Source organism: Astatotilapia calliptera, chromosome 5 (genome assembly GCF_900246225.1).
Source record: "Astatotilapia calliptera chromosome 5, fAstCal1.2, whole genome shotgun sequence".
In the NCBI taxonomy this organism is placed as follows: domain Eukaryota; kingdom Metazoa; phylum Chordata; class Actinopteri; order Cichliformes; family Cichlidae; genus Astatotilapia; species Astatotilapia calliptera.
The window spans coordinates 4,283,137-4,568,736 of record NC_039306.1 but is presented as its reverse complement, the minus strand read 5'-3'; the positions used below and the strand labels follow the sequence as shown (position 1 = coordinate 4,568,736).

At 41.1% G+C, this 285,600-nt stretch overlaps 14 protein-coding genes across 33 annotated transcripts; 9 read left to right on the top strand and 5 right to left on the bottom strand.

The window, feature by feature from the left end:
* Positions 1–5,653: 5,653 nt before the first annotated feature.
* dctn2 (dynactin 2 (p50)) lies at positions 5,654–25,444 on the bottom strand. Of its 2 annotated transcripts, XM_026166770.1 has the most exons (15): positions 25,134–25,444; positions 24,747–24,815; positions 22,344–22,349; positions 20,530–20,626; positions 19,712–19,773; positions 19,423–19,521; positions 12,472–12,632; positions 11,740–11,893; positions 11,444–11,509; positions 11,156–11,194; positions 10,883–10,960; positions 9,748–9,819; positions 8,843–8,945; positions 7,703–7,794; positions 5,654–6,136 (listed from the first exon to the last, which is right to left on the bottom strand). In XM_026166770.1, exons 1-15 carry the CDS (start codon positions 25,167–25,169, stop codon positions 6,050–6,052), a joined length of 1,221 nt encoding a protein of 406 aa, XP_026022555.1. In that variant the 5' UTR covers positions 25,170–25,444; the 3' UTR covers positions 5,654–6,049. The 2 variants fall into 2 exon arrangements, with proteins under 2 accessions (XP_026022555.1, XP_026022556.1); XM_026166771.1 differs by lacking the exon at positions 22,344–22,349.
* Positions 25,445–26,610: 1,166 nt separating this feature from the next.
* kif5ab (kinesin family member 5A, b) lies at positions 26,611–99,181 on the top strand. 5 transcript variants are annotated; one of them, XM_026166766.1, is made up of 29 exons: positions 26,612–27,307; positions 48,448–48,535; positions 51,824–51,897; positions 52,245–52,349; positions 52,747–52,795; positions 55,284–55,339; positions 55,883–55,970; positions 56,153–56,277; positions 57,590–57,694; positions 60,457–60,605; positions 63,104–63,252; positions 66,658–66,884; positions 69,586–69,654; positions 70,769–70,975; positions 74,939–75,085; positions 76,584–76,772; positions 77,419–77,536; positions 81,211–81,275; positions 82,573–82,682; positions 84,436–84,537; positions 85,044–85,104; positions 85,198–85,269; positions 85,385–85,489; positions 88,062–88,278; positions 89,758–89,863; positions 91,694–91,755; positions 93,978–94,005; positions 94,373–94,485; positions 95,411–95,470. In XM_026166766.1, the coding sequence occupies exons 1-28, from the start codon at positions 27,179–27,181 to the stop codon at positions 94,470–94,472; spliced, it is 3,102 nt and encodes a 1,033-aa protein (XP_026022551.1). In that variant the 5' UTR covers positions 26,612–27,178; the 3' UTR covers positions 94,473–94,485; positions 95,411–95,470. The 5 variants fall into 5 exon arrangements, with proteins under 5 accessions (XP_026022553.1, XP_026022551.1, XP_026022552.1 ...); XM_026166765.1 differs by having other exon boundaries at positions 26,613–27,307; positions 89,548–89,863; positions 94,403–94,485; XM_026166764.1 differs by having other exon boundaries at positions 26,613–27,307; positions 89,548–89,863.
* Positions 99,182–99,737: 556 nt separating this feature from the next.
* On the top strand, positions 99,738–112,642 carry soat2 (sterol O-acyltransferase 2). The gene is made up of 16 exons (XM_026166763.1): positions 99,738–100,488; positions 102,599–102,740; positions 102,881–102,939; positions 103,050–103,189; positions 103,286–103,339; positions 104,443–104,550; positions 105,180–105,462; positions 106,393–106,468; positions 107,147–107,231; positions 107,643–107,688; positions 107,947–108,076; positions 108,525–108,622; positions 110,059–110,157; positions 110,342–110,477; positions 110,896–111,041; positions 112,288–112,642. The coding sequence occupies exons 2-16, from the start codon at positions 102,662–102,664 to the stop codon at positions 112,342–112,344; spliced, it is 1,596 nt and encodes a 531-aa protein (XP_026022548.1). The 5' UTR covers positions 99,738–100,488; positions 102,599–102,661; the 3' UTR covers positions 112,345–112,642.
* A 2,249-nt stretch (positions 112,643–114,891) lies between these two features.
* Positions 114,892–129,301, bottom strand: igsf8 (immunoglobulin superfamily, member 8). The gene is made up of 8 exons (XM_026166762.1): positions 129,127–129,301; positions 128,789–128,948; positions 125,393–125,773; positions 123,254–123,715; positions 120,064–120,242; positions 119,639–119,891; positions 118,338–118,784; positions 114,892–117,223 (listed from the first exon to the last, which is right to left on the bottom strand). The coding sequence occupies exons 2-8, from the start codon at positions 128,841–128,843 to the stop codon at positions 117,096–117,098; spliced, it is 1,905 nt and encodes a 634-aa protein (XP_026022547.1). The 5' UTR covers positions 128,844–128,948; positions 129,127–129,301; the 3' UTR covers positions 114,892–117,095.
* Positions 129,302–151,116: 21,815 nt separating this feature from the next.
* Positions 151,117–154,643, top strand: sp7 (Sp7 transcription factor). 2 transcript variants are annotated; one of them, XM_026166341.1, is made up of 2 exons: positions 151,117–151,217; positions 152,438–154,643. In XM_026166341.1, the coding sequence occupies exons 1-2, from the start codon at positions 151,197–151,199 to the stop codon at positions 153,785–153,787; spliced, it is 1,371 nt and encodes a 456-aa protein (XP_026022126.1). In that variant the 5' UTR covers positions 151,117–151,196; the 3' UTR covers positions 153,788–154,643. The 2 variants fall into 2 exon arrangements, with proteins under 2 accessions (XP_026022126.1, XP_026022125.1); XM_026166340.1 differs by having other exon boundaries at positions 151,117–151,232.
* Positions 154,644–161,589: 6,946 nt separating this feature from the next.
* Positions 161,590–168,066, top strand: tarbp2 (TAR (HIV) RNA binding protein 2). Its single transcript, XM_026166761.1, has 7 exons — positions 161,590–161,832; positions 163,433–163,747; positions 163,971–164,040; positions 164,141–164,258; positions 164,717–164,844; positions 165,080–165,275; positions 166,211–168,066. The coding sequence occupies exons 1-7, from the start codon at positions 161,780–161,782 to the stop codon at positions 166,366–166,368; spliced, it is 1,038 nt and encodes a 345-aa protein (XP_026022546.1). The 5' UTR covers positions 161,590–161,779; the 3' UTR covers positions 166,369–168,066.
* A 26-nt stretch (positions 168,067–168,092) lies between these two features.
* On the bottom strand, positions 168,093–180,392 carry tespa1 (thymocyte expressed, positive selection associated 1). 3 transcript variants are annotated; one of them, XM_026166756.1, is made up of 12 exons: positions 178,482–180,392; positions 177,591–177,773; positions 177,245–177,287; positions 176,298–176,338; positions 174,628–174,681; positions 172,859–172,898; positions 172,525–172,572; positions 172,322–172,417; positions 171,945–172,153; positions 170,644–171,812; positions 169,913–170,000; positions 168,093–168,614 (listed from the first exon to the last, which is right to left on the bottom strand). In XM_026166756.1, exons 2-12 carry the CDS (start codon positions 177,727–177,729, stop codon positions 168,523–168,525), a joined length of 2,019 nt encoding a protein of 672 aa, XP_026022541.1. In that variant the 5' UTR covers positions 177,730–177,773; positions 178,482–180,392; the 3' UTR covers positions 168,093–168,522. The 3 variants fall into 3 exon arrangements, with proteins under 3 accessions (XP_026022541.1, XP_026022540.1, XP_026022542.1); XM_026166755.1 differs by having other exon boundaries at positions 178,628–180,392; XM_026166757.1 differs by having other exon boundaries at positions 172,525–172,569; positions 178,628–180,392.
* A 1,510-nt stretch (positions 180,393–181,902) lies between these two features.
* sp1 (sp1 transcription factor) lies at positions 181,903–190,129 on the top strand. 5 transcript variants are annotated; one of them, XM_026166750.1, is made up of 6 exons: positions 181,903–182,049; positions 182,661–182,734; positions 184,372–185,767; positions 186,932–187,073; positions 187,297–187,490; positions 188,212–190,129. In XM_026166750.1, the coding sequence occupies exons 1-6, from the start codon at positions 182,043–182,045 to the stop codon at positions 188,523–188,525; spliced, it is 2,127 nt and encodes a 708-aa protein (XP_026022535.1). In that variant the 5' UTR covers positions 181,903–182,042; the 3' UTR covers positions 188,526–190,129. The 5 variants fall into 5 exon arrangements, with proteins under 5 accessions (XP_026022535.1, XP_026022536.1, XP_026022537.1 ...); XM_026166751.1 differs by having other exon boundaries at positions 181,904–182,049; positions 187,300–187,490; XM_026166752.1 differs by lacking the exon at positions 181,903–182,049 and adding an exon at positions 182,059–182,122.
* Positions 190,130–192,592: 2,463 nt separating this feature from the next.
* On the top strand, positions 192,593–206,670 carry LOC113021914 (serine hydroxymethyltransferase, mitochondrial-like). Its single transcript, XM_026166758.1, has 12 exons — positions 192,593–192,998; positions 198,372–198,563; positions 201,221–201,300; positions 201,846–202,046; positions 202,186–202,267; positions 202,551–202,673; positions 203,060–203,199; positions 203,300–203,462; positions 203,877–203,976; positions 204,311–204,466; positions 205,015–205,122; positions 205,382–206,670. The coding sequence occupies exons 1-12, from the start codon at positions 192,822–192,824 to the stop codon at positions 205,507–205,509; spliced, it is 1,650 nt and encodes a 549-aa protein (XP_026022543.1). The 5' UTR covers positions 192,593–192,821; the 3' UTR covers positions 205,510–206,670.
* Positions 206,671–209,080: 2,410 nt separating this feature from the next.
* On the bottom strand, positions 209,081–213,688 carry LOC113021910 (cell division cycle-associated protein 7-like). 2 transcript variants are annotated; one of them, XM_026166746.1, is made up of 11 exons: positions 213,658–213,688; positions 213,532–213,563; positions 213,257–213,312; positions 213,010–213,109; positions 212,177–212,551; positions 211,938–212,033; positions 211,704–211,856; positions 211,218–211,361; positions 209,752–209,901; positions 209,405–209,541; positions 209,081–209,218 (listed from the first exon to the last, which is right to left on the bottom strand). In XM_026166746.1, the coding sequence occupies exons 1-11, from the start codon at positions 213,671–213,673 to the stop codon at positions 209,173–209,175; spliced, it is 1,305 nt and encodes a 434-aa protein (XP_026022531.1). In that variant the 5' UTR covers positions 213,674–213,688; the 3' UTR covers positions 209,081–209,172. The 2 variants fall into 2 exon arrangements, with proteins under 2 accessions (XP_026022531.1, XP_026022532.1); XM_026166747.1 differs by having other exon boundaries at positions 212,177–212,548.
* On the top strand, positions 213,350–216,961 carry prr13 (proline rich 13). The gene is made up of 6 exons (XM_026166748.1): positions 213,350–213,583; positions 213,932–213,996; positions 214,532–214,700; positions 215,511–215,579; positions 215,688–216,142; positions 216,366–216,961. Exons 4-6 carry the CDS (start codon positions 215,564–215,566, stop codon positions 216,399–216,401), a joined length of 507 nt encoding a protein of 168 aa, XP_026022533.1. The 5' UTR covers positions 213,350–213,583; positions 213,932–213,996; positions 214,532–214,700; positions 215,511–215,563; the 3' UTR covers positions 216,402–216,961.
* Positions 216,962–217,821: 860 nt separating this feature from the next.
* Positions 217,822–230,889, top strand: pcbp2 (poly(rC) binding protein 2). Of its 5 annotated transcripts, none has more exons than XM_026166742.1 (13): positions 217,823–218,097; positions 219,258–219,379; positions 220,597–220,620; positions 220,714–220,746; positions 220,874–220,990; positions 221,090–221,221; positions 221,338–221,466; positions 221,718–221,792; positions 223,122–223,163; positions 224,303–224,375; positions 224,857–224,909; positions 226,024–226,193; positions 226,828–228,820. In XM_026166742.1, the coding sequence occupies exons 2-13, from the start codon at positions 219,311–219,313 to the stop codon at positions 227,276–227,278; spliced, it is 1,368 nt and encodes a 455-aa protein (XP_026022527.1). In that variant the 5' UTR covers positions 217,823–218,097; positions 219,258–219,310; the 3' UTR covers positions 227,279–228,820. The 5 variants fall into 5 exon arrangements, with proteins under 5 accessions (XP_026022528.1, XP_026022527.1, XP_026022526.1 ...); XM_026166741.1 differs by having other exon boundaries at positions 224,276–224,375; XM_026166745.1 differs by lacking the exon at positions 226,828–228,820 and adding an exon at positions 229,555–230,889 and having other exon boundaries at positions 217,839–218,097.
* Positions 230,890–232,229: 1,340 nt separating this feature from the next.
* map3k12 (mitogen-activated protein kinase kinase kinase 12) lies at positions 232,230–260,853 on the bottom strand. 3 transcript variants are annotated; one of them, XM_026166739.1, is made up of 15 exons: positions 260,678–260,853; positions 247,482–247,665; positions 245,092–245,618; positions 242,656–242,839; positions 242,275–242,466; positions 241,480–241,638; positions 239,549–239,707; positions 239,296–239,404; positions 237,379–237,488; positions 236,741–236,857; positions 236,263–236,400; positions 235,469–236,177; positions 233,389–233,456; positions 232,957–233,257; positions 232,230–232,819 (listed from the first exon to the last, which is right to left on the bottom strand). In XM_026166739.1, exons 3-15 carry the CDS (start codon positions 245,582–245,584, stop codon positions 232,733–232,735), a joined length of 2,826 nt encoding a protein of 941 aa, XP_026022524.1. In that variant the 5' UTR covers positions 245,585–245,618; positions 247,482–247,665; positions 260,678–260,853; the 3' UTR covers positions 232,230–232,732. The 3 variants fall into 3 exon arrangements, with proteins under 3 accessions (XP_026022524.1, XP_026022522.1, XP_026022523.1); XM_026166737.1 differs by lacking the exon at positions 247,482–247,665; XM_026166738.1 differs by lacking the exon at positions 260,678–260,853 and having other exon boundaries at positions 247,482–248,031.
* Positions 260,854–262,614: 1,761 nt separating this feature from the next.
* On the top strand, positions 262,615–284,567 carry myg1 (myg1 exonuclease). The gene is made up of 7 exons (XM_026166736.1): positions 262,615–263,135; positions 264,396–264,508; positions 269,428–269,587; positions 271,823–271,972; positions 275,169–275,291; positions 276,398–276,579; positions 284,231–284,567. The coding sequence occupies exons 1-7, from the start codon at positions 262,851–262,853 to the stop codon at positions 284,418–284,420; spliced, it is 1,203 nt and encodes a 400-aa protein (XP_026022521.1). The 5' UTR covers positions 262,615–262,850; the 3' UTR covers positions 284,421–284,567.
* The last annotated feature ends 1,033 nt before the right edge of the window (positions 284,568–285,600 follow it).

Genomic DNA, 285,600 nt, shown 5'->3' with positions numbered 1-285,600 from the left:
GCAGTCATAAGACGGCCAGGACGAATTTGGGGCGTATGGGAGTCACATGAAAGGAATGATGCAATGCTTGGCAACCAATTTCTAGCTGGGGATAACACCAGCAGAATCAGAACATGTTTTATTAAACAGTGTTGGCTCTAACAAAAATCTAAAAATATACATATATGCATGGATCTAATGTCGAAGAATTGTTTGTTTCCGGAACACAAAAGCTGAATCGATTTCCCCCCCTCTACTAATTGTTTTATCGTGAATTTTTTTTAAAAATCTGTTTTCTATCCAATCCATTTAGCGCTTACTTGCTCCCGTGACGTGTTCATTTATTGTGTTGCCATCCGCGTGCGTTTACCTGACTTTTGATTCCATGTGTTTGTGTAAAGTTTGTCCGTGGCACCGGCAGTCGCCGCACACCTGCCTTGTTTTGGTTTGGGGTTTTTTGTTTTGTTTTGTTTTTTTACCCCCGTGGGGGGTCCGAGGGGGACAAAAACCCACCTGCCCCCACCCAGACTAACGTCGAAATAACGCGTTTTTTGGAGGCCATGTGTTAGGTGTTTGTCAGGTAATATTTGCAGCATAGCACACACTTGCACTCTTGCTCGTATTCTCAGCCATTTCATACCGCGCGCTCTGCTGCTGCTGCTCCGCGCGAGATATGAAAACACATGCCCGGCCGGTGGAGCGTCTGTGGCGCGAGCCCGCGGAGCTGGGTGTGATCCAGCCGCAGACTAATGCTCCCGTGTTTTAATCTGGTAATGATGAAATTTATCAGTTCTTTGCTAAAAGAAATTCTGGTTTTGTAGGTATGTTACTTATATATACTTGTATAACAAAAACATCTCTCTCTCTCTCTCTCTCTCTCTCTCTCTCTCTCTCTATATATATATATATATATATATATATATATATATATATATATATATATATATATATATATATATATACACACACACACAAAATATATTTGTCGCATATATATAGTAAAACATCGGGTGCTTGTTGACATATTTGTGTAACTTGCACTTACAGAACAACATAAGTTCCTGGGGTGTCACTCTTCACATGTAAACATCCTCTTACAGTATACTGTAAACTTAATAATATGAATATCGTAGCGTTTCACCTCTACCTGGACCTATATAACATATTTTTTAGATATTAATAACACATGAAAGTTGTTTACATAATTTATAAAAGTCTAGTTAAACTCCCACAGACTAAAATACAGATAATAAACCACCTGCATAAATATTTGTTGTGGGTTAAAGTTCAACGAGGTCATCGCCTCAGACGCACGGGGAGCCATGCTTCACTGTCCTGCGGTAGTCACAATGTTGGATCGTCGACATTAAAGAAGGTAAACAACAATAACAACAGCAACAATAAAAAAAAAAATACAATAAAAAGTGGCGGAATCAAATCTGGTTTCATCATGTTTATGCTCTCGATGCGGTTTCTTTAACCTGCTCCTGACACTTTCTGCCCCAACCTTAGACTCTCAGTCAGCACACGCAAACTGTTTTCCATGCACGGTGCAACGTGCACGCCTCAACATGCACAGCCCCATAGCAACAGCGCCAAGTAGCGAATAGAAAGCTCAAATACTGTCTCTAGGACCCGGGTTAAAGCGCTGCAGGAAGCACCGTGAACACGTCACGACTTGAGTGGCTGTTGCTGAGTAGTTGAGCATACTTTCGCTACACCCCTCCCTCTCCACCCATGCCGTCTGTTTATTTTGTCAGTCCCGTCGTCTGTGTTGTAGTCATTATAAAACACTGTTTACAACCCCAAATCTAGGTTGCATATTTTTTAGACTGTTATTACGCTCTAATGACGATGACCCCTGCTTTCTAATCGATTGTCACCTTTTTAAAAAATATATATAATTTCAAAAAGTAAAAAATAAAACAAAGATAAAGACTGGTATAGACAATGCATTTGTTTTTCTGTTCCTTTTCATGCTCTGAGGTAACAGAGTGTAAACAAGTCCTGCAGAGTCTAAATTGTCTGCTTGTGTGGATCAGCTTTTGGAGATGTTGGCTGAATATGTTTTTGCCTTCTTTTTTTAAAAACTATTTCTGTGAAACCAACATAATAACAACACAATTGTGTTTCACAGTTCACACAAAATAAAGCAAGAAACAGCCCGGTAAAGTAATATTATGTTTATATTTATTTATTAGAAATATGACAAGTGAAAGAACCCAGCCTTTACGGGGTTATCGATGCAGAAAATATGGTTCTTTGTTGTGCTGCCACACAGATTTAAAAGAAGCCTTTGTGCTTGAAATGTAATAAACAATCAGCAAGGACAGCAAAATAAGGTAAATGAAATTAAAGGGACAGTGGTTGTTATCTCTTGAAAATAAACTCTTGACTTTTGTTTTACAGGCAGAAAGAGCCTGGGGAATTTTCCAGCCACTATACCACGCTCCCCTCTTTCTGTCCTATGCCCTTGGTCAAGACTCCACACCCAGTTCCTCCCGACAAACACACACACACGCACACACACACACACACACACACACACACCAGCTGTCGGAATCCCTCTGAACTGAGACCAACTGATACAGCTGTTAACAAGTGCTGGTGATACAGTAAATCCCTTTTTTGTATCCTGCCTTGCTCTTTCTCATGGTGTGTTTTAACTGTTTTCTTGGTCACCCTGACAACAAACAGAGAGACCTTCTTGTAAAGTGTAAAATGCATTAACCAAATCCTAAATTAGTACACAATAATCAGTGGTTCTTAGACAAACATACACTGGTTATACTTTTTAAGGCAAATTTTGCCAACAGATATATTTTTTTTAGCTTTGTCATTAAGCTTCGAGGCCTCTTTAGTTACTACATTCATCTCTCTTGTCAATGCTCATCTCAGCTGAGACCAATAATGCAATTCTCTATTGTGTGCTGATGCCCATTAATCAACTAATTTGCAGTTTTCCCCTCAGGAACTTTCCCCATCTATCATTTCATTTATAAATACAGGACAGCCAGCATTCACGCGAAGCAGCAAACTATCTCAGAGCTCTTAAAGTTTGAAATGATTTCAGCACTCAATCACAGCTCGTCCAGATTCATCAGCTATGCATCACATCTGCCTGGTGAGATTTGTGTGTTCGGAGCTTTGGGATGACTTCGCAGACAATCTTGTTAGCGTGTTTAGCCCTGCTTACCTCTGAGCCTCACCCATCTGTACCCCGTCTTCAAGCCTCATTGTGCCGCACGACTGTAAAACCCGTAAAAGCTCTTCTCCACTCACCTCTTCTCTCCTTCAAACCCATTCAGGTTTTTGGACTTCTTTTATTAATTGTTCTATTTGTTATTTCTGAGGTGGAAGTAACAGGGTGGTAAATTAAATTAAATTAAAATTTCACGATTATATCGAAAATCTTTACAGCACGGCAGAGCTGTTGTTATCTACATGCATTATTCTGGATTTCTTCATTCATATGTCAAAGATAAAAGAGAAATTGAAAAAAAGGGATAAAAACAATAACAACAACAAAAAGCTAAAGCGAAAGACTGTAGCGCATTAAACTTTAAACGCCTGTCTGAACAGGTGGGTATTCTGGCAGCGAAACACACACTCCAGGCTCTTACACCATCCTTTTCTTCCTCTCATTCTAGTTTTTCCCATATCAGCACCAGAAACAGAGATTTTAGAGCAATTGGTGCTCCCTTCTGCCTCCTCTGTGTTCAGCTGCTCTGTGCTGCCAGAGGACTTTAATATTTACTTTGTCCAGTAGAGTAAAAGCTTCTGGTGCTGACATTCAGTATTTAAGCAGCTACATTTATACTGCAGAGACAATATTTATTGTTTGTGCTTTTTGGATTTAAACCTTTCTCTTAAAATGTATTTAATCATTCCTTAAATTTCCACATTAAAAGATAATACAGCTGTTCAATAAATACTTTGTGCTCTTGCTAAATAGTCAGTTTGTGATTGTGTTAAAGTGTCTCTTAACAGATGGGGCTGAGCTGACCCAATCTAGCGCACCCGAAATAGAAGGACAAATGTGGTATAACATGATATACAGTACTCTGTACGTCTCTGTGCTCATCTGTGGCATTCCCTTCTAAGTTGGATCTGTGGAACTAATTCCCTGAAACTTACACTTGATACGTCTTGTCCGAGCAGGCAGCTCTCCCACATGTAAGGGAAACTGGTAAGCTGGAGTCCACAGTCAGCACATAACTCTTTGGAATAAAAGGACAGATGTAATATAGGCTGAGAGACACAGACATAATAATCAGCTAAAGTAAAGAAATGATCCACAGGCTTGGTAACAGAGGCTTTATCAAACGTCGTATCTAATTCAGGGTCAGGTTTAAGTACACGAGTCCAAAAATGGAGCGCATGTCAAAGGCATGAAACCTAACTTCTGGCTGCGTGTTTCTTTTGGGGCAATGTTCGTAGCTCAGTAAACTATTAATCCACTTGCGAGAGGCTCGCTGTTACCTAACTCGCAGGGGCTGATGTATCTGAATGACTCACCACAAGCACCTGATCCTCGCCCTGCTGTATGCTATCTGTCGGCCTTTGTCACTAATCCCATCACTTGACTTCAGACAGGAGCCAGCTTTTTGAATAAATGCTTTTTACACACGCACAACTACTAGATGGATTTGAGACTGACCTTAAATTCATTTAGTGGCTCCTGTTTTTACTTGTCAAAAGGCAAGAAATAATCCTTTTACATTTAGGTTTCTACTCGACTGGGTGCTTTCTGTTCCTGCTTTAACTTTGCTGTTTGCCTTTATTCTAGTGCAACAGTTTCTACAATACTTAACCTTTTAATTTTTTTTTAAAATAACTGTCCTGTGAAGTTTTGTAATACTGCCCTGTTATGACAAGCAGAATGCTATGAGAGACAGGGAGGGACATGAAGTAAAGGTCAAATAACATAACGATTTGTAATGAAACACGGTTTTGTGTTAAATAACTCTTAAGTTTTTTTCCTTTTTTCCCCCACCAGCTTAACCCCAACTAGTTAAAAATATCAAGTTACGATTTACGAAATTAGAAAGTAAACGTGAGCAAGTAGAATGTATTTCTATAAATCCCATTTACACAGCTTTCGGTGCTGTACAAAGCATGTACATTTATACATACATACTTATATGAATATGAAAATTAGAAGCAGCAAGCAGAGACATGCTGACGACAACAACAAACAGAGAAAAGCAGGAGACAAACAGAGTTACAGGCCACAGAATGAGGGTGGATTTAGAGTCTAGACCTAAAAATCAGAGTTGGGGTATGTGTAATAAAATATGGGAAGCTTAATTAGAAACAAATATGTCAAAGTGGGTGACTAATCTGCTTTTATGGGTTTATTTGGCCTCGTCCTAGGATTCTGTTTGGGCTTGATGCTATGCTGCCACCCAGTGGTCATACATATTGAGCACAACCACAAATGAAGACTTTATTTTGACAGGTCAGTTTAGAATTCAATTAGCCATCTGTGAGTCTCCTACAGCTTCTTATTAAAAGCATAACACCAACAGCTAATTACTGATGACCAGGATCTTTTTGTTTAAAGGGTGGAAAACATTTGATCATCAGTATTTCACAAAACTTAGTTTTTCAGACAGGAAGCTAGGTCAATAATTACATGTTTAAAAAATAAAAGGAATGAAAGGAGGCGGGCCTTACAGCACTTTGTTTTATTGATCAGTTTCCATGACCACAGATGAACAATACAGTGAACTTGTAGGCAATGACAAAGCAGATTAAAAGTTTGTCTGTGGTGTCTGCTGTCTCAGTCATAATAATATAGTTACAAGCGACTGAGCGTGAAGAAACAATAAGGTACACAGGCATATTTACAAGCTGTCCTTCGGTGACACGGCCCTGATGCTCGCACATACGTGCTTCAGCTACAACAACTTAGGACAATAGATCTTTATTTCTACACCGCTTTACACCGTTTTTCTTTTCATCCATTTCATTTTACCAAAAATCGCATGAAGGTCCAAAAGGAATGGTAGAATTTTCTAATCTAATAATTATAAAAACAACCCGGTCTCTAAAACTCTGCCACCGTTTATTTTGAAAGCTTCTTCATCCTCTGGTCTAGTGCAGCAAAGTTCTCCTCTATAGCCACAAGATTTTCCTTCATCGTTTGCTGAACCTGGTAAAAAAAGAAGAAGAATTAGAGAGAATGCTAACTCCAGAAGTGCGTGCGAGAGACTGATGGGACGGGGAGAGAGGATGTAAGGAAAAAGCTAAATAATCGGTAAGAGAAAAGAAAGGAAGGTGCTTAAATATGGAAACCTTTGCCATAATTCAAACAAAATACCAATCAGGTGCAGCCCTGTTAAACATTCATATACCTGAGTCATGTAGGAAAAGTGCTACTGATGATAAGGTTGGGCGATATGTAAAAATTTTCCAATAGACGATACATGATATATTCACGCAGGTGACTTTTTGATGGGCGGAGCAATGTAATATTTTACATTCTTTTCTTGTTTGGTTCAGAATTAATATAGCTACTTTTTGGATTAGTCATTTATTTATATGTGTTCGCTGGAAGAGACATTTTGATTTTTAACTTACTTTTTGTTTAATTTTGGATTTGTTGCTTGGTTTAGTGTGTAAGACAAACACTGGAACGGCCTGTAAACACGGTTAGAGTGGAAAAAAAAGAAGACAGTTTCTCTTTGTTTCCCTCCCCACCGTTTTGGTTTTTTTTTTTTTTTTTTTTTAATCTAAATAAAATGTTTTTGTTTTTTCTGAACATGGGCTACCATCTTTCTTTCTGTTATGAGTTTGAGTAAATGAATCGCTGCATTTGTTTGCAGCTGGAAGAGGGAGCTGTTAAAACACTGCTATTATTTCTTCTATTGACTGCTTCTCTTAACTTCAACCAACATTATTAGCAAACTCACTCATGGGCAAATAAATACATAACATTGCTCTTGTAAAAATGATCGGTGAAAGACTCAGCCTATCGTCGATTGGTCGATATATTCGTCCGATCGCCCAACCTTCACTGATGACAATTATTATTAGACAATATTGTTTCAGAAGGCTACACAAAAACCAAAAACAAACATTTCAGTGTTGATAAGAAACTGAAATGTCAGACTTAACTAGCCTCTGTGACACCAAAACATTGTAAAGAAAAACAAAATACATTTTACTGGATTGAGGCACTGGTTGGTCCCTCCTGCCAGAAGCCTTGAACTGTGAAAGCACAGACTGATTATTGCCTGAGAGGCTTTACAGAGCTTCTGTCCTCGTAATGGGAAGCTGTAGTTTGTTAGATTGTTACTTCTAGCTGTGAAAAGCTGCCTCGGCTGTGCACTCTGAAGGGTATTAGAGGACACTTTTTCCACTCATTCACTACACATACAAAGAGGTTACGGCCAAGTGTTTGAACATGTCAAGTTTTTCTTTCACACCAAATCTAACATTTTCATCTGCTATTGTGAAAAAGTGGTTCACAAAGTTTCTACCAATTACTGCAGAAACGTTCGTTTCTATAAAACGACAGCAACTGTATAACTGCTGGCGTCTTTTTATATCGAACTGTGACACATTTCTGCTGGCCAGTGCCAAGTTTACCATGGCTGCAGTGGCTCATTCAAGCTGACCGTTTAAGTGGATAAAACTGCTGAGTTCTACTCTCCCTGCAGCGCTTAGAAATTATTTATGTTGCTACAATTGTTCAACAGGTCTATGAACTTCTCACCTGTGTTAGCAGGGTATTATTGTCCTTCAGGGAGTTGTTGATCATCTGCTGAGTGGTATCCAGGTGTGTCAGCAGCTGGCCAAACTGCATGGCTGCGAGATAGAGGGTTGAAGTGAAAAGGGAGAATTAGATAAAGGACAGGAAGTAAGTAATCCTTAAATTCAAAACATCTGCTAAAAAATGAAATGTCTTTGTTGTCAGCTGAAGGAGAAGGGCAAAGGAATTGATGCAAACCTAATCTAACAGTGATGAACGGCAGCTTGAAAGATTAAACTAAGTATTTTCTTTTTCAAGTTTTCCTTTATTGGTAAAGAAAGATCAGAAGAAAAAAGGTGCAGCTAAGCTCTGTCGAGCAAAGAAGCTGCAATGTGTGACAGATCGGTGCAGAGAGAGGCTGGATGATAAATGACCTCCTTCAGCTCTCAGAACTGAATTATCAATATAATCTATTAATGCCAAGGTTCCGCTTTCATGTGCTAAATAATAAAAAGATGATAATGTGATATATATAATATCATGCATCTCTGTTACCCCAAGGGGGTGTTTAGCAGTATTGCAAGATTTAGTTTAATTCCGTTACCATTTTGAGTCTCCCCTCTCAGTGATTTTTTGCCCTTTGTTATAATAGAACGGCACGGTTTAGGCTAATTCCATTATCTATTTGAATCCCGTTTTCCCTTAGTTTCATCTTATGTCTCGCTCTCAGACGTTTCCACAGTGGATGCAAATGTTACTCTCCAACACATATGCTGCCTGGAACGTGATCTGGGTTCACACCCTGTTATGTTCTGTGGCAACACCCAACATATTTTCAGCCTTTAACGCCACATCCCATCCCCGCTAACCTACATACATTCTCTCCTTGAACTCTCATGGGTGTCATTTCAAGGTTCGTCTCCCCTTACATAAAGGAAGAGCACATAAATTATCCATGTTTCCATTGTGATCCTTACCGGGGGGAAATTTGCCCCAAGAGCAACATTATTACAATACTGGCCAATTACTGGCACACACTAACCAAGTACATTCATCTAATGTTAGAGTTTTAATAAGCTCCTACACCCCTGAAACACCTCAGCACCTTCTGCATTTCATGGTTTTGTGTGAATGGACGGAGCAGTTTCAGTTCCTGCGTGTTACCTTGCTCATGGAGCTCCTTCACAGCAACGAGCCTCTGCACCACCTGAGGTATGGAAGTGGACATGGCATCCCACTTCTGCACCACATCATACAACTTTGACACCTGGCAGATAAAAAAAAAAACCAAAACACATTTAATGATTTTTATAGAAGCTGTCAGATGGTCAAATACAATATTTTTCTAAAACACCAATATACCTAACACAAACCAACCATTTATACCGTTATTCATAGAAATTATATAATTAGCATAGCCTGCCCTCTGCTGGTCAACTACATATACAACACGTGAATGCATGAAATCAGAATCAGAATGGGTTTATTGCCAGATGTTGAGGTTTACAACATTAGGAAATTGCTGCGGTGCTTCAGTGCAGACAATAAGAATTAAAGTGCTATGTAGAAAGAAAGATATGTGCATGAGATATACATGAGATATATACATGAGAATAAGAATTATGAGTGCTATGAGTGCTACGTAGAAAGATATATACTGTTAGTTAAAGATAAATCTGTTAGTCAGATCCTGAATCGATTCATTATTTAGAAAGAACAAACTAAAAACAAACTATTCAATTACACTTTGGTTTGGCTCTTATGAATGTTTGGCAATGAATGTGGGCAGTTTGAAATATCAGCATTAAGCTGAAATTGTATAAACAATATTCTTCCCACTTGTTACCAGACTTTTGTAAATATACACTTATTGGAACGAGAACCTTAACACTGATGAAAACATTTCAGCTCTAATGATTGCAAATGTCTGTCCAGAAGAAACATTTACTGAAACAGCCTCAAAGTAGACAAATCACATGCGGTCAGTTTGAGCCTGGAAGTTGTAAAGAAACAGATCTGCAATTATTACAGCCTTTATTCGATACTGAAGGTGGTCAGGGGTCACTAACCTTGTTTTGTGTTTCAGCGTCTTCAATCGCTGCCTTGTGTTTAGCAATCTCATTCATCTTCCCGAGGACACTCTGCAGGAGAGAAAAAACACATTATACGTATACGGTAATCTATTCTAATTTTGCAAGAGGTACCACTCAGGGGCAACTAGTGTTTCACTGCAAACTATGTCACAAGTAACCCAACATCATGGTCACTGTGGCATATTTTAAAACTAAAGATATTTATCAGCTGAGCAACAAAGTAGCCAAACATTAAGGCACAAACTATAAAAGCACCGACTCAAAGCTGGACCGACCTAAGCTTTGTGTAATACGCTCTATTCTGAACGTTCTCCTTAGGTTTCAGGTATATGTTGTTCTTAAAAAGCAAGCAGTGACCTAAAGACATCCTCAGAGTGACTTTTTGGGCCACAAAGGAACTGCAGCTGGGCCGCATTTTGAAATTACTTACAAGTATGTACAGTTACATATTTATATTAATTTAATTACATAAAAACTGAATGAAAACTGGTGCTAGGCGGTGGTTAGTTTGTGATATTACTCTTTATTCTGGGCAAAAACTGAATGCTCTTGTATTGAAGTTTGTGTCCCAGTGGCAGGTGGGCTACACTGGCCTTAACAATATGCATATGACCGGATTAGCATTAGGAATTTAAAGCCAACCATTTGTTGCTATTTTTTTTAAATACAATTTTCAAAGAAATACATAATTTTCTGCTATATTTTGATTAGACTGAAGATTTAAGACAAATTTAAATTCCGGTTGGATTTTATAGTTTTTAAGTGGGCTGCAGCGCTCTTGATTTTATGAATAACTGCTATAGAGAAATGGGATGAGTTCTTGCAGAAAAGCAAAATGTTTTTTAGTTTTTGTTAGATACAAAAGCTACAGTCCAGATGCCCCTCCAACTGACACATCCAGGCCTGCTTCTGTACTAAACGCAATGGATGAAACTCAAAAGAGAGCAAAATATATACAAAAACCAAAACCCACTACCCTTTCAAACCAAAATGCATCTAGGAAAAAAAACTGATGTACGAATGTAATCAAGATGCAACTGTCTTGTCACTTCATATGGAAAGGCTGCCTCCTCCTAACACTGTGCTGTAATGCTGTACGGGGAGTAATCACCTGCAGTCTTGCCTCCACTTGATCCAGAGTAGCAGAGTCCAGAGCACTGACCCTTGCCTGCAGGAGCTCTATGGTGTCCTGATACAAAGGAGGACAAGTTTATATATAAGATCAAGCACAAAACTTTAGGTTTTTGTTCCTCCTACTGGCACAGCAGCAATAAACAAACTTGAAGGAACTGATGTCACCTTTGAAGTATGACCCAGTTCTCTGGCTGCACATCAGATACCCAGAGTTTTGAATAGAGAGACAAACTACACAGTGTGTTCTTACCATCAAACTGGTTCCTTGAGCACCAGCACTCAGAGGTCCCTATAAAGTAAATGTGAAGAGGGAAAAATGCATTTTAACAAGAAACAACAAAGCCACCGCTTGAATTTACATAAATCAAGTGGAATATTTTATTTTACTTGAAAACAGAAGCAAGAAAATTCTGTTGTGAGTGTGACATAGAGACAGGCACACAGAATTAGTGCGAATGAGAGCAAAGACCCATGAAGACAATGTGTGTGTGTGTGTGTGTTTGAGAGAGAGAGAGAGACAGCGGGACTGTGTGTGTACCTGCTTGTCTGATCCTGAGCCAACAGCCATCTCCAGCTCAGCTAGACGCTTCTCCACTTCCGCCATCTACAGAGACGGAACAGGGCAACACATGGCTGGCAGTGACAACAAGCATCCCACAAGAGACACACAAACACCCACATGTATGCCTTCCTCCTTTTGTCCTGCTTATTGCCATCTAGTATTCTGACATTCCACTCAGAAGAACAGAAACAAAGCAGGCCGAGGAGACCATACAGCCTCATTTTATGTGTGCATTCATCACAGACATTTATCCACCTCTCTTTCCTCTTTACCTTGGCAGACTCATTAAATTTCTCCTGCTCTGGTCTGCTGTGTAACTCGTAGAGTACCACTCCATCTGGGCCCTTAGTTAATGCTGTCGGCTTGCAGTCTCCTGCAGAGCTGCCACGGCTGCCCTTAGCGGCTTCCAGCTGGGTGAGCAGACGCCTATGAGAAGGGAAGAAAGACACAAAGGGATAATATGTTCACCATTGTTACCAACCCCATGTGCTGCCATGAGTGTGGTCCTCCCTCCCTCTCAATCCTTTAAGTCAGTGTTATTAACTGCAAGTGAAGGTTTGTGAAGGTGTTTTCCTCACTTTCTCTCATTTGTGTTTTCCCCTTTTAAGCCCACGGCTTCCTTTGCTTATGCTCAGTTGGGCGCTGGCATTTTTCAAAGATTTCTGTGTTCTTTTAGTTAATTTCCCTCCCTCAATCATCTGTCACTTAGTTGTGTTGTGCTCCTGGTAGCTATGCCCTTTGAGATCAGCAACATTTATGTGTACAATTAATCTTATTTCCTTACTACTCCATCTCATTATATCTGGTTAAAGCTTGGAAAATCCAATTCCCATATCAATCACTCTTATTCTCTCCATTTCTCCAGAGCACCCTCTTTCTTCCCAAGCATTTCAGTTTCTCAGATCAGTGCTGGCACGATCTAACAGACTGTGGTGTTAAGTTTCAGGTTCCAGGTGCTTGCCCTCGTTTGTGCTTCATTGTCTTGTTAACTCCAGCCAACTCACCTGGCCAGTGCGCCATCTGGGTCAGCCAGGTTGATGTGTGCCTGTGGTCCAAGCAGTGAGTCGAGATGGGCTGAAACCAGCTGCTGTTTGAGCTGGGCTGCCTGCTGGGCCAGCACCACTGGAGTGAGGCGCTCCTCTGCATTACTTTCCTTTGTGGCAGCCTGGACGCAGAGAAACACATACATCTTTGATGCCAGGTAATACAATCTGTGTGTAGTGCAGTATCAAACACTAATATTTTTGCATTATTATTTGATCATATAATATTTTTGGATTAGCTTTTGTAAATAAAGGCATATGGATCTACTTCTAGACCATATTGCTCGCTAACCAATCAAAAATACAGAATTGCAAATAAAACTTAATGTGAACAATACAGAAACATTTACTGCAATGAGCATGAACAGTTGTCAAATTCAAATTCAAATTTTATTTGCCACGTACACAGTCATACACAGTACGATATGTAGTGAAATGCTTGGACAACTGCTCGTGACCTAAAGAGAACAAAAAAGGAAAAGGCTATGAATAAGATAGGAAATAAATATGAAAAATTAAAAAGGGTAAATTTAACTAAGAAGGAATAAAATATAAATTAAGGTTAAAAATGAAATAACTGTACAACACAAATTAGAATGAAGGGTAATTTAACTGGGAAGGAATAAGATAAAATATATAAATTAAAGTTGAAAATAAAATAACTGTACAACAAAATACACAATATAGAACTATATAAGAATGTATGAAGAAATCTAAATATAAATAAATATATACACAATAACAGCAGCTGTACAAGTATTAACCGGAAATGAAGAATATAGTGACCAGTGTTGTGCAAAAAAACAATGTGTGCAAAAACAATGTCCAGAAAGTCCAGTGTGTGTGTAAGAACCATATGTGTGGGTCAGTACTGTGTGGTGGTGTGATTGAGAGACCGTATCGCCTGCGGGAAGAAGCTCCTCCTCAGTCTCTCTGTGTTGGTCTTCAGGGAGCGGAATCGCTTTCCTGACCTCAGCAGAGAGAACAGTCTGTTGTTGGGATGGCTGAGGTCCTTCACGATCTTCCTGGCCTTGGTCCAGCACCGCCTGCTGTAGATTGAGTGCAGGTCAGGGAGCTCGGAGCGGATGGTGCGCTCAGCTGACCGCACAACCCTCTGTAGAGCTCGTCTGTCCTGCATGGTGCTGTTCCCGAACCAGGTTAAGATGTTTCCCGCCAGGATGCTCTCTATGGTGCACGAGTAAAAGTTCCTGAGCACCTTGGAGGGCAGTTGGAAGTCTCTCAAGCGGCTGAGGTGGTAGAGACGCTGTCGGGCCTTTTTCACCACGGTGTTGATGTGACAGGACCATGACAGGTCCTGCGTGATGTGAACTCCGAGGTATTTGAAGCTGTCCACTCTCTCCACTGGGCACTCGTTGATGACGGGGGTCTGGTAGTTCCTCTCCTGCTTAGTGCTGAAGTCCACTATCAGCTCCTTTGTCTTACTGACGTTTAGAAGGAGGTTGTTCCTCTGGTCTCCAACAATGCTAGTGTTAGCGGCGCTAACGGCTGTAGACAGGAAGATACTGCCAGCACCGGAAACGTGCTCGTCATCTCCGAGCATGAAGTAAGGAGAGCCTTCAAAAGAGTGAACACCAGAGAGCAGCAGGACCAGACAGCATCCCAGGTCGTATCCTAAGAGACTGCGCATACCAGCTAGCTCCTGTGTTCACTGAGATATTCAACATCTCTTTATCTCAGTCGGTGATCCCCACATGCTTCAAAGAGTCCATCATTGTTCCTGTCCCGAAGAAACCCCACCCTGCTTCTCTCAATGACTATCGCCCTGTAGCCCTCACCTCAGTAGTGATGAAGTGCTTTGAACGCCTGGTCAGAGACTTCATCATTTCTTCACTACCAGACACACTGGACCCACTACAGTTCGCTTACCGTCCAAATCGTTCCACAGACGATGCCATCTCTCATCTCCTCCACACATCACTCACTCACTTGGACACTAGAAGGGGGAATTATGTTAAAATGCTCTTCATAGACTACAGCTCTGCATTTAACACCATAATTCCCTCCACACTCACCACCAAGCTGGAGCATCTGGGACTCAGCTCATCTATGTGTCAGTGGATCTCCAACTTCCTAACTGGCAGACCACAGGCAGTAAGGATGGGCGGACATGTCTCAGCCTCCACCACTCTCAGCACTGGAGCCCCCCAGGGGTGTGTTCTGAGCCCCCTGCTGTACTCTTTGTACACATATGACTGTGTGGCCACTACCAGCTCCACCACCATCATCAAGTTTGCTGACGACACCGTCGTGGTGGGCCTGATCTCTGATAACAACAAGACGGCCTACCTGAAGGAGATTAGGAATCTGGAGAACTGGTGCCAGAGGAACAACCTCCTTCTAAACGTCAGTAAGACAAAGGAGCTAATAGTGGACTTCAGCACTAAGCAGGAGAGGAACTACCAGACCCCCGTCATCAACGAGTGCCCAGTGGAGAGAGTGGACAGCTTCAAATACCTCGGAGTTCACATCACGCAGGACCTGTCATGGTCCTGTCACATCAACACCGTGGTGAAAAAGGCCCGACAGTAGGGCTGGGCGATATATCGAGTTTTTTAAAAATATCGATATATTTTCATACGAGATATAAGATGTGACAATATCGTTTATATCGATATAGTCTATGTTACGTTATAATTATACTTGTGGAGCCGCAGGTTTGCCTCTCTTTCGTCCACTTTTGTCTCTACGCAACGTTACTCGGCCTCGCCTCTCCTGCACTGAACACAACTCCCCCATAGCTTCACCTGCAGGCAATGACAAGATGAAAGCGGAAAATCTCCGTTAGCGAGTTACCGTGCGTGGGGCTGGATGGCGTCAACGTGTTAGCGAGCTAACCGCGCTAACGACATGCAGCCCAGAGGGGCTGCACGGCCTAAAATCCTTTCCTTTTCTCAAAAATCGACAGTGCGCCTTATGTATGAATTCTGGTTGTGCTTACTGACCGCGAACCGATTTTATGTGGTACACAGCGCTCAGCAATCTGTCAAAAAATGTTTTAATATGACTTTGCTAAGCTACGGAGCTGCACCGCTGGATGGATTGTCGGAGAATTACGGCTACAGAGGAGGAGCCTCGCGGAGTGATACGTACTGTGTGTGTATAAGGACCACAAATGGCACCTGTTCAGAGACGTGGTGCAGCTGTGAAATCTGTCTCTTTGTTATTATGCTCAGCGTCTATTAGTTTACATTTTGACTGCACAATTGTGAGCTTTTTGTTATGCACAAAAACAACATTGTTTTCTTTTATTTATGGACCATGATTATTTAATATATGCTGATAATTTATTTTTGAGTAATATCTACGCTGTATGTAAATAAAAGTGCCCGTGTGACATCTGGGACACAGTGTGACTAAGAACTCTCTTTTTGTTCTTAACTTATGGCTTTAAAAAAAAAAAAAAAAAAAAAAATCGAGATATATATCTTATATCGCCATCCAGCTAAAAAATATCGAGATATGAATTTTGGGTCATATCGCCCAGCCCTACCCGACAGCGTCTCTACCACCTCAGCCGCTTGAGAGACTTCCAACTGCCCTCCAAGGTGCTCAGGAACTTTTACTCGTGCACCATAGAGAGCATCCTGGCGGGAAACATCTTAACCTGGTTCGGGAACAGCACCATGCAGGACAGACGAGCTCTACAGAGGGTTGTGCGGTCAGCTGAGCGCACCATCCGCTCCGAGCTCCCTGACCTGCACTCAATCTACAGCAGGCGGTGCTGGACCAAGGCCAGGAAGATCGTGAAGGACCTCAGCCATCCCAACAACAGACTGTTCTCTCTGTTGAGGTCAGGAAAGCGATTCCGCTCCCTGAAGACCAACACAGAGAGACTGAGGAGGAGCTTCTTCCCGCAGGCGATACGGTCTCTCAATCACACCACCACACAGTACTGACCCACACATATGGTTCTTACACACACACTGGACTTTCTGGACATTGTTTTTGCACACATTGTTTTTTTGCACAACACTGGTCACTATATTCTTCATTTCCGGTTAATACTTGTACAGCTGCTGTTATTGTGTATATATTTATTTATATTTAGATTTCTTCATACATTCTTATATAGTTCTATATTGTGTATTTTGTTGTACAGTTATTTTATTTTCAACTTTAATTTATATATTTATCTTTATCTTATTCTTCCCAGTTAAATTACCCTTCATTCTAATTTGTGTTGTACAGTTATTTCATTTTTAACCTTAATTTATATTTTATTCCTTCTTAGTTAAATTTACCCTTTTTAATTTTTCATATTTATTTCCTTTCTTATTCATAGCCTTTTCCTTTTTTGTTTTCTTTAGGTCACGAGCAGTTGTCCAAGCATTTCACTACATATCGTACTGTGTATGACTGTGTACGTGACAAATAAAATTTGAATTTGACCTTAGCTGCAGCCTCGAAGCGAGCATAGAAAGTGTTCAGCTCGTCTGCCAGAGTCACGGCCGCGTTCGTCATACCGGTTGTTGGTGCTTTATAGTCCGTTATTGTCCTTAGTCCCCGCCACAGGCTCCTAGAGTCACTCTGTTGGAGTTGTGACTCTAGTTTCCTCCCGTAGCGCTGCTTCGCCTCTTTCACCGCCCTCCGCACGTTATATGACGCGGCTTTGTACGGGTCCATGTCCCCCGTCATGAGTCCCGTGTTGTAGGCAGCGGTGCGGGATCTCAGAGCGTTGCGGATGGTTTTATCCACCCACGGCTTCTGGTTGGGAAACGTTGTGATAGTCTTTGTCTCCACGGTATCATCCGCTAGTTTCCCGATGAATCCCACAACCGCTTCCGTAAACACGTTGACGTCATCGTCGGAGCTGTTTCTGAACATGCCCCAGTCTGCGTCATCGAGTGCGTCATGTAACGCGGCCACCGATTGATCCGTCCAGCGCGCGACCTTCCTCTGAACCGGAACTTCCTGTTTCAGCCTTTGTTTATATTTTGGCATGAGGAAGATGGCGGCGTGATCAGATTTGCCAAACGGAGGGCAGGATTGTGCCTTGTAGCCGTCCTTGACCGTAGTGTAGCAGTGGTCCAGTGTCCTTTCACCCCTGGTGGGGCAGGTGATGTGTTGATAAAAGTTCGGCGCTGCGCGTTTGAGGTTGGCGCTATTAAAGTCCCCCCTCACAATAAGCGCAGCGTCCCGGTGTTGTGTCTGGTGCTGTGTGAGTGCCTCATGCAGCTCGCATAAGGCGGTGACCGTGTCCGCTTGTGGTGGAATATAAACGGCACTTACAATGACCGATGTAAATTCCCGAGGTAGATAAAAAGGACGACACATGATGGACAGTAGTTCCAGATTTGGTGTGCAGGAGCGTGTGAGAGGAACAACGTTCGCACTGTTGCACCAGTTGTTGTTCACCATTAAACACACGCCGCCTCCCCTGTCTGTCTCCATTGTCAAGTTTGCTGACGACACTGTTGTTGTGGGCCTGATCTCTGACAACATCGAGAAGGCCTACCTGGAGGAGATTATGAACCTGGAGACCTGGTGACAGGAAATTAACCCCCTCCTAAATGTCAGCAAGACTAAGGAGCTGATCGTGGACTTCACTACAAAGCAGGCGAGGAATTATAAGCCCCTCATCATCAGTGGCACGCCAGTGGAGAGAGTGGATAGTTTACGGTATCTGGGTGTCCACATCACTCAGGACCTGTCATGGTCCTGCCACATTAACACTCTGGTTAAGAAAGCCCACCAGTGTCTCTTCTTCCTCAGAAGACTTAGAGACTTCCACCTGCTGCTGAGGGTGCTCAAGAACTTTTACTCCTGCACCATCGAGAGCGTCTTGATGGGAAACATCTGCACCTAGTTTGGGAACAGCACCAAGCAGGACAGACAAGATCTGCAAAGAGTGGTGCGCTCAGCCGAACGCATCATTCGATCAGAGCTTCCTGACCTGCTGTCCATCTACACCAAGCGGTGCAAGACCAAAGCTAGGAAGATTATGATGGACTAGGGCTGGGCTATATCATACCGGTAATACCGGTGTAATTTTGGGCAACGATAGGAAAATGACATATTGTGATAGAATATGGGTAAAACGCGCATGCGCAGTGCCTATGTTTACATGTACACATGGCGGCGACGCAGAATGAGTAGAGCGAAAGTGGATCGTTAAATGAAACAGATGAACCAGAACTGGTTTGTAGAAATGCTGCAACTTCACTGGTGTGGAACTGGTTTAGCTTTCGTCCGTCAGATACACAACAAAGCACTATTTTTGGTAGAGCATGCTAGCGGGCCGTCGTTATTACCGTGTTGTTTGGAAAATACGGCACACTTAAAATCAAACCTTTGATTTTTCTGAAAATCGACAGTGCCCCTTATAATCCCGTGTGCCTTATGTATGAATATGTATGGTTGTGTGTGCGACAAATAAAATTTAAATTTGAGGGTGAGCCATTTCTTGCACGATGACAGGAAGGAAACTTTGTTAATCAACATTGTTGGTTGTAATCTAGCAAATTTTCACAGTGTGCTTTAGCTTTAGTGCATTGTTACGCCCCTCTGCAGCCCCTAATCTCCTCAGTGTGTTCAGCTGGTGCTAATTGGCCACACCTAGTCAGGTGTTGATAAAAGCATACCTGAGGCAGGCTTTCAGGAAGCTCACTAGTCTTTGCCTTGGTAGCACCAGCCAGTTTAGCCAACCTGCTATGCCATTTTAAGATGAACCCTCTTCTCACTAACACTCAGGTATTCATCAGATTAGGCTTTGGATTAGATTTGCTGAAATTGTTCCAACTCAATGGTTGATCTTCCCTTCAATAAATGCAATACTAAATGATCTATGAGCAATGTGGAGGAAGGCTACTAACATTAAAATACAGGTAGAAGAATGATCATCCCTCACACGCTCTTTTGGACGTGTGTACACGTCTGTTGCTTGCAGGTTACCTGGATGGTGTCCACCTCCTGCGTGAGTTCCTGGATCTCATTCACTAGGCGCTGATACTTCTGCTGAGGCGTCTCCTTCACTCCACAGCCCTCTCCAAGCTAAGCCACAGAGCAGAGAAACTGAATGAATATTACTCAATATACAAAAGAGCTGAGAGAAATGATCACACCACTAGCATCACATGCTCTCTGACTTTTATCAGAAATGACAAACACAAGAGTGAACAAAATAAAAAGGTCTTTTTGTGAGAACAAAGTAATGTTCTTCTGCTGAACAGAATATACTCACAATCTCAAATTCTCCTGACTCATAGCCAACTCTTCTGCTTTTACTGATTCTGTCTGAAAAGTCTGGAAAAAGAAAGGACAAATGTGTTGAGAGAGAAAGTGACAAACACGACATTAAAAGCTGAAACTGATGTTTCTAAGAATGCAAATCTATTTGTTATAGCACAAACTGAAGGAATAAAATATTTTAATTTGTTTTACATGTATTTATTGATGTTTGTTTTCTTTACACTAAAGAAGAAATTTATCTTATACAACAATTAAATACAAATGACAGCAGATGAAAATTTTAAAGACAGGGCAGCCAAAGAAGCACTGAGAATAAATGACAAAGCAAAGGAATGTGTGTCATTTACTTTTCTTTTTTTATTACTTTTGCCAATTTTAGCAATATGTTAACTTTATAGGCTTTAATTCAATGAACCAATTAATAATCTCTTAACTAACTGAAGCCAAAGCAGCTCTTCTTCATTCTGTACCTTAACGAGGTAGATATGTTAGCAACAGACTAAAGTAACACTTTGTTTTTTGTCTACAAATGTGACACGATAATTCACTAATTTCCAGTCAAGTCTGTACATTTTTAATACCAGCCACAAATATATAATTTCATTTTAATAAAGGATAAATACTTTCTTAAAACACATGGATGTTATAATTTGTAACTCAACTCAGGAGTAAATTGGTGCATTTGACAGACACAGTGGATGTAAAATGTAACAAAGAAACATGTGACCTAATGCAATGATGTGGTATACCACCACATATTTTGTTATTCAACTTAATACGTCGTTATTAAATTAAAAGTGAGAAACTGACCAAGTCCCTTGGTGCTGACATGCTTGTCTTTGAACTTGTCATAAGCAGCATTGGGGTTGACCACAATCCTCTCCACGCTGTCACTGCAAAGCTCCTCCTGCCATTGAAAAACCAGGAAATAAAGTCAGCTGAACATCAACAAACTCACACAGTTATATTAGCCGTACTGAATCAGTGAGCCAAAAGACTCAAAGCCCCAGGTACACTTAAAATACATTGAAAGGTTGGTAAATTTGGACAGGAAACCTTGGTCTGATCACTGCCCAAAAATATGATTACCGTATTTTCCGCACTATAAGGCACACTTAAAATCCTTTAATTTTCTCAAAAATCGACAGTGCGCCTTATAAACCAGTGAGCCTTATGTATGAATTCTGGTTGTGCTTACTGAGCTCGAAACGATTTTATGTGGTACACGGCGCTCAAAAATCGGTCAAAAAATGTTTTAGTACGACAGCTACGAAGCTGCAACACTTAATGGATTGTCTGAGCATTACGGCTACTGTAGTCAGGAGCCTCGAGGAGAAATCTGGGTCCAAAACTGTGTCCGCTTCAGGTACAACAGTCAAACGAACACTGCGGCATCACTGAGAGTTAAAACTGTTGAAATTCTTTAATCTTTAATAAACTGATCAGCGTTGTTGCTTTATCAGGTGTAACAATTAAGTTTAACATCCAGGCATCCATGAAAACAGAATTTATTAAATTTAATGGAGTTAGACGTTAGCAGGAAGTTAGCTTGCTAGTTTCAACCTAAACATATAGCATGTTCTGACTGAGAGATTTCTGAAAAAATTCAAACGTACAGCTCTGCTATCACTTCCAACATAAATGAAGACAGAAAACTAAACAGCAGTGACTTTTGTAGGGTTACTGAAGTTGGACTAGCTGGTAGATAATGATGTGCTACGTGATTGCTAGCGACACAGCTATGGGTGTTGTGCTAATGCTAACTTTTTTCCACTCGATAAAAGCTAACGTGAGGGTTCCCGATGGTTAGGGACAAATGCAGTCGCATGGCAGGATGCTGTAAACGGACCAAACTTCAGTCAGTAGAACAACTGAGATAATCCATCAACCGCAATGAGAGGTTAATCATTAACATACTGCAACAACATGGGAATAGAGCAGCTGCCAGAGAATTCAACATTAATGAATCAATGGTACGGAAGTGGAGTAAGGAAGAAGAATGCGTTGAGTAAAGTTTGACATATCTGACAGTTTTGTTTCGCTTAATGCGCCTTATAATCTGGTGTGCCTTATGGTCCAAAACATACGGTAAGATCATGAATTATGTGTATTATTGTCAACCAAGTCCAGACACCCATAGAAATTAAAACCCATTTTAACCATGAATCATCAGAATCTGCAAGAGTTTCACATCCATTATTTGGTCCAGCTTTTACACAACCAGATAATTTCAAGATCATTCATAGTTTCAGCAAAGACTGGTTGTAGTGTCATCTTTACAAACAAATATGTCATCCGTGTGCTACAGGTTTACTATGATAAAACGATGTGGAGTGAATGGAAAAGGCAGAACCACAGCTGGAAGTAACTAACACTTTCTTTTCTAAATGACAGGTTTTGATTAGTGATTGGAAATACCATGGATCATTTGATCAAAACTTTTTAGTGATCAATTATGATGAACCACATGCAATGGGTCGAATTAAAACAGTGCTGACACAAACACAAAGGTGCTATGAGTGGGCTCACAAACATCAGGATAAAAAGAGACAAAACCTTAGACAAGTTACACATATGACATGATGGAGGAGGAGGAGGAAGAGGAGAGTTAGTCAGGCTCTTACCAGCTCCTTGGGTTTCCAAAGAGTTAGAGAAAATAACGGAAGAGCAGAGGGAGAGAAAAAAAAATAGGGGGGAGAGAGAGAGAGAGACAACACAGATTAATGTGGTTATCACATGCCATGCACACAACAGGAACAGTTGGCCAAGGTCGGGGAAAGATAAGAAAGAAAGCAGTGTTCTGAGAGTAGCTGCCAAACACCCTGGAGACACTTTGCTCAGACAGTTTATGATGGTCTCAGAGTTCTTTCCGTCTTTCCCAATTCACCGTGATAATGTGGTCCTTTAATACCACCAAGTTTCTCTCCCTCATGATACCTTTTATAGTAATGAAGAGCCTGGTGTTTCAAAACATTAATTATGATTCAGAATGGAGGGTGAGGATGTCTAAAACAAGTCAAACCCCCAAATGCATGTATCCTCAGCTCATTAAACTGGAGTAAGTTCTTAGTTAGTCACATGCAGTTTATCCTAAATGAATCTGCTAACCTAAAACAAAGCACATGGTGAACTATATCAAAGTTAGAGCCCCAGTACAGTGTGTGATTTACAATGTTTTAGTTCAACTAAAGTCTGCAAATCAATTCATCAGAAAAAAAAATATAGCATCAAATTGGAGATTACCTAATTCAACAGATTTTTCTTGGAAGCTGGCTATGGCACTACACAATTAGTATGTAGTTTGCCAAAAAGGGAAGAATTTTATAATGACAGCAGCAAAGAAGCAGTCATCTCAATGTTGATCTGTGTTACATGCCGCATACATTCCATTAGTCAGTATTAGTACAGATGCTAATTTGCTGCACCCCTAGGTGAAATTATGTATAAACCAGTGGCCAACACAACCACATTGTTTTTGCCTAAGGTAACCAAAAAGGATGGTGACAGAACAAAAACAAGCTTATGGAGCTATGGCTAAGAAACCACTTTTGTGGAGCACACAATGCTAGAGCCATTTCCAAAGCTTCATTTTTGTCTGGCTACATTACTACAACATGAGAACAACATAGGTGGAACGCGCACTTGACATATTTCTGCTTATTTTATGTAAAGCACAAAAAACTATTCTCAATAGGCATTCACGAGTCTCATTATTGATCATTTAAAAGGTCTACTGCAGACTGTGAGTGACTTTCTTTTATATCCATTTTGCTCAATGAACCTGTAAGAAGTTATCACGCATTGTAAAGAGGCCGTTAAAATGTCCAGTTAGTCAGAACAGTGGAGTTAGCCAAGAAGCAATTATTAGAACATGACAGCAGGTTAAAAAGAGAAATCCCTAGAACAAATAAACACATTTATTCTGCCGAAAGCTTCACGCTCACACAGGCACACAATTGAACCCTCACTGCTTTGTCAAAGCATGAAAGAGTAAATCAGTTCTGCTGAATAACCACCAACACCATTATCCCTTAGAAATTTTTAAAAGAGCAGCAAGAATAGGAGGAAAAGAATCAATTCCTTCCACTTCACAACAATCAAAAAGGGTTGAATTACACTGCACAAAGAGAGTCGCTGATCTATTTCTCATATCATTCCAATCATTAAAGGCAGAAATAGTGACTATGGGAATTTAAAAAAACAAAAACATGCATTAAAAAAAAGCATTAAGCTCACTGAGAGAAAAATTGAGCCAGTCTTACTTGTACAAACTAGGGTCCCAGGAGGGTGGGGGAAGAGTCAAAACAAGGGCAAGGGAATAGGAAGAGCAAACATGAAAACATGGAAGGAAAATGCCAATTAGCATTCTCTCAGCTGGTCTGAAAAAATAGCCCAGACATGGTTAAAACCAAAGTCAGACCAGCTCACCAAGAGCTGTCCTGATAAACAAGCCTGAACTCTTGCAGTCACAAGAGTTCGATCACTATTGATGACAGCAAAAGAGATTTCTAAGACAACGGCAGTGCCTGAATGTTTGGTTTGCTGATATGCTTGAAGTGTCTGAATCCAATTTTAAAATGCTTCTACTGACATTTTTGTTTTTATTATGCACTTGTGCCTTAGTTCTGTCAACATATTAAAATAATTTAAAAAAGAAACATACATAACAGGGACAATGTGTGGAAGTCAGCTGTATGTATTGTATAAAATATGAACAAAGTTCACTACTTCAACTCTATATTTTAAACAAGAGCATCAACAACGGGGTATTTGTACACGTCTTACAAATAGTATTTCACTCGCCCTGCAGAGTTGGTAAGGACAGGAAAGGCACAGGGACAGATTATTTACATGCATAGTACCGCTGACATATCCGCCCTTTGCCATGTAATTTATACAGTAAAAGTGAGAAGCTGTTATTCCGTACTGTCAATCATAAACCTACGTGTAAACACTTGTTAGCTAGTTAGCTGAATGTGCAGAAAATTAAAGAACAGGGAACTTGGGGGGAAAAGGCGCCCACTTACCGACTCAAACTGAGCCTGGTCATCCTCAGGAAGGTCACCGGTTTCATACACGTCCGGCTCGTTAAACGCCTGTGCAAACAATTAGATAAACAAAATAAGGAACAGTTAGACATCCCGGTTATTACAGCTTGCCTGGCCAACGCCCCGGCCCATTCAACAACAACTATCTCCTAACCCTTGCTTCTGGTGTTCCGTAGCACAACTCGGGGAATTAGCTGAAAAATAAAGCAACTACGGGATTACAACTGTAAATGCCAGCTGCGCGGTGAGTGAAAACAAAAAGCAGACAACGAAATAAACGGCAGAGATGTTAGCTAACTTAGCTGTCAAAGCCTGGAGATAGCACTGCCAGTTAGCAGTATCTGTCTGCTAGCGTTAGCCACTTACAATTCCTGGCAAATTTGCGTATTTGGGATCAGCCATGGTCACCGGGAGGGAAAAAAGAAGACCAACGAATCACAACAGAATGTAATGAAACGTGCAAATTATCGCTGGATAGAGTCTGACTATGACAAAAGCTAACGATGGATGAGCCAGCAGTCTCCCAGCTGGCGGAGCTTTCCAAGCCGATGTGGTCACTAGCTTGATGTGACGGCGTGTGCCCTTGATTTGTGTACAGGCACCGGCAGGTGGACTGTCGTGCGACTGCTGCGTCAATTGAAAAGAGTTCGCCGGCTTACCGAAGACAATAAAACAATCATACCCGAAAACGAACACCGCTTTCACGCATGCGCGCCTTTTATCCAATAAGACTCAATAAGGCTTTGGTCTTTTTATTTTATTTTCCTATTAAACGCGATATTAGCTGTCGCATGCATTATCTTAAATTCTTCAATAACATTTTTTTATTAGTTTTAAATAAAACATGTAACTGTGTTGTAACATAATGCCGTCACATGATGGCGCCAAAGAGTTGTTTTTTGGTATTTGTTTTTAAGAACAACTTGATCAATGGGTTCAAAGATCCTCGATCAACACGCCTCGATTAATAGGATGATTCACGATCAGGAAAAGAACAAAGTTGTCGTGTTTTCCCCCTACATGTTATTAAATTATAAACACACATCTTATATTATGTCGTTGCAGCTTCTCCCTAAAAGCTGTAATACTTGCTGTGGTCGATCTGTCAACAACTTATGAATAACCCTGATGTGCAATATTCTTCTGCTCAAATCGACATGTTTGAAAATAATATTTATAATTTACGTCATATACTTATGTACATTTCACAATATGTAACTAACTCATTTACAGTGCATATGCAGTGGATGCTCCTTTACAAGTGCAGTCGGTATAGCCGACTTTAAGAAATTAATGCACACAGAAAGATGCTCACTCATCATGAGGGGTAATTGGCTTGCTAAGACAGCTGTATACATTCCCGCTTAGCTCTTGAATATCTTATAGAAATCTTTAAAAAAAAAAAACCTCTGATGATGATGTCTGGGTTGTTTCGATTTTCATGAATTTTAATAAGCATACCAAAAACGTCTGTTGCAAGCCTGAAGGCACGGAGTTTGAAAGACATGTCCATTTACCAATCGGGGTCTGATACAAGACACGTGCACTGCGGTAACTCCCCCCAAAATAACATCTCACCCGTTTACTGATATATGCGAATCTGATCATTCTGACTTTTTGTTTTGTGTCAAAGGCTTCTCATTAACTTCACAGTGCACTGCTTAAGACTGGAAAGCCTCTGGGGGGAAATTACGAACCCTCTAGTTCCCACATGACTACCCTCTTATGCAAAACAGCATTGCCATGACGACCAGACTGGTGCAGCCCTAGACCCGCTCCTTACAAACTACTGTTTTCAGAAATGCCTCCGTAAATGCCAGAAATACTTCGTGCTTTTGCAACAGCTGCTGCATCTGAAACATTGAAGAAGTTTCCACGGAGGCTAATTCATGTATATATGACAGAGTTGGAGCGCTCCTCCCTGCTCCTCGGTCCCTCTGCCCGCGGTGCTGATGAGAGAGGATTTGAGTCGCTACCACGCCCCGCCCACAGTGAGAGAGCAGGGCTGACAGTGATGCAAGGCATGCCTCTGAGAAGCCTGCAGCCTATCCAGACCGACCGGACCAGTTTGGACTCTACTCCCCATTTACAACTCTCCATATGTTCTCCGCCGCCGAGATGCAGCTCAGCTTTGATTTGAGGGCAATTTAGTAAACACCCAGGAGCTGCTTCTGTTTTGCTTTTATTTTACATTTCTTTTAATATTTTGCAACCCCAAACTCCAAATGCTTCGCCTGCCAGTCTCGCTTTGCATGTGGCTATATCCGGTGGTTCCAGTTTGCGTGCAGGTGCTTTAGGAGAAAAGGTTGCACAGGGGCTTTTTTTTTTTTTTTTTTAAATCAGGCTATTATTTTTGTTTTTAAACTCCTCTTTATCTCTTTGGAAGCTAAACCACAAATTTTATTTTCACAATGGCCGATGCGAACGGTGAATGCAATATCAAGGTGTTATGTCGATTTCGTCCACTGAACCAGTCCGAAATTATCCGCGGAGATAAGTTCATCCCAATATTTCAAGGAGAAGACACTGTCATCCTCGGGGTAAGTTTTTTCCCCCACCTTCCTTTCATTCTGCCACATCTCCGTGCACTTGATGAACGCTAGGGGTTACACTTATCATCTTACTCACACATCTGATAGGCAAGCGGCCAGACTGAAGACTGGAAGCTTAGAGGCTTCTGACAGGGATCAAACTAAGTATAGCCTCTGTCAATAATATCGATACTGCGATTAGCCTGCAGCATTAACCAAGTGTGTGATGCTGCTGTTAGTGGGAAACAAGGCTTTCCAAAATCTGTCATTAGCCTAAGCCCAAGATCAAAATGATGAAGAGCCATTCCCCAGCATCACCTTTCTTCAGGATTACTAAACTCCACAAAGCAGAGCGCTTTGCCAGCCTTGTGATTAAAACCATTTTCAGAAATGCCTCTAAATCTTGACCCCACCTTTGTAATCCAAAGCAAGTTCATTATTTGCTCCTTCTCCTGTATTGATCTGCTGACATTTGGTGTGTTTCCCCTCTCAGAAAAATTATGCAGTACTGATTGATCTCCTTGTTTATGCTTCTTGTAGTCAGCTGTTAAGAGCACTGTTGAATGATCAGGTGGTGCAACCCTAATGAGAGCCTTAATTATGATCCGGGGTTGATTCTGTTCAGTGAATGGATTTTGTTTCAAGACAAACTTAATAGAAGCTGATGATTACTGTCATGGCTTTGGAGTAGCAATATAATGAACCAAAGCATAAAATATTTATTTGACTTATGAATTTGTATGTAAGGGTGTGTTTACTATTGCGACTGGGATCCCTCCACCACTGACAGCTTTGCACAATCGCTGGCATGCACGAGGAAAATTAGAGTCTTCTAAATGCGATTGGTCTTTTTGTGTAGAGCACATCTGGACCGAGGCTATCATGCACAAACATACACACACATAGATGCATAAATGCACGCCTATAATTAAATATGGACACAGACATTCATTTTTCACTCCTAACACCCACATTCTAGTGGAGCACACTCTCCACCAGAATGCACACGTGAACAGACACACAGAGATGGAGAGAGTGAAATCCACACCCATTTGGCCTGAAGGTTGACTTTAAGTGCCAGAAAATCCCTGTCTGCCCACTCTGTTGCCACACACACACAAATACATATACACACGGATTAAAATGCAAGACATCTTTATTAGGGTTGACATCCTGGCACGTCTTTCTTGCGGGAATGTCTTTCTTTCTGGGTTGCAGCAGCAGGACATCTCGAGAAGAATGAATGCTTGTTATCACATAATTTTGATGCTGTTTGATGATGGCAGGTTGGCATTATAGCAGCTTGAAATCATATAATTCAAGCATCAGACTTGACAACTGTATTTAAATTAAGGCTGGGCGATACAGCTTAAAATCCATATCACGATATAATTTGAAGCACGTGCGGTAACGATATATATCACGATATATTCTTTTCTTCGGTATAACATATTTTCCACACTATAAGGCACACTTAAAAACCTTTAATTTTCTCAAAAATCGAGAGTGTGCCTTATGTATGAATTCTGGTTGTGCTTACTGACCTCGAACCGATCTTGGCGTGCAGAAATCTGTTAAAAAATGTACAACTTTGGTAAGCCGCACTGCTTGATGGATTGTCAGAGCATTACGGCTGCTGTGGTGAGGAGCTTCGCGGAGTAATCTGGGTCCAAAACTCCATCGACTTCAGGTCCCAAAGTCAAACGAACACTGAGAGTTAAAAACGGTCTAAATTATTTCATCTTTAATAAAATCATCAGCGTTGCTGCTTTACCAGGTGCAACAATTAAGTTTAACATCCATGCATCCATGAAAACAGAATTTATTAAATTTAATGGAGTTACAAGTTAACAGGAAGTTAGCTCGCTAGTTTCCACCTAAACATGACATATCACAGGGGCGTCGAACTCCAGGCCTCAAGGGCCGGTGTCCTGCAGGTTTTAGCTCTCACCCTGGGTCAACACACCTGAATCAAACGATTAGTTCATTACCAGGCCTCTGGAGAACTTCAAGACATGTTGAGGAGGTAATTTAGCCTTTAAATCAGCTGTCTTGTATCAAGGTTACATCTAAAACCTGCAGGACACCGGCCCTTGAGGCCTGGAGTTCGACACCTGTAACATACCATGTTCTGACAGAGAGATTTTTGAAAGTAATTAAAATGTACAGCTCTGCTACCACATCCAACATAAATGAAGACAGAAAACTAAACAGCAGTGGCGTTTGCAGGGTTACTGAAGTTGGACTACCTGGTATATAATGTTGTGCTACGTGATTGCTAGCGACACAGCTATGTTAGCATAACATTAGCACAGTAAAGCTGGAGGATGAACGCCAATTTTTTTTCCACTCAATAAAAGTTAACGTGAGGGACTCTGGTGGTTAGGGACAAATGCAATCGTATAGCAGGATGCTATACACGGGGCAAACTTCAGTCAGGAGAACAACTGAGATTAGGGTTGCCAACTGCCCCTTAAACAACGGAATCGTCCTGTATTTAGAAACAAAAGTACACGTCCCGTATTGAGCTAATAAGGGACGCACTTTGTCCCGTAATACAGTGAGAATCAAAAGTAGTCTATAAATGTTAATGGAATTAACGCTTTGTTTGAAAACATAATTCCCAGCCCCTCTCCTGCTTTGTGACCAATGAGCTGACAGCACACTTATGACAATTCGAGTATAACAATTCAGATTACCGCTTATATCATTGGTCGAGGAAAGGTCGCTTGCTGAGAAAATACCGGAAGACAACAGATGACCACAACAAGAAGCATGGCCAACAGGGAAACAAACGCCGACACTGCGGTGCAAGTCTCGGACAACAGTACACCTAAAGCTGGGCAGACACTGTGCGATTTTTTCAGTCGCGTTATTCAGCTCCTGCTCAAACTGCACGATTGACTCGCAGGGGTTAGAAGTTGGTAGGTCACGATGCAGGGTCTCACACTATACCGCCCGATGCTCTGATGCGACCTGAGTGCGCACACTGTGCCTCCATAAAATGAAGGTTATAACAGAAAATCTGTCGCTCGCTCGCTCTCTCTGTCTTTCACTCACACAGACACACCACCATCAACTTTGCTAAATTGCTAATGAAAAACATGATCAGGCAGCTGTGATTGAGCAGCAGTGTAAATCCAACTGTTTTCACGGTTGTTGTGGTCGTGATAATTTTGTGAGGCCACATCGAAATGGCTCGGATGAGCTTTCCAAAGTTCTACAAGTTGTGCCTCCATCGCTTGTGTCCAGATCACACGCAGCACAGCCGTGCTGCTCCGTCTTTTTCACCGACGTTTACGTGTTTGCACGTGAGCAGTGTGAGCGGCTGTGGTGACACCCTCACGAGCGATTGATGATCGGGAGCTGCTCGAGTTGTTAATCGCTTCTCGTTACCCCACGTATACTACACGATGCACGATGAAGGCCAAAATCGGGCCGATCACCAAATCGGTCGCACGACTCAAAAATCGTCTCAAAATGGGCCAAAAATCGCACAGTGTGAGCCCAGCATTAGAGCAGCAATGTTTGTTCCCCTCAGAGAAAGAAAAAAAAAGGCTGCAAAAGTACAGGGAGGAATGGGAAAAGGAAAACACCTGGCTGGAAAAGTGCACGATAACACCTATAAAGCGCACTTCACTGTGTGCCGGCGCACTTTTTCCATAGGCATGCTTCTAGTGGTGGGCACAAGAAGAACATGAGGGGCGTGAAAGCTCGGGGAACCCTTAACCAATTTTTTGTCCACCAGGCCACGGCAGAAGCAGATATGGTATGTAAACATTGGGGTTAATATGGGCATGTGCAGTGAATATCAGCGCTATGTGGCCAGAAGTGTGATAATATAATTTATTTTGTGTAATAAACAACTGCAAGGATAGATGATTACAACAAATAGATGACTAATATGTAAAAGTAATACATAGATTAATAATGATGATGAGTTAAGATGCGTAATCATGGGAACAAGCGGGTTTACAAACAGGAGCAGCTGATTAGCATTAGAAAAGCTGAAATAATACCTCAACTGAAGCCAATTGTACTAAATGCACTATATAATAATAATAATAATAATAATAATAATAATAATAATAATAATAATAATAATAATAATAATAATAATGGATACTTTATTGATCCCCATGGGGAAATTACTTGTTTTTCTCTGCATTTGACCCATTCACTCAGTGAAGCAGTGGGCAGCCCACTAAGCAGGCGCCCGGGGAATGTGCACAGTTACAAGAATATTTTTCGTTCTATTGCTTTCTATTAATTTATATAATTTTAAGTTAAGCAGGACAGAGTTCTTTTAAAGAAAGATTTACTTATATTCTCCAAAGTTAAGCATGACAGGCTTCTGTTTAAGAAAGAGACCTGTTTTACTGTGTTAATGTTGTCATTTTGAGCTAAAAATAAATGGCTAAATGATCATTTGTTTCCCATATGGTCATATCACAAAGAATATGCATCTGCTTAAATCAAATTCAAGTCAAATGGTTAAAAAATATTTTCACACACAAAAACAAGAGCTACCACACTGGGAAGGGTGAAGACAACTGGGTTGCCCGGCCCTGGCCACGAGGTGTCCCTTATTTATTTTTCAGGGAGTTGGCAACCCTAACTGAGATTATTCATCCACAATACGAGGTTAGTTATTAATATACTGCAACAACATGGGAATAGAGCAGCTGCGAGAGAATTCAACATTAATGTATCAATGTTACGGAAGTGGAGGAAGCGCAGTTTTTGGATTTCCCCATATTTCAAAAGTGCTTCATGTCTTTGCTGTGACTGTCGCCCGGCATAATTTGCAGATGATAATGGTTGTAGCCGCTGCAATGCTTTCGACCAAAACAGGCGCAGCTTGATGACATCATCAACATACGCTATCGCGATAGAGCGGTATAGTCAAAATCTCTATCGTTGGCCAAATTTATATCGTTTCTATCGTATATCGTCTATATCGCCCACCCCTAATTTAAATGTGTTTGGGTTGGGTTGGAAGACAGCAGAATAATAAACACATAATTCAGATGTTCATTCAGATGATGAAGAAATGTGAAAGGCCATGTTTTGGTTTTAAAATTCACAAAATGTGTTAAATGACTGTATGTCTTTTGAAATGAAAGGGCAGTACTTTAGCTCCATTTAGGCTACTTAATATTGAAAAGAAGCAACGCATGCTTCTTATTAGCATATAGATGGCAAAGGTTGAAAAAAAGGTTTGAGGAAATGAGGTAACATCATGTTGCCCACTTAAGTTGAACTGTACTCCGTCACTATGGTGAGAGCCTGCTGTTGTTCCAGTATTTGTGGCAGAACAGTGCAGTTTTCTGCCTATATTTCCTCTCATTTCATGCACCAACCGCCCCTCAATTGCAGTCAGTACACCATGTGTGAAGTTTTCATCTTTGTGAATGTAATGCATGAATGTAAGTGGCTTTTGGTGCATAAATGCTTTCAGTGTGTGCGCTGTCCCTCTAGTATCTCAGAAGAAGCTGTTAAAAAAAAGTACATGTCTCCTGTGAGTTGAAATGCCCCGGCCGTCAGATTGCATCAGGATTTAAAATATCAGGACGACAGGAAAGCAGACCTGCTGCGAGAACCCTGTAGTGACAGCTAAGCACCCACATTTTGTCGGCTGATAAAAACAATTCGCATCTGGGCAGTGGTGATGACCCTTCATTTGTCTGTTCGAGGATGACTCCTTCCCACAACTTGTTAACTGACAGAGGCAATGATTTAGGCTGTAGAGTGATGGTTTGACTGCACCTGGATGGCAGAAAAGGGGGGACCCGGAGAGATTTAAAAATTGAAGGAGATGGCCTGTCGGTACACTGTGAATTGATATAGTAGGGAACATCTCTGGCACTTTCAAACAGTTTGTGTTGGTGAAGTGCAGAAAAAACTTCTGTGCAAAGGAACAAACAACGAAAGACTCAAGGATCAAATTTGATATCGGTTTTAATGATGAGAACTTTGACACGTTCACATCAGTGTGCACAGTGCACACTGATGAAGCAGTAAGAAATGAAAAAAGAAGTTTTCATCGATTCATTTGAACCGAAGCAGGACTCTGTAGCTTATGAACTGTTCACTTCAAGCAAGAAAAAAGTGTTTTTGTTTCTCATCAAACATCAGCTTATCTTTCATAAATGATGTTTGGCTTCTGCTGTTAAAGTTGTTGAAACCACTGGCTGTGTGACAGTAATAATTATTCTATGCTAATTGTGTCTGCGTGCAGCTAGGTGTTGGGCAAGATGCCTTTCACCTTGAGAACTCGGGGCTTTAATTGAACCTTGTGTTTGATGGCTTCCCTGCTGTTATAGAAGATATAGGCCCATCCGTTTGACATCAGAAGCGAGGAATCGGTGTAATTTATCTGAAGTGTGGTGCAGCAGCAGAACAGGAGTGCAGTGTGTTTCTTTGATTGTGTTGTTTGTCTCACTAACACAGGCAGAGAGAGTTTAAAAGCTGAAAGAGTACAGAGCAAAGTGGCTAAATAAAACCTAAAACTAGCAGAAGAACAATGCGATCATTTATCACAGATCATACATCAAAACTCCAGTCAGCCTTCTTATCAGTTCCTCAAAGCACTTTCAGACATTATCATCATCAGGCTAATTTTGATAACAACGGCAGTATGGCACATTATCTTCTCTGTGTGACCCCAAAATGAATGTGTTTATTATTCATAGTCTTTTATTGTCTTTTTTTCACCGTCAGATTTGCAGCCACCTGTGGAGCTAAGCATCACTCTGTGGCTGGGTGACAGTAATAATCACTCTGGCTGTACTGCCCCAACGAATGGTCTTTGTGTTTGCTCCACAGTGGAGTGACACAGCTGTCTCGAGTATTTCACTGCCTGCAATAATGCAGCATCAGAAAGGCCAGATTGTCCCTCCTAATCTTCTGTTAGTCAAAAAAAACTGTGACGGTGAATCACGCTTTCGGGTCTATGAATAAATAAATGATGGTTGCAGCCTCGGGGGCGAAGAGACATGGAATTTTTTCTTTCTTGCTGTCCAGTAGTAACAGGCATACTAAAATTGTATCATATTCATAGCAGGAGCAGCGTGTGATAAGAAGTTCTGAATTAAGATGCTTATGAAAAATGTTAGAACTATTATAAGCATGCCACATTTGTCAAATTACTGTAATTATTACTGTAATTATTGTTATTGTAATGTAACGGTGAAGCTTTAAGATCATTTATAGGTTATGAAAGTGATCTCAGTAAGTCACATGATTGGGTCTCACAATAGTTTCACCTGAAACCTCTGCTGATAACGACCCACACCCTTTTTCACACCTTGGCTCATGTGATTAGCGCATGAGCCAAGGGGGGCATTAAAAATATGGTTTGGCAAACCAAAAACAGAATTTCCAGTTTTATTATGCTGTAGTCACATATAGGTAACTTGGAAAATGCGATTAAAGTTGATATCACTGAAAATAGGTACATATGAAAACCAAGAAAGATTTTCAAATCCACAATAATCTGTTTAATTAATTGATTGATTGATTGACTGGAAGTCCCAACCATTGCTTTAAAGATTCTCAGCAGCTCAAGATTCACTCTCCCAGAATGGAGTTAACTTTAAGAGCAAACCTGTGTAGGAAAGACAAATAAGTATTAGATTGTGTAAGAGTGTAAACTGCTGCCTGTCTCTATCTCTCTGATCTGTCCAGCTTTTCTGCAACCCTATTACATTGTTACCAACACAGGACAGTGTTGCCAGTGGGGGCCATCACCATCTTGGTTTTTGGAGATATAAGTGAATATATTTGGAGAGGGTAGAGTGACTGGAGAACGGTAAATCAACTGATTCTTATATAGTGCTTTTCTACTCTAGTGCTTTATACAACACAAGCACTCTCTTCTATGCTTTGTAAGTGCATTCTGCATAACATGTACACACATGGATGGATGGATGCATTGGAGAGCATCTTGGGGTTTTTATGTTGCCCTTTTAGTTCTTTTTAGTGATAAAATTGTTTTAAAATCACCACTATCCAAGAATTCACCAGAGTAGATCATTTTTTGGATGGGCATCTGTTGCAGACAGATTTTTTCACATTTATTTTTTGTGGAGCCAGCACCCAGTGATACTCAGTTGAATTGGATCTCAAGGAGCTTCTGCTTTGGCTTCACTTTTTTATACCCAGCGGCTGTGTTCATCTTCTAGAGTCTGCGGGATAAGCACTATCACTTTCATTCCCTTTGTCCAGAAACGAAAATATTTTCCATTTTGTTTGCTTTCCTTGTGATTATTTTTAGCCGAACGCTGAGTTTAACTTGAGGGGGTAAGAGAGGATGAAAGAACGTATCAACAAAGATTATTAGGTCCTTTCCCATTTCTAAGTATTACAACGAAGCCAGAGGAAAAGCCTCCACCATGGATCTACCCTTCAGTGTCTCACAAACTAGAGGTCATTGTGTTTCCATACCTGTGGGCCTGTTTTATCACGGTCCGTTGCTTTCCAAAATTAGAGTTACATTTTAATGAGCCGGCCTCGCAGTGCAGGTCCACACTGATTTAGATTGAACCAAAGTACAGCAAATAACAAGAAACATTTCAAACACTCATTATATCAAGTTTCGAAGTTTCGTAGCACCACGCTGACCTCCATGTCATCATTACATGGAGCAGAGTGACCTTTGCTTTTTTTGTTGACCGTAACAGATGAATGAAAAGCAATGTGGCTCTCTGCCCCCGTGTTAGTAAAACCAAGTAATATGTGTGGACTAAACAACTATTGATTTTCTATTTTTTGCACAGCATTTATATATCCCATGGATTATTCTTCCATGGCTGCTGTTCCCTTAAGTGTTTTACAAGACTTCTATAGAAATTGCAGTGGCTGCTGTATTCATAACAGTGAGCAACACCTTGTTTACATTTTTGGGAAGAATAGCGGATTAGAGGTCTTATAACAGTCTTAGAGAGCTCACAGAGAGCGCGTACCCTGCACTTCAGCTCTCAGATGTCATGTGGGCACATGAGGTAGCTTTTACTTTTTCTGCTACTAATAAATTAAGGTCAAATGGTGTGCTGCTGCAGAACATGGTTAAAAACTAGCTGATTATTAACCAGCAGCTTCTTAGTTGGTGGGATGGCTGTGATTCTGATTTCTGATGGGCTCTTTTTCTTTAATCTCATCTGTGAGCCGATCCTCCCGCCTTCTCCTGTCCTTTTCTTCATTAGGCGCCAAGGTAGAAAAGATGCAGGGGAAACAGCTGCTGTTGAAACAAACTGTTGACAGAGCATGTCGGGCGCCGTGTAAAGTCATCTACCTGTCTTGTACCTGTTATTTATAGCTCCAGCAGAACCATTTCTTCTCAAGGATATTTTTTCGCATTACCGTTAACTGTCTGGAAACCAAGCAGAATCACAAGTGGTGATCTAAGGTGTGCTCTTCCTTCGCTCGCACACTTTGGCACTCTAATTCTATCAGCGCAGAGCTCACACCCTTTCCAATTAGCAGTGTGATGGGACTGCTGTGCGGGGTCAAGATCTGGACTCTTTTCTCCATGTTGGATATCGGTGCGAAAGCAGCCACCTCTTGGGATTAGACCTCGTCTGCTTCTTCCCTCTCTCGTTCTTTCTGTCATTCTCTTTCACAATAAATGCTTCACAGTATTTTTCTCTGTCTGGCTGGATTTCATGGTGTAATGATTCCGCTGCTCATTTCCTCATGACTCAGCAGCAGTTTAAAGAAGAGAGAAAAAAAGCTCAGCTCATCTGTCATCTCATTCATTTTGGCAGAGGCTTCTAGCAGGTTTTAATAGCGTCAAGAGGGGAAGCTCCCGTCAGTCAGGAGCCAAAATATTAAGGGATCTGTTGACTTTGGCGGAGTTTACGTCCCTTTATCCCTCCTAGAAATGTGAGGAGGTACAAAATGATAAAAGGGCTCATTGAGATCTATTTTGCTTTCCTCAATAAAGAAATCAATATTTAAATCATCACCGTATTAAAGCTAACTTGTGCAATTTTATAATGTCAAGGATCAAAACTATCTACCCCATACCAATAAAGACTCTCAGTACGCCTTAATACTAACATCACACTGACATCAATTCAGTCAGCAGCCACACTGAACAGGATATTAACTCCAGTTCCTTCAGCTCGTCTTTATTTTTACTCAGTGTGCATGTGTGTCAGGGTTAGATAAGCTCTTCCAGTTCGTCAACACTTTCCTCATGATTCCTCTGCCTTTGTGACACAAGTGGGTTGTGACTACCAAGCTTTTAGCTCTGGGGAGTGTTAATGGAGCGTCCTCTTCTCATTAGCCACGGCCATGCCCAGGATGCTGCCCAGGCCGCGTGTCTGCCCTCAGTGTATGCGAGCAGTACCTCATAAACCAGCTGCACATGCTCGTGCACGTGTCGGGACATGCTAGCACCCCTGGTGTTTTGTTGTCTTGGGAATAGGAAAGCAAGGAAATCCCAAGGAGAGAAAAGGAATATCCCAGCCATCCAATGCCCAACACTTTGTTTCCTTTGGTTAAACACGGCACAGTTAATCGAACTGACATTTAAGAATGCTGACATGTACTCCAGCATTTTTTTTTATTATTTCCCAGGAGAGCCATGCTTTAAAGCACATTTTCCTTTTCTGTGGATAATCTAATTTATCCCGATTTTAGTACTTAATTTAAACTACATCACATAAAAGAGACTTGGAAAATCTTGGCAAACATAAATATCAGGCTTATTTTAATCTTTGAATGGCCAAGGATTGGCCCCAGCTCAGACTTTAAAAAGCATTTCTCTCCAGGCTAAAGCAGCACGATGCGATTTTTGTTTTGGCTTCCAGCAGGTACGTCGATAATCATATCAAACTTTTTTATTTATTTTGGTTTGCTCTTTTACCTTACCTCTTTTGTCTCCTGGAGTTTCTCATTAATTCCATTTTATGCAAAATCTTAATAAAGTCGCTTTTTTTCTTCCTGGAGGCCTTTATTATCCAAATTACCTCGCTGCATGTTGCTGTCATTAGTTGTGGCAGAATTACAGTGAAAATCACCATAACCATGTTGTTTTTACAGGAAATTTAAATCATTGCTCAGTCCTAGTTTGATTCAGTCTAATTGCTTGCAGCAGAAGCTGATTGAAATGTGTGCTACTTTTCTGAATCTTCTTCGTGGTCTAATTTTTTATTCGTTCTCGGCCACATTAATGGGCCTTATACCAGTGGTGTGGTGCAGAGCTGTGGCTGGTTGGTGGGGTACTGTGAGTGTCTTCCTTTGAAACGTGCTGTATGGAGGATCAGTCACAGTGTCGAGGCTCACATTTAATCTAGACTGTGGCCCTGTACCACACAAACCCTCTATTTTAATTTGGCCTAGAGTTGTAAGCTGGTTGCGTTATCGTTACATTGGAGCATTACTTCTTGGCTAAAATCAACCAGTAAAGTTGGCTCGAAGGTTTGTGTACTAATTGAATTAGTCGTAGAGAAGGACCAATGGCTCAGTTGAAAGATTTCTTTCTATAAACCACTTTTTGGGTGACATATTTTTCACCTTTCAAAACGTTTCATATATTCCTTTTAAAAAACGTGATAAACTGATGCGCTGTCTGCTCCCGTAGTGTTAGAAGGTGCTGCGTGAATTACTTTACACATTTTAAGTTATATTGGCACTTTGGCACAGGGCGTTTTAAGGTAAAGTTGCTGCCTGAAAAGAAAAACACACACATTTCTTCAGCATTAAATGCTAAATGTGTTTGGCTTTTTCCCCAGTGTGCTGAAGTGCTGTAGACAGAGACAAAGCTGCTGTCACGAGTAATCCTGTATCCTGTGTGAATTAATTTTGATTGCATTAACTTGTACGCAGGTAGAGCTGAAAGGAAGAGACTGCTGGCTGAAAAGGAGATAACAAGTGTGAGGCCGCAAGACCTTAGATATGCCTTTTGACATCAAATATTCCCTTTGAGAGGGAGGACAGCTATTAGCTGGGCGCTCACGCTGTCTCGGGCTGTGACTGAAAATCTTTGCTTCAGGCTGACGTGGCTGATCTCGCTTCGTGTCAGACAACTCAGTTCTTCCTCAAGGCTCATTTCTGTTTTCTAGGATTTTTATAATTCTACAACATCAATAAATGGAAAATGTGTGAAGGCAGGGGGGCCAATCAAATGAGACATTGCAGGCAAGCGCTGGAGCAGTCAGTGTCACATAGACGATGAGGCATCTTTGTCATCTCTGCCAAGTGTTTCCTTTCTTCTCCTTGCTCCTTACCCCCTCTCCTTCTGAAACCTTTTCTCCTTTGTCTCTCTGCACTGTTTGCAGTATCTGAACAAAATTTAATTTTCTGTGTGCTTTGCACTTACAGAATGCTGAGGGCTCTCCTCAGTGTGTGCTTGAGCTTTTTTTATGCTCAATAAAGAGAATACGGTTGAATTATTTGAAGTTTCTGGAATCATAAAGGCAACATGATGCACAGCAAAAACAAATAAAGCCTCTCATGAAACAACATAATTAAGTGTTATCAGGTGGGACGTTTGTGTTTTCTAAACAACACAAAAAGGGATTCAAGAACTTTGTCAACATTTAATTGACAAAATTGTTTTCTAGAGGCTTTTGTTTTTTATTGCATGCTCTTCATCAGTAGAACTGCTAATGATAATTTACCCTTTTCACTTTAAGCGTAATAGCCTGATATTTGGTGAAACATGCTTGTTTGCCTTCTTGCAAAGGGTGAGATGACAAGAGAAATGCCATGCTAATGTCCTTATGATGTTCTATATTAATCTTAGCTTAGATTAGCCATGAACACCACAGACAAGGCACAAATAAGCACATTATGAAAAAGACATTTGAAGTGTTTCTCAAAGCTCGGTCATATAATTTCCTATTTGTACATCCTATTTACACCAATAAACCGGGAATATTGTGTGTAGTACCTTCTCACACAGTACATGGGGCATTAGAAACTCTAATATGGTTGTGACACATCATGTTCAGGCCGGGTGCAATGAACCAGCCACGCTGCTGCATAGACTGAATTATTAGGCGGCCAACTAGCTTGAGAGCATGAACAAATATTTGAGTTAATCTATGTCATCAAGTGACGTGAAGCTAAAACCAGCTAAATCAGGGTTAGAAATATGAGGCGTTTCTTGGAAAATCTGCCCCACGTGTTAGAAATCAGAGTCCCTGCTTCCTTCCAGGCCATGTGAGGAATTACTGTTTAGGTAAATGCTATTCCCACTTTCACTCACTTGTTAAAATTTTGAATAAATTAGCTTTCAACATAAACTGCAAGTCATATCAAAAATTATGATATAGTAAGTCCATAAGCGCATTAGGAGGAATGTTTAGTAAGGTTATAAATCACGTAAGAAGTAGGGTACTTTTTCCACAGACTCATAAAAGACTTATAACCACTGGTGCTGCCTCCTGCTGGTCATTTAAAAGCACTTTTTAATGTGCTTTCACTTTGACTTGACTATTCAGACCTGGAGGGTGGATGCATCTGTTATGTGTGTGTTATCTCTACAATCAAGTGTGTACCAAGCAGAAGAAGGCTCGGCTGTGGTGAGTGTTTCAAGTGTGACTTTCCCGGAATATGAAGAACAGGATGAAATATTTGCTTTTGGCATTTTATTGCCTTTATCAATCTATCATTTCTGCTCATTTCTTTTCTGGCTGTCGTTGAAGTTCATCCGTCATGGCTTGCATTATAACAATCAATTAGTCTGTCTCCATTTCCTCATTTTGAAGTCACTCCAAGTCTTTCAATTTCTAACTTCGCTTTTTGTCCACTGGGAAGCTGCTGCTCCCGTTTTCTGGTCTGAGTCCCGGCGAACAAAGCCCAGTCTTTCCTTCCCATCTCCACTCCTCTGTCTCCCGTTTCCTTCATTCATCTTGATAAATTATGCAGAGTATCTCACTTTGATTCAGGAATAATTGCTCCACTTCTATCCGTGGATCTTTTATAAGCAACTTGATGTAGGAAAATAACTGATTAGAAGTGTGTTAACAAAGTAATGTTGGGTGGTAAACCTCAGTTCCCCGAGCTAGCGATTAAGTGAAATTGCTACAAAAATGGCTCTGATGAGTACAAGATAGCTGAAAAAACAAAAAAATGAAGAAGAAGAATACAACGCCACCACTGCATCTCTGCATCCAGACTTCACTACTGTACATGTGAACCTCACAGCCACTTTGCCCTCGAGGCACTATGCCAGTCGACTCTGCGAGTTGTCAGCCCAGTGAATTAGGGAAAACAGCAGTGATAGATAATATTGTGTGACTGGAGCTTTTGCAGTTGTGAGGGGTTTTCTGTTGTCGAGAAAAACGCTAATGATGCTGTTATCTGGGGCTTGAAGCCTGATTAGCCTGAAGAATGGTGCAGACATTGGCAGCTTGAGCTGCTACTCTCTCCTGTCATTCTCACTGAGCCTGTTTTCACATTTCTGTGGGGAGAGAGAGGAGGGTTGATGAATTTGTGGGTAAGACTGATGCAAAGACTGACAGAGACCAAGATAAACTCTCACTTTGATTAGTGGAAATAGGACTTCCTTTGCCTCTGCCTCCTCTCTGCCCCCAGTCAAGCCTACACAGGAAGACCAAACATCTACAAACGAGCCAAAAAATGATCTCAATGTGTTGGAGAAGGAGAAACACATACACGGCCCAATTTTTCCATCATCTCCTCCAGCTCTTTCTGTCAATTTTTTACTAATGTCTCTCCTGGTTAGTGGAAGGGAAATGCACCCTGTGTTGGAAAGCATTATTCCCTCATTGCGAATGTTGGCAGTCACTAAATATTCAGCACAAGCAGAAGGTGTTATTTCCAGAATTAGCCTTTTCTTGCAGAAAGGTTGCTGTTTCTTTGAAATGCTCCTCACCAGAAACATAAAGGTCAAGTGACAGACCTCCATAAAGCAGTTTCCCATCAAATGACCTTGTGTGACCAAGCAAGTAATGCGTGTTGTCTGCCAGGAGCAAAGGTGGATGTAGCGTTGGGTAATTACGGAGCTGAAAAACCTCTCAGGGAAGAAGTGGATGTTAGGCACGATGCAGTGAAGCGTGTTACTTTCTCACGGTGAAGCGCTCTGTGCAGACTTTCTCATAGCAGCTGCTATTGTTGGTTTTGTAGCCGTGACTGAGTTGCTGTAACCTCGGCTGTGATTTCTCCTTAAAACGAAGCCCTGCAGAGTTTACTGTAATCAAAGTATTAGCTGTGGGCGGTTATCTTTTCAACTCTGTCGTTTTTAGCCTTTTTAACATGTGGCAAAGGGATTTGGTGCATTACTACTGTCTGTTGTCAGTAATTGAATAGCTGCAAAATTTAAACCACCTATCTAATATTGTGCTCGTCCTCCAAGTGCTGCCAGATCAGCTCTTTATTGGCTGCTTGGGAGTTGAGGAATAAAAACTTTAAACACAACTCCAAACATATTAGAAGTTTCAAGGTTAACTTGGTAATTTTGCCACTACTCCCTTGTCTTTAGACCCTCTGCAGGTTTTATGTGGATATACGTAGGACCGTGCATGAATAGATTCCCTTTCAGTTAGGTTTGCTTGACTATGATACAATTCAGTGTCGTAGTTTTGTAGACAAATACGTGGGCCAAAAAGTTAAACATGTGTAAAAAGCATCTTTGACTCTGCTTTTCCTTTTCAAATCCTGGAAAAATGATTACATCACCATTTTTGTTCATTCAGCTTTATGATCTGGAAACTGTAAATGCTTTAATTGAAATAGTTTGAAGCACGTTTTACAAAGCCAGAGTGTTCAGCTGTTTAGCGAATAGAGTCTGAGTCATATCTGTGATTTGTTTATCTGATATAAAATTTATAAAGAAAATATAAAGTTGAATGAACATCCTCAGTGTTGTTTTTCTGCTTTCTTTACTTGCTGCTTCATAATTTTGTGCATCTGCCAGATGGCTCTGGTTATGGTATAGTACGGATTTATCTGTGAAAACATCTGCTGTAGAAGAAGGGTTTGACAGTTCTATTGGTTTATCAGCATCGGGAGCCAGTTTCAGGTTGCCATTTAAAGCTGCTTTAGGGGGATGCTCATTTACATGGAAATTCCACGTTTTTCTTTTGGCTGGAACATATTGTTCTTCATCTTGTTGTTTGCACAAGGAGTTAGGAAAAGAGACTGACATATGCATGAGAATCAAAAACCATGTATGATATATATTTGAATGAATTCAAATTGAATCACGGATATGGATTCTTGGTCTGAAATGTGAGGCCAGTGTGGAAGTGCCTTTCTGACCAGTACGCAGCTACTTCTCATGTTGCAAAAAAAAATTAGATTGTGCAGAAATCTAGCAGAATTTATTATTTGTACATGCATTTACCTAGTGAGATGCATGTATTGTCACTGCCAATAGTTTTAAGCCTTTTTCCAACACAGCACAATTTTGATTTTATAAATTGTGGTCTAAATTATGCTAAAATAAGCACTAAAGCAGAGTTTGGCTAATTTTTGACTGGCAGGTTGCTTTTGTGTGAGCGAGTGGTGCCCTCGGTTCCTTAGTCAGATGCATCAGCTCACTTGTCATATCTGGTTTTAGAAAACAAGATGGCTTTAAATGCTCAAAACAGTCCATAAACTGATGGTTGATGGCAACACGGTTGCTATGTTTCTTTCTTTTTTTACATAAATATGATTGTGTGATCCCTGCCAAGCCCTCAGGTTGCTCTACAGGGTCCTAAACTCTGCCCTCCTCACATAATAATCTAAATTTGTCACTGACTGCTGCAGCCCTGTATTTCTCATTTCTTTGTCTTTTTAATGTATATTCTTTCATTTCCTCTTGTTCTTGTTGTCTGTTCTGCACCTCCTGGGTTTGTCGTTTTCTATTTTGATTGTATTTCTCTCTCTGTCTTTTTTGCTGATTATATAGCTTGATTTTACTACTTTATTTTCTGCTCTCTGATTATTGTCTCCTTGCACAGCTCGGTCTTGTAATTAATTGTCCATTCTTTGCCCGCTGGGGAAAAGTCTCACAGTTTCTGTTTTTTATTGCGGTTTTTGAACCTTTCTGTAACTCTCTCTTTGTCTGCGTCTTGGTGTTCCTCTCTCTCTCTCACTCTCGCAGCCCACTGCCTCTTTGTTTCCTGGCAGACAGCAGCAGATTGCAGGCTGGATAGGCCATGTGGGTGTTTAGCATGGCACACAGAGCTGAGGGCCATAGACAATGTCTGCATGTACAAATTTAATTGGATATATTATTTGCACGCATGCACATGCACACAAACACACACACTCACATATGCACACACTATGCTTCCCACGCTTGCATTTTTAACAGCGTCCACTCACGAAATTGAAAAGACATATGTTAGACTCTGCACTGAGGCAAACAAGCAGATGTAACAATACCTAACTGGACCAACAGGCCTGACAGAAAGATGGACGTGTAGATAGAAAGCTTACAGAATGTCTTGTATGCCGGTGCTATTATCACATTCATGCAGCACAGGAGCAGATTAGTGTTTTAGTGGAGACAGCATAACAAATGATGGGCAAAGGGCTGTTTTTTACCCAGCTTACATAACAGATTCATTTTATTCATCCCGATGAAGACCACATCATGACTCCTCTCCCTTCCCCTGTGCCTCCCTCCATAGTATTTAGCATGTGTGTAGTATATTATAAATGGCTCATTCGGAAGAGAGTCGGGGTTAATCAGTTCTGACGTGGAGCTTGTTTGTACCTGCAGCTGTGATTACAGCACAACAGCTCAGCTTATTGAGAAGTAGAATAGAAATAAAAAATTGAAGCTTGTATTTTGCCAAAGTGTTCCTGCAGTCTGTCACTAATAAAAGATAAAAGTGTAAAGTGGGAGGTCATTGCTGAAACACTCTGTTATTGTTACTCTGCAGTAATTCAGCGTGATTTTCACTGACCGTTGTTGGGGAGTGGCACAAATTGTATTTTTTTCTCCTCTAGTGCGACAACTTTAAAAAAATATATAGATTGAACAGAGTTCAATCTCTTGGCAGGTTGAAATAATACGTTTTATATAACCTCTATAAATTGTGTCAATATACTAGATTGGCCTAAGGGTTTTTGCTTATGGTGTTTATTTTTTGATTTATTTATAATTTTCTTTTTATTGAAGTGGATTATTTTAATGCACGCCGCAGTGCCAGCTTCATGTCACACCATAGCAACACTGAAAAGGATCACAAGCTGTTGTATAAAAAAAACACCCTACACATTTTCATTGTGATAAACCCATCCATCCATCCATCCATCCAGCCACCCATCCGCAGCAGCAGAAGGCTAAGGAGAGTATTCCAGACGTCCCGATGACCTTATAACCACAGCTCCTGCAAGCAGTGTGGGTCTTGACCATGACTCATTTGTCCCCAGCCTCTCCCAGGATGCAAAAGAAATAATGCTGGACATGGGAGTTTAAGACCTTTCGTTCACAGGCTTCTGCCAGATGTTCACTTTTTGTTTGGCTTTGCTGTCCGTGAGCCTTCTCTTCACCATCTGGTCCAACTTACAACTAGGTGGTGGTCACTTAATACCTCCACTCCTTTCTTCATCTGAGTGTCCAAGACAAAAAAGTAAATCACTGTTTTTCGACCTAAGCAAATACACGTAAGAGCCACCTTATATGCAAACATGGTGTTTGTAAAGGCCAGCCCATGCCTAGCATAGAAGTCCAATAATGAACCAACACTCTGCTTTAGATCACTATGCAGTTCCTTTCCAAGAAAATGGAAAAACGCCACAATGATGATGCACAGCCGGGGGCTTGTAAGTGTCCCCACACCAGCATGGGCCAGTCTTGAAAAGGAGAGACCTGCTTTTCTCCAGAATCCTGGAGAAAAGCTAGATATCACTGTGTGCACCGGTGCACACAATGATATCTAGTCCCATCCTGCGCTAGCTCAGGTCCTCGTTGAAGAGGTGACATTCCGCATCTCAAAAATGAGTCTGCAATCCTGAGGGTCCACAGGTCCAGGCCCCTTCCTTTGCCTGTCCCCATGGGCACTGGACCCACAGGGTTGCAAATCCATGTTATTTTTTGTGCCTGACCAAACCCCATGAGCACAGGCCTGGTAGTGATTGTGCTAAACCGTGTAAATAAAACTGAAATGCAAAACTACTGCACTGTCTAGTTGTTTGTCAAGGCAAAGATTCAGATTCTGTCTTTAAATGTCTTTTTTAAAAAGTAAGTGGGAGAGAATCAGAGCAGAGGTAAAAACCACACAGCATCATCTACATTAGCTCCAGCTACCTTAGAAACATCCACTTTTTTCCAGCTTCCTTAATCAAAAGAATATTTCATTGTAAGCAAAATATCATAACTTATATGTCTTATAGACTACTTAATTAAGTTAACAAGCTTCAAGCATTTTTTCTTCTGTGGTGGTGCAGTTTAATCTAACATTTCATTATTCATCATCACTTCCCTTTAATTCTTTAGCGATCATTAAAAATGACATAAATTCGTCGACCTATCCTTTTTGCTTTATTTTTTTCTCTTTTCTTTCCACCGGCCAAAGCAGAATACATAAATAGATATGACAAATAAATAAAATTTCATCTTAATGGAACTTTAAAACCAAATAATAAATGTGCTCAAAAGCCCAAAAAGAAAAACCATAAATTGTGAGTCAGTGAGCCATGCATCTTTGACAGAACTTATTACTCAAGCCACTGTAAACTGGAGCGCTGTGGGGTTTCGAGTTTATCTTGCTGTCCCATTTGGAACCTTCAGGAACAATGGGGCCCATCTGTAAAATTTTGGCGAAATTATTGTTGTATTTTATTCACAGTTGCTGATAGTACGGATAGTATGGATCACCGGGGTTTTTCTGATACAGCAATAATCATAGTTTAGATCATCCTCACAGGTCATATGCAATTTATGCAAAGGGCAGACATACATTCTTTATAGATCGTCTACCACTAAAACACATTTACATGATATGCAGGTTTGCAGCCATCCAGGTCATGGTGATCTAAGGAGTTGGAAAGAAAAGCAATAATTTACACGATCAATCGAAACAAACAAACGAAACAATAACCTGCAAGTTTCTGCTTGTGTTTTTCAGCTTTATTGCCACATCCTTGGTACGTGTCTTCTCCTTACAGTGAAGGTATGCCGTATTTGTGGGTGGTAGAGAAGGTCCTCGAGGCAATCAGCTGCTGTGAATCTTGTATACATATATAGTATATGCACCACGCACAGAAGCACAAGTGGGTCTGTTAGCAGTCAGGCATGCTTTTTGAAGGAGGCAAGACAGCTCCCAGTCACTGGATTTACATCAGCGCTTGCTCAAAGTAGAATAAACCCCGATCTTATTGACCACTTCAAGTGGTGTGTGTTACTAAATGTCCTGCACTGGGAAGATGAATCAATCCATTTAGCTGAACACTGAATGTCTTCACTTTCAGTCCAGACATGTGCGTTGAATTAGCTCATGTCTTCCCGTCTATGGGTAGTCGCAGGCTGGTCACCATGTTGACTTATTTAGCCCCACTGATGGTTCAGTCAGAGAAACAGGCTCTTCTTCCTTGCAGTCTTTATGCATTTTTTTTAAATTCTCCTTTTCTCAAATGCTGATTTCAGGTCATCTGCTGTCTTTCACTTTTTCTACACTGCCACTCGTCTTCTCTACGCCTCCACTCCATTTCTTCTCTCATCTCCATCACTTTGCTCTTGAAGTCCTTGAACGCTGCCTCTAATAGCCTTACCTCAGACGTGGTCTCTTTCTGTCTCTCTGTCTCTCTGGGTCAAACAACCTTTTGCTCAAAGCTCTACTCTACGCTGCGGTGCACTCATTCGAAACAACCACTGCCTCCATCAAATATACTCAGGATGCATATTGCACTAATCAAAAAGAGACAGATGGGCCTCTTAATGTGATATACACCCTGCTATTTCAGCCTACACACAGATGGACAGAGCATCCATAAACCATGTTCACTCTGCGTATAGGAAATATTGATGTGGCACTGCTTTATAGTGGCAATATGGGTTTACATAAATGTTTTAGTGAAAAACATGATGTGTCTCCGTCACGTGCGCTCTGCTTCGCAAAGTTCCCAAGATGCATTTTACAGCACATCACAGAGGAGGATGAGGTGCTGAGTATGATCTAAAGCGCGCTCTAAACTGTCTTTGTCATAGCTGCCTGTGTTTGTGTTGGCCTCCACAGGGGAAGGCGTATGTGTTTGACCGAGTCTTCCCAACTAACAGCACACAGGAGCAGGTCTACAGCACCTGTGCCAAGCAGATAGTCAAAGGTGAGTCACATACATGGTTCTGTGGGTTTTTTTGTCTCCATGACGTATGAGTGACACAACAGCTGAGGGAAAAAACGACAGAGCACCTTGAATTACCATAATCGTGATATCCATGTTGGTGGTGTCACTTCACACTGACAATTCACTGGTGCATCCATTAGCACCTCCCTTACAAGATGCAAGAAAAAACTATTTCCATGACATGATGTAGTCACACGGCCTGCATGTAGGAGCATCACAATGCGCTGATTAATGACATGCATGCTTATCATTGCGCAGAAGGACCGGCATATCCAAGGGGCATATAGTTCAAACAAAACCATTACCTTCAACTTTTGAATCTTTTTCTCTTTCCCTTCCTTCTGTCTGCATCTCTTTATGTCTGTCTGCCTCTTTTTTCCCTGTTAGGGGCTCATTTTTCTCCCACCTTCAAAGTGAGTGTGGAACTCCATTGAACTAGTTCTAGATGGGGCATGAAAAAGATTGATTTGGCAGGCAAGATTACTTGTAGGTGAGATTACCATGCAGGCTGAGAAAAAAAGAAATAAAAAGGCAGGATTGCTTTCACTGCGAGGTTGAAAAAAAATTCAAGGCAGGCAGTTAACGAAAGGAAGGCATGCGATAAGAAGTTAGATTTGAAATGCGTCAGGGGGAAAAGGTAACAGAGGGGGCAAGCTTGGTGAGAGCAAAGAGGTTTGGAAACCATATCCATATTTACACTTTCTCAGTTTTCTCATCTTACAGTGTCTTTTTTTGCCCTTTTCGTTGTTTTTTTCTTCACACTTGTGCCGTCGGGTTCTTTGCCCTTTTCAGTGTCTTTGTCTCAGACTCGTGCTGACTCTTCTCTTCTGTGTTTCCCTTTGTGAAGGTCTCTGTAGTTTAGCAATCTAGTGTCCCGCTGCCTTCATTTCCTTTCAATAACACATTCTTTAGTGTTTACTTTTTTTTGTGCCACACTTCTGCGTTGTTCTCACTATGGTCAGCATGGAAACAAAGGAAGACATGAACGAGAAGAGGCAGCAACACATGAAAACAGGAGAGAAAGAGGGTTCTGCATGGTTACAGCTGAGAGCCTTTGTGATGTGTCTGTGGTCAGCTGACCAGTGGCTGCTGGACTTCTGGGATGATATGTTTTTCTTTATCCATGTTTGACTTTTATCGCAGAGGTTTATTGGCCTCTGTCAGCACTATAACATCCAAGGGTGTATTTCTTTATAACCTCAGCTGGAGTGGAGGCGTTCTGCTATGGCTTCCACTAAGAAAAAGGGAAATATATCTGTATTTGCTCTGTATTTCGCTGACTGCCTCCTGGTGACATTAATGCTGCAGGAAGTTGTTGTTTATTGTGTGTAGCCACAGAGGTCATTCGGCACCTAACCAAGCTTAAATACCACGTACCCCACAGAGCCAACAGGCTTATGAGGCTCAGATCAATCTACCTTTGGAGCAAAGGTCAAACATATTTGTATTTCTCTGGGAACTTCCTGTCTGGTTGTTTTTGTATGCCGTTTAATTTCTGTCGCGATAAAACATGTTCACAAACAATTTTATCATTTTATTTTTTCATTCACTGCTACTCACACTGTAGAAACCTTGTGCACAGATTTAACAAATGTGGGTGAAGCAGTGAGAAGCCCAGAGCACAAAGCGCCGCCAAAGCTTACAGAGTTTCTGCTTGCTGAATGCTGGAGGGCAAACTGGCTCTTTTAGGCAACTCTGCTTCAAGGTTGAATTCAAATCAATCCGACTTTTTTCACGGCTGAAACAACAGGCCCTCTTATAATTGGTAAGAGGGCCTGTTGATAAGGGTATAATTAGTTTAACTGGTATGCAATCACACAACCTCTTTGACTGACACCTTGAGGTGCACAGAGTTGGCAGGTTTATTTAGATTTTAGCAAATTCAGTGTGATAATCTTACTATTAAAGGGGACCTACCATGTTTCTTTCCACATTCATATTTTCATTTCTGGACTCTATTAGAGTAGCTTTTCATAATTCATCGCTCAAAAATAATCCTTTTTTATTTTACAAAGGGTCTTGGTGACTCCTCTCCGTTCATCCACCATCTGAAAAAAGCCTTTTAGGATGACTCGCTTCATATCAACTCCTGACAGCCAGATCTTTGTATCTGAGATGACCATATTACAGAGTCTCCCTCTCTGACATCATGTAGAACTGAGAATAGAAAACCTAACAGTTTAAAACAGTGTTTAGAGCAGTGTAAAGCCTGGCACACAGACACTAATGTCCACATGAAAAACGAAGTAAAAATACTAAACTATATGTCACAAACCAGTCGTGTGGTCATGTGAGCATAAAGGTGATGCACATAGTGACGCCAATTAAGAAATTGAATTAATTAGGCCTTTATGTCTTTCATACATGTAATTGGTTTGTGTCATCTGGATTCATTAGATAAATAAAGATGGATATTATCTGCATAGCACTGAAAATATATGCAGTTTTTTTGCCTAAGGGAACTCCATGATAAACTTTTGTAAGGGAAGAAAAGGCCTCATTTACGTGAACAAATTAGAATCGATTGATGAGATTCAAACCCCTGCACTTTATTTTCTTCAAGATCAACAGTTTGTTATAGTCTCTGTATTAAAATGTTCAACAGTATCAAGTGCACTGAGGTCTAACAGGACACAGAGATGAGTCCACTGTCAGCGGTCGTAGGAAGTGCCTCTGACAGTGTGACATTGTAACTAGTAACTAGTGCTGTTGATGAATTCTGAAACCTAATTGAACCTTTTCAGATAGATCATTCATCTGCAAATGGCCATGCAGCTGTTTGCAGGTGCTCTTTTAAGAATTTTTAATATAAGAAGCGGTGACCCAAAAACGCAGATGAGTGACTTAGGGGATGGGGGGAGGGGCACAAAAGCTGAGCTCCACGGCTTTTATAGGGCACTGGCACACTGGGCCCAGGTGTTCCCGATGTTGCTGACAATGAACAAACCGTGGTAGCGGGCAGGGTGAATGGACCTGGGGTGGAGAGGGTCCTCACAATACAGCTCCCTTTCTTTGTGTACAACAGTATACACTTCCAACCACCAGTAGATTACTTTGGCACTGAGGATTTGAAGGGTAAGCCAGGCATAACAGGCTGCTATCATTTTTTGGTTTCCACATATGTGACTCAGGATAGAAATTTATATCTGTTTATATTTTTGCACCTGTTCTCTCCTGCCATTCTTTATTTTCACACTCTTTACCTATTTTCTTTTCCCCCCTTGCGTCCTTCTCTAACGTGCTTTTGTTTCTTCTTCCTCGCTTCAGATGTACTGGGAGGATACAATGGGACTATCTTTGCCTATGGGCAGACTTCCTCAGGAAAGACACACACCATGGAGGTACAGTGCTGCTAAAAAATTCAAAAGGTAGCCCTCGCAATGTGGCACGTGCGAGCACAGAGATACACGCACATTTTCCTCCTTTTTAAACACCGTCTCCTCCTCTGCCTGTCCTGACTTTATGTCTGCCTCTGTCATGGCCATCATTCTCTATCTTTCTTTCTCAGCCTCATGTGGAAACTAACCTTCTTTACAACTCTCTGTGGGAAACAACCCTGTTCGCTTTCAAGTCAAAAGCCTCGCTGCTCTCCTTTCTTTTACTGTTCTATCGACTTTATTCATCCCAGGGTCTGCATTTATCCTGCTCTTCACTTACATGTCTCTGTCTCATTTCAATCCTCCTTTAGGGGAACCTTCATGATCACCAGGGAATGGGGATAATACCGCGGATTGCTGAGGACATTTTTGAACATATATTTGCCATGGATGAGAATCTTGAATTCCACATAAAGGTTGGTGTGGATTCTGACGTTTGTGTGTTCAAGTTTGCATTTTTACCACCTTCTTCTTCTTTCTTTCTTTTTTTTTACGTTTGCTGTTAGATGGAATATATTCAGTAGAAATACAACTTGAAGCTCTGATGTAATCCTCACATGGATGGGTTGAGTGGAATCAGCCAAGCATCAATAAATCATGATAAATAAACCATGATCATCCCACAGCATTTTCCCTTTTACATCACGGTCTTATAATAGAGGATAATACCTCATCAGAGCCACAGCAGATTATTGCAGCATTTTGTATTTGCACAGTGAGCACCTATCATCCTCCTCATTTATCTGCATTGAATTCTCTTTCTGTGTCCCTGGTAAAATATTTGCTATCAAATGTTTTTTGTCTTTGCTGCAGGTCTCCTACTTTGAGATCTACATGGATAAAATCCGGGACCTGCTGGATGGTATATAACTGAAATACAGCTCAATTTTGTTAATGCTTCGTAGTTTTCTGTGTCACAACACAGATTTAAAAGCTGTCTGCTCACACACAGATGAATCATGTTTAACCGTTGACATTTTAAGACCTTATTACTTAAAGTGTTTGAACCCTATGCAAACTGACAGGCACATCTATAGTGATGAGCCACAGCATTAAATTTACTTGCCTCTTTCTGAATGAGATGGATATGTGACCTCTGAGGGTGTCCTGCAGCGTGTGGCACTGGGATACAAGCAGAAGAACTTTCAGGCCCTCTGGGCTGGTCGACCTCAGTGGTTGGGACTTATTCCAATGCATCCTGCAGCTGCTTGATCGGATTGGGATTTGGGGAGCTTGGGAGCTGGTCAATACCATGGGCTCTTTATTATGTTCCTCCAGCCATTTCTAAGCAGTTCTTGTTGTAAGCTGTGGAAATGTGGTGGTGGTAAATTGGTGTGAGACAACGATTAGTTGGGTGGTATTTATCAAAGCAATAATAAAGTGAATCTCAGGAACCAAGGTGTCCTAAATTATCAAGGAGATAATCTGTGCCAGGGTTTTTAATCTTATGGCTAATCACTTTATATTTATGTTTAAGATATTATTCGGTTGTTGTCTCCCATAGGAGAAAATCATCCTGGGACAGGCAACTACTGCATCACGGAAACAGACAAAAAGAAAATATTACAACAAAAACCCTTAATGGGCACATTTTTTAGTAAATACAGATGTAATTATAATAAATACCAGTAGAAAAATAATAATAAAAGAGTTACCTCAAAGGCTCCCAACTTCTCTCTGTCCTACACAGTAAAAAAAGAAAGAAAAACAGAAAATATTCTGTGACTTTTCTGCCTGTATTATCATTTTTATTATCTTTTTTGAGTGAATTAATAAGGGAAATTTTTGAGAAGCTAAAAAAAGAAGGCAACTGGACTTCTTTCAGTTTGTGATGTGTTTTCTGTGGGGGGGGTTTTCAGAGTACTTGAGTTTTTCATTACTCAGTTTAACTGAGTGAGGGTCCACTGAGTGCTTATAGCACAAAGTGACCCTAGATCTCCTAACAGAGGTCAGCTAAAATCCTGTTAGCTGAACAGTGGACCGTATTAAAAATGTCTTGGGGAGTGAGGAGAGTTGTACCCGTGATTTCTCCCGATGTTTTAACTACATAAAAATGTTGAGGTTTACACTTACAGTCTTAGGTTTCAAAACCAGCTGATAATGCTACAACATAAGATGGACTTTGCAGTACTAATGCTGCAAACACTAAATGGCAATGGCAAATGGCCTGCATTTGTATAGCGCTTTTCTAGTCCATAGGACCCCAAAGCGCTTTACACTACATTCAGTCATTCACCCATTCACACACACATTCACACACTGGCGATAGCAAGCTACATTGTAGCCACAGCTGCCCTGGGGCGCACTAAAAACTTGGATTCTGTGGAGAACATGAAGACGCTGATGGATTCTCACACAAACACACGTTGGTGCTGTTTGAGTTGACACTTTTATAAATATAAGCTGTGAAGCTATCGAGGAAAAGAAGTGTGCTTTTAAATTATTCCGCTCTTGTGAAAGGAACATTTATTATCACGCCCTCCCCTCCTCGCTTTTCATGACCTTTTAATTTAAAAAAGCGTAAAATTAAACTGATCTGTGAAGTTAAATTGAAAAAGTAAACAACCTCACTGGCTTCCTTTATATCTTCGCTTTGTTCTATTTTCTGTATACACCCAGAGTCAACTCAGCATTTCCGCTCATAGTCTTATCACCCATATACAACCCGTGTAAAATGATGGAGAGGCCAGGATAGAGGGGTGTGATTACATCTTTAATGGAGCCAGAGACAGTGGTGAAAGCCTCCATCTGTATGCAGGGGAGTCCACAGTGCCTGTGGAACATTTAGGCTCTGAACAAAAAGAGTCAACAACAAGCCAGATGAATGGAGGCAGGAGAATAACAACCTATGGGGGGAAATGGCTGTAGGATGAAACCACACAAGCACACACTAACAGTCTCAAGGGAGAAAACGGCCTCCACAATCTGGTGAAATTTAATTACCGACATGATAAGACTTTCAAATGTGCAGTGACTAATGCAGGAATTTGGGCCAGTAAGTGCCCTTGCCAAAAATTGGTATTTTGTTCATTGACACTATCAGAGGCACGTGCTTAACCTCTCACTTTGACTTTATACAAAAAATAAGGCTTCAGTTCTTTTGAAAATATTCATAGACAGGCCCTCGAGTATTTTTTCACGCTGCACACAGTGGATAGAGGCTGACTCACAAATATGAAGGGAACATAGTCAGGTCTCATTATAGTTGTGCTGAAAGGTAGAACACTTCCATGCAGATGCTTATTTGCACAAACACACACATGGGAAAACATTTACACTCATGAACACACACGCTCAATCCTCTAGGTAATAAAAAAAATGACATCTTCCATTTTTTTCTCCTAACACAGTGACAAAGACGAATCTGTCAGTGCACGAAGACAAACACAGAGTTCCTTATGTGAAGGTGAGTCACCTACAGACGCGATTCAGTTTGCATTTTTCTCTATTATAAAGATGCTGTTTTTGTTGTTTATGAGTATAAGAATAGATCAGCGTGAGAAGATTGACATGTCTGAGACTGACAGCCAGTAGCTTGCTAGTTTTCTCAGTTCTGGCTTAATAAAATGATAAGAAAATAAAGTTATCTGCACGCCTAGGGCTCTATAATGCATCATCACACCTAACTTTACTGTGTTTGTGGAAATGACTGCACTCTGGTTGATCTCGCTCAAAACCTGGAGGCTGTCAACATGGCAAACCCTCAAAAAAAGAGGGAAAAACAGACAAATAGAATTTTTATGTAGGTACAGAGGAACAACACTGACTCTTTCTACTGTTTCCTGACATGATTGAGAGTGTTATCGATGTTCTCATCTAAGCTGTCTTAGTCCAAGTTAAAGAAACCACAATTATTAATTCTGGCTCTGCACTCATGATGATCTGTTGTATGTTTAGCTAATATTTGTGCATATTACTGAACGTATATTTGATTTCCTGCTTCACTAAGGGCTGCACTGAGCGCTTTGTCACAAGTCCCGAGGAGGTGATGGATGTGATAGATGAGGGGAAGGCCAACCGTCACGTTGCTGTCACCAGTGAGTCACACTGTTGATCTTCCTGATGTTGTGACACTCACTCCGTCAGACACTTTATGTCAGACTTTTTTTCCCCCTTCAAAGTTTCAAGATTAATGTGCAAAGGGGAGAAATGCATGGCGAGGTATGAAGTGAAGACTTGAACTTGAACTAAATTGAGTGAACTTTTGTTTGTTCTTTAGACATGAATGAGCATAGTTCCCGCAGTCACAGCATCTTCCTGATTAACATCAAACAAGAAAACGTGGAGACTGAGCAGAAGCTGAGTGGGAAGTTATATCTGGTTGACCTAGCTGGCAGTGAGAAGGTAGGAAGAATGGGGATTTTTCTTTCAAAAACATTAAAAGGAGGGATATAAACTCCAGACGTTTGCTGTTGACAGGGGTTTGAAACACTGGGGGCTTTGAAATGGTGTTTTCAGACATCAAAGAAGCAGATAAACAATGCATTAAAGCAACTAAACCTGAATCTTTATTGCTTTGGATTGCTCTGATTTTTAAAAATTCCACTTTATAAAAAAATTCAGAGGCCGAGAGCTGATTCCTAATCTGTAGGGTTGTTTCAGTCTGTCGCAGATGCATTATCAGGGTTACTGTTTATTCTGAAAAATAACAAGTGCTAAATGGAGCTTTCAGACAAGATAAACATCAAACTGATGGGAACCAAAGAACAACAAATTCATTCCACTTTTAAAGGTCTTCTAGGTGAAATCTGAGTCAGCTCAGCCCCATCACACCATCTATAAAACAATCTATCACTGGGACATAGTTCAAACGCTGGAAAGCAAATAGAAAATACATTAGAGGCACCGCTAAACCTGGCCCTTGGCTCCTTGTGTTGATAGTATTGGTAGAAAACTTAGAGCGTTAGATTGCAGTAGAGTCTGGATAGATGTTGATGTCTGTGGTTTGTAGCTGATAAGTGCTGATAGTGCATCTGTAAGTTGTCTTGGTCCTCCCTGGGGCTCAATAAGTAAAAGGTTCTACTCCAGCAGCTTTTTAGGCTTTGGTACAAAACGTTATTGACTGGGCTGAACAGGAGCCTGACGTATGGTCCACAGAAGGCTTTGATAGGACGACTTGCTCTCCTCTGTAATTAAGCTCCTCATTATTTTGCCGTAAATAATTGCATCCCATGGCGATTATGACAGAATAACGTGTGCCTTTCCTTTCAAAGTGTGGAAATCGTCTGGGCTTGTCAGTGTTCCTGTCTGTTAGCAATTAGCTGTGCATGCACAAATTCTTCATTCTGATGCTGTGGAAGTGCTTTTTATTGCAGTTTTATTGCAAGACAGATTTCTAATAATTATTTCTGTGTATTTCTTTAAAATAACAGTTACATTTAAACAAATTTACTCATATTTGATTTTTTTTATTATTGCAAATTTGATTTTCTACAGTTTGTGGAGCTGCATGCTGCCATTTGACATTTTTGCCATGCAAAATGTCAATTATTGCAACAATTCACTGAAACAAATTAACTGAAAATGCACAGAGTGAACCCTCTCACTGCTAAATTACACCACAGTGTCAGTGCCACCAGGAAAATAAACATAATTTCCCTGCTGATAATGTTCTTTACGGACTAATTCCTCCTGTCTGCGGGTGTATGTGTGTCAGGTCAGTAAGACAGGCGCCGAGGGAGCGGTGCTGGATGAGGCTAAGAACATCAACAAGTCTCTGTCGGCCCTGGGGAACGTCATCTCAGCGCTGGCTGAAGGAACGGTACGGTGGAGATTTGTTCCGAGGTCTATCATTAGCTTCATGTTGTTTAAACATTTTTTCCCCCAAACCTGGGTTCAGGCTGCAGTGAATTAGCTGAAAGTATTAGATTAAAACAACCTAAATTTCTCAAATTAGGTAATTAGTTTAGTAGCTAGTCAAGGCCAAATTACACACTACAATAAATCTGCTGTGTGTATCTGAAGATAGCTCTACAGGGTGGGCCATTTATATGGATACACCGTAATAACATGGGAATGGTTGGTGATATTAAAGTCCTGTTTGTGGCACATTAGTATATGTGAGGGGGCAAACTCCTCAAGATGGGTGGTGACCATGGTGGCCATTTAGAAGTCGGCCATCTTGGATACAACTTTTGTTTTTTCAATAGGAAGAGGGCCATGTGACACATCAAACTTATTGGTAATGTCACAAGAAAAACAATGGTGTGCTTGGTTTCAACGTAACTTTATTCTTTCATGAGTTATTTACAAGTTTGCCTTTGTTCACAGCCATTGACATGTCGAAGAGGTTAACACGTGAGGAGCAGATCGAAATTGTGTTGATATCTGGTGAACGCAGTAACCGGGTCATTGCAGCAGATTTCAATGCAAGACACCCTACGAGACCACCCATCTCCCATGCCGCAGTTAGCAAACTGCTTGCTAAGTTTCGTGAAACTGGTTCAGTGTTGGATTTGCCAAAATGTGGACGCAAGAAAACTGTCACTAATGAAGAAACATCAGTGGCTGTCCTAGCTTCATTCAGCAACACAGCGTAGCACTCGCCGCATGTCCCTGGAGAGTGGCATTAGTCGAACATCCCTTCGGCGGATATTAGCTACTCACAAATGGCACCCTTACAAACTCCAGCTACTGCAGCATCTCAGCGAGGATGACCCAGATCGGCGCACAGAATTTGCAGAATGGGCAAAACAAAAATTGGAACAGGACCCTCAGTTCACGCAGAAGATTTTGTTCAGTGATGAGGCAAACTTTTATGTGAATGGTGAAGTTAACAAACAAAATAACAGCTATTGGTCTGACACTAACCCACATTGGATGGATCCCTTCAAGACTGTTGGAACAACAAAAGCGATGGTTTGGTGTGGTATATGGGGAACAACGATAGTGGGTCCATTCTTCATCAAAGGAAACCTCAAGGCCACTGAATATTTGAAATTGCTACATGATGATGTGTTTCCTCTTTATGCACTGAAGCTGGCACATTCCCTAAGTTTTTCCAGCAAGATGGTGCACCACCACATTATGGGTGCCAGGTCCGAGCATTCCTAGATGAACAGTTTCCTGGAAAGTGGATTGGTCGTCGTGGGCCAGTTGAATGGCCCCCAAGGTCTCCCGATCTGACCCCCTTAGACTTTTATCTTTGGGGTCATCTGAAGCTAATTGTCTATGGTGTGAAGATACGAGATGTGCAGCACCTGAAACTACGGATACTGGAGCCTGTGCTGGCATTTCTCCTGCGGTGTTGCTATCAGTGTGTGAAGAGTGGGAGAAGAGGGTTGCATTGACAATGCAACACAATGGGCAGCACACTGAACACATTTTATAAGTGGTCAGAAACTTGTAAATAACTCATGAAAGAATAAAGTTACGTTGAAACCAAGCACACCATTGTTTTTCTTGTGACATTACCAATAAGTTTGATGTGTCACATGGCCCTCTTCCTATTGAAAAAACAAAAGTTGTAGCCAAGATGGCCGACTTCTAAATGGCCACCATGGTCACCGCCCATCTTGAGGAGTTTGCCCCTCACATATACTAATGTGCCACAAACAGGACTTTAATATCACCAACCATTCCCATGTTATTATGGTGTATCCATATAAATGGCCCACCCTGTACATCCAATATAAAGGAATAGCACGCTTTGACATTTTAGGAAAAGCATTAGTTAGATTAGCAGTTTTGTATTCATACTGCAAATACTATCAGCATCTGGCTAGCTAAGCTTGAGATTAAAACTAGGAACAAGCTGATATGGCTATGTCCAAATGGGTCATAAGCACAAGTTTTAGCGAAACCTATGTATTTATTATTATTGTGTCACTGCCACATTCTACTTTTTAAAGTACTCCCAAACCCCAGCTGTGTAACATGTGAGATGCAGTTACACTGAAGTATTTGCCGCTGGAAATCACAGCAGTGCACCTTGAATGAAATCCACACTGTTGTCTTGCAGCTGGGTTGGATGAATGCTTGTAGAAACATGCTAGCTTGTTAGCAGATATCCGTCCCTCCTCACCCATAATTCCCACCGCTGCTACAGCTGGTAATACAATCCAGTCTACCCACTCCTTTAAAGCTCTGTCGTTATAATTAAAAAAACTCCCCGTCTTGTGTTATTATACGCCTCTGAAGGCTTTAAAGAAACAAGCTGAAAAGGCTTAGGGAACTCTTGGTAAACTTAAAGGAAAGGCTCTCAGGCTGTAAATGCCTCAGAAATCTGTTAGAAATGCTGCTGCTATTCAGTCTTCTGAGCAAGGACAAAGTCTTTTTGAAAACATTTCAAGTGTTAAAAAGGTTATACTGTCAATTATCTACCAGAGAGAGAGAGAAATCACCTTTTCCTTTGTTTTCTCCCGATGCAAACAACACATATTTTTAGTTTTTCAAAGACAGACGTCACGTCTGTCTTGCAGCAATTCAGTATTTCCTTCAGCTTTTCAATCCTCTCGTTTGTCTTTTTCACTGCCCGTTGCTATCTTTAATCCTCTTTCTTCACTTCTTTTTATCTCTTTGTAGAAATCCCATGTGCCATACCGTGACAGTAAAATGACTCGCATCCTACAGGACTCGCTGGGCGGGAACTGCCGCACCACCATGTTTATCTGTTGCTCTCCCTCTAGCTACAACGATACAGAGACCAAATCCACCTTGATGTTTGGCCAACGGTAACGTTCTTCCATGCTAAGTAGCCATGAACGTCTGCGCTGCGAAACACAGCACACATTTGCGTCTCTCTCAGCTGCAGTCGCGGGGATGTTTTTGCTGAAATGTGCTCACCTCAGATATGCTGTTCACATATTACTTCATCTAACTTTTCCTTTGACGAAGTTGCTTTAGAAGCAGGCTATTTTTTTGTAGTTTGGGTCTTGTTTGTTCAAAATCTGTTTTACCCCACTCTTCAGATAGGTAAGCTGCATTCATGGAGTCTGATTTGGTTTGCTTGCCAGATTTCCTCTCTTTACTTGCTGTCGACTTAAAAAAAAAACCACAGATTGAAAAGAAAGATCCTGAAAAGGCTTTTTTGTGGACATCCAGCCTTTCCCCCCTACCAATGAATTGAGACTGACATTGGAGTGTTGGTTGAAATAAATAATGTATTACAGAGTAAAGGCAGTTAGAGAATTCACAATGGATGTTTGAATGTAAAGATTTGGTCTCTTTTCTCTTTTGTCAGAAGCACTAGCTGTACAGTGCCAACAATGATCTATTTTAAAGATTAATAGAATGTATAAGAAATACTGTAAAACGACATTAAATACATCTGCCCTGTAGAATTCAGCATATTTTGTCAGAAAAGCCTTTGAATGGACATAAAAGTCAACAGTATTAGGTCTGCAATCCTAGCTTAAGCTCATTATTGTTGTTATTGTTGTTTCATTCATTATTAAAAGTACAGGTTTTATGGGTGGACTGTGTATTTATGCAGAGCATAAATAAGTCATGACCACTTTGTTCAGCATTCAGAACATATGCCACCTGATGTTTGATTTTCAGCATTTCCCTATCCAAACAACATGTTATCTATATTCTGATGTGATGAGACTCTGGATAACACCGTTTGTCTGACTAATGTCAGGGAATAATTGAATACAGACAGTGTTTTCTCACTGAAGTGTGAAATGAAGGGAAAGCCACTGAGTGCTGCAGGTGTTTCAGTGTAACTGTTTCAGCTGTAAAACCACATATTTTTGTTGTATGGCACTGTGCAAAAGTCTTGAACCACCCTCTCATTTCTTCATATTTTCCTTCCAAGGAGCCAGACTTTCAGCATTTTTGTAAAAGTGATCTTGAACAATAGTTCTCTGGGTTTTCTGAAGGTCTTTCAAAGTTTTTCTTGGACATTTCCTATTTTTTAATCCAGTCCTTGAACTCGGTCATTTTCAGGGGAATGTTTTTTTAAGGGTTTTCCTTTTTTTTTTTTTTCAAGTGAAGTAAAAAAAGGAAATAGTAGGTCAAAAAAACCACCTACAGCAGATGACCAGTATCCAAAAGTAATGTCCTCAAGAAATGGGGAGGAAAAAAACTAGCAAAGATCTGACACAGGGCCTGAGAGAAGCATCTGGCCCTTCAGTTGATCTGTCCACTCTTCACCAAAACCTCATCAAAATAGTGTTAGTGTAAGGGCAGCTGTCATTTCTAAGGAAAGGAAACAGGGGGAAGAGGCTGATGTATGCCAAATTACAAAGAGCTGGACTAAAAACCAGTGGCAACAGGTCTAAAGGAGTGTTTTTTATGTATGTCAGTATTTCCAGTGGAGTGAGGTACAACAGTGAGTATCTACAGACATCTGTAAACACTCTGTCATGTGTTGGAGGTTAATTTCAGCGAGTGGTGTAGAGGATCTTACCGGTATTGATTAAATTATGAATGCAGAAAAGTGCCATCAGATTTTGATCCACCATGCAGTGCCACCTGGAAAGCATCTGATTAGCAGCACCTTCATTTTTCAGCATGGCAATGATTCCAAACACACTGCCAGTGCAGTACAAGTATACCTGTGGAAAACTATCAGTCATGGACTGGCCTCCCCAGAGCCCGGACCTCAACATTACTGAAGCAATGTGGGATCATCTCGGCAGAGAATGGAACAAAAAGCAGAAACATCCAAAGTAGAGCTTTGGGATGTCCTTCAAAAAGCCCGGAGAACTATTTCTGAAGACTACTTGAAGGAATTACGAGAGCTGCCTCGAAGACGTCAAAGCAAATACTGACCTTCAAGTTCATTAATTAAACAAACATAATTGTTTGTTTGCAGTGATTATGTTTCAGTCACTACAAAAACAAAATCTAAAGCAAGACTTTTTTGTGAATTATTTATCCTCCCATAAATACTCTACCTTATATGATAAGTGCTGTATATTTGATGTGAATATGCTTCAGGGGGGTTGATACATTTTTATATTTTAAATTCCTTCCTCTTCATCATATCCCTTTTAACCAAAGTTGGAAGAAACCCAATTTGCATACCAGTTAATGAGATGGAAACATATTTTCATCAAGCAGCTGCGACTGGAAACTGTTTTGACAGTTTCTCTGTTCTCTTCTGTTGTCTTGCACTTTCCTTTTTCCTCTCTCTCTTATCTATATATTTCCCTCTTACCCTCCCCTCATACTGTTTCCTTTCCTTTCTGTCTTCCCTCCCTCACTGTATCCCTCCAATTAGAGCCAAGACCATTAGGAATACTGTATCGGTGAACCTGGAGCTCACAGCAGAGCAGTGGAAGAAGAAGTATGAAAAGGAGAAGGAAAAGAACAGGTCAATGAAGGAGACTATTCAAAGACTCGAGGCAGAGCTGAATTGCTGGAGGAACGGTAATACTTGCACTGATATAAAAAACACTTAACATCATCTTCCCCCAAGAGACGGTAAAAATAGTTGCCTGTGCATTTTGAGTTTATCAGTGAGAACCATGAAATGCATATATTTTCAACTGCGCTAATGCCAGGGACTGTGTGGGGATGTTTGCTGGTTGAGCCTCTTTGTTTGAGACTAGTGAACGGATTGCGCTGAACATGTTCATGGTCTCAAGAGAATTAATTACTTTCCCACTAATATCAGTTGCAGTTTGTGTTTAGTTCTAATTAGCAAATGTTAGTATTATAAAAGGTGAAAATAGGATGGTAGAAATGTAATAAAACATGCAAAGCGCCAGCGCGGTGAGCATTTAGCTCAAAGCATCACAGAACTGCAAGCGTGGCTGCAGACGTCTTAAATTACTCCTATAAAAGAAACAAAAAAAGTGAAAATTGAGTGCTGGTTTAAGCAAATGATTGTAGATCTTGATCTTTAATCTTTTTTTTTAAAGATTAACTGCCTGCCATACAGTAAAAAGAACGATGGTGTTAAAAGATGAAAAGCTTGTGCTCGAGAGAGATGATACTCCGGCCCAGAAAACACTACTTTTCTGAAAAGAAGAGCCACTGCAGTGCATGTCCTTATCCCAGTCCCTTTTCATGCATGGAGGAGTATTCACTGACAGGAATGAAAATTTCACCAGCCCGCAGGCTTTATTTTGCAGTCTACGCAAGTGCAGATTTAACCTCATTTGATATCATCTGAATACCTGCCAGGGCAGATATGGGACAAGGGGAGCCAAACAAACGTGCTGGACTTGTGCCCAAAACGCTTAAAAATCCCTCCTTGGTTATTTTTATTCCATATTATTCAGAATTTTACACTTTGCATAATTGGATTCCCCCTGCACTGTATTGAAGGCAAGACATGATTCAGGCCTTATGATTTATGAAACCTTATGCATTAGTAATCTTCACAGAAGCGAGAGCTAATCACATCTACAGAAAAGTCATAACTTACACTGGTCTTCTCACATGTCACGCACTCACTCATAACTGTTTCAGTTTGCAGACAAAAAAACACAAGTATACGAAGCATCGTAGGCACACGCTTTTCCTGTTAATTACACTTGCACATGCGTCTCTTTTGTTAGACGAGGTCTTTTCAAATGTCAGCGCTCTCAGTGCTAGCGATCGGTTGACATTCAACTTGTGTAATGAATCTTTTCCGATGTTTTTCTCCTAAAGATCATTCCCTCGGAGCCTGACCTGAATTTTAAAAATGTTGCAACAAGGATTTATCGATCACCTCTTAGTGAAAATAATTTCTTTCATTCCTTCACCCCATTCTCCTTCACACACATAATCTTTTCCTCGACTGTCTTCCAGTCTCCCACGCAATTCAGTGCTTTTAATTTCCTAATTAATCATTTTGACAACATCGTCGCGCTCACTCCCCCCTCACTGCCCCCCATGTTGTTACCCACCTCAGGGCAGGAGCTCCTTGAGAAAGATGCTATTGACCTCCATCTTGTCCCGCATGCCCACAGACAGGAACGCTTGTCTCACACAATAAATTTCATTCAATTGCAGAGCAGGAACTCCTGTGGTGTTCAGTAGAGAGACACACACATGCAGGTCTTTGTCACATTTAATTTTGTGGCTACTTTTATTGATTAGTACACCGTCAAGTCAACAGGTGGAGCTCAAAGTGTCAGCTGGGTACATTGTGAGATTACTTTGAGCATATTAGAGTTAGAATCACTCCAGTTCTTTATTTAATCACTCCTCTACTTTAGAGCTACCTATCGTGCTTTTAATTAGTCAGATGAGTGCTGTAGTGAAGCCTTGCAGAGGCAGACGTAGTTAGCTTCTGAAATCAGTCAGCAGTAACAAAGTCTCTTCTTTCAACTGCATCAAGATGTTTACACATACATGTCGGAGAAAAGTGGTCACTGCAACACAGAATCTGCAATCTAGTTCAAAAGGAACTCATTCTTTCTTAATTTATGTCTGTTTTTTAACCCTAAAAAATACAAGCACTGGACACTTTACTAGGTACACCCCTCCCCTTTTGCCTTGAGATGACTTAATTATTCATTGCATAGATTCTACAAGTTGCTCGAATCATTCATCAAAGGTTTTGGTCCATATTGACATGATGTCGTCACACACTTGGTGCAGGTTTGGCAGCTGCACATACATGATGTGAATCTCTCGTTCCACTACCTCTTAAAGGTGCTCTGTCGGATCGAGATCTGGCAAATGTGGAGGTCAATTGAGCATAGTGAACTCATTGTGATGTCCAAGAAGTCAGTTTGTGACACGGTACATTATTCTGCTGGAAGCATCCATCAGATGATCGATGCACCGTGGTCATAAAGGGTCAGCAACAATACTCAGGTAGGCTCTGAATGATGCTCAATTTGTAGTAGGCGAAAAATATCCGACCATATCACCACGACCAGCCTGAACTGTTGATACAAGACAGGATGGATTCATGCCTTCATGTTGTTTCCACCATTTCTGACCCTACCGTCTATCACGCTCGTCGGACTGCCAATGTTTTTCCAATCTTCTACTTAAGCCTGTGTAAACTGTAACCTCGGTTTCCTGCAGTGGTGTGGTCTTCTGCTGCTGTAGCTCATCTGCTTCGAGGTTCAAATGCTCTTCTGCATAGTCTGGGATGCATGGGTGCATTTCCACATAGAGAACCTCTGCTTTCTTATTTTTCAGACCATCCAATGTGGGATGGAAAAATGCACTCTGAAAACACCCAGATTAGCCTGTTTGGCACCGACAACTCTACACTGAGATGCTGCTGTGTGATTGGCTGACTGAAAAACTGTGACAAAAAGCAGTTAAACAGGTGTACCTAACAAAGTGGACAGTGATTGTAATCACTGGACATACTTTACAGCTTTTCTGTCTTTCCATATAAAGTAAACTGTGTTCAGTAATTCATTATGTGACAGGATCATATCTAATAACATAAGAATCCCACTATTTGTTAAATGAACAGACTGAAGTCTTTCACCTAACCTTCTGCTCTCACTGTTTATAAAGACATGTCATAAACCTCTTAATACTTCCAATGGAGGGCACTAGGCTTGCAGGCAGACATTTTACCGTCCCCTCCACGAGGTGTAGAGTTTGCGTAATTATTTCTCTCACAAGCCAACTGACACTTTGATAATATGTCTGTTGTGTATATATTGTATTTTGCACTGCTGTTCAATCAGATTATATGGTAAAGAACACTCATTTTTGGCACACTGCATGCATTGTGCTTAGGGGCACTTACTAAACTAAGGATTAACCTTCTAATCACATTTTATGCATTAATCCTTACAGTAGGATTTGCAGGAGAGATAAGAGCAGCACATTTTCAAAACCTGAGAAAAAATCTTCCCTTGTGTATAGGTGAGGATGCTGCTGTGCCGGGGCAGCTGTGTGAAGGATCTGAGGATGCCCCCCTGGTTCTTCCAGAATCTGAGGAGTCAGTTCTTGACGTATGCAGCCCCTGCACTCCTTGCACCCCCTGCACCCCCTGCTCTATTGCCTCCTCCATTGTGGTTCATATCTCTGAGGAGGAGAGGCAAAAGTACGAGGAGGAGATTCGCAAGCTCTACAAACAGCTAGACGATAAGGTAATGAACGAACAGTGCACGAGGATGGTTTGTGCACGGACGTAGAGCTCCTCACACACCACGGCTGCGTTTTCTGTAATGTTATGCACACATTAATTCAAAGACTGTGTCATGCATACATTATTTATGTTAATGAGTTCAGGATCATACACATAGTAGTGAGTAATGTAGCAAACACAGAGGAAGTAGTAACTCTGAAAAGTGTTAAAGCTTTAAATTATTTAAGACTTCTGCGTACACACGCGGTTTTATAATGTGTCATTTTACTTTTTCATTACTAGATTTTTCCTTTAAATATGCAGAAGCATATACTGACATGTTTTCCTGTACATGCCCTGCTGTGTGAATGCACACACTGCCCTGTGTATTCATGTATCCCTGGGGATGCATATATTTTATTTTGTCTCTGCTGATGTGGTACAGTTATAACAGACCTGATGCATGATATTCTATATGTTAAATGTATTCGTGGATACAAATGTATACATAGCAGATACCTGGGATTTTTCTTTTATTGCACTCAGTCGCGGTGTACCTCGGATGTCCCATCATCTCGCATGGCGTGTGCGAGCTGCTGCAGATCACTATGTGACATATATATATTATTGTTTTTCTCTGGTAGCACTGACCCCGCAGCTTCTGTAGAGCCAAGCATTAAAAATCCTCCTCCTCTTCTTATGACCCCGGCTCTTTAACCTTTTGGTTTTTTGGTGTTATAGTTTTGCATTATTGATCTGAGTATTTTTGAGTGTTTAGTTTGTGTTATAACTTAGTGTTAGGTCTCATTTCCTGTTTTATTTTGATAGTTGCTTGCCTCTAGTGTATTGTGTTTAGTTTTACTTCTCTTTCTGTCTTTAACTATTGTCACCTGCACCTGCTGTGTCCACTTTCCTAATTGCCCAAAAAGTGCTGTCTTACCCTGAGTCTTTGTCTCAGCATCTGTTAATGTTCTCTGCTTGTCTTCAGATAGTTTTTAGAGTTTGTTTAGTCTCCCAGTGGATTTTGTGCTTTTCATTAGCTGGAAAAAAAATCCAGCATTGTCACGGTTCGGCATGGCAAACCGTGGGAGGTGTGGGGAAGGAGGACCCAGGCGCGGTGCTCTATGTACAAACAGTGCGTTTATTTACAGTGTATGGTACAAACAACAATAAATCCCCGTGCTTTCCCTGACTCCCGTGTCGTGTCTCTCCGTGAATAGTCCGTGTCTCAGTGCTCTCCGCTCCCGTGTCTCAGCACCCCTCGTGCTGTCTGGCGCTCCACACTTCTCCTGGGGGACACAATAGACGCAGCCGTCAGGACACATATAACCGCGGGCATACACACACTAACTCAGTTCAACTGGATGACTAACGTGGAGTCTCATGGAATGATCCCGCGTCGGTGGGAGCTCCAAGACTCTCCTAAGTAGCTCCCCCGACGAGCCCTGATCAGCGGCAGGTGTGTAGCTTCGGGTGTGGCCAGTCCCCTAGCAGGGCCACACCCACCAGGCCTGAAGGCACCTGTAAACCAGTGTACATACACACCTGCACCCATATACACACACACACACACACACACACTCACATCTACAAGCATGGAGAAGAGCAGCAGCAACACCAAAAATACATATAATATCACCAGTCCATGACTGCCCAGGGATCCTGGGTCGCACAGACCCAGGGCCCTGACAAGCATGGTTTTGTTCTCCATCTCTGCATTTTGGTCTGCAAAGCACGATGTTTTCTTTAGATTATCAAACACCTGAAGAATCACAGATTACAGTATTAGTAGTTTCTACTGTTACCATTGGTAACATATTGGTAACATATGTAGTGTAACTAATACTGTCCTCCAGGATCTTGTTTCTGTGGCAAACAGCTTATATCTACAGTGTGTTTGTGTCTTTGTTGGACTTATTTTCTGGCTGCTAACAACAACCTGCTCAGGAGGAGAGCTCACCTCCTTGTTAGAGGGGAAGCTGTGGAGCCTCCGACCACAGTCAAACACCTTGGACTGCATATGTCCAATAACCTTACATGAACTACAAGTACTGCAGTATTATTAAGAAAGCTCATCAATGGCTGTTTGTTATGAGGAGCCTGAAGGCTGGCCTTGGAGCTTGCATATGCTCATCTGACTCATAATCTGCACATATAAGATAAAGTAATTACACGTCTGGCTTGTAACCTAGATGGAGCCTTGTCTCTGATCTCTACTTTTCTTTGCAGGTGTCTGAAGGTATGCAGTGTTCTTAGAATTAAAACATGCTCATTACTTTAGCCCGTATTTTTTTCCAGTGAGACAGAAATCAGGGCTTTGGGGCATTTTTCTTATTTAATTACTTTTTTAAAAGAAGACACCTCACCACCTCTGGGAATTAGAGAGAATGAAAGTTTAAGGCACTTTGATGGTCATTTATATATGGGCACTGGTCTCACTCTGACTTTTTTTATGCTGATGAAGCCACTCTCTTTCTTTTGTCGGGTTACTGATCGATCATTTTGCCCATATAATTGCTGATGCCGTTCCCTTTTTGTCATAAATCAGGCCTTCGTTTTCTAAAATGTGCGCACAGTGGCAGATCCAGTTATGGTGAAAAAAAGATGTATGGGTATCCGGTCCAACATGCAGCTGTCGTCTATTGTAAGTTTAAAGCGTATAGTTGTGAATGGAAACTGAACACATAATACGACTGTGGGTGTGTGTGTCTTTCCCACTAAAGGATGACGAGATCAACCACCAGAGCCAGATGGTGGAGAAGCTGAAGGAGCAGATGCTCGACCAGGAGGAGGTAAAGGATCTTGGTTTTATTTCCTTTCATCAGTTTGGTTAAACAGCTCACGGTGGGCTGCAGTGTCTTTGAATGTGGAAATGAAAACTGCACTGTGAATAGAAGTCAGCTGTGAGACATTTATTATCCTGCCCGTGAGATTACTGACAGAAAAAATCCTTTCAGGTGCCAAAAAGCACTTGAAGAAATTAAACTGTCATTGTTTAATTGTGAGTGTATCACTGTTGCTGTGTTCTACATGCTAGCAGTGGTTTAATCTAGAATAGAATTAAGTGGCTGAACAGCGCAGAAAAGAATCGATGAAAAGACTGAAGAATGACTGAAGCTTGTTAAGTATTCGTTTTAGAAATTGCTCCCTAACTTTTACACGGGGAACGATTGTTGTTTTTTTTGCTGACATGACTGAACACTGCTGCTGACAAATAAACATGCTCTCTAGGGATTTGATCTATAATTGTCACTTTATCACATAAATATCTGCTGCAAGTAAGTAAATCAGTACTTGTAGGAAGAACAGCAATTAAAAGACTCCATTAAAACCCAATTAAGAGACGTATTTGCAGCGTGTTTTCATAGGAGAGGCTAAACTGTTGAGGAAGAGAACCTAAAAAAGGCTTTGCGATGAAAAGGACTTAATTCATTCAATCATTTCCCAAATGGTCCTGCTGCGGGCTGAACTGACACAGTCCTAACTACCCAACCGTGGTTTGTTTATAGTAACGCAAAGTTACATTCATTTATCTAAATAAAAGCCGTATGCTGCAGTGCAAATATGCCGGCACTCCAAGCGGAGAACATCTACATTTAATGGCTTCCATTCAGTGAAATGACCCACAGTGGGCTGCAGCAGTGCAGCAAACAGCATGGTGGCACAAAAGCCATCTCTCAATCTTTAAATTATTCTTTTGTACAGTTGCTTGAATATTGTGTGACAGGGTTTGTGCAGACATTTAGCTCTTTATGCCAGAAAACAGGATAACTCTGTTAAGACCCAGCAGCTCTGCTCTGTAAATAATGAAGCGAGCGCTCAGCAGGGAAGTTTCACCGTTCCACTTTTAAAATAGTTTTTTCTCTATTTACAGTTTGCAATAAGTCGAATGTCTTTGCCCCTCAGCTTCTCGCATCGTCCAGAGGTGACAGTGAGAAGGTGCAGTCGGAGCTCGGCAGGCTGCAGGCCGAGAATGAATCCGCAAAGGCCGAAGTAAAAGAGGTTCTTCAGGCCCTGGAGGAGCTGGCGGTCAACTATGACCAGAAAAGCTTAGAAGTCGAGGAGAAGAGCATGCAGAACAAGCTCCTGGCTGAGGAGCTTTCAAAGAAAATGGTGGGTCTGACTTCCAGGAAGCTTTTTGAATAAATCTTTTAGCAACAAAGTTCTGTGGCTAAAATAAAGAAATAGATCATGGACAGATGTTGTGCTTTGGTGTGTTTACAAGGAAGCAAACTGCAAAAAAAAAGTAGAAAAGGAACTCTCTGTAATAAAATCATTTCTTCATTTAAGCCTCCATCTTACAATATGCTGAGCTACTGGTTCAAAATGCAATTAGTGAGATAAGTAAAATTAAAGCTGCATGTAACGAAGATAAGGAGAAAATTCTGATGAATGGTGCCACCAGTGCTCATGGTGGCAGTGCGCCCCAGGGTGGCTGTGGCTACAACGTAGCTTGCCATCACCAGTGTGTGTGAATGTGTGTGTGAATGGGTGAATGACTGGATATGTAAAGCGCTTTGGGGTCCTTAGGGACTAGTAAAGCGCTATATAAACACAGGCCATTTACCATTTACCATGAAGATAACAAAGAAAAAGTGAAGTATTGGGATTTCTTTTGTTTTCTTTCTCTTTTTTTTGCTGGTTCAATGTCGTGCACTATGACTCTCCACAGAGAGCACAGCTCTGACTTTGCTTGATTAAATGTATTTTTCACAGAAAAGACATCCAGCCTTTCTGGATCGAGACCTTCCAGTGACTGTGTTTTCAGTAGTCATGGTCTGAAAAAGTCTTGCTTTTGTGTGATGGGAGCTTTCTGTTTTTACGTTTTTTTCTCTCTTCTCACTGGTTGGATGTGGGTGGGGTTCAGCCACACATAATGTCTCATATTTCTATGAACCCGTCAGATAGGTAGGCTATTTTTTCACTCTGAGTCAAACCACACCTACACAGTCCTGCTGAAGAAGCGACATTGACTGTTAAACTGCTAATAAATATACATAAAGACAGAGAAGGAGAAACAACATTTGTAGCACATTAGCATCTCTTCATTGGATTCCTGTTAAACTGAACTACACTCTCGTACAAGGTCTTGAATAATCAGACACCATCTTATTTTAAAACCCTCATGGTACCATTTCACACCAGTAGATTCTCTCACTTTCAGACTGGTTTACTTGTTGTTCCAGGAGTATTTAAAAGTAGAATGTGAGGCAGACCCTTCAGATTTGTAACCAACTACCAGTTTAGATTCAGGAGTGTTGGAGACAGACTCCATCTCTACTTTTAAGATTAGGCTTCAAACTTTCCTTTTTGCTAAAGCATATAGTTAGGCCTGGATCAGGTGACCCTGGATCCTCCCTTAGTTACGCTGCAATAGGTGTAGACTGCTGGGGGATTCCCATGATGCACTGAGTGTTTTGTCTTCACTCACCATGTGCCTACACACCTCTCTGTATTTAATCTTTAGTTATTATTAATGTCTGTCTCTCCTCACCCCAACTGGGTTCTTCCTGTAAAAAAGGAAGTGTCTCCTTCCTGGTGCCAACTCTTGAGCCACGGGCGATCGTGGCTCAAGAGTTGGCAGTTTGTCTTGTAATCAGAAGGTTGCCGGTTCGAGCCCCGGCTCCGACACTCTCGGTTGTTGTGTCCTTGGGGAAGACACTTCACCCATTGCCTACTGGTGGTGGTCAGATGGTGCCAGTGTCTGTCAGTGCGCCCCAGGGCAGCTGTGGCTACAATATAGCTGCCATCACCAATGTGTGGAGGACTGAATGTAGTGTAAAGCGCTATACAAATACAGGCTATTTACCATTTACCATTCCCACTGTTGCTAAGTGCTTTGTCATAGTGGAGTCATCTGATTGTTGGAGTGTTATCTCTGTATCATTGTACGTCTTTATTTTACAATATAAACCACCTTCTGGGGACTATTGTTGTGATTTGACACTATATAAATATTTAAAATACTCTTACTCAAAGTAGCAATTTTCCCATAAATTTTGTAATGTTTACTGCCTTATTCTATATATATCTGATTATATTTACAATTTGGATAACTGTTAAAGTATTGCAGTAACTATCAAAGCCTGGTTGCAGTATATCCCTGATGCACACAACGTTGTCTGGTAGAAGAAAACTTACAGTGATAATTTACAGGCAGGTTTTTTCAGTTACATCGAGGGCTTTGAATAATTTCTTACCATATAGATGGATGTTTATTACCTATTAAATATTCAACAATACGTGTGTCATGTGGAAGTGTGCCTCACAGTTGAAAGAAAGTGTTACAGAGAGTTGAGCAGAATGAGTCGAGGAGATGAGCGTGCAGAACAAGCTCCTGGCTGAGGAGCTTTCAAAGAAAATGGTGGGTCTGACTTCCAGGAGGCTTTTTGAATAAATCTTTTAGCAACATAAAGCACATTATTTAAATAAGCCCAGCCTCTGTATTAATTGTCCTTCTGCAGCACAAATAAAGTGAATAATAGATAAAAGTCAAGAGGAGACCACTGGCAGAGCTGGTCAGAGCTTTGTGCAGTTCCTGACTTATTCAGTGATTTAAGTGACCATATTTGACCTTCTTATTAAATCCTCTTCAATATTTCATCAGTGTGTTTCAGTCTGCTGCACGTGTCCTTCTGTCTTTTCCTGTCTATCTCAGGAGCAGAAGCTGATTGAGCATCTGACAACAGAACCACCATTTAGACTGCTAAACCTGCCTGAAGCCCTCATTTCTCCTCAATAGCCTCTATAGCCTCTCCAGTCTGCTCTGCTCTGACCTGTCTGATCCTGCACAGAGAGTGTCTGAGACTTTGACAAGATATGAAACTAAATACAAATAAGATTTCAGTGCTGGTAAATGCAGGTGGTGCTATAAGAGAAAAGAAATCCCCTCATCAAAATCTTTTGGAAATGTTTCTCAGTCTTGAACTTTTAGGCACGTCGGTCTTTCCAGTTGTTACAGTAGAAATGGGAAAAGCTCTGGGAATACTGAAGCACATTCATCATGGCCGTCATCCCCGCAGCTGCCTTCATCTTTGTTTTTAGTGGGAACTTGTCGCTTCTTCTGCAGGTGTCCGTGCCATCGCTCACCATCACTGCCATTGATCGGCTACTTTAAACACCATAATTCATCCATCTGGCCATTGAAACCCATTTCTTATCAACATGATTAAGCCCATTCATCACGTCAATGAACCAACTCTATTCATCATCCCATGTTTTACTTGTTTATATAAGAATCAGTTTCAGCTCATTATTACCTTAGTTTATCTTAAGATGACATTGTGACATGAGAAGTGACCGGGAAGACTGTAACAGAGCTTGAAGTGAATCACAGAGATGAAGATGGAAGAGCTGATTAAGGAGTATTTAAGAAGGTGGCTAATGGTGCTTTGAAATGACTGATGAACTGGGGAGCAAGAACATAAAACGTGCCATGAAAAATTAGAATATTTCACTGGTGACAGATGAGCCACTCATAAAATGAAACCCCATAAACAAGTCGGTATGCTTTCAGATTTCTTCATTGGAACAACACCTTTATGGAAAGTCTTCCTCTTCTTCATCTCCTTCTTCTTCTACCTGTTCTTTCTTGTCATCATCATCTTCTTCATCTTGTTTAGGGTCATAGGTCATTCAGTCTACTACCCAACTCTTGGTCTCACATGTGTGAGTAGGAGAAATGTCTTTAATGTTATGTTGTCAAACCTGACTGAGATCAAATGGTTTCATTGTGCTGCAGCACATTTGCCCTCCAGCCCTGGTTAGAATCTGCTTGCTGTGCAGAATGGAAAATAATAAAGTAAACTCCACCGTGTACTCTCTCAGATGTTATTGAGCGCAGATGCCATCCACTCCTCTTCATGCAGTTTATTGATTTATAATTTGGTGGCTACTATGTTATGCTCCTGCAGCCATGTGTGTTTGCAGATTCAGGGAATCTAATCACCACTTCTCAGAGTCTGCCCTACACAATTTCTGTCTTTTTTCGTATTTGCATGTACCTTCTGGAGTTTCTCGCCTTAGCACAACGGCTCTCCCTAACACCTCTTATCTGCTTGACTCCGCCCTCCGCAGGCTCATCTCATGGCTTTAGAGGCAGAGCTGTCCCGTATCCAGGAAGTGAGCAGCCACCAAAGAAAACGCATTGCTGAGATTCTTAATGGGCTCATGAGGGACCTGAGTGAATTTAGCACGATCGTTGGAAACAAGGACATCAAGTTGGTGAGTGGTACAGACGTGGATAGAGTGCATTTTTGTGATGAAAGCGACAACTGTGGTGTAGGTAAAATGAGAAAGATGATTCTCATGTCAAAGCAAGAAAATATACAGCTAAATTTAAGTATCAGTGTAGAAAAGGAACTCAGAGAAATTCAAAAGAAGACCCGAAAGCACAAACAAAAGCAGGGTTTAGTGTTGAGCTTATTTAGACTTGTCGGAGTCTAGTCAAGCGCAAAGCCTGAGGACAACATAGTCCAAAGAAAAACAACTCAAAAAGCAGCCGCAGGAAACATGAGAGAAAACGCTGGCAGTAAATTTTGGAGATGAACACAGATGGACTGATGATGGCTAACAACGAGAAAAACCAGAGTAAAAATACCCCGAACATTGTGACCACTGACAGGTGAAGTGAATAACACTGATTATCTCTTCATCATGGCACCTGTTAGTGGGTGGGATATATTAAGGAACCAGGGAACATTTTGCTTTCAGAGATGATGTGTTAAGGGGGGGGGCTATTGTGAGGATATTAGCAAGTTGTGATGGTTAGACGACTGGGTCAGAGAGTCTCCCAAATTGCAACTCATGTGTGATGTTTCTGGTCTGCAGTGGTCAGTATCCATCAAAAGTGGTCCAAGTCGTGGGCGGCCAAGGCTTCCTGGTGCTGACCCATGTGGTCGAGTCCAACAGATGAGCTCAATTTGCTGAAAACATTAATGCTATTTATTTTTTTAAAAGTTAATGTTGATTCTGATAGATAGTCAGAATGTTATGCTTGATCGGTGCACATAAGTAATTAACCACATGAGAAATTAATGAGGGATGACCAAACAATCTCAAATGGCTGGAAGGAAATAAAGAAAGCAAGTAAAACCAAGAGAGACAGTAAATACCAACAAAGTGAAATGCAAAGCATCTTCTGGCATAAAGCCGTGACAAAGCGCTCTGGTAGATCTGCCAAAAAGGAGACAATTACATTTAAAAAAACTTACATATATATATGTGTGCGTGTGCATGTGTGTGCATATGAATATTTTCTGTTTGCTGATAAAGTGTCATTTTTCAGGCATTTCTCTTTAACTTGATTGGTTTGGCATCCATGTAAATTTATGCTCTGAATGAGCATTTAAAATAAATATCTGTGTTTATAGACGTGACTTAAATCAACAGCTTTACATTATTCAATATAGTCAGTATACCACTCGCATATGCAGAATGTCGTGTATGCACATCCGCTATCATCTGTAGTGCTTAGATTGATGTGTATACATTTTCCTCCACACTTCATTTCGGAGCTTCTGAGTTGCTACATCTGCTAAATGAGACCATTAACCTAATGGCTGTGCATACAAAATGCCAGAGTGTTTCTAAGATGCTTCCCTTTCCACTGATTTAACGCCCATGCTGTGTTTAAACAGTCCCCACTCAATCCTGATCAAGCATCTACTAGACTGATTTTTTCTTTTTATTTAACTGTCTCCTCGCACTCATTCGTCTCCAGCCTGTGGAGATCACCGGAGCGATCGAGGAAGAGTTCACAGTGGCTCGCCTCTACATTAATAAGATAAAGTCAGAGGTGAAGTCCATGGTGAAGCGCTGTCGCCACCTGGAGAACCTACAAACCGAGTGTCACCGCAAGATGGAGGAGACGGGCAGAGAACTGTCTTCATGTCACCTTCTCATTTCACAGGTAAGATTGCAAACTGACGGATAAATGTGTTGTTGTTGGGTACCAAATCGATTGAATTGAACTGAATTATTAAATCTAGATGAACTGTAGAAACTAAAATAAAATGATATGGGGGTACAAATGTTTGTTCATCTGGTACTAGACAGAAATACTGGTGATACTGATACTGAAACATTATCAATTAACACTTCAAAAGGCTCACCGGCTTGGGCAGGTGACCCATGTGTCTTAAAGCCCTGGTTTCAAATCTAGCCTGAGCCATTTGCTGCATGTCTTTTCCCAGTTTTCCTGCCATAATAAAGGCTGAAAAGCTTTAAAACACAGTGTAGCTACTCCCAACATCTTAACATGACCCAACTCTTTGTGGGGTGGATTTTTCTTTTTGCTTTGGACATTTTTAGTCTGCACAGGGTCATAATTCTCAAATAATTGCATGTTTTATATTCTGTGTTCATGTAGTGGCCTGAAGCCACGGTTCAAATTTCGCTAACTGTGGTATTTAAACTACACTCCCCGGTGACAAGAGATCATAAATATTCAGTGAACAAAAAGTAAAAGTGCATTTTATCCTTGATGTAAAGTGTCCTCGTGGGTAGAGGTCTTTGCTCGTCACTAAACTTTTTGCATATGATGTTCTGACTTTCAGCACGAAGTGAAGATTCGCTCTCTAACAGAGTACATGCAGAACGTGGAGCTGAGGAAGAGACAGCTGGAGGACAGCTATGATTCTCTGACTGCGGAGCTGGCTAAACTCCAAGCTCAAGGTACATTTGTTATAGCCCACACTAGTGAAGCAGCGCAAGTATCTAAGCTGGTACGTTTACTCTTTTCTGATTACTTTTTTTAAATAAAGCTCATTAGCCAAACATTTTTTTTTTCAAATAAACTTGATTTGCCTTTTTGAATTATCATATCGTTCAATCATACGTATTCAACCATGTGGAAGTACACTTTAGAAGTTGTGTTTTTAATGATTAGATATCACTGGTGTGGTGTGTAGTAGTACAGTTAATAATGTTTGTTTCAGTCACATCTGCTGACATTTGCATTTGTATGTTGAAGTATTGGGGAGATGAAGAGTCTCCTCTGATACCTCCATCTGGGTTTAAAGATGTATGCGTATGCAGGTTGTAGGTAAAAAGGTGTTTTTTGTAAATTACAGTCCATTTACTGTGAACTAAACTAGGAGAGGGCAGAGCACAGAACACGAACATGTAACATACGTGTCATTGGGGTTATTTTGTTTTACTTGAAACAAAGAGTTTTTAAGATATGAATTTGACTTGGATTATAAATCAGAAGTAAAACCTCTGAAATGTGTCTGGAGGTTGAAATAATTCTGTAGTAAAAAATGCTTCTTTAGTTGGAAATATTGGGCAAATTGGCACATTTCGAAATTTTGAAAATTCAAGTGGTTAACAGGATTTTTTGAAATTCATGGCTCTAGAGGGAAAACCAATTTTGACACTATCCACATTTGAAAGATTGTTTCAGTTTTCTGCTGCACTATACAGTGACTCCATCAATTTCCTTTAAATGCTTATCAAATTCAAAGTCGCTGAGGTGTTGGAGGTTCTCAGATTTCAGATAATAAGGTCAGCATTTTTACAAATGTGAGCCAAAGGATCAAGCTTTAAACTGTTTTTTCTACTGATGGTTACACCTGATGATGGTATGGTATGGTAATTTTGTGACCACATTGCTGCCTGTGAACACAGAAGCACCACCCACCTGTGGTTCCAACCTTCTGTTTGTTAGAGGCAGCCAGTCAGAAGAAAGTCAACTTGAAGGGAGCGTGGCCATAAGAGGAGATGAGGCAAACTCCTTATTTCAGACAGAGGTTGATCTAAGATAATATAGCGGTGATAATAACGACTATTTTAAACATGTTCAGTTGTGTGCATAAAAAACAATACAGAGTAAGAAATCAGCATAATAGGTAAGCATTTTACTCATTTTAGTTTAGTATATTAGAGTTGGTGATTGATCATGATCTAATGCAGTGGAGAAACACAGATTTTGATGATGATGAAAGTGACAATATAAACAGCAGCATCGTATTTTTGTCTGCACTAAAATGGTAATATAACTGGTCAGTGAGCAGCCACCATCTACAGAGATAAGTATCACTAAATACACTGCAAAAATTGGCTAAATATAAGGAAAAAATATGTAATTTGAGAAAATCCAGACTATAATCAAGTAAAATAATAAAATAACACTTGGTAAGATTTCTTGAAATGAGAAAAAAAATGTCTAAACTTTAGTCAAGTGAGAAATCTCTTAAAAGAAGTGTTGACACACTCATAACAAGTGCTTCATAAACCTTTGGCGTTGCTTCATTCTCACTTTGAGAGAATTGATCTTAGAACAAGAGCAACTGAACAAGATGCTTCTTCTGGTCAATAGTCTGTCATAGGGCTAACAAACACGATCAATTTAGAATCAGCAATTAACTTAACTTGAATAACTTTGGACTGTGGGGGGAGAACCCACAGGATACCAGCACCTTCATGCTGTTAGGGTTTGTACAACAAAAGTCTAAGTGTGTGAACTGTTACTGGGAGGGCTTGTAAAATGATTTCACAGCTAAAAAATGCTTTTAAGATACAGTGCTGTGATCGCAGCCATTCCCCAACTCTCTGTGAATGGTACTCATTGATCAAAGACCATTGATTAATGGGATTTCATCAGTGGTTGTTGATCAATGGTCATGAAAATGTGCATATTAATGATCGAGGAACTGACCTCACAGCCCAATGTTCATTCAGTGGTGCTAGCTTCAATCATTGTATTGTTTATAAAGTTGGGGAAACCTGCAGTCAGCTGACACTGAAGAAGTCACTTGGATGAGTAACGAAACTTTTCTCCCGCTGAAAACGCTACGTCCAGATAAACAGAATCAACCTTTTGGGACGTCTAAGATACAATATCATCTCAAATAGTGTCTTGGTGATATAAATGAGCCTAATATGCAGGGAAAGTAACTAGTTTTAGGGTTTATAAACTAAATAAGAAATAACAGACATATATTCTCAAAAGAAGATCTTATTCGTTGTGCTCTTGCTAGTATTTCACTCTCAAAACAAAATCAAAAAGACTTTTTGGGTGGATATAAGATTGTGAGACTTGGTCAGTTAGACAAGTTTTGGAGTCTAAGTGTACGAGCACATGTTGCTGAAATACTCGGTGGAGTTGAGAATTTGAGGCCAGTCAATATTAGTTCAATTTGGCAAGTGTAGTATGTGGGTACTCCTTTTTATAATAGATTGCTCTAGGCTCAAGTTAAAATGTTTTACCTACGAGAGCAAAATAGCAAACTGGGAGCAAAGATTTTAGTATTCATTCAGACTCTTTGGTGAAGAAAATTTCAATATGGTCCGACCAGAAAAATGACAGATTTACACTCAATAAATAGAGCCAAACACAAGTTTCCAGGAGTGAAGCCAATCTTTACTGTCAGCAAAACAGGTCTTTTCTCAATATAAACTCAAATGAAGTAAATGCAAGAGAGTTTTCTTCTAATAAATGCATATTTTTCATTAACAAATATCCTAAAGGGGTTAAAGTGATACGTGGTGACGCTGTCATTTCGGGACTGACTGCAAAGTAAGTAGATTAATCCACTACTGATGTGAAATGCCGGAGTTAAATATAATGTCAGTGCTCTGACTCAGTCAAGCCAAATAACGTCAGGACAAAGTAAATAGTGAGAAGACAGAAAATATGTTGCTGCATTTTAGTGTCTCTGGGCTAGAAATGGGAGGAAGTAGCTTCAGGTTGCTATCTTTAATAGAGCTTCAGTTGCTTCCAGAGGCCTTTTTGTCCTGTCAAGCAAAAGAAAAACAAGAACACAAAAAAGCTTAAGCTCCCAAACATTTCACAACACCAGCACTAATAGATTGATTTTACATTTGAAACTCGTGCAAGGTCCAGCTGTAGATACTCCCACAGTACACTGACGCAATTCCCAAATAAGGCCAAAGGCAGTGTAAGTCACTCTTCCCATGGAGTCTCACAGAATGGCATTAAATAACCAGTGGAATTAAGGGCAGGGAAATCAATTTTAGTCCTGCTCAGCAGTCGAGTCAGACGGTCCTCAAGCCATAACACAAGCAGATTAACACAAAGTGCTGCAGGTCATGTTGATCGCACGGTGTGGTCTGAGGTAGAGCGCTCGGTAATTTCATCATCAGACACCAGGAACAGCAGTGAGTCAATATCAGATCTGCATGACACAATAGATGTCATTTGCAGATAGATATTATCACACCCGAGACATCACTTAGATCACGCTGCCTTCGCTGTCAACATGAAGTGGTGATACTGCTGTGCTGTCAAAGTCAGGTCACCATCATCAACATCTGTGCGCGCCGCTTTTATCTGCTCCTCTTACCGCCATCCTCTCGCTCTTTCTCTGTGTGTGTGCTTATTTCAGAGAGCATGTCACAAGTGACCAGGGGGGAGAATCACACGTCTGCCCAGAACTCCTGTGATATAAAGGTAACCATGACTACAGTGAGAGCAACTTGATGTAATGACCTTTTCTCGCACCCTCTCAGCCAACTGCAGGTGTGCGTGTGCAGGGTGTGTGTTTGCCTGTGACTGCACGTGTAGTTGGACTCAAGTGTGTAAATGACTGTAGGAATGATTTAATAAACTAAAGAAATTGTTTCATATATTCAGAAATTTGCTTTCAACCCCTTTTATTGGTAGTGTTGATAAGAAGATGACAATTCGATGTCTGTACAATCATTCAGACACTGCAGCTTTCAACTCATTGCCTTAGTTTAGAATAAAGACGCAATCATAGCAAGCTCGGCAAGGAAATGATAACTCACTGCCCTCTGGAACAGCTATAGTTTGTTAGGTAGTGGCTGCACAGATTATTGATTGTCATTCTGGCCCCTAGAAGCATTTTACATCATTCACAATCATCGAGTGGTAATATGAAAAGCAGATATCGGCATATGAATGTGACGAATCTGTAGGCAATGGGCATTATTTCTAGTACTGGAAGCTGTTTGCTTTTTGTTTGTGGTCAGTTTGTAGTCCAAATACCAGTGACCAATCACAACCAAGGCCTAGGCAAAAGAGGGAATGCAAAACAACGAATAAAAAGCAGTCAGAGGAACATCCAATGATGTTTTAGTCTTGCATCTTAATGTAAATCTATCTACATGTGTCCTGAACAATTAACTGCAAACAGCAAAACAGGAAGTCTCAAATATCAGATGGTTACAGGAAGCATGGCCACAGGACAGCCACAGAGTATCCTCACATTCAGCCGTCAAACTATTAAGTGACTGAAAACCACAAAGATTCATAATGACTTGATCAAAATGAGATTTGCCTAAAAAGCAGCACATCTTTTCAAGGTCAAAAGATTTGACAGAAATGAAGGATGAAATTCCAGCGATGCCAAATTCCCAGATAAAAGTAAATAGATGTAGTTTTCAGCTGCCAGACACTTTTAAACAGCTGGCGTTGTTTGTTGTTTTCATTATCTGCTTGTATTTGTGGATGTGTTCGTGAGAGCATCGAGAGCACACGAGTGTGAGCGTTCCTGTGTGTGTCACGCTCCACTTTCAGTAGCCGAGTCTCACAGTCCCGTCAGTGGTAGTGTATGGACAGCGTGGGGTGTGTAAGTTTGTGTTTAATGCCCGTGTGGTTTGGCATGTCCACATGTGCACCGGTGCGTGTAATTTTCTTCTCGTTATTTAGTCACTTTGTTCTCCTCTGACTCCCGTGTTACGATACTCGATCTGTCTCTTCCCCCCTTCTGTCGCCAATACCCCAGAGGGCTCTGGAGCAGCAGATGGAGTCACACCGTGAGGTGCACAGCAAACAACTGGGCCGCCTGCGAGACGAGATCAATGAGAAGCAAAAGATCATCGATGACTTAACTGAGTGAGTACTTCACCGTAAATTCTTTACTTTTCAAAACCAAGACTCAGTTTTTGGAAATCTGTAACTTGTGCAAGAGTTTGAAAAGAAAAGTATTTTAAGTTAAAGAATCAAATCGTTCCAGCAGAAAAATCACAAGGATGCTATAGAAAAATATTTCTTTCAGTCGTTGAGACCGTGGCACTGCGGAAATATAGGCCATGAATGTTTTCTAAGGGAGACAACTTACCGTACCACAGCAACACAGCTGCATGCTCAAATTTGAAATTCAATTTTACCCTCATAAGTGGTTTGTAAACGCTCAAACTGGGAATACATGTTTTCAGTATCTCTCAAACCTTCAACACGGTCTAAGCCCCAATGTTCAGACTGGCTGAAATGAAAACGTGTGGGTGGTTTACATGGTCAGGAAGCTGCAGAGCCAAGCTGCTACAACCCCAATGCGAGGAGCCACTGGCCTGGTTTGGCCTAAATGAAAACCTATCCCTTCAGGTACCTTGTTCTGATGATGTACTACACCAAGCGTGGCCATCTGGGAGGAGACCACTGGGCAGACCCTCTCTAGGGACTAAAGTACATTTTCCAGCTGGCCTGGGAGTATCTGTTAACACCCAAGGAGCAGCTGCAGAGAATTTCAGTTTGAACAGACATTTGGTGCTGCTCTGCTTATCCTGCTCACACAGCCTGATTTGGATAAGCAGCTTTAAAATAGATCGGAAGGATGGATGTCGGTGAGGTGGAACGCATATAAAACAGGAGCAGGGATGCCCTCCGGATCCTTTAAAGAGAATGTCAAAAAGTAGGTATACATTAAATGGTAGTGCAGATTGCAAGGATCACACGCAAATGCAAGTGTTTACAGGTGTGCACCCTTTTTTTGGTAAGTGCCACTGAAAAATATGTTGTGTCCATACTCTAATGGGGCATTTCAATGCTCTAGTTGTGACCTAATTACACACTTGGGCTACTTAAGTGCCCCTCTGCTCTGCCAAAATGCCTGTCTGGCCAGTACAGCCATGATTTGAATTAGGGGCAAAAATAAATCCTTACACTGCATGCACTAATGGTGCTTCTTCATCATTTTTGCTCCTGTGCACACCACTGAGCTGGAGCCATATGCCTGGGACTGGAACAGACAGCTCTTTTCTCATGTGACAGAAAGGTTTTGTAAGGATACCCTAATTAAATAAAATCAGAAGGAAACCAGTTAAAAGCAGCTAAGAACACTTAAAGGCATACTATGTGGGATTTTTGTAAAGTATGCACGTGATCATCACCGGTGACTCACTGGAAGTGTTTGCTAGAGATGATTAAACAAAAAAAAGTTGTTGGGCATCAATCTTTGGGGTGTGGGTGTGTGGCTCAGAGAAAATAATAGCATGAAGCTTGTGGCAATAGGAGTCAATAAAAACTTAATGACCAGGTAGCATCCCATCCCAATCTTCCCCGAGCATTTTGCAAATGTATTTATTTTTTATTTTAGAACTACTGTGGAGCAATCAGAAAATACAAATGTGTCCTTTCTTATTCATTCTTTTTTTTTCTCATCAGTGCATCTCACTCTTCAATCTCCAGCTCACTCGCTGTTCTCTCTGCCTTAGAAACAAAACTAACCTCCATTTTTTTTAATTCCATTCCTCCAAAAATCCCAAGGGTTGTGCTTATGTTGCTAATATCTACATCCCTGTGTTTTTGTAATATAAAAAGATAATATATAAAAGATGTCACGACTGAGTCACTTAACACCTTTTTTCAGTTGTAACCAGAGGCAGCAGCTGGAGCTAGAACAACTGCACAGTGACTTTGAACGTCTCAGAAGCCGAGAGCATCACAAGAGCCGGCAGCTGGAGGAATTGACGTGAGTTGCTGCTTTACTGTCCTGGCCGGCTTTCAAACACTTCACCATATGGAGGCCTGGGGGCGAGCTGAGCTGCCTCTTTTGATTTGCGTCTTCCATTTCTCTCTGTCATTTGTCTTCCTTTTGTCTATTTATTTTCCTCACGCTCGGGAGCTCTGACTGAATTCTATTTACAGTATCTTACTCTTCTGCTGTTAACTCTTTCTTAGCCTGCTCCTCTCTTGGTCCTTTTCTTCCTGTCTGACTCTCTTTGCATCTCCATTATGGAGTTTCAGAATAAGGTGGCAGCTGGCAGCTAATAGGCCTCTTTCTACTCTGACCTTTGCAGCATATTGCATCAGATGGCAGATGGATAACAGCCCATGAGTGGGGCAGGCATTATGTGCTGCCTTTGTTCTCTATTCATGAATTATTCTGGCAAGAATTTGGTAATCGTTTGGATAAAGAGAAGTTCAGTTTGACTCTTCTATGCGTCTGTGTCTGAGCATTTATCTGTCTGTCTATAGATTCCTCCATGAACGACACGAACAATCAAAACAGGATCTGAAAGGCCTGGAGGAAACTGTTGTAAGTTAATAAATTCTGTCACGATTCAATGACTCAGTCCTCTCGAACTGCTTTAACTGCACTATTTTCTCTGTTCCTTTATTCACACTGCAGGCTCGTGAGCTCCACACCCTGCACAACCTCCGCAAGCTTTTCGTTCAAGACCTCACAACTCGAGTTAGAAAAGTAAGAGACATAACTAAACCCTTTTACTCAACACATAGAAACAGGTGGTTCTGCCTAGAGTTACGGTGACATTTTCTATTCTATTTTCTATTTCATCTCCTTTTTTAATCGACAGAGTGCACAGATGGAGCCTGATGATACTGGCGGATACATCACCCAGAAACAAAAGATTTCCTTTCTTGAAAACAACCTGGACCAGCTTACAAAGGTTCACAAACAGGTAACAGCACACAGCTCCTACAAAACTTTAATTTATAGTGACAGAAACAGGAAACATTTGACCTGTCCACACCTAGTTTGAAAATTAAGACCAATGACCAGGTTCCCTTTGACCAGGGGGCCTGATTTCCCCTCTGCAGGGTTGCAGCAGTAAATCAAAAAATGTCTACGATGAATATGTGCGGCGGACAAAGAGGCACAGACAAATTCAAATACAGAGCTGTGTGCACTGTTTGTCATTTCTCTCCTGTGGGCAAAAGAAACGCTAGCACGATCGATCATCTCACTACACCAAGTTCACATGAAAGTCTCCTTGAAAACAGAGCAGCAGGATTTGTTAACCCCCCCTCTGTCTCCAGGGAAAGGACGCCTCATTGTATAAAACAGTAAGACTTGAACACTCCTGATGCAGGTGCAAACAGGCATTCTCGGTTTTTTCTCCGCACTCTGGCTTCCACACAAACTCTGAAAACCAACCTTGCTCTCAGAAAGTCATAAACATACGCACACACCTCATATTTTTAATATTCCTAAATGGACTACCGCCGTGGACTAAGTGTTGGATGTGCTGAATGTTCTGCAGGCTGGCAGATTGGTGAAAGCTGCAGTGCAGCAGTTTGTCAGGCAGAAAACCAATCCTAAAGTGGCTGCTGGGAGACTCCATCCCATCCACCACCTGCTGATACTGTGGGAATGGAAGGTGAAAGTCATGGTCATAAATCAGCAGTAAAGTGATAATGCTTGCAAATGGGCAGTGGCCACTACACCAAAGCTGCAAGTTTCTCTGCCGCTGCACAGATTTAATCATCTCTGTCTGTCCGTCAACTGTAAAAACTGAGCAATCATCACTAAACTATCTCGCCAGCAAACAAACTAACGCCAACAAGCCACAGGTGAATATCCCAAACACATCAATGCTTTGGCTGCTAGATAACTTTGCCCATTGTGAAAAAATCTCAGCTATAGTGCTCATTATCTCTGCAGGGTATGGATTAGTTTGCATGATCACACAGAAGCAGACCGTCAGTGTTTAGGTGCTCACTTATTAACTTTTGCGTTTAGAGGAAACATGCAGCATGAGGCAGATTTAAATCATTGCATCCTCGTGTTGATTTAGCTTCATAAATAATAACTTCAGAAATATAGGCACATGATAATATTAACTGACAAGTGCAGATATGGATTTTCTAGGCCAAGGCTGATATATATGAATATTTAATACAAGGTATGGCCACCTCTGGAATGATGCAAGAAGCCACCTGTCTGTGCATGGACTGCACAGGTGTCTGGATCAGTTATCAGGAGCTGCTCTCTGTTCCTGGTTGAGTACAGTGGCATCGACCCTCCATGTCCCAGTTGTGTTTTTTAGGAGTCACACTGAGACTAAATGCTTGGACGGGGAATTTCTGGATATATACTACTGATCCAGAAAGACCTGCAGTACTCTGGCAGTGTGGGGTCAGACAATATCCTGCTGAAAGTGCTGCAGGGGTGGGGTGCTACTGTAAGAACGGCACAACTGCAAGTTAGAGCAACTCGTCTCGGTATTACTGTTCATGCACATTTTCACCAAGTGAAAATCAGATCACAGATTGCCTCATGTGTCATGGACATCCAAAGATCCAACAACAGCTCCGACACTCATATCAGCATCTAGCAACTATGTTCCTTTAAATATACCCAGTTTAAAAGATCCATTACACCCATGGATTTAATACATGTTTAGGGAAATCATAATGATGATTATCATAATGTCACGCAACTGTTTACAGCATCTGCTCATCAAAGCTGCACAATATTCAAGAGGATTGTGAGTCTATTCTTCCCTTCTATGCTTAGGCTAATTCATATTCTCATGATGTTTTGAGGCTCTGCTGAGATCTGAGGTGTAGAGGAACAGCTGCCATGCTGGTCCCCTCTAAAATACCTTGAAACATTCATTGATTCATTTTTCTGTTTGTGTTCAGGCCCATTATTTTAATTCAAAACAGAAACTTAAATGGAGATGATTCAACAGAGTTGTCCTACTTTTTCCCGGTTGTAGATTTCTGATAGACTGGCTCTGTGTTCAGGAGAGTTCAGACTGAAGTAGTGCTCTTTACAACACTGGTGCAATTGTGGGCTGTCTCTTCCTGGTACAATTTTCAGGTTACACTTGATGTTTCTCTGTTCCACCCCACTGCACCCATTTGACCCTAACTGATCTGAAATGGACGTTATGGTCACACACTTCCTATGCTCCACTTTTTGTACTCTGCACTATATTCTTAGTAAAAAAAAATTCTTAGATTGCAAAACATATGAGCAACTCTTTGGGGAGGCAATGGTTCAGGAAGTAAAGTGGGTCATCTACCAATTAGCAGCCAGTGGACTGATCCCCTGCTCCTTTAGTCTGCTTATAAAGTATCCTTGGGCAAGATACTGAACCCTGAGCTGCCCTGGTGCATTCATCAGAGTGTGAGTGTGTGAGAGTGGAGGCCTGTAGCAAGAAAGTGCTTTGAATCATAGAAAATGTATAACTGTCTTTCTGTAGTTATAGCTTGTTTTTTGCACATGTCGGATTTGTGTTACAGCTGGTACGTGACAATGCAGATCTGCGCTGTGAGCTTCCAAAACTGGAGAAACGTCTTCGGTCTACAGCTGAGCGAGTTAAGGCGCTCGAGGGTGCGCTGAAGGAGGCAAAAGAAGGAGCCATGAAGGACCGCCATCGCTACCAACAGGAAGTGGAGCGAATCAAAGATGTGATGAGGGCCCGCGCTCCCTTCCGCCGACCCCATGCTGCGCTCATCGGTAACGTATACAAGTTGCTCACAGATTCAAAATAACAGCCGCAGTCTGCTAGAAATTACATGACAGTGCTGCATGTGTCATTTCTGTAAAAGCTTTGCGATTGCTTTAACACTGCAGTATCTTTTAATCTGTAGGTAGCTGTAAAATGCATCCAATCATTTAGTCTGCAGCAAATTCACAGCCACTGCATCGTTTCATAACAGTTCAGAGACACATATGAAAGCTGTTTCTCAGTAATTGGGCAGCACAGCACCTGAAAAACATTGAATTTAAATCAACCGATTCATCAGAACATGTCGGTTAATCCACTCAAATGTGGTAAATCTAAAAGTCAGTCTAATTTTCTTTTTATGATGTGATGTATAAGCCCCAAATTCAACAATAAAATAAGGAGGGAAAATGCATGCAAAGCCCATGCCACTTCCTTTGGCTGCACTGTAGGAAGGATATAGTATGTATATCCTCTCCAGCACTACATGTGTGATGTTGTACATGTAGACACCGTTGTGCGTTTCATCTCCCTCCCATCAGATCGCTTCCTTTGTAATGCAGCATGTGAGAAAAATCGTTCAGCATTGTGCAGCCATTCTTTTCACGTCCCTGTTGAGATTTTCCCACAAGCAGCATCCATTGTGTGCTTTGCCCTCTCTGCTCTACTCATCTGTTGTCTCCTTCCTACATTCCTCTTAACATATCACCACATTTTCACAACCTGCATGATCGAGCTGATGCCCTTTTCTTCCTCTTCCAATCTTGTTTCATATTCAGGAAGCAAACATGCATGTAACTGAATTCTCCTGCTGTGGAACGCACAGATATGCAAAGGACTGTTTACGTTGCACCGAAATGAGAAAAGAATTTACTTAAACAAAACAAAAAGCTGTCGAGAGAGTTTTTGCATGAAAGAATGTAACAGTTGGTGGAACATTGGGCTTCTAAGGATTTACGCGGTAGGCATATTCTCCTGAAAGAAATGCGAAACATTAGAATAACAGTGTAATTCAGTCTGATCACTAGCTTGCTACTTCAACTCAGATGCATGTGCTGCTGTAATGAGAAAATGAGCTATTGATTTAAATGAGCGCTTTCAGCATAATGATTTTCATTCGAGGATTAAAGCACAGCAAACAAGACTATCTGTGATATTTCGCTTTACATTAATATATTTTCAGTGTTGGGCTTTAAGCATCCTGTAGGGCAAATTAAATATGTCTGGCTTTAATGGATGAGTGAATCAATCAATACATTGTTCTCTGTTATCACTTACAGCCAAGCCTGTACGCCCTGGCCACTACCCAGTCTGCTCTCCCACCAACCCCTTCTTTATCCGAGGCTTCAGCGATCAGCCCATTGCCTTCTGCAACGCTGTTTTCCACAACAGGAACCAAGCAGCCCCTGCTGCTGCTGCTGCTGCTCCTGCTGCTACCTCTGCTCCTTCCTCTCCTATATCTGTTTCTCCTACTTCTCCCTCAACACCAGAGAGTGAGCCCAGGCTACCTGAGTCCAACTCCAATCAGAACAGCCCTGCCAAACACCTCGACTTCCAAAATAATGATGCACATGACAGCAATGTTCAAAACAATATGTGAGTAAAACAGCTGTTTTGGCGATTTTAGTCACTTTTTGTGGTTCTTACCATATTTCACCTTCTTGACTTTAATTAATAATCGGTATAATATAACTTTAACTAAGCCACACTTTCTGGCTCTCTCTGGTTTTATATGAGATCGTAATGAGGGGCAATACCTGTATGCCACTTAATGTTGTCTGGAACTTTCTTGAGTTTGCGTCAAGAGTGTTTACTAACCTTTTTATCTGACCCACAGACCAGTCAGACTTACAAAAAAGCTTCTTTCTCAATGTCTTTCATTTGAGTCATTTAGTGACTGATATCACCAGTTAATCCAATATGTTTACATAATAATTGGGTTTGTACTGTTAGCCTGCACTTTGTCCTTATTTTCTATTTTATTTATAATCTTTTAATCCATTAGGATTAACTCCGTGAATTAGGTTGTTTGAATGGATTTGTTTATCCTTACTCCTGCCTAAACATTTCCAACATGTATTTGCCTTTTGAACATTATTTAGCTTTTTTAAATCTCTGCCTTATTCGTGTCTCTTTCAACATTATGCACTCCACACTGTATATAAATGCCACTTGTTTTGCACATATTCAACTCTGTATATTTTATATATTTTATTATTATTATTATTATTATTTTATTTTATTTTTTTTACTATTTAATTTGTAAAAATGTGTACACACACACACACACACACACACACACACACACACGTAGGAAAATATTTAGTATACACATCCAGAAATGCATACACTATTATATATTGTACATATATTTATTAGTTTCAGGTTGGCCATTCTTGTATTTTGCTCGTTTGTGTTGTTGTGTTTGCACATCTCTGTTGCTTGTGGGGCTCGCACACAAGAATTTCACTCGCATGTGCTGTGCCAGTGTGCCTGCACATGTGATGTGACAATAAAAGTGATTTGATTTGATTTGATTTGTCTTTAACATAACTTGATTGATTGTAAAAGTTGAGCTGTTCTTCGTAGCCATAGTTGGCTTTCTTATTTATTTCATTATGGTTTCAACTGCTGTCTCCAGTCAAGGATGACGTTTGTCTCTTAGTTAGAGTGATGTGAAAACCCTTCACATTTTGATACATGCCAATACTATCAATGAGGTAAACAGTTTGAAAGTCAATTTTTGATATGACCACCGTTCCTCTTTGACAGAGCCTGAAGCCTCTTAGGCAGCTTTCTTGTGATTTCTGTAAGTTGTCTTCAGGAATAGTTTGCCAGGCTTCTTGAGGAACATTCAAAGCCTTTCTTTGGATGTTTCTGCCTTTTGTTCCTTTTGCTGTTAAGGTGACCCACACTTCATTAATGTTGCTGTCCAGGCTCGGGGGGGCCAGTCGATGACTGATTTATTGGTTCATTGTGTGTTTTTCTCTCTTTTTTAAAATATCCATGTATGCTTTTTTTTTTATTTCAAATCACTGTCGCGCTGAAAAACAAAACTGACTGAAAATGGAGAAAAAGAGACTAATGTCCAAAAGAATATTGTTTGAAAGACTTTCAGACAAGCTGTGGACCTGTTGCTCAGGATAACTCGACCTGATATCATGTAACAGACACACTGGTGCATGCTTTGCCACGATACTTGGGCTAAGACCTTTGCACAGTACTACAAATGAGTTCTGTCTGTTGCTGTTCTAAATGCATATAGTCTGCACTCTGCTTGTGAAGCAGTCAAAAGTCTTCAAGTTCATAAAGTTTTCATGTTTACTTCAGCTGTTTCATGTAATGAAAAGTCTCGATTATAGCTCGAGATTTTAAAAGATAACTTTCACGTAATGTTGACACGTGCTTGTGTTTCTGCTGTTTCAGGCCTCCGGCTGAATCAGAAAGCCAAGCAGACAACGCTTCTGAAATACTCGATTCAGAAAACGGTGAGCCCTGTTCAGATAAAGCCTGTAAAAAGTAATGAGAATTTTTATAATCGCAATCAGCAGAGGTAAATGGATTTATTTTTATGACTGTTTTTTTTAAGTGATTGTCATTATGCCATCATATAAACCATTAGGTTTGAATGTTGCTTTATATACTCTTCCAGATTGCTGGCTGTTAAAGCAGTGATTGCCCTGCTGCTGTCATAAACCTTTCTTTTTGTTCATATTACGTTTGTGTAATGAAGTTATAGTCAGTAGATTTAACTCTCACTCTGAGCCAGTGGGAAGTGAAGTCAGGGATTTCTTCTCCTTCTGCATAGAGTGATATTAGCAGGATACAGATGATCGTTTTTGTAAAACTTCAATGAAAAATGTGCAGTGAACTGCTCCCGCTGCTCGAGGTTTTTGTTTGAGGCAAAAGCTTTTTGTGTCTGTGGGTGTGTGTGAGTGTGCGCGCTTGTCTGCACCCGTCGGCGACAGACTCTGGAGGAGATGGATTAGGCTTGCTGTGTCATTACTCAGATAGAGACAGGTAACCGACAGACAGGCTGCGACGCCCACCTCAGCTTCTGACCCAGTGATGACAGTTGTTGAGTTGTGTAACAACACCACACCTCTTTGATTCTCAAGGAATATCAATAAAAGTCAGAAACAGGGTTTGTGCCAATAAATCAGTCTGCTGCTACAATATGAGCTTTTAATTAAATATCACAGATCACTACTGATTTTCACTACCTTAAAGCCTGTTTGAACCCTTAAAGGATTTAATCAGGCTTAGTTCAAGTCTGGTTTCCCATTATTATTTCTTCTGTCAACAATGCTGTGGAAGAAATGTCAATATTTTGCTCTTTTTGTCTGTAAATTTCTGATTTTTTTTTCAGCTGCTTTTTATTCATTCAGATTTATTTCTTATTTTCCTTCATACTAGGCAAACGTCTACTGTAATTATCATGTAATCAGACTTTTGAAGCCATATTTCTTCTGGTTCATCACTACTTTTTACCGTTGTTATTCTCAGTGTCATGAATTTCAGTGAGTTATGAAGAAATGCACATCTCAAAGATCAGCAGCCTCTTATTTCTTATTTATAGCATGTTTAAATTTAACATTCACAGTTACAGTGTCTACATGTGCAACATCACACATGACAGGATAAGGATTTTTATTAACTGTCACAATATTTTTTTCTACTTAAGGGATTAAACTGAACAGGCCTCATAATCCAGTCAAGCGTGAGGTCCCATGATTGCATCCATCTCATCAAATTGTGCACAAATTAAATAAAGTTGCTTCTGTGCATAAATTAAATAAAGTTGCTTCTGTGCATAACAATGGATAAATCCACAGAGGCTTGCTAAAAACTGAGAAGCAACTGAAGTGTCTTGTTATGTTTTGTCAATACGTTGTCATGCAGAAAGGCCAAGTGGATGTTTGGTGAAATGAATCTCTGTCACAGTAATTCAGGTAGAATGCCAGCCTCCGAGGGTTGAGTTAATAGAGTCGCTGCTGGGGCTGAATTCAGTTCATCAGGTTCTGCAGGATATAAAAATGATCCAGGAACCAGTATTAAAACCAGACCCAATTTCCCAAGAAAGTGTTGTTGGTTTTCTGCTAATAAAAGTCCTTGGGATGGTTGTACTTTAATGCAAGGACACCTTAGATGGGAAACACGAGGCACTTATGGTCAAATGGCAGTGTTTGCCACTGTTTATTGGTCATTCGTTCAAGCAACATTAAATGTGTTTATGTCCTGTAGAGATGTTACACAATGAAAACTCTTCAGGTGCAGGTGAAAGTTACAAAACCTATAAGTGACAGTCAGTATTTGTGTTACCATGGCATCAGTCTTTCTGGTAACTTTAATGATATGTTAGTAGAAAATAACTTAATGACCCTGCCCATAATCATTCCCTAAGCATGAAGCTTTGGGCAGCTAAACCTGTGCTGGTGCTGCTTTTCCATCCTTGCCTTACTGATGGGGTTGCCAGATCAGTAAAGTGCTTGTAAAATGTGTTAGTCATTCAAATGTGAGATATTGGCGTCTAATACAATACATTATGCAGCTGCTTGTTCCAAGGCCGTCTAACTTCACTTTCACATTAGGCTGTTTTAATTGAACTTACGTGTCTGTTACAAACCCACTTTTCCTCCCTCACTTCACACGCCACCAACCTTGTCACTGTGCACCTGCCTGCCTCCTTATGCACTCTTTCTGTCCACAGGAAACACCACAGATATCAATGACAACAGGTAAGACCTGAGCACTCTTTTGAAATAACGGCAAAGCACCTGCTGGTGTCTGTCGCTGACTTACTGGAGGGTAGAAATATTGGTTGTAATTAGCTGTCTTTTAATTTCAGTGACTAATTAAGTTAATGCAGCTAGTAGCAGTAAATAATGGTAGAAGCATACATCACAAACTGTGCTGCCACATTTGTCTTGCACACACTGATCACACTTCTGTTCGTAGAATGAGGACTTTAAAAGCATTGATTTGACTCTTTCTGCCATTTCTTTCTGCATCACTGCTGCCCCCTTGTTGCTGTCACTGCTACTGCTGCTGCTGCTGCTGTGGATGATGCTGCAACGACATGTGGTTCTGCTCTATCTGTCTTAGCATGTGTCTGAATGTGAATTCTGTATCCAGAACTGATGTGTGTGACAATCAGGACCCAGCTAAACTCTACAGTCTGCAGCCAGAGGCTTCAGCCAGCTAATAGTCCTGAGCAGGTAAGAAAGCAGAATGGGGAAGCTATTTATGGAGAAGATACACTATTAACAATTCATAACCATTCAAATTGGTCATTATTTATAATGGTTATGAATTCTGGTTGTAGGAGTACGCTGTGAATTTCTCGCCAAGAGCCCCAACAGACTAGAATCAGCACTGACAGATTTGGTAGTAGGATGCATAGAAGCGTGTTAGATAATGCCCGAGAATGGACATTTTCCTCAGTTCATCGTGCTGTAGTAAAATGCGATTACAATTGATGTATTGGGTCATGAGGTCTTATGAATCAGCACTATTTCTTTAAGGCTGCTTGGCTTCAGCTCTTTGGTGCTTTGTGGGCAGCTGTAACAATGTGAGAAACCTGGGTGAGTTTTTATTTTAAGAGTGTGAGACACTTTGCACAAAAATACCTAACAGACATGATCTGTATGCACCTTCCTTTAAAAATACTTCCTTTAAAAATACTTCACTGTTGACAGTGAATTGACCTTATTTAGGAATGCATATTTAATTTAAACTGCAATCATGTTAAGACTAATAATGTCCAATATGCTATATATTCCTCCACTCTAAGTAATGCAATGAAGATGAGGGGACGTTATTCTAACTTTTCAAGTCCTTTCAGCTGGAGTAAAGTTTGCAAGCGAGTAAATACAAGTCTTCCACAAAGCTGCTGAATTTTATGTGCTGTTAAATCGAAATCGTGCCCCAGAGTACACTGTGCAGTTCTCAAATAAAAGTAACTCCTTAGTAAAGACACCAGGTATAAAATGACTCGAGACATGTTCCTTCTGGCATTGATGGCATGACTCACTGGCTGCTGTCTCCTGTTTTCTGCAATCCTTTGCTTTCACCATTTCTCTCAAATGTATCTGTCGCTCTTATTCACTATTTCTGTCTATGTCTGTCTCTCTCTCTCTCCAGGCAGACGTTTTTTCTGAGGCCTCTGTAAATCTGCATGCAGCTGATCACTGTCCTCCCAGTCTCCCCTTCCTCTCGCATCCTCCTCACCTGCTGTAAACAGACCTCCTGTGTCTTTTTTAGGCACCCTGCTTGTTTTCTTCGATCCTTTCTCGTTTCTGTATTATGACTTGTGGGGTGTAACAGTTTGACAAGCACTGCATCTCAAATGCCTGACCTGGCAACCTACACCTGTGATGCTGCTGCACCCCCTCCCCCATGACTTGAAATATGAAGGGACCACAAATAGAAAGGTGGGGAAGAGAAAGTGCCGTGTGGTAGGTTTCCACTAGGTTGTGCTGTTTGTCTCAGTGAAAGACTCAGTGAGGGATGTCGGCATTGAGCATTATGATTATTATTAGAACTATCATCAGTGTCATTGATAAACATATGGAAAATCTAAAAGACAAAAAATACTAACAACATGAAAACAGTTTGATCCTTGTGATCACTTTTCTGATATTTATACTTTTCACTGCATGTTGATTTTCAATGTTGGTTGTCAGCATTTTTCAAAAAATATGTATTAAAGAGGAAGAACACTAGTGAAGCAACAATAAACATGTTAAAGTCCCAAAACCAGAATAGAAGATAAGCATCGAGATGTGTGCGCTGTTAGTACCAAATCTCATTAGAAGAACAAAAGCCAACAATGCTCCAAGCTGTCTATCAGAAATCTGTGACCTCCACAGCCTGTCTGTGGCTCTCAGTAAACAGTCAAAAACAGGTCGTGCCTATATTGTGTCATTTTTCAAAGTGAGTTTCAAAGTAATTCCCCCAAAATGTTTGAGGACTGCTCTTTTTAGCAAATGTTAGTCAGTGTACTTGTTAAGGACTATGTTCAGTCATGGATATAAACACATTTGGTGCTCCGGTGAGCATTTACCGCAGCAGGATGATGTATGCAGGACTTACTAAAAATACTCCACGGTTCATAGTGATCAGGAAAAATGTTAGAAAAGTGTGAGAGTGTGGCTCAGTGATGAGTTTTTGCACAGCACATGAGAAAAAGATATGAGTATTCTTAGTAAATCTACCGACGCCAGCAAACTACACTCACTGGCCACTTTATTAGATATACCTGTTCAACTGCTCATTAAACTAATGCAATGAAGCATCGAGGCAGTTCTTCAGGCAAAAGTGGACCTAACAAAGTGTCCCTTGAGTTTAAAATACTCATATACACATATACTGTGGGTGATAGTTGGCCAGGGCTTAATATAGACAATAAACGTATGAGACTCCATAAGACTCTTTAAGGCACAAGTTTGTGCTTTATCAGCCTCAGAGGACACATTGTAGCAAGTTTTAGCTGTGAGCAGAAAGCAAAGACAAAAGCAAATGAAGACAGATTGTTTTGTAAAGACTCATCGTGTAGTTGTAAAGGCAACTTTACGCTGTAAATTATCCCTTAAAACTGCCTGTCAGGGATTGTGCGTGAAATATTTAGTCACTGTCATGTTATGCAAGAGCATGGCAGAGTGGAAAAAGTGTGTAGCAACTATTTTTATACTAGCTGGAAAGAAATATATTATTTATTGTTTGCTCTACTTCAAATATTTACTGGCTATTTATCTCTAATTTGTAACGGTTTTCGAGTGAAGCATTATCATTTTGTTTTGATGTGCAACTGTATTATTTTTATAGTCCCTGTAGGGAATCATAAAGATTTGAGATTTCTGCAGTTTTGTGTGAGAGCCGCCGTTCCAAGAAACGTTTAACAAAATGACTAATCTTACGGTTCTTTGCTGAACCACCTCAGAGTGAAACCAAAGCCCCGACTGTAGTGAGTCACTTAAATAGGATCTTATTCTGTGCGAGCTCTAAGCTCTGCTGGAGACATGAAGCAAGGGTTACTCCAGGTTATCAAGAGCTGATACAATCCTGTCTTATCCTGCTGACTCACACACACACATGCGCACATGGATGTAGCACCTCATCAGCCAGTGAGATATTTGACCTTTGACCCCTAAGTACAGATAATGTATCAGTCCTGTATTGATTGGGTGTAGTCTGAGTTCACTCGCACACTGACCGTCAGTAGCTCCTCGCCACCCGTCACATTCACTCTGTGCACCTCCTGATCAGACAGTCAGGATGGAAGGGTCAAGGGTGACAGTGGACATTGAGCTTTGCGTGTTTGTGTGCAGATAAAAGCTGTCTCTCATTAGCAGAGTTTTGCACCTGCTTCTAACCAAAATGGACCAGTAATGTGTATCAAAGCAGTCTACAGGTTAGTGTGCATGAACAACATATTTGTCTTTAAGTGGACGAAGGAAGGAGTTTTATTTTCTGAAGTGCACAACAGTGTGGCCGTGTTGCAGACATACACACTTCCTGTGCTGTGTGGTTGCTCAGATACGTCTACTTCACCCTGTAATAGTGTTTTTCTACAATGTTATAACAAACATAGACTGTATATAAAAGATGGACATAGTCACCACATCACCCAGTGGTTTGTAAAGTTCTGCCATGAAGTCTTGAACTGAGCTTGTTGCCCTTCTCTGTGTTTTTGCTCGTAGTCTGGTTTCAAGAGTTGATGCCCCTGCTCTAAAGTATCCCCAGCTTTCTCTTTCTTTTTGATTCTAATCAGAACTATAATTGATAAAATGAACAACATATCGTATTTGATAAGAACTGAAGTGTGAGAGTTAAGAGTTATCAATAAGAGTTATCAGGAAAGTGTTTACTGAGGTAATGGAGGGAGGGAACTGAGGGTCGCTTTCACATCAGAGTGTATAGACCTCTACATAATGTGACATTTTATTGAACCCTGAGGAGTCAGACAGACTGCAGGTTTGATCCACTCCGGCTTCACTTTTCAGACTCTGCAGCTATGTCCTCCTTTCATATTCAGTATATGATGAAAAACATAAGGATTTATCTACGTGATATGGTTTAGTACCATTACCTAACCTGCTTATGCTTTAATGGGTCAGGCGGGTGGGGTGTGGTGCTAAGGTTACCAGTCAACACACAGAGACGGGCTCACATCCACACCTTTAGACAATTAGGTCACCAATTAACCCAGCTTATGGATGTCTTTTAATATCCTAATTTTAACTAACTGGCACCATAAAGTATTTAATTACTATACTACTATATTTTTTACGGTTGTCCCTCTTTAACACAAAGATGTTACTTGTAACAGATAATTATTATTACAGGACTGAGGTTGAGTGAAATGTGTGTAGCATTCTAATTATTATTACATCCCTTTAATTGCCCTTTAAATCTGAGTATTTTTTTCATCATCTGTCTTTTTAAAAGGTAATAAAAGGCCACTGAACTTTTGAAGTTGTGTGTGTTTACATAACCTATAGAAACCGCGAGCTGAACATAAATGGCCTTTCTCGTCAGCACGCTGTCGCTGAAAACAGCCTCCTGCACTGTGGTTGCTCATCAAACTGGGAGTGTCTGCGTTTATTTTATTTTTAAAAAACAATTGTTCTGTTTGTCTTAAAGTAATTGTAACAAATCTAAAAAAATATTCCGACAAGATCAAAGAATTGTGATACTGTATCCTGAACATGCAGAAAGAGGACTGCAGGAATGGCCGAGCGGTTAAAAAAAGACAGAGGCGAAGTGTCTGTGTTTATTTGTACAACAGTGTGTTGTTTTGTTTGTTTATGGCGTGTGATTTAGTGCATGAACTACTCTCTTCTGTAGCTGCTGAGAAACAGCGCTGTTATTTCATGAACTCACCTTTCAATAAATATGATGCTGTGCACAGAGGATTACCACACGCTCTTGTCATTATTCTTCTTTAATGTTATTTGTAAAAGCCAAATAAAACATTATAACGTCAGTAACCTCTGCAGCTCGCAGCCCAGGAGAGAAGCAGGAGAGATAAAGCAGCTTTAAAAACAGCTGCACCAGTGAGGTCAGTGGGACCTCACAACAAATCCCCAGCAAAATACTGGAATTAACATTACCTTGACCCCTCAATAAAGTCTTGTAAAATGTGAGCTTATTAAATTATTATTAAAAATGTACATTATAATGATGTTATGTTATAATGATTTTCTGCCATTTTGTTCAAACTATATTTATCTAGTGTAATCGTAGCGCTGTCAAAGTTCAATATTTAGATTTTTGAAACGAGGACACCAAACAAACCGTACAGTTTGTTCGAGAACACGTTTTCAATTTAACAGTTTCACATCAAGTTGAACGAGCACAAAGTTTGGGGGGATTGTTTTAAATCAAAATAAATCATTCTAACCTTGTATGTATTTATTTGAAAATAGTATTTATAAAGAGTTTGTTTTTCTTTACTCCTGCTGTGCTTCGTACCAGAAAGTAATTTTGTACATGTATCATTAGTTTAAACCGAGAGATACATTTCATATAAATGGACAAATACATTAATACAGTACATATATCTTTGTGTCCTGGGTTTGAATTCACCAGCAACAAACTGACAGCCCTCAGGTTATACACCACGACTCTGACATGGATGACTGGATGGACAGACAGACAGCATTCCTCTGGAAATGTTTTGAGCTTTGAACAAATATTTATTTCCACAATGTACAATTCTCTCAAGTTCACCAGTTACTCCTGAAACACACACACTTTTGCCCAGTTCATTCATTATCTACTCTAAAGTGGAAACATTGTTTCCACACACAGCTGTGCTTTAACAATAAGCAACACGCTTTTCCAAATAAGAGCATATTTGTAGATGCTAAATAGACCTGTGATATTTACTATTTTGGTTTGAAGTTTGACCCAGATTATATACCTTTAACGTAGTGCACAAAATACATGATATGAATGAAATTTGTATTAAGTACCTTGGATAAGTGAGACATTAGGGCACAGTCCAGTGTTGTGCATGACCTCATGAGTCCAGCCAAGGAGGTAAAGTTTGATTGGGCAATGGATTCCCTGGGCCAGGAGCCATGAGGGTAAAGTGCATCAGGAGGGGACACAGATCATAAGACTTGCATCATACTTAACAGTCAGTGTCAGTGGAAACTGACTGAAACAGAGGCTCCATCCTGTGCACTGCTGAGTGGACCTGAACTTAAAACACTGTGAGTACACATCTAATGCATATTTATAGATCATGTCACATCTACCCGACACAGTGATGTCTGACATTTGACACTTGTATTATTTAAACGAATGATAAATCTGCAGTTTCTGCTGTGGGCAATTTTTAAATTAGTAGGAAACGCTCGACATGAGTGTTGTAGCCAACACTGAACATTAAAGAAGATCAGAGGTCTTGAAGCATCGTGCTGGATATAAATTTTATATAATGATGGCAGAACTGAGTTATTGAGTTCAAGGGTTCTTCTGTGAATGGGCTATTAAACCGATGCATGTACCTCTAACCACACAGGCAGTTTTTCATGTAGGTAAAAGTAGGTCATGAACCCAAATATGATTTTTAAAACAGCTTCTATGAGTAATGTTTTCGTAACAGATCATAGATTTTGCTGAAAATCTATTAGTACTGGCTGCTCATGAAATTAAGTGAAGCATCAGTTTAGCATTTTGACAAAGGGAGACAAAGTTCATCAATACAACAAATCAAAAGGAAAGTAACAGCTGCTCGGGCTCAAGTAGAAAAGAGGTCAAGCCAATAAATATTTTCTTAAACATGACATAGACTCATTAATAATCTTAGAGTTGTTACAATAAGGATGATTTGCTTTAAAAACCCCATATGACTGTGTCTGCAGCTGCACAGCGTCTAATCTGAATTTCTTTTTGACGCGTATCTGTTTAATGGAGGAATGACCAGAATGTATGGGTCACTAATGAGGTCAATGACTGTTTTTTACCCCACAATGCAACCTCTCTGCTGTAGCTTATCTCTTATAACCTGCAGTGGAGACGCGGATCTTTATCATTTGTTTAGATTGTTTAGCTTGAACTGCAGTGACTTGTGGCTTGTTGTGGAAAACCACTGTGGGTAACCACTGTTCCACAACACCGAGCTTACAGGTGCCTTTATCCGGACAAGCAGTTCACTTTTTCAGTTTTGGATTCACACGATTGGTTTCACTACACCGGCACTGAGGCTCATCAGGAATGATAATAATCTCTGACATGAGGCAACCAGCCAGCAACGAGCCAGTGACCTGATGTAATTTTTCAATTTATCGTGGAAGATCCTCTCACGTTATTAAACTTTAACAAAAAGCTAAAGCCAGGTTGAATCTCGTGGCAATTGTGGCAGCTGCTGCACTGCTGCTGGTAGGCTGAAACACACAGGTAAACAGTAAAGTACTGGCAGCTAGACTCATTAAACTCTCTTACTTAATGGAAACAGTTTTTTCTCCACTAAAATAAAAATATGAGTTGTATCGAATATAAACTTTAACCTCCTAAGACCCGAACTCTTCCACGGCATGCATTTTTAATTTCTCTTTGATACTTGGTCACATTGGGGCCCGATGAATGTAAACCACCTTATTACCTTACCTTATTTTTGTTTTTAAGAAAAATAAGAGCCACATATGAGGATATTCGTTTAAAATTTTGATACAACAGTAGCAGTACAACGTCCTCGTAAGTGGATATCAGGCCCTTGTAGAGCAAAATTGAGTATTTTGGTCTAAATAACCCAAAAATGTGATGTCCACATATGTGGACGCCAGGTCCTAGGAGGTTAATAGTGAGTCTTATTTTAATTTTGCATTTATTGCTGTGAATTCAGTCTTTCGTGAACTACGACAAGGTAATTCCCTCTTCTACTTGCAGTTTACCGATATAGAAATACTTCCAGTTGAAAAACTGCTCCTGAGGTCTTTACCTTTAACGCTTCTTAGCCACACAGACACTGGAAACATCACACATCCACAACATTCAAAATGAAAACACAAAATAATAACATATACCCATCATAACACTAATTCTAAATGAAGGATTTAAACTTAAACATTCATGTGTGTCTTACTAATGTGCAAAACTATACCAGTAAAAGTTGCTTACTGTTTATAGGCTGTTCTCCACAAAGCATTTACAACATTTGGCGCGTCACAAGTTTGCAAAGAATGATATATTAATGCACACAGCTTATTTTAGTTTAACATAAATGCGTTACAGTTATACTCACCACAATTCACCTAGAAGATTTCGGCATGAGCTATACACATGGAATAAATAAAAGCATTACATCACTCACTTTGACAGGCATCAGTACGACAGCACGTGCGTTCATTGAAAACAGACTAACCTCCAGTCGTGAGGGTAGCCATGACGACCAAGGAGGCCGATAGCAGGGTGTATAATCGGAAGATCAAGCCCCGACAGTCATCTGACAACTCAAGCTCTGGTATGGACAAAATACTGTTTTATACTGTAAGCTGATCTTTCAGTTCTGTCTATTTTTACACAGTTTTAGGTGAAAGATATATTCAGTATATTTAAAAGTTTAGCGAACGATGTGAGAAACATCTGTTCTTCTCTCTGCAGCTGGCAATCATGATAAGGTGGTGGAAGAAGATGCGAGGCAGTGGGAACGATGTACTGAGGTATTTCATCACTGTTTCTTTAAACGGTGGATGAAAGTAGGAAAGTGGTTTACAAAGGCAACACAGTTACTGAAACGTGATTTGAAAGAAATGATTTTTTCCTCTTGTAGAAGATCAAAATAAAAGTCATGGAGCAGGTCCAGGATCAGCTCAATGAAATTCTAGACAGAGTTCTGACTGAGTCCGTCCAGTCCCTCTCCTACACCCAATCAACAGTAAATGGAAAGACAAAAAATATAAGCTCATCCAGGTAAGAATGAGACACAAATTGGTCTGTTGGTCACCATATTTTTTTATGCTAATCACTGAAGTGTGTGACTGTTTTTCTGTTTATGCTTTGTGTCAGATCTCAGAGAATGGATGATGGCAAAGTGTTTATGGCCAGGGCGTCACTGCTGGAGTGAGTATAAAAGATGTGAAAACACCCAAATTAAATCAGAGTTGGGTTTAACACAAGGGTTTAACATCTACAGATTGTCAGTGTACATAGTTTTCAAATAGAAAATTCTAATTTAATTGGATATATGCATGGTTTATGCATTTTATTAGGTTATTCAACTGCTCGTTAATGGATTTATTTGATCAGCGCATCAAATGCACATTTAGGCATGTAGATATGGACAAGGTGACCTGCTGAAGTTCAAAGTGAACACAAGAATGAGAAAAAAAATGATTTAGGTGACTTTTAACGTGGCATGGTTGTTTATGCCAGACAGGCTGGTCTGAATGAAGCTGTTGACTTACTGGGATTTTCCCACACACATCTCGATGGTTCACAGAGAATGGGTCAAAAAAGCAGATGGGCTTACAGGAGCAGAAAGTTCACTTGGGCTCCTGATCATACCGGACATACAGACTGAACAATGGAGACTGAAAAAACGTTGCCTAAATCTAAAGTTTAAATATATGCTGCTATATTCAGATGGTCAGAATTTGGTGTAAACGACATGAAGAATGTATTCATCCCGTTTGTGTCTATGGGTCAGGCTGGTGATGCTTTGATGATGGGGGGTATAATTTTGGCACACCTTGGGCCCCTTAGTACCAAGTGGCCATCATTTAAATGTGACAGCCTACCTATGCATCATTACTGACCCTCTCCATCCCTTTATGACTGTCTACTCATCTACTGATGGCTGCTTCCAGCAGCATAAACATGAGCCATCTGTACTCAAATGTCCTGCACAGTCACATGCCATCTCAATCCGAGAGCACCTTTGGTTTGTGATGGAACATGAGATTTACCTCATGCATCAGATAAGTCTGATGCTGTCGCTTCAATATGGCCTTAAATCTCTGAGGAACGTGAATCGGCGACACAAAAGGGAGTCCAACCCAGAGCTAGCAAGGCGCACCCAATCAAACTGCAAACTTAGATGGGACTAGCACGTTTTTGTAAACCTTTACAATATTCACAGCAGAGTTCGCACAGATTTATCAAACATGGGGCCATTTTATTGATTTTGTTGTGTATTTATTTGTGTCTTTCCTCTTCTTTCTCAGCGAACTGTTCGAGATCAGCCACATCCGGACCATTTACCACATGTTCATAGCTGTTCTCATCATTTTCTTTTTGAGCACTCTGGCTGTTGACTACATCGATCAGGGCAGGTCAGTGGGACACGTGGATGTGTGTGTGTGTGTGTGTGGTACTGCCATGTGTCAAACTCTTTAACCCTGAACCAAATCTAACAGAAACTCAATTAATCCAAGACTTCCTGTTCTCTTATCTCCCGCCTTCCTTGCCCCTCTGCTCATCTGGTAGCAGAAAGATAACGAATCAACTCCTCTGAGTATTTCTTCTCTTGCTTTGGGCAGTGTCGTAATGATTTGGTTTTTGTTTGCAGTTGCAAATGTTCCTCATTTGAGCTAGTGCCAGTGGGCAACTCTGCTGTGTGCAAATGATTTGATCCATTCAGCTTCAGTTAACAGTGAATTTTTATTTACATGCGCTAAATAATGGTACACAAATAATACTATCACACTTGTGACACTGTTCTTTAAAAAAAAAGACACAGCTGTAAGTGTGTGTTTAAAATCTATTAATATCATCACTGGAGGGGCCTTTTGGATGAAAGAATGTCAGAGGAAAAATATTCAATGGCGTTCACGATTCGAGCAATGAAAAGAAAACCCAGCTGTGTTTGAATACAATCAAAGTGGTTTCCAATACATAATAAATAATGAATATGATTTGTGTTTTGTTCTTTATTTCTTTATTTGTTGGTTTTCAATCCCAGGTTAGTGTTGGAGTTTGACCTGCTGTTCTACGCCTTTGGGAAGCTGGGGACGGTCACTGTAGCCTGGGCCATCATGTTTTCTTACACCCTGAGCGTTCCCTATTACACCTTGCTGTTTTGGGGCTCTTTGTACCACAAAGTCCCCTCCAAGATGGGGCTGTCTCTGGGGATGGGGCTGATCCTGTATCTCATACAGACCTGCATACTTGGAGTCTTCCCCATCTATGTTGTTGTGCACCACCAGTTGCCACCTGCATCGCGGTTTATTGTGATACTGGAACAGGTGAGTCTGTCACATGTGCAGCCGCTCATTTTTTCATTTACTGCATATTCAGTGTAAAGAGCTACTTTGTGTTCAAATGCAACAGAAAAAAAAAGATTATTGGTAATGACCTGTGCTAGAAACACACTGTATCATAGATAACATTACACACATTTTCACTGGCAATCATAGGTAATCCAAATTGTAGAAGCAGTAATTCACTGCCCTCAGCTGGAACATTGTGATAAAGATAGCCTGCTAGCCAGAGATGGGAGCTTTCCAACTGGAAAGTCACCAAAGGAGAAAGCATCTCTGGCAGCAGATCTCACTGCAGCCAGCATTTGAACATCACAAACCCATACACTAATACCTCCTCATCCTCTTTATCACATCGGCCCCGGCCTCCAAAATCAGTCTTAGCACTAAAATCATTTTAGCTCTGTTTGATGGAGTGAGATAATCTCGGTGCTTAGATGCTTCTGGGAAACCCGGCCATGATCCTCATCTGACTGAGTCCAATCAGTCTTTTTTGTATTTACATGATGTTCATGGCATTTTAAAACTGCTGAGTTTGATGCAGAAATTAAATATTCAAACTCCCTGAATTGCCCCAAAATGCGGTTCACTGCTGCTTTATGATGCTCCCTGCTCTACGCAGATTGATTGTGCATCATCTCTGAACTGCAGTTTATGACAAATTAAGCCAAGTTCTGCAACTGTGCTGCTCTCTGTCCCACCATGCTGCACTGCTTCATGTTTGATGGGAGTGCACATAAATCATGAGTCAACAACAAAAGAGAAACAAAAAAGAAAAAAAGAGATGTGAGTATCTGGATGTTTCATTTCGGGCAGCTTGTCAGTTCTTGGAGTGAAGATAAACATCTACAGTAGAAGCAGCTAATACTGATACACTGTCTCCCTTCACGTAATAACTGTATCCATTTTCTCCAGATTCGATTCCTGATGAAAACCTACTCGTTCTTAAGAGAAACGGCTCCTGTTATCATGAAGAATGCTCCAAAGGAAGGTATTGTATTGAAGTCCGGTGTATTTTCTCTCCGGGCGCTATCATTACTCACAGTGTCACTCCCGGAAACAAGGGGGAAAAATGACTTAAGCAGAACTCTGCAGGTTACCTATGTAATAACTTTAAAACTAACAATGAATCTGCAGCTAGAGATGCTCTTGTACAGGTCTGTTAGTGGGAGATAAAAATATGAAACATGAGGGGAGACCAAGAGCAAAAACATGAATACTTAAAACAAATGCCCCCTGGAGAAAACTGTAGTCCTGACTTAAGTAGTAAAACTGACATAAAATCGAAATGGAAGTTAAGATCATTTCTTCTCACAGAAGGTCCGTTAAATACATTTTTTATAGAGCAGGGCTGTAATACAAGTGTTTAAAGGACGCCACACTAGCTGGAACAAACTACAGCAAACCATTTAGTAAAACTGATGAGTCTTTAAGGCAGATGATTTGGTATAATGGCTTAATGATTCAGCGACAACCCGAGTGTTGTTTAATTTTTAAAGATGGCCACTTGTTTACAGGTTCTTGCATTAAAGGCACAGTGAAGCTGTGAAATTAAATGAATAATGAATGACTCAACAAGACTTTAATGTGAAGCCACTTTTAAAATAACTTAAAGGTTTTGGACACAAACATGATGGCCACACTAACAGCGTTGTCTTTGTCTTTTCAGGAGAAAATCACAGATTCCCAACATTTTCCAGCTATTTGTACTTCCTCTTCTGTCCAACGCTCATTTACAGGGAATCATACCCTCGGTAGGATATATTAACCCCTCATTTTGGCTGGTTATTTATGCTCTTCTGTTCTAGTAATTATCAAAAATATCTATGTCCAGTTTTCATTAAAACTGGAGGTTCTGTCATGTGACACAAACTCACAAAGCCAGCAGTGACTTTCTTTTTTATTCATTACAGCATCAAATCCCATCTCTCAGAATCTATAGCTCAGCAGCTACAAACATAAATCTAACGACGGCTGAAAAACAACAAGATGCCGTTACAAGCAGTCATGTTGATCTGAGATTAGATGCATTGTGGAATCCCTAATCTGGACTGCGACACTAGAGACAAATTCAGGCAACATGAAAACTGATAAAAATTTGAGAACAGAGCACACATTAAGAATAATCTTGCATCTGAAATTTATGAAATGTCCGTTTGTTGCAGAAATCGCCACATACGATGGAACTATGTTGGCATTACTCTTGGCATGGTGAGATAAAATGTTGCTTTCCTATTTATAATTCAGCCCTTTTGCTTTGAATATCTAACAAAAGACTTGGTAGTGTCTGCTGACCTAAAAAGAAGTTTTACTTCTGTATACTGAAATAATCTGAAGTAATAATATATCCCTGATCGCAGTTATCGCTAAGCCATTTCCACATTTGTACTTCTGATTCTCGTGTGTGTTCTCCGTTTCATTTCCTCTTTTATGGGATGTTCTCGAACCTCTTTGATGTTCCCTTTGCAGATTTTGGGGTGCCTGTTCTACGGCTACTTTATCCTGGTGCGTCTCTGCATGCCGGTCTTTAGAACCCAGACCAACGTGCCTTTCAGTAAACGAACAATGGTTTTGGCTATTTTTCACTCTATATTACCAGGTATGTCCTCTTATTCAAAGAGTCCTCAGCTGTACACACACAAACTCAACGTGGCCTTTTTTCCTCCCTTTTTTCCCCACTTACAGCGTTAGAAAGAAGCTGTGTGCAGGTTAAAGTTCATCTCTGACTCTGATTGTGACATCATTTATGTTTATAACATCCATTATCTCTCATGCGTGTGAGTCAGCACTGGTTAATATTTTACTAAGCCTGCAATGTAGGAAAGGACTCCAGAGTGTCGTTAAGACAGTGATAAGATGAAAGATGCTAACATGAATCTGATACAAGTAATCAAAGGCTGAAATGTTTATGACTCCCTTTGAGTGAAGAGCGAGTTAGTGCAATAGCATCTGTGCCAAGTTACAATTCCTCTGAGAAAACTGGGGGCAATGCCCAAAATAAAATCGCTCCATGCAATTCTCTCCGTCTCTGTGTGTGTGTGTTGCAGGAATAATGCTCCTCCTGCTGTGTTTCTTTGCCTTCCTGCACTGCTGGCTCAACCTCTTCGGGGAGCTCCTGCGTTTTGCTGACAGAATGTTCTATAAGGTGTGCGGCTGATTTTTGTGGACACTTTAATTGGTCCAGTGGTCATTTCCTGTTTCTGTGCTGTAGACTCATTATTTTCTGAAATGCTTACTTTTACAGACAAGCAAATTCTGATTAATGACAAGTGAAATGGCAGCGGGGTGACCTGCTGGTCCCCAAACAGTTTTACTTTTCCATCGCTGAATCCTGTTGATTTATATAGCTCTTGAGCAAGAGCTGAAAATACTTGCTTATAGTGGTTGGCCACTTTCACTTCCACAAATCTTATTCGCTTATGGCACTCTAAGTACGCCTGAGAGTTTGAATGAATTTAGCTATAAAAGATACCAAGGCACTTGGGGGAATGTGGGGCAGGATTTTACCAGAAAACGTCTGTGTGGTTGTGAGTGAGACTTTTCTTCACTCTTATGTATTTTCGTCATAATCATACTCTAATGTTAGCCATGGGGTTTTTTGTAGGTTTGTGCAAAAAATGGATGTAAGACAGCGAGACAGTGTTTTGCAAATTTCATTTTTGTTTTAAAAATGCTAAATAATCTTGAAAAGATTCTAGTGTGTGTATTTTATGTTAATTACAGGAGTTGATTCACCTAATTTACAATGTGGCTACAAATTGTTCTTAACCTTTAAACCTCTTATCTGCCCTAGATGCATGTCTGTGATGGCACTTTATTGGTTTAATAATGTTCAAATGACACTGCTTGTCAGCTGAAACAGTTGGGACAAACGTGCATAGACTGTATATAAATGATGGCCATGCCACTGTGCCAACACCCATTAGATAGTGAAGTGCTGTTTTGAATCCTTGGGTTGAGCATTTTGGACTTTTCCTATCTTGTTATTTTATAACTGGTAATGACAAGTCTGACTTAGACACTGAGTACACTGCACATGACTCACAAGGAAGCCACACCCTAAAGCATACCCTCTTTTGTCAACAACTCTAAATCCGACTATAAATGACAGAATGAGCAGCATGGTGTATTAAATCAAACAATATAACCGTTAGATTGTGTTTAAGAAGTCACATTTTTTATAGTCAGTTTGCAACCAGTTGAGTCGCCTCCTGCTGGTCATTGAAAAGAATGCATGCATTGGCTTTGTTTTTCTCACATCTGAAATTTACGTGCAGCTTTTATAGAAAGGTGTCGCACACAATCAGAGATCGCACCGAGGTGTCTGTTTAAACTGATGAAGATTAAACCAGTATACCCACCCAGGAACTTGATGCACTGTGCAGAACTGCATTGCTTTCACCTCCAAGACCCATTTACAAATCCTTAGTTGTAGGGTTTGGTATACGCTAAGATGTTTTAATAATAGCGAATCTCTCATCAGTAGAAATAGATGATCAATAATAAACATTCACTCATATTCAGCCCTTTTTCTTGATGTTTTTATTCTGATGAGTGACTCATCCTCTGTTGTTTTTTCAGGACTGGTGGAACTCTACGTCTTTTGCTAACTATTACCGTACCTGGAACATAGTGGTTCATGACTGGCTGTATTACTATGGCTACAGGGACTTTCTTTGGGTGAGCAGAGTACTAATACTGCAGACTAACACATGTATATTGAACAAAACAAATCCCATAACTCTGTTGGTTTCGTCTCTGTTTATAAACCAGCATGTGTGTGGCAATTTAACTGTTGTTAAGTCAGTCTGACCCCTGAACTTTTAGCCAAATCCTCTTTCTGTTCACTCTCCAATCCCTGCAGCTGTCAAATAGGAAATTCCGAACTGCTGCCATGCTCTCGGTTTTCATAGTCTCTGCCGTCGTTCACGAGTATGCTTTGGCCATGGGGTTCGGCTTCTTCTACCCAGTCATGTTCTTGCTCTTTGCCGTCTTTGGAGGTGAGGGGTGTGTTTATTATTCATGGGACAGTTGTTAGCGCAGCATAAGTAACTTGTGTGCTGACCCAGCTACAGAAATTCATTCATTTGCCTAAAAGCCTTTTAAAGGGAGAAAAACACAGACACATTTTTCATGTCTACATTATTACCGCTGATAAAAGCACTGTGTTTGAGATGCCTATCCATAGCTTGTTAAAAATATGTAAACGGCTTTTGCTTTGAAGAGTGTGCCTTCAAACTTTCGAGTTAAATTCTTCAATTATTCACAAAAACACTGTAAAAAGGATTCTCACTCAATGTTTTGGTTTCTTCTCTCTGCGTGTCCTTGTCCCTTTATCGACCTCCTGCTCTCTCAATAACAGATACAAAGAAAGAACCGAAAGCCCATTAACAAATCCCCTTTCCCATCTTCTCTTAGTGGCATTCAACTTCACCATGACCGACAAGCGACAGAGCCCTGTCTGCAACATCATCATGTGGGTGTGTCTCTTCATCGGTCAGGGTGTGCAGGTGTGCCTGTACTGCCAGGAGTGGTACGCCCAGATATACTGCCCACGGACAGGAGTACGTACTCCCACGTTTGACCGAGATCTCTGTTTGTAAAGTTTTTCCTTTATATGTAGAAAATGCCTTTTCTCCTCTCCTCTATAAATAGTTTCTTCATATCATTTAATAGAATCACATAGAAAGCAATCCTAAAAAAGCCATTTTCCCACAATGTCTTACTGGGCTTACGCACAATCTCAAAATACAATCAGCCAGCTCTTCAGAAAGAAGCCATACACAAGTACATTTTATAGCATCAAATGTGGGTCACAAAAGATGCTTTCAGTCAGTTATCTTACTTTACTTCTCTGGATACAGAAGCACAAATTTTGCTAAAATCCATAAAAATTGACAGAAAAAGAGATGAGTGACCTCTTTTTGCAGAAGAATTATGAAGAAATGTGTACTCATGCTAGGAGAATTCACCTCTGAGAGACTTCTTATTGAGTTTGAAGGCATGAAAACAGTTTTATCCCAAACTGCACGAGTAGTGAAGGTTTGTGCAGATCTATTCTGATTTAAAGTTGTGGGTTTCAAATTAAACACCAAGTTATTTTTTTGTAGATGTCATTAGACTGACTTTGACCCCTGCTTTAGATGACCCCTAAATGGAAAATAGGTCAACGGGTGAACAAACTTCAGGCGAGAATGAAAAAACTCATGTACACAAGCACATTACGCAACTACTGCTGGATGTCACACAGACGTCAGCAGCAAAATGAGAGTGGTAACAAACAGCCTCTTCCACTCATTCATTATCTTGACTTAATTGTCTGTTCTCATCCACAGTGATTCATATATTCATTACCGTCCTGCAGACTACATGCATTTGTGTAAACACGTGTACACGTAATCCCGTGCTGCAGATTCACGTGTGTTGAGCAGCAGATGTGAATAAAAGTGTGACATGTTTTTAACACTTTAAAAGTTGCCTTCCGACACCAAGAGTCTGATGAAGTCAGAGATGTAAAGGATTTGCTCGACAGATGGGCTCAGTGCTTACCACACTAGGAACAACTGTATGTCCGTGTATCCCCAGAGGAGGAATCCTCTAAAGCCAGTGGAATAATTCACACACACAATAGCTTAACACAGATAACATCTGTCTACAAATAGAAGTGCTCTGCACAATGAGATTGTAACTTGAGAGAAATGGATGTTAAATCTACTAATAATTTAATAAAATGATTAAAGTTACTAGAAGGAGAAGGAGGAGAAGTGAGGCATGTATATTTGGCCCAATTCTTTTCCTTTTTCTCAACAGAATAGCTTCTGGGAGCTGGTGATGCCTCGATCTTGGTCCTGCAGCTACCAGAGATGAGGCCATCCCTCTCGCAGGCAGGAGGAATAAATGATGAAGTCTGAAAGTCTGAAAATGAAGATGTAGCTCTGCAAGGCCTGATGGACTGAGTGTGGAAGAGAGCAAGGTTTTCTGTTATCAGTGCGTAAAAGATTTATTGCAGTCAGGATGTTGTGTCACTGAACTATTTCAGGTTTTATTTGTGCAGGTGGTATTTTTATCACTAATATTCATTCAAATGGGCTGTAACCGAGCATGTAGAACATATAGATCAGCGGTCCCCAACCTTTTTTGCGCCACGGACCGGTTTATGCCCAACAATATTTTCACGGACCGGCCTTTAAGGTGTCGCGGAAAAATACAACAAAATAAAACTAGTACCGGTACTGAAAAATAGAAGATTTATTTATAACACACGTGAAAAGACCCAGGAATACGGAGTTAACGATAAAAACGATAACAAAATAACGCTGAAAACCGATAAAAACCCTGAAAACCACACATTTCACACCTGAGCCTCAACTCTCACGGACCGGTTCCGGTCCGGTCCGAGGCCCGGGGGTTGGGGACCACTGATATAGAACATCATACCATCTGATAACAACGGCACATAATACAACATGGTAGTTCAGTGAGATTTAGACTTTTGATAGGTGGAGCTAGCCCAGCTGTTTCCCATTTTATATGAGAAGTCAGCTTAGTCATATACACAGTACTGTAGAGGAGAAAAAAGTACTGTACGAAGCCATACAATATCTTAATAAATAATATTTTTAAGCATTAAATAAATTTAAATATGGTATTAACAAGGCCTTATAGGCTTCAGGTTTATTACAGTTAGAATATTTAATTCCATTTCTTGCTCAGCTTATTTTTATTCCAGACAAAACACTTTTGTTCTTTTTGTTATTGTAGATTTTTATATGAGTTTTCTGTTTGTAGGACTGAAAAAAACTTAAAAGTGACAGAAAACTTTAAACAGGCTTTGACAAACATCGGGCACCTGGCCTGCAGTGTGTGTGCGCTGCGTGTTTAATCCTGCCTCGGTTGACATTCAGCTGCCAGGGATTGGCTGGGAAAGCAGGTATCTTAACCAGCCAACCACAGGCTGCACAGCATCTTATCAGTATGCTACAAAGCCTCTGTTTGCCTGCCTGCAACGTCATCCAGGAAGAAGAGGATTACCATTGGTACAGTGTTTGCATTAATGATGTAATGCTCTGTAAACTGATATACTGTAATACCAACGGGGCTCATGGAGGCAAATGCAGAACAGATAGTTTTAGAGTCAGTGTCAAAGCAGAAATGAATGGATTTAGTACATTAAATTTTATGTTTGAAAATTAAATTTGTTTGCATTTTCTTTATTTAAAAAAAAATCTGCATATTGTTTTGTTTTTTTTTTTTATCTCCAGCTTTCATTATCAGGAAATATCTATACATACCTCATTGCCAATAATGAGTCTCTATCTTCTGCACACTGCATATGAATCCAAAAGGGAATAACGCTTTGCAGAAATAAAGATAAAAAAGTGAAATCTCTTGTTATTTAGCCACATAATGTCATGGAAACTGGAAAAGCTTTTTATATAAATTAAGCAGAAATGGAACAGCTGGTAATTCATTTGGTAAATCTTCGTTTTACAATAGGACTTCTATGATTGGGAGAAATATCAACTTTTTCATCTGCTAAAAGCTTCACGGTGTTCACTTGAACAGCAACAGTACAGCCGTGAGCCTTGAAAACAAAAAAACAACAAAAAAAAAAAAAAAAGGGGCTTAAAGAGGCTAAAATGTTCAATAATCTGAGGGAAACGGCGAGGATGTTACATTTTCTGTAGGTTTTCACAAAGTTTGATCCCACTTACACATACTCACAGCATTATTATACACCCAACAGCCACAGCGTGAAAATCCTTTCAGTACTCTTGCTTGTGTTTCGCGAGCAGGCCCTGCAGTGCAGGCTCATTGTGTGATGCTTGGTTCGCAACAGTGTTTATTCCATTAGTGCATGTTGAAAGAGCTTCCAGATAAATGCCAGAACATACTGTAGCACGAGAAGTAACTTTTTTTTTTTTACCTTACCCGCAATATTTTAAACCCCTGACAGGCTATGTGTTCAAAAATATTATTTTTAGTTCCAGTTTTAGTGTCTATTTTCTCCCTATAGTGCTCAACTTAGACCCATGTTACTACACTGCATGCAATTCTCTTTTTCTGTCATTAAATTATGAATTTCTCACAAGATACAAATTATGAAAACTCATTACTCATCACTAAAAATATGTAAATCCTGTAACAAACTTTAAAACAGTCTGCACTGCACAAGGCTTACACTAATCCTCTGCTTGCGTGGCAATGCAAAAACTGCACCAAGTACAAGAAATCTAATGGTTTTCATACTGTCGATGGAAAATATGCTCTACTAGCTCACTTTGTCAGAGAAATGTGATTATTTTCTTCTCTGCAGAATGTTGTCCAATAACTCGGATGGATCCAGTTGCATCCATTTCCAAGCTGTCTGCAGAAAACAGATGTTTGTTAAGCAGCAGAAAATAAAGCACAAGGTGACCCAGAGTGGTTTATTGGTCGTACCAACTGGCAGGTCTGCCAAAGCACCATAAGTAACAAATTGAGCAAAAGAAAAACAGCCTTCGTATATTTAAAAGGCAGTAAGACGCATTCAGGATCTGTGGTATTAAAGCAGAGTAGACAATCCAAACAAAACATAACACCTCCATCAAAGGGTTTAATACAACTGCCGACAAAAACACAACTGATACAGAAGTTCTGATACTCTGCACGCGATGCGCATCAGCGCTTACAGCTGGCGGTAATTCTCAGGGAACACAGATTGAAATGAATCGAGTGTGAGTCAAGCGACTGTCAAACACAGGGTGGGGGAAGGGCAGCAGGACACTGCAGCCATAAACAGGGATTAGAGACGAACACGCAGATACTCACTTTCTCTCATTTGAAATACCAGCCAGCAAACGCTACCCTGTGCTGCTAGGATGTGCACGTGCATGTGTGTGCGTGTGTGTGTGAGTGTAGCCGTGTGGTGGGCGGGTATGTGGGGGAACAAATCAGCTTTGAGCACTTTATCTGGAACAAAGTGGCTCAGGAAGCAAGCAGAGCTGTGATTTTATTCCCTGATGTTTGTGACCAACATTTATAATCAGGGTTTCAGGGAGATCTAGAGACTCCAACAAAGACAGAACGTCGAGATAAAGTGAGAAAGCAAAGCTCAGGGTAATCAAATTTAGAAATGTCAAACAACTAGTCATTTTAATGAGAGAGCCACAAGTATAACTAATGTTGCTTTCCTCTCCTTTTCGCTGAATATATATCTATCCTTAAATGATCGCACAGTACAGGCCCGCTTGCACGACCAAACTATTTTTTAAGTGTTACTTTCAACGGGAAGAGGAGGATCGATTTCACCCGTTTTAAGTGCGCAGACACTGTAAATCTTTGTGGGTTAGCAGCAACAGCTATAGTCATAATAAGTGTTGGCAGCAGGCATGTATGGCCTGAACCACACGATAACAATGATGACGGTTATAGTGAGTTTTTACTACACTGTCTCGTCATATGACTGCACTGCTTGGAAAAAGTTTTCACCTCGGGGATGAGACTCCTAAAAGACGTTACGCAACACAACAGTTTTCCTGTTACCCGCCATAACGCGGGGGTTATTTGTCACAGTACAGTTTTCTATCTCAGTCACTTAACAGGAGCTTAGGAGCCATTAATCCCACAAAAAGAAAGAAAAACAGCAACGAAATAACTTCAGCTGGAAGAAAATCAAGTAAAAACATTCTAGCCCTGCTTTTCCTCCAAGTGCTTTAAAAAAGCAGAGTAGTCTGCTGCACAGAATCTTAAAACACAGGTGCTTGCCAAATAAAAATGGTGCAACGGCACAATCTTAACGCATTAAGAAAATAAAACAGCTAAACTCCACAGAGTATTTACACATTTCAGCCCAGTGCATTGTGGGTATATCTGCTGCCTTCTCTTTGTCAAATCTATACAAATCTGTCAGCCTAAGAGAAAACTCAAGTATGAAGTACTCAGTCGGACAGCGTCAGAAAGTCCCCAGCCAGCAGCTTCCTTATTAAGTAACAGACAAAGACTTTGTTTACACGCAGAGCGCTGCTGGAACATCCCTGCTCGTATTAACTTTCCAGAGGCTAAACTGCTCCCACCAGCAATCCGATGACTGTCTGCGGCAGCGCCTTAACCATGCATGTACATTTAGACATTGTTAGCTTTTGTGTAAAAAGAAGAACATGCACTCTGAGGAAGGAATAACTGGAACAGTATCAAAAACAAATCCCGGAAACACAGAACGGTCTTTGTTGGTGGGGAACTTGCACCATGAGTCGATAGACAGTGACCTTAATACGCAGCATCACAGAAAGCATCTGATGAGTTAAGTAGCATGTGGTTCAATCCTGCTGTAACAATATGTTGGGGGCAAGTTGGCTCAAAAGAAATAACACGCTTGAGACTGCAGTGCAACTGTGGCGGCAGAAGCCTAGCGCACTGTGCTTATCAAGAAAATATGTTTCAGATATAAAAATACAAGAAAGTATAAAACTGAATTTTTTTGGCATTGATCGTTAAACATGTAGGTCAGAACACAGAAAGACAACCAACGAGGTGACGAAAGTCATTTTCTACTTCGTTTTTTTTCTTCTTGAAGTTACTTTATGGGCCATTTCTTCCAAGACTTTGTGAACAATCAGATTACAGACGGCGCCGGACGCCTACTTTCGAGCGCGCTGCCTCGCCAGGCGCTTCATGAAGCAGCAAGTTACCGCTGCGATGATGACGATGCCGACAAACAAGGCTGAAGAGACGCCAACCACCAAAGGGATGAGGAGGAGGTCAGCAGCTGAGGAGAACAGGAAATGAGAGAGAGCAGTGCGGTGATATAATCTGATGTGGATGAATATTGGAGAGCTATGAAAAAAAATGAGCTTTATTTAAATCAAAACAAAAAGGTGGGTCGATGTTTTAGCCGACGTGGATAATATAAGAACATTAATCTCCTGCTTTGATTAATCAGATAATTGACATTTGAATAAAAGAGAAAGGAAAATCATTTCTAAAATGCCAAGTTAATGGACTGTGCCACTGAAACCACGCCGCTCTGGTGATTCAGTTAACAGCTGCATTAAGTCACAATGGCCTAAAAATGCTCTGGCAAACAGAAAAAGGTCCTCAACTAACCCAAAAATATCGTGCTTGTGCTTTTGACTAATATTCTATATCATTATACATAGTAAGACACCTGATTTGTCAAACAATACATGCACCAAAGATACAGTGAAGATTTTTTTCCCCCATCCAGCCACCTGCATATGTGCAGTAGCAGAGGATAAACATGCAGAAAGATTAATGTGTAATCTCCTCCAACTGGGATTCCTCTACCAGCACAGCAAGACCTCTATTTAAACCCACGCTTGCTTTATTCTACATACACCACATATTTTTCCCTTAAACAAGGGTAGGTGGTTCAACCATTAGCTGAAATTAATTGTTGCTGTCAAGGATTCAGATCTTAGGTGTGTGTACAGTTTAAGATGTAAATACAGAGAAGCAAGCTCTGAGTTTGCTACGGAGATCAGGGAAAGTATCAAGGGTGAAATCAATCCAGACAAAAAGCCATCCTCTGGCCAACCTCCAGCTTGGGACCAAAGGTTTCCTATTTGACCCTTTCCTTGATTTTAGCTCAATCAGGAGCTGCTCAGCTCCCACCGTGCTCACTTTGGCCTGCACAATGAAGCAAGTTCAACATACACAGGTTAGCTATTCCTTATGGGGCTTCAATTACCCTTACAGTGGCAATCAGGCTACATGCACGTTTGCCTGTAAGATGCAGAGCTTACACATCAGAAAGGTAAAACTACAATTTGTTTTACAAAGTATGTAGTAATAAGACCCATAATACAGATTACTATTATTACATTATTAATATTAATTTAGATTATTAGATTAACACTTACCTCTGGCATATAAGTAAACATTGACTGCATTTGACTCTGCTTTGGCTCCTGTTCTGTACCAGCCTCCATGCGGGTCCTGTCCCCACGCCTCAGCATGACAGGCATACATGCCCTGATCATCCTTCGTTGCCATGTGAACCCTGAGTCTGTAGCTATTAACTGACAGGCGGTCGATGCTAATCTCGCTATGGTTGATGTAGATATTTGAAACACCGTTGTACATTAGGGAAGCTATCAGCTTGGGTTCTGGTGGAGCAGGAGGTTTTAGCATCACAGTGTCAGGTGCCTTCTTGATAACTGGTTCAGGGATTGCCCAGCGCAGCCAGTGCACCTGAACCTGGGCGGGACCTGTGGTGGTCACGGTGGTGTTGCAGATTAGCGTGACCGTGCTGCCTCTTTTCAGTAAAGGGCCACGAGGGAGCTGAGCCACGGCTGTAACCAGGACATCTGTGGAAGAAAGAGGAAAAACATTTTATAGAAGACAAACTAAGCAAAGTTAAAGAATGACTGTAGGAGCAGACGGAAGTTTAGCCAACATGCTGTTAAATAAAAAGAAAATCACACACAGCTGAAGAAAACCAAACTGGCTTATTAAAAGAATTTCAGTAAAAGTGATGCATATAGAATGAAATCTATAACACAGCAGAGAACTATGAATATTTTACAAATTTTAAAAATACATTAGAAACTTAGAGAGATATCAGTGAAGCTGGGAAAGAGATTTTAGTATACGGTTAAATCTCAATAAATCTGCAAATTTAAATCATTTCTCCGTTTAAAACAATACAGCAGTTCCTGAAAAGTCAATATGATAAACAACAGAACGAACGAGACTAAAAGCCTTCACCCAGGGACGTGAATGCTTGTACCAAACTCCATGTCAGTCCGTGGTGACAAACAAGGATTAGAAATTTCAAAAGTGACCAAATTTGAAAAGTCAGTGAGACTACAGGAAATGACATGCAGCATTCATCCTGAATGTCTGGAGCAACGTGGAAACCCTGCTGCTAGCGTGGTTGCAAATATTGGATGTGATCGACCGGACATTAATCAGCCTTTTGAGCGAGTAATTGTGCAGTGAGTTCATAGCCAGCGAGAGGTACGGCATATGTCTGGCCTCCTGCGCGCTACACCGAGGCAGCTCCCACGCATGAACCACAGCAAGGGTTTCCAGTCCTGAGCAAACATCTGAAGCAGATTACCTCATAGCCTTCCCAGCACCGTCCACAGTTCATGTGTGACTATGGCTTAAACTGGAGCATTCCAGTAATCTCAGCCCATGTGTGACTGCAGAGTCTCACCTTTTGTCTTCAGGTTGACGGTGACTCCCTCCGACCGCTGGGTGAGTGTTGCGGGCACAGACTGTCCGGGGTTTCTTCTTCCGGCGTACACACTCACCACGCACCGATACACCCCTGAGTCGGCAGGCTGAGCTGAGAAGAGCTTCAGAGAGTACTTTCCCTCTGCTGCTTTCTCCATAGACCCGCCACTAGCTCTGCTGAGGTCATCCCCCCAGCTCACAATGCCATTCGGGGTCATCTGGGCCACCTCCACCTTAACAGATATCAAGATGCGCCAGGAGGGGTTAGACTAGAAACACCTGAAAATATTTCACATTTACCTGTCGATGGTTGAGAGGAACACATACGTACTTCATTTACATTTTGACTCAAACTTTGGTCTAAGAACGTTTGGTCTGAAAACGTTAACAGAATAACAAGATTACCTCGACTCCTCCGGCCCCGACTGAATCGCTGCTTGTGGATCCCCTTTTCATCCACTGAACCAGCAGGCCTGAGTTGACTTCAGGCGGCAGCCCCAAAATCTCACAGGTCAGGATGAGAGGGGAACCGATCTGCAGAGTAACCTCCCCTGTGGGCGAGGATGTTACACGCAGCGACTCGGCTGGAGAGAGGACGAGACAGAGTTTAAGTACCAGTAAATCTTCTTGGTGGATGGCTGCAAACAGCATTTAATCTGGACTACAACAGGAAAAATGTACTGCAGGTATCACCTCTGCTGAAAGGCTAGTGTAGCTTCTTTTGTACCGCACATATTTAATGGCCGGGACAAAATCGATATCACCTATCAAGTGTGTCGAAATAAAACAAGCAAAAAAAAGACTTAAACCTAACGTGACTACGACAGTACTTAAAAAATAAAATATTACAATACTAACAGTAACCACTTTAACAATACTTCCACCTGTGCAGGTAATAGAGTGTAAGGGTTGGATGAGTGTAGGCGCAGGCTGAGTTCATCTGCTGCTGTTTTTTTTTTAGGAGATTTGTTTGTGTGATTTATTTTGTTTATTTGAAACATGAAAACATATCAAATGTTGCCATGAAAAAAATAGTTTTTGATTTTGAATTTAATGGCAGCAACATGTCTCAAGAAAAGCTGGAAAAGTAAGTGCAACTAAGAAGAAGCAGCTGGAGAAACATTTTGTTAACTAATTAAGCTGATTGGCAACAAGTCAGTAACATGACTGGGTGTAAAAAGAGCATCTTAGAGGCAGAGTTTCTCAGAAGTAAAGATGGTCAGAGGGTCACAGATCTGCAGAAGATGCACTACATAATGTCATCATAAGATTAAAAGAATCCAGAGAAATCTCTGTGTGCAAAGCAAGAGGATGAAAATCATCAAATATTGGATGTCTGTGGTCTTTGGGCCCTCGGGCAGCACCAGATTAAAAACAGGCACGATTCTGTCCCCAGAAACACTTCCATGAATCGCTGTCTGTGAACACAGCTCACTGTGCCATCCACACATGCAGGTTAAAACTATCCATCTCTGATGGTATGGAAGTGCATTATGGACCCATCAATGCTGAAGGGTATACACAGCTTTTACAGCAACGTGTTCTCCCATCCAGATGGGAGGGCCTTCAATACTGACCTCCTCCAGCTATTACAACAGTATGGGTGGGAAATGGCCTGGCTGCAGTCCACACCTCTCATCGACTGAAAAGTCCAGCAGCTGCTCTGCTCAGTTCAAACATTCAATTTGTTTTCTATGTTCAACTGTGAATAAAATATCTTAGTGAGGTTTTCGAATTGGTCTATATTATTTTTATTTACATTTTACACAGCGTCACAACCTTTGGGGAACCTGGGGCTGTATATAGATGCTGTATCAACGGTGGCAAATGTAGCATTGTGAAAACACTGGTTGATTTTAAGTACTGGAGAACAAAACACCACTATGAAAGTTCCCTTTCTCGTGTTTGAAGTATTTCTTGGTTAACTAGTGATCCCAGAGCCCCATTGTGCAAGCTTTTCTCCAATCCTATCACTGGTCATAAGATGAGGATCTAGCATGTGTTTGCAAGACGTCATTTTATATCTCGCAATCAAAATTGCGCGATTTTTGCGAGTGTGTGCTGGGTTGGTGTGGGTGGGGCCAGCTCACGAACCCATAAATCGCCTGCTGCCGCACTTTTTGTTCCGTTCTTAAATACTGTCCAACACTGTATCGTGTACATATGCATGAAAGAAAAGTGGGTATTTATGTGCACGTACATAAGCCACTGTCACACAGTATTTATTGTAACATTTTAAATAATCTACTGCACTCAACAACTGAAACAATTAAGAGCCTTTAACTGAAATAGCGCAGTACAAAACATGTGAGTATAAGCCGCTTGTGTGTGCAAAGCGTCTTCTAACCACAAAACTTCTCTACACTAACGATGCTTCTCAATAATAGACATCCATGTCAACAAAAGGAGATGCGTCAGCCTATTGTATTAGTTAGACAATAGAGGCCAGAACACACAAAACCAAATGGCGCTCGTCAGCGAGTGCCAGTGTAACAAATAAACAATGCATGCATTGATGAGCTCTGATGAGCTTTAACTCAACCAATTATTTTTCCTGAAGAAACACAATGTGACCCATTTTTTTAAAAGGAGCAAAAAATATTCTCCATATTTTTCTATTAGAAAACTTACAAAACATGCATCATTGCAGCGCATTAGAGATGTGCTCGAGGGAGGACCGACAGACACACCTGTGCTCTTTTTCAAGGAATCCAGCCCAGAAAAGCCAATGTGAGAACAAGAGATTACTTAATCCTCTTAATCTACAAAAGCGCCTCAGAATTTAAAATGAGCCAAACAGCAAAGCGACAGGCAGTTATTCATCTGCCCAGACAGCCTTCTATTAACCTTTTAAATCCACCTGAAAAATCAACAAGATGAATGAGTTAGGCTGAAAAATGCAAAAACTAAAAAAAAAAAAAATGGCCAAATGTAAGAATTGCTTAGCTTCTCGATCTTGCAATATGACAATAAAAGCTATTAAAATACTGATTAAAAGATATTCTTCACTGGCCAGAAAGTAATGGGATAATGGATTACTCAAAAGTCTTCAGTTACAGCCGTAATTATTGGAATCCATTGTCCCAGGAAAAAGCTAAACTGTGAGATTGTTGCAAACAGTGCAACAAACTGCATACAAATGTGCATCCTGCTATTTAATCAGCTGCTTATCCAGCTAGTCAGCAAACTAATCACCCAGCAAGCTAGACATCCAGTGAATAACTAAGACAAACACCCAGAGCCTGGGAGCTGGACAGGGTCCAGTTTACCCAAAGGCCCTGCAAGCCCAGGCTGACTGACACCACTTCCATGGCAACAACAAAAACACAATCAAGAGGCTCAAACTTACCAGCAGAAACACGACTTTGTCTTATTCCTCCTGCTTTGCTTTTATTCTCCAGTTTGTTCTGCAGTATAATTTATGATTAAATAAACAACCTGCTGTGCGGTTTTATTACCAGCTTTACAGCTTCTGTTGTTTCAACAACGAGCTGCAGTTCAATATGTTTGTTGCGACCTTGGGACTTGCCACAGGCTATCACAGCTTTGTCAAACGGCAGCACAGCTACTGGGGCAGTTTCTGAGTTACACTGACCTAGTTGCTGAACGGTCAAGTTGCCAATATCCAGCGTCCTCTGTGCGATCTTCTGCCACGATCGATTGGGGTCCAGAATCCACTGTGAGGCCTCGCAGAAATACGAGCCGCTGTCATCTGGCTGCACCGCTGTCATCTTCATCACGTACACACCCTGCCCGCCCTCGCCGTTTCTTTTCTCCAGCGTGATCTCCCCGTCATCGTAGCGTTTCTTGTAGAAACGTCCGGGAACGACCCCGAGAAGCTTGTCAATGGAGATAATCTCTCTGACGGTGCTGACCTCTTCTCCGGCCCCACTGGGCGATCCCTCTGCACCACCACGCTTCCCAAATGTGATGGACAGATGGGTGAGCTGCTCTGATTGGATGCTGGCCGAGCACGTCAGGGTTAACGAAGCCCCCTCTGACACAGGTTGGCCGGTGAGTGAGCGTGAATAGCTGATCTGAAGCGTGTCAGGGATCACTGTGGGTGTACAGAGACAGACAATCATATTACACAGAGCACTGCAGGAGACATATGGGAGGAGAAAATATGTCAAATTCAATTTCTAATGCCTGTGTAGTGTTTAGATGCATCTATGTTTAGAGCAATAAAGTGAATCATGAAATGTATCTGCTAAGAGTGACTCCAGGCCTTTTACCTCCACCTTGGCTTTGGGCACTTGGTTTGCCAAAGGAAGAGAGGATTAGTGAGCTATTGCTAAGATAGTCTGCTGCAAAACTAACAGGTGGCAAACTCAGTAGAACACGAGGAAGATGACTCATAAAAAAAATAACTGAATGGAGTAAAATAACCCAAATTACTTTGGTAGATAAATCATGGTATAAGTGCAAAGAATTCAGGGAGAAATAGAAACAGAAAAGAAAAAGACAAACTCCAGATGGTGAGAAGAAAGAATTACTTAGGATTCCTAAAGTTGCACTTAATCACTAAACATGACATCCTCTCTGCTGGAGTAGCACCGAGCAGCCGATGCAAGCTTCTCATACAGTTTGTTCTCCACTTCTGAAGACATCACAGCTAAACTATGACTGGCATAAATTCAACAGTTCTACTCACTGATATGAGTTCAACACCAAAACTAGTCTTTCTTTAGAGAAAGCAGACAGAAACGTGTTTTCTACAAACTAAGAACACTTTCTCTGAACAATATATACCCACATTTTTAATCTATCTAATGAAACTTTATTAAATAAGGTTTAAATCTGCAATTGCTGACATTTCCAGTTGTGTCCAGTTCAGTCTCAAGCCCCGACTTTTTAAAACAGTTTTTCCCTAAAATGATGAGACGCTGTCCCGTTAAGGGTTAAGCCATTTTATTCACGCGCAACGTTTTCATGTTTCATTTATCTATTTATGTTTTGTTTTTGATGACTTTTTTACTCAAAGACATCAGACTGTGTCTGTCCTTTGAACGATTGTGGTTTGGGAACTATAAATGGATAAATATTCAGCTGTAATACATTTACAAATGATTAAACTCCTGGTCAAAACTCCACTACATTTACAAAAAGCTGCAATTCAATCACAGTCCACACAGCCAAGACATGAAGGTTGTCAGCATCAAATTCCACCATCTTGGTCGCATCCACAGACGTGTGGATGTGCTGAGTGGGGTTTTCCCTCAGTAAAAGACATTTTTCCAAGCGTAGTTTCGAGAGATATTTGCAGACTGTGAAGTTGCGACAAACACTGGAAATATTGGAAAGTTCAGTTGTTAATGATTCCCTGCTTGGATTCTTTTCATGTGCTGCATCACAAAGGTTTCACTTTCTATAGACTTCATGACTTCCTGGTTTCGGGAACCAGACCAGGCCTGGATATGTTCATATTCTTTATACAAACATAATAAAATTGCATGGAAAGGCAGAAAGGAAAGAATGAACTGATCTACAATGCATGACTCATCTTATTCCTGTGGACCAAAAACCTCCAGTGTTGCCCAAAATTATTGCCACTGTAAACTTTTGTGGCTACACCAACAACATGGGCAAGTATAAGCCTAACATCTCTGACATCTCTGATAGGAAACAATGAGCTTTGGGACAGACATTTGTTGACAGTGACAGGAGTATATCGGGTATAATAACGGCAGCTTTTTATATACCTGTAAGAACTTTGAGTCAGCTCATGTCTTACCTTTGACAGCTACTGTGGCACTGTAGTTCCCTTGATAGGAGCTGTCTGTGCTGGGAGTATAGCACTCATACTTCCCTTGGTCATCAGGCCGGAGCCTTTGGATGATCAGCCGGACCTTGTCCCCTGAATCCCGCTCCACTCTTACCTCCCCACTCGTCACACGTGCCTGGAACGGGGCGTAAGGGAAACCCTTGTCCCTGGTGGACACGACTCCCATCTGCCTTCCGGCAGCATCGTCCCTAAACAAAAACCACTCAAAGTCTTGTGTACGTGAGCCTTCATATCCTGACACAGCACAGGGCAGGGAGAGAGGGAAGCCAGCGACACGGTAGAGGGGTCCAGCAGGGACAGCAACATGACGGCACAGAGCATGCTGGAGCACTGGAAAAGAAAAACACAACAGAATGGGGAAAAATGGCACATCTGGTGAGTGTGAAAGACCGGAAACAGAAACGGTGTCAAACCGTCGTAGCGTGTTTGGTACATGGACTCAGTGATCGATATCCTGAGCTGATGGCTGGCTAACAGTGAATCAATACTTTAAACAGCTGCAGAGAAGAAACACTCGTGCTGGCGCTCTGGGTGAGCTTCCTCAAAACAGAAAAACATGCTCAACAAATAAAAGAATCTCAGTGAGCTCCTTAATATTGTTAGGCCATAGTATTATACACAGAGATTTCTACATTCACAGTAAATTTGATAGTGGCTGTATTATATTTATGGTTTGTAAGTATAAAGAATGGAATGGATATTAGAAAAATCTGAAATGAAACATGCAAGGTCAAAGAAACGGGTCATGATGCATAAAACAGCTGCAACTCTACTTTCTATCAATCAACTAACAACAAACACATATTTGAGCATTTCATTTCCAAATACAGTGACAGAAATATGATTATATGTGATGAATATAACACCCTGGACAGGTTGCTAGTCTGTCACACCTATGGCCGATTTACCCAACCCCACTAACCCCACTGCATTCCATGTCTTTGGACTTTAAGAGGAAGTCGGAGAGAACGTGCCAACTCCACACAGAAGGCCAGATGCTGGAATCAAACCCAAGACCTTCTTACTGTGTGTGCTAACGCCGCAACACCAGACTCTGATCTGCAGAACTGACCTTTATCTTCTTCAAATAAAAACTGGGTAATTGGCTTTCATGCTTAGTAGTTCTGCAATTGGGACTAACTTCTGCCTATTACAGGGATCAACTGTAAGTACTGTATTTGCAAAACAGTGCTGTTGTCAAGGTGCGCAAGCAAATTCTTTGAGAGTAAATCAAAGGCATTTAGCAAATGGCGAAGGAATAAGCTAAAGCTGGAATTGTAAACTAGAAGTCACAGTGAAATTGAGGGAGGACACCTTACTCAAGGCTAAAGTAAACCTAAAAATGAGTAAAGCTCCTTCCACGTCATCCTTGAGTGCCCGAGGAGTGACAGCTGCCAGCTTCAGGGTTGCAGTATCACTGTATTTCTGAGTCTCTGGGTCTGGCTTCCCATAAATTCCCAGAACCACAATGAAACGGGGTTAAACACAAACTCTTTTTTTTTAAGACACATGCCCTGAAACTTGTCACACGATGACCTTTATCTCTTATTTTTGGTACTTTCCAAAATATTAATTACTGACACAGAGTCTAATTTTGAGATGAGATAACGCTGCTGATTTTAACACGAACTTTCACACAAAATACAGTTAGTTGATGACAAATGTAGGTTGCAAATAAATGTTTCATTAAACAAAGTTTTGCTTGCTTTTAGAATGAGACACCAGCTGGTAAGTCTCACACTATCTACACAAATGTCATGTGAGTTAATTACACAAATGCAGGTTTCAAACAGTAGCAGGATCCATGCACGGGCCTCCAAAGCAGCACGGAGCTCCACATTGCAGAACATTTTAGCCCCTATATGAAACATAACTCACTGGTTTTGGAGTGACATTTGCCAGTTGTTGACAACTTGTTAGACAGATAATCAATTCATCAAAATTTCATTAGTAGCTTGCTGAGACATTGATTGTTGCAGACAGCCACCGGAAAGATAACATAACTTTTTTTTTTTTGAGGAACAATAATTCAGGTTCAGAACATTTTAAACCAAGAAAAGAAATACAAAAACAGAGGTGATAAGCACCTTTACTATTCAGTAAACAAGTTCATTTTTCATTTGGTGCCTAAAAGCCAAAGAGAATCAGCATCATCAGAAAATCCAAATGTGATGCAACCAAAAACACACCCACACAGTGACACTGAACAAAAGCTCCCCGACAGCTAACACAGCCTCTTGACTCACTGAAACTGAATGATGACTACCTGAACAACTAGAAATACGAGACAAGTGCGTTCGGGCACTTTTGGTCTGTGTGCGCTCGCGAGTGTCCAAAAACAAGCCGTGCCTTCTCACAGAGCTACACTCCAGTACAACACGCCCACAGATAATGACATGGGAGACTAGAGAGACTAGAGGCTTAAGCGGATCAAGTCCTAATTAACAATGGGCTCGGGCTGATAGGACTGGGGGGACTCCGCAGCTTGTCATGATGCTCAGTACTGTCTGGATTACTGTCTGCGCAACAACGGGGCCCCTGAGTTTCTAATCAAGACCCCCACATAGAAACGCATGTTAAAACACAAACCTGTGACTAATACGGATCTCTCCCAGAGGCAGCCTGCCCGTCCAGTTTTTAAATGTGATAATTGGACTTATGACTAATGTGATGGAGATAAAAACTGTGTCATCCATATGCTGTTCTCCCTCTGTGGTCAAACTGTACAACTGACGTATAAATCTAAAAGCATTTGCAGTTTATTTCCCCAATGCACATCCAATGAGTCATTACTTTAAGTATCACAAATTTGTCTGATACTTTTATAAAACAATATCTCTGCAAGAAACACCTCAACTACAACGCTTCCGTGTTAAAATAGTGCATCTTAAATTTCACAAGGAACAGTAGTATGTCCACAGGAAGGACAGAAACCATAGAAACTCGCAGTTACACAAATCTCCAGCAACTACTGAGCATTACTATGGAGTATATACCGTAAAATATTATTATATAGTCATTATTTCCGTCTCCTACTCAACTCAACCTTTCCTAAGGACTTCCTGGAAGCCACACCCGCACACCCTAAGAGTTCTGTCTGATAGTAGACTTTCCTGGTATGTTTTTTTCTGCATTTGAACTTCAGGTATGAGGGGGAAAAGGATTTCCAGCGCTTAGGAATGTTTCAAAGATAAAGCAAACTAACAAGAACATGGTGAACCAAATCATGAAAATTAAGCCACCTGCTGTAAAGAATATGCAAATAAACAGTGTATTCGGTCACCGTGCAATCACGCAAATGTACCACCATGTGACAGATGGTCAGAGAGGTACGGATGAACTCACCCCAGTGCAGAAACAAGAAAAACGCCGCTTTCATCGAAGCCATCATGGTCCTCATCTCCCCCCCTGATGTCCAGATGGATTACGTAGAGTCAGAATTCCCTCTCCGTGTTCCTCTGCTCGTTTAACGCCGATCATAATTCATCACCGCCGCCGAGACCAGCTGTGATCGCAGTATTTGCGAGAGGAAGGAAAAACAAATGGGAATGCATAACAATGTAGCGATACACTGATTACACACACGCACACGCAGACACATGCGCAGGGGAGAGTCACCGCCGTCACCTAAGAACAAGCCCGAAGGATATTAGTGCATATATAAATATGCAAAACGTGATTACCTTTTCTTCGTGCACCGCCACATCTCCATCAACAAGCCGTCTGCTCCATAATATGTCGGCCGCTTTCAGATTATACCGCCTCAAAAAACATGCAGACCAGTCCAGGCGCGGAGTGGCTGGCATCACGGGTGGGGAGGGGGGAGGCTGGTGTGTGTGAGCGTCTGTGTTTGTAACAAAGGGGGAGGAGCATGCATGGAACAGAGGCGAGCTGGTGTCATTGGTCAAGAAGGTGACGGTGACATTTTGAACCAATGATAACAAAGGGTGCAGAAAAGGCGGTGAGACGAGGCACTACCACAAGGTGGCGCCAGATGAAAACACTAACAGTCCGACTGCTGGAAAGTTCAGGTGGGTCAATAATGCCTTACAAACTAGAGAAGTGCGGCTATTAAGAATAAAAGAAAGTGTTCGTTATAAACAGGAAGTCACAATGAAAAAATAAACCAATGACTGTAGAAAACAAGAAAACGTCTTTACATTTTTACTGAAATGACAAAACAGAAAGATTTTATTCTGAATGTTTTTTGTTTTGTGAAACAAAACATTCAGAATAAAGCTGCAAACACAGAAAACAGTCAGACTCCTGTCTTCTTTATTTAGTTGTTATTTCCAACAGGGTAATTAAAGCTGGATAAGATAAGCCTAGGTTATTACCCAGTGCATCTTAAAGGTTTAGTTGTTAATTAGTGGAGCAGTTGAGCAGTATTTATAATTTTCTATTGGACATATTGTTCACTGTCTCCATATTAACATGTTTGTTCCAAAATGTTTGTGCACTGTTCATTCAGTTCATTATCAACACTGCATTTTTAGCACTATCAATACAAAGAAGAGCTATTTTCATGTGTTTCTGCATGGTAACTATGTTAGACCTAATCCATATTTTATTAAAGCATGCCCATCAGACTGCACTGTTCCAGTTTTTGCATTTATTTTTAAGGTTGCCATGCATAAATATTACAGAATAATCATAAGTGCTAGAGAATTTTATTAACTTTATGAAAAGGCGTGTAGCGTACAGCAGCCTTTTATTTTTTCATGCACATTTTTATGCATCATTTGGACTTGTTTTATATCTGAAAATGTGCACTAATGCACATGGGAAATATTAAAAAAACAATCAGTCATCTTTATTGGAAGGATTGCTGGTACATTTCTTTTTCAGGAGGCTAAACATGGTGTGTGCAGTGCTCTATAAGCTTGTTATTTAAATAAATGTATAACCACCTACACAGAATGCATTTAAAGCAGTTCACTACATGATTCCTACAGTATAGATTGCTAGACCACTCTTCCCTATGTCAATAGCTGTAGACATATGATACCTGCATGTGACACCAGCATAGGGTGTTATTTTAAGAATGGCATCAATGCTTGTAGCAAATACATTTGTTTTGCAGCAGAATAAAACATTCTGTGAAAGATTAAAAAAAAAAAAAAAAAGGATCCTAAAATGGCTTGAACAACATGATTGATGCCCATTAGAACCGTTGATAAATGGTAGATTACAATATTTCAAGCTAACCTTTGTTTTTGGTTTTCAGTATCAGGGTAGCTTCACTCTCAGGCATTCACCAGATTTAAATGGAAGGGAACTCTTTGTGCTCTTTAATATCGATGAGTGCATCACATCAAACAGAGAAGGAAATGAAGAGAGATGTCTGAGAAGAGAAGAAGAAAGAAAAGAATTATCTTAGGCAAATGGTACAAAACCCTTTCCAAGCCGATGATGCTTGGAAAGGGTCTTGTACCATTTGCCATCATGGCTTATATCATTAGGAAGTTTAAGAAGTTCAGACCATGACCAAACTAACTGGGCATAGAAGCAACACAAAAAATGACCACGGATTGGACACAAAGACAGATGGAGTTTTCATAAACTCGAGGCAAAATGCTTTTCCTTGGACAGATGAATGAAAGTCTTAGTTACAGGTCATGAGTCCTCCGAGTGGATAAAGACCCTAATCATACATCTACAAGCATCCAAGAATGAAATGGCCCGCCATGAGCCCTGATCTTAATCCAGTTGAAAATCAAAGGAAAGAAATTTGTAGTTGGGCCAATGTATCCATCAAAGTCTTTGAAAAAACTGAACTGAAAATTGTAGAAGTCTCAGTAAAAATGTTGTATCCCACAACAAAAGAAAGGTCATTTTAAACTGGCTGGATTTACAAAGAGGGGACACTAATTCATCTGTCAAAATAACTCCCATTTTTTTCAAGAGTAGGTGTAAATTTTATTTTACTATTTCATATTTTATGATTTCTCTGCTACTTTTCATGCCTACCAGAACCTGACAGTTAACCTTCACCCTCAGCTACTTGCACAGGATTGTGTTTGTGCATTTTGTGTGCAAATAAGGATTCTATAGTGCATGTGCAAATCCATGATATTCATTGTGACACTGCAAAGTTGCTTACATTTATGATGTTGAGCAGTTTTATGCAACCACAAGATGGTGACACTGAGTTAACATATAGGCCTTCAAACATCCAGATCGTGTGTATGGATCACACAGCAAATAAGAGGTAAAAGAAATGTTTTATTTTTAAATATACATATTATTAATTAACACATTGACAGACAGGCTATTTTTCAGTGTTACTATTAGACAGTTAATACTGTTTAATGTGTAATAATAATTCTTGTACCTGATATCTGACAATTCTTGTTTGCTCCAAAACTTGAATCTTCCATAAATGAGGCTTTGGCAGAAAACATTTTACAAGCTGACAGTGATGTAAAACAGCCATTAAACCCAGAAAACATTTCTGTGGCCTGCAAAAGCAGCGGTCCTACTTTCCCACATTCTCTGCCTCTTCCTTCTATTTCCCTCAAAGGAACGACAATAAATGAGTGTAATGAGTTATTATTACTATTACTACAGTTACTGTTTGTCCACAGTTGAAGTGGACTCTTGAGAAATGCTACAGCCAAGAGCAGAAAACTAAAAAAGTTGCAGCTGAACGGGGGCAGGATAATGTCCCAAACAATTATTTGTGGAAGGTTCATTAGCAGACAAAGCCAATCAGATAATCTATCCGCAGAAGAGCATTTGTGGCATGAGATCACTCGTTACTTCCTTTCCTCACTATATGGAAACATGGATGACTTTACGGTGTGGCTCAGCAGCAAGAGAGGGGAAAGCATTAGGGTATTCTAGGTTAACAAGGCGGCAAGCAGGATGTGCAGACTTCAGCAGGAGCCTACACCAGCTCTGAGGGATGGCACTCATGCAGAGTAAACTTCCTCAGTCTTATGCCTTCCAATGTACTGCAGTTTTAACCAATCTGGACAGTTAGAGGGTGATGTAGTGTGAGTCACTTCCAACAAAATCAACCTCTTAGAGCTGCACTGATGTGCACTGTGTTTTCTGAACGTATGTGAGTGTATTATTTTTGACAGGCGAATCCTAAAATCCTGAAGTCTCTGCAATTAAAGTTTGATTTCTATCATTGTTAAAATTCATTTTCATAACCAAACTGACTGCTAATGTTTATCACACGCCAAGTATCTGCTTTATGCTGCTGGACGGTGGTGGATAGCGACTACATACATTCATTCTGTGCTGTTTGCTTTCAGGTGCTTGTACTGTCTTGTTTGACAGTTACTAATAACTTTACATGCTGATATTTTAAAAACGTAAAAAAAAATATATATATATATTGTACTTACCAATTTGTTGAAATCATAATCATAATTTTCTCGCTATTATTGGAGGGTCTTTATCTTACAGTGTAAAGTGCCTTGAGGTGAATGTTGTGATTTGGTGCTGTATAAATAAAATTGAACTGAACTGAATAATAAAAAATTTCCTCACTTCAGACATCTGTGAGATGAAAAAAATGTTACTTACAAAGTAGAGCAACATTAAGAATAATCCAGTTCTATTCATTTGTATTATAAACAGTGCATTTATTTTCTTTTTGGCATGTTTAAGTAAAACTTTGAACGTTCAGCAGCAGAACCAGACAAAAAAACATTAGATGTATCAGTACCTATATAACTTTCATTTTGAGATGTCTGTCACCTGACAGATAGAAGCACAATAGTCACACAATTTTACTTATTTTAACATCTCTGAGTGAAAAGTCTCTCCCCTGTTAGTTTTTGATAGCGAACAGGAAGTGTGTACACAGTTTTTTGGGGGTTAGCCATTAGTCGCTCTTGGAAATTAGGTTCACGTGAGCGAACTGGTGGCTCTAAAAACCACGATGAACTAATGCAACGGTATCCTTGTAGGCTCATCATAGTTTTCACACTTGAAACAACTGTATCTACCATTATTGTTAAATACACTAACATAAATTGGAGCTTTATTAAAACATAAATTCTTTTTCCACAACAGAGCGTAAGTTTGCTTCGGAGTTATTACATCTTCTTTCTGCTTGCCATACTCCTCCTTCTTCTCACCTTTGTCTTTGTGCACTCACTCCCACTCTGTCTCTTTTAAGGCCACTATAGACTAAACTGTGACCTAGTGGAGACTGTCTCTAATTACTTTGTGCTACAGTCACTACACCCCTGTCATCGCACAGACCTCACCGTGACTGTAGAGAGAATCCTTTCGCTGTGTGTGGCATTGCTTCGTGCCGTGTCCATAGATAGTTAGTTGTCTTTTGTTGACCCTGCTATAAATGAGTTAGACAGTGAAAGTTTCTGTTACTCAATGTTTGTGGGGTTTTTTTCCACATTTACATCCTTTAACCATTCCTCAAGTCAACCAAATAGTTTCTGAGTTTGACTCGGTTTAATCGCTTCCTTAGTTTATTTCTCTCACATACAGATACACAAACACAACCACCTACTGTACAGGTCATTCTTCCATAAGCTAAGCAGATGTGCACATGAAGTATATATATATAAATATATATATACTGTATATGCTCCAAAACGTCTTCATCCTTGTCAGCAGTTTTATCACCATGCTGTTTCAGGCTACACTATACTGAGGACACACAGTCAGTGAGCAGCGGTGTTGGAAGGACCACTGCTAGACCAAACAAAGAAAGGGGGCAAAAACATGTACAAGTACAGTTAATTTACCACTGACAGGATATTAATAACTTTCCCTCAGAGGGCCTTTGGTTTCCTAGGTTTCCTCTCTTTATTACAGAATGCAACAACAGTGTTTAGTTAAGCATTTGACCGCATCATTTGACTTCTTTGGGTCACTGTCTTGGACTGGAAAAGTGTGAAGCTGAGAGTGAGTTTTTCTTGGAAACAGACAACGTGACAGTTTTTCAAATGTCTCTTAAAAGAGATGTAAAAAGAAAAAAAAAACCCTTTGAGAACATATACTGTTTATGGCATATATGAAAGACTCCATGAGGGAAAAACCAGATGTCAGGTTCTACCCTCATGAGCTGTGTTTTTACAGTTTTATGTTCAGCTACGTATTTAACATCTAAACCCAAAAAGGATTTGAGGAGGAGCTTCAGTGTTCATTGACCACCAGAGCTTCATTTATTCCTGAAACATTTAATGAAAAATTGCACGATGTATTCTCTGTGTGTGTGTGTGTGTGTGAGTGTAGAAAGAAGACCTAGTTGGCAGCGATGTAGTATAAAATGTTAGAAGTGGTCTCCCATGGTGTAATTGGCATGGACTGGAGGATAGTTTTAGCTGGATGCCACGCCACAGACAGGCAGGGCCTGCAGATAGACAAACAAAAAATCTAATGGGCAATTAGATGGACCTGGACAGAAAGCAAGACGCACGGGTGGAGAGGAGAGGAGAGATGGAAGGCCAAGAGTAGGCCAAAAGAGGAGAGGGGAGGTCTGCAAGGGGGGAATTGAAAACATGTGCTGTGGTCTGACTGCTGGTCTTCCCCCCTCTGCCTCATCCAGACAACCACACACAACAAAGACAAGAGATCGGCCAAAAATGGTGTGAGGCTGAGTGCGAAGGTGATGATACATGAGCAGTGACTAGTAGTTTTCTATGAAACAAAGATGGCAGCTAGCAAAGGCTAAACAACTGCAGATGGCTGTTTTAGTACGTGTGTGGTTTTTGCATTGTGTATAAGTAAGTTGTGTTTAGGTTATGACAAAAGAAGCCAAAACCAAATAAATATTTAAAAAAATGTTGCTTCTGAATTCTGCCCAATTCTCACCTTACCGCGATCATTAGAAAACACCCAAAACTGTTTTATAACCCTGAGGTTACACATGTAACAACTCTGAGACTGTCGCTCTCTGCTGTAATGAAACTCTTTCACATTACAGAACATCTGTGATGTTTTCCCTCTCTGCATTCTCATTTTCAGAGATAAAAACCAACACCACTGGATTCTTCAGCTTTACTTAATTAATTTGATGAGCTGGTCAAATTGCAAACTCAAGGTCTCGGCGTTTCTAATGTGCAAAAGCACATTAGAAACGCGTCTGCCAAAGTTCACTGTCTAAAGAAAGAAATACCAGACTGGATCGTGTGGCTTTGTTATACAAAATCAACCAAAAGAGCTGTGAGTCAAAGGTATTTCTCTACAACAATCATCTGAATGCGCCCAAGCGCGAAAATGACACATTACAGTGTGATTGAGTTTGATTGTGACTCATTATTTCAGACGCACAATATGGTAAACACATCTTTGACGGCCAAGATAGTTTGCAAATTGAGATTTCTCGGCAAAACTTAACCAGTTCACTTTGGTATTTTAACATCATCCCAAGATTTAAATGTCTGAGAGGCAAAGCTGTGAAGAGCCTTATCCTGCTTGTCTGTAATGTCGGCATTGTAACAACATTACCTCATGTTTTAAATTAGACCACAAACAGTAATGTACTTTATCCGCAACATCATTATCTAACAAAAAAAACTTTCATTTTTCATATCTAATAAACAAACTGAAGCCACTAAATCTGAGCATAATTATAGGGATCCTGGTCTAAAGCTCAACAAGTTATAAAAATCCTAAACAAGAGCGGGTAAACTGTTTGTTCTTCTTTGTGTTGTTCAAGGTCACTTACATCAGAAAAATATGTAACTTTGAGATTAACACAAAAGTATAAATACTATAGTAAAACAACAAGTTCTGTGGTTATTTCTAACTGCCAGCTTGGATTTTGAATTAAAATGAGATATTTTAAAATGAAAAGAAAAGCGCCAGCCATCTTTAATGCCTTAATCTGCTTATGCGCAGTACTACACAGGCAGAAAAAGATAACTCTGAGAAAAATTCAGATCCCTGCGAGAAAGATTAGGTTTCTTACCCGATAAATATATGCATGAAATTAACACACAAAGGTTTGAATGGAATAAATGAATAGTCCCAATCTAAACTATTATTTGCAGAGCGTGTTAATCTTACCTTAATAATCATTGTTGAACCTCAGCCTCTTGCAGTGGGTGCAAAGCTTCTTTATTCTACAGACATAGGATATTTTTCACCACAAAATATTTTATCTATCAATAATTTGTAAAAAAAAAAATATATATATATATATATACATATATACTACATCCAATCTGATACTGAATACAATTTTGGACAAAAAGGTCAATCATGAATTCTTTCTGTTAAACTGCATGAATTTATCTCCCTTTTTATGTTGATTCTGAATATTATTCAGTTAAAAGACATTTTGTATTTTGTAGGAGCTGGCTGCTGTTTTCTTTAAAGTTTATTGTTTAGAGCTGAAGCTGCTGAATTTTAATCATCAACCACTGATTCCAGTTACCATCTGGAATCAGATCAAATGTTACTACATTGATGCAAATTATTGTGGTACTTTTCTTGCTTCTCTACTTTTAAACAGAGGAAATGATAAATTATTCATATATCCTTAAGTAAAACTATGCCAATGTGTGCATGTGTTTGCATGTGGCAGCTTGCAAGTTGCCCACCTGTGTTTAGCTTTTGCATTTGCATGCACGTAGCATATGTGCACTTGCAAAAGTGTGGCTGGGATGTGCTCGAGTGCTTGCAGTGATTAAAGACTGGGTCCGCAGCAAGAGAGCGAGGCAGCGTATGTATCATTGGTGCAGTGATGGTAGAAGTGGTAGTTAGAAAAGGAGGAAGGGGAAAAGGAGGAGGAGGGGAGTCGGACACAGAGAGACAGACGCCAGCCTCGGTTTGGAGCTGCGCCTGAAGAGGGACTGTGGCTGACGGAGAGTGGAGGGACTGGGGAACGAGGCAGAGAGGGAGACGAGGATGCTGAAACGCTGAAATACAGATGAATGACAGAATAGAGAGGAAGCCGTAAGAGCAACAAATGGGCTGAAGGAGCAATAAGAGCAAGCAGCAAAGTAGATGACTGAGAAAAGTGATATGTGAAGTGGCTAGGCGGAGGAAAAAGAGAAGGAACGGGGGGAGACTGGAGGGGTGCCGTGGCTGGGGAGTGAGGAAGAGGAGGAGGAGGAGGAGGAAGAAAGAGGGAGAAGGGGGGGCTCATTAACCAGTGCGAGATTGGAGCCTCAGTGGCTTGCTCGCATTCAACCACACTCCGCCTTTGATGAGGGCTGGATCCTCAAGCTCAATCAGTCCCACATGAGTCCAACTGAGAGGGAGAGGGAGACAGAGAGGCCAGAGAGACTGTGAGAGGGAGACAGAGGGGGTGGTAGGGATGGCGAGAGAGAACGGAGGGAGGGAAAGAGGACAGGAAAAGAGACAGGAAACAGTAGACGGTATAGAACAGGATGAACAGAGGAGGAATGACAACCCAGGGGAGAAGAAAAGAGCCATGAAGGAAGCAAATGTTGGAACACAGCTCTACAAAGAGCCACAGAGAAATGGTTTCTGTAACAAACTACTGTTCAGAATAAAATTGTGTGCATAATACTAAAATATTTGACTGGATACATTCATCATAGCGAGGGAAGAGGCATGAAAAGAAAACAAACAGTCGCTTGTGACCGTGCATTCATTTGCATCACTTGGGACAACATTTCTGTGGATTTATGCTCACAAGTCACTGTGACTTATCCACAGAAATGTTCGTGTGTCTGTGTGTGTGCATCCTTGAGTTATATGCAAGTTTTCATCAATGCCGAACGGCATCAGTAAACAAACAAAGCAAAAATGTTGCATTTTTTAGCATGAAAATTCATTCTTAACTTTTAGAAGAAGACTTACTGCTTTTTCCTGATGGTTCAGCTGATACTCAAATCTCTACGTTTGAAGTTCGCTCAGTTTTTACCGGAACTATTCTATTAAAATGTAAACGACGCAATAATGACATCATCTTTAGAATTTTCTTTTATATTACATGAAAATCAATTCTTGACCTTGACAAACCTGTCTGACAAGGGTTCATCTGCTGATGTGCACATAGCAAAACTGACATTACTAACATTTGGGTGTGTGATGCTAGCTGCTGAAAGTTAACGTTTTTGAAGGCTATGGCCACACATAAAGGGAAGAAGTATTAGCAAGTGTTATTACCCAAAAACTCAACAACAAATGTGGCATCAGTGTCTGAAATACAACTGCAGCTAGCTGGCATCCTGAAAGAACAGTGGTTCCTTTTGACTCTTTCATAGCTGATATGCTAAATGGCCCGAAGTTGAGAAGTGTACGGTACGGTTCACATGTAAGTTTTTGACCAATAAGAGTACACACCCAGTTACTTAATGGACTCTTCATGTAGGCGGCAGTCAGTGCTCACACACTTGATGCAATCAAATTTTAAGTATGGCACACAAACTGTTAAAGATTTAGACACTACGATGTCTCCCATTGGTTAGTACAGTCCCATTTTTAAATCTCATTCTCAAACATGGTTGCGTTTTAAATCTGGAAGTTATGACCATCTTTTATATACAGTCTATGTCATGGAAGCAGCAATTTGAGATGCAGCAACGGTGCAACACATTGGTAAAGCTGCTAAGTGGATCTTGAGTTGTAAATGTCTTGTCAGATTTTATTACACTTGTTTTTTTCTCATTGTGTATTTTTTGTGTGCCAAGAGTTGTTTTATTTTTGTACTTGTATACACTAATTGAGCTTTCTTTGCCTGTTTCTGGGTGTCATTAGGTCTTCATACTTTATGTGTGTGTTTGTGTGCACTTGTAATGAAAAATGGCTGAGCTGTGTGTGTGTGTGTGTGTGTGTGTGTGTGTGTGTGTGTGTGTGTGTGTGTGTGTGTGTGTGTGTGTGTGTGTGTGTGTGTGTGTGTGTGTGTGTGTGTGGGCATGTTTATATATGGCAATGTTCCTGACTGGCGTGTGGCATGGCGTCACTGCTCTGCATGAATGTGGCAGCATTTAGTGGTTCTCCTGGAGCTCAGGTCTCTCGCTCTTTCCTTTCTCCTGTTTGCTCTCTCAACACCACATCAGCACCAGAGGGCTTCAGAGTCATTACCCCATTGCTGCGTGTCTACCAGAGGCAGGATTAAACTTACAGACCAATCTCCAGCCTTCCTTCTCCTCTCTCGTACATATCGTTCTGCAGGAATCAATTTACCATGGCAGCCATGAGGGATGCAATTAGTGTTTGCCTAAATCACAACATGTTGCCCTTACTGCTCAACTGCTGGTTGTGCTTCAAGTGGATATAAACACAGACTTACTTAATAAAATGCTTTGATGCTGGTGAAATCTGTTTGTCTTGTAGAGAGAAAATATGTTAGATAATAAGACATTAAATCAGCAAGTTAATCCCAAGTGATACCAGATCTATCTTTATATGATGCCCTGCTTCTGTAGACCAGATGGGTGGGCGGCATGGATGCAATTGCATCCCTGTTTAAAAAACTGGACGATGTTATCTGGATGATAACCTAAAGGCTGGATGTAATGCTATATTCTCTCGCTGAATCCCCTCTACCACTTGGCAGACGTATAGAATTGAGGTTACTTTATTGGTTTTCCTAATTGGTGCCAGTTTCCATTTTCATTTCCAAAAATTGCAGCGGCGCAGCATTCTGCTCACTCTGTGTGCATCCATACGAGCTACAGTGTTCACGGTAAAGAGAGAAACACTGGGGGAGAAATAAAGAGAGAGAAAAAGAGAGGGGGGGGAGACAAAAACCGAGACAGAAGTGGCTGAGAGACACTGCTGTGCTGCATGTGTAAACGTATGCAGTAACTCTGTGATGACTGTTTGTGCTTTGTTCTGTTTATATGTGTATAATGAGTCATCAGTGATTGGCCAAGTTGATGTGGTCAGCGACGGAGGCAGAGGGAACACTTTACAGTAAGTGCATCAATGGAAAGAACCTCACTGGGAGGGAAGAGGAGGGGAGGGGGGCCGAGCGCAGCAGAGGAGCACATCGTTCCTCCAATTGTAGGAGTAAATTACACAGAAATACACAAGACTCACCACAGTTGAGCACAAAAGCCACCGTGACGGAGGAGCAGAAAAAAGAATACTTTAGATTTGGATAAACACACGTGCAGGGGCTGCAGGAAAAGTAAACAAGGCGAGAACATTTTTGGTGGGGACGAGTCACATGAGATGGCAAAGATGAAACAAAAGAAGGTAGAGCTGCATTTTTAGGTAGTGTGTATCGGAATCAGGATGCGATGTGGTTTAGAGGAACATGTAATTGTTCTTCAGTAATCAGACACTAGTTCATCACTGTTTCTGCTTCTGGTTTCTTTTTATCACACAAGCTCACACACACACAGGGAGGGGCTGAATAAAGGAGGATACGCTGCCCCGCTGCACCCACTCTGACCCATTATTCAGCAGCTCTTCCCTGCAAATGTGATAATTATATGCTTGCCCCTCCATAGAACAGCACAAATACACAAACCATGTTGCTTCTGTTTATTCCCCCCGTAATTCCCTGTAATGCGCCTTTATTTCCTCTGACACTCAGTTAATCCATTATAAACCAGCATTGTTATGCCAATAAACAGTTTCCTATTGTACAGCGGCTCTTTTAAAAAGGAAGCATTGAGCACCTAGACATTTATCTATCAGGAAAAGGCAATTTTAACAAAAATGTCCTCCTTTGAATACATGCACATGCGTGCCATTAAAATATGCGCGGCATGTTGTGTAAATGTGTAGGTGCATGTGTGTGCCTGTGCATGTGTGAGTGTGCTGGCAGGCTCAAGCACCATTGTGCTGTGACAACCACAGGGCCTCCTTCTCCCCCAACCCGCCACAACAAAGAGCAATTAAACGCCGCTGCCTTGCCAGCTGAGGAGCCGACCGCCAGCCACACTTCCACAAACAGGCAGATCTGTTTAAAACCAAAGGGGAGAAGCAATAAAAGCCAACCTACCGAGAGTGAGCCCCTTCAATCCCATTCCACTGATTCAAACCAGAGGCTGAGTGGCTGGCTTCACACTATCACTCAGCATCACTGTTCAGGCTGTCAGATCTGCAGTATTACAAGCAAAGCTTAACCTGTGTAATGATATGTCATGGATGCTAGGTGTATCATCCGCCAGAGGGTAACATGATCATCAGCTGAGAGGCTTTCATTAGTTCTACTCAACCATACAGTAGCCTGCTAAGGTTAGCAACACTACATGGCGTCCCAGAGCTTAATTTAGCCGTTCATTTGGGGGGGTTTTCTTCCTTTTTTTGTTCCGTATCCTATTACAGGGCTTTAAATGTGAAAACTGATGGATGCGATTCGCCAGTGTTGTTGCTGTGTGTTTCTTTCAATGACAGGCCAGGATGCATATGTGGAATTGTACTGTTTGTTTGACCTGCCAAAGATCCTTTTAAGGATTAAAGCCCTTTCTTCACCACATTAAAACAGTGGAAATGGTAGCACATAGCATACCAGCTCATTTCTTTCTCTCATTTTTTGGCGTCAGCCTGTGCCAGGGACCTACTATTGACTGCACAATCTGTCTGTGTTTTGCATGAGAGCTGGAAACATCTTTGTGTTTACGTGTTATATAGTCAAAGCAGATCATGTTTAATGCGAAGCCGTGTTCGTTAAAAAACTCCTAAATGTTGTTTTATTATTATATATATAGGCTACTAGATTAGTATTGCCAATGTATTCACGTGTAAGCTTCTTTGAACTGCTGAAGCCGGCCATGTTTGAGCTTATTTATGTACTTTTGGGTAGTTTAACCTTCAAAGTAACTCAGCGCTATTGGTGGCAGGCACATGCGGTCTGACAAAAAGTTCAATACCTCTCTTAAATATAGTGTTCATGTAAGTTAGTAAGGAAAGTTTATTTATAGTGCTTTTTACAGACATATCTTCACAAAGCACTGCACAACCAAAATAATAAAAACTATAGAAAATTAAAATAACTGTAAAAACACACAGAGGGCACGAACTGAAATAGATTACGAGCAATTTGTTGCAAATCTTTGTGAAAAATTGGCACGTGGGTCAATTTCATTAAAAAAGGCGCTTCCCGTGTTTATCTCTGTTCTCTAAAATGTTGCTTTGACCTGCATGGCTGTGATGGATTCGCATATTTTTGGTCACATTGTTTCCCTCTGACCCCAGCAGAGGGCAGGAGTGCAGGAACTTGCCTTAAAGCAGCTGTGGAGCCTGTCCTGGCCCTGGCCTAGCCCAGCCCAGCCCACCCCACTCTAGCCCGACTCGGCCTGGGTTCAGCGTGGGCCGCATCGCGGTGTCTCTGGTCAGGCAGCCTGGAGCCCTTGGGCGCTGGCAAGGGGTGCGGGCGTCCGGGAGGGGCCCCCTCAAAAGCCATCTACTAGGGGCCACACCCACACGGCCATTACGGTGGAGGCTGTTCTGGGCTTCTCCCGAGGCCGCCCGCCTGCCATTTTTAGAGCAGCAACAGAGTAGACCACATGCTGTGGCTTCAGGCAAGTGGGGGGAAGGAAGGTTTCTTCTTTATTTTCAGTCAAAGCTCCGCGGGCTTTGCGAGGATTTCTACACTTGCGCTCAGTCAGAGTGGAGATATTGTTTATCTTCTAGATGAAATTGACAAAAATTCCCATCAGCCTCCTGATTAAAGCTTTGCCCAAGCTTTTGTTCACTAACAGGGCACTTTTCATTCAGAAGCAATAAAAGCCCATATGCCAATACCTTAATCTGTCTGTTTTACTTGTGTGGTTTGGCATTTCTTCCAATCATAGAAAATAGATGAACTGAAAATATTAAAGTTAGTTCCAAGATGTTGTGAAATATGTTAAGTTTGGTTTATACAGTCATGCACAGTCTCAGTGTTTTTCAGAAGAGTGTGTGGGTGAAGCATTGGGTGGTCTAAAGGAGAGACTAGAGCTTCCTCTTGCACACATATGGTGCGGCTTGGCCTTTTTGTTTTGATTTCAGGGGTTTTAGGTTATAAGTAAGTCAGTCCCCTTTAGGTGCGACCTGCTTATTTTACCTACCTATGTCATTCTATTTCTGTATTGTAAGCCCTGCCCGCTGCTCTCACCATTTCTTTGATTACTTACAGCTTTTTTAGGTTTTAGCTCACTCCAGATTAAACTCCGGCACTTTGGAATATCAAGCTATAGTTTTGATGGGCTCAAAACCCCTTTAAAGCCCCTTCCTTATCTTCATCCCAGTCTCCCTGATTGATAAGTTTCATCAGGAAGTTCCCACATCAGCCTCCCCTTGGAAAAAAAGGAAACACAAGTCAGGAACACTTCACTTCTGTTTCATACAATCACTCAAAAGTTAGAGACATCTGATACTCTTGGTCACCCATACAGACAAATGCTCTCTTTTGACCCACTTGAAGATATTATCCCTCTCCTGCAGCGCAATATGTCTCTCATAAATAAATGATAATTGCAGTCCTCCAAACCACATCGTTATGGCACTAAGACATCAAATGTAAAGCTTTGAACGATCCTCTGTTAGGAGCGAAGGAGTAAGAGAGATGGAGGCTTTGTCTTGTGAGTGGCAGACCACAGAGCTGAAGTGGATCTCACAAGGGAGAAAAAAGAAACGCCATACAGACAGAAACAATCATAGTTAGACTACAAGTGCTCACAGTGTGCTTTGGTGCTATATATCTAAAAATGTAATTGACTGTGCAGGCCTGCATTTGTCAAGATTCTTAAGGAAAACCTGTAAAGGTACATATTATCATATCATACTAGCCAGTTGTTAAGTATTTAACTTTTTGCGAAATTGTTTATGCGCTGCTGCCAACAGACATAATTAGACAACAAACTATTTCTAGGGAAATTTGGAGGCCGGAGAAAATGTCAACTTTTGCTATTAAAATTCAGAAAAAAAAATCACCCTTAAATGAAAAGACTTCACCAAACAAAGAGTAAAAATGTGTCTCTTTCAGTTCACCAAGTACACCCAGGAGGGTAGTTTGTTAAACGAAGGCGAGCGGAAGTTATTTCCAGTGTTAGAGGACCAGGGCTGCCTGCTGGTGGCACACACACGACACATGGAACAGATCACACGACGCATGGAGTCGGATTTGCCCGTACAAAATAAAGAAACCCAAAAAAGAAAACCTCAATTTACTCCCTTTAAAAATCCCTTCCTTCTTTTTGGCAGGGCTCCACCAAGAAGTAATGAGCTCCCACCCAAACCTCAGCACCAGCTGCTGTCAGGGTCTGGGGGCACTAAATATGTATAAACCAGGAATATAGGAGAGGGTAAGGTGGTCTGCTGGCCTGGTGGGTGTAAATCAGTAACTTCTGACATGAAAGTATTATCCAAAAAAATCTATAAATGTTAACATGTGATAGCAAAAAGTATAAAAATCTATTACTGAGATCACAGTAATGACACAGATAAGTCAGAGTTATTCCTGCCCCCCTGGGTTCAACCACACGTGGCTTAATTAACTAAAATGATTATTGATGTGGTGATTGTTCTCTCATGCATCTTATTTTGCTCACTGTGATGAATAATCTGGTTCAGTCTCTACGCTGGTTGTTAAATGTCATACTTTTAACACAGTAAGACGTTAAATTACATTTTTAATCATTCGGGAAGAATCTAAGCCAGCGCTTTAGTCACGAATCACATGAAATATAAAGGCAAAAATCTTAAAGTTAGATTTGTTTGATGATGTGGCAGGCATTTTAAACCAGTATGGTAATATCCTAAAGTTGCACAAAATGCACAAAAATACACAATATTCTTTTGCTCAAACCTGAATTGAACTGATTTATCAATAAAAATAATACACAAGTCAATTGTAGCAGGGAGGCTACAAATAATCTTTTCTTTTCTTCATGTTAAAGTGAAATCATGTGTAAAATCAGAGTTCTCTCTCAGCCTGAGGATTATGTAGTTCTGCACATTATCACCCAGACAAGTGTTGTTCCATCACTTTATTTATTTTTACTATCAAATCTGTTTTTATGAAAATCCAAGTGTGGACTGAACTTACAGTAACCTAATCAAACATATACTCTAATGCTGCCACACATTGCTCACTAGACAATGCACATTGTCCAGTCAAAAGCACAGTAGCTTAAAAGTCCCTCTCATTTCACAAAGTATGTATAAAGAGATATTGAAAGAGACTGTCATTGCTGTCATTGCACCATCTTGGGCAATTGCATGCATGACGCCTGTTGGGGTCATTAGGTGGCCACAGGTCTCCTCGACAGACGGGGAGATTACAGGCCAGATGTCGGCTTGTATACAGCAAGAAGGCGGCGGACTGGGATTTGTTTGGGAATAGATGAACTTTTGTATTTTCCAGAGCTGATAGTAGCATGTAATACGCTGAACAGCAACAACATATTCAGCATGTTGCACAACATTCGTGATTCCAAAGTGGGATAATAAGTGTGTCGTTCTGCTAACAGTAAAAGTTTTTCATAGAGGGAAAAATGTAATGTCTCCCCATGTGGGATTATTTTGGACATGTGTGGTCACAGAGGCACAAAATGGGAACAAACTTTTTAGCTATTCAGGTACAACACTCGAGGAAATAAGCAGAGGGAAACATTTTGCTTCTTTTCGTCATATAGAGACAAGGTTACTGGTACATCATCGTCCCTGCTGTATGTGACTACCACCACGTCTCGTGTCTGAATATGTTCTGTCCACTGGTTGAAATGTAGCCTGTTGGCGGTTGAATTACTCAAAACCACCAACGTGCCCCAAAGCAGAGACAGACCGCTCGAGCCTGGCAGGTCATTTTATTAAAAGCATGTTGTTCCTTTTCATGTCGGACTCAACGAAGGCATAAGTGACTAACATCGGAGGCCACAATCAGCAGCATCAACAGCAGTACAAATGAACGCGATAGTCACCGCTGCGCTGCCCTGTCTCTCTTCCTCCCAGTCTCGCTGTCTATACATCTCCCTCTTTCTCTCTTCTCCCCCACTTCTCTCGCTTTCCCATTTTCCGTTGACAAGCTCTCTGAATCTTTGACCACACAGCCTGGAAAAATAGCACGGAGTCATGCTGCAAGGCAAGTCTATCCCTGACCCTGATTCCCTCTCACCACATTTCCATCAGCACCAAAGTAAAACACATCTAATCATTTCAATTTCCCCCCTCTGTCGCAGTATTATTAACATTGTTAATTTTCTGAGGGTTGCAGCCCAAAAGGGAATTTTCAAGGGAAATGCATTACGGCGAGATATTCCATTGATCCACCATTATACACACTTACTTGGTTGCTGTAATGGTCTAATGATACCAAGAGGCCAATTTAAAACCAATGTAGAAAACAGAAAGTTAGAAAGACCTATGAAAAAATCCCTAGTATATGTAGACATTACCTAACATCTAGAAAGTCCTGCTGCTATGTTTTAGGCAGTCTTGAGCTTCGTTTCTATTAAACACCACAACAAATCATCTGTCCTACTCTTTACTACTACTTCAGGAAAGATTCCTCCTGTATGAACTTACTACTAAAAGACTATAATATCCGAGGTACTATGTACCAGGTACCAAAATATATATTTTCTTTAAAATCATCCAGATTATAAACTTAAAATTTACCACTTCCGAGACACAAGTACATAAAATAAGCTGCTCCAGAGTTGCCTACATCCTGACCTATTCACATTAATCTCTTCCACTGTGTACACATTTTTTCAATATTTTCTTTTTAAATTAGAAAATACTCCAAAAGGCGAGGAACACGTATGGTAGAATGTGGAAGAACTGGATTTTGATATCAGGACTGAAATCTTTTTATCATTTTTAATCATTTTCATTTTACATTTCTGACATATAAACATATAATTATACAACAATAAAACTAATTTCTCAAATTATCTTGATGTATGCTCAATCATGTAGGCAAGTAAATCCCAAAAGGTTGATTCTGTCCATCTGGACGTTTAACCTTTTGGGGCAGATTCTCAAATTGCATTAATAGCAATATGGTTGTCTCACGGACAATAACCATATCCAACTTCTTAATAGCAATGAACTGGTCTGCATTGGTGCATCATATCTTTATTCTCTTCCCCCTCCTGCCCCCCCCCCCCCCCCCCTCTTTCTTAAATAGATAACTATCATATCTGATATCATATCTCACAGTACAATAATATTGAATGGGTTGCATTGTTGTATTTTGTCATGTTTCTCAGGTCTTTGTCTGAATTTCTACGAACATTATTGCTAAGGATTGTCTTATTGCATTGGAGTCACACTGGGTTAAATATGTACACTTGGGTTTTAAGGGGTATTTATTATTTTCTTCTTCTTTTTTTTTTTTTTTTTTTTTGGGGTTGTATGGAAGCCCCAAACGCAATTTCATTGTTCTTGACAATGACAATAAATAAATACTACTACTACTACTAGCATTAATATTCACAGTGTTACATGAACAGACAGGACATACAGGAGCCTTTTTAAATATTGTGTTTCATTTAATTAGTAAAAACTTCAAACTGTGATTGTTGTCACGTACAGAGTATGAAACATGATTTTTTTTTAAAGCACCAGATTGTCACTGCCATCATTTCAACCCACCATTAAGCTGAAAAACCAGCAGATTCTTCGCCTACGTGTAACAGCTCCCACAGAAAAACTGTCCACTGGTGAACATGGCAGAGACAGTCTGTGTTGGATGCAGTTTCATTGCATTCCTTCAGTCATGTAAGAAGATTAGGCAACAGAAAATATATTAATCAAACTTGCTGAAGACATAGAGAGTTAGGAAATTACAGTTTTGGTGCAGACCCAGAACACTTTCTTCAAAACTACCAGTTTGGGTATTGGTCTTGGTGGAAGATACACTTTCTAAGTATCTTTGGAACTTAATGGCAAATAACAAAAATGAAGTATCTACCTGCCAGCAGCAATCAAATCAAAGAAGAAGATGATGCCAGTGCTGTGTCTGTGCAACAGAAACGCACAAGACTTCCATGTTTGCATAAAATCTCAGAGTAAGGTGTAGCCAAGTTTAAACAGCTCTATATTAGCCTACTGATGAAGCAGTAAAGGAATCTATTTATTTAAACTTGCAGGTGGTTAGACAGAAAACTGGGCTAAATAAAAATGATTTTATTAAGAAGGCAATCACACACCACTTAATTCATTCAAACAGACATGGGTTGATGAGCTAGCTATGAAACGTGATAGTTGTCACATGTACAGTAACATAATGAAACTTATAATCAGCCCTGAGCAACAAAACTATGCCCACCCAACACCCAAAGGCTCATTGGGCTCACAGTGTCTATACGCAAAAATCCAAGCCACACAACGTAGAAAATAGCAAATAGGGCAGAGAAAGCTTTTTGAAGAGCCTGTTAAGAGCTCAACGCATTCTCTAATTATAGATCTCACTTGTTGTCTTTTGAAGAGAACTGTAAATGGGAGCACGCCAAAGTTTCAGATTACTACAAGTCTCATAAAAAATGAGGAAAAACAGCCCATGGCAGACCACTTTACAGGAGTATGAGAGCTTTTTTTACATCCCCTATCATTTCACTTAAGTGTAAGACATAAAGTATTAATGAAGAGTGAGAAGAAAAGGAACACTTCACTTAAAGACCTTACACCAGTAAGAGACCATGTGTCAAATGAGAGGGGAGAGAAATACCCCTGAAAGTGTCAAAAGACCGCCACGTAGAACACATCTGAGGATTTAGATAGATAGATAGATAGATAGATAGATAGATAGATAGATAGATAGATAGATAGATAGATAGATAGATAGATAGATAGATAGATAGATAGATAGATAGATAGATAGATAGATAGATAGATAGATAGATAGATAGATAGATAGATAGATAGATATTTCATCATTTTGCCCTCAGTTCATAGTGGGCTCTGTAAGTTTATATGACTGCGAACACAGTCTTGTAGGAGTGTGTGACAGTGTGAACTATCGCATGTTGTGGCCTTTGTTCTTCCACTCACACTCCTTCTGGAATAAGAAAATAAAGCGATGAAGGTCAGTTGGAGAGCAGACTGCCAAATATAGCCGCTGTGTTCATGTGAGGGCCAGACTCTCCAGAACGACAAGCCCAGCTCTGACCATGCCCTGTAATTGAGGAGAAAATAAGGACAGAAATTATATGTTTATTTTTGACAACAATTTTAATCTTCTGTGCTCTCCTTCAGAAAACGAGACGCCCACAAAAAGGCACTGAGATTCTGTCTTACTCGAGACTCAGAGTTGAGTTTTTGACTTTTTTAACCAGTGAACAAAATCTGTCAAATGAACATGGCCTGTCGTGTAGGGAAGCCTCAGTAGAAGAAATTTAAATTCAATCAAAACTAAGCTACTACTGACATGTATATTTATTCCCCATTTATAACACAGTTATTGTACTGTAAACACCGCAAATATCATTACTTTAACCTTCATTTAGGCCTGCTTAGACCCACAGATTCCACTCTATTTAAATCCTAATGTTTTTATAATAATAATCTGTAAAAAGCCCTTCATTCACTCTTGGGCTCATGTTATGATCCATAAATGTACAGTTTTGTACAGTTTTTAATTTATGCTCAATTTTCCTTAATTTAACACATTTACATAATGTGTATGAATTTTTATCTTTATATTGTTATGCAATGAAAAGAATCAGCTGAAGAGTTGAGTCTGGCAGGTTTGTGATAATATAATAATTTGGATATAATGGAAACCAATAGAATTAACCTCTTAACAAATAGTAATTTATAGTTTATGTTTTGTGAATCTAAATGGAGTCTAACATGCAAAGAGACTGCTCCAGTCAGTGTAAAAGCAGTTTGGGAGCAAACTTGTTTTAAGCTGGCACACTTAAAACAACTTGAAAAATTTATCCAACAGCCCATTTTTTAACTAACAGTTTTCCTCTGTTAACATAATATTTGAAATACATTTTTTAGGCAAGACATATTTCTTACATATTTCTGGATTTTCCACTTTTTTCTTAATCTTAATCTTTTATTTCTTCCCCTGTTTCCCACTTTAAGGAAACAGTCTTCTTCTTTTTGGTCTTTTTTTTTTTTAAACTAAGCGTTTTAATTCATTTTATTTGATGTGATAATCTTTTCTTTATTTTATTTAATGACTGGATCCTTTTCTTCTTCGCATGCCTCTGTAGTTTAACCTCTTTAACCATCACAGTTAATGTCTGAAAAGGCAGTTAAATGCGTTTAAGAATATTGGAAACAGAGAGAGGGTTGAAACCAGAATAATAAAATCTCTGATAGAAACCACAGACTCGGTCAACTCATTTTTTTTTTCTTCTTTTTAAATTTATGTGGCAGAGGCTACACGTTCTTTTGTTATTTTGCTCTCTCGGAGAAGAAGCAGAAGAGAAAGCTTAAGTCGTTTCGCACTTTTTATTTGCAGTTTTGCAGTTTAGTGTCTAACACAGCCAGCTTATAACTGAGGGCGTGCGTGAGCGTCTCTATAGACGAGTCCATCCAGATAATTCTCTGAGGGGATGTCAAATGTAGTCGTTTCCTTCAGACTCCACTGGACTAATCCCAGTGGAAAAAATAATGCCAGTGAAATTGAAATAATGTCCACACTGTGATTGATGACTAACCCATTCATGCATTTATATTGAAAAAAAAAAAAAAGATTCGACACTCTCGTTTGGGGAGGTGGGATGTCCTGATTTTAGCCACCAATCTCCGTCCATTTTCCCTCGGCTCTGGGTTTTTATTGCTTCTTAGCGAGTCTTCAAAGAGCCCATAGCCTATAATTAGGGGGCGGGACCCGAGTGCCTCAAAACACTTCCCCGCGTTAGAGCCCAACTTCTTCCTAACTGTCCCGGGACTCTGAGCTGCGCTGCTCCCACTCCCCTCAGCTTCCTAAGGATTTTGTTTCTCAGGGATGGCCGCATCTATTCTGGAGGTAGGGAATGTAATTGTAAGTAGCTTTTCATTTTTCTCCTTCTTCTTAATACAAACTTTTGATGGTGGAATATTTATAAGAAAGTCGTGCAGTTACTAAGGAAGAAACTTCCAGTAGTTTCAGGTCGTCTCATAGGTTATTATACATAGTGAGAGAGAAAAAAATAAGAGTGATAAAAGAGATTTAAATATACTAAAGGCTAAGCTGCTGAAAGTGCCTTGAAATATTTCTATTCACACCGAGCCTATATTTGCACAAATTTGGCGTTTCCTAAAGATGTGATTGCTCATTATCTGGGAACTGTCAGAGGTGCAAGACATGAAGATAACAGGTCCTGTAAGGGCAGCAGGCTAGTTCATCTTAAAGGATGTCACGACTTTTTATTACTTACAAAACAGAGGAAAATCTGCATGAAGAAGGGAGTTCAACCAGAGTGTGTTGTGAGAGAAAGTGAATGAACTGAGAGTGAGTCAGATTTATATCTAAAAGTTAGCAGAATATTTGATTTTTAACCACGAATATTAAAAGTTACATGCTGTAGTTACAGATGTGTCACAGCTGGTTTGATAGTTGACACCTCAGCGCACAGTTTAAACAGAAATACAGGAATATAAGCTGACGTTTTATTAGTTATATCCATGTGTAAACTGTGCATCCAGCAGAAAGTCTCTGAAATGTTCTGCTGTAGCGTTAGGTACTTGCCACGTGGGAACCTAACATAAATCAAATTAAATTCTTGTGACATGTTTGAGTCAAATATATAATCTGATGTAATCGGTTCAGTTCAAAAATGGCACATTTTTTGCTTTGTAGATAATAAGATCACGACCGAGAACAATAGCTCGTTGCCATGATGGCAGTTAGATGACCTGGTACATATTTAAATCGTCTGTATGAGGAGAACTGTAAATTCAGGTGGATTTTTGTATTTTTCAAGCAAACATAAATGTTAAATTAATTTAAGCTGGTCGAAAGCAGTTTGGACAAAACTAAAAGTGAGGGAGTTCCTCCTTTGCTGAGCACAGCTGAAACTTTACAAACACAAACATCCACTGCTTAAAATTGCCGTGACCACTTAGGAAAACAGAGAGAGGAGGAAAAGCCAGCGGTGGTTGTCACACATACGTTTTTTATTAGAGTTGACACTGACAGAAGCGGCAGCAGCAAGCAGCCATTTCCTGCAGAAAGTCTAATTTTCTCCCGTGTCTCCTCCTCCCCAGGAAGACGCACGCTATGGCTCCAGTCCTCTGGCTATGTTAACAGCTACCTGCAACAAGTTTGGCAGCACCAGCCCTGTCAGGGATTCAGCTACACCCGGTAAGACTGCCAGCACCTCTCCAGTAAAGAAGCCCTACAACATGACCTCTGACCTTCAGACAGCCAAGAACGGGCGGACCACAGACAGCAGTGGCCTGGCAGACTCCTACACTGGCTCCTTCACTTCAGCTGGAGGAGGAGGAGGTGGCGGGCTGCTTACACCCACTGGAAGTCCCCCTCCTTCAGCCGGAGGCTACACTACAGAATATAACCCTTTCTCTCACTCCTTCCAGACTTCGGTCTCACAGGACCCGTCTCTTTTAGTGTCCAAGGCCCATGCTACAGCCGATTGTCTCACCAGTGTGTATACTTCGCTGGATATGACACACCCCTATGGCTCGTGGTATAAGGCTGGTATCCACCCTGGCATAACTGCTGCTCCAGCTAATGCTACATCTTCCTGGTGGGATGTCCATCCCAACTCCAACTGGCTGTCAGCAACCCAGCCCCAAGCAGATGGAGGTCTGCAGGCCTCCCTGCAGCCTGTGGCACCACAGGCATCCCTTAGCCCACAGCTGCCCAGTTACAGCACCGATTTTACACCACTTAACCCAGCTCCTTACCCCTCCGTGGGACTGGGCTCCTCCTCACATCTCCTCCAACCTTCCCAGCACATGCTGCCCCAGGACATGTACAAGCCCAAACCTGTGCCAAGTGCAGGGCTAATTGAGAATCCCATGGGCCTAAAGCCTGCTAGGGGATCAGGGGGCTACAGCGGAGGGGCTACACCCACCCGGTCTTCATGCGACTGCCCCAACTGCCAGGAGCTGGAGAGGCTGGGAGCCTCTGCTGCATCCCTGAGGAAGAAACCAGTGCACAGCTGCCACATCCCGGGCTGTGGGAAAGTCTACGGCAAGGCCTCCCACCTGAAAGCCCACCTGCGCTGGCACACCGGCGAACGGCCCTTTGTTTGCAACTGGCTGTTCTGCGGGAAACGTTTCACCCGCTCTGATGAACTGGAGAGGCATGTGCGCACCCACACGCGGGAGAAGAAGTTCACCTGTCTACTGTGCAACAAGCGTTTCACACGCAGCGACCACCTCTCAAAGCATCAGAAGACCCACGCAGATTCTGCAATGCAGGGCAAAGCTGTAGCTGTGGAGGGAGACGCAGATTCTCGGAGTGAAGAGACCACAGAGCTCAACTCCAGCGCTGTACCTACCAATCCTGTCGCTGACCAAATCACCAACGGAGATGAGAAGACTGGCACGCCTAACGGGGTGGAGAACAGCAGTGGATTGTTGGAGATCTGACTTGATGAAGTCTTGAAATTTTAGAGGTGTTTTCTTTTCTTCTTTTTGTTTTTTTTTAAATAGGAAAAAAACTCACCTTACAAACACAAAACTGTATTTTATTTCAAGACATACAAAGGAGACAGTGTTTGAAAAGACTTGATATGATACAGGACTGATAAAGGTAGAAATCACTTCTGGACCACACACACACAAGCATAAATATGACCAAGCCTGCAAACATATAGCGATCCTCAAATGTATGCAGACACACATGCACAAATATGAGCGACCGAGACATAAATGAACACAATATGCACATGTGAACAGGAATAACTATGAGCAAATGTGCAAACATCCATAATGCATGCATGCAGGGGGATACACAAAAGTACGTCTGCTCGGAAACACATACAAGTAAACATGCTCGTGCACAAATTTTGTAGCCTACACACATTTTCTGCCTTTCAAATGAGACAAACCACTGGGGAAATTTAATCTGCAAAAGCAGAAGGAAAAGAGCTCTGAAGCCGCAAAAGGAAAGTAGTTTTAAAACGAGACTTATGGTCAGGATGATGGAGTCGATGAAGCATTGCATGCCTAGAGAAAAATCTGATTTACAGCTGTACTTTGATACTTATTCATTATTCTTGAAACAATCAATGGACAATCTACACTTACAGCTTTTTGTTGCCAAAGACACTCTGTTGTACAAGGTATTGCATTTCACCTTTGTTTGCTGTTTGCTTCTTACCATGTCTAATTTAATTTCATATTTACTTTAATAATCTAATTTATGTCTTAAATTATACACATGAAAGATTATCTTGCACCTGCAGGAAATACCTGAAGAAAAAAAAGAATGCAAGATGGTTGAAGCCGGCCAAAAAGAAAATGAAATACATTAAATTAAGACTGTTTTTTCTTATTTATTAGCTATAAGGAAGAGTTTGGGGGTTGTTTTAAAAGTTTTATTTATAAACCTTGAAGTTAAATGTGCGTGTAAACTAATTCTTATATAATCTTTTAATTGTGAAGTCTTCCATACCTGGCAAAATAATGATCAATAAGGGCTTTCTTCCTTGTTTGTGCATACTATATATTGACAACAGTATATAGATATGTATATAGGTGTGTTATTTTTTTATGCATTTTCTATGTTTTGTATAACTTTCCACAAGAAATGATGTCTAGAACGCTTTGGTTACAACAACAAAGAACGTAAAGTAAAAGCTTAATTTTTTTTGGTTATTAATTTTGTTATTTAGGCAGAACTGAAGTCCTGGTGTTTGCTGACTTGTTGTGAAATGAGTGTAAAAGATACTGTAAATAGCGATGAAGCATGGTACACATGTTGTAAGGTTTATGGTGTGGAATAATGACAATTTTGGTGCTTTTAAGAGTAAAAAAAAATTTGAAAGAGAATTTTTTTGTGTTGTTCCTACACAAAATCCTTCAGAGAGGAAGCTTTAACATGAAGACGGAAATAATGAGAAGCAATTCTTCCATGAGCCTTCACTTTATCATTTTATCACACTTTATCCCCTTCTCTCGCCTCACTTCACATCATTCTTTTCATATCTTACTGTATTTCCACCTCAGCCTGGCTAACCAAATACTTTCATTATCTTTTGCAGCACAAACAAAGCTGTTCACTGAATTGGAGTCTTAACTCCACACAATGACCCCCTTTCAGAGATCCACTGTAGTTACACTCAAGACAATTACTCCACTCTCCAGCTCGAGAGGGGTAATTACTGAGAGCGATGCTCCAGGAGAGTCAGGAGAGAGAAGAAGAGGGGATTAGGACAGGGGAGCTGTGGTTGTATTGTTTATCCAGGGAGGCGGTCAAACAAAGAACCCCAATTAAGGAAGGATGCGGGACGAAAGACACGATGTGGAGATACAGACGCTGAGAAGAGGCCGAGCCGATCCCCCAAGCATCTTTTAAAACGCCTCTCTTTTTCTCTGCCACTTTTCCTGGGTTTGAGGAAGAGTTAAAGTCCCAACAAGTGGCACTTGTTTGTCCTTCTCACCACTTTCTTGTCAGGTTACTCAGGCTTTTCCAGACTAATAAAAATACTTTAGGAGGGCGGATTTCCCGCTGTGTTTTAAAAGAGAGATAGCCTCAGGATAGACCAAATGAGGCCCCAGATATGTGCACCAGTAGCAGTGCCAGACAACAATGATTTAAGGAGCTAATCTTTATCATAATTAAGCATATTTCCAACAAGATATAGCAAGGCAGGCAAGCACACATGACAAATTTAGAGATATGGTCAAGTTTCATGGAAAATCTCAATTCGTAAACAATTACAATACATTAAACTAGAACAGGAAACAAAACACTGGCTTCATAAAAGTAAAGACTTTCATGACAGAAGTGAAGAGGAGACCTGCACTGTTTGAACCCCCCTGAATTTACTGACTCTACTATTGTAACATTTACACTTCCCAGGCTGCATGGTTCCAATTTAGGGCTTCTAATGAGCTGTAGTTGGGGTCAATTTATATAAAACGTCCCGGGGCCGACTCTGTCATCAAGGGCCGACATGTTTATGGTGGTCTGAAGTGGGCACACGGTCGAGTCCACAACATAAAAGGCAAACATGGGGAATGAGGTATGGGTAGGGTGTGTCAGGCCAGCGAGAGAGGGTGGGGGGGTTAAGAAGACGGTCAGTGGCTTTTAAAACCTCTGCTACTACTGGTATTTTCTGCCTTTTTAAAATACACTGCCTTTGCAGTGGTGGTGGTATACTGTAGCCTTAACTTTATTTTTACTTCTTTTATTTAGAAAGCCAGGAAACATTAAGTGTTTCTTCAAGTAACAGCGTAAAAAGAAAATATACATGCAGTGACACATAGAGGCAAAAAGCAGAAGCTGGGACAATCTGTTCCATATGGTTTGCCCACAAGTGCCCATTTGCTCCATTTACAAAATCAAAAGCAGACTTAATAAGACTAAAAAGGTTATTCCAGAGGATCCTAGACACACCTGCTTAAGCCATCGTGCAACTAATTTCCGATCTAACAAAAACAAAGAAGCAATTTTAGAATATTTCCTCGCCCGGTGTTTTGTTAAGCGTTGACGACTCGATGAGTTACGCAAACTCAAACTTAATGAATTACTCCGGGGAGGGGATCAGATTCCAGTTCATTAGAATGAAAGCCCTCATCGTGATGTGTTGAACAAAATGCTAATTAACCTCTTTTCCTGCTATTATCCGGTCCTAACTGATTAGTCACATAAAACAATGGGCTGTGTTCTGATATAGCCACAGGCACAAGTACCCCTACCTCTACCTGCCCGCATGTGCGGGCGGGGGTTTGTGAGAGGCAGGACAAAAGCGCAGGTGTCTGCAGGTGTGCCTGGGTCTCTGTGGCGAACAGTGGGCTGAAATGGGAAAGAATGTCAGCATGCCCAGAGGCTCAACAGCCAGGCCGCAAGTAACGACAAGATAAGGCTTTAGTGGCAAAGTGGAAAAGTAAAGTGACCTGAGTGAACCATAGCACGACCCGAAGAGCAAAAGAGGTCAGGCTAAACGAAACAAAGGTAAAGGAGAAAGACATTACAGGTAACAGAGGGCAAGAGGTAAAAAGGTCAAGCATGCTTTGCTGATGATTTGTTTTTATCTTTTTTAGCAATGCTTTACGTGGCTGAAGCGGAAACTGCACTATGAAAAAGTTCAACAAAAGATGTCTCTCAGTGATTAAGCATCTTTGTGGATTTTGCTTTATTTGCGCAGTAAATTCCACTCAATCCCAATCCTACTGCATTACTTCCTAAATCTCCTCGCTGTGCTACACTCACCGTAACACTGGCGATCGAGGTTTGGCCGACCTTGGTGTTAATGAATCAAGTATAAGCCGTGCGCCTCACACCATCAAACTTGTAATGCTTCTCTTATTTCCAATGCTAATCTTACAATATTAAAGCTTTTTTCCCCTAGTCTGTGAAGTTCCTTTAAAGTTTAAAAAGAAGTGCTCCCTCACTGCCCAACGCACCAAATGCACCACTAAATGAGGCCATTTTGTTTATAGGAACTGTGGGAGGGTTGTGGGTGACTCTGTGCCCCTTTAAAAAGATAATATGCTTCCCATTTAATGGCCTCCGGATGACAAATTGCTTCCAGGGGAAAATTAGGTTAAGAAAATTGCATGTGTGACACGTAAAGACATATCTGCTCAACTTAGGATGTTTGGCATCCATAAGTCAAATATGCGCAGTAATAGGTGCAGTTGATATTCTTTGAAGAAAAAAACACACACACACGTTTGCTCACAGGCTTTGAATGAGGTGCACACGTGGGCTGTTTGTCAATTATCACGTACGCCCAATCCTGACTGTCTTCGCGTGCAAATCACAGCTTTAACAGAATCTATCACGAGAACATATACAGCAAAGCACGGTTTACCCCATTTTTGCCATGATGGAAAGTTTCTTTCTTTCAAGACAAGCAGGCCTATATCTCTTGGAGCTGGTTGGAAAACCACTCAGAAAATTGATGGCCCATTATAACCTAATACCGTTACAAATATCTAGAGCACCATTAAAGTGTTCTTTCCTTTTGAAAATGCTTACTATCTTGACGGTATTCTGACTGACACAGAGCCCAAACCATCCTTGTTTACTTTTTTTAAGTCAAGCCACTAAATACTTCCTTGGAACATTTAAAGTGAAGGGATTTAAGAGAGACAGTGCAGAGAAGGGGTGGCGGAGGTGTAAAAACCCACAGCTCTCAGGAGAAAAGGTAGAGAAAACAGAGTCGGGGAGAACCGCCACTGAAAGAACAGCAGTAAGTGAGAAAAAGAACGGAGTCGAATAGTAAATGAATCTGGATGCGAATCAACAGAATGAGGAAACTGAAGAAGGAAAAAACAGTCAGGGAGGAAGGAGGGAGAAGAGAGAGAGACAGAGAGTCGAAACGCAGAAGGAGAACGGAGCGATTTGGGTTGGAAGTGGGAGCTGGGAGCCAGGGTTGGCAGGGTTTGGTGGAGGAGTGTGGTGGTTCAGAAGTCCTCCAGCGCGAGGCGCCAGTGTGTCCGGCGGGGGCCCCGACCATGAGCTGCCTCACCCCCCCAGAGCCACGGCCACAAACCCCCTCTCCCCCTTCACCACCACCACCGCCACCCATCCAACCCAAAACCCACTGGCAGGCAGCGCTTCACTGAAGCTGCTGCTGCTGCTGCATGTTTATTTAATATTCTGAAGAAATTGAAATATCTTTGCGGGTTAACACACATACATACACAATTACATATCACTCACTCACACATACGTACAAGCGCGCATACATTCACACACATTACCACCACAATATATAAATAAATAAAGTCGAGTAATAACGTTCTCTTGATCTGTGGCCAAGAGCGGAGTCGGAGAAAATCTTTTTCAAATGGTGTTTTCAGAAGCGCAGAGGGAGGGGCGTGAATGTCTGACGCTGCGTGTTGCCTGAGCATGTCAGTCTCAGTCTGGTTCCATCAGAGAAAGAGAGAACATTCACAGCAAAAGATACTCCCAGTGTGACAGAAACACAGAAATTTAACCAAATGTGTGACTGTGCTGATATATTCAAATGACAGCTAGTGGATCGTGTAGATTCAGTGAAAAAGAAAAAAGAAATCACAGGTTGGGCAATTTAGCCACAGAGTGTGTGGTCCGTGAATGGGAGCATGTATATGAGGTGTTTGAGAAGTGTTAAATGAACAAATGTGCATGCCAGCTTTTTTTTTCTGTGTGCGTGAGTGAATGTATATGCACGCACATCCATAATGAGTGTGCGATCATTACAAAGCAATTCCTTCAGACAGAAATCCCTTAAACAGCCTTGGTTTTGGTCTTCATGCTATCCCCCTTCTGTCTCCTCTCTCCTCAACAGCCACCAACCACTGCTGCTGCCAAAAATAACACAGGAGCGCCACTCGAACCCGCGCCTCACCACAGCGCAGCCTGGCCGCAAGAGAAGGATCAAAACACACACAAAAAAGGAAACACATCATATTGTGGAAGGAGGGAAAAAGAGCAGCTCGAGGCTTCAAGATATCTACTGATGATTTTGGCAAGCAAAGAACCACACATACTAATGCACCAGGCCAAGGCAGGGAAAAGGAAAGTGTGTTTGTGGATGTGCGCATACAATTTGGATGAAGTATACTGTAACTGCTAAGAGATGGCATTCATCGCTGATCTCATTCAGTCAAAGATTTAACCACAAGCTCAATAAAAACGCTTACATTATCACATTATAGGTCAATAAATTGGAGCCTTCAGCTGATAAATAAAGTCTCGGAGAATAAGACAAATTAACGCTGAAAGTATGAGTAATGAGGAGGAGGGGTGCACTCCGGTCACAGATACTCAGGTCAGTGATAAATCACGCTGCTCGGATTGTAGGTTTAGGAGTTCAAATGGGAGGCAGTTCTACTCATTGTCATGGCCAGTTCACTTTGTGTTGCGTTTGGCAAAGCGGGCTTATCCACACTGACACGCTGATGCCAGTGGACGAAGTTTTCAGAGCTCCGGTTCGACAGTGGCCAGCAGGGCTTTGCAAGCGCACCATCATGGGATTAATTGTTGATCCCCGGAATTAAAGATAATTCATGGAAAGGTGGAAAATGCTAATAAAATGAAACATTTTACGAAAGCGCTGCTACATAATTTGGAAAGGAGACTCTGACGTTGTGGGTTCAGATGATTTCTGGGGTCTGCACGGTTCCTTTGGCTATTTATGAAGACACATCTTTCCAAACCAAGCAGGGAAAAAGATCCCAAATTAAAAGAGCTGCCTGACTGTAATATCATTGTAAAAACATTTACTTGGGTAAATTATTTTTCATTGTAATTGTTTAAAATAAATTAAAAGTGCTGAAAATGTTTATTTTGAAAGTTTATAACCTTTTTATTCCATGTAGAGGTTTAACTCTGGATGTTTTCAGAATAAACACTTTGGGGCATATCTGATTTCGAAACCTTATTTTCAGCTTTAGGGTGGTCAGTCCACTACACGAAAGGAATTTCTCGTGTTGCCACGTTGGTCTGTAGTGGATATGACAGGTGCTGGACATCCCAGGGACCCGACAGGGAGGGCTGTCAGCAGGGGAAATCTATAGCTAACTGTCGCCCTCTTCTGGTTACATTTAGGAACACCACACCATTCCCAGTAAAACTTATCAAAATCTGTAGCCTATAATTGGGCACATACACAGTGTAGCTACCTCATGCAAAACATATACAACTGTAGAAATTACTGTAAAAAAATAAACTGTAAGGCCATTTTTTTATTTACAGGCTAAACAAATAACTTAAAAGTTAAGTAACAAATGTAAGTCAACGTGATGCAGGACTTCTCTATTTTCTTATCAATCTGTTTTTAAATCCTCAGTGGCCTGAGGTGGAAGATTGGCTACCGTGAAAGCGATCATTTACCAAAAAATGTGGACCATGTTCACGGTTTGGAGATGATGGCTCTCACAAAAGACAGCAGGCAGAGCTGAAGATGCTGAGATTTGAGCTGGAGATGAAGCTGCCAAGCTGGGGGAAAGATGAAGACCACTGAGAAGATCCATAGATGCAGCGAAAAAGGACATGTAGTAGGGTGGTGTGACAGAAGACGATGCTACAGCAGATGGTGTGTTTAGCGCCCCCTACAGGGAACAGCCGAAAGAATAATGTCTGAATCTTTTACCTCTCTAATGTGCATAAATACTTGGATTGACGCCTGTTGTTTACTTCTGTCTGTACCATCCATAGAAAGACATGTTTCGTGAAATCTCAACGTTAAATGTGCCAAAACAGATGTTTCGCAGTGAGCCGATGACGTCATATCATCGCGCCAGAGGACTCCGCTATTGTAGTCTGTCGGGGCGGCAGTGACGGGGGGGCTTTGCTTTATGCCGTCGCCTCATCATCTGTAAGGGGGAACAATAAACAGCGTCTGATGAAAGCAAGTGTCTGTTTTGGTGGGGGGGATCTGCCATCCGAAACCGACCGGCTCTGTCTGCGTGAAATAGGGAATGAACGACGAGACAGCATCGGACAGCTGGAAGAGAAACTCCGGGTGCTCCAGGTAAAGCTAAGCTAACAGCTCCCCCGGTCAGACCACCACACTCCTCCTCCAGTAACAAACAAGACGAGAAGGCTGGCTTTTAGTAGGGTTTCAGAAACAGAGCTGTAAACACGAGCTGCTAGCATTTTTTTTCCTGACAGCTGCATGTTGCAAAACTGTGACGCCAGAATGACGGCATCGGGGCTGCTGGAGACTTTGGTGACATTCGTGGTGTTTTACTCAGTTTCCACACTGTGTTCAGACTCTCCTATAATAAAGTGGCTACACTCACACTGAAAACTTTTGTAAGCTTCCCCTTTCCCATAGAAAGTGACTATTAATGAATAATTAGATCAGCGATGGCTGTATTGATCTACAGCACGTGCATTAAACAGGAAATCTCCACTAAAAGGTTTTTTTGTTTGTTTTTTTGGTCTAAGTCTATCCATGTTTGAGGACCTGAGCTCCATAGAGCTTATCTAGTTGTAACACTGAATTATTCATTATTAAAGCACATTACTGTGGACAGCTTGCACTTGAAGGCTTGAGAAAGAAATGTCTGTGTAGGTTCTCAGTCGTCCAGGTCATCGTAATCTAAGGACTTTGGAAAGAAAAGGGACTGGACTTCTTTGAGTTTCTTGAAGATGTTTTACCTCTCATCTGAGAAGCTACGTCAGTTCTAAGACCAAATGCTGGAAAGTCCTAGATTGTAAGCAACTGTTGATCATGTGCCTCATCACATGGGCCAAGATGTGAAACAGGGTGTTGGTCATTATCAGCAGAGGTTTCGGGTGAACCCACTGTGAGACATTGCTTCACCCTATCATGTGAGTTACATGGGAAGAGATCGCAAAACTACACTATAGGTGGCAGAGAGTTCAAAAATGGTGCTTCAAATAGATGGCTTCTTTCACTCCTCTTTCAAACTGTCTTCTTTGTCCAAAATGTGAATATTGACATCCTTGAAAGAGTGACCTTTGACCTTTAGATGCAGACGTACAGCTGAGTCTTGTCTTGTCGAGGTGGCTCTTCTGTGTTGTGCCGTGCATTTATGAAGTGGCTGTTTGGTTTCTCCAGTGAGAATGAAGCACAACTTTGCACAGATGTTTTATGATCATTTTTGCAGCCATATATTTTTATACAGATCAGACTTTGAAATCATTGCATTTTTCTTCTTTTTACTTCATTTTTTTATTCTACTCTTCTGTCAACATTATTTGATATTTCTGTCAAGTTTCAGGGGAATTAAAATCTCCTTTAATTGGTGAATATAAGCATAGATATATGTAACTGTAATTGTTTCTGTAACTCTAATTTGAAGACAGAGAATTCAAAATATATAGAAAAAGTATCAAAAATATAGTTCCCCGTAATATTTAGTGAGATTTTTACTCTCCTAATAGTTTTTGTTTTAATTTTTTAATGGAATAAAAAACTAGAGTGATTAAAAAATAAAATAAATATAGATATAAAAATGAAAATAAAAATAAATAAGAAATAACAAAGTAAAACTATGAAGTTACACACAGTATATTAAACCCTATATACAATTATTTTTCTTGTTTGCATGAAAAGGTGTTTCTGGAGAGTCTGTCTCATGCGAGGTTTTTCTCTTATGTAGTATTGAGCAAATGCTGGCTGTGAATCCCGGAAAGACGCCCATCAGTCTGCTGCAGGAGTATGGAACGCGGATAGGCAAGACCCCAGTGTATGACCTGCTGAAGGCCGAGGGACAGGCCCACCAGCCCAACTTCACGTTCCGCGTCTCCGTTGGAGAGATCAGCTGCACCGGCCAGGGGCCCAGCAAGAAGGCAGCCAAGCACAAAGCAGCTGAGGCTGCTCTGAAGATGCTAAAGGGAGGCCTCGGAGGTCCTGCTGGAGTTGGTATTGGAGTAGACGGGTTTATTGGGGTTGATGTGTCTACTGATGCAGATGGGTCAGTTTTTCTGTTTAATTTTTATTTATTTTCTTATAAAACAACCTCATTACAGTTAAAATTATTTAAAAATGTTTATCCATACAGCTTAGTCTGCTTTAAACATCTAATAAGCAGGCCAGCCTGAATGTTATGAAGAGCATTTCAACACTTAACAAGAGTAAGATAGAGCGTTGTGTGGTTTCATTGTTTCCTTTTTTGTTTTTTCTCAACCTCTGTGTAGTGCCCAGTCAGAGATGAAGACCACAGGCACTTCACAGCAGTCTGAATGCAACCCTGTAGGGGCTCTGCAGGTAAACGCAGACAGCTACCAAGGTTTCATTTTGCTCTCATTATTTCTGCGGCTTATAAATTTTCCAACTTTTGGTTTCTTTTTTTACTTTGTTCTGTCAGGAGCTGGTGGTGCAGAAAGGATGGCGTTTGCCAGAGTACACGGTCACTCAAGAGTCTGGTCCAGCACATCGCAAAGAGTTCACCATGACCTGCAGAGTGGAGAGATTTGTAGAAATCGGTACGTTGCTTTGTTTCAATCTCTCAGCCTGCGTGCGCGTGTGTATGTGTGTATGTGTGTACCATGCTTACATATCTTTGTGGGGACAAAATGCCTGACCCACGAGTTTCATTTTTGAGACTCAAAATGTGGTTTTAGTGTCAGGGTTACAGTTAGGGTTAGGCATTCAATTTTAATGGTTAAGGTAAGCTGCTAGGAAAAGCATTGTGTCAATTAGATGTCCCCACAAAGACATGAAAACACAATTTTGTGTGTGGGTGTGTGTGTGTTCACTAATGAAATATTATTGATAGAAAACAGCTTAATAAAACTGAGCAAAATCATATATCTTTTGTTACACCTTTCACACTGGTCAACTAAGTTGTGACGTTCCTTGACTTACTCTCTTAAAGCATGAAAACTTAAGAGATATCAAGCACATCCTTTGGTTTCTGATGCAATCTCCTCTTCCTCTCCAGGAAGTGGTACATCTAAGAAGCTAGCCAAGAGAAACGCAGCAGCTAAGATGTTGTCACGCATACATGATGTCCCCGTAGATATGAGGACCAGCAATGATCCTGATGCCGAAGATGATACATTTACTATGGTGGGAATCAAACGCTGTTACACTGACTGACAAATGTTTATTAAGCATCATTAGAGGAATTAGAGTTTAGTTCACTTCTACGTAGTAACAAACTATTTTTGTAAATTTCATTTTTCTGTATTTCCTGAAGCATTATTAATTTAGCATAATCTCTGATTCATATGCTCTGTTGTTACTCTTCTGTCTCATGGTTATGGCACGTAATGACATTGTCCATTAATTCCTGCATGCACAGAACATGGGCAGCAGAGCGGAGTCGGGTAAAAGTAAAGGCTTCAGCTGCACGTGGGATTCTCTGCGTAACTCTGCCGGTGAGAAGATCCTCCAACTCCGCAGCCACCCTCTGGGCATGCCCTCTGATTCCAACTTCTGCTCTTTGCTGAGTGAACTGTCTCTGGAGCAGCGCTTTGATGTCAGCTACCTGGACCTTGGTGAGTTCACAGACCGTACCTGTCACACTTCTCTCTTGCGTTCTTGCATTCTCGTTAAAAGGAGGATGGTATACAAAGCGTAAAGAGCCGCTGCTGATGCGCCTGCTGACAGGAAGAGCTGCATTTTTGTTAGTATCTGTTAAATATGGTAATTCAGTGGAGTTTTCACTGCGCTGCTTAAGATCTGTTAGGTTGTGAAAGCCTCTTACTGTTTCACATCTGGTTTGCACCATCTGCACGCACTTGCAGAGGATACAGGGTAGATTTTGATGTCATGCCCATAAAAAAAAGGCAAGCTGTGTTGTGGTCGTTATTACTGTCACCAGATATTGAGGAAGTAGCCTGCAGCTGCTTGTTATCTTGGTTTTATGTAGAACCATTTTTTTAATGTGGACAGTTTCAATTCGATTCAATTTTATTTATATAGCGCCAAATCACAAGGCGCTTAAAGCTCTTCACCGAAACAACAGTTTAACGTAGCAGATTTACATTAATGAATCGAATTATTGGCATTTGTTTGTTATCTCTGCTCGATTTATTTGTGTAATTAACACACATTTTCTTTCTTTTTTTTAGTATTAAAACCTGTCACGGTCATTATTTTATCTTCTGCAAACTATATGATCTATGTAATCGTGACAAAAGTGTTAGTTTTTCTTAAAGTACGCAGTAGATGAGGGTAGTTATTACTATATTCTTATATATGTTTTAGTTACAGTAGTTTTGATCATATTATTATTATGCCTGTATATGATAACGGTACATTGAATTAGATGTACAGTATTAATAACAATGTTAACTGTCAAATCTTTCATTCTGAAGTACACCACACATATGTTATGATATTATTTAAAAAGTAGCAGCAATCCTGTAAATATCAATTTTATAATAAAAATGAAACTCGTGATTTTGTATTTTGTTCCTTCTGTTCTCAGAGGAGCGCAGTCTCAGCGGCCTGCGTCAGTGTCTCGTGGAGCTCTCCACGCAGCCAATCACCGTGTGTCACGGCTTCGCCCCAAACATAGATGGTGCCCGAGCCAACGCAGCCCACAATGCACTGCAGTACCTCAAAATCATGGCAGGAGGGAAATGACGAGCGTGTCAGCCCCCCTCCCTCACAGACTTGAACTCACCACTACAAAATGCCATCATAAATTTCTACTTTGGATGACGGAGGCACTTTTGTGATGAACTCAAATAACATGAATTACCTCAAATTTAGAAATGAAGACTCTTTATGCCCCGAGATTTTTTAAAAGTCCTATTGATGATGCCAATGAAGATTTAGTTGCCCCCCCCCAAAAAAATCACTTGACATTTACAATATTTATCACTAATTATGTATTTTTACTTTTTTATATCACCCTAGTTGTTTTCATCTGAATTTATAAATGGTGCTATCGTGGTAAACTATACGTTGCAAATTACTTGAGATAAAATTCTGATGCCGTGAAATGACCAGGGCGTGAAAGGGGTCTGAAGAAAATGGAGTGGAGTCATCCGTTCACTGCTGCTTTGTTAAATCCCTGTTTTCATGCACGGACCTAAAAGAGCCCAGACTTGAAGAAAAATTAAGAAAAAGAGACTGCTGAGTTATTGTCATAGGACAATCATCTTGAAGATTAACCATTTTACACACAAGTGTTAAAAAATGTTGGTTTTAGTATGAAAATAGCCCCCCTGTCACATGCTAGTTCTTTGTTTGGGTCTGTTAGATTAGGTTTATATGATTTAATGTTTAATAAACACATTATTTGTGGCTACACCTTTTGTCGCCCTCTCTCTGAAACAGTCCACTTATATTATTGTGCGGCCTTTACAATAGACCCCCCCACCCCTCCCCCATATGTTCTAATTGGTCAGTTGAACTGACACAGTGGTATCTGAAATCCCAGTGTCTTGATAATGTTTTTAATGTTCTGGGCTTTTTAAGGTAACTTTGATGTTAAATCAGGGAGTTGAAAATGGTTTTATTTAATGAAATGTTTCACATTGCTGTTTCCATGGAAATAAAAGCATGTCACTGGGTCTTCAGAGGAGTAAAATAGTTTTACTGTAAGATTCAGCAAAGGCAGCTTCCCATTACTCATGATGTGTCAAACTAGCCTCCATGCTGGCTTTACATCAGTCCGTTACGCAGTGACATAAATTAGTCTATTATGTTTCAGAACGACTACTTTTGCCGTGTAAGCAAACCTTTTTTTTTAACTTTCCAAACAAACAAAGCTAAGCAACCCCCAAAACACTGTTAGAGGCTCTTACATTTAAAACCCCCAAATTAAAGCTGACTGTCTGCTGCGCTGTGCTCTGAATGTTTGGCTATGTTTTCTAAAGAACATTAATATTTTGGAAACTCCGTTATGAATTGCCCTCACGTAGTTTCATGATGTGTCACAGTCTAATTTCTTTTCTTTCTCACACTTTACGTTAAGTTTGTAAATTCATTTCTGTTGCGATAAAGACACAGCTATGTGTTGGCAGAAAAAGGAAGCGGTACAGTGAGTTTTATAATAAATGTTTGTTCTTCTCAACATTAAACTCACTCTCGTGTGTTAAGCTTTCAATATCACACACCAGACAAAGCCATCATGTCATGTGGACTTCCAAAAGTATTAAAACAATCCCCTTGTTTTTCTGTTGATGTGACTGATAAGTTTCCACATAAAAGCTGATGACTCGCTTCCAGAGTATTCAGTGTAACTGCCTGTTGTGTCACTTCACCTTGCCTTACTGTAGCTGTTAGCTTGGTAAAATGCTGTGAAGTCATTTAATAAAATTATTTTTTGCACTACTACAGAAAACGTCTGTCGCTCAATGCAGGATGGACACATTTGTGTAGTTTTATTCACACTGACACTGAGTTCAAGGTGCATGAAACTGATGGTGATGCTGACATTAAACTTGTGATGCTCCTCTGCTGTGATACAAAAACAATACATGGAAGTAAAACGTTAGCTCCACAGGAATAATCTTTGAAATGCAGCCTTTCACCTGTATTATGACTAGATTGCCATTTAAATAAAAGATTTTCCACTGTCTACTTATTAAGAATACAATAATCTTTGTTAAATATGAGCACAATGGAAAAACTTAATACTTTGTTCAAAAATATTCTCACTGAAAAAAACCTTTAAAATCGTGACATGAGCAAGTCTTACAGTACGATGATTTTATTTTGATAGGAAGTCCTCGGCAGAGTTTCACAAACTCAAGCACTGCCGTACATGCTGTTTGCATGAGCTTTCTGTCATCTGCTGTGTCTGTCTGATGAGGGGCTGACTTCTTCGTCTGCGTAGCCGCTGCTGTCCGACTGCATACTGTCACCGCGGACCACTTCACCTATACGAGGGAGCAAACACAGATATGTTCTCCAAACTCTGGGAAGTGCAGCACAAGTGCAGCAGCACACTGACCTACATAGGCACAGAAACACACACCTGCAGAGCTACTTGTGTACACATCTGTCAAGCTCTCATGTGATGCTGAATTCATATTCATGCTCAAACATTCACACACCAGCCACTTTAGCAGGTACGACCAGTCATTAACACATTTATCTAATTGACTAATCACATGGCTGCAAGTCAGGCATGTTCATGTTCAGACATGATCAAGGTGACCTAGTGAAGTTCACACTGACAATCAGAATGGGCAAGAAAGGTGATTTAGATTAAGTGATATGAAGCGTGGCGTGGTTGTTGGTGCCAGATGGGCTGCTCTTTGCATTTCTAAGGTTTACAGAGAATGGTGCAAAAAAAGAGACAATAACCAGTGAGCAGCAATTATGTGGGTGAAAAATTCCTTGTGGATGTCAGAGGAGAATGGCCTTGCAGAAGAGCATCTCTGAACACACAACACATCGGACATTGAAGCATTGAACCTTCCTATGGTGTGGTCAGATTCTGATGTAAACAACATGAAAGCACGGATCCATCCTGCCTTGCATCAGTGGTTTAGACCTGTGGTGGTGTAATGGTGTGGGTGATACTTTCTTGGCACACTTTGGCCCCCTTAGTATGAACTAAGCATTGTTTGCTCCTGACAATCCTTTTATAACTCCAACGTACCCATCTACTGATGGCTGCTTCCACCACCACGTCACAAAGCTCAAATCACTGTGGGTTCGCTGTACTGAAATGACCTCCACACACACCCGATCTCAGTGCAACACAGCATTTTGGGATGTGCTTGAATGGGAGATTCCCATCACAGATGTGCGCAGTACTGTCATTTCAATATAGAAAGTCTGAGGCAGGCTTTCAGCACCTTACTGAATCTGTGAAGAATTACGGCAGTTCTCAAGACAAAAAGGGGTCCAACCCAGCACGAGTAGTGTATATTTTTATACCTGGGTTTGCCTGAATTACTCAGTTCCTCATTTGACCTCAACACAAGACCTCCAGTAAGCTCAAAGTTTATTCACATGTAGCTGAGCAGTGTTACATGGTAACACCCTTTGACTTCACACATTTTAACTGTTATAACTGTGTGCATCTTTTTTTTTTTCTGTCAGCGAGTTTATGACCACTGCTAACTGCAAACAGCTATTTTAAAACTGTGACAAGTCAAATTCCCATAAACTGTGTTCACAAAATAAAAGTCAAGTTCCTCAAATGAGATGTGAGCACACAGGGTACCTTTGTATGGATGTTTTTTTGAAAATGGTGAGGTTGTAGTTCTTGGAGTTTCTGACTGTCCCAAGTCTTCCTCTCCTGCACTATGCACCTAAAAAGACAAGGGGAATGCCTGCTTAGTAACTGTTTAAAAATAATTTAATGAACAATTACACACAGCAAGAGCTGAAGAAGTCATTGCATCATAGATGTCTATCACTATACAGTGTTTGAAGCCAAATATAAGTGAATATAAGAGCCTCTTTTGTATCATTTGGTTAGGTTTTCAATACTTCTGATAAATAATATTGTTATTTGGCCTGTTTTTCTTTACATAACAAACAATAATCAATGATCAAAATCCTTTTGAAAGAGAAAAAATGTAAGCGCAAGACATATTCCTAATGCAGGCTGTATTCTGGGTCAAAGTGAGCAACACAAAACACCCACGTATTATGAATCATAAATGGTTCATCGCCAATACCAAACATTATCAGAGGAAAGAACATATGGAATATTTGAAGGTGAGATTGCTTTTGAGTAATAATTTGATCATTTTGTTATATCCATTTATACCATTTTCATCATGATGATTATGATGACTTGAGCCTGTTTGGAAAATGTTTACTGAATCAGTTTGTGACGTACTCAGTTTGCTTTTGTTTAATGAAAGTCAGCCAAGCATTGTTAAACTCTTTTCAAATGGTAGTGCTGAGATAACAAGCGACATGAAGCCTATTGTAAAACTACTGTACCTCTTCCAGCTCAAAGGAATTAACCTGCTGAAGGTTACTGGAGAGCTTGCCCAGGCTCTGATGCATCAGAGGATTCAGAAACTGTCCTTGCTTCTCTGAAGGAGACTTTTTCTCACCATAGAAACCATGCGAAGCATGACTAGAATCTGATGTTTTCGAAGAAGAGGATGGCACATCATCGCCTTCCCAGCCAGTCACAGTTATGCAGTAATGAGTGTAGCTACCACTGGGTTCCGAGACAGGAAGTGATCTAGATGCGTCCCCCCGCGTGGCCTCACCTGAAGAGGCAACATCGTCTGTGTGTGAATTCAGGTTAGACTTTGTCACGGAGGCTTGTAGACTGAATTTGTGTGATACAGAACAGGATTTATCTGTGCTTTCTCTCTCTGGGGGAGTCAAACTTTCCGGACTGTGTGTCCTTTGACTGCAAAAAGGTGCCCGGTGTACACTCTCGACTATCTGGGGGCAAATTAAATCGTATGTAACCTTGGCAACAGGCTTTAGTTCCGCTGTCCTTTTGTTAGTTTGTGTCAAACATGAGTCTGGCTCTGGCTGACATGAAAATGATTCAGAGTCGGTTTCTATGACAGTTTCTTCTGATAATGATGATGCTACAGATGTTCTTACACCCTGAGTCATGGAGTCATTTTCACCAGAGTCAACATCCTTTGGCTGTTTATTATCATCCCCCATCTCCGTTTCACAGGTTTTATTTCTGTCCTCGAGAATCTCCATGTCCGTCGTTGACTGTTGAGTTTCCAGCCCATTTTCACCGTCTGTGATCTGGTTAACATCCATAGCTGAATTATTGCTATTACATTCCTCCAAATCCAGCTTCTTGTTAACTCCACTCTTGTTTTTCCACACTATATCCACAACTTCTGGCAGGCTGGATCTTTTCCTGGGTGAAGGCTGTGGAGAGGTGGAGTCAGACCCCCGGGGAGAGCCCGTGTAGAGACACATCTTATTGACAGTGTCCTTCAGCCTCTCTACCGGAGAGCGTGGCTCACTTCGAATGCTGCTTCTGAACCGTTCGATCCTCTGCACAGAGGAAGAGAAGGTAAACTCCGGTGTGGACAGTTTCTGGAGAGGAGTGCGGGACACGTGGGAGTACAGGGAATAGAAAGCGTTGGCCATTGCTGTCAGCACTTGAACCTGTCTGAAACGACCTATGGGAATCAAGAGACTTATATAAATGGATATAATTTACCTTATCACAGATCAAATAATTATATACAGATTACAGCTACAGAAGTCAAAGCAAGCTAACCAACAGAAGAACTACAACTAGATAGTCTTACTAGCAAGAGAGAGGCTGGGGTCTTCTTCTCTTATCCGCCTTATTTGTGAATCCAAGAAGAGTCGGAAGTTGATGCCCTGAGCCTGAGAAGGAAAGGTAAAGAAACGAGGAGGGATGCGCACAGTAACCTGTGGCTCCTCACAGCCAAAACCCAGCTCATACAAAGTCTCCTCTGCATCCTCTGAACACAACTCGAGGACATCTGATATACTAGTGTGAGAAAAAGGAGAGAAAATGTTGTATTACAGCTAATGTAATCATCAAAGCATCAAAGATGCAACCACTATAGTGAATAATATGTTAGAAATGGTGTATACCATGTCATCTGAAAACCATTTTTGAAAATTTGGCGAATACTAAATCCTTTAAAAGACTTACGTTGATGTACTTTTCCAGGTTGAGGCAGAGAAGCAGCTAGAAGTTATGCTGTGGCCCAAGTTCATTGATGGCAAACATAGTCCTTGACGTGGGGTGCTGAACATAAGACGTGTCAGATGTTAGCCTGCATCCAACCTGCATGTTAAAGCCTTTATTTGTGCGTGATCTGTTTATTCTGACGTGTGGAAGAGTTGGTCACTGACCTGGTGAGCCTGCTCTTTTGTCTGAAGGACGGCTGTCGCACCAAGCTTCTTGGTCACCACACAGTGAAACAAAATTATAAATAAATAACATTAGATCATTTATTTATGTTTCTCTAATACTGATTTTGTAAAATTAAAAAGTCACATGATGGACAACAATCACACAGCAAGCTTTGTATATTACAAGTAAATTATTAAATGAGAAATGCCTTTAATATAGTGTAAAGATCACCTATGCTATATGCCTATGACTACCAGTTCTTTACCAAATATTTGTTGTTTTCCTGTTTTGCTGCTACTGCCATAACTACATGCTTATATGCTGACTACTCACCCAGGCTCAGGTTTAACATCTCCATCTTCTACCACAGAAGCTGAAACAAGGAAGGCATGTTAAAATAAATTACAACACCTCTGGGTTCAACAGTTTCCCCAGGCACAATACCACAGGGTTGCTCAAGGAAGAAATTCACTTATCAGGAAAGACAAAACGCTACAGAGGATATAAAGTTGTAGATATATTTCTATGATGTGAGTAAATGTAGAAAATCCCCTTCGGCGCTACTCTTCCTTCATTTAATGCAATGCTTCCTGCAAAGGGACAATCAAGATCTCTAACAAGCAACAACACCAACCTGTCTCAAATTAATAACTTCTGTTAATTAATGGCTGTGTAAATGAAGACTGAGCTTTCTTTGTTTGACAGCTTAAACCTTTAATAACTTTGTACTTTGAACACTGTATGGTTTCAGTTTTATTTCAGTAAGAGACGTGGAAAATATGTGAGTTAGTTTTTGGTATTTTTGTTGAATTATCTGTTTAATATTAGAAGGAATTTTGTTAGGTACACAATTTCAGCTGCGTATTAACACAAGTTTCTTATCAGTCATTCGCATATAAGCAACTCAATAAATTTAGGCATGTGGACATGGTGAAAACAACCTGCTGAAGTTCAAACTGAGCAGAATGGGGATGATTTACGTGACTTTGAATGTAACATGGTTGTTGGGGCCGGACGAGCCTCCACAGTTACCATATCTCAATCCAATAATAGCAACTTTGGGTTTTAGTGAAACAGAAGATTTGTATCACAGATTTACAGCCGACAAATCTGTAGCAACTGTTGAAAAACTGCTGAAAAAATGGGCCAAAATATCTGAAGAATGTTTCAGACCTCTTGTTCAGTCTATGCAACAAGTCTTAAAACCTGTGACCTTTGCTTACAATCCACTAAGCTTATTGTTCCAGAGTCCGAATATCCGCTAGGTGGTTATTAATGTTGTTGCTTAACCCCTACAACAACAATCATATAACAGTTTTTTCATATATGATCTCCATGTGATCCATAAGAATCTGTATATGTGTAAAGTTGTATTTTTTTTTAATAAGTGTGCCCATTCATGACATAACATAAGAGTTATAAACAAAATATCTTTCAAGCTTTCTCAAAAAACATCCTCATGGCACTGCACAACACTGGGTGTGTCACTGACATATAAACTGCTCAGTCTAATTTGAACATAAACAGAGATTTAAAAACATCAGGATGCACAGTCAAGTTTCCTATAGTAATATAGTCTGCTCTATTATTAGTCTTTTACAAGGGTAAGCAACTATTACGTCATTTGTACAGAGAACACATGAAGGTTAGTTTAAGGGCTTGACTAATCTTCAGATGAATATGAGAAAAGTAGTGGTTATGGCTACGTCTTCAGGAAATTAATGCAAAACTATTCTCAAGAAATATCTGGGGTTGTCATTATCTGCAGTTTCCTTTTTCCTTTAACAGGAATTAATATGTTAGATGCAGTCACGTGAAGACAAACACTCAGTCTGATTTAGAAGAGTTAGCAGAGAGAGCAAGGGGCAGGACCTTTGACATCTCCAGTCAATCAATGTGAATTATCCAGAAACACTCCTTTGCTATTCTCACACTGACTCAGTGGCACATCGCACACTCTTTGTACTAGGGAGCTGACACAGAGAGCTAACCCCAGGCAAAAATCTATGTAATTCCTAAAATTCCTTTAGGATAACACTAAGTATGCATGCAGTCATGTATATTTGTCTTCCCATGCATGAACATATACAGCGTATGCTTACCATCTGCTCCAAGACCCAGGTCATCAGCAAAGTTACCGGCTTGGAGCACAGACTCTGAAGACAAGAAAGTCACAGACATGAATAATTACATGAGAAATACTTTTAAAATAAATTTTAAAAATGTAATGTAGACTTCCTCCATGTACATTATTATGAATGTAGCAAATATGAGAAACCTGTATTTTACCTCACCATTTCGTTTTCGTGCAAATTAAAACTTAAAATCGCCTACTGCATCTCCAAATGAGTAACAAATTCTACTTTTTACTCCACCACAATCTTTTGACAGCTTTAGTTCCTTATCGTACTATGACACACAAAACATCCGTCTATTTGTTGTCCTGCAAACATGTACGTAAATAGGAGCTGAGCAACCAAAGTTGACACACAGGTTTATCTTTGGCCTCTGAAGGTTCTTATCTGTATCAGCTATAATGACATCATCAGGTTGCCTACCATCTATCTAACAACAGGCTAAAATCTCAGAACAAACAATGCTGTTGCGTGTAATAGTTAAACATAATAAACTCCTTGAGGTTCGGTGATTCATTTGAATGAAAAACAGCTCAAATTAGGAACACTGACAACATGTCTGTGCAGGTTCTCAGTCATCCAGGTCATCGTAGTCTAAGGAGCTTGAAAAGAAAAGCGTCTGGACTTCTGTAAGTTGCTTGAAGACGTTTCACCTCTCATCCAAGAAGCTTCTTCAGTTCTAAGGTCAAATGGTGGAGAGTCCCAGATTTAAACCCAGTGGAAGTTTCCCCCCAAAGAGGGACAAAGGACCCCCTGATGATCCTCTACTACTACTACTAATCACATGAGCCAAGGTGTGAAAACGGATGTGGGTCACAATCAGCCAGGGTTTCGGGTGAGCTCATTGTGAAACCTCCCCCCAACCTATCATGTGATTTCCTGAGGTCAGATGGCCAATGTGGAGAGATTTGAGAGAGACCAAACAGCCACTTCACAAGCGCATGGCACAACATAGAAGAGCCACCTCCACGGGACAAGACTCAGCAGTCCATCTGCATCTAAAGGACAAAGGTCACTCTTTCGAGGATGCCAATGTTCACACGAGAGGACAGATGGTTTGAAAGAGGAGTGAAAGAAGCCATTTATGTCCACTGCGAGCGACCATCTTTGAACAGAGGCGGTGGTTTACGACACCAACTCTCTGCCATCTATAATCAAGTTTTGAGATCCCTTCCCAGACGCCTTAACGCCCACTCACATCCTGGGCCATCTGACCTCAGGAATTCGCATGATAAGGTGGGGCCAGGTTTCACAATGAGCTCACCCGAAACCCTGGCTGATTGTGACCTGCACCTGTTTTCACACCTTGGGTCATGTGATTAGGTGGAGGATCATCAGGGGGTCCTTTTGTCCCTCTTTGGGGGGAAACTCCCACTGGGTTTAAATCTGGGACTCTCCACCTTTTGACCTTAGAACTGAAGAAGCTTCTCGGATGAGAGGTGAAACGTCTTCAAGCAAGTTAAAGAAGTCCAGACGCTTTTCTTTTCAAGCTCCTTAGAACACTGACAACAGAAACATTTGATAACATAACATCAGAATCTGAAACCCTGATAAAAGTATCAGTATGCAGTATTATGAAAAGTAATACTGCATGCCAATATATTTTAAAGCTGAGGTTTGTTTCAGCTCCTACTCACCAAAACTCAGCTGACCGCTGTTCTCTGAGCAGGCATCTGACCTGTAAAATATTCCAATATTTAAAACATGAACACACCCACTGTGAGATCCAATCAGTGTCATGCTTTTATCAAACGAGTGATTAAGTTTGCATAGATAGCTTCATCTGCAGCACGATACTGCCAGAGCTCGTGAGAGCTGCTTCTTAATCAACTTACTGTTGGAATCTGTCAGCTTCCTCTTGTAGGTGTAATAACTCCTTCAAACTAGCCTGGTTACGCTCTCCTATTTCTTTTACTGTACTCTTTTCTGGTGTTACAGGCCATTTCAGTGAAAACGCAGACTATGCAAACTCATTGACCACTAAATGCAACTTCCTTCTTGATAACTGACATAATGTGAACTAATCTGTCTGTGTTCCTTGCAGCAGTTTGATGGGAAAAAAAAGGAAATGATTATTTCCTCCTAGTTATATCATTTTCCCTCTTCTATAAGGAAATATTACAAAGAGTGAAGCAGCAGAAGTTAATTGTGAGGTTTAGTTTGTATGTGATGAAAAATTCTTACGTCTGAAGACATCTATATGTTGATACTCTGGCCACATATTTTAATCATACTCAGTAACAGGTACCTTCTGTGACACTTAACACTGGTTGATCTTCTGCAAACAAGTGTTCCCAAGACAGCAGAAGGTCAGTTCGGAGCACTGGTTTTATAGTTTAAAGTTCATTGTAAAATTATTTTTTTCCAATGGAACAATAATAAGTCATCATCAAAGTTGACTTTGGTGAAAAACAATACTGCGGCTGCCTTGCTGCAGCGTCTTCCTGGAACACCTGACTTCAGAGAGTTTCCACTTGCTACGCGCTGCTCTTTGTTAACCAGTTTCCAGTGACTTACAACTTGTCCTTTAGTGCTCAAAATATCATCTTACAAGAAAAACAAGCAGTAAAACAAGTTGACTTACCCACAGCTGAGAAGCCAGTTCTCAATCTTTCCTGCAAGGCATCCTGTGGAAATCGCACTTAAGATTATGACTGATCCCCACTGAAGGAACACATGCATTGTGCTATTATTAACTGACACTTAGCCGCTTGTTGTCATGTATATCCTGTTATAAACTCGTGTTATTTTTGCTATTGGTCACAACAAATATATTTTTTAACCCACTATTTATTCTTTACCCAATAAACAGGGTATCCAGCTACTTAGGTATCTTCAAGTTCATCTGGTCACTTGATGTATGCTGAAGATAGTTAATAATAAACCACCATGGAGGACGATCCCTCCCACGTTCCAGAATCTGCTCTTACCATCAGAGAACACATCATCGTCCGCTATGGAGGCAGATGGGAACGGGCACAGAGGCCCTTCCGGGTCTTCCAAAGTGACCCGCTGACGGCTGCTGTTGATCCATGCTCGCCGCCTCACTGTGGAGGACGAGCTCTCCATCGCTTCAATTCACAGGACAGCCGGGGGACATGGCTCTGTCAAAGCTGCCAAGGTGCAACAAAAGAGCCGGGGATGAAATGTTGAAGCAGCAACACAGTGTTAGGCTTTAATGTTTACTTTAGGAGAATGAACACCTCTTTACTCTAAAGTCAATTGTATTCAGGATTTTCAGTGATATTTCCCTTCTCATTAAAATTGAGCCATTTTTGCATAGGGATATTAACAGCCGCTTCCTTATCAGTAGTGTTTCTAAGACATCTGTGCATAGATTATACTTGATATTGCAGTAAAAATGAGGTGGCTACACGCAAATCAATCTAGCTATGACATTAAGTTCAGAGACTATACTGCTTAAGGCTCATCAAAGTCAGACAAACAGTTCAGGTGAAATATTGTACCTCCAGGACAGCTGGAGACAAGATAACAGACACAATATAAAACATGTATAGATAAATATTCATTAAGAATTGGTATGTTATGGTTAAATGTTCATGAAGTGAATTTAGCAGTGCGAACCACATATAAACACAGATAATAGAAAATGATATAAGGTCGCTTCTAGTTGCCTTCAGTATGACTGACTAACAGTTCAGTCTAAATCCCTTCAAAGTAAAAGCAGTTATTATTAATTAAAGGTCGTAATTTACTTTAATGTGTAAGGGAAACCAAGTGTAGTTTAGATAAATTTATCGATGAGATGTAAACCATTAAATATATATGATTATACTAATTAAGAATAATTATTTACTTACTTAATAATACAGCTTACAGGAGCCGTATGTTGGATGTGTGTTCTCGATAATGAGACGGAGTAAGATTTTCTCCATTCAGCTACAGCGAAGCGTCTACATGCTGCCTTAGAGCTCAATCAATGCTGACAACCGAAAAGCAGCCTTACCTTCATCGGCTCGGGTTTCAGTTCTGTATCAGAGGCGTTCTTTGTCTCGTTTCCTGTATGTGGCGACTTAAATACGAGACACTTCATCTGCAATCTTTACAAAACACTTAAAACTGCATCCAGCAGGCTCCCGTTTATCAACGACCGCTCGACGATTCTGGTGATTTCCTTTCGAAAGCAGTCAGTTATAAGTCGGGCTGAATATGCGCGGATCTTGGCGGTGAAGCGGTTTGAGAAGCCTTTGTAGGAAGTAACTTTGCATCTCGTCTGAAATACAAAAGTTTTATCAGCGTGGGATGCAGCTGCTGCACATCCTGCAGAAACAAAAACACAGACAGGTCTGTGGAAATGTCAGAGGCAAAGCTGATGCGACACGAGTGATTTGAATGCAAATCATATGACAGGCAAATAGTGCTTGTTTTTTTTGCACCTCTCCTTTGATATTTGAATTTTACAAAACAAATAAATATTATTTTTGCGTCCAGTGGCCCACAATCATTTTCTTCAGTCGTTTTATTGCGAGGTGTGTAGTTGTTCTCAATGCAGCTGGGAAACTACTTAAAAAGAGCAATGAGTCGCTGAAAATCATAAATAGAAAAAGAAAAAGCAGATTTGCTCTATCTTAGTGTACCATGAAGACACCAAAAAAGTGTAGCCTTGCTAATGCCATGGGAGTACAGAGGCCATTTGTAGCCATCACCCCAACATCCCAGTGCAGTGTGCCACTTAATGCCAGTTTGACATTTTAGCATAATTTTTTGCACTGACTAACACATGTGATGTATCCTCTAAATTTGACTATAGTGACAATCTCTAACTATAGGGCCCATCCTCCTGAAGGGTCTGATTCATCTAATCATTATGCCCAGGTCTTCTACCAGAGGCCTGGGAGTCTGAAGGTCCTGCACATTATGTTGGGTACTCTGGGACTGCACTCCTCTGGACAGAGATGCTCATATATATATTAGAAGGAGCTGACATCAGAAATCCTACCAGCGGCTAGAAAAAGATGACTTACAGGACAGCACAGAGGCTCTGATCATGGCAGCACATGAACAGGCCCTAAGCACCATAAAGGACAGGACTCTACCACAGCTGACAGAACCCAAACTGCCGACTGTGCAACGGCGCCCCAGAGACTATCCAACACATAGTAACAGGATGCAAGACACAAGCTTGGACTGCATACCCTGAGAGATACAACCAAATGGCTGGGATAGTGTACAGGAACATCTGTGTTGCATATGGATTACAAGAACAGCAAGGTCCTAATGTCCTGTGAGACTTCTGAGTTCCAGACCGACAAGCAGCTGCGGGTCAACCAACCAGACATAGTGATGACTGTGGTAATACCAGTAGACAGCAACATTGGGAAGGAGCACGAGGAGACAGAGAACTACCAGAAGCTGAAGGAACAACTGGAGCAGATGTGGAGGAATAGCTCAAAGTAATCGTGGTGGTAAGAGGAGCTGTAAGAAGCTGTAACCCTGCAGATTCCTCGCACAACATCAGAGGTCTCTTGTCAGAAGAGGGCAGTCCTGGGATTTAGAGTATTCAGAAATCAGGACTATCCATGCAGTAAAGTACAAAAAATGTGAAAATAAGCGTCATTTAATGAAACCAGTAAAGATACGAATGAGTTGAACTCAGTTCTGCCCAGTATTTATTGAATTTTATTATAACCTTAAAATGAATTGCCCACCCCTGATTTAGGCTATTTATTAATCAACATTTGTCACCTGATTAATAAATAACATTTTTTATTTGATTATTCTTACTTTTTAATAATCACCTACAGGTAAAAAGCTGTAAAAGTCATGTTTTAAATAAATGTTAACATTTTCCACTATGATGCATATCTAGTATTTTCCTTTAAATATTCACAAAAAATCACTTAATGTAGAAACTGTTAATTTAAAAAAACAAACTGTGCCATTGAAACGCAGGAGCAATGGTTTCTGAAAATAACTGTGGGTCCACATTTACAAGTTTTTCAGATATTTTGCATGTAGGCTGTAGTTTTATTTATCTGTTGTAAGGACAGTACTGTATTTTATCAAATGCTGTAGTGATGTTACTTTCTGGGCTAATACTGGACAAAAAGCTGATGTTATGATTGTCTGCATAGTAAAGTATATGATGAAAAGCCTCTCTTTAACGGTATCGTATCACTCCATTTATTTCCAGACTACATGAATGCTTCAGTTAGTGCTGCTAGATCAGTTCAGAGTGTGGTGGTGTCATGCATGCATCAATGTGTGTCGGTAGAAGTATTCATATCTGCGTCTAATTGAAGAAGTGTCAGCGATGGAGTTCACACAGAGGTGGGTGGCTGCAGGACTGGCCTGGGGATGGGCTCCACCCTCTCTCTCCTGTTTACACGGGCACATGTGCTGCCGTATTGACAGCCCCCTCACGAATCCTAATAATACAAGCCCTCCCACAGGCGAGCCATTTTCTCCTCCCCGCGCGGTTCATAGCCAGTGTGTGCGTGTGATGGGGAAATCTTCACCGCCACCCTGGCCAACTCCTCCCGCCTCCTTGCCGTTTCCCGACCCACCGGGCGCCACCAGGGAGTGGCCAGTGGCCACGGAGGCAAGACTTAAATACCCATGCGGCCTTCCTCCTTTCCCACCTCCGTTTTCAAACCAATACACGAGCCTTAATGTCTCAGATGGACAACACAGGCTCAAGTATCTGACCGAATAAAGGCGATCGCCCATATTCCGAGAACTGTTTACTCATGGCGTCTTTTAAGCGGAAAAAGATAACCAAACGTCAATCATACTCAGGGGTACAACCTACAGTGCTTGGTTCCGCCCAGTCTTCTGCCTCTAGCCCAATTACATTGTCCGACTGATACTCGTTGGCAGAAACGCCCTTCTCCATTGGAGAAAAGAAGCGATTGCTCAAAAGAGGCTCTTAAAAGGGTGTGCTTCTTTTATTCATGGGAACAGTGCGATAGTGCAGCGAACAGGGGGTGAGTTTAATTTTTAATATGGCAAAACGCCCATTGTTGAATATATGGTTACCTATTTCGACTGGGAGATTTTTCCACTCGTATTCTTGTATTTTTGATATTAGATAAATACTTTCTACCGAAGAATATTGTACTAAGAACTAAAAGGGATAATAATTAGGTCATAGATGTTTGAATTAAACGTAAATGGAATTGGACTTGAGCTGTATAGGGGAGCTACTTTCATTTAATGACTTCCTCGTCAATACTTTCCACGATAAGCCTGTTAAAAACCTATACCGCGTGTTCTCCCCGACGTGGGTAGGCTGCCGCGTTCATAAATCGAACGCACCCACTGTTCTCCTTCAAAGAAGGGGGGGGCGTCAAGTTAGTGTGAAGTTGTGAAAAGTTGTCAAGCAGAAAAAAGAGCAGCGAAACTCCTCCCGTCTTCAAATTATGAGCAGTAAGTGAACTTTTTAAACTCACTGGCATGTTGTGGACGAACCGATAACTGAACAGTAAGGAGTAGAGTGGAAGTACGTTGTTTTCAATGTGTTCCGTGTCGTAAATGTGGCGTGTGCCGATAACGAAATGCCGAGTTGTTTTTTTAAAAAAGTGACCAACTAAGGTTACAAACCCGCTAATTTTTAAAATACACGGCTAACAACAATTAACCAACTGGTCACTTGTAACTTTACTTTTGGACTTAAATTAATAGGTAAGCAGATAGTGTCACTTAACTCCGTGCAACTGATGTGAGCTCACAGCTAGTTGTACTTACAGCGGTGGCTGAAAACATTTCGTTCACTTCAGCTCACACTTTACTTGTGAGTTCACGTTAGCTTAGCATGTAGCTGGCCCTGTGAGCACTTAGATTTTCTTGCACTTCTTGTCTGAATCGCCCCACAGCGGCCCCGAAAAACACCCTTTTTATTGTGTGTTCGTGGCCTGTGCTGTTCCGTGTGTTCCGTCCTTTTTATTACACGCAGTAGTAAGTTTCGATGTGTGATGTTTTTTTTTTTCTTGTGAAGTGCTTTAAGGAGATGTACTCTTACAAAAACTCTTCTTCCGCAGATCAGCAGCAGGGTGAAATGGCCGCTGTGGAGAGCGGTGGAGGCTTCAGTCAAAAGCGAAACACAAATTCACAAGTAGGTTACGGGACACATCCACTGGAGATACTGCCAGACTGAACTCATGTGCACTTCCCATCTGTTTGATCGCTTCTATGGCTCGTTTGTGTCGGGGTCTGTGAGGGTTGTTGATTTTCTCCCCAGAGCACATGTTACCGGGGTGGGGAATGGGCAGGTAAAAGTCGCCCACACGGGGTGTTCCCGTTAAACCCCGGCACTTCGTGTGTATTTCGCTCGGCCCATTTGGCCGGCCTTGGAGGGGGTGGCTAGCGGAGTGAGTCAGTTTATAGGGCAAACTAAAAGTGTGGGAGGGAGATGGGTGGGTTTGGGGGGAGGGGAAGCCAAGCCCGCCGCAACTCCACAAAAATGTGGTCCCTCCCATACCCCCTGCCCACTCCCCTGGAAAGGGCAAGAAAGTGGGTTAATTTTATTAATGAAGGTCTTGTTAGTAGTGGAGTGTGTATTTCTGACATCCAGAAAAGAGGTCCCTCTTCTTCTTTTTAATTAATCTACCACATCACTTGCATTTTTTTAAATCAGAAAATTAATTTGGAAAATAATTTTAATAGACATTTTAAACCATTTAATCTTGTATCGTAAATGCTCTGAATCATGTGCAACGAAGGAAAAAATAAACTCTAAAAATTCACTCTGTAATTTGTAATTTTCTGATTCAAAGTGAGTTGGACAAAGTGGGACAATATTTACATTTTACTGTGTTACTGGGCTTTCCAAACCAGGCTACACTTCCTCTTGTTTAGGGGATGCCACAGCGAAATATCCACCACCATCTCAGCCCATCTCTAACATCCTCATCCTCTACCAACCCTCTGTATGTCCTCCTTCACTAAATCTCTGTGGTCTTCCTCTTTTCCTCCTGCCTGGCAGCTCAGTCTTCAGCATCCTTTTCCAATATATCAATTTTTCCTCATCTGTGCATGTCCACCATCTTGGGCTCGCCTCTGTAACATTCTCTCTCACTCCACCTGACTTTTCCCCCAATATTATTTCTAAACCCATCCCTACTGGTCACGCCCAATGAAACTTGAAAGCAGCGTGCATACTAGAAGTGATTCACAGTGTCCGGATGACTAGAAACCACAGAAAGTGGATGATATTCCACGGGTTCAGGTGACTATGAGCGAAATAACCGCAAGCAATAGGAAGTGGGTGGGACCTGAGGTAACCCACGGACAAGACTACAAGTGAAAGTGAAGAATGCAACTGATTGGCACATGACCTGATGGTAAATGCGTTAGAGAGTTACCTAGGCAACAGAAGCGTGGAATGTCCACAAGTGACCAGCCGTCCGCTTTAAAGCAGCGACAAGCGATAGACTTCCAGTGTGTATGCAGCTCTGCCACGTCCAGTCCCATCTTCTGCCTTTGAGTTAGCGGCACCATCTTCACTCTTGCTGTCACAAACCACCCCAGACACTCATCTCCACCTGCTCCCCTGCCTGCACTCTCTTCTTCACCTAAACTTTATTATGTATTCTTTCAATCACATGCAAGTATCCAGCTTTACTTGAACATCCTGATATTTTGGCAGCTGTTACTTTTTTTTTTTTTTTTTTTTTTTTTTTTTTTGTAACTCTACATTGCATTTCTTATTTTTCTACTTTCTAAGTACTCCTTCATTTATTCTTTTTCCAGGACTCACAGCAGCCGTCACCACTCGCCTTGTTGGCAGCCACATGCAGTCGCATTGACACCCCAGGAGAGAACGATTCCCCTGCCGACCAGCACCAACAGAATCAGCAGCAACAACTGGACCTAAACCAGGCTGTTTTTACCTCCAGTGCCAACAGCTGGCAGGTAAACCCTCTCAGTGTTCAAGCATCCTCAGGCTCCAACACAGTCACCACAGATTCCTCAGGAGTGATGTCAGGAGGAGACCTCAACAAGAACAGGCAGGTGCTGTCGCCAGCTGTAAGCTCTCAGGGTCAGCAGCAGCAACAACAGCCCTTTGTAGTTGCTCAGGCGCCGTCAATGCAGGGTCAGCAGGTCCTTACCACTATATCAGGTATGATGCCTAACATCCAGTACCAGGTCATTCCACAGTTTCAGACAGTGGATGGCCAGACGCTGCATTTTACACATGCTCAGCAGGAGTCTGCTGTGCCTGCCGCAGCAGGACCAGGCCAGCAGTTTCAGATAGTGTCTTCTCCCAATGGCCAACAGATCATAACTGCGAGTAACAGAGCCGGTGCAGCAGGAAACATCATAACCATGCCCAGTCTCATTCAGGGAGCCATACCCATACAAAACATAAGTTTAGGCAATGGTTTGTTACAAAACCAGCCCCAGTTCTTGGCAAATATGCCTGTGTCTCTAAATGGAAACATCACTTTGTTACCCGTCACTGCTGGTGCTGCAGGGGGGGATACCAATGGTGGAGGAGAAGCAGTGGGAAACCAGCTCATGCAGCAGCAGCAACAACAGCCAGTGTCTTCCAACAGCGAGTCCGGCTACATGACCAGTGCTTCCACTGTCACTACACAGACGACCTCTTCTTATGGAGTTACCCAAAAGCAGAACAGCAATGGAGCTGTGACAGGGACTTTTCAGCAAAACATGGCCTCTTCTCTGGGTATCCCAATACAGCCAGACAACAGAGACAGGGTGCAGCCACAGCAAATCCTCATCCAGCCTCAGCAGGTTATCCAAGGTGGAGCGCAACTCCAAACCATCCAGGCCGGTACTGTTGCAGCCACAGGCGGTCAAGTGTTTACTCCAACACTCAGCCAGGAAGGGCTTCAAAATCTTCAAATCATGCCAAACACAGGGGCTATCCTGCTGCGCACCGTCGCCCCCAACGGCCAAGTGACCTGGCAGACCATTCAGATCCAGAATCCGACGGGAGCGCAGATCACACTGGCACCCGTGCAGTCCCTTCCCCAGCTCGGCCATGCTCAGGGAACAGCTACAGCTGGAGGAGTACCCGTCAACACCGTGCAGATCCCAGGGATCCAGACCATAAATCTTAACAGCCTCGGGGGGTCCGGGCTGCAGATGCACCAGCTGCCCATCACCATCGCCAGCACAGCAGGTCAGCCAGTGGCCTGATTTTCATTAACTGTTAATATTCAGCGTTAAAATGCATGCATAATATTTCCATCTATTATAACATGCAGGTTACTATATCAGCAGTTGGTGTGTTTAAGACCTGTTGATCTGACTTTCATTCGTATTAGATGCTTTTCTTTGGACCATTTAGTTTTCATAAATAATTTTAGATTCTATCTAAACACAAACAACTTTTTGTGTTTGTTAGAATTTCTGTTTAATTGGTAGTTAAAGAATTTGGTGTACATGGTAATTGTAAAGTATGTGACTTGCAGTTGGGTTTAGTAAACAATGGTTACCCTGGAAGATTAGATTTACTTTCTGTTTTTCTTTCCCTCTTTATCTTGTATCTTTGGATTGATTCCTTCACCTCTTACCTACGTAGTGAATTATACTGGTTGAACCAGTCTGGCTTGTTCAGTGCTTTTCTGACCTCGTTAGGCCACTTCACATGTTTGTGTTCCTGTTAAAGCTTTTGTTTCCCCTCTGACCCTACGTACCTCCACGTGCTGGTCCCATTACATGCAATTGTGGGTCAGCCACGACTTCTCTGTTATAGCAAGGGTGTAACTGCACCCCTCCCTTCTTTTTTCTTTTTACCCTTTTTTTTTTTTCCAAGTTTGGCCACTGGCAGCTCCTCCCAGTATGTCTGCATGTTTGTTGGGCTAGATGTTATCAAATTCCCCTGTTTGTAAAGAATCGCTGAGTCTGTTAACAGTGTTGTGAAATCGTATGCCTCCCAGCAGTTACATTTGCAGCAGGCTTTGTTTAGACTTGTTTTAGTTAATGGCTCATTTTTCCACATTTTACTCTGTCATTAAAGTTACTTAAGCATAATGGATAAAGACCAGATGACTAAAGTTGTCATTGTTACTGAAAATGTAGCTTATTTAGAAAAAAAGTTGTACTAACATTGGATTAGTACTGTTTGTTTTGGTTTTATGCCAATAAGGAGCTATGAGAAGAAAGCGCATAGCTCTTCAACCCTATGGTTTTTGGATCAGAAATTATAGAGCTGTATTTTAGATCTCTAACATGTAAAAATTTAACTGGTTTAAGCTTTTAGAGCAGCAGCTGTTTAATGAAGCACTAGATAAACTTTGTATGTTATGTCAGACTTTAGCATTTTTCTTTTCCGTTGCTACAGGAGAGCAGCCGTTACAGACGGGTGGAGAAAGTTTGGATGAAAATACAGCTATGGATGAAGAGGATATAAGCCCACCACCTCAAGGGCGACGTAACCGTAGAGAAGCATGTACCTGCCCCTTCTGCAAGGATGGAGAAGGACGGTATGTTACAGAGCCCTGTTATGGCAGTCTTCCTGTCTAAATGTTATTTTCCTTTTTACATGTATTTATTCAACAATCAGTCGTTGTTGTTAGCTATAAAACTGAACTACACAAAAAAGTTGAAGCAAACTTGTTTTTTCACAATCTTTTAAACAGAGACCTATTTGAATATCACTTGTTTTTAATTTCTCTCACGCTCATGATTTGTGGTTATTGCATCAAGCAGTGATCCGACTAAAAAGAAGCAGCACATATGTCACATCACTGGCTGCGGGAAGATCTACGGCAAGACATCCCACCTCAGAGCCCACCTTCGCTGGCACACGGGAGAGCGTCCCTTTGTCTGTAACTGGTCTTACTGCGGCAAACGATTTACCCGTTCAGATGAGCTTCAGCGCCATAAGAGGACACACACAGGTATAAGTGATGACTTAGTTTTATTGTATAAGTTTAACTGGCGTATTTTAGTTTCAGGCCCTGTTATTGTGCGGAGTCACTTGTCATGGCTTGCAGGGATGACTGAGTTGAACTGAGCCAACATTGTTTTATTATTAACAGCCCTCTTTTCCCAAATGTGTCTGCTGTGGGGAAAGTTCACTTTTATTCTTTAATGCGAAAACAGTGAAGATCAGAGGAATTCAGTGCAGCCTTTAACTATTCTAGACATTGACTGAAAATGCACGTGAGTGCAGATATCCAACATTGATGCTAGAATACGGCAGGTGTAACAGTCGTGCCCCAAGGTGGCCTATCTCACAAAATGTGCTACAAGTTGGAAAATGTCCCAGAGTTCACTGTGTGAAAACCGAATAAGCCAATGTGTGATAGGTGTTTGCCACATTAAATGGGGTGTAATTTTACAGTGTACGCCAGCACCAGCATGCTTGATTGAATAGGTCAGTGTTTACCAGCATCAGTACAGGAGCACAGAGATTCCCAGAACACAGATAGTAACAGGTAGAAAAAGTTGAGATGTTTCTGGTTTAAACTTCTTTTTATTAAGAAGTGTAAATGGTTGCTCACACAGACTGACTCCAATGGGTCAACTATTACCATATCTCAAATGGATCATTGACTGTGCAGCAAAAAGTCTGATATTATCACATGCATTTATTTATTTTTGTTTACCTTTCTTCAGGTGAGAAAAAGTTTGCGTGCACAGAATGTCCCAAACGCTTCATGCGCAGCGACCACCTCTCAAAGCACGTCAAGACCCATATGAACAAGAAACCGCCAACTGTTACCAGCAGCAACGCCGCCACCACAGTCTCACCTGACGCTGCTTCGCCTGCAGCAGGAACAGAAGCCGGCACCGGAGCGGTTTCAGCAAATGACCAGCACACCATCGTTACCATGGAAACCTTATCTGCAGAGAGCTTGGCTCGATTAGCCAGCAGTGGTATTAACATGATGCAGGTGGACTTTCACCAAATAAATGGCAATAGTTTCTAAATTGGTGGAGTAAAGTGGCCTTGGTGGATATTGTATTTGGACATTTGGGGCTTTAAAAAGGGCACCTTACTGCAGATGCAGAAGCTTTTAGAGGCTTCAGGCAGGAGAGGTGGTGACAGATGCAATGCAACAGACACTATAAATTTTGAGGACTGAGGGAGAAATATGTTTCCATCTCGTATTTGAGACCTTGGGCATTGAAGGCTCAGTTGGATTAAAATGTTAGACTAGAAAAATCACCATTTGATTTCCTTAAAATGGGAATGGCATTACACTAACATTTATCACACGTAAAGAACGGTCTTACTTGATAGTGGGATTGCAATTAAACACATAAGTCACCACACTTCATGTTGAATTTGTAGCTTATATTACGCTCTCTTTAATCTTATCTCTTCTTTAGCAAAGGGATAAATTCAGCCAGCCCCCCCATTGTTTGTTTTTGTTTTTTGTTTGTTTTTTGTTTTTTGTTTCTGAAGCTCTGTGCTTTGCCATTTTGCCATCCCTCCTCTCATAGATGCTTCCTTTCCCATCAGACTGGGCTCCTGTCTCACACATGCACCTCAGGCTAACTGACCACACATAAGATGAAAACAATCTTTAGCAGAACATATTCAGTTCTCAGATTGCAGTGCTGGGAGAACTGGATGTGTTCATAAACAGCAATCTGATTGCCACGGGAATAATATTTAAATGATAGGAGGTGGACCAGGACATGTACACATGACATCAGAGCCAGAAGCACTAATCAGTGCAGTGTAAGGATGTAGCTATCAGAGCACTGAGAGTAGCCCCAGCACACTTAAGCCATCATGCTTTGATATCTGTCATTAAAAAGCATTTTTTATGTAAATATGTATTTGGTTGTGTAAATGCTGCAGAAATTCTTAGTATAAGCAGGATTATCTTTCATGATTGCCTTTCAGATTTCTAAACCTTTCATGCACAATCAAGTTTAATATTGTTACTCCTACATTTATAAATGTATATGTAGATTAAATGTGTAAACCTCAGCCTTTCTGTCATAGAATAATGGATTCCATACAGTCCAGATCTTCCAGTACTTTTTCTTTCTGTGGTACTCTTTTTCCTCAACACTTTTTCTTGCATTCAGTTCAGTTTCTTTCTTTGGGTTAACTATTGTTTCATCATATCTGCTCAGAGTGATGGATTTTATAATAATTTCCAGACAGCGTAAATATGTAAGCTCAAAACCAAAGGTTCATACTCATTTTATAAACAAAACTTAAAAAAAAAAAAGTCTTTGGTCCATAAACTTTCTAATAATTTTTCTATTATAATGCACATGCTAAAGTTGTAACTGGAAAAAGTCCAGCTTGAGGCAAACCTTGAATTATTTTCCCTTTGTCCAAATAAGATGAAAAATGTACCAAGTCTTGTCATGAACAGTTGTGCTTCCCTTAACTATTGAAATGTTTTGTTTCTGCTTTGAGAAACAACATTTAAAAATTCTTTGCAACTCGAGATTAAGTCAATTGGGCAACAAGTGCTCTTATTTTTTGGCTCATTTTAAACAAGGGATTTTATATTGTTTGTATACAACTACTGCAAATGCCAACAGCTGGATTAAAATAATAAATATACTTTGTCTCATTTCTTTGTATCAGTCCAACACACGCACATACATGCAGTTTGTTGAAAACATTTCAAATTATGACTTAAATTTCACTTGGACATAAAGAATTACTGGACAAAAATTAATTTACAGAGAAAGTAAAACATTGAACGACAATTAAACCTTTGACTCCCTCTAGTGTTGGAATCACATGTCTACACATTGTCCGCACACATCACATTGTCCGCCTCGGGCTTGAGTTTGTTGCAGACTGCAAAGAGAAGTTATTATCTTGGATTAGACGGTGAAATCCTGTCTTTGATGGGACTTAAGCCCATCATTAAATCCCTTCACTGAACGATATGTGCTACTTGTCTTCAGAAAGCACTGCCATCCTTGCATGTGTTATTTCCAATAAAAACAGGAGATAATTCAAATCCCTATTAGCATTGCAGGGAAACAGTTTATACATTGCATAAAAAAGCTGGATATCTGTATTGATATGGCCTGGGTGATGTATTAGGAATGAAAGTTTGCCACATTATTATTTGATTTAAAAAAAAAAAAATCAAGCTACAGAGGGCTCAATATAAAGGCACCCCCCCAAAAAATTTCATTTTGCCCACATTTCATTCCAGCAATTCAAAATAGTAATCAGTAGTTTGTAAGGACCCCACATGTTTGTATGCGTGCCTGTCATTGGCCAGAAGATTTGCTGGCTTGATTGATGCATTCATCCTGGAGGAGCTACCTGAGCAACCTCTGTACGGTCCAGGTTGCCTCATGCTACCAGTAGTGACACAGACCCAAGCTAAAAGCAAAACTGGTGAAAAAACAGCCAGAAAAGATGAGGGGAAAATGTCAGCGGCCTCCACTTGTGAAACCATTCCTGTATTGGGGGTTGTGTCTATGTTGCACAACTGGTGACCTGTTATAAATCTCATGAACACCCAAGCAGCTGAAACTGATCTACAACCCTCTGTGCTATACCAGATCCATATCCCGGAGCTTTAACTGACTCAATTACATACTGTGATTAAAAATTAAAGGAACGTTTTCTTCTTTTACTACATAATCAAGCTACTAATTTACATTTATGGGTTGTGTTAAATGTTAAAGTTCCTAAGTTTGGCTTATCTTATTATTGTGTAAATACACTGCTCAAAATAAATAAATAAATAAATAAATAAAGGGAACACAAAAATAATACATCCTAGATCTGAATGAATGAAATATTTATATGAAATACTTTGTCCTTTACATAGTTGAATCTGCGGCCAGCAAAATTAAAAGGGTTTTTTTGTTGTTATTGTTGGTTTTTTTGGGGTTTTTTTAATGATCAATGGAAATCAAATTTAGCAACCCATGGAGGTCTGGATTTGGAGTCAAAATAAAAACAGAAAAACACAATACAGGCTGATCCAACTTTGATATAAAGTCCATAAAACAAGTCAAAATGAGGCTCAGTCATGTGTGTGGCCTCCACGTGCCTGTATGACCTCCCTACAATGCCTGAGCATGCTCCAGATGAGGTGGCGGATGGTCTCCTGAGGGATCTCCTCCCAGACCTGGACTAAAGCATCCACCAACTCATGGCCAGTCTGGTGTAACGTGATGTTGGTGGATGGAGCGAGACATGATGTCCCAGATGTGCTCAATTGGATTCAGGTCCGGGGAACAGGCGGGCCAGTCCATACCATCAATGCTTTCGTCTCTCAAGAACTGCTGACACACTCCAGCCACATGAGGTCTCGCATTGTCTTGCAGGCCCAACTGCACCAGCATATGGTCTCATCAGGGGTCTGAGGATCTCATCTTGGTACCTAATGGCAGTCAGGCTACCTCTAGCAAGCACATGGAGGGCTGTGCGATCCCCCAAAGAAATTCCACCCCACACAATTACTGACGCACTGCCAAACCAGTTATGCTGGAAGATGTTGCAGGCAGCAGAATATTCTCCATGCTGCCTCCAGACACCGTGGAGAACTGTCACATGTGCTCAATGTGTACCTGCTGTCATCTGTGAAGAGCACAGAGCGCCAGTGGCGAAGTTGCTATTCTTGGTGTTCTCTGGCAAATGCTAAACGTCCTGTACAGTGCTGGGCTGTAAGCACAACCCCCACCTATGGACGTTGTGCCCTCATGGAGTCTGTTTCTGACCGTTTGAGCAGACTTTTTGCCACAGCTCATTGATGTGCCATCCTGGATGAGCTGCACTACCTGAGTCAGTTGTGTGGGTTGTAGATTCCGTCTCATGCTGCCACTAGAGTGAAATCACCGCCAACATTCAAAAGTCACCAAAACATCAGTCAGAAAACATAGGTACTGAGAAGTGGTCTGTGGTCACCACCTGCAGAACCACTCATTTATCGGTGATTTCACCTGTTGTCTGTTCCATTTGCACCAGCATGTGAAACTGATTTTCAATCAGTGTTGCTTCCTAAGTGGAAGGTTTGATTTCACAGAAGTGTGATTGACTTGGAGTTACATTGTGTTGTTTAAGTGTTCCCTTTATTATTATTTTTTGAGCAGTGTTTTTATGCCTTTAAGAGCTGGACTTCCATGCCACCATTAAAGAAGTCACACATGCTCCGCTATATTTAGCAGACATAGATATTTTCAAAATGTAACGCTGAATAAGAGAAACCTAACCTGAAACGGACAGAGTGTGTGCAAGCAAAGAAACAGCAGAGTGAGCGCTGCAGGGACGTCGCTAGTTTATGTGTCGTCCTCAAAACAATGTGCCTACACTTCCCATCGACCCCTTCGGTAGGACGAGCGTAACCAACCGTCTCTCAAACAGCCTTTTCGACCGTACCAGCTGTGTGTGCGCTGCTTCTTCGTCTGGTCTTACACCTGGAAACATGCTGCTATTCGCTCTGAGACAGCTCACACGGGTAACTGTGCCGTTAAATATATTTCTACGCTGTTTTGCCCCCGGTGTTGTTTTCGGTTGGGTTACTAAGCTCGTATTTCTGCGTGGTTGGCTGTTTGCTAACGACAGAGTTTACTCTTTACCAATTCACACGCTTGGTGGGGTTATGTTTCTTACTGCAGCTCAAGTGTGCAGTTTATATTTAGCGAATGCAACAAACCGCTAGCTGTTTGCTTTCTGTCCTTTATGCATTTCATTTCAAACTCGAGGCTTGTTTGCTCGCCACCGGGAAGCTAGCTGCCAGTGGTTAAGTTCGGTGAACGCAACTGGGTCCACGTGATGATGCAACAGCGACTGCTCAGTTTCATCATGTTGACAAACTGCAACAAACTACAGGGATTTAAAGTGTATGGTTTTTAATAAGGGGGCACATGAACCATATTTAAAGATATGATATTCAGTGAGAGCGTGTGCGGCAGGGATGTGTTTTCATGCTTAGAGTTGTTGATGCGTGGACATACATGTGTGTTTTTGTGTCATCCGCACAGCTTGATAGATGATCAGAAGGGAAGAATGCATGCAGTGGTGTTGAACCGTGTATCGTCTGCCTTTGAAATGGAATAAGAGTTTAAATAATATATGCAATAAATATAAAAACAAATTAGGTTTTGATCATGAAAAAAGATGCTGAATAATTAATTTTAAAGCCGCACTTTGTTTAATTTATTTTGTAGTATTATATTCATATCAACAAGCTTTGAAAATAACCCAGTATATTCAAAGCTAGTTCAGTATGCTTGGAAAGTCATAAATATAAACCCTGGTGACCTACTTTTGTAAGGTGTTGTTTTGGCCTACTTGAAGAAGTTGAGGGGCACACTGTAGGTTTGGTAACTTTGTCTGTTAGTGTTACACCACTTTATCCAAAAGGGAAAAAGCTGTAGGTATTTTTAGCTGGTTAATGAGTGGCTTTCATGCTGACAGGGGCTTTAATAAAGTCGAGTGAAGTCGAGCCCTGATCCCGATAACAGTTTGCAGATAATGCAAGCACAGGTTAATGGATGATAATATTCAACACTTGAAGAAGCTGGTTTTGGTCCAAATAATGTTCAAAGTGCTAAATGGGCCTCATAGGTTTTGGTGAGAGCACCAAGAAAGCACTAACACCAAATGTTCTACACGGGGGTAATTATGTAACACACGTGGGTGTTTTGTCCACCTTGAAAAGTAAAAGTCATTGTTTCAGTCACACCAGCAGCTGTTTGACTCTTTATCCTCATCAGTATTTACTGCTGTCATAAATACTTTACAAAAATGTTATCACAAGCTTGGTATTTAAAATAAGAAAAGAGGATACAAACTAAACATGCTAAACTGTAACATAATCAGGATAAAAAAAGATCAGATAAAAAAAAAAAAAAACATATACAAATGTAAATTAATAAGGAGACAGGATCCAGATATTTGGTGTAGATTAAAAAAGAAGCTAAATGGTTTAAAAATATCATTATAAATTCACCAAAAGTTTAGTGCTGAGTAACATTTTATAAATGATTAATTATTTTATCAAGAGTCCCAGATTTTTAATGAACAGGAAAAAAGATTTTTCCAAGCTTAGTACGGACTTCCAGTGAATTACATTGATATGAACAAGTTTGGGATGCCCCAGATACAGGCGTGGTTTAAAACGTCCTAATAATGTGTTGACAATAACATACAGCTATCTATATCATCTGTTGTTATTTTATCTGGTTGGGCTGTTTGTTTGTTTTTCCTCCCCCGTAAAAGATGCAGTGATGAGCGCTATAAAAATCAGCAGTAATAAACCTGACTGCAGAATAGTAAACTGTATCCAAGGGCTTAAGAGTGGAGGCAGAGGCATGCTTATAAATCACACTACCATAATCCAACATGGGGAAAATAAGCTTTTCATGTAGATTTTGGCTCCTTTTATGAACAAGAAATCAGGTTTTTGTCTTAATTTCTTAAAGATTGTCTTTGTAACGTTCCAGTGCAAATTTATCATATATTCAAATTAAAATCGGGTCATTGAAACTGGTGTCGATGAGGTCCGCCCCGAGTTCCTGAAGGCTCTGGACGTTGTAGGGCTGTCTTGGTTGACACGTCTCTGCAATGTTGCGTGGAGATCAGGGGCAGTACCTGTGGACTGGCAGACCGGGGTGGTGGTCCCCATCTTCAAGAAGGGGGACCGGAGGGTGTGTTCCAACTACAGGGGGATCACACTCCTCAGCCTCCCCGGGAAAGTCTATGCCAGGGTGCTGGAGAGGAGGGTTCGTCCGCTAGTCGAACCTCGGATACAGGAGGAACAATGCGGTTTTCGTCCTGGTCGCGGAACACTGGACCAGCTCTTTGTCCTCTCGAGGATACTTGAGGGTGCATGGGAGTTTGCCCAACCAGTCTACATGTGTTTTGTGGACCTGGAGAAGGCATTCGACCGTGTCCCTCGGGGCGTCCTGTGGGAGGTGTTGCGCGAGTATGGGGTGTCTGGCCCATTGCTACGGGCCATTCAATCCCTATACAACCGTTGCAAGAGCTTGGTTCGCATTGCCGGCAATAAGTCGGACTCGTTCCCGGTGGGTGATGGGCTCCGCCAAGGCTGCCCTTTGTCTCCGGTTCTGTTCATAATTTTTATGGACAGGATTTCTAGGCGCAGCCAAGTGGCGGAGGGCTTTCGCTTTGGTGGCCTCAGAATCTCATCTCTGATTTTTGCGGATGATGTGGTTCTGTTGGCTTCATCGGGTGAGGGCCTCCAGCTCGCACTGGAGCGGTTCGCAGCCGAGTGTAACGCAGCGGGAATGAGGATCAGCACCTCCAAATCTGAGGCCATGGTTCTCAGCCGGAAAAGGGTGGAGTGCCCACTCCGGGTCGGGGATGAGTTCCTGCCCCAAGTGGAGGAGTTCAAGTATCTCGGGGTCTTGTTCGCGAGTGATGGGAGAAGGGAGCTGGAGATCGACAGACGGATTGGGGCTGCGGCTGCAGTAATGCGGACGCTGCACCGGTCAGTCGTGGTGAAGAGGGAGCTGAGTGTAAAAGCGAAGCTCTCAATTTACCGGTCGATCTACGTCCCTACCCTCACCTATGGCCACGAGCTGTGGGTAGTGACCGAAAGAACGAGATCGCGGATACAAGCGGCGGAAATGAGCTTCCTCCGAAGGGTGGCTGGCCTCTCCCTTAGAGATAGGGTGAGAAGTTCGGCCATCCGGGAGGGGCTTAGAGTAGAGCAGCTGCTGCTCCACATCGAAAGGAGCCAGCTGAGGTGGTTCGGGCATCTGGCAAGGATGCCCCCTGGGCGCCTCCTGGGCGAGGTGTTCCAGGCATGTCCCACCGGGAGGAGGCCCCGGGGCAGACCCAGGACACGCTGGAGAGATTATATCTCTCGGCTGGCCTGGGAACGCCTTGGTATTCCCCCGGACAAGCTGGAGGAGGTGGCTGGGGAGAGGGAGGTCTGGACCTCTTTGCTTAGGCTGCTACCCCCGCGACCCGACCTCGGATAAGCGGATGAAGATGGATGGATGGATGGATGGATGGATGGATGGATGGATGAACAGTGAGGACAGTGTACTAGACTTCCACATTCCCAAAGTTGATTGGGTATGCTGAAAAACTGAATCACATACTGAACGCATAACAAAGCTGACTCAACATTTTCCCGAACTTTCATGTAGTTTCTCAGAAAGTTTGAGTCTAAATCTCATGTTTTCAGAGCTGGTTTTAAAAGTCGCTGCTGTTGGTGTTTTTGACGTTTTTCATGAAACTGAGTGGTTCACATGCACTCACGCTGTTCTTGTTGAATTTAATTATTTTGGTGTGCATCTTGATTAAAGTTTTAATGGACTCACAGGACAGGGTTTGTCTTGTGGTCAGGGCATGTGATTTCAAATTGAAAAATATTTCTGTGTGTACTTTTTTTCCTACACTTGACTTTTTCAGAGGATAGCGTTGAGATTTGTCCACGACGACGACGTCTTTCTGTCAGGGAAATTAATTTTGTGATTTAAGCATTTTAAAGTTTTTCCGAGGATTTAAATCCTAAAATTAATCTGCTCTTTGCTTCATAAAATATAACAGGACATTGGAGTAAAGGAACATCTTGGAAGGTTCTTAGTATCACTCCATTTGTGATTCTGAATGAGAGTGGCTTTCTGATGTGAAGTGTGACGCTTATTTTGAGCGACGAAAATTAATAAAATATAATTTTATTATAATATTTCAAGATCACAATAACCTTCCAATTTTGAACTTAAAAAAACAAAAAAACTAACACTAATCAAATACAGGGGTTGCTGACCACTGGTCTAGCCAGTACCAGTAGCTTGAGCTGGGGAATCTAAAACTCAAATGACTGAGAGCTACATAAAGCTCCCCACTCTTCTGATTGACACATTTATACAACTAGATGGCTCTATATAAGTAAAAACATTCAACAAATCCTTTTTATCCTAAAACAAAATTATGGTAAAAGAAACCCCTCCTCTTGGTTTAACCTGATGATGTCAGACATGACATCATAAGCACTTTAAAAATCAGGAAATGCTCGATGGGCCATTCCCCACACCTGACATACATGAAGACTGAAAACAAAAATGCAACGCAAGTAATCACAAATGACTTAATTCTGCAACATCTCACATGATGAAGCATGGTCAGTCCAGATTAGATAAGCAGGAAGTGCTGAATCTGTTCTCTGTATGCCTCCTTCTGGTACACTGAGGCTGTAAAAGTCGGTCCCAGTTTATAGAAGTGCTGATAGAGGCATAATTGAACAACCATGCTGATTATTGATATCACGAAAACACGCCAGCTTCTAATTATACCAGGCTGCATTAGAGTGTAAGGGAAGCGCAGTAGTTGAAAGGAGGCAAATGTCTCCTAATTTGTACAGGACAAATTAGAATCACACTTTAAATATATGAAATGATCAAATAAAGACTAGAGAATTGATGTTCTTTGTAATAGGACAGCTAGCAGCAGCATGGTGACCAAAAACTGACAAATGTCCATGAAAATTCAGCAACTTTAGGAGATGACAGGGACTTTAACTGCACCATGATCTGTGGCTACCAAGTCAAACTAATTTGATTTCTCAACTTTGAGATGATAAGCTTTCAGCAGGCTACAAAGAGAACGACATGATTAGGTGGGAAATATACAATAGTTGTACCTGGAAATCCAATACAACCATCTGTTAGCTGCAGGATGATGGACACAATCTCACACTCTGGCAACTCATGACCCAGTTTGGTGCAATGACACAGTTTTAGAAAACATTTCTACTGTAACTGCGATATCTGTGTAAAGCTGACAAACTCTAAATCAAACCTTTTCCTTTCTGTATTTTCTTTCCTCATATTCCCAACTCGTCTTCCACCCACAGCCGCTGTGCCAGCGAGTCCCTGTTTGTCTCAGTGCACGTGCCCACCAGTCTCACGCTGCCACCCGTGCAGCGGATGAAGATCGTCCTTGGACGGGTCAGGAGAGCCTGGCTCAGGATGACCCCGAGATGTGGAATCTGCTGCAGAAGGAGAAGGACAGGCAGTGCCGTGGTTTGGAGCTCATTGCATCTGAGGTACTAGATCTTAGAAATGTAAATTTAAGTGCTTTTGTATAAGCTTTTTTTTTTTTTTTCTTTTAGTGTATATTTAGTTAACAAATTATAGTGGGGATTAGGTCTGGGCCATATCATGCCGTTCACGATAATACCGGTATAACGTTGGGCAACGATAAGAAAAGGAAATATCGCGATAGAATATGGGTAAAACGTGCATGCGCAGTGCCTTTGTTTTCATACGCACATGGTGGAAAAAGCATGGCGGCGACGGAGAATGAGAAGGGCGAAAGCGGATCATTGAATGAAACGGATGAAGCACAATTGGTTTGTAAAAATGCTGCAACTTCAGTGGTGTGGAACTGGTTTGGTGTTTGTCCGTCAGATACACACCAAAGCACAATTTTTGGTAGAGCATGCAAGTGGGCCGCCGTTATTACCGAACTGATTTTATGTGGTACACGGCGCTCAAAAATCTGTCAAAAATGTTTTAGTACGACTTTGCTAAGCTACGAAGCCGCACCGCTTGATTGTCGGAGCACTGCGGCTACCGTAGTCAGGAGCCTCGTGGAGTGATACGTACTGTGCTTCAACATAATATTACCGTATGTGTATAACCTTTTGTGGATATTATACATGGTTATGCTGAGGATATGTCATCCAATTTCCACTGGAAATTACTTTTGGCTAAACTGTCAGCAAGGAATTTGCATTTGCACTGTTAAATTTTTATATAACTTTAATGCACATAAAAAAACCATCTGCTTGTTTAAGTGAAAATACATTGATGGGGTTTTTTGCACTAATAAACTTGTGGAGTTGTAAAGTATTTTGTCTAGTGTCAATTATATCGTCAGTTATATCGTTATTGTAAATTTTCAAAAATATATCGTGATAAATATTTTTGGCCATATTGCCCTGCCCTAGTGGGGATGGAATAGGCTGCACAATAAGTGGATTAACATGAATATAAACATATATTGAAAGTCAGAATAAGTCGGCACACACCTTTTATGTTAATGCAGAAATGGTTTTGTTAGGAATAAATTCATATCCAGCTTCCTGTTAATTCATTATTCACTCACTGAGGAACTGCCCACAGTAAGCTGGAAGTCATTCAAACTTGACTTCTTTAATAGTAAAAACACTTATAAGAAACTCTGCTTGTTGTAAGCGAGACTAGCTCAGTTATCAGAAAGATTTGGGCAGCTCTTTGTTTTCATTCGAAGGCTGGAAAACAAAACATTTTACTATTCAGAAGAGCAGACGAGGTTTTATCTTCTGCTGTTCCTTCTCTCTCCTCCTGTTCCTTCTTCGCCACAGTTCAGTGGAGTATGTCAGCCCCCTCTCAACACAAAGCCTGACCACTGTAGTGTGAGATAAAGCTGATATCTTCATTCTGCCTCCTCCCCAGCTCACTCTGCAAGTCACATCACAGTACAGCTCAGACAGACATTCCTCCGATGAGAAGACGTACAGTTTTCCACATGTGTACACACAATATATGCACAGCAGTTGGCGTGACAGACGGATGCAGTAGAAAGCTGTTAGCTTCCAGGTGAAGCATTTGAATAACAACACACCACGACCACCACCCCATTCAGAGAGGCAGAATTCAGACTTTATTTATCTGTGTTCATTTTATGTCAGATCCTGTTACTGACCAGTGTGACGATATACAAGAGAGACATGTTACACAGCCAGGGCTGCAACTACTGTGGCGAAGAAGAAACGGAAGATAAAACCTTGTCTGTTCTTTTGAATAGTAACATTTTTCATTTCACACCAAGCACAGTTTATTTGAATCGGCCCTGCTTTTATCTTTTGTTCTACCAGTGACAAGGGAGGTGCTGTTCATATCATCCACTGACAACAGTTTTATCAAGTTTCTGTGCAGAGTAGATTACTTTATCAGCATTTTTGTTTAAATTGGAGCTCACATTGTGCCTGCAGTAGCCACACATACATTTTTTTTATTTTAGACAACCAAATCTGTCATATTTAGGGCTGTTTTGGACCTCTGAATTTGGTAAAGCTTTCACTATTTCAGTTAGGCCTGAAAAAGATGGAATCCAATTAAGTCTGAGCGCAGCAACTTGTTCTGTTTGGTGCTGTTTGTTTTGGCTGTACAGTGGGGCACAAGGACACAGTGTTAACTTGTCAAGTGAGTACATGTAGGAGGAGATGTATGAAAGTCTGTGTGAGAATGTCAGAACTGGATGAGCATGTTTGCAGGTAAATCTGGGTCTTGTAGTTTTAATAACACACGTTGACCCATGAATAGAAACTCCCAGGAAAACAAACCAAAATAATCTGAGCTATACTTCCATGGGAGGTGAAGAAAAAATGGATGATTTGATTAAAAAAACTAAACAAAAACCTTTTTCTGCAGATATTAATATAATAATATCCACCCATCCATTTTCTTCCTCTTGTTCAGTTCAGACTTGTGGAGAGGCGGAGCCAATCTGAGCTACCGTAGGATGTGAGAGACAGCCTGGACAGAGCTCTGCCAGTCTGTCGTAGGGCTAACACAGAGAGACAGTATTACACTGATTGCTTTTCATCAGGGAAAAATTTCCCACCATCACTTCGCAGACTTTAATTTTCTGTCGTTGTCCCATCTGTCCACTCGTGCCATTAATCTGAGTGTTCGCTTGTGTGTGTTTTCATTGCAGAATTTCTGCAGCCGCGCTGCTCTGGAAGCTCTCGGCTCCTGTCTTAACAACAAATACTCTGAAGGCTACCCAGGAAAAAGGTAGGTTTTTTATTCAGCTACACCTCTGTTTATTAACATGATTGATATTATTTTCAGTTAATGAATTTTCTCTTATTTCCTTCAGATAAGTAATGACTGCAAATGATAGTACAGAATTAGTGCTGTACTTAAAGGCTTTGCTTATACCGATCAGTCTACGCTATGGAGGAAATATTTTACCATAATGTATACCTGTCATAGTGTTTATTTTTTACCCCCAATATGTTCTACCTGCTGAATCTCAAGCAACAGACAAATAGACAGCAAGTAGCTGGAGATTGTTGTCGGGTGTATAAGCAGTTTTCATCGGGAGCTGACTGTAACAAAAACACATAAGACTGAACGCTGGATTTACATCAGATTTGAATGATATTTATTTGCTGTGTTTGCTGGGAATGCACATAAACAACAGTTCGCCACATTGGCCTAAAAGGAACTATTGTGCGTTGTGGCCAAACAATTAATCACTGTAGGTTTAAATTCTAACAAAAAGCTGAAATTAGCAGGTTATTCACAGTAGTTCATGTTTCCATCTCCACCCTCAGGTATTATGGTGGAGCAGAAGTGGTTGACCAAATTGAGCTGCTCTGTCAGAAGCGAGCTCTGGAGGCCTTTGACCTGGATCCAGCTCAGTGGGGCGTCAACGTCCAACCGTACTCTGGCTCTCCTGCCAACTTTGCCAGTTACACCGCTGTACTCAATCCCCACGATCGTATCATGGGCCTGGACCTGCCTGATGGTGGACAGTTAGTATTCACTGTTGCTGTATTTTTGCTGTGCCCCCCCCCCCCCCCCTTTTTTTTTTTTAAATTCATAAATCTGATTTTTCTGTTTTATTCTTTATGTATATATTGTTTGTTTGTTTGTTTGTTTGTTTTACTCCAGTCTGACTCACGGCTACATGTCTGATGTGAAAAGAATCTCTGCAACCTCAATCTACTTTGAGTCAATGCCTTACAAGCTAAATGTAAGTAGAAAAGCTTTCTACTGATATCTACTGACACCTGTTTATACCAGTGTCGAATGATTAGCTGGGATATACTGATGTATTTTTTTTATGTCTTATCAATGTCAGTGTGAGAAGTCTTCCAAAAGTCAATAAGCCAGCAAATACTAAGAAAGTCCAGTTTTCAGTATGTTACAGTAAGATGTTTATAACGGGTTCAGTGCTGTCCTTGCAAACTGTGTTTTCTGAAACGTAATCATTGACCGGCCAAGGCCATTTCCTCTATCTGCCTTCTTTACTGCAGACTGCAACAGGACTTATAGACTACGACCAGATGGAGATGACGGCCAAGCTGTTCCGGCCCAAGCTCATCATCGCTGGCACCAGTGCCTATGCCCGGCTCATTGACTATGCCCGCATCAAGAAGGTGCACGGAGAACTCTCTGCATTCTCAGTTCACCCCGTGTTCACCCCGTCTTTTTCTGTTCTGTTGTGTGCTTCACTTTTCTTCTTCTTGTTATCCTGTATCAAAAGGATGGATCAGCTTTGTGTTTGTATTTAAAACTTAATCAGCTTTTTTGAGGTGACAGCTTGGTCCTCTGTCACCTTAAAATAGAGGACAAATGTATAAGAAGGGCCAAAAACCATCTGAATCTAATGCAGATGGAAAAGAGAATGTATTTTCACCTCACCTTTTAGGGCTAATTAAACGCTTTTGTAAACCACAGAACAATGGAACTTTCCTGCCACATGTGTATACATGTTGGTCTTAATTTTATAACTGTTCCCTCATCCTGCCTCTTTTTCTTCCAGCTGTGCACCAACATCAATGCCTACCTGCTTGCTGACATGGCTCATATTAGTGGCCTGGTGGCAGCCAAAGCCATCCCCTCGCCCTTTGAACATGCTGACCTGGTCACCTCCACCACGCACAAGTCCCTCCGTGGAGCAAGGTAAGGTCAAACTGTAAGAGACACGGGTGGGAACAAAAATCAAATTGCTGAGTAAAAATTGTAAAATTGCTTCATCAGTAAAAGATTCTGTTCTGTCCAGGGCTGGTCTCATCTTCTATCGGAAGGGTGTTCGCTCAGTTGACAAAAAGGGAAAGGAAATCATGTACGACCTCGAGGACAGGATCAACTTTTCTGTCTTCCCCTCCCTGCAGGGTGGACCTCATAACCATGCCATTGCTGGTGTAGCAGTGGCACTCAGACAGGTCTGCACAACACACAAATACCGAACTGCAAACTTGGATCTGTTGGTGTTTTGTTTTCAAGACTTAAAGCTGAGGAGCTTAAGAACATGTTGCATAAACTTCAGTCAGTAAAGGGAATAGTGCAGGGGTAGACAACTCAGGCCTCGAGGGCCGGTGTCCTGCAGGTTTTAGATGTGTCCTTGATCCAACACAGCTGATTCAAATGGCCAAATTTCCTCCTCAACATGTCCTGAAGTTCTCCAGAGGCCTGGTAATGAATTAATCATATCATTCAGGTGTGTTGACTCAGGGTGAGATCTAAAACCTGCAGGACATCGGCCATCGAGACCTGGAGTTGTCTACCCCTGGAGTAGGGTATTACAGAGCCAAATGTAAAGGCTAACTTACTGTACACTTTTGGTTCTGTGTGTCCAGGCACAGTCTCCCCTGTTTAAGGAGTATATTGACCAGGTGCTAAAGAATGCCAAGGCTATGGCTGCAGCTCTTCTCAGCAAAGGCTACACTCTGGTATCAGGTAATCTAGCATGCACTTCTTTACTCAGCACGGAGCATTTAACACTGAAAATTCATCTAAAATGTCCTGTAACAAAATGTAAATTACACAAGAAAAAAAGCACAAATCCAAAAATGATATTTGTTTGTTTTGATGTATAGCCTTCAGTTTATATACTCTGCAGTGTGTACATACACCTTTCTTTAATCCCTTAGTAAATATTTTTAGCCAAATAACTGGTAAGAGTGGAAGATCGTACCAGTAAAACACATTCCTAGCGTATTTTTTCCCTTAATCTCGTGTAATGTACAGGTGACTTATTTTCCTCCTATTTATTGAAAACTGGCTGTTCCAGGTGGGACCGACAACCACCTGATCCTCGTGGACCTGCGACCTAAGGGTATTGATGGTGCTCGAGCTGAGAGGGTGCTCGAGCTTGCGTCAATCACCGCCAATAAGAATACCTGCCCCGGAGACAAGAGCGCCCTGACGCCTGGTGGCCTCAGACTTGGTGAGAAACAGCTTCACATCACACTATGTTTGCTGGACACACACCAGGAGGTGGTCATACTTATTAAGGATTAGAAACCACGTGCTTCCCTGTATATTCATTTGAAATCTTAATTTAAATCTCCCTCAAGTCAAGTGGCTTTATCGTCATTCCAACCATGTGCAGTGGTACAGTACACAGTGAAACGAGACAACGTTCCTCCAAGGCCATGGTGCTGCATATGACATATAACAGACAATCAACACAGGACTACATAAAGTGCAATGTGCAAAGACAGTGCAACACCAGACAGAATAGAACGATACAGACACAACAGTGCAATGAAATTTCTGGATCTGATGTGGTGATCGGTTGTAGTTTTGACACATCTCAAGCCTGTATAGGTTATTTACTGACCTTTTAAGAAGCTCCCACTCTATGCTATTTTTTTTAAAGACTATAAAGCAAAATTAGGGGGAAAACACAAGAACAGGAATTAAAAGATCTAAACTGGAAAAGAACAATGGGAAGTGTATTTCAAGCTTAAGTGATGTGTTCTTCTCTGTCAGGTGCTCCAGCCCTGACCTCGAGACAGTTCAAAGAAGCTGACTTTGTGCAAGTTGTCGAGTTCATGGATGAGGGTTTCAAGATTGCCTTGGATGTCAAGAAAAAGACAGGTGAGCCTGCTGTGAGGAGGGGGGCAGATTAATCTGTAGCTCAGGGGATGCCTAAAACATGTTTAAACTCTTTTTACCAAAGCACAGTTTGAAACTGTTCATTATTAACTGTAATAGCATTAGTGAATTTATAAAGTCAAATATAGTGCACGGTCTTTAAAATTGCTGCATGAGAGAAGACAAAATGCCCAGTGGTAGTGAAACAGAGGAAGCTAAGAATAAACATCTGAGCATTTCTCTTTTCTGTTGTTGTTTGCAGGAAAGCTCCAGGACTTCAAGAACTTCCTTCTTCAGGACCCAGAAACGGTGGCTCGCATCGCAGATCTGCGCCACCGTGTTGAAGCTTTTGCCAGGCCCTTTCCCATGCCAGGGTTCTCCGACCATTAGCCCACTGTGGACTCACGGGTCTATCACAGCCAGATGGCAGAGAGCCGGCAGGGCAGAAGTGTGGATGGAGTGAAATGTGGCTGGAGCCTGTGAACTGAAATGGCTTGAGTTCGCTTTTCCAATCATAAATGGGAAATAATTTTTTATACTGCTTTGCAGTCACGAGTCATCTGTTTGGGGAAAAACATAGCTTCCATGTTGAGTTAAATAAACAATCAAATGTGACAGATTTTCTAGAGCAGAACAACATATTTTCTATTGTGTGTGTGAAGATTTTCTTCTTCACATGATTTCTTAACAAAAGTGTGTGGAAGAAATAATTAGCAACAGTCAGTGTCACAGTCTGACTTGGTAAGTGCATGATTAGCTACTGTAATAAGGTGCACGGAGTCTTACTTCATTTGAGTCTTAACTAACGTCACTAATGTAATTTCAATGTGAACGGGTGTGCTGGAAAAGAGGGGATCAAAAATTACACCAAGATCTTAATATATTTTAATATACTATATCTTAAATATGCAACACTACAAACTGCTTTTATAATAGGTTTGAGATGCACGTTGTCGTCTTTTGGCACTGCTTTTCTTCCAGCATATCATAGACGCAGGTTAAAATTTCTATATTTTATTATGTCAGAATAATTCTAAATAACCAAATGGAATCGTAAATAGCATTCCGTATTAAGTCATACCTTTGGTCTGTTTACAAAGAGAAATCTTTTCTACGTGTTATTTAAAAAGTATTAATTGTCATGTCATTTCAATCCATTTTCCTTTATTTTATTACAAGAAGGATTTTGTACTGCTGATATGTGGTTGTTGTTTTTTTCCACTGTGGCTTTTGTGTGATGTAAAGTGAGAAACTGAAAATCAAGCTGCTTCAGACTACTTTGTTGCACATTTGGTTTAAAGACTGTTCTCAGTACAGTGAGAAGAAACGAGTTGTCTCGTTCAACAATTAAGAACTGGATGTTAGAAATTACGTGGTACTTTTTCTTTGAACAAACGCAAATAAATGATCCATGTCACAATTCAGCCAAAATACATTTTACTGCAGTGTTCCCAAATCTCTGATCTTTGCTGTACACAAAGGTTTGAACCAACCTTTTACACATTTTACTAATTTTATTAGTGTCATTCTAATAAAGTCCAGTAATGAAAATGGGGTCAGTGTTGTCATTAATATTTACATATTTGTTCTTTTCTTAGAGCCATAGATGATTAAAATAGAAAAACGTAGAGTGAAAAGACTTTTTCATGTCTTTGTAAATCAGTTGTGCTGACATCGTACAGAATTTCCTTACTCGCTGCTTGCAGTGTTTTCATTTGTAGCACTAAAATATCTCTCCCTCTGCAGCCCACCTGTTTTCTCAGTGCAGGAGAATGCACAGCTAGCAGACTGGAGGGGGCGTAGCTGTAAGTAAACAAGTCATGCATGTGAGAAAATGAATAAAAGAAAAAGTTTTGGGGGGGCGGTTCTTCCTCTGAAGATTGGAGTTAGGTCAAAAATAGGAGCACGAGAAGATTAACTGCCTAAACACTGAAAGAATTGCAGTTTTTGGCTTTGTCTTAGCTCATTTCTGCTGTGTTGGCTGTCTGACAGAATTTGGGGGACTTTGTACCGAGTCACTACTTCCCCATTTGAACTTCATCAGGCGAGACCCGGAGAGGACTGCAGCTGTGACCATGACGCACTTCTTTTTTACTCTACCTTTCATCTCAAGACATATCAGAAATCAGCATCAACCAAGAGTAGATCAGTGAGGTTAAGATCAAATTTAGGTGATTTAATTATGATATTCTTATTATCTGATGCTCTTGCTAAATTGCTTAAATAAAACAAGTATTCAAAAGTTAAAATTTTAACAGTAAAGGTTAAAACTTGTGAAAAACGACCGCATTTTTCAATGGTTCAGAAACTAATTCCTGCAGTATATTTCTGAATCTATTCATTCTGCCTAGACGATCATCAGAGGAGTCCTGCGCAGTTAACGGGTGTGGCTGATGAATTGCACTTGATCTGCAACACTACTCATGCAGTGTTTCTTCTGTTAGAGCTGGACAAGTCTGCTCACCACCGGCTAAAACCAGTTTCTGCACTGCCTGTTAAAGTAAAACTCAGAAACGATGACCTTTTAAACGGAGAGCCAGTCCAGACTTCCTGTCCATGGATCACCGGTTGATCCACAGCACGTGCACATGACATCAGAGCCAAAAACACTAATCAGTGCAGTGTAAGGATACAGAGTTATCGAGCACTGAGAGTAACCCCAGCACACTTGCGCCATCATGCTTCGATATCTGTCATCACAAAGCATTTTTATGTAAATATGTAGATAAGAATAAGAGAGAATATAGAATAAAAGAACAAAACAAGAGGTGGTCAGTATCCAGGCTGTGAGGGGTCCTTGATGATGATGCTGGCTCTCTGCTGAGGTCTGCCAGTATAAATGTCTCTGAGTGGAGTTAGTGAAGTGCCAATTGCCTGCTCTACCACTCTCACCACCCGCTGCAGTTTTCGCTTGTCCTCCACAGTACAGCAGTTAAACCAGAGTGTACAGCAGTAGGTCAGAAGGCTCTCAATGGTGGAGCGGTAGAAGTTGATTAGCGGTTTTTGTGGTAATTGGGCCTGATACAACTTCCTAAGAACATATAGCCTTTGTTGTGGTTTTCCTACCTGGTGGGAAACGTTTGTGGACCAGGTAAGGTCTGCCGAGATTTGGACCCCGAGGAACTTAAAGCTTTCTACCTCCTCTCCATCAATGTAGAGGGTGGAGTGGTCAGATCGCTTTGTCCTCCTGAAGTCGATTACCATCTCCTTAGTCTTGGCTGTGATCACATGTAGGTTGTCGTCATCTCTGTAGGCTGAATCATCATTGTACTTGATCAGTCCTATAATGGTCATGTCATCAGAAAATTTTATAATGGTGTTATTGGTGTGAATTGAAGAACAGTCATGGTTAAGAGTATAAGAGGGGACTGAGGACACGGCCCTGTGGAACGCCTACATTCAGAATGCAGATGGAGGTGGTGTGCTCTCTGTGTTCTGGGGTCTGTTGCTCAGGAAGTCCAATATCCAGGTGCACAGTGAGTCACTGAGTCCTAAGTTGCTTAGCTTTTTTTAACCAGTTTGCAGGGTTGAACTGTACTGAAGGTGGAGCTGAAGTCCACAAACAGCATTCCCACATAAGTGTTACTACTGTCCAGATGTGAGGGGTTGTGTGAAGAGCTGTTATTATGGCATCCTCTGTTGACCTGTTTGCCTCGTATTATGGGTCGAGGTCTGCAGGAATAACAGCCTTAATGTGTGACATGCTAAGTTTCTCAAACCATTTGGCAATTGTGGGCAGGGATATATTATAGATAGTCATTTAAGCAGCTCATCCTGTTCTTCTTGGGTACTGGAACGATGGCTGACTTAAAGCACGATGGTACTACAGACTGTAGTAGTGAGAGGTTGAAGATGGTGAAAACCTCTGCTAGTTGGTCTGCACATGCTTTAAGCACTCTAAGGTCCAGCTTGAGGCAAATTATTTTCCCTTTTTTGTCCAAATAAGTTGAAGAATGTAATGTCAAAAACGTTAAAATGCCAATCTTTATTTTCAGAGAAAGTAAAACATTGCACAATAAAACCTTTGAACACTGGCTCCCTCTAGTGTTAAAATTACATCTCTACATCATCCACCTCAGTCTTGAGTTTGTTGCGGAGGCTGTAAAGAGAGGTTTTAGGTTACTCATTAAGTTGTACTAGCAATAGGGGGAAAAGGCTTTGATAGGACTTATTAAGGCCATCATAAAATCCCTTGACTGAATGACTCAATGTGGCACTACTTTCCAAACCATCTGGGTAAAAAAGGAACACCATTTATATATAAAATACAGTCTTGCAAAGTCACCTGGTGAGGTAGGAGTGGACGTCAGAGAAGCCGTGATATTGAGCCAGGGGGAAGAGGATGCCGGTTGGGCAGCGGCCCTCACGCTGACGACAGAAGCTGCAGTTGCAAATGCCTCGACAGGGAGGGCATTTCCAGTCCTGGAGAGAAAATGAAGGTTTTAAAACCCGAATCTACGGGTATGATGGGAGGTCAATGTTTCTACAGGTTTCATTTTTGTTATAATTTTATACATGACCCGTGTCCTAATATCTCTATACAAAACTTTAATAATTAAGTGTGTGTGTGTAAGATGAACAGTTTTTTTTTTGCTTTTGCACAGTTCAGTGTTGGGGTATCATCAGTCTGACCGGATCAAGCAGCGCTTTTTTGACATCCTCTCCATATCGGTTCCTCAGACACGGCCCGCAGAACTGACCCTGAATCCCACGGCAGTTCTCACTGCGACAGCACGTCTTTGTGTCAACAGTTTTCTGACGGCACTGATGACACGTGGAACCCTGAAAATATATAAAATACATAAAACTAATGATAAAAGGTAGCTTTACAACATTCCCTAACCAGCCTCAACATTCTCCAAATTTTAGATTGTGTAAATGCATTTTTGATTAAACTGCTAATCTACATGTGGAGCTAGACTTGCTTTCTGATCATACGGATTTATTATGAACACCATTCAGCACAGCCAGGTTTCTGGCTCGAAAAAACCCTAAAAACACCAGTCTGAGCTCAGGACGGTGGTTTATCTTTATCGGTTGTCTCTCCGCTTCAGGTTCTGTGCACACTCAGATAAAAGGTTCATTTCACAGGTCACATGACTCTTCTTCACAAAACGATCCCTACGAGTGTTGCTTATTCCAGACACATTATCTGATGTGATACAATAGTGATTAAGATTCTTTAATGAACATAAATAATCTGCTCCCAACCCTGGTGATTTAACCAAGTACACTTTCATGGTACATAAAACTCTAAGCTTGAGCTAGCTGACTAAGCCGTTAATCTTGCTTCATAGAACAACCCTCAGTTCTTGGGTGTTTATGCAGTCTGCAGTGTTATCATTATTAGGTGGAGAAGAAGGAAAAAAAGAAAATGAAAAAAAAAAAAAAGCATACCAAGCTAGGTTACCTAGCCACCAGGCTAAAGTCGATTTATCTGCCTCTGGTAAATCAACACCTTAGGTGAACCGTAACCTCAAACCCTTCTGTGTAACCTGCGCCATCACCTGCTGTGCACCTCTCTACAAATGTAACTACACGTCATGGAAACACAGCTGCACAGGCATAAACATGGGAACAGTGTTGGCTGCTTGTGCAGGCTTCGTTGTAGCCTCTACAGAGCAGAAGCCTAAATTCAGTTTAAAGGGAATGGCATGGTTTTGTCGCTCTGTCGCTCCTTTACCTTTTCAGTCAACACTTGACCTACAGAAAGCGTCATCTCTTTCAGGCTATGTACAAAAACACAGGCTGCATATAGAAAATACTTCACTTTACATAGCCAAAGATAAAGGCAAGCGCACCATCATGAACCCCACTTAAGAGCACCAAGCAGAAGGTGGAGGTCACAAATGTACACTCATAAAAAGGAGTTTAAATATAACTGTCAGATGTTCTCTTGACCGTAGGACACAGACAGGCTTGCCACGAAAGCCTAAAGAATAGGTTTATTACTATGTGAAGGCAATGTGTACAGAATTTAAAAAAAAAAAACCCCAAAAAGAGTGTTTATCTCAGAAGTCCTCATCCAACCATGTATCCTGATCGCCTGGAAACACTGAGTGCTAACGGGGTTTGAATAACAGCAGCAGTGAACTCACTGTGACACTGTGGTAGACTTTCTCGGTCATGTTGTCTGCGACCAACTCGAGATCATCTTCTGTGATTTCTTCTACCGGACGAATAACGTGAGGTTTGCTTCGATTACCTCGTGCGACGCCACGACGCCATGGAGCTTGGCGTACCTGAAACAGATGATGAGAAGAATAATCCACTTAGCTTCAAGTTTTAAATGGATACTGACAAGAAACAGATTAGAGAATAGAGCAGAATAAAATGATGGCTTTCACTCACTGCCACACTCCTTATCACTCTGGTTCACTAAATGTTTGTATAGTGTTGGTTGAGGAAAGCATACGCACGGTTCAGAACACTAATGTTTATTAGATTTTCTTGACTGCCATCTATTTCAAAGCTAAACCAATAAATAAATCACATGTAAATATGTACATTACTGCACTATATTGAACAAATGCTCCAAAGGCCTTGTAGACTTTAACTGGCTGCTGATAAGTGACAGAACTGACCTCCAGCAGCTCCTCCTCCAAGCTGAGCTCCACTTCTGCCTCCTCAGCGGCCAAAGGATCCTCCGTTCCCGACATGGACCTTGTCAGCCTGCGAGATGCCCGCTCTGGGTTTCTCCTGGACTCTCCTCCAGTCGCAGCAGATCGCGGCGGATGCTGCAGGAGTGATACGATCCATAAGGAAATTCAAAAATTCAGAGATCTGCTGAAAATTCCTACATTTTCCACGACACTCACAGAGCTTCTGTCTTTTGCCTTCTGTTTTCCTGCTTGTTTCTTCAGCAGCCCTGCACCTCCTGGCATTTTCTGTAGGTCTGCCATCAGCTGAGCCAACTGTTAAAGATGAGCAACAGGAGTCACTGTAGAAGGTCAGCACTTGAAAGTATTATTGTACTATTCACTGAGACCAAATTTGTTTGTTTTCACATCAGTTTGTCACATTTTAAACTCGGTATGTGGTGCCGTGTCTGATTTACCATGGCTTTGTTGGCTTTAATGTTCTGCTCTCTCCTGGCCAGGAAAGTGTCAGACGCATCATCTGCTGAATCAGAACCATGGTCCTCAGTCGAAGCAGGCCGAGCTGCTGCTGCCTCGCCATCCTCGAATTTCACGTGTCTCTCCTCCTTTGTCCTATTGCGCTGTCCTGTCCTTTTCACTCCTTTCTTGTGTGTCGTCCTCTCCTCCGCCTCTGAATCCTCATCGTCGGTAGACTGCTGGGTAGAGGGAGCTGAGCGCAGAGCCACCCTCAGCCTGAAGGGCTTAACTGTAGAAGTAGCAGATGCTTTAGATGTAGTTTCCTCCTCCTTGGGGAAAATGTCAGGCTGAGCTTCATCTCCAAAACTGCAATTCTGCTGAATATCAACACAGAATAACAGATCTTTTTGCCAAATCCCTTTACAGAAGTAGTCTGTCTGAATGAATGCAGAGTAAAATTACTGGATTTAGTAACAATTTATCGTGAAACAACCAAAATACATGCCGATTCTAATTATTGCCAGAGAAAACCCACACATGATTACATCTTTAAGAATCATTACAAAAGAAAAAGAGAAGACAGATTTATTAAATCATAAAAAGGAGGTTAGTATCAATTGATGCTCAGAAGAAGTGGTAAAAATCGTCTTCAAATAAAACACATTAGCTTGTAGAGTTGGTGCTTTTTTCTTTTTAAATGTAGTATATAAACAATTTAAGTCACCTCTCAGCCTAATGTGTCCCACATAAACAACCACTCCAAGTTAGTACTTGGCTTTCTGGTCACCCCAGTATATATGAAGCTTTAAAGGTCTAAAACCAAACAAAATCCTACCTCATCTTTGAGTTCAGTGTCGGAAAAGCCGTGAAATGTCACATCATTTTCAGAGTCCTCCAAAAAAACATCAGCAAGCTCCGCTGTTAGCGAATTCATCCTTAAAACCGTGCCCCAAAGACAGAAAAAGCACCAAAATTAGCCTCAAAACCGGTGTAGGACAAGTTTATCTGAACAAACAGGTAACCAAATGCTACTTTATTGGCCTCTCTGCCGCCTCTTGTGTGTGTGTGTGTGTGTGCCTAACCTGGACTGTGGATAGCACCCTGCTAGCCTGTGAGTTTTAGCTAGGCTCCCGCACACCTGCAAACACACCTTCAATTACTCGTTTTAATTGCCCGCTGATTTCAAAGCTGCCCGAAAATAAAATAGATTATTGTGATTTTGAGGGTTAAATTAGCACGAATTTGCTGACGTTATTATATGACCTTTTTTTTCTCTAAAATTAAGCTTTTTTCTTTATTGTATGTTAACAAAAACATGACGTTTGAGCCAGGAAAACTACAGTTTGAGGAAACCGACCCCAGAAACGAAGAGCTTCATCCCGCTTGCTGCTGTTTGTGATAACAAAATGGTAGCTAAAATTATTTTGATTTCACGTTCATGTGGTGAATAATGCAGTTAGACTAGATATTTTTCTTTTCCTACATTCTCCAAACTGCATTTTGTGGCTGATTAGCAGTGAAACACCAGTAAGACCTCCATGGAGGCCATGAAAGGTGTGGAAGGATGTTTATCTTCCTTAATCCTGAAGGACAATATCCAGCCATCATGCCCTGAAGCTCATCTCACTTGGATTGAGTAATGAATGATCAGCTGACTCTGTGGCCACCTCTGTGATAGCTTTATTTATGTACAGCATAACTTTAAAAAAAGGTACCATTTTACATTTACAGTTATGCTCAAATCTCTCCATCTGCAGGTGGCTTTAAATTATGAACCTGTACTCATCGTCAAGAGATCCTCCACGTACTGAAAAAACTGGATGTATGTAATATGTTTGAATATTTACTCAGGTATTCCAGTGACACAACCCAGGTCATACCAATGCGCAAAAGGCCTTTTGAAGTATCATAATTTGAAATATTACACTGATTATAGCAAATAACTAATCACATTATTTATGGATTAATTTAATGTAGCGTCAGTTTTATAGTTTATTTCTTACAATGTGCTTTAGCTAATTGTGAAACTTTTATGAATTGCACAGAGTCTGTGTTGATGTCATTGGAGACAACAAGCATAAAAAACTCAGTTCTTGGACATTAAAACTAAACTATGTAATTCAGTGCGGCCATCGTGTCTGCTGTAAACAGATTGTATGAACCCTTTTGAAATCTGTGTATTGTTGAACAATTTCCAAGTGCTGATCCATGATGTCATGGGTTTTATGTGTTGGCATGAGGGCATGAGTCACAGGTGAAAATAACTGTCAAGTCAGGCGTGTGTGTGTCACGACACACACCTTAACTCCTGACTCCACCCATTAAAAAAAGATCACTCAGATTGTTTTCTGTTTTAGCCATGTTCCCATGTGTGATGGGCCATTGCCATTGCGTAAACAAAATGCGCAGGGTCCCTCCCAAAGGGCGTGGCTTCCTGATGTGCTTCTTTAGCCTTCCGGGAGCTGGATGCGGAAGACAAACACGAAACTGCTCTTTCGGAATTCCTGAAACTTCACTGCAATCGAGGTAAGTTCCAAAGGTAAAACCTGTGAAATCTTTAGATTTTGATGCAGTTATTATAAGTGACACGTGTGGGACAAACAGCTAAAACTCACAATAACGACTGACTGAGTGTGCTGAACTTGCTGTGTGGAGAAACATGGAGAAAGTGTTGCGGATTTACAAGCTGTTGAGTAATTATGACTTCATGTTTTGTCAGATCATCTTCTGTAAGAGTATACATGTGGCATTTAAGCCTTTGTTGTGTGTTGTATTGAGGTTTATAGCAGCGATGAGCCTTGTTCTATACTGACAAGTGCTACAAAATGTAACAGTTTCCACGGTAAACACTTAAAAACAAACAGACGACAGATATTAAGACCTTCATAAAGGGAGGATCAATTGAAGGGGTTTACTTTGGTTTAGTTTTATTTAGGTGTTCGCATTAAATGGCTTACTTTGTGCATCCGTGTGTACACCAAACACAAATTGTGAAATGAGAAACCGTGACAGCTAGAGGTGATCAGGTGAGTAACTGCCTCTGGCTCTGATGTCTCTTTGTCAACAACCAACCAAAAAAAAAAAAAAAAAACCCACCAGATATTTCTCATTGTTGTTGAGGGTAAACACCGACTGCTTTCCCCTTTTGTTCTGTCTTTGTAAAGTGAATATCTGGTTTTGATCTGGAAAAATGAAGAAGCTGTTAAATGTTAACTGCTGTTTGTTTAATTTGGGTAGAATCACGAATTCAATCAAGATATACCGAGTGATATATTTAAGTGTTATTTTAATTTAATCCAATATTTTTAAACTGCATTTCCTTTGTCTTTCCTCTAGGATTTTTCTGTTAGGTCAGTGTGTGTATATATATATATATATATATATAAACCATGTGGCCAAATCAAGGTAGGACATCAAACATGATTACCATTTAATTATGATGTTTTATGTGTGTCTATAATTGCTTAATAGCTTACAGTGTGTAAGATGGATGTGTGCTTTTACTTGTATCAGGTCCTCCTCCTCCAGTCGGCCCACCAAATCCTGCCTTTCCTCCTGGCTACAATCCTGCTTATCCTGCTGCCCCTCCTCCAGGAGCATTCCCCCAGCCTCCACCTCCATATTCTGCTGGCCAGTTCCCAGCTCCTATGAATCCAGCCATGGGACCATACGGTGCACCAGGGGCAATGCCTTATGGAGCTCCTGGACTTCACCCTTATCCTATGGCTCCAGGTGGATATCCAGTTGTTCCTCCTGCAGGTGTTCACCCAGGTCCATATCCACACTCCCCAAAAGGCGGCAAACACAAAGGTTGTCATCCTCATCATGGAGGGCTAAATCCCATGTCTGGAGCCTTAGCCGGGGGAGTTGCAGGAATGGGAATGGGGCTAGTTGGGCACAAAGCAAACAAAAAGATGCACAAGAAGATGAAAAAGGCACACAAACATAAGCACTACAAACATGGCAAGGTGAGACTGGGTTTAAATTTAGAATGTCAGAGTTTATGGTTTAATTTTTAAGTTTTGAGTGAAAAGAGCAAACAGTTGGTGGTGACTTTTAAAACCGTGTGTTTCTTTGTTCACTGTTGAAGATTGCTTAAGCAGATCAGGCATTTTTTATGATTTAAAATCTATATTTTAACTGTTTTAAAACGATTAACAGATGTATAATTTCCTGTTTCTGTCTTCACAGTCCTCCAGCAGCAGCAGCAGCAGCGACTCAGACTGAGGCGACTGGTTTGAAGCATGGCTTTCACAAAAAAAGCTGTGTAACAACAGCACAGCGCAACTATTAACTACTAACAGTTAACTGTCAATGCATTAAAGCAGTTCTTATAGCCTTTTGCAGATTTTTGCTGAGTCGCAGCAAATCTCACATGTTCAGTATAAATGTATGACACTAGAAATGCATACAGCAGCTCTTTTTTTTTGTGTGTGTGTTACTGTCACAACTTTAATCGGCACTGGGATTCCACCTCATGTTGAATTTTACTTTGGTTTGTGGTTTTTAGGTGAAATGTTGCAATTTATCTACTGTTACTATTCTCTAATATTACAATGACAAACATGTAGATAACTGAAAAAGAGACTGCAGCACTGTGCAGATGATTTTCTTAATGTAATTAAGTTAAAAGGGATATAGAAAATATAGTTAATTAAAGGTATATATTTTTTTTAATTTTATGATCACTACTGTGCATGGCTGCAGAAAAAACCTGTTGCTTGTTAATATCGTTCATTTTAAAGTTAAATAAATAAATTGTATTAATAAATGAAGTTACATAAAAAGTCTATGGTGTGTTTGACATTGCTCGGAAAGATCTAGATTTTTTTTTTTTTTAAAGAAATTGTAATAAATGTTATGCTCACTAAGGAGACAGATTTAATAGAGAAGATACAAGAATTTAAATACCTGGTGTCAACCATCCAGAGTGAAGAAGAGAGTGTAGGGAGGGTGGAGACCAATCAGGGATGATTTGTCCCAGAAGGATAACAGCAAGGGCAAATAGAAAGGTTTCAAGGGTTTACTGCTATGATTTTTGGTAGAGAGGAGGCAGAGTTGAAGATGCTCTGAAGGTTTTCACTGGGATTTAACCAAAATGGGACAGGATTAGACGAGTGTATCAGAGGGACAGCTGAGTTTAAGCAGTTTGGAGAAAAAGTCAGAGAGGCAAGGCTGATATGGTGCAGAGGAGGAAGAGTGGATATATTGAATAAAGGATACTGAATATGGAGTTGCCACGCAGAGGGAAGATCACACAGAAGATTGATAGATGCAGTCAAGGAGGACATGCAGAGGAGGATGCTAGGGATAGAGAGAGATGGAGGCAGATGATCTTCTGTAGCGACCCCTAAAGGGAGCAGCCGAAGAAGAGGAGAGTAAGGAATATTACGCCCTCTAGCGGCTCCTTAAAAAGTATTTTATTCAGCTATAAAATCTGAATATATTAGAAACTGCAAGAAATCTGAAAGATATCTTAAAACTTTTTCTGTTAATTTATATAAACAGATAAAACACGTAGACAGTCTGTTATTCCCATCAACTGGCTTTTCGTTTTCAAAACGAATTTAGCAGTGCACTGTATTGCATAACTCTTATTTATTTATTTTTTTTAAATTATGTCCTTTCAAATAACCTGCCATGTTGTCGCAAACTGTCCCACATTTTATTGGGGCGTGCTTTACGAAAAAAATAGGTCAGACTCGGGGAGGAGTCGGGGTTTGTGATGGGTGAAAGGGAAAAGTTCAGAGGTCACAATTTTGTTGTCTTTGTTTAAAGGAGTGGAGCTCGATCTCACATCACTCTTCCCTCTTCCCCGAGTCCTTTCTAAACTCTCCCCCGGGTTTCTACCCTCCCGAACCTCTCCCCTTCTACCCTTACAACCCCAACCCTCCCCCCGATCACCTATCAGCGCACGAGTCAGGTGAGTTTGATTTCGCTGTTTGCTCTTTTTATATTTGTTATTATGATCAGAAGTCGCGGAAAGAAATCGCGCCCAGCAGTTAGCCGCGGTTCGCTCTGCGTGCTAACAGGCCGCGTGATGATGAGCACGCAGTCTCCGTGCTGACTGAGCTCAATAGCTTGGCTAGCCAAGGGGGAAGTTTTATTTTAATGTCTCCTTTATGGGCATGTTTTATCATCTTTATCGCCTACACTTGATTAAAACTGGACCAATCTACCTCGCTATGAAGACCACCGATAACTAGCCAGCTGTTTTGTAACGTTGACAAATTAAGCTAGCTAACTAGCTAGCTAAGTAACGCACGCATGCTCCATTCATTTTTCCAGCTCGACCACAATGCTAAGTGGCTAACAGGTTCACAACTAGTTTTTAATAGTTAAATGATTTGAGTTTAACTAAAACAACACGGCCAAAGTGTGCCACTAAATGTCTTGTTTTTTACACGGAAAATTGTTGTGTGCGTGTTTTATGAAATTTAGGTCCGGTTCGTGACGAGCGTGTCCGCATGTTTGTTGATAAACTTGCATAGCTAATGATTAAGGCATCGTTAGCGTATAAGCTATATGTGTTTTAGTTAACATCGAGGCCTTTCCAGCGCCTGTTTAGAGTCACATAAGCAGCATTCAGATAGTTGGAAGTAAATTCACCTACCCTGGAGAATCTAGTAAAAGTCCTTGGCCATATTTGTCTGATTCATCTTAGTACGCATCAGTATTCATAAGCATTAAGGTTAGCATATGCTATCTCCCAAATTTATTGTGGACTATTTTTTCGAATCCTCTAAAGTCACGAAGTGGAATTAGTCTTTTTTTAAATGTCACACAAACACAATATGTTTGGAACTGTTTTATCAGGCCGTATTCATTCAGCCAACAGATTCGTGAAATTTCAATTTCAAAATTTAATGTTGTGAGTTGGTATAATTAGTAAGATAATTGCTTAGTAAGATGGGTGAATGGGATCTACGGGCCTTCAACATTCAATAGCGAAATACTTGGTGTGCTTATTTACCAGCATCTTGGAACAGTATTTTAGATTATATTTGTCTCATTTAATGAATGGCGGCTCACTCTACACCATATTTCTAGTTTAATGTGTGCATATTTTTCTGTGTTCCTTAGATCCATCTCAGTGACCAAAGACCTCAGTTCTGTACTGACCTGCAGTTGCAGTCATGGACTCCGGTGTGATTGAAGGCGGGCTCAATGTCACCCTTACCATTAGGCTGCTCATGCATGGGAAGGTGAGGTCATCCATTGACAGCTTGTGTCTGCATTTGATAGTGTATGACGTTTTATTTATGAAAATTAAGCCTCCCCCTGAGATATACTGAAGGCAGGGACATTAGTAGGATGACTAGGGATATTGCCTCAGTGTTACAATCCTGCATACCAAAATAAGTGTTTTCACTTATGACTCAGCTTTAGTTTCTACCTTTAAAATCTCCTGTTTAAGTGTTTGCTGAAATGATATTACACAAATATATTCATGGCATCACTGTCCAATGTATTAAAATCTAAAATCGGTAAACAGAATATGCTAATTTCACTAATCGATCTGGCTTTATGACAGTGCAAAAGCCACACGTGGCATCTCTTGGGTCCCAGAGTAGCCTGTTTGTTTGTTGTTGTTTTTTTTAATTTATTTAGTTTTTAAATGGTGGTTTAAAATGTTGGTATGTCATGTCAACAAGGAAGACAAAAAGATTTTCCAAAAACTTTATGCTACCACATTTGTGTGTGTTTGCATTGGTATTTGGCTTGGCAAAGCGAAGGATTATGGATATGCCTATGCAGACATGCTTGCTTGCAGTCCTTGAAAAACCAGCAGCATGTAGCGGGATGGTTGTGATGATATGCGTAGGTTGAACGTGTTATGTTCTGACTTGGGTCTTCTCCTGCAGGCTGAAAAAACCCAACGACAGCAGACACAAGAATAGCCCGCAGGCCGGTTGTTCCAAATATTTTTAACATTGCCACCTGGTGACAGTAAACGCCTACAACATGTAGATGATGGTCTGCAAAGCTGCGCCTATGCTCTGCATGGGGCCAACTCGCAGTCGGCTCCTTAACTTATAGCATCTTACCGCAGCCTGGAGAAGTGTAAGAAACCCACAGATGCTGTGTGCTAGTTTGCCTCCTGGATCTCATTTGTTGAGTATGTGGAGACAGACCGGACATACAAATGTGGATGTTCATGATGGATCAGGCCAAATGTTCTAAAGACGATTAGATGAAGGAGTTTTAATGATCAGCAGGAGATTAATGAAAAATCCATCGTTATTTAATGACTGTGACAACTGAGGATTTAATAAAGGAATGAAAGTAATAACTTTTTGTGTCTCTAAATTTATTTATTTTTAATTCCCTATAAGCTAAGCAGACCGTGTCTTGGGAGCTTTGAAACTCTGGTAATAAAAGGCAAATTCAAGCTAATAACATGTGATCTTTCCTTTTTTAGGAAGTTGGAAGCATTATTGGGAAGGTAAGATGCTGTTTAAATGAACAATTTTCATTTTCAGTCATCGAAGATCTGTTTTTAAGTTATACTAAATTTGTCTTTATTGTCTCCAAATAGAAAGGTGAATCTGTGAAGAAGATGAGAGAAGAGGTGAGGTGTTTTACACACAGCTTCTTTTTTTGTATATAGTAGCAAACAGTAATATGTAAAGTTATACTTACTAACAGGCTACAAAAGGCTCCAGATCACTCATTTTATTCTTTACTTTTCTTTGTAGAGCGGAGCTCGCATCAACATCTCAGAGGGCAATTGTCCTGAGAGGATCATTACATTGGCAGGTCCAACCACTGCCATATTTAAAGCATTCTCCATGATCATTGAAAAGTTGGAAGAGGTAGATTCCATTTTTTCCTGACCTCAGAGAGGAAGAAAGCGACGACTAGTCCAGTCAGAATGTGAATGAACCCAAATGTTTTGTTTTTTTGTTGATCAGGATATCAGCAGCTCGATGACAAACAGCACAGCTACCAGCAAGCCCCCGGTCACCCTACGCATTGTGGTGCCTGCCAGCCAGTGTGGTTCGCTTATTGGAAAAGGTGGATGCAAGATCAAGGAAATTCGAGAGGTGTGCACTACAAAAACTGTGTTCTCTTCAACCTCAGCCAACTGTCACCTTTCTGCTTTAGGTTATAAGGCAACACTTGTCTCTGCATCTCACTTTCTTTCATTTGTGTATTTCAGTCAACCGGTGCTCAGGTACAAGTGGCTGGAGACATGCTCCCCAACTCCACGGAGCGTGCCATCACCATTGCTGGCACTCCCCAGTCGATAATTGAGTGCGTCAAGCAGATCTGTGTGGTCATGCTTGAGGTAAGCAGTGAAGCAGATGAAGTGGCTGTTCGTCGTCGTTTCAGATATATGATCTCTCGGCTTTTCAGCAGCTGTTTATTAGGCTCAGACAAGAGTTTATGGTTTGAGCTGATATTATTGTATATATAAAAACACAGATACTGTTACACTGCAGCTGTGTTTAATCTGTATTAATGATTATATAAACAGATGTAAAACATTATGATAAAATGGATATCAGTGTATTAACAGATCCTTTGTCTTTTGTACAGTCTCCCCCTAAGGGGGTCACTATCCCCTACAGACCCAAGCCTTCAGGATCACCCGTCATCTTTGCAGGCGGACAGGTACATGCGATACTTTGGAGGGAATCAGTAGATGCCAGAGTTTGGGTTTTTTGTGTGTGTGTGAGATATTTGACTATGGATTTTGTTACATACCGTACTTGGAAAACCTGATTTGTGATGAAAAGATACTTAAGTCAGAAGAAGATGAAAGGGGAAAGATCATGAAAGCAGGTAAAAGAGCAGCTCGGATGGATTTAGGTTAGACAACGGTATCTGCTAATTTTAATTTTTTTTTCTTTCTTTTTTTTTTTTAAAGCCATACACAGCAGACCTAGAATAAAAGATTTTTGTTTCAGAGCCTTGAATTTCCTCCCATTTCCATGGAGCTTTTCATTGTTTTGAGCATCAGGTTTCAGAAGTGAGGTGGTCTATTTCCTACTAATGTTGGTCTGAACCAAAATGCTTTCTGGTGCTTGTTGGCCTAACATTAAAGCTCTTTTTTATCCTTCTAAACACCTTTTTTTTTTTTTTTTTTTACATTTCTTTTGATAAAAAAAAAATCTCTCCTTTGATTTTCTGTAATTCTCCTGTAACGCCTCTAAATATTTCCTTTTTTCCTAGAAATGTGGAGACTTTGGACAAGGAATCTATTTTGATCACTTTGATACTTATTTTAATATTATCCCTTTGGCTTTCCCTGACTTAATGCAAGCAATCTTATAGCTTGGTCTTGTTTGATGATAAAAATCTTGAAACAGAACACATTAAATCTTCTAGGTTTACTTATCGACCTGTTAGGAGATTTGCAAAGCCTCCTTTTTTGAATTCTTCTTCTTTCTGTTTTTTCCTAATATTTATTCTGTACTCATTCCCAAAACCTGCTGGCTGAGTAGTACTGGGTCATAATTGTCCTACCATAACATGTAACATGCCTAACCAACACACTGATTCATGCGTGTTGTTAGTAACTGCGACTTTATGATGGGGAAGAGATATTGATGAGCTAATTAACCTTCCTGTCGTCAAAGTGTGACTGCAGTAGTTATATTTAGTTCCATCTCTAGATGGATATCTGGAAATGAATGTTCATGATTTGTTTCACATTCAGTTGTGAGCAGGAACAGTCTGTGTGGACTGAAAAAGGAGGATTGCATTTAGCAGAAGGCCCAGAAAATTGGCTCTTTCCCACAGCAGACTCTGTGACAAGTTCCCAGATTGGGTTTGGTGACGCTAGACGATGAAAGGTTCTGTTGGCTTTTCAGGCCGCAAACGAGGCTTTGATGTGTTTTGAGAGAGATTTGCTTACCAAGAGTGTTGTTGCTGGAGAAATGAGCTGCCCAACAAAATCAGATGTGAGGCCTATGAAAGCTTTGTTTTCATTTGTTTCAGGCATATGCCGTACAAGGACAGCACGCAATTCCACAGCCAGATGTAAGTGCAGTAGATATTTTTATATGACCCCCCCCCCCCCCCCCCCACCCACCCATAATTACAATATGTACAGCTGCCCACCCGCCCCCACCACATTTTACAGCCTGTAATTGTAGCTGAACCTGCCCCTGTTTTTTATTTTACCTTACGCTGACATACTATTGTTAGTGTTATTCTATGTAGTTCATACATTCACTGGTGATAGTTGTTCTTTAGACAGACGTTTGTTTGTTGGTCCAGACTCTCCACTGTTGCATGAATTGTAAACTGTTCCTGCTGCTCACTTTTCTGTCTTTTCCCTTTTGTGCTGTCTTGTTTCACATGTCTGCTTCATTAATCTGTCCTAGATAAACGTACTGTTCTCTCCTTTCTCCCCCTTCATAATTACTTTCTACAATGGCCACTTGTCGCTTGATTCAATTAATCTTTCTCTCTCTTTTTTTTAATGAGTTCCATCAGGAGCATTGGATGTGATAGACTGTGTATAATTAGTCATACCTGCCACTGACTATTGGCATCAGCGCAGGGAGGTACCAGCCAGAGACAAAATAAAGACTTGTAACACTTATACAGTTTAATTATGCTTGATGATGATTATTATTATTATTATTACATAATGAGTTAGTCATTGCTCACTCTGGCAGTTTTGGCTCATACGCACATAATCGCTTCCTTAGAAGTTCCTGTGCTGCTGGTACAGAGTCATGCTAAGATTGTCAGTTTATGTTCAGGTGTGTACTGTTGCTGGTTAGGAAATCACCTGCATATTGGGAACTTCGTCCCTTGTGTAGTGTGACTTTGTCCTGACCCTGAAGACTGCGAGAAAGCTTTACCAAGACATGCAGCCTGCTCCTTGGAGGAATACCTATGCGGTACCTTACATAGACAAGCCATAATTCACATTGTCAGACACCAGTGAGCTATGTAGTAAACCTATGAAGGATTAGAGGTCCTCACATCACAAAATTAAGTGATTTGTGTGAAATCTCCTTGTAATCTTTGTGTATCTGTCTTTACTGATTGTGATTCTCGTTCTGTTTTTTCCCCCCCTCCTCTTCCTGTGTTTTCCATTTCCTCCGTCTCTCTCCCTGCCTTCTCTCTCACTCTCACAGTCTTCCTCTGCTGCTATCTCTCCACAGCTCACCAAGCTTCACCAGCTGGCTATGCAGCAGAGCCCGTTCCCCATTGCACCGAGCAACCAGGGATTCACTGGTATGCAGCGCCGCAACGCCCACGGGCTTTGAATGCAACATTTTAACTGCTCAGTCTTTAAAATTCCCAGGTTTACAGATCAAACACAGAACGTGACAAAACGCACGTTCACACATCCTGCACTGCTAAACTAGATGTAATGACAGCTGCTGGTGGTTGTGATGACACACTGAACACACTGAGGGCATTTCTCACATGTTTACAGAAAAGCAGCTGACGTGTGGAAAGCCCCGTGTGGTCTTTTGTTATTTTCTAATCAAACATCTTAATTTTTTGCCTGTTAACAAATCGTTTCGATCTTGAGTCAGTGTGAGTTGACTGTGTCAGTAACGTAGTATAATTAGCTAATGAGTTCATTTCAAATTGATTTTGGTGACTTAAAAATGATCATAATTACAATTTTACCTGCTTTATGCTTCATGTATCTTAAGGACCTTCTCTTTATGGTTCGTTTAAAGCACTTTCATGTTTTCTTTGTCAGGGATGGATGCTTCTGCTCAAACCAGTTCCCATGAGATGACCATTCCAAATGATGTAAGTCCTTCAGGAAGTGAATTTCATCCCAAACACTATTAAAAAATAACACTGCATGTTGGTCAGTGGAAGCATCATTGGTTGTGTCTGAAGACTAGAAAGACTTTTTCACACATTATCTTTAAATTTTTATTATTTTTTTCATTTCTCAAATGCAGCAACCCGCAGTAAATGGTCCTGCTCAGGCTCATTTTTACTGTTGTTAGGGCTGATGGAGTTGCCTGGGTAGTTCGGGCAGGGTTTGCATATGACACCCACTTGCTGTGGGTTAGAAATCTACATTTCATGTTAGATGTACCAGAAACCTCCTGACCACCTGGACACAAAGTTTAAGAATTAGGACTTTTAGTCATGTGAACAAGGAGAATATCACAGGACTCTATGCTTTCCTGTGAAAACACCCTTACAGCTTCCATGGGAATTAAGAGGCTGAGGAGCAGCCAGTAGCTGATAATCAAAGTGTCAAGCATGAGTCTACCATGAACTCGTGTGAATACCGAAGTATTCTAGAGTCAAATGTTGAGGCCGTCTGTCTGACGGATAAAGCTTTGCCAAATGTGCTTCGTACAAGCACGGCAGTAAATCTACAACAAGAATGGCTGAAAAAGAAAAGAATTGGTGTGCAGTGGCTCAGAGTTTAGATGTCAATCTGTTGTGGCAGCACCTTAAGAAACTTAGGAATTGCCATAAACTTTGATTAACTGAAGCCACGTTGTAAAAAAGAGCAGGCCAAAAGGCACAGATGAAGTCATAAAGAGAGCGACTGCTTCCAGGTTACTGCTGCTAAAAGTGGTTCAGTGAGCTACTGAGTCATCGGTTGTACTGGGTCCCCCCCCCCCCAAAACAGGACTGCAAAGAGTACTTTGAAAACTATTTTCACATGACTCTGTATCTTTTGCTACCCCTGCATTGATTTAAATCATGCATTTATTACAGATTTAAATCCCACAGAATTTTAGTGGGGCCCAGTGCTTCATCTGTGGAGGATTTTTCTTCTTGTTAGTCATGCTGTTTAAGAGTGAGCAGGCCCTGCTTAGACGCACATACGCATAATCGCAGCGATCAGTCATCTGTATCTCTCTCTCTCTTTTTTTTTTTTTTTTCCCTCCACTAGCTTATTGGGTGCATCATTGGCCGCCAGGGAGCCAAGATCAACGAGATCAGGCAAATGTCAGGTGCCCAGATCAAGATTGCAAATCCAGTGGATGGATCGACCGACCGCCAGGTTACCATCACAGGCTCGCCTGCCAGCATTAGTCTGGCGGAGTACCTCATCAACGCCAGGTGAGATAATAAAGAAAAGAACTTTAACTCTAGATGGGTAATTGATTCAGTCATGGGGTTAGTTTCAGCTTAAGTCAACTTATTTGTCTGCACCGGGGTGGTTTACTTGAAATTGCAGGGGCTAGATGTAAAAGTCGGGTCACGTGGGCGTGCCTGAAAGATTATTTTCTGTTTAAATGTAATCTTTCAGCACGTTTCACTCCACTAATGCCGCACAGCTGCAGTAATTACTGAAAAGCTTTATTTACTTTGTCACACAGATAGCTCGACTGCATCCACCCTTACTCTTTGGATTTATGTGCAGATGATTGATTGTAGCGATTACTGGCTTTTCTTTTAACTCCTAACCATCACTGTGGTGTTTGCTAGCTCTCTGTCAGTCTGCACTTGTGTCGGTTTCTTTTTTCTGTCCTCCCACACTGATCCATCACTAGATATGTTATTTATTTTTCCTTGCTGATTTGTAACTGATGCTTTCTGTCTCGTGTTTTGGTCACATCCCTGAGTGATTTTCCCCCTACACCCTACCCCCATCCCTCCTCCTGCCCCTATCCCCCCCACCCATTGCTCACCAGCCTGCCCTGTGACCCATCCCGACTGTGTTGTCCCTCTCTCCTTGTCTCTCTTTCTACAGTGTAGAGTCCTCTAAACCTCCTCCCTCCTCCTCCTTGAACCCTGAACAGACCAGCCTGTGCCCTCCCTCCACCTCTACTACTACTACTACTACCACCACTACTACTACTACCACCACCACCTCCTCTGCTGCTACCTCCTCCTTCTCTTCTTCTTCCTCCTCCTCTTCCTCCTGTGTGGTGCCCCCCACAGCCTCCATTCCTCTGTCCTTGTTGGCTCCAGGGCCGCCTCCTCCCTCCTCCTCTTCCTCCTCCTCTACCTCCTCCACCGATTCCCTGCTCCCCAGCTCTCCTGCCTGTGTGTCGAGTCTCCTCAGTCTCAAGCCCCTCCCTCTCCTGGCCCTCCATGTTGTCAGCGGGGCCAGTAACCCTGCACACCCAATTCCCACTGAGCCCAAAATTGCCTCAGAGCTGGGCTCCAAGTCTAAAAGGCGAAGGCTCTCCCCTTACTAACCGAGGAAACATAAGTCATCTACTACTGAAGTACCGACAATGCTCCTTATTGTCCGTACCTGCACTTGCTTTTGTATCTGGCTGTGCCATGCCACGCTTACTACCGAACAGCCCATTGTTACAAAGCCAGAAAGATGGTCGACGACGCCATATTTCTAAGATAGATAATCTGTAGCTTGACTTCACTCGTCTGCTAAAGAAATGACATGTTGAGTGCATTATATTTTTGAACAACTTTGAACTTAGCATGGACAGGGAATTATTTCACTGATTAACTGAAGCATTTCTCTCTTTGTGTAAGCTCTGCTCAGGTAGCGGCTCTCTTTAAGATGTCACATTGTATTTATGAGAAGTTTTCTTGTAGTGAATTTTAAGTGACTGTTGTTAGCTGTTGTAATGGATTGCATCTTGATGACTTTATTATTATTATTATTATTATTATTTTTGCTTATGTAAGAAATTAATTCAAAGTACCCTCAGGTATCAAAGCCACCAAATCATCCTTTTGTCATGTTGGTACAAATACAAAAACGTCCATCTGCTTTAGCTTAAAGCAGCTGATTTAGCAAATCATGAAAGGAATAATTTGATCTTTTAGGGAATATCTGGTCACCTTCTTGCAAAGAGTTGGATGAGAAGACCTAGCCCTCTCATTAATCTTGTATGAAGCACACTCTGTAGCCAAGAGTTCCTTAGACTATTTTATCTCATGGTAGAAATGACAAGCCCGACTCTACATAAATGAACAGCCTAGTTCATTAGCTGGTTTTTAAGAAAGGAAATTCACCAATATGTAAATATTAGTTCCATAGCTGTGATATTTGCAGACGATATTGTGATCTGTAGGCAGATTCGGTGGAGGTGTGAACTGTGCAGAAGAGGAATGAAAGTCGGTAAAAGCAAGACGGACATGTAGTGAAGGTAGATGAGTTTAAATACCCGGGGTCATCCATCCAAAGCAACAGACGAGGGAGGTGAAGAAGAGAGTGCAGGCGGGGTGGAGATGAGTGATGAAAGAATAGCAGCAAGCGTGAACGAGAAGGGTTAGAAGGCGGTAGTGAGGCCTGCTGCGATGTATGGTTTGGAGATGTTGAAGATGGAGCTGCCATAAAAGAGGGAGACTACAACGAGGATTCATGGATGTAGTGAAGGATGACATGCAGAGGCTCGGTGAGGATCCCAGGGATAGGGTAAGATGGAGGCAGATGATCGATTGCATCCGAAAGAAGACTTCAGCTTCATAACGTGAAGTGTCACTGCTTTCCTTTGTCACACAGAGCTGTAAACGAGTAGCTTCGGGTTTTAGAACAATAAGGCATTAGGCAGGCTTTGATCTCGTCGGCTAGTCTGCAGACTCGGTCTTCAGGGGCAGCCGCAAATTATTCAGGGCTTCCGCTGTAGCCACATGGGCCAGATAGCAGATAACAGTTATCCGGTTCAGCATTTCCAGTTCTGTGTGCCTGTAATTGTTTACAAGTGCAGATGCATTTTCGACTCCAGGCCTCGAGGGCCGGTGTCCCTGCAGGTTTTAGATGTGTCCTTGATCCATCACAGCTGATTTAAATGGCTAAATTTCCTCCTCAATATTTCTTGAAGTTCTCCAAATGCCTGGTAATGAACTAATCATTTGACTCAGGGTGTTATCTAAAACCTGCAGGACTCCAGCTGTTAAGGCCTGGAGTTGACCTGACGTTGAATTGGCTGTTTACATTACATTTAGGGAAAAGCAGTCCTCCTCTTTCTCTTCATAGAGACTATTTGCATGCATCCACAGCCTGTGCAGAGTTTGTTTGGCTTGTGAAACTTGGGTTATGAGGGCATCTGAGTTTTCAGATAGCGCCCTTCATATATTCTTCACTGTGATGTGGTGGTTGCAGAGAGTCGGGCTTGCGGTTTCCTCTCGGTTGCAGTTTTTGTGCTGTGCAGAGTTTCATTTAACCTAGAAGGGCTGTATCAAGTGGCACCAGAGTGAATCATCTCATCCAACTCTTGACCAGTTCTTTAATGCGGCTCCATTTGCAAACCAGTAAGTTTGATCAGCTGTTGGTTAAGAGACCCTCTCACTGGCAGCAGGAGCTCAAACTGAACATCTAATTTTTGTTTTTCTACGTATAATCATAATTTTCCTGCTAAATGAATCCAGATGATTTTATCATAGTAATATATATATATATATATAAATGTACATAATGATATTGTTGTTTATCTTGTCTGTCTGATTGCATGCCTTACTCTCTCCCTCCCTGCTCTCTGGGTGTCTCTTTCTGTTTCTCCAGGCTTTCCTCTGAGGCCACTGGACTGGCAGCCAACTGATAAGACACTGCATCTGCACTAAATCTCACTTTTATATCATCGGCTATGATTAAGCAGTCAATGCAACTATCCAAGTTAAGAGTTTATATATTATACTGCCTCTTCCTCATTTAAAAAAAAAAAAAAAAACAAAAGCAAAAAAAATTATGTCAACCGCCACTGATTTGATCCACTGAGTTCATTATTTATTTTCTTTGTTTTGGTTTTAGTCATACAAAGCAAATGATTAGGTTTTAAATTCCCTTTTTGGAGTCCAGTCAGAGGTTTTAATGATTTGTTGTTTAGGCATTTTTCTTTTCTTGATGGATATCTCGCTCTTTCCATTTCTTTCTTTGCCATCAGAGACATGAGTTGGAAAAACTCTGAATAGACATAGATTTAGTTCTGTACAGTCAGCTTTTTTTTTTTTTTTTCTTTAAAAAGGAAAAGACAAAAAAGGAAAAATAAAAAAGTATCAAAAATAAGAATAGAGTGACTGTTTTATTCTGTGTTTATATACGCCCCACTCCTTTTTTTTTTTAAATTGTTTTTCTCCTCCCCTCTCTGAGATCCACCTGTCAGTTTGTCCATTTAATACCTGTACTTACTTGCTTCAGATATACACAGCATTCTCCCCCTTTGTCACTGTTTCAATTGAAGTGCTTGTAACATGGATTGCACTTGTGTCACTGACGAGAACACGTAGCTGTACATGCACCGTCACAAATTATATTTGGTTATTTAGTAAATGTTCTAACACTCAGATGAATTTATCCAGATAATTTAAAGTGTGTATGACTCCGCATGTCACGTTTCTTCCCTTTTACATGTCATTCCTAAACCTTCCCGCTCCTGTCCTGAGATCATGTGTTGATATTTTGCTGGGATGGGAGGTTTTGTTTTGTTTTTTTTGGGGATTTGGGGTCGGCTTTAGGGATTGGAAGCAGAGGGTTCTCCTCGCTTTTTTTGTAAAGACTGATTATATACTAAAAGTTGGAATATTTGTTTTAAATGGAGGAAATATTTTTTTTTCTTAACTACCAAAGTAGGGTGGTGGGAGGGGGGGTGAACTCCTGGATACTGATCTGTTAAATGTAATGAGGCTAAGAAGTGAAATCACTGATGCTCTGGAAGTAGAAAAGGTTGTGCGTTAACACTAGTTTCCTGCTCTTTGCTCTGCTCAAGAATTTATTTTTTATTTGCAGGAAAGGAAAAACTTTTGTGCACGTTTATTTCTTTTCCTTTGAGACTGTAGATCTGGGTGCCACGTTGTTTAAAAAGAATACAGAAATAAAGATGTGAAATGCTTAAACCACAAACCCTCTCGCGAGTTTTGTCATCGTGTGAAAGGAGAGTGAAACCACATGTTTGGTTTACAAGTTTGAATTTATTTTTAACGGCATTTCATTTTTTTTCTTTTTTTAAATATAGTTACGATAATGCAGTATAAAATGCCAACATTTAACAGGGTTGCTTTCAGTGAGCATCATGGGAAACATGAGTACCTCCACGATTGGACAATAGAGGGCAGTAGTCTTGCTTTTTGGCAACATTTTAATCCTGCAGGAGGATTTCTAGCTTCAAACCTTGGGGGCCACAATCTGTAAAATCTTTCTACAAATATAAACTGCAAAAGATAACCTGTCTCTTTCTTTCTTTTCAAAGATGAACAAAATAAGCTGCCTTTTTGTATTTTTAGCTTATAGAGTGTGACCTGATCAGTCATGGATTCATGGAATAACGTGATGTGCTGTTGTACGGTCAGATTCAGGCGCACATTAAGGACATTTGCCAAGGAGAACAAACACAAACAAGGGTTTTAGGTGTCACAGTTTATGACGCAGCCCTTACAAGAGTGAAAAATAACCATTGGATGGCGACGTTTTCAGCCGGCGAGGCCGATGATTATGTTGAGAGTAGACTATAAATAAAATTGGCCAAATTAAGTAGGCATGAAAATGGCAACGTCTGGGTCCAAAATGTTCACATTTTAAAGAGATAAATGTTGAGATGTAATGTTTCTGCCAGAGATGAATCAGTTACTGGACACAAACGGGTTTTTGCATAAATGATTTTCGGCTTCTAAAATTACCACGCTGTAGGATCTGTATTGGCGTTTCTTGTGCCTTCAGTTACTCGGTACTGGAGGGTGTAAATTTCTGCAGATGTTCTCATGTTAGAGCCGAGACACAGTTTGACTTCAGTAAGGTGTCCCTACTATTTCACTCGCATGCTTTTTCTCAATGCTATAAACGGGGGAATATGTTTTAAAATGACCTTGCATTTTTAAATACAGTAAACACGTGCGATAAGTATTTTTAAAAAAGCTCATCTGTCCTAAAAGAACCCGGCTGTGAGACCAGAGCAGACATATTGCTTTTCCTTGTTCACATGTTTGTTCCTCCTTTTCCTGTTTGGATGCTCGGACATGAACAGCAGCTACAGTACATTCTACTACCGAGAGCTTCAAATAAAATAGTTCCACCTAATTAGAAACATCAGCACCTTAAATTATACAATCTCACATTTTAAAAATTTGTTCATTTTACATCCCATATTTACACCGATATTAAAAACAGAAGTAGAAAATGGAAACGTAATCTATGACACGATTTATAAATAAAAATGTAAACGGCACAAAAAGATGTAAACATTGTTTTCTTTCTAATAAATTAAACAGTGCATAAGTTGTTGTTTTTTTTAAAGACGACAAGTCAGAAGATTTCATAAATTATAAGTAAAAAGAGCGACACTGGTCGTCTCCAGTGATCGTGACATTTAAATAGTTTCATGATCATTTTCATTAGGACAAAAATAAAAAACGGACATGAATTATGATGGAGGACATGAAAACAACATGACAACAGACGGTGCAGACGTCGCCTCTTTGATCGAAGCTTGTGTCGCTGAGGTGTCATTTGATGCGATTTCAGAGAACAAAAGGTGCTGTCACATCGCCGTGCTGCATTCATCTCCAAAGGAAATGCGACTTTCCTTTTTTTTTTTTTTGTTTCCTTAACCAGGATATGTGGTTAAGAACACATTGCTCAATTTCCTGCCTCTCTGCGATGTCCCTGATAATGACTCAGAGTTTCTAAGAGTGAAGGAGGTATTGAGAGGCCAGGTCTGCAGGTGGTGGAGTGGGTTAGAGGTGCCCGGTTTTCACCAGTTGGCTGGAGGTTGACTGGGGTCTGCAGTGCACGAATGGTCCAGTTCTGCACTGTCACAGTCGGAGTCATCATACAGGCCCTGGTTTGGAGGAAAATCAGGAGTCAGAAAATGAACAGATTATAGAAGGATAATTTATCATCTTCTTGCCAGAAAAGATGTTTGTGTATCTGGCAGATATCAGACCTCTATACTACATTTCACTCTTTCTGCCTTACCTCATAATTGGGGTCATTTGAGGCGAGCTGCGTCTTGACTTGTTGCAGAATGGCTTCTTTTTCAGACAGACCATCGGAGCCCAGCTGAGTCGGGTCAGACGGGTCAGCAGGAATCTCCGAGCCCTGAGACAGCAGGTCGTCGCTCTTGTCATCCAGTCGCTCGTCTGTGTTGGTGCTGACCACGTCGGGCGTACCGCTGTGGGAGTGGTCAGTAGTGTTGCCCTCCTCACCGTCCGAAACCGATAGGTTCTCTGAGCTAAAGGTCGACAGGGACTGGCATTTGGTGATGCTCACAGGCCGCCTGAAAGGGTACGCAATATGAGAATACGCATTTTAATGAAAATCCGCAAGTATGTTAGTGACCATGGCTAAAGGATAGTACATACAGATATTGATACACAACAAGCAGCGGTATGAAAATGCACTAAGTACCGTCTCCTCGGCAACTCCACTTCACTGTCCACTTCTCCTTCCTCTTCCTCTGATGACACTCCACGTCTCTGTGGAGAAAAAGCATTTTCCAATGTGCTGTAATTAGACTTAATTGAGCTGAGATGTCTGATAAGTCTGAGAATAGATAAAACAATCTCACGCTATTCGGCTAGAACACATAAAACAGACTTTTGAAGGTGCAACCACGTGAGCAGTCAGTGCACAAGAACCAATAACTGACTCCAAATTCATTGGACCGTAATCCCACTGAATTTTTTACTTTTTACTAAGGTTCGAGTTTTTTGTGTTAGTTGTGTTTATCTAAATGAGTTGCACCTAATGGAAAGAAGGAAGTTGCGCTCATTAACGAATATATCTAATCAGCCAATCACATGGCAGCAGCTCGGGGCATTCGGGCCTGTCCAGATGACTTGCCGAAGTTCAAACAGCATCATGTGACTTAAGTGACACGGTTTGAATGTGACACGGTTGTTGGTGCCACACGGGCTGATCTAAGTATTTCAGAAACTGCTGATTTACAGCGATTTTTCTGCACAATCATCTCTCTGCTTCAACCTGATAGGAAGGCAACAGTATCTCAAATATCCACTTGTTACAACCAAGCCATGCAGAAGAGCATCTCTGAATGCACACCACATCAATCCTGGAAGCAGAAGACCACACCATGTGCTAACTCCTGTCCACTGAGATCAGGAAACCGAGGCTGTGATTTGCACACATTCACCAAAAATGGAAAATAGAAGATTGAAAAAAAATGCTCCCACGCCTCAATTTCTGCTGCAATATTTGGATGGTAATGTCAGAATTTAGTGTAAACAACATGAAAGCTTGGATTCATCCCATGTTTACTGATCAAGCAAAAGCAGGATGGGGTGGGAGATATTTTCTGGGCACATATTGGACCCCTTGTACCAACTGAACATCGTTTCAAACCCACAGCATACCCGAGTATTGTTCCTGATCATGACCACATCCTCTGATGGCTGATGGCAAGCTTACGCACCATGTCACAAAGCTCAAATCATCTCAAACTGGTTTTTTAGACATAACAATGAGTTTTACTGTACTCAAATGGGCTTCACAGTCACCAGATCTCAATCTAATAGGCGGTGAAAGGGGGGATTTGGGATGTGCAACCGATAAACCTGCAGTAATTGTGATGCTATCATGTCAATATGGACCAAATCTCTGATCAGTGTTTACAACACATTATTGAATGTATTGCAAAGGACAAAGAAACCTAATCCAAGACTAGAAAGAGGTACCTAATAAAGTGTCCGGTGACTGTATATTGAGCAAAGTAAGGGGAGACACTGTAGCTGAATAAAGAAGAAATTTAAACCAACAGATATTAATGTGAAACCTCAAGTTTTTTCCTGATGTAGTGTTCATGTACATAAATTCAAGTTTTCGGTATTCAAACGCATCTCTTTTCATCACTCAGTAAATCAGAAAATACTACACAGTGGTCCCTTGTTTATCGTGGGAGTTACGTTCTTAAAATAACACGCGATAAGTGAAATCCGCGAAGTAGCCAACTTTATATTTTTACAATTATAGATGTTTTAAGGCTGTAAAACCCCTCACGACACACTTTATAAACTTTTCTCAGACAGGCATAAACATTTTCACACTTTTCTCTCTTGTTGAGATTGTTGTGTTCGTTGGGAAGAAAACTTACAAACATACAGTGCAGCACTTCAGAGTCACACTGCTAGCAAGCAAAGATTTATGTAAATTTGACAAGCTGAACGCATCCTGTACAGGAGGCATGGCACGAGATTGACAATGGACAATCAGGATGCAGAATACAATGCGCTGTAAAAAAAAAAAAAGCATCCAAAAGTGCACAAGAGAAAAAAAAATCAACGAAAACAGCAAGACCGCGAAAGGTGAACTCCTATAATTATAATTCTGAATAGATTAAAGAGCCCTTTGATACAATATGGACAGAAATACTGATATATGTTGGTGTACGTCTGTGCTATTTAGGTTGAGATTTATGGCTCCGAGCTTCAGACAGAAATATGTTGACATACAAGCTGTATTAAATTCTCACCTGACTGCGTGTGACTGCTGCCCTGTAGAGCAGTGCTGAAGGCGTAAGCCGTTGACTTCTGGGCGAGCGTGTAATCACCGTCCCTTCCTCCTTCTCCTCACCTTCGTGGGTGACACGAGTGTTCCCGAGTGCGGACGCCCTGCCCGCCGCTGCTCCTCTGCCACAAGGGGAGTCAGGGCTACTGGAAAAAGGAATAGATGCCGCGTCTTCGCTCGGTGTATCACTGCGTGGAGGCGTTTCTGCCAAGTCATCCCCGCCTACACCCACATCAGGGCCCCGCTCTGGCCCATCAGTCCTTCTGCTCTCTTCCAGCCCAGCTGAGGCGCTCTGACTGCCCGCTCTGTCCAGCCCTGATCTCACCTGGCCTTTCCTCCTGCCCTCGACCTCCAGAGTGGTAGAAATAAGATCGGGGCTGGAGGAGGACATCTTTTTGAGTAGAAGGTCATGCTGTAAGCCCCTGAGGGCTGCGCTGGGGTCTAGACGGTGCTTGCTGGGAACAGACGAGGTTGCATTGATCATTGCTAAAGACGAGGACAGAGTGGCTTTCAGCTGAGCCAGGTCGCCACTGCTGCCTTTTCCAGCCTTTCTGTAGCGAGGTTTTCCTCGGCGTGAGCGACCGGGGGAGGTAGAGCCCTTGTTGGGGATTGTGACCTGGGTCATGGATGAGTCCAGCTTAGGGAGGATGACCTCTGACTTTAGTAAGTCTGGCCTGGAAAGGACAAACACAGACGAATGTTATTAGCAAATTATTGCTATATAAACTACAGGACGAGACATCTTCCTTGTCACCTCACCTCTTGCTGTGCGAGGGCAGTTTCTGAGGTACATTACGTTTCTTCATGAGCTTCTCCATGGAATTGGAGGAGGCTGACTGTCTGGTACTGTGGTGCTTGAAGCAGCCTGGGTACTTCTTGTCCAGTGACTGCTCCCTCCTAATGTTTAAACACAAAGTCAATACCCCTTTAATGGATGTCACTGAGCATAAGAGAGCGGCCTATGACATGCAATAGCCTCGTATGACTATATATGTAATGGCCACTTATGTCACATTTCAGATTCACTTTTCCGTCTTTTATTTACTTCACCGATGCTGATGTATTAAAAAGCTTTTAGGGTATTTTAATAAGTGAAGCCATCAATTTCTTTATATATAATTACTTTATATTCAGTCTGTGCCCTCTACTTTAAAAAATATGGCGTTTTGACATCAGAGGATTTTTTCTGATACACCCTGTAGTCTGCAAAAAGAAAAATTTAAGTTTGTCTTCATACTTAAGCAGCTCCTTCTCTTTGATCTCCAGCTGCAGCATGATAGCATTCAGTTCCATGTAGAGGTTATTGGCTCTCTCCAGCTTCCTCTCGTAGTGTTCTCGGATGTCCAGTGCATGTCTGCGAGGGGAAGAAAGTAGGGGAAGGCTATAAATAGGCAATACTGATACTTACCTACTACACCTAGTATATAGAAACTGATTATTTGCTCTACATTTTGGATTTACATTCTGTTTTCCATTAATCAACCTTTGCTGCTTTCAATATCACTTCCACTTTAATACAGGCTGTGATGTTCACATAAATCCACTATAGCATTAGTTCAGCCACAGTCCCAAATCAGCTAATACCCGTCTCCACATTCAGTTGGCAAATATCATAGAGGGTGTATTCTCACTTGTTAAGCATCTGCAAGCCACTTTACAACCCACCTGTACCCCAGCTCTTGCTTTTCCTGTTGTTTCTGAATTAAAGGCATATCTGCAGTCAGTAAAGTTCACTCTGTTCAGTTCCTACTGCTCTGTCTGCCTCCAGCTTTCCATGTGTTTACACGAAAAACGGTGAAGTTGAAGCCCAGAGCTGCACTGCCAAATATAAACTAATACAGATGATAATATCAATCTTACTGAGGTATATCTTACCTCAGTTCTTCCCTGCGCCGTTTTATCAGCTCCTCGTCCAGCCGGTGAAGACACGTGCCCTCGGACTTAATCTTCTCAAAATGATGTCTCACCTCATCTCTCCACTCCGCCTGGCAGAACACACAAAACACCACATATCCATCAGAACGAGTGCAAGTGCAAATGAACAGTTTATAACATCAGGTAGAAAAACATCCTTGTCAACCTGATAAAATGCTGCACTTGCTATTAAATTTAAAATATACATGCATGTACAGACATTCAAAAACCCAGAGCCACCTTTATTAATAAAGTCACCAGAGGTCAGCAGCCTGTAGTAGAACAGTGGGGTGATCAAACATGCTTCATTGCACATTCACATTTTTTTCCTTTCTTTCTGTTTTTTTTAACTGTTGCATTTATTAGATTTGCACACTTGGAAGATGAAACAGTTCCTGTTTGTCACTGAGATAATTTATATGACTCAAGTTTATGAGTCATGAAAATGAGCTTAATGAAAAATGATTTCAATGCTATGAGTAAACCCAACCTTGATCTTCTACCAAAAAACCCTCATAATTTGCACAGCGACTCGTGTATATATCACTGAGACAAAATCCATTAGGCTATCAGATGATAATCAGTACTGATGGAGCAAAACTGAACAAGAATTGACATGAAAGGCAAAAAACCCCAAACCCCCCCCCACCACAAAAAAATGCAGTACACACTTTTTTTTTGTACACAGTGCAGGATGACAGCTGTTATCTGATACCTGTCATATCAAAGGACAAGGGAAGTCAGATTTATGAGTGTGTGTGTGTACATGCACGTGCATGTGTGTGTATATCTGTGCATAAAGGATGCTCTTCTTATTAAGCTAATGGACTCTCTGCAGTCTCCTGTCTCCAGTCCCCCTCTTTCTCCTCTCTCTCCTTGCTCTCAGCTCCCTACCATTAAACCAATCAATACACTCCAGCAGCAAATACTTCTTTCTAACGTCACAAGAAAAATCCATTATGGGGCAGAGAGGGAGAAACTGCAGAGGGCTGCAGGGGGGGGAAGGGGGACAGGGAGAAATAAAGGATCAAGGATAAGTGGAGAAAATGAAAGAGGTTTATGTTTTGCACCATGAGATATAACCAGAGGGAGAAGCAGTGGATTACTCTAAAAAGGGACAGAAAATCTTATTTATTTTGTGAGTCTGTGTGCACAAGCGTGTCTCATAATTATACATGCTTGAGTTATAAATGGATCCGCATGGCTGAGCAACAACATATCTTCCACACAATTATACATCTGTGATTCTCCTTCATCCAGTTTCGTTTGCAGAGGTCGAATATGTTTGTCGTATCCTTGCGTCTCCACGCGCACTCAGAGGCAGACACCCGGTGCTACTGAATTACACTGTGATATCACGAAGACAGTAAAATGTTTTCTTTATTCCCTGTTACATGCGAGTCCTGATCTACGGTCAGAGACTGAGGAACTCACAATAATATGTTGTGAATGAGAGGACAGGTATTATTAGTGCTCCCATGTGTGCAGCTGCCTGCTCTGGCTGTAGTTATGCAGCACAATGGGAACAAATGCCACAAATGACTGTTAGTGATGCTGGCTGATGTTCGAACAGACATACAGAGCTCATATTCTCAATATTTATTTGGTTTAAAAATAAGCTACAAGGTCTGAATTTTACTGGGTGACCCCAACGTTGTGTAAACTGGCTCTGAAAAATAATGCTTAACAAAAAGGCCCGTCTCTGTGGTCTGGTTCGTATTTCCTTGGGTCAATCTTATAACAATACACCTGTGAGTGCACTGAGAGAGAAGAGAGAGAAGCTAAAAAGAAACGTAAGAAAGCATGTGAGCATCTTCCATTCAGGTCAGATTGTCTGAAGAGAATAATGAAACTATAAAAAGGGCAAAAGAAGCTTACCTGAGACTTAAAGTAAGTTTCTTGTGGGGTTGACAATATATCCGCTGAGGCAATGTCCAGATGCAGGAGAATCTGTCGAAACGAAGGTCTATTTCTGGGCTTGCAGTTCCTGTGAACAGTTTAAATCATGGCTTTATTAGCGTCCCCCTCTGTGTGTGACATTTATTCTTTCCACCTTCTTAAAGCATCTTTCCTCTCAACGATTTTATCTTTTTTCTTCCCTCCAATTTCGTCTCCCTTCACGTCTGCTCACCAGCATTGCCTCAGCAGCAGTTTGAAGCTCTCTGGACAGCTGTCGGGCACGGGCAGCTGCAGACTGTTGTTGCCCACTCCCCAGATGATAGCGGAGGAGTCCACATCCTTGTACGGCACCTCTCCTGTCAACATCTCCCACAGCACAACACCAAATGACCTGCAGAGATACGAGCCATGTTTCTTTCCTCCAGACATTTGGATAAAGATGTGAAGTTGGCAGATAAAAGGCAGCCTCACAGAAATGTCACACTTTTAACTTCCTGTGAGAAGGAAATCTTGCTTTCTGAGCTATTCCAGCACCTGTTTCTGATGGATACCACAAGCAAAAGCTCCAGTGCCTTATAGGGAGTCTTTGATGACTTAAACTTAAAGCGAACCTATAATTCCCCTTATATACTGAATATATAACCAGCCAATCACATGGAAGAAACTCGGTGCATTTAGGGAAGTACTCATAGATTTCAGAAGCTGCAGATCTACTGGATTTTCTCACACAATCGTCTCTAAGGTTTGAAGAGAACTGGCCATGAAAGATAAAATATCTAGCAAGCAGCAGGAGGAAGGAAAATGGGAATTTATTGAAAGAGATTTATTGAAAGATTCTGTCATAAATAAAAAAAATACAGCATAGAAAGGCAGAAAAAGGCAGAAAGAAGAGCTTTGAATGACATTCAAGACATCTGGAGAAACGTTTCTGACGACTACTTTTAAAGAAATGACAGAGTATTGATGTTTTTTCTGCTCCTATGTCATCTATGATGTCATTAAAAGTGGCAGTCCTCAACATTACCATTTCAACTCTGGCTTATAAATAAGGATTATGTAGGAAGTTGTGGATCATGTGAACCAGCTCTAATTTTTCTAATGTTTTATGGGATATTTTAATTAATTCTGGAAGAAACAATGTTCGCTAATCATTTTAACGATTCAAGAAATACAGCCGATAAGAGCCATAATAACACTTGTTCCATTACGCTTCACTGTTTCAGTTTAGCACTAGAAGAAGAAGAGAGCGCACCCGTGGGGACGGTAACTAAGGAAAGTCTGTTGCTGGTGATTCTCTGGGTTGCGATGGAGACCGTGTACAATATCCAAGGTGCCAACAGCACCTTAACATAAGGTTAGGTTGGTTTATGATGTTGTGTTTCAAAATGAGTCCTTCCATCTCCATGTTCACGATTTTTTATATTAAAGGAGAATATGTACTGATGATCCCAAGGCACTGCATGTATTTTCCCCTTGGCTTAGAAATTATTTGTGGAAGTCTTTTTCTCTCGACTCGTGAAGAACGTTAAAAACATTCAGGAAATGTATGTCATAACTAAATCAAATATGTACAACACATGTAAATCCTTAACAACAGCCTCTCCTCCCCCGGCACTCCTGTCAGAAACAGTACTGCTAAGCGATTTACATATATTTAAACAAAACTGTGCAGTACACACCCATGTTTTGCTTTGCTTCTACATCAAAAGCTTTTTAATCCTATTTTCACTTCTCTGCTAATGCACTGCTGGCTCTGGGCCAAAGCATCCATAGGCTCGGAAGGTTATTCCAGCCTCTCCTGAGCACTGCAGCATCTGGCAAATCAATTATTAAATTAGCTAGCGTTTCTTTCAGGACACAGAGGAAGACTGGTGGAGGAATACAGTATAGGAGAAAAAGAGAGGCAGAGAGTGTGGAGGGGGAAAAAAAAAAATCAGTGCTCATAAGAGGGCAACCCATCAGAAATAGCAGAGACCCTATAGAATTTCATGTAATGAGATATTGTAATGCTGAAAAGATTGGCTGGGAACAGGATCCTTCACTCTGCACCGTAGTAGACGGCAACTAATGAGATTCTGTGTTGATTTGGTGACAGATAAGAAAACTCTTATGGTAAAATTTCAATAATGCAAAGGGACAGTTCAGAGGAGTTATGACACTCACCAAATATCCACCTTCTCCGAGACCGGTTCATTACGTATGACCTCGGGGGCCATCCAGGCTACAGTGCCGGCAAACGACATCTTGGTGCTCTTGTCACTGAGCTCCTTTGAAGTCCCGAAGTCAGAGATCTTCACTGCATCGTCATAGGTGATCAGTATGCTGGAATGAAACATCCCATCCATCAGGTTTAAACAGTCAGTAATAAAACACATTAGCACTTCATGTTTTGTCAAACCCTGACCAGTGGTGAGGCATTTGGGGACTTTCACATTAATTTCCTCACAAATCATACAAATGATCATAGCTGTTAATTGCAATTAACTAAAGTAGTGGTTCTGAAGCTGTGGTTTGGGATATAAGCATCACAAATCTGAACTTTTTCCCCCACAAAGACAACATGTGACCAGCTCCTTGTACTCTTATACAGCATTAAAGACATTTAACAACCATTAGAATACTTTCTGGGCTTTTCCAAGGGTAGCTGCAAGGCAGAGACCAGCCTCACTAACTTTTGATGCAAACCCAGTATTTTGATTTATAAGAAGTCTGAAATATGACAAAAACCTCTCCTAGTAGGTTTTCAAAGGGTAAAGCATTAACATTTGTGGGTTATTTAAAACAAACAGAATGGAGAAAGACCCACTTCTGTTATTTTTCTTTTAATCTAGAAGTCACTGCATCTCTTTCATTGCTTCTTCACCCTTCCACTGTTTCTATAATGCACTAAAACGTAAATTAAAAAAAAATTAAACTTAGATGTATATATAAAAAGAAAAAGAAAAAGAAAAAGCTCACTTGGGTGATTTGAGGTCTCTGTGGATGATTTTGTGGAGGTGAAGATAGTTCATGCCTCCAGCGATGCCCATGGCCCAGTCCATGAGCAGGGATGGCGTGATCTTCCTCCCTGCTCTCAACACCTCGTACAGCTGTCCCTGGGCGCAGTACTCCATAATGATACAATAACAAGGAGCCTGGGTACAGATACCTCTGACAGAGTAAAGAAAGGTTATGTTTGAATTTGCAATGTTTGCCGTTACAAATGTAGACAAATGAAAGCTTAAGTGCCCAAATGTTCATCTTATTCCATCAAAGAACATTCTTCCTATTCAAAATGACTGAAACCATTATTGATAGCCTCTCTATTTCCACCTAAGCCAAGTGATCACATCTGCTTACTTGAAGGTGATGATGTTGGGATGTTTGAGCTTCCGCAGGTGCTTGATGTCTGTCTCTTTGATGTCCCGCACTTTCTTCACAGCCACCTCTTCTCCGTGGAACTTGCCAAGGAAGACGGCCCCCTGTGCACCGCTGCCCACCCACTGCAGGTCCGATATCTCCTCGAATGGGACTTCCCACTCCTCTGAAGCCAGAAAAAAAAAAGCGCATATAGAAGAAAGGAATGGTTTCACTAATGTCTACTGACATGTTTTGTCATGCTGAATGATGAAACTCTGCTGCAAAATGATGCTTGAAAGTAGCTGCAGGTCTTTGTTTGGTGATGTTGAAAAGTCAGCCTGGCTACCAGACTATGGGACATTTGATGTGACACAGATTAGGCCCCTTGTGTCGTTTGTCTAATATACTTTAAAATCTCAGCAGCTTTTAAACTGATATGTATTCTCTCTAATGAATGAGTAATAGGGACCTTAATGATTCCCTGACAACTTCTCTTTGTGGTTCAAAGTGGGTCGCTGAGACATTGCTACAAGTTTTCAAGGTGACACATCCTCGAAACACTGGGGATCCCCCCACTTTTTGTCTGGTTTGTGTGTTTTTAGCATCCTTACTAAGCGATATATGTGGTAAACATGACATTTGCTAAACATCAGTGTTTACACTGCTGTGTGTAAGTACAGCAAACATAAAACACCAAAAAGACCGAGTATAAACCCAAACCTGCTAACACGTGAAACATCCAGCATCATTACAGTCGCTGGCGTGCTGCAACGAAAGGCTAAACCCGTTAGAGTAAAATCTCAAAACGGAATCCCCAGTTGATATCTTGTTCTGCTGTTGAACCTCACCTTAACCTAAGCCTGGGGTGTGCAGGCAGACAGACATAAAGCTCTAATCTCCTGCGGTTAATTCTCTCTCAGCCTCTTAAATCCTCCTTAGTGCCATTGTGGGGCTGACGCAAAACAGGGGTCCAGCGCTCGGGAGGGGGCTGGAAGAGGGAGGGAATTTCAGAGTCTGAATGTGGATGTATGGTGAACGGGAGGTGGTTGGATAGCACTCGTGTGTGTGTGTCTGTGTGCAAAGAGAAAAGATGGGAGGGGGATTCCCCACCGGTCAGCAGGGGTCCATGTGGCTGAAGACAGACTGTTAATAGAGAGAAGATAGACAGCCTACCCTGCTGCTGTTTTTAACCCGGGGAAAGAAGCTTCAGACACATTTATCATATTAATAAGGATGAAATGAATGATTAATGCCGGTGATTGATTGTGGGCTCAGTCTCTAATGAGCCCCTCAAATTTTCCTCAATAAAGACATGAAGCCACATCTGATAAACCAGAATCTCCGTGTGTCTTTGTTTCATTTGAAACAAAAAAAAAGAGGGGACAATTTAGCGCATTACCAGATACCTTCAGTCCTTCAGAATCAATAGAGGACCAGCTTTTTACAGATATATATTGTTAGTTCCAGTCAATACTGAAAAAAAGAGTCGGTGTTGTTATATAGTGGCTGAGGATTTGGTTACAAAAGGCCCATTTATTTCACTTTTATAATATCCGTTTTGCTCTTATTGGTGTGCGTGAGACTCCCTGTGATGGCGCAGAGAGGAGGGGAACAGCGAGGTGCAGATGGGCTGGGAGTGATAACAGCACGGGATGAAAAGGAGAGGAAGGGAGACAATGAGGGATGGAAAAAGGAGGGGAGGAGAGGGGATACGTGGAAGTCAAATGGATGATAAAACATCAGAAGGCAATAAAGATGAGGAGAAGTGTAAAGCTGCCACCTTGGTGCCTGATGTCTGATGCTCTATTTATTTCATCAACTTTTGTTTTTGGCACCTTATATGACTTTATGCGTTTATGTCAGCGGCAGATATGAAATGTTTCTATTTGCGGACGTGTTTATGTGTGCACGCGTTCATCCTCATGCGTGTGTCAGGTTTGTGTTAATAGAGATGAGAGGCGCAGGGTCAGAGCATGGCCATGCATAATTCATGAGGCAGATTTGGCAGAGGGGTCTCAGGGGAGCCCTGCGCTATTGTAGTGGCTGCACACATAAACAACACAGCGTCACAGGGAGCTAGTTTCACTGTGGGGGTGGTAGTGGGTGGTGGGCACGAGCAGGAAAAAGGATGGGGGGGGAAATATCAGGGGAAAATAAGCCCTTTACAGCTCTGATAGAGTCTCCCTCGCTGGCTGCAGCTCGTTCATGTCAGGAAGGGGTTTGTTTACAACGTGGCCTTTGCGGGAGTCATTTACCTACTGTCTGTTTAATGTAATTAAACTGGGGGATAAGATCAATTAATTAGCATATCAAAGCTTATCATTAAATTTAATTGAGAGCTAGGGGTTGTTTTTTTATTGCAAAAGCAAAAGTGAGAATTCAGGCATATTTGTGTTCAGTCATTTACACTGAAATAAATCTGATGGTTCGACTCACCGTCCAGGTCATGCTTGTGCTCTGTGGAGTAGGCTTTGCCGATCATTGTCCAGACAGGCCGCAGACACCCAAACAACCCCTCCAAAAACCCTCCTCCCCCTCCTGTAGACTGGCACTGTAACCTGGCGTCATTCGCCTGGCTCCTGACCGCACTGCTGTCCATATCCGGTCCCTCTCCCTCCGTCCTTCCAGGACCGCCATCGTGTTCATGGAGTTTCAGGACACTGTTGGCAAAGTGCTCCTGTTGTTCCTCGCAGGGTGTCTGGTTGTGTCCAGTAGTGTGCCCCTCTCTTCCTCCACCCCCAGGTTCCACAGCACCTCCGGTGTCTATGGAGAGGACGTTGCGAAGAACGCACTGGGTTGGGGTCAAGTCCATTTCTGGCGTGCAGGGTGTTTCGGCATCGAGGCGGCGAAAAGACGGAGGATCGGAGAGGGGTGTGTTGAAGCCGGAAAGAGAGGGCGATGGGGCGCGAGGTTCATGCATGAGGGCCATGAGTGACTGTGGTCATCAGAATAACTGAAGAAAACTGGAAAAGAGGGAAAGAAGGGAATTTAAATAAAATAATATGAGTGAAATCAAGATTAAATGAACTCTTTCTGAAAGTTGTCAGTAGTGGCTGATTTTGCAGGAGAGCGTAGTCATCTTTAGCTCCATTTTAAGTAAAAGAAAAAAAAGAAGCTTTGGCTACTATGACGTCATATGTGCAACACAAGTCTGTAGTCTAAGTCTGATAGGCAGACAAAGCACATCTTCCTGAGCCTCTCATCAATATCACCAAACTGCATTTTAAAGGTTTTGACTTCCTCCACAGATACCAAAGGAAAAGATGGAGTTCAAGATCAGAATAAAAATATATAGATACAAAAATCCACAGACAATAATCGTTTTCTGCATTTCTTACAAACACAGAAAACAAGCTCTCTCATAATTTGGCTAGTACAAGTGGAGGTGACAGGTGTCAGTCCACATGTACCCTGTAGTCGGGAGACTGACATCAACTGGGTAGATGCCAGTCGGTAGATATAAAACACTAAAATGTGAAAAATGGTTATGAGATAAAAGAACATCCTGTCTGCAGCATAATAGCTAAGCCTTAAGTGGAGGGCACAGAAAATAAAGAGACCAACCCCCCGTTCTTAGAATAAACTGACACTGTTAGGTATCACACTGATACAGAGTATTACATGCTTAGCGTTGCATTGCTTTTAGTTCGGCAGGATTAACTCACTGCTGCTCTGTAGTCCTAATGGTGAGACAGCTGTTTATTCACATCTCACTCGAGTGACATTAAAATGGATAAGATTACAAAATAATGAGCAAATTCTGCAGGGTTCGTGAAAGCTGTACATTTTTCCAAGGGCAGCAGCATCTGCACACTCAATGGAGAAGAAAAATGCATTATTTCTCACCAGAGCCTCTTGAAGTAAACCACTCCTTTGATGGACAAGCAACAACAGGATTTACATGCTCGGTAAAACAAGAACACAAGTCAAAATGTTCGTAGTACTATCATCATCATGTTCAAGTTCTTGATAAAGAACCAGCAGAATATGAGGAACAGTCACAGCAATGCAGAGCACAGTTTTGGAGTAGATGGGACAATAAACTTGCACAATAAGAAAACAGGATACTTTTGTTAAAACCCCGAACTTGGAGCTCATCAATTTCCATTTCAGTCATTATGAGATGCACTTCATGCATTTCTACATCAGTCAATTTGGAGGTCAATTTGAGGGAAATTGAGTGAATTACCATTAGACTACATCAACCATCCCACTGTGACACTCCCACTAGAAGTAAAGTGCTGATGTCTGATGAATGAGCTATTAGCTGACTTACCCAAGATGCATATAAACATCCATAATTCCCTGTCCTCAGATTAATCAGAGACTCTGAAACAAGGCAGAGTCAGCCTGGAGATTTCATTATCCAAGAAACTAACAACAAACCCCCAAGTCTGGAAAAACCACCCTCATTATTATGTGATGCACTAAGAGAAACTCAACCACTAAGACACATCTGGTGTACACATCAGTCACATCCGACTGATCCTGCCTCCTAATAGTCCTGCTCCGTTTCTCACTTTCTTTATTTCGAGGCGTCAGCTGCGGGAGCCGCAGGAGCAGCTACGGTCTGTTACAGGCCAGCGCATTGTGGATGTATCGGAGGCGCATCATTGCCTCTCCTGGCACCTCCTGCGGTTACGACCCGGAGCGCCAGTGGAGCATCACTGACAGCACTGAAGTTACACTCAAACGCACGATGGCACTTTAAATTGGGGGAAAAAATAAAAGAAGTAACGTGTTATTTTATGCAAAGACCACCCGCTTCTCCTCATGCTTACCTGCCTAACAACTCGACTGGAAGAAGCCAATTTGACGATTCCTACCTCAATGCCGATAACTGGAGTCCATCGCTGATGACTGCAAAAGATTATTCCTCTCTAGGATTTATTGGTCCTTTCTGATTTTCTCCCTTGTCCTCCTGTCCGTGTATCGAGCATCCGCGCTCAGCCTTCTCTACATCCAGCGCGGGTTTCCAATCGCAGGGCTCTGTGGAGGTCTGTTTTTCTCCTGCGTTAATTTGAAACGATAGAAAACGCAGATATTTTTCCTTGTTTGGGTTGTTTTCTTGATCCTACACCTCCTCCCCCTTTTCAATTCCCCTCTGAGGATGCTGCGATATGCGCACTCCCAGGCAATTTATACGACCGTCTCTCCCAGGCTGTAGTAAACACGAGCGATGGAGAGAGCGAAGCGAGGCTGTGTGGGAGGGAGGGAGCGCTGATGCCCTCCTATCAGAGGAGAAATCTGGAGTGACGAGTGCAGTCCGGTGAGAGACGGGACAACCGCAGGTACACGGGCTCGAGTGAGGCTACTCTTAGAGCAGGGAGGAGGGTCAGCCGGCATGTGAGGTGACCAAAATGATGTCATTCTCAAAGCATGCAGCATTTGACTGGACAGCACCATTTAAATCCCCTCAAAACCTATTAACGCCCTCTGAACAGAGCGCAGAGTAATTGATGGATAATCTGCAGACTCCGTCTGCCACAAAAGGGACACGAAGGAAGGACGTTTTTTTTGTTTGTTTAAAAAAAAAAAATAATTATATCATCATCATCTCCAATCTCTCCTGACCCATTTCTGTGAGACAGGACAGCACATGCAGAACCTAAATGGGACTGTCCCCCAGCGTCATTTGTTTCCCTAAGCGACCATAATTAACCTGAATGAAATAAAATATCAAACTAATTTAAACAACTGTCATTTTTTCTAACACAAAGCTCAGCTCTGTTTGAGGAACCACGCCACCAGCAGATAACTGCCTTCACCTTAAATAAAGTTATTATTCAAGGTATTTTCAAGGCCTTGCAGCGTACAGGGCACACATGGTTCTCCAACTCCCCAAATATCATACAAACAAGATCCAGGATGCAACAAATGCAAATACATTTTAAACAAAACTAGACTATTAAAAGTACAGAAAGGAGAAACTCTGATGAGGACAAACTTTTTATATTATTTCACAAAAACAGAGTGTCTCCGCTACCTATTGTTCAGAGGGCTTCCTTTAAACTTGCAATCAGATCGGATTTTCAGACTTTTTGTTTTTAACAGTACCAAAAATAAAGAAGTAACACTTGCAACATTTTAACCATATCCAATCCATTTTTTCCCAGGATGTTTCAGGATTTTGTCAAGCCATTTCATGGGAATATTGACACTGAACAACAACATTACAACTTAAAACTGCCGACATTTAGAGAAATGCTGCAAGATGAATAATTTGTGTAAACAGTGGAGAACCTCCAGCTAAAAAGCATAAAGGGCCGTGAAACAGCTGAGGATGCTGTGGGTGAGCTTTGTCTTTACTGAGAGTGTAAATGGTTGTAGCTACATGACCCTTTTGAGTGGTAAATCCAAATCCAGCCCTTATCTCCCAGATTAAGCCCGTGCTGGGCTTAAATCCATAACGATGACCTCATTGTGCCGCTTGTACACAGTAGGGAAATCCTAGCTAGCGCATAGACAATCCACGGAGAGACCTGAAAACCACTCACAAACACGAGTATTCGCCACTTTCTCCTCCTACTAATGAATGCTGTATGAAGTCACGATGAAAAAAAGATCACTGTGCCGGCTCAGTTTGATGCCCCTCATGAAATCTGAGCAAGGAGAAACTGATTGCTTCTGTTTTCATTTATTCATCTTTGAGTCATTCTGTGCTACCCGAATCCTCGCCAAGTGAAAACAAGACACGTTTTCATTTTTTTTAAAGCTTGAAATAAGATTTGTAATAAAGAAGTAGACTGAAAACAAGAGTTCTTTTATAATTCTGTCCATCAAAGGGGACCAAGAGCAATAGCAAACTAATACTGGGCCTATTAACAATTTAATAACTAACACAGTCAGACTCTGTGAGAGACTAAATTATCCTTTTCAGTACTTCTAAATATTTAATTACTTTATTTTGATAGTAATTTTTAATGCTTTTCATTTTCAAATGTGAAGGAGCATTATCTCATAGCTTACTCTCCCAAATGAACATTCAAAACACCCTTGCCAAAAAGTAGTTTATGAATGTTTCATTTGGGTTTTAATATCACATGAAGGAGAAACTGTGGGCTTTGCAAGGAAAACTCAGTAGCTTTAATCAGTCTTGCTATTTTATGCCATCCCCATCTACAATCCTCTTCTCACTGTGTCTTAAGGCGGTCTGAATAGAGAAGCACACTCTGTTTTTTTCCTCTATTTCAATCTTTTTGCGTTAAAACTTTCTTCATGATTTATTCAGTGGACCTTGTAGTTGCAGGAAGGCCTCTCGTCAGTGATGTTCAGGCCTCTAAGGATTAACGCTGCTGCCTCTGATGTCCACCAACGCAGCTTCAGCTCCTGTTGAGGTAACTCCACCAGAAACAAGAACAGAAGTAACGCTGAAGGGTATCGCGTGTTTTAGATACAAGCCGTCAGCCTGCACAGTGACAGCTTTTAAGAACGATACTCGATGGGGATCCCATTTACTTTTAAAATAATTACACAATAGATTTGGAATTCAGATTGCCTGGCAAATTACACCTCCAGAACGTAAACTCTTTCTGCATATATATATTAAAACGAAAATCAAACTTCTAAAGAGCAGTTGGACTACAGAGGTACTGTGGCGTCCATCCAAAAAGCTGATGTAAAAATGCAGCATTGTTTGGCAACATGTATCATAATCTGTAGGAGGGAATTAACAGACTCCTGCAGTGAAGAATGTCAAGAGGAATGTCATGTGTGTGCACGTGCGCATGCACGGCTCTGCTGCTGAATATACAGTATGTTTTTTGAGGCCTCGTGCCAAGTGGACACAGATTGTCCAAGTCCGGTTAGGAGGAAGGTGGTAGGGTATACGTGTGTGTGTGTGGCGGGATGTAGACTAGAGAATGAGGGGGAGGGTTGCTTCTGGCTTACTTGAAAGGCTATTTATGGATCCTCATCGAGAGGCCCTTGTGTTACTCATTGTCACTTTCACTCACACGTAGCTGAATAGGTGGCTCATCATTAAAGCTCACTCAACTCTGCTGCTGAAGGCAAAGTTGAACATAAGAAGCAAAGATGATTTTCACTTTGCTTCATCATCGTGTTGACTGGAAGCCAACAGCAGAGCGGCAGACATTTTTGGAGTTTTCTAATGACTGAAGAAAGATGTGTGTCTGCATTTTTGTGCACCTGTGCCAATGTGCACTGCGGAGTGACTTCTTCCCGTTTGTTGGGGGAGGCTGATATTGGACAGCACTTTCATTAATCAGGTTGTCAGTACTGTTTGCTTCATCCATATTGTATGTCGATGGGATTCATTAAGATTGGCACCAACCGGCATTGATGTGCGATGGGAGGGTGTTGCAAGTGGGTGGGGGGAGTCTCCATCCCAACAAGATGATCTCACCTCCTGTCTGCAGCTCGGGAAAAAAAACAAAAAAAACCCCAGCTTTCATTCATGAAGTCCATCCATTCACACATGCGCGTGCTCAGACACGTGCACACAAACACACACACATACAACCCAACGTGTCTCCTAATGGGATGCCGAGGAGACAGTTGTGCCAATGAGGCAATATTCAGGTGAGATCACTGCCGGATGCCGTGGCTCCTCTTTCCATTTCAAAACTCTAAAGGATGTGTGTTTGATACCTTTTATAAAACTCACCCACAATTGTGCAACATCCTTAGAGAGGGAACAAAAACAGTGGAAACTAATGTGCGACAAGCAAGCAGTTGTTTACACATCCAGTAAACAATGAACACCATTAATGTCTTATTGCACATTTTTGATCTCTTATAACTACATGCCACAAGACGTTTCACCAGCTGTGACTGTTTTCTATTTGTCACCAGTCTGACTGAAAATTCACTGTCTGCTGAACGATACTGTGAGAATTACCAGAATGAACCAAAACAAATCTGAAATTAGTCGTAAGGCTCGATGAAGTTAAGCTAAGTTGGTGATTCAGGTGATTTCCTTCAGGTTTAACATTGTGACAGATCCCTTTTCACAAAATTTGGCATATTTAATCTTTATATACTGTTCATATTTCAAGACCTCACAACAGTTGGTAACATTTTTGGCCCAAATCACAAATTTCCCCATACTATACTTAATTTTAAACTGCAGGTCTACTTGGAGTGTCTAAATAGCCACTGTCATACTAATAAATTGATTATTAATCCTTTATTGACCTTTCAGAGGCAGGTAAAGTTTCTTTTTGAGGTTTTACAATGCTTATTTTTGAGAAAAGGCATCCGAAGTACACCAAAGTGCTTTCCAGTAAAATCATGATACAGATAAAAATCACAATATAAAATATAAATTACAGATATAAATAAAATATACGTATAACCATCAGGCTGCATCCACACTGGAAGTGATTCACGGTGACGTAGTAAGTCATTCACTTGCTACGTCGCTGTGCTACCATCACCGGTGGTTATTTTGTGACTGAGGGCAAAATTACCGACGATGAAGCCAAGTGGGCGGGACCTAAGATCCATTTTTCTGGATAGTGCTGGATACCAATGACTGACATATGACTTGGTAGTAAATACATTAGGGGGTTACCTAGGCAACTGGAGCCTGGAATGTCTGCAAATAACCAGCCTATGCTTCAAAACGATAAGTGGAGAGAATTGCTTCCAGTGTACGCAAGCTTTACAACAACTAAATGCTGCTGTGTCATTAAAAAAAAAAAAATCTTCCTAACTATCATCTACAATACTGTGCATACGTCTTGAGCCACCACTAGTTTCTTTATGTTTTGCTTCCAAGATATCGGGCTTTGTTGCTCTTGAGCAACAGGCCAAATTACACAAGAACTGGACTGAAAATAAGAAGGAATGCGGTCAGGTGAGACTTCCAGCTGTGAGTGTCTACAGTCATCTGTAAAACACAGTGGAGACACTCATGGTTTGGGCTTCATTTTAGTCAGTGGTGTTGGGGAGATCAAATTATGAACACAGAAATGTAACATTAGATTTTTATCCACAATGCAGTATCATCTGCAATGCATCTGATTGACAACAGTTACATTTTACAGCAATGACAATGATTCCAAACACCCTGCCAATGCATATGAAAAGCATACCTGGACAGAAAAACACAATGTAACACTATCGGTCATGGACTGGCCTCCCCAGAGTCCTGACCTCGACGATATTGAAAGTGTAGAATCATCTTGACAAAGGAGTGAAACAAAAGGCAGAAACATCCAAAGAAGAGTTTTAAATGTCCTCCAGGAAGCTTCATAAGAGAGTTCAGGGCGTGTTAAAGAATAACAGTGCTCATACCAAATATTCACTCTTCAGCTTATTAGAATTGTGCAGACTATGTTTTTGACTTAAATACCGTATTCGCATTTATGTTTGCACGTTTCAATAAATTGCTGCAACTTTTCCTAGCAAAATATAAAAAAATGAGGGGTGGCTCAAGACAATAGCTATACTTACAATACAACATAAAAATATTCAGAGCAGTGGTAAGCAACCATTCAAGGTAAGTTCTTACTGAAGCAGCAACTCAGGTGTCTTTATAATCTTATTACTCTCCGACTCCTCTTTAAATCTCAGCTAGCTTTCAAACTCCAATTCCATCTACACTAAAAGTTGAACATTTTGACTTGGAAACCCACAACCCCAAAACAAACAAAAAAAAACCTGCACTTGTTGCAACAGAGCATCACTGATGTTCATGTTAGAGTCACGTGGTCACTGGATTCATCTCAGTCTGCTATTCGCTGCCTTTTCGTTCCGTCGTTGGTCTCCACCAACTCTGTGTGAAATCCCTGGCCATTTAGCAGCTTCATGCATGACTATGCTCACTAGTTAGGTGTTACGTTGCTGTTTGATGCTGGTCAGATGGCGTACAGTGGATTTGAAAACAAGAACAGCATAGAAGGATCTGTCACAAACACACCCTTTCACATAGATAGCCAAGTTATCCATGGTCATTATTAACAGTCATGTAAATACACAGTATAGATTCTTTAAATTCAGAGACCACTATTGTAAATAGGTTTAGGAGGTGTCTTGCACAACTAAGGAAACATAGTTATGTTTTAAAATATGCTAATCCAACATTTAGATCAAGCAATGCTTTGATCTCCAAGGGAGATTAGAGATGTGTCTGATTTCCCTTTGAAACCTCTGCGAAGCGAGAAGGCAGCCAGCCAGCATGCTGCTGAGAGCCTCTGGCAGCGGCCCAGTCAGGAGAGGGTTAATAACAATAAAGGGGAGGTTGGAGAAGCCTTCCTGAAAGTCACATGGTCTGTGCTGGGAAGGGTGGGGTAGGGGGGGTTAAAAGATTGGAGGGAGGGCTGCTGGAGATGAGAGGGGGAGGAATCTGGAGCATGTTGCCGTAGAAACAGAATCCTCAGTTGGCCAGTGTGAAGTCAGAGGCGTAATTCTGGGTGGTGACTGCAGTTAGATGCTGCTGCTGGTGGTGTGAGGTGGGTGGGTGGATGGGAGGGTGACTCACACTGGAGAACGCACTCTGCATTCTAATGGATGGACACACGTGTATGCACACATACACACACCTTCGTTAGCTATCGTCACCTTCAATTGTCAGTATCTTCTTATCTTAGCATCTCCTCTTTTATCCTGACTTCCTTTGCTAATTTATATAATGGATCAGCGTTATCTCGCTATTTCTGACCATATAATTATTTCATTATGTGCTGGAAAATCCATTAGTATACGTTTTGTTGGCTCTACTTGCATGTGTTGATAAAGGGCATCTATTACGGGGAACTAACTGCTCAGACAGGCAAGTAAACTATAGCCATGTAATTGTTGACGGTATAATTGCACAGCACACGTAGCAATTAAAGCGATAATATGTGTAAACCATGCTCAAGATTATCATTGGATTAACTACACTTCCCAAATACCCTTGGGAGTTTAGCAGCTCACCAGCTGTTAAAGGGGGACTGTTAATAATTATGTTGATGATTTTATGCTGTTTTATTTTTGAGGTGTTTTTTTTCCCTCTCTTTTTGGCTGCAGGGGAGTTAGTTTGTATCTCATTATATGAAGCTTATGTTAATGAACTTTGTCTCTTAGGATGCTGGACAATGACACATAAGAAGCAATATTAAACAGATACATATTTTCTCAGTGCACAACCTGAATCCTAACATACATATGAATCTGAATTTATACACTAATAAATTAATATTGAAATATTAAATATGAATAATTTAATATTGTGTTTTTAATCTTGAATACAATCAACATTAGGTTGTTTGGATTAACTTTAATCCACAGCTTTAGTCGGTAATGAGACGTGTAGTTTAAAGCATAACGTATACGTTATATAAATGTTTTCACCACACCCCTTTTCTCTTATGTTCACTTTTTAACAAACCAAGCAAAACATCAGATTTTCTACCGATCACAACAGCCACTGCAGTGCTGTAGCACTGCTGGATGTGACGTCCACTTGTCCAATAGCAAATAATGGTCCTTTGATTGAAAGCTGCTTTGGTCTTCCTTTTAAGGAAAGCCAAAGCAGGTTCATTTCCCATCAATGCAGCATGTAAAGCTGGAAGCAGCAGATCACAGGCACTGTGACGTTTTCTGGGTCACCACCCACAACTGTAACTCATGGTTTGAGACAAGCCAATGGGGAACAGTAAAGCTGAGTGGTCAGCAGTATAACGAGGCTGGGTAAGAAAAAAAAAAAACTTAATCTTGTTTATTTGAGTTTTTTGTGACCATGACTCATTTCTTTTCTGGGAACAGGTAGAGGCAGCTGTGCCCCATGCACAAGTCAAGAAACTGGATTTTCTCTTTTTGATTTAAAATTTCCTTTCAGAGATTTGCTGTGATTTTGGCATTGGTAACAATGAAAAAAACCCACATCTGCTTTAATTGTCTGTCCTCAATAGTTACTGTTTCTTCTCGATTGCTTTACGTTAGAAATATAATAACTATAATATAATATAACAAAATAACTCATCTTCTGCGTGTTCTTGCCATGTTGATTGGAAACAAGTTATTCTGAAAGAATAACTTTGGAACCCATTACATTTTGCCAAAAAAGGAGTTCTTGCAAAAGTATTTTTTAATCCATTAATATTAATTTTGCTACAAAGTACAGCACTATGAAAAAGTCTTTCTTTATATTTTACATGTATACTTTCTCTTATATTTTGCATTTTGCACCACACTTGTTTGTATTTTTTAAAAGCGATCTTGATCAATAGTTTTCAGCCTTTCTGACGCTTTTCAAAGTTTTTCTTTGGATGGACATTGGCTGCTTTTTCACTCATTTTCAATCCAGTCCTTGTCCTTGACCATTTTCAAGTTTTTGCTTGCTTGTTTGTTAAATCCCATAATACAAATCACTAAAGCATAAAAATGCACGTAAGATGAACCACTGTTTTATCTACACATAACAGAAAACTTAGCAAAGAACCAATTTTAAATTGTATTATTAGGCACTCGGTTACTTGCAGCCTGTAACAAAGACAGAATTTGTTCCCCTTTCTTTAGTCAAATATGACACTATAGAAAGATTACACTTTTGACAGGCATCCATCTATCCATCCATCTTTTTCCGCCTTATCTGGGGCCGGGTCGCGGGGGCAGCAGCTTAAGCAGAGAAGCCCAGACCTTCCTCTCCTCAGCCACCTCCTATGGCTTATCCGGGGGAACACCAAGGCGTTCCCAGGCCAGCCAAGAGATATAATCTCTCCAGCGTGTCCTGGGTCTGCCCCGGTGCCTCCTCCCGGTGGGACATGCCTGGAACACCTCACCCAGGAGGCATCCTTGTCAGATGCCTGAACCATCTCAGCTGGCTCCTTTTGATGTGGAGGAGCAGCGGCTCTACTCTGAGTCCCTCCCGGATGGCTGAACTTCTCACCCTATCTCTAAGGGAGAGGCCAGCCACCCTTCGGAGGAAGCTCATTTCGGCCGCTTGTATCTGCGATCTCGTTCTTTCGGTCACTACCCACAGCTCGTGGCCATAGGTGAGGGTAGGGACGTAGATCTACCGGTAAATTGAGATCCTCGTTTTTACACCCAGCTCCCTCTTCACCACGACGGACCGGTGCAGCTGCGGCCGCAGCGCCAATCCGTCTGTCAATCTCCGGCTCCCTTCTCCCATCACTTGCGAACAAGACCCCGAGATACTTGAACTCCTCCACTTGGGGCAGGAACTCATCCCGACCCAAAGTGGGCACTCCACCCTTTGCCATTTGACAGGCATGAAATCATATTTTTGCAACAACAAGATGATTCCCAAAGCACTCTTATGCGATGTGACAGAAAACCTGGTGTATCACATCATGAGGTGCAGTGCGTTCTCAAAAAATTTGAGGAGCCTGAATAGGACAATAAAGAAGTGGCAGACCTATAAAACTCTTCTTCAGATGGAAAGTTTTTCCATTTTTCAGCATGATAATGCAGCAGTCACCAAATACACGGGTACATGGGTTATGGTAATTACCTACTTGACCAACTCACACATTAGCTGTATTAAGAATCACTAATTTAACTGAAAAAAGGAGTCCCATAAAACTATGATGGAGTTAGGTCAGGAGTGAGCTGTCCGTGGTACTGTTTAGAGGCTACAAAATCCAAAAGCAATAATGCACCAAATACACTCAGTAGACCTGGCAGCATGGACAGAAATAAGACTATGCTTAAATGTTCACAGGCAAAAACAAAACAAAAACACAACAAAATAACTAAATTCATTGCAAATGTTTAGCCTTGTGATATCCCTCCCAGGGTTTACCCTGCCTTTTGCCCTATGACTATGGATGAACGGACAATTGGACGTTTTATTTTTCCATTTATACTGAAACAGCTGAATGTCTCCTTGGCACAGGATGGTAAATGCCAAAAATTTATTTCTATACATTTTTCTGATCCCAGAAATACACTCATTTAACCTTTTGATCACTGTGCTTTTCCCTGAAATGAGAACATAAAGGATCGGACTGTTTTTTTCCCCACTTTCAAAACAGACTGATAGGCATAACTTCTTAATTAATCCCGTTCTTTCATTCATTCACTTTTAGTACCACACATATAGAATATTTAATAAAGCTCCCTTCTGAATTTTGTTATGAACAATAAGAAGGAGTTGATAGCTAACATTTCTGAACACAAGAATTACATCAGAAAAAAATGATGAGAGGTCCCCTACAGCCAGACATTTTCAGTTAGCTGGAGGGTCAGTGGTTACGGGGAATGGTGGTTGGGCTGTTGAAAAGAGTTGTTGACAGGGAAGGGAAATCATCAAAGGGAAGCCCATTGGATATATAACAGTGTATCCTGGAGGATTAAATGAGGAATTGTTGTCGTCCTGTTTTTTACGATTATTATATGTAGTGGATGGGTTCCAAGGACCTCTAGTAAACTGACGTATATTGTTCCATATAATGTTTTTTTAAGGTGTTCATGGACTACTAGATGTATATTTGATCTTTCTATTGAATCCGACAGACTGTATCATCTAAGATATTTTGTTCCTGTTATGGGAAAGGTGTTTTTAAATTCATTTCTTCTTTTGTGAGGTTTGGCTTTATATCCAGCTATATATACAGTGGGGCAAAAAAGTATTTAGTCAGCCACCGATTGTGCAAGTTCCCCCACTTAAAATGATGACAGAGGTCAGTAATTTGCACCAGAGGTACACTTCAACTGTGAGAGACAGAATGTGAAAAAAAAAAATCCATGAATCCACATGGTAGGATTTGTAAAGAATTTATTCGTAAATCAGGGTGGAAAATAAGTATTTGGTCACCTCAAACAAGGAAAATCTCTGGCTCTCACAGACCTGTAACGTCTTCTGTAAGAAGCTTTTCTGTCCCCCACTCGTTACCTGTATGAATGGCACCTGTTTGAACTCATCATCTGTATAAAAGACACCTGTCCACAGCCTCAAACAGTCAGACTCCAAACTCCGCCATGGCCAAGACCAAAGAGCTTTCGAAGGACACCAGGAAAAGTATTGTAGACCTGCACCAGACTGGGAAGAGTGAATCTACAATAGGCAAGCAGCTTGGTGTGAAAAAATCAACTGTGGGAGCAATCATCAGAAAATGGAAGACATACAAGACCACTGATAATCTCCCTCGATCTGGGGCTCCACGCAAGATCTCATCCCGTGGGGTCAAAATGATCATGAGAACGGTGAGCAAAGATCCCAGAACCACACGGGGGAACCTGGTGAATGACCTGCAGAGAGCTGGGACCAAAGTAACAAAGGTCACCATCAGTAACACACTACAACGGCAGGGAATCAAATCCCGCAGTGCCAGACGTGTTCCCCTGCTGAAGCCAGTGCATGTCCAGGCCCGTCTGAAGTTTGCCAGAGAGCACATGGATGATACAGCAGAGGATTGGGAGAATGTCATGTGGTCAGATGAAACCAAAGTAGAACTTTTTGGTATAAACTCAACTCGTCGTGTTTGGAGGATGAAGAATACTGAGTCACATCCCAAGAACACCATACCTACTGTGAAGCATGGGGGTGGAAACATCATGCTATGGGGCTGTTTTTCTGCCAAGGGGACAGGACGACTGATCCGTGTTAAGGACAGAATGAATGGGGCCATGTATCGTGAGATTTTGAGCCAAAACCTCCTTCCATCAGTGAGAACTTTGAAGATGAAACGAGGCTGGGTCTTCCAACATGACAATGATCCAAAACACACCGCCCGGGCAACAAAGGAGTGGCTCCGTAAGAAGCATTTGAAAGTCCTGGAGTGGCCTAGCCAGTCTCCAGACCTCAACCCCATAGAAAATCTGTGGCGGGAGTTGAAAGTCCGTGTTGCTCGGCGACAGCCCCAAAACATCACTGCTCTCGAGAAGATCTGCATGGAGGAATGGGCCAAAATACCAGCTACTGTGTGTGCAAACCTGGTAAAGACCTATAGTAAACGTTTGACCTCTGTTATTGCCAACAAAGGTTATGTTACAAAGTATTGAGTTGTATTTTTGTTATTGACCAAATACTTATTTTCCACCCTGATTTACGAATAAATTCTTTACAAATCCTACCATGTGGATTCATGGATTTTTTTTTTCACATTCTGTCTCTCACAGTTGAAGTGTACCTCTGGTGCAAATTACTGACCTCTGTCATCATTTTAGGTGGGGGAACTTGCACAATCGGTGGCTGACTAAATACTTTTTTGCCCCACTGTATATGTGATGTTATGTACGAATAAAAATACGTATACAAATAAATATAAATCCACTACTGAGCAGGTTCCTGTGTGTCCCAGTGCTTTATTGCTGGTGATGTCCACATATGCAGAGGAAAGCCATTGACAGAAGCGCGTCCATTTTTTCTTATTGCCATTTTATACTAAGTAGTTTAACAGCATATAAAATAGTATTATATATGCAATTGTGAGTGCTTAAGTTCTATTAACAGTATGGCAGTTTAATGATTTGGAGGTGAGCACGACGTTTGTTTTTCTTTGTTTTCTGTTTGTCTCATATCCTTTAAATCTCTCCGAGTTGAGCTCCGTTTCTCCGAGACACTTAAAACATCCCTCGTAGTCTTCCATAAAATACAAGTTGTGTATTTTGACGAATAACATCGGGGCTTCAGAGGAAATACATAGAATGATGGAGTGTGGGCGTCGACTTCTTAAGTCCCTTTACAGGAGAAACCCTACACCGGCCTCTCTGTGGACTCCCCCACTCCAAGTCAATGTTTATCGATTTCATTAGGCTGAAATAAAGACTTGCCAATGTGCCCGCTGAACTGGTGATACAGACGATGAAGCAACTTGGTTAAATGACCGAGACACAGCGCCACCTGGTGGTTCTACGTCAGACTAACATCGCAGCAAATATTCTCTGACTGTATTTACCGTTTTAAATGTGTCAGGCTTCATGACTCTTTGTGCCGATATTTGGGGAACATCTGCATTGCAAAGCAGCTGCAGTATGAATTGATGCCAGTGAGACATTTGCGTGCGATCGTTAAAACTGGACAGGAAGAATATATTACCGACATCGGAAGAATGAATGAGGCTCTGCAGGAAGCAGGCTGTGCCTTCATAACGCTAATACAAAAGCCTACCTTTTGCAGGCTTGCTGTTTGGTTTCCGCTGGTAGATCGGTTTGTAAAGCAGGAAAGTGCAGCTGTTTTTCACACGGGAAAGCCCTGAAACCGTGCTACCTCCGTACAGCCCTGCTGCTACTACTGGGGTCCCATCTGGCTAATTACCTTGTCAATAAACCTTGAAGGTAATACCGCGAGAACGAGAGTTGGGGGTGAGCGCTGATCCTGACCCTCACTAATTATCCCATCCCAATTCCAGCACGGCAGGAAAAACAGTCCAAGGCAATAACTCAAGGTTTCAATATTATTCATGCACGTGTCCATTCATATTAAAAACCTGTCACTGTATTGCAGATTTCATTTAAAAAGGAACAACATTACAGTTTTTGCCCATCAAGGTGTAAAAAACAGTGTAGAACAAAGCTGACCAGGAAAATGTTTATTTGCATTCATATTTATATGTCTTATGCACATTTCTAATGCACTAACTTTTTTACTGTGCTGAGACTCTTTTGTTGTCACGTGCATCTTTTTTGTTGACATTATCCTTGAGATGGAAAGTTGACAGTGATTGGATGTAATATAGAAAGACACACACCCATGAGCTTTCACACTGCCTGTCAGGACAAACACTAAGCCATCAATCTCCAAAGATGACTTTATCTAACTCTAAACCTTTTCTTGTGTCATCCCAGCAGGAACAGTGGCCTAAATAAGTGTAAAAGGGAAAAACCCCCAAAAAGGTTTGTAACCACCAAGACCTCAGGTTGCACTAAAAATGCACAAAGCTGTGAATAGGTGAAAATAAGACAAAATGGACTTTCACCTCATCCAAGAGGTGTTTTTTTTTAGTTTAAAAATAACTGATGGAGAGTCCCAAGTATTTAATACGTAGTGGATGCGTCAACCTGGAGGAGATCCTAAGGGATAACCCAGCTAGGTGTTAAATACCTGGAGTCTCCATCAGTTGTAGAACTGAAGATTCCTCTTGAATGAGAGATACAACGTCTTCACAGACAAAAAGTGCACAGCCTGTCGCAGTGTCTGTGTTGCTTTTTATTTAAGCTTCTTGTTCTATTGGTTCTTCAACCTGTTTTCCTCCTGCCTACATCTCCATCTTCAGGATCCACTGAACAGTGTACACTATCCCTCTTCTGTACATGTCCAAACAGTCTCAGCCTTGCCTCTGTAACTTTGTGTCCAAGCTGCTCAACCGGAGCCCCATCACATTTCTGTAGTTTACCTTCCTGCTTCTGTTTCTTAGATTTAAAGTGTGCACGTTATTATCTTCTAATGCCATTTCTATACTCTTTTGCACAATCTCTGTCTCATTTCTTTTACATTTTTTTTAAACTCCATTTACTTATTTAAATTTTCATCACTGCTGTAAATATCAAATAGTGCTAAACATAAAAAATAGATATGAGACGATTTTTATTTATTTATTGCACTACCTCACACTATAGGCCTGAAAGTCTTAATCTCTGCCTCCTGTCATTTTATCACTGCCACCTTCTCCAGCACGTCTCATTACAATCTTGTAAACATTTCCTTTGAATCTTGCTACCATCCTTCTCTCACAAATCACCTACACCCTCTCCACCCTGCCTGCACTCTCTGCTTCACCTCTCTTGTGCACTGTCCCCTGCTTTTGATAGTTGACCCCAGACATTTAAACTATTCCACCTTCACTTCACCTCCTTGTATCTTTTCTTTCCTCTCTCATTGACAAATATCTATTTTGTATGAGAATACGAAACCGCGAATCCTTATAAATTTAACATAATATTTTTATTATTATGTAATTGTAGAATATACTTTTTAAATAAAATAAATCATGTACAGTAGTACATAATTAACTATTTGTGCACTATACAGTGTCCAAGTCCTGCTTTTTTAACTCTGCAGCGTCCTCTGCTGTACACAAGTTGAGCTAGCATAAAATCATTCTCCTGCAAACGAGCTTCTGAGATAATGTAATCGCTTTAATTACCTGTGTTGTTGTCACCAGTGTTGTTTATCACTGTCTGCGTGAGTTATTTAAGCCCATAAAGGCAAACAACACAACGATAACAATGGCGACAACAACAAAAATGCTCCCGGCATTTTTAGTTCTCTAAACAGGAGCAGCACATCCGGTCCGGCTGTCAAACCTGTCCGCCATTGGCGCGTCTCGTGGATTACTCTCTGGATGTGGGTCGTGCGTGTTTTTTCTTTGGCGCTTAAATTAACAAAAAACAGATATTTTCTGGTAACCAGTGAAACAGCAGGTGTGTCACGAAGGGTATTTTCGCGGGTTAGCTGCTTTAGTTCGCCCGTGCACTTTGCTAACGGAGAAACGCGCTACATGTCAAGTGAGCCGAAGAGACTCTGCACCGAAAACATGACCGTTACAAAGATCGGAACCCACAACGGGACCTTCCACTGCGACGAGGTTCTGGCTTGTTTCTTCCTCCGGCAGTTACCCGAGTACTCGGTGGGTGCAGCACGCTGCCGATTGATAGAAACATGTTTGGGGTTATTGCTAACTCCACGCTGTGCTTTGAATTTTTTTTTAATGTAATCACTGTGCTCATCGTTACTGGCTAGGTAGAATTTAAATCCTCCCAGGAAGTCCTCACAGTAAGGATAAAGCCACATCTGCATTTTTGGAAACAACACTTAATCTTGTCTTCTGTTGATGGATCCAGTGTAATGCCAAAAAAAAAACCCCACCAAAAGGGGGCGCTGTGTGTAAACGGATTGCAAAAACGATTACAGCATAAGACGTAATACGGTGAATATGTCACACATTTCAGTGTTATGGTCTGAATAAACTAAAAATAAATTTTTTGTGTGTGTAGCCAGGTTTGCAGAACATTTGAGGGAGTTTTAAATTAAGTTAATCTCAACCTAATAGCACATTTTGTCTCTAAATACTTAATATGGGTGATAAAATAATATTGATCAGAGATTTGCTGCACTGCCCTAATAAAACCTGTGATCAAACCCAGGTTATAGCCTGTCGTAGCTGTACCGTTGTTTTGTGGCACTCTGTTGTTTATATTTGTAATTTTTATAATTTATATTAGTAACAAAAATACCATATTTGATTACCTCTACATGTCTGTGATTTATGCGCAGTTTAACAGAAACATTTTGATTACATATTTGAATTGACGTATACTTTATACAGTCAAAGCTTAAAGGTTGGACCTCCAAACACAGGGCTGGGCTTCTATGGTCTAATTTTTCACGTGTTTTTTTTCTTCTTTTCCCTCCGGTGAGATTGTTGTAATGGTCTTTTAACAGGTATCAATCAGAAAGCATTAAATCGACTTCAGATGGTGAAAAATTCAGCAGCCAGACTTCTTAGAAGAACCAAGAACACTGAACATATTACGCCAGTCTTAATGACTCTACATTGGCGGGCCATTACTTCTAGAACTGATTTTCAGATTATAGTCATTACTTTAAAAGCCCTTCATGATCTGGGCCCAGAATATATACTAAAACTGCTGTTCCCGTACCAAACACCAAGCAGCCTCAGATGCTCAGGCAGAAACATGTTAACTGTTCCCACATCGCATTTAAAGACTAATCGTTTTAATTTCATGCTAGTTTGTTCTTTTTTCCTGTGTTTCTGGAAAGCACTTTGAATGTTGGTGTTGATAAGTGTTATACAAGTAAACAAATAATAAAATAATAATTATTATTAATTTAGTTTGACATATATTTCTTTTTGTTTGCTGCACAGGATGGAGAAATCATTCGCACCAGGGACCCTGCACAGCTGGCGGAGTGCGACATTGTTGTGGACGTTGGAGGAGAGTTTGACCCAAAGAGGCACCGCTATGACCACCATCAGAGGTGCAGTTCTGGCAGTAAGCTGCTGAAAAGAGAGAAATTTATAGCTGTAGATTTCTAAAATATTATGTACTCTGAACTAAGACTGGGGGAGAGATTAATCTTCACTGTTCATCAACAGTAAGGGTCAGGATCATATCACAGATTAATTTTATGCCAGCTGAAAAATTTGACTTCAAGTTTAAGATTAAAATCTTGCTTTGTTCCAAGTGCTGTAAAAAACATGGTGTTGCATTTTGAGCTGTTCGTGTTTTCTGTCTGTATTGGTAGTTTTAAGGATCAACAAAAGAATGTTTTAAAAGATAAAGAAGCTTCAGGAGAAACACCACTCAGCCATGTTATGAGTGTTGATGTTACATAGTTTGTCCAACAGAGGGAACTCTCTATTTCCCTGTCAGCCACTCTGTTTAGATTTTATTTTTCTAAAAGTAGAAACAGCTGACATATCAGATTATTGGATTTTGAAATTACCAAATATTGGTATCAGACTTAACAATCCTATATCGGTCAGACTCTAATATACGCATGTACCAATGGAAGGAAGCGTAATCTTTAAAGTAGCTCACGCACCAATCTCCAGTCACTTCCAAGCGCTGAGGCGCACCCTCTCCAGCAAGCCAAAATAATTTATCGGAATTATTACGCCTGGATATTTCCCACTTTAACATCGTCATCGTACAGCCTTTGGGATTTCTTTTCATTATCTGAGTTCTAATGATGAGAAACTACATTTCGGGGTGGCTTCTGCTCTGACATCTTTGAAGCACCCTGATTGCATGAATCATAAGGTAACAGGCTCTGTGTTTTGTGTAGAATTTCTTCCTGATGATTGCATTCAGTCGACGTCTCATCACGTTGAGTAATCAGCCTATTCCAGGTGTCTTGTCAGCTTAATGTCCTGATGATAATCAGCCATAGCTTTTATGACCACGGCGATAAAGATATGCCAGGGCTCTCTTCCTCGCAGGCGGTTAGTGATAATTAGCGCTCCTTGAATTGAACGCCCCCCTGCTGTCGGTTCACGAGGCACAGAGGCTGCAGCAGTGCTGTCGGGGCCACAGGAGGCTGTGGCTGTCACTCACATGCCCAGATGGGGGGCAAGATGGTTGTGATGGCACAGATGAATGTAAGTGGGATTGGTGCGACAGGAAGTTAGAGAAGGAGCTGGCGAGAACAACTGTAGTCCTCATTTCAATTTCACTTGTGACAGCATACAGATTGAGCTGACAGCAGTACCAATGAATCGCAGACACATTCTGTCAAATAAAATAGCATGCAATTACAAGAGTGCAAGTCATTAAAGGACCTGTGGTTATTATATATAAATATATTTACAAATATCAAATGACTACTAATTAGAAAATGTTTAAAAATACATTTTATAAATTTGAAGGCTAAGAAATATATACCCAGTTAAATTATTAAGATTGGTTGCTTATGCTCGGCTCACTCACTGCTTTGACTTAACAAAGAATTATAGGTGAGTAAACATATTTTTCAGCGGTGACAAACATGCTCTGCATTTTGCAGCTTGTCATAAACAGCAAAAGGAAAACCTTTTTTGCTGATTTGACTGCTACTCTCACTGAATTTGGACCTTTAACAATGTAGGAAAAATGATTTTTGGATACTGCAGCTTTCCTTCTCCCATGTATTTATTGCATATCTTCAGTGCATTATAACAGCGGTCCCCAGCCTTTTTTGCGCCACGGACCGATTTAATGTCAGACAATATTTTCACGGACCGGACTTTAATGTGTCGCGGATAAATGCAACAAAATAAAACGATACGACCGAGACAAAAACTGGTATTTGGTAGTTTGTAAATATAGTGATAAACGCAAATTCACAATGTAATTGTATAACTTTATTAGCAGCATCCTCCTGAAATGCACCAACAATATTGAAAGTAACATCCTCCTCTCTGCCCTTTAACGCTCTCTGGTTGCTGTGGTAACGCAGAAATATTTCTTTCAATTACAACACGGGAAAAGACCCAGGGAAACCCTGAAAACCCCAGGGGGTTGGGGACCACTGCATTATAATGTGACCAAATGTTGATCAGTTATTTAATATTTGGGATTGATCTACTGTAATAATGTCTGCATTGGGGTCTAAATATGAATATCAGTAATGGTGGTGGCATGGTGGTTAGCACTGTCACCTCACAGCAAGAAGGTCTTAGTTTCAAATCCACCAGCAAGATGAGCCTTTCTAGAATAGAATAGAAAAGCCCTTTATTGTAATTCTACAATAGATTGGCAGCCTGTTCAGGCTGTACTCTGTACATACTAATGTATAAAAACATTGCCGTTGCTCTATGTGAGTTGGAATAAGCTGCAGTCCAACAGTGACCCTGAATTCAATAAATGGAAGAAAATGAATGAATTTATGGACAGTAATGGTGCAAAATGTATGGAGTCATTGGTGCTTGCCTCTCAAAAGTACAACAATTTTTAAATTAAATCACCGTTACTGCAATGCACTGAGTTGACTTAACAACTCTTGCTGAACTCATTCGATGGGAAAAGTGTAATCAGCAATGCCCCATAGATCATTTACTATCTGAAGCTCTCTGAGACTTAAACTATTGAGTCTGTTCTATTATTTGTTTACAGTTGGCTATAAATGAAAATGCATTTCCTTGTTTACTATCTGCCTTTCAAAAAACCCCACAAACGGGCAAAATTTGCTCTTAGACATTATCTCTCTTCCCAGCCCTCATTTTCCATCAGGTATTATACCGCACAGGAAACTGGGAAATTACCAAGTAATAGTATTCTTTTTAAACAGTGTTTGAGCCGAGTCACTACATTTCTTGCTGTATTTTCATGTGTTGTGAATTATAGTTATGCACAGAAACAATCCGAAAAATAAGTACATCTTGGTGTTCAATGACATGGATAACTTAAAAAAAGGAGCATCCAGCAGATTTGAAAAGAAGTGGACAAATCAAACCACACCAACACCAAATAGCTCTGTAAGTCTTTCTGTCATCTGTATTTCCACAATTCAAGAGCGTCACTCCTCCTGCTGTAGCATTGGTCAGAATTCATCCTCGTACAAGCTGTAAAGTCGAGGTAATATCCAGCATTTTATGGACATTTTTCCATGTTCACAAGAATTGCTGCTCCTAGAGTAATGGCATTAATTCTCATTATTTTGTACAATACAGCCAACCAGTGACAAGAAAACTCCACTTTCCTTGTGTACTTCACACATTACAGTAACCTGTGAATTTAGATGGAGGATAAGCCGGATGAGCCGCTACGACACTGACGTTCTGGTTCTGTTATTATTATCAGGAATATATGGAAAATAATCGCATCAGAGTAAAATGAAAACAAATCTCTTTAATGTGTTTTCTTCCCGGAGAGGCTGGTTTAAAAAAGCAGGGTGAGGTGCTGCTCTCTCCAGCGTGTTGCACAGATATGGTGTGTGTCACAAAAATGAGCTGAGCAGTTAGTAAAAAAGACAACTCTAACATGAAGAATAAATCAAAGTACTTAGATAACAATTGTCTGATTACATATTCAACATATTACATATCTGAATATGAAAGATATTTCTGTTTCTTTCGGGTTAGTGGGAGAAAATATAATGAGGCACTTTTAATCCAAGTCTCCATATATCCTGTTTGTCTGAGGAAATTTTTAATCTCCTTAGGTTGTGTGTATTAAGTCCTGATTAAGCAATTTTGTTGGAAGCGACAGAATTAGATGCATTAGATGACATTGTGAACTGCAAGTCTTTGTCTTTCGAGTCTGCATCAGAGTTTCTGACACTGACCAAATACAAAAACACATAATTTAGGTGCCCCTTCCACTTTGAGATGATCTGAACGACCGTTTTTGTTCAAAATGTCCACCACGGGAGGCAAAACCTGGAGACAGTTTGAATCTTTATCAAAACATCTCCAAGTTTCTACAGTAATTTAAGTCACTAAAGAAAAAGAGAAATTCACTAATAAGGTCTGAGTTAAGTTAATCTAAAAGTATTTTGAGTTAATGTGCTGTAATCAGTGTTTTGTAGGCAACATTTACATTTGGGGTTAAACACGGTTGTAATGAGGCATTGAGGCTACTTTGGAGTCGGTTTGTAGTCCAGCTCCTGGAGGTATCAGTGACAAATTCATCTGCATAATTCTGAATAAGTGAATTTCCTCTAATGACACAGAGAGACATCAGCAACATTAAGTGGTGCAGCTGGTGCAGTATGTGAAGCACACTATATGTTAATTATGTTTAAATAAAACTTAATTTATGCCTAAATATCACCAGCGCTCAGCTGAACTGTCCCATTTTAATGCAGCGAGATGTTGCTTGATCTTGACTTCACACAAACAGCTTGATGACTTTTTCTTCGTAAGTGTTTTTTCTTTTAGCCGTTCTTTGTTTCAGATTGTCATTTTCCTCTCTCTCATTCACTTCCATTTTATGATCGTCAGCATAGAAATGCCTCTGCACGGCCAATTAGCCCTTTAATGGCTGTGATTACCCCCTACTTCCCTAGTATGTCACTCATTCATTTGATGGTCGGTTTTCCGCTGTGCTGCTGCCCGAGCATCCTAATTAAGCCTGAATTAAATGACCAGCAGTGACTCTGTGCTGGAGCCCACCCATCTCAGCACGTGTCTGAGAGGCCTCCAGTGGTTATGTGAGCTCACACTTACAAACCAGTGCGTCATTATTGATAATTTCAAGCACATGGCTAGATGCAGTATTTTGCTGAAGAGGAGAAAAAAATATGAATTATTTGTTATGAGCAGAAAAAAAGTCTAGTGATTGGCCTTTAGAACAAAATATGAATATCACAAGTTTTGGTTTTTAAATAAATAATCCGTTCTTCTCTCGCTACACAGTATATATGGTAAAGTTTTCAAAGGCAAAGACTAATAAACACATTTTCTTCCTGTTTTTCAGGACCTTTTCAGACACCTTCAACAGCCTCTGTCCAGAGAAGCCATGGCTGACCAAGCTCAGCTCTGCCGGCCTGGTCTACCTGCACTTTGGCCATCGAGTGCTGTCGCAGCTCACGCAGCTGAAGGAGGACGACAGGCAGCTGGAAGTGCTCTATGACAAGGTGAGAGGAAAAGGATGACAGATTTATAGCAGGCAGTGGATTTCTACTGATTGTATGTTTATTCACAAAATAAACACGCCATTGAAAATGTGTTTTCCACTGGTCCACTTGTGCCAAAAAAAACATTTTCTCAGCTGGTGAGTGGAACCTGAACATTGTTAATTTCACGATAAAGCTGGAAGAGGGAGATTACAAAAATCTATTAAGTGGGCAAGCTTGTCAATTACAAAATTATAATAGAAAATAAGGGACACAGCATCCTAATTTGGCGTGTATTTTGCTTTTCAGAAGAATTGTGCAGATTGCATCCTGAAATCCTTCCAAACTGTCCTATTATACATAAACAATAGGGTTGGATGCGTTCTTCATCTTCTGTCGGTTATTTTGAAAACTAAAGACAGAATCGTGTGAAACGATCTGTAGTGTTGGGACACTGAGACACAATTCACCATTTATGATAATATCTTTAGCAGTAAGGTCAGAGGGGAAACAGGATGGATATGCTTGTGAATGAACCCTTTAGCCTCGAATCAAAGAGATCATCTGCTCTAAGCTAAATCTTAAGAGAGTTGTGATTTAGAAAATGTTATCAAAATGTTATCATTTGACTATTTGGCCAGATCATCCATTTCTACGCTTACATATGCCAGTGTTTTGAGTTTATTTTTGGATTTTCTGCAATCCACACAAGCTCAGATATATCCATAAACTGACTTAAATATTTTAATAGGGGGGTGCTGATGGTTCCACAGTGTCAAGTTAAAAGACAGTGCCAAAGGCTTTTAAATGAGCGATTGGCTACAACTGGTAGTTTCTCTATGTCAGCATAAAAATGATTTGTTTGACAGCACTCGTTGGTCAGACAAGACAAAGATTGAGCTATCAGGCAACAATGACAAAAGGAATACATGGAGGTGTAAAGGTTAGGCTTGAGAAACCTGAGAACACTGAGCCATCTGTCAAGCATGGTGGTGGTAGCATCATGCTCTGGGTTGTTTGTTGCCAGAGGTTTTGGTACATTACACAACGTGGATAGAAACATCAATAAGGAATAACTTGAAATTCTTCAGCATCACCTCAACTCAACAGCCAAAAAGTTAAAACTTGGATACAGTTGAGTACTGTGGTTTTGGAAAGGCTAAAGCAGGCTAACCTGAACTCGAGCCTCTTGAAAGTTGGCAGACTACGCTGGGTTCGTGCCAGGAAACCAGACAGTTTATATGAAATCTACTGATTCTGCCACGACGCGTGGTCAAATATCCAGCCAGAAATATACCAGAAGCTTGTTCATGGCTGCCAAAAGTGCAAAAAAGTGCAACTTGTTAAGGTACATTTAACCAGATATTAGTGGAAGTGTATTTATATATTTGACCCTGTGTGCATTTGTAGTACAATCATTCCACAGTGGAAAAAGAACAGTTCACAGAAATGATCAAATTCTCCAAATTACCGTCACATTTATACCCATGAAACCTCTGACCACAACTGTAGATTTAAAAGCACAAACTAGGACACTTTTTGGGATTTGCCTTCATCCCACAGTTGGCAGTAGAGTGTGAACAGATATAAAAGGACACGACAAAGTCTTTTAGCCAGATTTAAACAGAGTTCAGTTTCTTGCATTTTAGACAGCTTGGCCAGCAGGAGGCCTTGGCATCCATTGTGTTTTAATGGTCGGGCACATTAAGCCAGCCAAATCTTGGGTCACTATAAATATTAGCACTATTAACTCATGATATCATTTTTCTTTTGATGTGTCAGTTTGTTTAAAGCCCCGAGTAATCCTTTTACTCATGGCTCGGGCTCTACGTATTTTAGGATGCTGCATGTCATGTCCTTAGCCAGTTCCGACAAACTAAACATCGAGTTTTGCCTCAGAGCTTAGCTCCACTGATAAGTCACTTGTAAAATGTCAGCTCTTGCATGAATGACCTTCCAGTGAAGTTGAATTTTTATCATTTAATATGGCTGTTCCAGTTCATCTGCTCGTACAGTATTTTCGGGGATTTGTGAAGTAACAGCTTTTTTCCTATTTCATTTAGGTTTAATATTTTCTGTAACTACACATATCCTGTGGGTTTAATTCCTTTCCATGCATTCTTCTTGAAAAAGCTTTGTCTTTTTTTACTACTCTGATTTTATGCTTGGAATAAGTGTAAACACGAAACAGCTGATTCTGATGCCATAACAGATTGACAACCTCTGCCGCCACGTGCCTCTATCATGTGCTTACAGCTGTATGAGAACTTTGTGGAGGAGGTGGATGCTGTTGACAACGGCATCTCACAGTATGATGGGGAGGCCCGGTACAGCATCTCCACCACGCTGAGCGCACGTGTCTCACACCTGAATCCACGCTGGAACAGCACAGATCAGGATACTGAGGTGAGTACATGTGAGTGCAGCTGTACTCTATACCAGGACAGAAGGTGGCTTTTGACATGTGTGTGACTTCGCATCTCTTATATGGGATTAATTATAGTTATTATTTGTTTATCATTGCCTGGATTTCCACAGCAAAGCTCACCGTTTCTCAGCCTAATGCAGTAAAATGAGCTAATATAAGACTGTATAACTGTGGCATGCAGACAAGTCAGCATCTTTCTCTTCACTTTAATGTCCTCAGAACAGTTCTCTTTTATAATACACAAAATATCTCTCTGTCTGTGTCTTTGTCCCTGATCTCCTCTCAGACCATCAGGAGATGAGCGACCAAAATTGGCACACAGGTACATCTCAGGTCCCTGAAGGTTCTTAGCTACATCAGGCATTACGATGTTGCCTAGCAGCTACCTAGCATTTTTTTTAAATTCAAATAATTATTAAATTTTGCATTTTCTAACAAACACAAAAATACAACAAAAAATAACAAAAACAAAAAAACGAAGAGGTTTTAACATCTGTTGCATTAATCTGGAATTTCCAAGTCAGGCAGACATGTGGGTGGAAAAATTGTCCCATTGTTCCACCAAAGCTTCAGTCGCGTAATGTAACCTTCCCAACATCTTTTCTCCAGCAACATTCCCAATCATTTTTTCTTTCCACATTTTAAGCGTTGGAGTATGGGAGTCCTTCAAATATTCCAAAATGACACGGGCACATGTTACCAATGCAGCGCTTAACACTCTAAACTGATGTTTAACTGTGGCACCTCTCCTTTGTCTCCTAGTAGACATAATTTAGGTGATCTGGGCAAGTTACAAGGTATCCATGCCTGCATATAATTCAATACACTGTTCCAAACTGGAAAAACCAGCTGGCATTCCCAGAGGGCATGTATCAAAGTATCTTTAGCTTGTTGGAATTTCCAACATGGGTCATCTCTACCAGCACCTATTTTATAAGCCTTGAAGGAGTATAATAATATCTATTAAACATTTTGTATTCTGGCTTCCCTAATGTATAATCCATTATTCGACAGTATAGAATCCCACGTATCTTCATCCCCTGTAGACCCTAAATCCCTTTCCCATATTTTTTTCATAAAATGTACCAGTTTTAGCATTTATCCACCTATAAAGCATTATTGTGGGTCCATTGTGGTTTTACAGTTGTGCCTAATGTGAAAAAGATCACCGGTTCAATCACATTCACTTGTTCAAGTTGACGCAAATCCCTTAAACACTGCTTCAGGAAGGGATTCTGGTTAAAAGAAGTTATAAAAAATACAAATCAAAACTCGCTGCCCACTGTGCTGAACCCTTGTGAATAAAGAAGCAACAGAAAGTAGCTTTTATGCACCTAAAACACCTTATAATGCCTGCCTATCATTTTAATTTCAGTCTCATTTATATCCCCAATAGCTGAATTATGCATGATGCTTTATAATGCCATCACAGTGCCCATCAGCTACCGAGAAGTTTGCTAAAATGACCTGTTTTTAACCTCTGTGCACTTAGAACACCCTACAATAACATCTAATTTATATCCACAAAACTTCAGTTATACATCATATATTATGATGGCATCAGGTTGCCTAGCAATCACCTAGCAACGTGCTGAAATGACCTGTTTTTTTTGCCTTTTTACACCGACAAGACCCTATGAAAGCATCCTATCATTTATTGACACAAAAGCTTAATTATATGTGATATATTATAATGTCATCATGTCGCCTAGCAACCGCCTGGCAATGGGGGTAAAATGACCCTATTGCAAAAAGCATCACAGCCCACAATACGAATAGGCCAATGACGATGCTGCAGCGTTGGCATGTACTGGCGCACTTAATACATACCTGTTTATGACCTCAGTTGATCTGTAGAGTTTTAACCTTTTAATCAATAAAATGCAAGAAGTAAAAAAACCCAAACAAAAACACTATACAGACGATTTTCATATTGGAGAAACCTGAGCATGGAGTATTGTTTTCCATGAAAAATTGCTAATGTTTTACTATTAATCAAAAAATGGTAGTTTATTTTATAATTGATGATTAGTTATCTCAGCCTACTGATTTGCAGCATCATCTCAGATACACAATATTGGAAAATTTAAGCAAAGATAATTAGTACAAACTAAAAAAAGAGAACTTAAAAAATCTAAATAATTATCCAAATGCAAACATACAACAATAAAATGCAACATGCATACTTTGCAACATGGATTAATTGCGATTTTAACAGACAGCTGTTCCACAGTAGTGCCCCAGTATAAAAAAAAGGGATAAATTTAATTATCACACACAGTGAGCAACCTGTGATGAAGCAAAACTACAAAATAGTCTTAAGAGGGCAAACAGGTGCAGTGTGGTGCAATCAGTGCTCAGAGGTCATTGTGAGAGCTGTGCAGGACCAACAGAGTGTGAATTTTCTGTCTCTCATCAGTGTTTCCTGCACACTCACCCACAGCCTAGATATGCATATATGTCGACTATGCCAACATTTTTTTCCCCTTAAGTTACCTGCTTGTTTCTTGTTTCTTTTTTTTTCACGTTCCACTTCACATGATTATAATTCATGTCCTCCAAACACTGCAGGCGAAGCCATATCTGTGAAATGGGAAACTGAGAAAGATTTGAACTGGAAAATGTTTGGTAGACAACTTAATGGTAGAGTGACCTGTTGAACTCTCTGCACTGGCTGCTGCTGATAATTGAAAAACCTGATGGAGTTTCATCTCCTCCAGCCATGACTGTTAATACTCAGGTCCAATGCAGCCCCCTCAAACAGATGCATACAGATTGTGCATGACATACCGCGTGTGTGTGTGCATGAGTTTGTGTGTGAGATATCTGTGCCGTGCTTTCTTTCACATGCTCCTCTTGGGCTTCTGCTCGTGAAACTATGCGAGAGTGAAATCGGGCTGTGGTTTGGGCTGCAGGGATCAGCAGGGAGGTAGTAAGACAAGACTTAATCACGCCCGTTTTGTCTGGTACACGGTCTCACGTAAAGTAGCTGATGTCAAACTGATGCTGTAGTAGTGATGAAAGAAGCTAAATGATCAAAAGAATACTGCGTTCAGCTGAGTCTACAGAGTTCTTTCTCTGTTAAAGTGACATCAGTGTTTTAAGTCTAGCCAGCTGTCAAAAAATCCAACATGTCTTTATTCTCACATATTTTAATCTCTATTTTATCCTTAGGAGGGTTTCAAGAAGGCACTGAAGATGGTTGGGGAGGAGTTCCTGGACCGTCTGGATTTCTACAAGTCCTCCTGGCTGCCAGCTCGTGAGGTCGTGGAGGAAGCTGTTAAGAAGAGGCATCAGGTACGAAGCTGCCCATTCTGTTTCATTCTGTTTGTTTTCTTTATTTGTTTGCACCAGCAGCAGTGGGCCTCTTATTACTCTCATGGTTATCTGGTTCACGGAGGGAGTAGCCTTTGCAGAGATGCCCAGATGTCCCTCTCCCCTTCCACCTCCTGCTCTTCCAGGGGGACACTGAGGTGTTAAAAAGCCATCCGAGAGATGTAATCTCTCCCTGGTCTGCCCTGGGGCCTCCTACGGACTTTCCTGGAACACCTCACCTGGGAGACATTCAGGAGGCATCCTTTAATGTGGAGTAGCAGCTCTACTTGCCACCCTAATGACCAAAATCACCCTGTCTCTAAGGCTGAGCCCACCACCATATGGAGAAAGCTCATTTCCACTGCTTATATTCACAATCTCATCTTTTTTCAGTCACCACCCAGAGCTCGTAACCATAGGCTAGGCTAGGGTGAGAACCGTGGCCTCGAACTTTGAGGTTCTAATTTTTATCCCAGCCATTTCATACTTGGCTGAATTGGCTGTGAGTGATGATGTTTTTTGTTTTTGTTTAAGCCGCTGGCCGAACAGTCGGTGTTTTCCCTGAGACACCGACTGTGGTTTAAATAAAGTAAATAAATATGACTTTGAGGTTGATATGGAAACAAATGAAGCTAAACAGCAAAAAATATCTAAACACAGACCAGACAAAGAAGAAAAAAGCAGATGTAGGACACCTGATCTGTTAGCCCATAATGAGAAACTCACTGCAGAATTTCATGTTTGAGTATTTTTAATAAAAATCTGTGAATAAAGTTTGTTTTGTGCTCCTTAGATCTAATTTAATTTCTTTAATTGCTTTTTATTAAATTCTGATTCTGAGCATTTTCTGTCTTGTTTTGAAAACTGTAAATATTATCAAAAATGATGAGAGTATCAGGACTGTTGTTGTTTAGTTGAAGGAGACATTTATCACTTATAAAAGAAGCACAAGTTACGGTGAAAATGAGTTTAAAATGCTGCTGCTTTTCTTATACAGTGAAGCTTTCCACAGACACAGGCTTTTGTGTCTGTCCTTGATTTTTGCACATTAGTCACATGTGTTACACCTGTTCTATTCTTGTTTCCAGATAGATCCCAGTGGAGAGGTACTCCTTTTTTCCCAGGGTGGATGTCCTTGGAAGGAGCATTTGTTTGCCTTAGAGAAGGAGCTCCACGTGGAGACGCCCATTAAGTTTGTCCTTTACCCAGACCAGAATGGACAGTGGAGGGTCCAGTGTGTCCCTGCTGGGCTCAACACTTTCCAGAACAGGTAAATTTTAAGGTTATCTTTTAGTAAAATGTTATTGAAAACCATTTGAGGACCTTTTTTTCAGCTTTAGCTGTAGCATTCAGTCGCATGCGTGGAGGAGACCTCTTGCATGAGTTCCTTCAGCAGAAGTCGAGCATGCATAACTCGCAGGGGTTTTGTGAAACTGAGTCACGCACAATAAATTTTTCCACACTGGATTTTTTTTTTTAACACAATGACAGCTTCAGAGTTTTCAACGTGTTGCGTTGAGCTCCAGTGACAGAGACAAACAATGGTCTATGATTTAACTTTCATGCTTACTGGACCGTGTGACAGCCGCTCACGGAGGGTTGACGTGTTATCCGGTGAGAGACGGACTCCTACAAGGATAGAAATGGTTGTTTATAGAATGAGGAAGATACTTTATTTAAGCCGAAGATTTTGTTCCCAGGAACTTAAAAAAATATAAACACAACTCAGCACAGCCACCTGCACAGCCCTCCCACTCAGGTGCTTCTTGTGTGTTTTTCTGCTCTTAATTATACCCAGTGCTTCAATACAGCAGACTGAAAGATATAAAGCACATGCCAGTTTGACTGGTAGGAGAGATGCTTTGATTTCAAGATTTTTTTTGTGAGCATGAATCAAAGTGAGATGCTCTGTCGAGCAACAAAGCCCCTTTGATTTTCTGCTTCTATGCTTTTGTAATATGAATACCATTTAGGCCACTCAACAGTTTAGAGATGTGCTCAGTCACTGTCAGTTGTGCCTGACATACATGTACATGCCTTTCCTGTTTGTCCTTTTGCACCAGTTTAATTGGGTGGGTGAGCAACGTCAATGCCAAACTTTAAGAACACGATAAGTCGAGAACGAAGTGACGTGAGATTTTCAGGTTGATATCATAGGTGCTACGAGGCTGAGTGGTCGCACTGGCAGCTGGTGGTATTTTTGCTGTTGTGATAAGCAGCATTTCGACATACTTTAGCAATAAAGATGACCCGAATCCTCAAACCTAGCACTTAAATGAGAGTGCTAGGCTTATTAAACCATGTTAGAGTTCCTGTCAGGTCCCTCACTAATGACAGTGATGACAACACCACACCCCCTGTGTGAATTTTTAAAGATGATTAGCACCTATCGTCTGTGCTTCTTATCTCTGGAGGGGAAAGTGTTTACCCAAAGAGCTTCTCGCAGACCGACCTACAATGCTGTTCTAATAATGTCACTAGCGGGCCCACTGGAGTCCTGTAGTGGGTGTGTTGTGCCCTAAATCCCAGAATGTAGCACACATAATCACCAAAGTATGGCAAACACTAGGCTGATCCTGGACGTTATCCAGATATTCGTCTCTATAGCTGCTTGGTGCCGTACGGTTGCAGAGTCCATGTTTCCCAGAGTCATGTTAAATGTGTTCATAATCACAAAAACCTGTTTCCAGGTACTAACAGAGACATTAGCGACAAAAAAATCTCCTGGTGCAGAAAATCTTTCCAGCATTGATGTTCCTTCCCTGTTTCGTTTACTTGACATGAGCTGCTGGATATTGATCTGCGCTTTTAAAGTGGTAGCCCTAAGTGGTCAGCATGTGCACTTAAGAAGCAGTGACTTAGGTGGAAGAGTATTGGAAGCGATTTGCGCTTTACAAAGCTGTGAAGATGAGCAGTTTTGCCTCGGGGATAGATTCTAGCATGTGGGTTTATCTTTGATCTTGTTTCCCAGTCTGTTTGTTAGACTCGCATCTTGTTACAGCTTGTATTTGTCTGGTGACAGAGCAATATGCAAACCGTGTTGTCAGAGTATTTTACAAGATTATATCAACTGTAGTTAATTAATTAGAAGTTTATTTATTCTTTGGTTGATGTGCTCTCTGCAGCAGGTTTGTGTATCTGTGCATGTGTGCGAGTGAAGAAGGGTCACCTGTAACACTGCTGTATTCAATTAAATTAAAATTAAATTTTACATTCAGTTTTATGAATATAAACCACAACAACAGTCACCTCAATGGGCTTTATGTTGTTAGGTACAATATTAGAGAGAAAACAATAATATAACCTGTTATGAGCAGGTACTTGGTGACAGTAGGAAGAAAAAAAACGCCCTTTTAACAGGAAGAACCCTTCAGCAGAAGCAGGTTCAGGGAGGGGCAGCCATCAGCCACGACTGGTTGGGGTTGAGGGGAGGAAGACGGGGCGAAAGACACACAGGACAAATTATATATACACATAACTCATCCCTGTTCATCTGGACGTAGCGTTTTCAGTGGGAGAAATGTTTCGTCACTCATCCAGGTGACTTCTTTGACCTCAGCTGACTTATTGTAATTGACTCTTAAACTTTTTTCAATGGAAGAACAAGTAAAAAGCCCTGTTTAAATGAAATAAAAAAGCTTTATAAACTTAACGCGAATAAAAGTAAATGCAAGGAAAAAATTCTGAATAAATAATAAACTACAAGTGTTTATGGCACAAGTGGATGAGTCGAGGGGAAAGGAAGGACAGGTGAGATTTCTGTTTACCTGTTATGAGAATTATTCATCTTAAGCTGCAAGAATCAGTCGCAGAGCAGAGCAGGCAGCTCGATTTGCACACTCTGTGTGAGGTGTGGGAGAACTTTGCCAGTTGGACGTATAGAAGTGTATCGGCTGATGTGAGTTGGCGTTGTGTTCAGCTGGTCTGCCAGTATTATAGCCGAGCTTGACTTCACCGTCTGTCTGAATTAGCGCCATGCTCAATATTTTTTTTTCTTTTTTTCATTTAACGCGTCGGATGATTTTGGGTGGCGGTTTCTTCTACGTCAGATACAATTTTATCCAGACAACAAACTCAGCAGGAAAGCTAGACCACTTCCATTACTGAAAGCATTTTGTGGTTACAGAAGTTTTACTAATCGAACACACCGTCTAATGAGTTAGGAAATTTGTGCAAAGTGAACACAATCTGTTTTTTAATCCTCTAAAATTGGTAAATCCTCTTAGACGTCAGATCGAGTTATATCTGCTACAAAATGTTTAAACTGTGTTATAAATTGAGCTCTGACCTTTGTGACAACGACTAAAAGCTATGTGTGAGTTTTGAGGGGATTGCTTGTGGAGAACTGAAGAAGAATTGGGGATTGTTGTCTAGATTAAGACTCTTTCTTTCCTTCTAAGTGTGAGATGCTGATAGTTTTTGTCTGATTCCAGTTTTCTTTCTAAATACTTTAAGTGACAAACAAAAATTAACTTTTCTTCTATGCAGAATATTAATTTATTAATTAAAGAAGTTATTAACTGTAGTAAATTACAGGATTTCGCTCCCTTAAAAAAAAGCACAAACTGTAGATCACTAGAGACATTTTCCTCTGGCGCGATGAATCAGGATTGGCGGTTGCCAGGATTACTTATCTGACTGCATTGTGCCAAGTGTAGAGTTGTGGTGGAGTGGGATTATGGTGTGGGGTTGTTTTTCAGGAGTTGGGCTTGCCCCCTTAATTCCAATAAAAGAAACTCTCCCTGCTTCAGCAACAACATGACTGCACACAAGGTCCATAAAGACATGGCTGAACGAGTTTGGTGTGGAAGAACTCGACTGGCCTGCACAGAGTCCTGACCTCAGCGAGCCAGATGGGAACGTCATATTAAACCCTGAGAATTAGGAATAGGATGTTGTTCAAGATCATGTCTATGAAGGCAAGTGAGTGAATACATTTTCTAGTATGTTTATAACGTCTCTAGATTGGAGGATATTAACCCTGCTTTTACCCACTTTGATCCTTTGCTTATACCGAGGCTCACACTGAAGCGGCTGGTTTGGAGCTCTGGATAGCTTTAGCCACTTTTCCTTTGTTAGCTTCTTTATAATGTCCGTGTTTTGCTGGGTGAAGATGGTTTAAGTGTCTGACTGGGTTTGTTGGTACAAACATTTTCATGCTGGTCTCCCTGTGGTTTAATTTGGCCAGTTTTTCAGTCGTTACTCATAGTAAAGTGTTTCCACACTAATGTTAGAGATTGGCTTTACGTGTGCTTGTGCACATGCATGAAACGCCACAGATCATAATCGGATGACCAGCTGTCACCAGTCTTGACTAAACACAGTGGAAATCGACTGATTCTGGTCCCTGGATGATTGATCGCTGCTCCTCTAGCAGCAACTTAATATGCATCTGTGATACTGCATTTGAGAGTGAATAGTAAATTGATGCTGATATTGATGTAATGAGATAAAATTAGAAATGTGCCTCTGACAGTGAGAGCTACATTAAAGAGAGGAACAACATAAATACACTAAATGGTTGTTGCTAAATAAATTGCGCTTATAAATAGTATCAAAAACAAGGAAAAAGCAGAAATCGTACCAGTCACATGATCTTTCTGGTCCTTCACGCAGTAGCTCTCCTGGTTTTGAACACATGACATCTGTTACATGTCTTTCTCTTTGTTGTCATGTGTGGGGGTTTTTTTCTTGTGTGGTCTCAGGTATCTCTCACTGTGAAGCCCACCTGACCTCTGTTTCCACATGTCTTGTTACCTCCAGCAGTATGTGCCCTTGTGCTTTTATTTTTGGTTTGATGGGGCTCATTGTTGACTGCTTGAGAATAGTGGGAGACCTTCTGAACACATCATTCCTACAGAGACAGGAAGACGCTGGAATAGCTTTCTGATTCACTCCTGGCCTGACCAGTGGCTGCTCTCACCCCTTTCCTCCTCTTTTCTTTTGATTATCCCATTAGTGGGTTTTTTGTGCTTCTTGCTCTTTTTGTGCAGAGTATTTCTGTCTCAGTCCTATAATCACACTCCTCCATTTTGTCACCCCCCCCCCATTTGTCTTGCTCTTTTCCCATTAATCCCTTTTTTCCCCTCCTCCACCTCCTCCTCCGCCTCCACGTCCTCTTCTATCTCCCCCTCCTCCGCCCTATCTCGCTGTCTCACCTTTCACACCTTCCGCCCCTCCCTCGCCTGGTCCCTCAGTTAGACTTTTTTCCACTTTGCTCCAGAATCTCATCAGGCGGCCGCGCTTTCAAAGACTAAAAAGAAAAGACACCTGTTTGTAGTCGCGGAGCACTTCAAAGATTTAATTTAATGCAAATATGCTGGTTGGTGTGGCGCTACATGGGAACAATAGCTTGTGTGATGGATAAAAACGTAGCTCCAGATGGCTCTTTCTATGGGTGGCCTGCTTTCTCCCAGCGGGCTTGTGCCGACTCTGCAGAAGGGGTGTTGTTATCGCCTGTGTCCCTGCTACTGCACCTGGGGGGGAAAGGGTCTATTTTTATCAGCATCGTAGTGCAAAGTAAATGTGAGCTGGGAGAACGAAGAGGGGAGTGAAAGCAGCCCTTGCTTGGAAATGTGCTGTATAGGATGATACTGTAGGTTGACAGCAGAATGAGCTGAGCCAGAAACATATACCTCTATTTCAGGAAATACACACTGGCAGCTGCCACATTTACCTGCTGTATCGCGGTATTGGAGGTGAACCTGATGGTTGTGACTCGATGTCTTTATCCTTTCTACTTCATCTGATTGTTATTTTGGTCGATAGTTTAGTCGATAAAGCGCCAGAAAATAATGACTGATGTCCTTCACAATCACCCGTCTCCTGGTGATCTCTTTAGTTTGTCTGAAATCTGAACATATGAGCAAAGGGCAAGACAAACAAAAAAACAAAACCCAGACTGTATGACATTTTTGCTTGAAAAATAATTAAATTGAGCTGGTCATCTGTAATCATGTCTGTAATTCCGAGATGAAGCAGCGATGTCAGGTATAAAATGACAGTGGATCATATGAGAAAATGCCTCGGAGAAAAAATGGGAATAATTCCATTTAATTTGTCTTCAAAAGCAGAGAAATTTTACATTGTGGAAGGGAAAAATGTGTGTAATGTGGAAGATCTGTGGTCAGAATTTGGTGCATGTTATTGATGAGTAAAGGTGCAGAAAAATGCAGCACTTCAGCTTCTACAAAAGTGCCTTTTGTTCTGTTCTCAGTGAGGAACCAGAAGGTTCACGCTTTCGTTCATATCGCTGAAAACATGCAGTAATGAAGTCTCGAGGATGTGTCTCCGACTCTAAAGTAACATTTTTGTAATGACCCACTAATTGCCACTATCTGTCTCAGTTGAGGTCTTAGGGGGTCTTCTCTCATGAGACGCTAATTTGTTAATTGTGGATTTATTTTTAGACCGGTCATCTCGCAAGCGAAAGCTTCCTGGCCTATTGTAACAACATCAGCCGCCCCCTCCTACTCCTTCCCTCATCACCAGCCCTGTTGACCTTTCCTCAGAGCTCATTTTCCAGCCGCACTGTGCAGCTATCGATTGGTTGATTCTTTAATGGGGATTATAGGTTTGCCATGCTTGCCTCTCCAGGTAGTCCTATGGCAGTCTTATTAGGGATAAAAGATTTGACATAATGGAGTCGACATGCAAATCATTCTCATCATTATGGATGTTATAGAAAAATGGCAGTTAATGCTCAAAGTAAAGAGAACAAGAGAAAACACTTTGCTCGCTTCAAACTGATGCACCGTTTGACAACCGTGTCACTTTATTTCTGACAAATTCGACCGTGCTGTTCCATAATTCATCAAGTTTGCGATAAAGAGAAAGACGAGCCAAAGGTTTGTATGACATCCGACGCTTTTAGGGAATTTCGGCGTTTTAAAAAGCATTTAAAGTCTATTCCAGAAGCAGGCGGTGGGTGAAAGGTGAACAATGAAGTGCTTAATCAGGCCTAAATCGGAATGAAACATTGCTAAATATAAAAGTCCTCTGAGGAGAACAGGGGTCTGAGATAATGGAGATAATAACCCCGTCAAGGAAAGAGTGATATAAACGCACGCGCTAGATAACAGGTAAGGTGTGATTGGCAAGGCTGTAGAAAGATGTATGCTACCTGCAGTAGGTGGTAAATGAGCTGTTCTACATTTTTATGAATTTTCTCTGCGTGCTCCATCCAGAGACAAGTTTTCCAGGTCGGCTCGTAAACCATCGCAGAGCCAATCTTTCCCCCACTTTGCGAGATTGCCTTTTGACTCCACTCCGCTACCATAGGGCTCTCCAGTCGCTGCACTGAGGTGTGATTTTCCACATTGCTGGAGGAGAATAAAGCTGATTGTGTTTTTTTTGTTTTTTATTGTATTGGTCTATTTGTCGGTGCCCATTATAGTGGTGCTATGTGCAAGAGTGGCTGCACATAGCACCACTACCCCTGCAGGCATGAAAGCTGAAAGGATGAGAGTAATCCAAGCGTTTGTGCAAAAACATTCAGAAATTATGAAAGAAATGAGTTACAACCAACTAATATACATATAAAAATGCATTTTTCTGAGCTTTTGCCGATTAATATTCTAGTATTGTCTTCATGCTTTCAGTCAGTTTATATTTAGGACTTTGTTAAAGCTCAAGTTCACGTTCATATTTCTTGTTTTGTGAAGCAGATTTTCACTTTAGTACCATATGAGCCACGGAGAATTTGAAAAGTTTAAGAAGTGCAAATATATTTTGTTTTTGTCTGTAAAATGACTTTGTTAATCACTCTGTTTTGGGTTTTTTTACCCTAAACTCCAGAGTTTGCTGTTTTTCATAATGTACAGTACATTTTGTTTTTGCAAAACTAATGCGCAACATGAAGTGATCAGCAGACCACAGTGTCCATCTGTAAACCAACCTGCCCTTCTGTGCTCCTGTCCCAGGCTGTCGCTGCCAGAAGAGTGGCGTGGTGTTCGGGATGAAGCGCTGTCGGAGCTCAGCGGGATCAAGGGCTGCATCTTTGTCCACGCCGGAGGCTTTATTGGCGGGAACAAGACCCAGGAAGGAGCGATGGAGATGGCCCGCAGGACCCTGCAGGCCGCCGCCCAGTCCCCGGCGAATGGAAACAGCTGACTTAATTACCATGTTGTTTAGTGATATACCAACGCAGACTCTGGGCTCTGGGTCATCGTGCTGACTCATAATATCCTTCTTCTCTCTGCCTGTTCTTATAAATGTCTGTTCTGGAGTTCTTTTGAAATAAAAGACTGATTTGACATATTTTTGGTCTTTGGTAAATAATTGAGCATTGGCTTGAATCCGGCAATAAACCTGCTGTTTTCCCAGTCTCTTGGCTGTCGCTCGCGCCCCATAATATGCTGCCATCTGACCGAACAACACCAGCATCTTCAAAGCCTGAGATACCACGGCCTTACCTTTCAGTCGCTGATTTATAGAGACACCTGGACTACGGTTGCACCTTTCATTTCCAGCGTGCTGACATTAACCGTAGCACTACAAAGAGATACAGAGGCCACTTCCTTTGGCTCCGAGATCAAAGCGTCAGTAATAAGGCCTGATTAATTTGGATAAATTAAATTACCAAACGCCACAAAGACGTGCTCCGCGTGGCAGGAAGCCTCGTGACGGGGTTACCGGGACTGGGACGAGTCATGCAGTCAATTTCCCTGTAATAAAGTCGGTAGATGTGGCTTGAATTTTCTCATCATTACACCAGATTTCCTCCCCCTTTTGCTACCTGTTACTTCTTATTACATTCTCCACGGGTCTGACCTTCCGCTGCTCTTCGTCTACATAACGCACCGCTCTGGTTTTATTGCTGTGCATTTTATTTCCATCAGCGCTGGTGTCATTGTGCAAATGCCACTGCGGTGCAAAATAAAATGGACACGTTACAGCTGTAAATGTTGCTCGGCTTCATGTCTTTCTCCTCATTTGCCTTTCGTTGCATTCAGACTATTTATTCTTAAATCCAGTTAATTTTCTCCTAACACGCTCTTGCTTTTACTTTTTTTTGTGGCAAACGTTAGACCTCCCCCATCTAATGTCAAGAAAACAAGCTCCCACAGACAGCATGTGCTCATAGCAATAAAGCTCATGGTGTATCGTCTAATCTATATCTGCTCTCAACTTTCAGCTGCTGAATTATTGTTTACCATTTGGCTGAGAGTGCACTAACAATATATAATGGCTTTGGAAATGTGCGCTTCCTCTTGCAACTTCTTTTGCACGCTACCTTTGTCTCAGAAGCACACAGATACACGTTTTAGTGTTATTACTCTGCTCTCTATTG

Coding starts and splice junctions, on each gene's coding strand:
- dctn2 (XM_026166770.1), bottom strand. CDS start 25,169: ATGGCTGATCCCAAATACGCAAATTTGCCAGGAATT. Junction 9,820..10,882: donor AAGTGGAGGCAAGACTGCAG/GTGATTACTCCC, acceptor TCTCTCCTGCAG/AGTGTCCTCGGGAAGATGAA. Junction 8,946..9,747: donor ACGCTGAAACACAAAACAAG/GTTAGTGACCCC, acceptor TTTATCTGCCAG/GTGTCAAAGTTGTATGATGT.
- kif5ab (XM_026166764.1), top strand. CDS start 27,179: ATGGCCGATGCGAACGGTGAATGCAATATCAAGGTGTTATGTCGATTT. Junction 75,086..76,583: donor GAAACAAGGACATCAAGTTG/GTGAGTGGTACA, acceptor ATTCGTCTCCAG/CCTGTGGAGATCACCGGAGC. Junction 94,006..94,372: donor ACAGATATCAATGACAACAG/GTAAGACCTGAG, acceptor TATCTGTCTTAG/CATGTGTCTGAATGTGAATT.
- soat2 (XM_026166763.1), top strand. CDS start 102,662: ATGACGACCAAGGAGGCCGATAGCAGGGTGTATAATCGGAAGATCAAG. Junction 108,077..108,524: donor TTTTCACTCTATATTACCAG/GTATGTCCTCTT, acceptor TGTGTGTTGCAG/GAATAATGCTCCTCCTGCTG. Junction 111,042..112,287: donor TATACTGCCCACGGACAGGA/GTACGTACTCCC, acceptor TTTTCTCAACAG/AATAGCTTCTGGGAGCTGGT.
- igsf8 (XM_026166762.1), bottom strand. CDS start 128,843: ATGAGGACCATGATGGCTTCGATGAAAGCGGCGTTTTTCTTGTTTCTG. Junction 125,774..128,788: donor TTTCTTGTTTCTGCACTGGG/GTGAGTTCATCC, acceptor TTTCTTTTCCAG/TGCTCCAGCATGCTCTGTGC. Junction 123,716..125,392: donor TGCCACAGTAGCTGTCAAAG/GTAAGACATGAG, acceptor GTACACCCACAG/TGATCCCTGACACGCTTCAG.
- sp7 (XM_026166340.1), top strand. CDS start 151,197: ATGGCCGCATCTATTCTGGAGGTAGGGAATGTAATT. Junction 151,233..152,437: donor TGGAGGTAGGGAATGTAATT/GTAAGTAGCTTT, acceptor CCTCCTCCCCAG/GAAGACGCACGCTATGGCTC.
- tarbp2 (XM_026166761.1), top strand. CDS start 161,780: ATGAACGACGAGACAGCATCGGACAGCTGGAAGAGAAACTCCGGGTGC. Junction 163,748..163,970: donor GTGTCTACTGATGCAGATGG/GTCAGTTTTTCT, acceptor ACCTCTGTGTAG/TGCCCAGTCAGAGATGAAGA. Junction 164,845..165,079: donor AAGATGATACATTTACTATG/GTGGGAATCAAA, acceptor CTGCATGCACAG/AACATGGGCAGCAGAGCGGA.
- tespa1 (XM_026166756.1), bottom strand. CDS start 177,729: ATGGAGAGCTCGTCCTCCACAGTGAGGCGGCGAGCATGGATCAACAGC. Junction 177,288..177,590: donor CGATGATGTGTTCTCTGATG/GTAAGAGCAGAT, acceptor CGATTTCCACAG/GATGCCTTGCAGGAAAGATT. Junction 172,899..174,627: donor CCTGGGTCTTGGAGCAGATG/GTAAGCATACGC, acceptor TCCTTGTTTCAG/CTTCTGTGGTAGAAGATGGA.
- sp1 (XM_026166750.1), top strand. Junction 182,735..184,371: donor AGCGAAACACAAATTCACAA/GTAGGTTACGGG, acceptor TTCTTTTTCCAG/GACTCACAGCAGCCGTCACC. Junction 185,768..186,931: donor CACCATCGCCAGCACAGCAG/GTCAGCCAGTGG, acceptor CCGTTGCTACAG/GAGAGCAGCCGTTACAGACG.
- LOC113021914 (XM_026166758.1), top strand. CDS start 192,822: ATGTGTCGTCCTCAAAACAATGTGCCTACACTTCCCATCGACCCCTTC. Junction 202,047..202,185: donor GACCTGCCTGATGGTGGACA/GTTAGTATTCAC, acceptor GTTTTACTCCAG/TCTGACTCACGGCTACATGT. Junction 202,674..203,059: donor ACTATGCCCGCATCAAGAAG/GTGCACGGAGAA, acceptor TTTTTCTTCCAG/CTGTGCACCAACATCAATGC.
- LOC113021910 (XM_026166746.1), bottom strand. Junction 211,362..211,703: donor TGGAGGAGGAGCTGCTGGAG/GTCAGTTCTGTC, acceptor CATCTGTTTCAG/GTACGCCAAGCTCCATGGCG. Junction 209,902..211,217: donor AAGTCTACCACAGTGTCACA/GTGAGTTCACTG, acceptor ATATATTTTCAG/GGTTCCACGTGTCATCAGTG.
- prr13 (XM_026166748.1), top strand. Junction 216,143..216,365: donor AGCACTACAAACATGGCAAG/GTGAGACTGGGT, acceptor CTGTCTTCACAG/TCCTCCAGCAGCAGCAGCAG.
- pcbp2 (XM_026166741.1), top strand. CDS start 219,311: ATGGACTCCGGTGTGATTGAAGGCGGGCTCAATGTCACCCTTACCATT. Junction 220,621..220,713: donor TTGGAAGCATTATTGGGAAG/GTAAGATGCTGT, acceptor GTCTCCAAATAG/AAAGGTGAATCTGTGAAGAA. Junction 221,793..223,121: donor TCATCTTTGCAGGCGGACAG/GTACATGCGATA, acceptor CATTTGTTTCAG/GCATATGCCGTACAAGGACA.
- map3k12 (XM_026166739.1), bottom strand. CDS start 245,584: ATGGCCCTCATGCATGAACCTCGCGCCCCATCGCCCTCTCTTTCCGGC. Junction 239,708..241,479: donor TCGGAGAAGGTGGATATTTG/GTGAGTGTCATA, acceptor GTATCTCTGCAG/GTCATTTGGTGTTGTGCTGT. Junction 233,258..233,388: donor GTGGAGTTGCCGAGGAGACG/GTACTTAGTGCA, acceptor GTACCCTTTCAG/GCGGCCTGTGAGCATCACCA.
- myg1 (XM_026166736.1), top strand. CDS start 262,851: ATGTGGGTCGTGCGTGTTTTTTCTTTGGCGCTTAAATTAACAAAAAAC. Junction 271,973..275,168: donor GCACAGATCAGGATACTGAG/GTGAGTACATGT, acceptor TTTTATCCTTAG/GAGGGTTTCAAGAAGGCACT. Junction 276,580..284,230: donor CTCAACACTTTCCAGAACAG/GTAAATTTTAAG, acceptor CTCCTGTCCCAG/GCTGTCGCTGCCAGAAGAGT.